The sequence below is a fragment of the Tenebrio molitor genome, chromosome 3 (assembly GCF_963966145.1).
Source record: "Tenebrio molitor chromosome 3, icTenMoli1.1, whole genome shotgun sequence".
In the NCBI taxonomy this organism is placed as follows: Eukaryota; Metazoa; Arthropoda; class Insecta; order Coleoptera; family Tenebrionidae; genus Tenebrio; species Tenebrio molitor.
In genome coordinates this window covers 5298698-5587055 of record NC_091048.1, presented here as the reverse complement: position 1 = coordinate 5587055, position 288358 = coordinate 5298698, and the positions used below count along the sequence as shown (strand labels likewise).

Below are 288358 nucleotides of genomic sequence, written 5' to 3'. Positions count from 1 at the left end.
AGAGCAGAATCAGATCCGGAAGCACTTGCAAAACAGTTTCTGGCCGTGTAATATACAAAAAAAATGTTGGTTAAAATATTACGGAATAGGGAATTGATCCAAAAAGCGACTCTGACACCACAAAAGTCAATAAATTCTTCAAATATTCAAAAGCGTCGTCGTCCTCGCTGTTATTCTTAACCCGTCGCCAATTCTCCATGAGGATGGTCAACCTGGTGGCGAACTCCTTACGAGGACTCTAGTCGGGCTGTTCACCGTTACCCTATGCGCTGTCGTAAGCGGAAGCCGCCCGCCCGTAAGCCTGATAGCCCCCTAGATTTTTATTTTTATAAAAATACATACATAATTATGTAGTATTCATTGACTTTGTTCTTTTATCTATTAAGTGCCTTGAGACAGTCCTGAAATCATATCACAGGAGTATTTTGTACTCCTTTAAATTTATTATAAACAATATTCTATGTTTTTGGACGTAGGAGAATAAAACTGTGCTTTAGCAACAACATATTTTGTAATTTCTCTAATTTTTTGTCTATTTGTTATCCCACTTTAGATTTTCGAGTTTCTACTTTCCCGGGATGCCGCCACGTAGAGCAAGAGGAATGGACGGAATGAACTCAGCTCAAGACCTTATCCGGTGATGAATCGATGACATTAGAAGCGATCGTTTCCACGTCCATATCTCCGTCGCTGCTCATGGCAGACCACCTGGACCTGTACCGTTCCCACATTACTGCCCACACGCTCACTAACGTTCTAATTGAAATACCTCCCTCATTCCGACAGCCGACCTCGTTCAAACTCTTCGACAATTTTCCCATCTCTGTGACATTTGAGAAAACTGTCTTGTAGTGAAAGTAGAAATGCCAAAATCGCTTAATAAATCACGACATTCTCGTAGCCAAGTTTTGCGAAATCTGGTCCCGGATCTGAGTTACTCAGAATACCTGAGCGTGATCTGTCACCAGCGTCGACTCGTTCTTGATCCGCCAAGGTCGTACTGATCGGCGAACATCAAACCGATTCCGTTTGGTTTTTTAAACGAGTCTGCATAAACGCGACATAAATCAAGAGCTGTTACGGCGATTTTATTGCGTATTTATTCGGTAAACATGTCGGCCGTAGCCGAAGTTTGGCAGTAAAATGACTAATCTTCCGTAACTGCTTGCGCCGTATGCGCCGCATTGACAGATGATTGGTTTCGCAAGGTCGCAGGAATGTAAAAGGCCGTTGCAGGATCGCCGCTGCAAGGTGACTCAGATGTTTGTTTGCTGGAAGTGCAATGACGACAATGCCGTTCATGGATGTGTAACTGTGTACTTTCAGTTTCTAATGATTTACTGGAAAAAAGCGCACCGTAATTGTGGTTTTTTACGGGTTGTAATAAACAAGATATCGAAAACAAACAATTGGTAAATGTCAAACAGATAAAAAGCTACTGAAGTACTACATGCTCTTGACTGAAGTAATTTGCGAGTCTTGTTGCTTACTTAGAACAAAAAACATTTGTTGATTTGTGGTCTTGAACACTCAAAGTATTGGCACATCACATTATTATTTTAAATGTACTAGATTCACTCCAAAGAGACGGTACTGATCACGGGGGTACTACGAGTAGGTACTTCATCATTTTTCAAACAAAGCAAAAACGGTTCTAGACTGAATCGTAGACTTGAGCTGTCAAGACGGGAATCAGTACTTACTAATCATTAACTTGAAAGGAATGGTACTAATTCAGTAGAAAATGTCACGTTATGTCATCACTTCAGTATAAATGTGGATTTTTAACGAACTCTTGAACATTCACTATTGCATGTGGTAAATTAATTGTTTCAGAAGAAAGTGAGTACAGCTTAGAGTCAATTAAGTTTATCTGTAATACAAATTGTGTCATTCTTCCTTATGTTCCACGATGTAGTTTAAATACTTTAAATAGTAGATTATCTCATTAGGAGTAGAAGTGAGTTTTTTTGTGCTAAGCCCAGAGATTGAAGACCGAGGCGAAGTTGAGGTGGACAACTGGGCGAAGTCCTATCTTACAGGAAGTCCATTATTGAATTTGAACTCTTCTTATTTTTATAATCATCTTAACATTTTCGAAACGAGCATACTTTCCCTTTTTTTACCTTCCTTAATTTTGTTTCCTTTTAATTTTTTCTTTATTTATTTATTAATGGAATATTAATGAAATATAAATCACCTTACCTACGTTTATAATTAAAATCACCGGTTAATAAAAAAATTAAAGCAAAAATTATAAACAAATTGTCGCCTACGAGTAATTCTATTTACAAACAACCTGAACAGGTGTAATAAATAATAAAATATTACCATATGATTAGTGTCAAAAAAACCTGCGGACAGGTGATAAGTAAAAGTGTAACGTAATCTGTTCATATTCTTCGGAAAAGGTCAACAGCTAGAAGAATTTGGTTGCTGAACTAACACGTATAAATTTATTGTAAGCAAGCATGTTCAAACTAGTGCAGGCGGTGTAACAGGTGTGGTAAAACTATTTCCCGACGGATCTGAAGAAGAACTTGTTCTAGCGCTTCTTACAAAGTATCCACAACGCAAAACCGTAAAAAACCACCAGAGCTAATAACAATGTAATTGAAATTAATATTTAAGTTAAATAAGCAAGGAGGTGAGTCAAGCGTGCGATCACATGCTCGGCTAACAATAAGAATATGAGAAAAGTATACAGACACGCGCCTGGAAACGTAATTGCTGAAAGGAAAAAACAGAAATAAAGCTGACACTTCAGCAGTGTGTGCAAATAATGTTGAGGAGGAATTTAAGTGTGAAAACAGGCAAGGTGCACGTACACAGAGTGATTCAGAATCGAAAACGTACAGGATGTAGATCTGAAATATTACAAAAAATGCAATCGGAAACAAAAGGTGCGCCTCAAGGATCAACTTTAAGACCACTTTTTCTCTACACTTTACGATGATTGATTATTTTCTGTTGTGGGTTCCGCTGTGTTGGTTAATTCTACAAAACTTATATTCGCGGAAAATCTGATAAAAAAGTTTACGTGGACAGGAAGTGGTTTTATACAAATCATTTAGTTATGAATGAACATAAGACTGTATGTATTTTTTTTTCGGAAGTCTACTGATGTGGCAAGGACACTTTATCTGTAAAGGACAGCAAGCGCTCTCAACTGACTTGGATTGCAGCAGCATGTTAAATGGAGGTTACTTCTTCAATATTAAGACAGTTCAGTAAATGAAATGTGCGTATTTATAAGTCAGGAAAGGTATGCTTTTAAACATCGTTATTTAACACGATCATATTTTATGATGTAGTGCATAAAGTAGTACTTTTTGTCACGAATGGGAAGTTTGACCGTACGAGCCACAAGTGAGTGCGGCAATCTCATAACTGGAAACATGAAAATACTGACGGGATTGAGGCTATTTATTTTAATATCATTTCTTTGAATTTATAAGTTAATGTTGTTCTTTTGTTTGTTTAACATTTGTTTTTACCGCTTTATGATAGAGCCTGTCCGCTGTGAGAACAGCACATCAATAATCTGGCGAAAAATCAAATTTTGAACGGACAAGGTCCATCTTTAAATCTGAGGGGTATTCGCATTGCAGTGGTGTATGTACCCTAGTGACCGAGTTTAGTGGATTTGTTCAATATGGCTACAATAATATTAAAAAACAAATAAACAATATTAATCTTCAGTAAACATGATTATTTAAAACGGCCCTTTTCAACGGTGAAACCGCTGATAAAACTCTGCTTATTAGATTGACTCATTGTGCTGTTCTGAATATAAACGGACTCTACTTGAGCCTGTCATGACATAACAAAAATCAAAAAGTAGGTACTCCTCTTCGTGATGTAAGTTTACCGTTTCTGTTCGTACATTTAATTTCTGCGGATGTGATGTGGTTGTTTTCTATACAGTAACGGCAATTTTGTCTGTTAACCTGACAAAAAATGGTTTCAGAGAAAATGATTCTTCGAGATAACCACTGTTTTATTAATTTTTCTACTCTACTACCATTTAACAACATATGTATGTATTTAAGAATTCAATTTTCTAAGAACTCGTAGAATCAATTTTTTTTGAGAACATGTAAATTATCTTCTGCTTCCGATAGTTGGATGGTTTTGATTTTTGTATTCAATCATTTCAGTTTTAGAGACGAAACCGATATTCTAAATTATGCCATCTAAAGTAATGCCATTTAAAGATTTATTATACAATTAATTTTAGTTGCTAAAATTTTGATACACACTTATGGACAAAATTAAGGGACCACCAATAAAAATAAAAATTACTTTATGAAAATTCACACACATCATATTTAAGTGTATTTTATATTATTTAATTGGTATGTACAGTTGGTTGCAAAAAAAAACGGAAAACTAAAATTTTCCTAATGTAAATTTGGTTTTGTCCATTTGTCAATTAATTGTCTACTTGACAATACCTATCAAATAATTTTTAAAAATGTCATTTAACTTCTCGTAAGAAGGTTTCACATTATGGAAAAATTGTAAAAATGTGTCAATTTTATTCTGACAGTTCCCGTTTTTTTTGCAACCAACTGTAGATATGTCAAAGAAAATATACAAATTCAACTTAATCTACCTAAAAAACTAAAAACAGTCAAAATTTCAGTCATTAACGTAAACTAATAACTTGTTTCCCGCCTCTGGCAGCTATACACTCTTGGATACTTCTTGGCATACTCCTAATGAGGATTTGAATGCTCTCTTGTGCTATCTGATGCCACTCTTGTATGAGCAAGTTGAAGAGCGCTTCAAGATTTAGGTAGGGGAGGTACATGAACACTTCTAACTTGTTTAAGTGATGCCAGAGGTGCTCAATGGGATTTAGATCAGGGGTTTTTGTTGGCCATTCTAGTTGTTACAATATGAGCAATCTGTGCGTGGTCTTGCATTATCGTGCATTAAAATAAAGTTCGGAGAAAAATGTTCAGCGTATGTCTTGTATATGAGGTACAATAATATCGTCCCTATATCTTGCTGACAAAACGCTTCCTTAAAACCTAGAGTTCTATGTAGTGATTTTCCGTGGCAGTTGTTTTCCTTTTAGCAACTTGTCTTCTTCGGTTAAAACTGCCAGCAGTTCTATGTCTTGCACAAGCTCTTTGTACCACAGATTTGTTGGTATATCCTTCGCAAAGAAGAATAATTATTTGAGACACTTCTTCGACTCTAAGATGCCGACTAAGCATACTTTTGGTTTAATGTGTGACGGAACACAGATTTTGCACTTTTTTAATCATAAAATCAACGCTTTAGTACTGTAAAACAACTCAAAGTTATATCTCTACTAAGTACTAAGTATTTTTTCGTTGACATATTTGTTATTTTGCAAACAAGTGCACTACCTTGGTTCACTTTTTCATGGCGTACTATAAAAATAATGTAATATACACTTAATTATGACGTTTCACACATGTAAAATAAATTTATGTCCGACTATTGTTGAACGATTTTTAGGAAACTTGTGCTAAGAGATCGGTAGTGACAAATATGTATTTATTTAAATTTTATCACAAACAATTAGGAAAGGAATGATTAAATCTTCAAATTTGGTTGCAGTTCGCTATTTTTTCTGAAAAGTTTAAAGCCAATATTATGCAACGATAAAAGTATACCTATTATGTATATCATTCATTAGTAGAAGTGAGTCTTTTTGTGCTAAGCCTAGAGATTGAAGACCGAGACGAAGTCGAGGTCGTAACTGAGCGAAGCACAAAAAGACTTTCTAGTCTGAATGATATATACTATTCAATCTTCAAGCGGATCACAAAAAAAATCAGAACTCACTTACCTATATATTTTTTCTACAACCGTCAAAAAAACGTGACATTTACGCATCGTTATCAAGTCGCAAAGTATGTCATTTTTGACAAATATTTTAGCATGCAAGGAAAATTTTACAAAAATTAAAAAATTCAAAAATTTTAAAATGCGGTTGTAGAAAAAATAGTGTTTGTATATCGTGCGAAAGATGATTGTTTTGTTGGCGCATTCTAATGAGTTTAAATTCTCGACCAAAAATTCATTCTCATGCCCTAACAAAAAACAATCATTTTGCGCACTTAATACAAAAATAACTATTTCTTTTCCTGCAGTTACATTAAAATTACAATTCTCAAATTTTAAGGCGCCAGTAATTCTATTTCCCTTGTAATATTATTGGTAGGTACTTGAAGATTATCCGATGAACTTTCTGCAAATTTCCAGGTAAAACTTTTCCAAAAGGGTGAATGATCGCGATTTATAATTTTTAATATCCTGAACTTTTACTAAGATAGCAGAGCCCAAATCCCATTATGAAATTGGTGATTTCATTGCGTCGACAAGCGCCGGTCACACCTAATACAGGGTCATAAATGATTGTTCCATCGCAGTTGGCGTTGAAAACCCACACAAATTTTGGATGTGCCGCCTGCTTCGCAACGTTAGACAAACTAGCAGACAGATTTCCACTACCGCCAGTAGCGCCACCTATCGAGTCTCACTCATGTTATCAAGCTTTCGGCACATTCAATTTAGCCACCAACGCTCGCCAACGCCTACTACGATAGTACAATAATTTATAATGACCCTGTATCAATACATTATAACCTACAATAATAATTTATAATTCTTCCTCTAGGGAACTCAGAAATTTTACGTTTGTGGCCAGATACTTCATCAGGAACATTATACACTTTTGGGCCTTTGGTGGGATTAGATCCTACATAGTTTGCCGCGATCTGCGTCAATTCTGGAGGCGCGCTATGCATTTCGTTTTCAATGGCATCGGACATACTTCAAAAAATCTTAGACTCTGTAGGTCATATCTTTTGCTCGTTTTAATTTATACAAAAATATTGAATTTTATTTTTCCAGCGAATGTTTAGAGAAAACTGTGAATTATAATTATCATTTATTAGTATGTACTACATTTTCTACATCAATATTTTCTTATCTCTTTTCGATAGTTTTTCTAGATTTTTCAATTTGTACTTTAGTCAAAATGTTACTTCTACTGTTCTTACCGTTCTTCTTATCGTGGTCATCCATTACTAAGTATCTACTCTAGAGGAATATTTTCTGTTCATATTATTGCAAACGACTTTTTTCAAATAATCTTTTCCCTGATAGATATTTTAAAATTTTGTTTAATTATTTCTACAATTCTTTTCTTATAGACATCCTGGTTATGCTAATGCTTATACCGGGTGTAGAATTGGTTTACGAGACATAGGATTTTACATGTAAAAATAAAGAGTTTCAATTATTGGCTCCCCTAACAATTTTATGCCAAAATAGTTAAAATGAAAGTTAGAGAGAATTAAAATTACTGTCTAATTTCAATCTTAGTTTGATTCTAACATCTTGTGGTACTGAAGGAAAGGCAAGAAAAGAGTTAACACAAAAATACTAAAAAGTACTAGTAGGCATGAAATTTTATTTCTTTCTTTAAATGGTATTATGGAGGATCTTCTTTAAGAAACTTCCAAGCAACATTTGCTTCAGGTTTCCTAGACCGACTAATTTCAGACATAGAAACAATTCGAAGGATTGGAGAAAAGTTTGAACTTTTAATGGAAGATATCTTTTCATTCGTCCTGTCGTCCTGTACGAGTTCATTTGAAGGGCAAATCAAAAGAAAATTAAATAATAGTGAAACCACCCGACAAATAATTTTAGAAGTCAAATTTCATTGCTAGTACTGCTTTTTAGTATTTTTGTCTTAACTCCTTTCTTTCTTTTCTTTCAATAGCACAAGATGTTAGAAAAAAACAAAGAGTGGAATTAGACAGTAGTTAATTCTCTCTAACTTTCATTTTAACCATTTTGCCATAAAATTATTAGGGGAGCCAATAATTGGATCTCCTTATTTTTACATGTAAAATCCTATGTCTCGTAAACCAATTCTACACCCGGTATTAATGTTTAATCGTTTGTACCTTTTTCAATTCGTTTCATAATTTGTTTCATTTTTTACATTTGTTTTTGTAAAAATTTAAATCTCAATCCTAGATTTATGTGGTCGTTTTTCTAGTTGGGACAACACCGAAAGAGAGAGAGAACCTCCATAACCGCGTGTAGAATCCTTTAATAATTAATTTGGTCGGGTCCACCCCTAGACACATATTTGTAGTAAAACCTGCCTTAAAGCGTGGAACAGGAAGTAAATATTATATTAGCCAGGTAAGAGCGCTGCAGATTCTCACGGCTTTATCTGGGCTCCGGTAAATATTTTGTCTTCACCATCTCAAACATTGATTCAGCTATCTCGAACAAACAATTTCTCTTTAATACGAATTCATTCATAAAAATTTGAATCTGTAGATGCGGTGCCCTTAATTCCAAGTCCACATACGTGCGCTATGTACAGTACGTTCCAATAAGAAATCCAAATATTGACGTCACGCAATTCACACCGTCGGACTAACACGCAAGAAAGTGCGCTTTGAAATTTGAACTTTTAATAAACACGCCTGTATAAAGCACTACTAATTTATTTAAATTTTATTACTTTGTATTATTGCACATTTCGCCATAATTGTATTTTCAAATAAATAATTAGGCACCACGTGAGCACTTAACATTTGTGTGCCGAACACATTACAATCAATCTCGTTCGACAAATTCGTGTTAAAGTCCGATAACGAAAATTGTAAACAAATATGAAAAGAACATTTCTTTGTTTTCGCCTGTTTACACTATCGTAAGATGTCAAAGGCTGTTGGCGAGGCTCGAAAAACGGAGAGAGGACGCTTTCCCAACAAAGTACAAAACTTGTTAAGTAATGGTTTTTATTTGTGGGCCGCTCACATTCCTAACGCTGAATGCTTAATTAGTTACATAAATTAGAAGTCATGCCGGAGCGGCTCTTCTGTTCCTCTTGCTTATACACCATAATACGGAGCTAAGTGATGGACCATGAAATACGTAAGTCGCGAGTCGTAACTCTTCTTCTACCGACTATAGGTGTATCCTATTACTTATTCGGCCCATCTGGTATGCGGTATGGTGGTCATGCGGTCACCCAGCGGCGAAATTTTCCGTTCGATGCCCTCGGGATGAAATTTTTATTCGTTTTTCCGCGCGGGACTAGATTCTTGCTCGATTCTTGCTCGATTACAGATGGTCTCTCATCTACTGGCAAAGTTTCAAACGGTACTTGCCAATTCAAAATTTTTGACACCACTTAGCCCCCACCTGTCTGGACAATTTATTGCCATTTTCCCAACACTCAACGGAAAACAAACAGGTTTTTAGCAAACAATTTATTTGCTTGACGTTCGTGCAACTTATTTAACAAATATAATCCAGTTTAAGAAATTACTGTAGAGTGTTTTACTATTCTGACCTCAGAGACGAATAATGGACTTTTGTTGCAATAGGGAAATAGGAGGAATTTAGGAAATCTATATTCATGTTAGCTTAGAGTAATACATTATATTTCCCAAATAGCAGAAGGTTGGAGGATAAGGACCAGTTTCTTCATTCCTTCTTAGGTAGAGTTCCGCTGTGAGTTTTTGTGAGTTTTCCTAGTCTTTATAGTCTTATTGGAAAAGAACTACGATGTGTCTCTGAAGTGTGGTTCGGAAATATGGTGACAGGTACTGAGGGACGAGATACTACTATGTACTAACCATGCATGGCCCATATGTATGAAAAAACCCACGAAAAACCCACATATGGTGGAGGCGACTCTGGGATTCGAACCCGGCACCCGCGGAATGCGAAGTGGACGCGCTACGCCCTTGGCCACAGCGCTCAGTGCATAGGGAGATTGCTTTTTCATATTTTCATTTGAATTTTTATTTTGGTATTCCACAATGGAGAGAGATCTTGAAAAAAATTATTAGAACATTCCTCTTATAGTCCTGACCCTTTTTCTTCTCCAGATCAGAAAAACGTCTTAGATTATTGACCTCTCCAGGAAAGTTTCTGGAACTGTTTCTAAACACAAAAAATTATCTTAGTTAGATGAATCTATTACCAACCAAAGATTAACAACCTCAGAAAAATCTGAAATTTATGATTCAGTGCCATATTGTCGCATTTTCGTTTAACATTTCGATACTTTTTATATCTTTTTTATTACTATTTAAAATGTAAATGTCTTTATTGAGCAGTTTAATGTTTCAAATCCAATCACTTTATGTACTTTTTAGGCACAGACGAATTCCAATCGATACAGCTAAATCAAACGCATAAACAAACAACACACGAATTTATATTTCTCGAAAGAGTAGTAAAATTTAATAGTGCGAAATTTTGAAATATTTTCGTCAAGACATGGAAGGATTTTTGCTGTAGGAGATGTAGATATTTTTTCAAGCATCACTGGCGTAGTTAACTGTGGTTACTTAAAATTATAAATGGGAGGGTAGTAAAAAAACTCGCAGATATTTTGGGAAATAAAGGAAAAAGTTGTAAAAAAAAACGTCTGGTTAAACTTTCCAGAAAAGATTTGTTGTGTCAGGTTTTGGGACAGGATTGGTGACGTCTCCGCAATGAAAAAAATAATTGAATGCATTATTTCCTGTAAAACATTTCACGACAAAGCGCGTTTTCACTCTTCGTGTAATTCTTGTTCTCGCTGCGCTGTTGCAATAAGCTTGGACTCGGAATGAAAAAAATCTGTCATCGATCTTCCAGAAAATCTGTTGAAATGTCTGAAATTGAATAAGAAATCTCACTTGCTAGCGCATCAAATGCCATACCAATTATGTAATTAGCTTCTGCAATTTTTTATTTATCCGGTGTGTTGGCGCGTTAGTACTAAATAATTTCACAAAAAGACAGATTAGATTGGAAATTAATTTTATTTTGAAAGAAGACATTAAGTTGTGCAAATCCAAATGTCAGTCAATCAATATGAAACGAAAAAAATCGCACATGTATCCGCAACTTTCTAAATAAAACCGTTTTCTAAAAAGCGGACGCTAATTATATTACGACAGCGGTCATAATTCTCTTAATTGAACATTTGGCGAATATGTGTTCGAATAGGAAACGCCGCCGTCTAAAAACCCATATTCCTGCCGCCTGGCATTTCCCTAATAATTCCATTGCGCTAATTGGAGGCCGCTGAGTAATACTTAGCAATAATGAGGTGTAACACGATCATGCACCTCCAACGCTTCAATTAACACCTGTTCTGGTAATCCATAACTGGCGGTTTTCGAAATGCTACTAGGAATAATAGTTCGCAGTAATGATGATGAAGATCGGTAGCGAAACAGGTAGACGACGAAAGCGGTCTGCTGCTCGTCTGCCACGCACCAACCCATAGTTTCCAAGAACGGGCGTAGGAGTGGAGGAGATGACTCTGGATCCTTCCACATAAATAATAGCTTCATTATTAATTGAAGAGCGCGCGTGTGAAGAACCGAGGCACGCCAGAGGCGGCGCCACAAAAAGACACGATCAAATCGACTATTTCAATTATTATTTTGTTCGTTTGGCTTGGAGGGTACGGCGGTGGTACCAATTATGCTGAGCTCGATGATTGTTCGTGGCGAATCGGGGACTTTCATGCTCGACTAACAAATAAGATTAGTTTGAAAAGCGGAATCTTAGATAGAGCGGACTGATAGAGAATGAGTTTAAGCTGGATTAGGCGTGCTACAAAACGAAGAAAATGAGCGTATACAGAGTCGACACAAGAATCGTTCCACACCAGATCTACAAATGAATGAATGTCATGGATTTGGTTGATTTATGAAATATTTGTACTTGGCGTACCATTAAATAGTACTTTTTTAAAATTGTTTTTCAATCTTTGATTTTTTCAAAATCACCAAAACTATCACTTTTGCGAATCTTGTGAAAACTACGGGCATGTTGTTCAAAGTTTTCTTTTAATGAAGACAATTACCATCGAACTTGAGGTATCACATAACTCGTCCAAAAGTATTAATCTAAATACAGGCTGTTCTCGAAGTTGACGCGTTCCTTGTAACACGAGGTACTACACATTATTCTTAAGAATTTTAGCCTAAATCTTCTTAGTAAAATGTTTGTATTAACGAAGATAATTGATTGTATATTTTTAATGTTTTCTAAAATTTTAAGTCCGCTCCTGTCCATTTCTCCGCTGTACTAGATTAATAACTAACCTGGCCCAGAATGGTGTCTTTCCGGAAATCGCTTTGCAATACTCTCTGGAGGCTGCAAATGCATTCTGATAACGTGATAACATTGCCCATGCATTTGCAACATATCTGTGAGCTCATTATTTTCCTAATAATATAAAGCCATTTCGACTAATTAGATGACAACTCTGACAGTAGTTTTGATTAACGTCCATGCTCATTTGATTTTTTTTTTGTCAATTACAATTTCTAACAAATCAGCGCAAATTTGAGCAGGAACGGTTTCAAAAATTTCAAAAAAATTAACTTATTGTATCTTCATTGCCGTACACATTTTACTAAGGTGATTTTGGCTAAAATTCTTTAGAACAACGCATACATGTTAAAAGGAACGCCTCAATTTCGAAAACACACCCTGTATAATTTCAAAAATATACAGGGTGTATTAAAAATGACACATAATATTTACATGACATGATTCTACGTTGAAATACAAGCAAAAAACTCTAGTACCAATTTACTGTTAAGCCCCTGCTCATGGGGTTATTAACTGTCAAACTTGGAAATTTGCTTCGATTGTAATGAAGTTCATAAATTTTGAAACTATTCCAACATTCCAACTAAGCTAGAGTAATATTTTGAACTTGACTAAAGTCAGTACGTCACAAGAATTGTTAAATGTCATTTTCGATAATAATAATAATTTAAAAACCATTTTTCGAAGACCAAATTTGAATTTGAATTTTTTCTTTGGTATTCAACGTATATTCGCATGACATAAATATTATGCGCCATTTTTAATACACCCTGTACATTTTTTCTGTCTTAGCTCTGGTCTACATGTTACTGATTGGCCGCTTTAAAAAAACATTAAAGTGGTATTTGATATTGCAGTAGAATCTATAACGTTTTATACCTCTTTGATCTATATCTCTAAAATGTCGCCCAGTAATCGTAAATATCCCGTTTGGTTAACTAAACTATGATTAAACTAACGCTAAACCTGAGTTGTTAATTATAATAATTTGAATACTGATTCTAATTATACCAATAAATTAATTTAAAATCATTGGAGTTAAAACGAGAGTTACAAGACATTCCATTTAGCAGATAATAATTAATTGCAGAAATAACCCTTGTGACTTTTGGAATTTCATCAACGAAAGGAAAAGAAATTCATCCTTTCCAAATTACTGAAATTTCTTTTTGCTTTAACGTTAACAAGTTGTTATTAAAAATCATATATTTAGTGTCAATCTAACATCTGGCACGCTGCAGTGGTCTATTCTAGGTCCATCGCTATTCACATTGTATACAGCTGATATGGTACATATTGTTATTCATAGTAATTGGAAGCGGATCTTTCGCAATTAGTTTTAATTTTTAAAATCAGCGAATCGGCGAACATTAATTTGTTGAACGATGGCTCATTCTGGATAAAATCGTTGCTTCATTTTATGCAGAAAACATTTTAAGAAAACTTGGCATTTACTTCATTCAACGCTTTTGACATGAGTATTTTATTATTAATACTAATTTATTTTTGAATACATTCAAATGTCAACATTTAAGTTTTTACGTTCTGACGTACCTACTCACGTGGTACTAATTGTTAACTGACGCCATTTAATTCATCGTTTGATTAATTTAATGATAACAAGTGTATCAATAGCTGGAAAAAATGATTACAATTGTACAATTTACAAAATGATTTATCACATGGAGAGAGTGTTTGGCTAGACGCATATTTATGTAAATGTGACAATATTTTCGGCGAAGTACTAATAAGGATTCGCAAACAGCGGAAATTTTCGTAAAAAACTGTTAAGCATTCAGCTCTAATTCGGTCATGGAAAGTACTACTTAAATGTGGACACGTTTGTCAAGTAGGCGTTAAAAACAATTGGGAGGTAGTTGTTTACTGTCAAATGAACAGATATCTAGTGTTTATTAACGAATAACTGTAATTTGATACTTTCTCATCAATGTGTGTAAATTATAGACAAATTTACAAGAAAAACAACTAATCTACATATCTATATACACGCATATAATAGTTGTTACATTGGAGTGCGGTAGGTGGGTTTTCCAGTGCGAAAATTAGGTTTCAAGCTCGAGGCGAAGCCGAGGGCCTAATTAGTTTGAGCGCTAGAAAATACCTACCATACCAACATTTGTATTAGACATGTAAATGTGTTTTTTGCACTAAGTAACGTATGAACTATATAAAAGGTATTTTGGCAGTTTTTTTATTTGTCTGGTTCTCTGTTTGAAAAAAACTAATGGATGGATTTTCTTAAAAGGAAAATTCCTAATTGTGTTCTGCACTTTGTTTCACCAGGATGTGATGTACCGACGATAAATCTGTACCCAGCATATCGTGGTGTTGTGAGCTCACCTCGCTTATTTCTGTTTCATTGAGTAATCTAAGTGGTCGTGTTATCTCACGTTTTATGATTTCCTTACCTCGTAATTTTAATATGGTCAAAGGCAAACCTTTGATGAAACCTTCAAGAAAAAATTTCGCTTGATACTGACGTTGTTAAAATTTCCTCAAAATGTAGTAACTGTTCAGATTATCCTAATTTTGCAGTCATCACATACATTTTCTATAGCGGTCAAAATATCATGCATAAAATCAAAGAATGACAAACTCGGTTAAAATTAATTTAAATGGAATTCAAAAATACAGTTATTTACAAATATCGAAGTATTTGTGTCATTTATGGACAAACTAGAAGAAATGCAGAACCATGTACATGTTTTTTGGATTCTTCGTATTTTCTTATCTTCCGGTACTAAATTCTGTTGCGATCAAATTAAAACTGATGTTTTAGCGGTTTTCAACTTCTTTTAAAGTCACTGCTCTCTTGTAAAGCACGATGACTAAAATTTAAGGCACTGTAGTGCATTCCTGACATTTTTTGCAATTGCCGGATTATGTTGAACACTAAATGTAAAACCTGCTACCGAGATTTAATTTAAATAAATCAAAAAAATTCCAGCACGTACAGAGTAATTTCAGATAGATTGATCTAGATCTACTAAATCTAAGCCCATATTCGCATATTAAAAAGGAATGAATAGGTGTAACGTAATCGATTTACTTATCCAGATTTTGGGATTTCCCAACAATTTTTCCAAATTCCACCTCCAATATTGGGGGTGATTTTAATAAAGAATCAACATTTTCAACATCAAATCGAGAGTGCTACCTTATCTATTGTTTTATGGAAACGTCTGTCTTAGCTTAATCATATACATATGTATACTTGCTATACACGGTCGTTTTATTGGTTACCTACCTCTTGAAACATCTATTAATAATTAATTGCGAATAATTAATAATTTATCTTCAATGGTAGAACTCATTTTACGAATTATTCTGAGATAATTGTTGCTTACAGGAAACGTCCGTAAATTTGCGAAATCGAAAACTTCTTTCAAGGTTGTTTTAAAATTGACATTTCTTTCACATTTCACTGAAAAATCTGCTTACCAGTGGCACCGCGTTTGGCAATAAAGCTGGTAAATTACCCATTCTTACGAATGTAAAATGTTGCTCTTGTTTATTTCATAAATTTTTTCCGTTATCAGATAATAATAATAAAATGCACAACTATAATTTCAACCTCTAAAATTAATGACATGCGTTTGAGACCACAAATTGTCTACGCCCATGCATTGAACGCTTATTTGCATAGGATTTTGCTACGACATGAAGGATAATTTGCAAGGCCTGCTTTGATTTGTTTTCTTTTTGACCACTTAGTACTATCCGCAACTAATTTGTCCACAACTCATAATTACAGTAATTACACTCAAATTGTCAAACATTTATGAAATGGAAAAATCTCAAAATTTACACAAAATATTATTTTTCTATTTTGCACCCATAACACAGTCAGTATAATACTCTCTTTTCGATACGCGTTTCAGGAACATTTACTTAAATTTTTAATGTTGGCAGTGACTCATAGTGTGTTGTTGCTACGTGATCACTGCACTTCACGACACTTTAAATTCAAAACTTACAATTGTTCGTCTATTTACCAGCGTTACCAACCCTTATATTTGCCAAACATAATTTTCCTAGCATTATGTTTTGAACTTTTTTTAAATTTAAGGGGCAAAATAGAAAAAATATTGTATTATCCTCGTTTTATAAGCCATTTTGTCGCACTTGTTTGTTTATAGCACTCGTCGCTGCGCTCCTCGTGCTCTAAAAAACGCGTACGACAAAATGGTGTCTTATAAAACTTGTATAATAAATTACTATTAATCGTGCTTAATACCTGACAATAAACAAAAATTATAAGGATACCTATATGTATATTTTTTTCAAAAAGTATTTTTTTTTTACACTGAACCACTGCAACTAGTAATTGACAATGTTCTTTATCATTCTGTTCGTATATATTTTTTCATTTGTTTATTTAAATCCTCGTAAAATATGTTTTTAATTGTAGTTTAACTGCACCAATTCATTTATTTATTTTATCAGCATATCAGCAACGTTATTTTTACTCACTCACAACTCTGCCTTCTAACAAACGCTGCAAGCCATAACATTGTTATTTATTGTCGAATTTCAGTAAACAAAAAACAAAATAAATAATTCTAGAAGTACTATAAAAAGATACTAGTCTTAATTTTTTCCATTATTAACTTCAACGTCAAATGCTAGTCAAATTTCATCAATTGATTGTCTAATAATATAATTAATAGGAGTAATATTTTATTAACATTAACCGCCATCTTGTTAAATAAATGTTTTGACTAACTAACGGAAAGGAAAGATTAATACAGGCAAGACAATATGAAAAATTAACTATAAATGATGGAAAATGGCGTGCTTAAAGTGAACAACAAAAGAAAACTATTTCGATATTAATTATGGCAAAAAATGAACGGAAGTAATATGACTCCATACTTCATTGGACTACTGATTTCTGGGGCAAAATCAACTGTTTTAACTAGAATCTGTATGGATCTTTTCAAAGATTTGTTATGTTGGAAGAAGCTTTAAGTCCTCGCTTTCACCAAAATCAAAAGACAGAAACAAAACGTGAAGGTTTATCATTTTCTTAAACATTTAGTGGGGATAGATTGTAAAAGAGGAATATTATGTTAAGTTTAAAAAAAAATACTCGACAGGACCAATAAAAAATCTAACGTCGCTACAAGAGTGTGTTGATCCTCAAAATTAAAACTGTACCTTCTCTGTACTTTATTTTTCTAAACGAAGAAGCTGACAGAAGAAAATGAGAAGCTCGATCTACAAACAAAATAATTTTTGGTAAGGACACCAAAGTACTTCAGCATCCTTCCAAATATCATATCAATGTTGGCTTTGTCACATAATGTCGCATCAGACATCCAGTTGAACTGCAAATTTTGAGTTTGCGTGTCATTGTTTTTCATCCTATGTTGTATTTTGCATGGAAAACAGTTTTTGAAAGTTTAGCTCAACTGAGCAGAAACATTACTGACAAAATAGCTATTTTCAATGCAAGTGAGCAAAGTAGTGCATTTAATCACGAGTACGGAAGTTGAGCGTCCGAGCCAAAGTCGAGAACCCCAACCGGACGAGTGATTAAATGCACGTTTGCTCATGCGTGCTGAATCTGATTTTTTCCATGATCATAAAACACAATCGCGGAATCGAAATTTAGGGCAGCACTTTTCTGTCACACAAGCTTTAGTTATTAATATTCAGAAAGTATTTTAAAAAGAGATTTAAAAAACTTTCAGTACAACATATTTGGCGCCCTCTATCGAGAAACTCGCAAAACATTCACTTTGCTCACTAGTGAGAAAATATTTTTTCCTCACGAGTTAATCAATTGCCATCTTTGCCCACTATTTTCAGTGAACAAAGACCACTGAAATTCAATAATCATGGAAAAAAGTTATTTTCGCAACGGTCGTAAGGTCAATGATGTGTGGTCGTATTCAGTGCAACATTGTTCCCAAGAATTTTAGCTTCCGTTTCCACAAGTTTATTATAAATAATTTGAAGAGTGTTTATTAGATCGTACTGTGAAATTGTTTCGACTGACTGGAAGACTTTCTCATGTTTTATGTTAGGTACAAAGGAGCAATTTGTATGTTTTCGAAGTGATTTAATTACAATTTTTAACCCGTAACCTAAAATATTTAACTTTCGTCACAATTTAAAATATCGAAAATATGATTTACAAATTTTTCTCTGCTTAAACTCTGTATTTTTTGACATTATTCAATAATGGTCTTGTTTTGACACTTGTCGAAGTCTTGGATATTTGAAGAATGCGTACAGAATATTTCCCCAGTGGTTATTGTTAACCAAAGAAAGAGAAAACTGCGTCAAGATTTGAATTTATTCAATTAGTTGTATAGTCTTTTTTTTTAAATCAATTGTCAATGTCAAAATTCCCTTAAAGACCAGGCTGTACCACTATAAATCCTTTCGTTTCGGGACACCTCTATCGTAAAATCTCCCTAGATCAGGTTTGAGGTTATATCAGTAATTTTCAAATGTCAGAAAAGTTTCAGGTGTAACCAAATTTTATACCAAAAGACAAGAAATAAAGACGATAATGACACTGAAAAGTGCAACTGAACATATACAGGAAAATGGGAATTTATTTAATGGGTTATAAGTTGTGACCAAAAGTTGGCCAGTGACAGCTCCGGGCTCCCAGGGGGTTTTTCGGGGCAGAGGGCGTGGGTTCGGATTTTTAAAAAAATGGGCGCCAGGCAGCTATTGTCTTGAGCTGGTTGTTGCTTGTCCAGCTGCCGGGACAAGTGCTCAGATCTTACTCGTCGAAGGTAAGTAAAAGCAAACGCTTTCTGATCGTTAAACAAATTTTGGTTTATTCGGTTACTGCAAAATTATCCACAGAACAGTATTTGGTGGTTCGGTACTGGTTCACACGAATGCGATAATGGTTCGCTTGTAACTACTAGATGAAAATTGAAAGATGCGGAACCAGTACTTTTTGGTGGCCTTAATATCTACTTTGGTCGTAACCAGAAAAGCTTTTCTTTCACATGTGACCGAATCTTAAACTAAACATGATATTCTTCGACGAAATAAAAGATGTTTTGATTCCTGATGAGGAACCTCCCGAACTTAGACTTCCTTCTGATCGAGCTAATTATTCAATGTAAACTTAATGAAACCCAAGGTCAAGATTGGGGTGTCACCTTGACAAAAAGTTAAAATTGATCCTGATAGGAAAGTTTAAATCGGTGAAGTTCCGAAACGTTAAATTTGACTGAAATTTCTTTAAGTTGACACTGGAGATTGAATGAAAAGGTTCTTACAAAAAAATTCTAAACATTTGCAAAGTTTCAAAAAAATTTAGTGAACATACAAAAATTATGAAAGCGAGAAGCGAGAAATTCGAGGCGTTCCTAAATTTTGCAATGCCGCGGTAAAAAAATATGGCGACTTAGCTTTATGACGGGTCTGTTGTCTCCTCGAATAGCGTCCTTTTGACTTGCGGTGTGACCTTGGCGATACGGTGCTCAAAATAAACGATCGCCTCTGCGAACGATGTTCTCCAAAATGGTCGCCTCCTGCGAACGATCTGGCTACGAATCGCCCTGCGAACGATCTGGCTACGAATCGCCCTGCGAACGATCTGGCTACGAATCGCCCTGCGAACGATCTGGCTACGAATCGCCCTGCGAACGATCTGGCTACGAATCGCCCTGCGAACGATCTGGCTACGAATCGCCCTGCGAACGATCTGGCTACGAATCGCCCTGCGAACGATCTGGCTACGAATCGCCCTGCGAACGACCCCTAACGAATTGTCGTTAGTGTTGTGAAAATCGGAAGATTCGGTAATTACCTTTCAGCGAAAAAGGGGGTTCTTGGCGCTAAATCGAAGTCCTTCCGGCACTCCTTTACTCAAAAATTTTCGGTACTCTAAAGTTGCGATACGGTACTGGATCAATTCATCCAAACGGGATTGACTCTAAACTGGATCGAACCACCCCTAATACATGGTCTTAGTGAAATGAATTCAAAATTGAACGATAATTACCTCTATAGTGCGAGGGGTCACTCGACCACGAACTCTAAAAGGCGCTTCGCTGGCGTCGCTTCGACGGCTCTCGACGAAGTGTCCGACTTCCGCATTTTTAATCTCGGTACCGCAGTCCCATAAATCGCGAAAATCGTCACGCGCGCGATTCTCGACCTTATTCAGTTGTGCTATAAGGCGGGCTGCGCTTGCGTGGTACTGTGCAATCAAAAATGTGCATTTCCGGTGGTACTACACGTGCGCGTGTCATGACAGGTGGACCGTCATGGCGTCGGTTTGTTTACCTCGAAATTATACCGAGCGGGAGAATTCAGATTTTGGACGGTATTGTGTCGGTAAGTCGTGCACGTCTATCCTGATGTTAATTGCCGTAACTCGCAGGTCAAAAAAAAAGGACAGGAAGAAAGATGGGGTTGAAAAGAAGGAGATGACTTTCCGGCAAGTTACTAAAGAGGAAAAGGGACCCAACATTGCCGTACGGTCACCTATCGCTGAGAAGAGAAGAAGAGAAAGTGAAGAGAAAGAGAAAGTGAAAGTGGGGTTCTGAAAGATAGGTTGCAGCTCGCCAACCTAGAGGCGTGAGGCCACCTCAGCCTGACATTTGCGGGGGTAACATGTGTTCTTCCAGCCCCCCCGTGGTGGCTGGCACAAATGACTCTAAATTGAAACTTTCCGCTTCTGGAATGAGCGACGTAAAAAACTTGAAGGCAGGGTGGGCGCGTCGCGCTGCCAAATGCCGTGCGTTAACTGCTAGTTCCGGGTCTTCGAACTGCGATCTATTAGCCCCGCGAGCATAAGTAGGACCTCGTGGCCTCCTACTCCGGCCAATCGCCATTGTGGCGTTTCGTAACGCTACACTACCCCCCTCCTCAAAAAGAAAAAGGAAAAGGTAACTCAGTTGCCTTTTACTTTTTACAAAAAAACGAAGATGAAGTCTTCACAAAAAAAAACGTCAAAATTTGATCACTGGAAAAGTTTTGGTTTCGCCACGAAAATGGCTTGTCGATATCTGCGCGTATCAAACGATTGAAAACTGAATCTCAATGTCAATTAGTACTTGAGTACTGCGGTATGATGTAAGTCAAGTCCGGTTAAATGTCATAATTTGGGGTTCTTAAATAAACTTTTCCTGAACAAACTCCACGGTAAAATTTTACTGTCGTCAACATTCCAAAGGAGGACAAAAGAATTAATCGAAAAATTGAACGGTACGAAAAAGTGAAATGCAAAGCTCGCTACGGTTCTTCGGCTTCTGCCAGAGATCCTCTGAATTCTTTCAAATCTTTCATGTGCCAAACACCTAGATCTGCGCGGTTCTCATCTTCGAGAGCGTACGCGAGTTTCGATAGTTTTCTCGTTATCGTGCACAGCACGTAGCGTGGCGCTAATTTTTGCGCAAAGTCTTTCGCAGCGCTGGAAAGTACTTTGTTGCGTTTCCAAACTTTGTCGCCTACAAAAAATTCAGCGTCGCGCTTCCGAAGATTGTACGAGCGTTCGTTGCGTTCGTGCGCTTTGTGAAGGTGCTGGGTTACATCCTGCAAGATGGTCTTGAGGTGTTCTAAATTTTTCGCGTGATCTTCGCGATCAGCTGTCGTCAAGGTTTCCGGATTTTCCGCTACTTTGCCGTAAAATTCACCGGTACAGGGTACTACCCTACCAAAATTGAGAAATGCTGGACTGAATCCGGTTACTTCGTTGACCGCTGTGCGAATCGCGTACCCGATCTTTGCCACCTCGGCATCCCACTTTTTGTGAGCGCCTTTGACGTAACTTCGTATGGCAGTGCCAACTGTGCGGTTGTATCGCTCCACAGGGTTGCTCTGAGGGTGATACTTGGCTGTGAACCAGATCTTTTGAACTTTGTAGTTCTCGCAAGTCTTTACAAATTCGTTTCCGACAAACTGCTTGCCGTTGTCGACCAAAATGAATTGCGGTACACCATACACAAGAAAAATTCCGTTCTCGATACATTCTGTAACTTTTGAGCTCGTAGCTTTTCGTAACGGAAATAGTACAACGTACTTCGTGAACCAATCTACGATCACTAAGAGATACGAATATCCTTTCGTGGACGTCGGTAATGGACCAATCAAATCAACGGAAATCATTTGCCACGGAAACTGAACCTTTTTTTCTTTTCCCATAAGCCCTGCGCGAGCGGTGTTCGGTGCTTTTTGCTCATTGCAAACCTTGCAGTTTCGAACGTAACGAATGACGGAACGACGCATTTTCGGCCAAAAGTGATTGATGGATAACCTTGAAAGTGTCTTGTAGTACCCGAAATGAGCTGATGTCGGTGCATCATGACATGATTCTAAAATTTTTGTTCTTTGATTTCGCGGTACTAAAAGCTTCCACTCCGGGACGTTGCCGGGTAGTACAATTTTGTTCGGTACGAATCGATACACGAAACCGTTCTCGACTTTCCATGATGGATTTCTTTGAGGATTGGCGATTATGTTGTCGCGAAGTCGCGTGTACGACTCGTCCAAATCATTCAAGTTCACGCCGAGAAAGCTGTCAATGTCTACCGCAGCAATTTCTGCAGGTAGTCTCGATAGTGCGTCCGGTACTACATTGAGCTTGCCCTTACGATGGACCAAATCGAATGAAAATTGATTGAGCTTGACACTCCATCGCGCTAACTTGCCTGCTGGGTCCTTCATTCGGTTTAACCAGAGCAATGAATAATGGTCCGTCACGATCGTGAAATGGGTGCCCTCAACGTAAGGTCTGAACTTTTCCAACGCGAACAAAACGGCTAAACATTCTCGTTCCGTAACGCTATAATTTCGCTCGGCTTTTGTTAGCGAACGGCTGGCGTACGCGATCACTCTCTCATCTCCGTCTAAATCTTGCGTTAAAACTGCTCCTAGACCGGTGTTTGAAGCGTCAGTTTGGATCACGAAAGGTTTCGAGAAATCAGGACTTGACAATACGGGTGCTGAAACAAGTGCATCCTTGATTTTCTGAAAAGCTTCCTGAGCTTCAGGAGTCCACTCCGTTTTCTGTCGCTTTCGCTTTCCGGTAAGTAACGCGTTTATCGGGGACATGAGGGTCGAAAAATGAGGGATGAAACGCCTATACCAAGAACACATGCCTACGAAACGTTTGATTTCGGTACTAGTCTTCGGGACTGGATAGCTCACCATGGCCGCTACTTTGTCTGGATCGGTACCTAGACCATGTTCATCGACAATGAAACCCAAATATTTCAAACTTGAGCGGAAAAGTTGACACTTTTTCGCATTCACGGTGAGTTTCGCGTCTCGAAGACGTCGTATCACCTCCCTCAAAACTTGTACGTGTTTCTCGAATGTCGGGGCGATAATGATTAGATCGTCCAGGTAAACAAAGACGTGAGGTTCTAGTTCAGGTCCGAAAATTCTGTCCATGAGACACTGCTGCCTCTGGGCTGCGTTTGTCAGTCCGAACGGTAATACGTTAAAATGAAAAAGACCTCTGCCGGGAATCGCAAAAGCTGTCTTCGGCCTAGACTCTGAATCTAACGGGATTTGCCAAAAAGCGTTCTTGAGATCGATCGAACTGATGTACTTTGCTCCTCGCAACATACTGAGAATCCTGTCGACACGCGGTAATGGGTAACTGTCACGTTTTGTCACGGCATTGAGCCTGCGACCGTCAAAGCAAAGTCGGTATTCACCGGAAGATTTCTTTACTAACAAAATTGGAGAAGACCACGGACTGTCAGAAGGCGATATGACATTGTTCTCGAGCATGCGGTCAATTTCTTTGTTGACTTCCGCAAGCATGTACGGAGACCACCAATACGGACGTTGTTTGATCGGCAATGCTTCTCCCGTGTCGATTGTGACTGTCATTTTGTGTGTCCTCCCTAACTTTCCGTCGTTGCTCAACAAATCTAAATTTTTCCGGATGATCTCGGTGATCTCATGCCGATCCGCGCCACACTCCGTCACCGCGTCACATTCTGGTACTCTTACGATATCCGACGCAACTTCAATTTTGTGACCCGCGAAATCTATCTTGAGTCCGAATAATCTACAAAAGTCGCACCCTAATATGACGCTATGCTGAAGATCTGGCACGTAGTAGACACGAATTCGCCGTCTCGACGAGTCTAACACTGCTTCTAGTTCGATAGCTTTGGTTACCGGATGTTGTTTTCCGTCGGCAGTTCTGATGGTTTTTAGCCGAGATGGGAAAGTTTTTCCACCTGCGCGAAAATGAATTAAATCGGCTCCTTTTCCACCAACTATAGTGCAATTCGAACCGGAATCCACGAGTCCTTCAGTTTCCTTATTGTTTAGACGCAGTCTGATAAATGGCCTATTGTCATTGGTTTTGCTGACGAAAATGGAAGCGGAATTTGCCCGAGAAGGCTTGCAAAACTCTTTGACTTCGTCTAACCAAGCGTTCCACTGGGTGTCCGTACGTTTCGCGATGATCGATGCGTTTACATCGGCCTTGGGATGTTTTAGGAACGTAGCACGGCCGCAAGTCTGCCGCGTCCCTACTGCGCGTTTCCCGACGGATTGCACTTTTTGCAGGTCGCCAAGGTGACGTCTGGCTCCCCACAACGGTAGCAAAACTGCTTTCTTTTCAGTCGACAGTTCATGAACGAATGATTCGGCTGTTGACAATTCCAGCACTTGAACGACCTGGAGGACGAACTCGCGGGTTCACTCCGTCTGGCTGAATTGCCTGAGGGTTCCTTCACGACGATGGCGCGTGGACTCGCTTTCGCGGGTTCGCTCGCCCGAACATATGCCAACTCTGGCTCCAACACGCAAGATGACTTGGGTGCAGCGCGATGTTTCTGCCGCAAAGCCGATAACTCCTCCACTTTTTTGCACAACTTAATCAACTCCGGTACGGTGACAACTTCGGTGATGCTAAGCTGGTTAAGGTAACATGGAAGCAAATTCCTCCGAATCGTCTTTACCTTGGTTATCTCCGCCGGTGGTCGACTAAGTCTAGCAAAAAGCGTCTCCATAACCGCAACGTAAATGGTTATCGACTCGCTTTTGCCCTGAAGCCTGCCCTTGATTTCGTCCCACAACAATTCATCGAAATCCGGTGGAAGAAATTCCTGTTTCAACAACTGAACCACTTCGTCCCAATCGCTCAATCTGCTCCGAACAGAACGATACCAAATCAGCGCTTTGCCGCTAAAGAGATCAATGGCCGCGTTAAAAAGGTCCCTGTTGGTTGCGTTTCGCGCTACCGACAGTTCCTCTACCCGTTCCAAGAACTGGTTCACCGTCATTCCATTTTCCTCCCCGTTGAAAGATACGCCCCAGGTGTGAATTGGCACTAGTTTCGGTTCCGGAGATCTCGCGTGAGGGTGCACGTAAATGGGAGTAGTCGCGACGACTGGTGGCGCTTCCACCGTAACCGGGCTCGCTTCTGCTGCCTTGTCGTGAAGATCAGCTTCGAGCAACAAACATGTCGCGTACGCCTCATTTCTATACTCCGCATCTCGCTCGCGTCTCATTCGCCGAATGCGAAATGAAAGGTGCGTTAGACGGGTCTTCAACCGTTTGAAGATCATGTCTTCCGCCGTTCCTTCAAATTCTGTCAAAATCGTGCGTATGCTCTCAAGGGTGTCCTCAATGGCCTGGACCTCGGTGTCGTGATCATACTCTGCGTCATGAAGTGACAGAAAGTATTCGTCCGGTCGACCTAGTTCTTTGGACAGAGCTCTCGCTAACAGTTTCCTCTTATCGTCCTGGTTTCGGCTAGTCGTGATGCCGCGTATACGCAATTCATACGTCAGCTCGTCAGCTAGTAAATGCTTGACCTTGAATTGTTCGTCCATTTTGACGAAGACTCACCGCGATTCCACGGGTCGGTAACGCAATAAAAACGCCGGTCAAAACACTACCAAAAAACAGCGCGCAACACGATAGTCGATTCCGAGAAAAGGTTTTTGTCGTCGAGGGTACAAGATAAGACCGCTACTCAAACAATGAATTCGCCGCTAAATTTCCGCTTCTCATTAACACACAATCAAAAAATTCAACTTTCAATAAACCTTTACCAACTCCCTTTGCTCCGATTGAAAAAAGTGACTGAGCCTCAATGAAGATGAACGATAAACGAAAATTTGTGGTTGCTCCAAAAAATCGAGCCCCACGTTGGGCGCCAAAATTTGTGTGACCAAAAGTTGGCCAGTGACAGCTCCGGGCTCCCAGGGGGTTTTTCGGGGCAGAGGGCGTGGGTTCGGATTTTTAAAAAAATGGGCGCCAGGCAGCTATTGTCTTGAGCTGGTTGTTGCTTGTCCAGCTGCCGGGACAAGTGCTCAGATCTTACTCGTCGAAGGTAAGTAAAAGCAAACGCTTTCTGATCGTTAAACAAATTTTGGTTTATTCGGTTACTGCAAAATTATCCACAGAACAGTATTTGGTGGTTCGGTACTGGTTCACACGAATGCGATAATGGTTCGCTTGTAACTACTAGATGAAAATTGAAAGATGCGGAACCAGTACTTTTTGGTGGCCTTAATATCTACTTTGGTCGTAACCAGAAAAGCTTTTCTTTCACATGTGACCGAATCTTAAACTAAACATGATATTCTTCGACGAAATAAAAGATGTTTTGATTCCTGATGAGGAACCTCCCGAACTTAGACTTCCTTCTGATCGAGCTAATTATTCAATGTAAACTTAATGAAACCCAAGGTCAAGATTGGGGTGTCACCTTGACAAAAAGTTAAAATTGATCCTGATAGGAAAGTTTAAATCGGTGAAGTTCCGAAACGTTAAATTTGACTGAAATTTCTTTAAGTTGACACTGGAGATTGAATGAAAAGGTTCTTACAAAAAAATTCTAAACATTTGCAAAGTTTCAAAAAAATTTAGTGAACATACAAAAATTATGAAAGCGAGAAGCGAGAAATTCGAGGCGTTCCTAAATTTTGCAATGCCGCGGTAAAAAAATATGGCGACTTAGCTTTATGACGGGTCTGTTGTCTCCTCGAATAGCGTCCTTTTGACTTGCGGTGTGACCTTGGCGATACGGTGCTCAAAATAAACGATCGCCTCTGCGAACGATGTTCTCCAAAATGGTCGCCTCCTGCGAACGATCTGGCTACGAATCGCCCTGCGAACGATCTGGCTACGAATCGCCCTGCGAACGATCTGGCTACGAATCGCCCTGCGAACGATCTGGCTACGAATCGCCCTGCGAACGATCTGGCTACGAATCGCCCTGCGAACGATCTGGCTACGAATCGCCCTGCGAACGATCTGGCTACGAATCGCCCTGCGAACGATCTGGCTACGAATCGCCCTGCGAACGACCCCTAACGAATTGTCGTTAGTGTTGTGAAAATCGGAAGATTCGGTAATTACCTTTCAGCGAAAAAGGGGGTTCTTGGCGCTAAATCGAAGTCCTTCCGGCACTCCTTTACTCAAAAATTTTCGGTACTCTAAAGTTGCGATACGGTACTGGATCAATTCATCCAAACGGGATTGACTCTAAACTGGATCGAACCACCCCTAATACATGGTCTTAGTGAAATGAATTCAAAATTGAACGATAATTACCTCTATAGTGCGAGGGGTCACTCGACCACGAACTCTAAAAGGCGCTTCGCTGGCGTCGCTTCGACGGCTCTCGACGAAGTGTCCGACTTCCGCATTTTTAATCTCGGTACCGCAGTCCCATAAATCGCGAAAATCGTCACGCGCGCGATTCTCGACCTTATTCAGTTGTGCTATAAGGCGGGCTGCGCTTGCGTGGTACTGTGCAATCAAAAATGTGCATTTCCGGTGGTACTACACGTGCGCGTGTCATGACAGGTGGACCGTCATGGCGTCGGTTTGTTTACCTCGAAATTATACCGAGCGGGAGAATTCAGATTTTGGACGGTATTGTGTCGGTAAGTCGTGCACGTCTATCCTGATGTTAATTGCCGTAACTCGCAGGTCAAAAAAAAAGGACAGGAAGAAAGATGGGGTTGAAAAGAAGGAGATGACTTTCCGGCAAGTTACTAAAGAGGAAAAGGGACCCAACATTGCCGTACGGTCACCTATCGCTGAGAAGAGAAGAAGAGAAAGTGAAGAGAAAGAGAAAGTGAAAGTGGGGTTCTGAAAGATAGGTTGCAGCTCGCCAACCTAGAGGCGTGAGGCCACCTCAGCCTGACATTTGCGGGGGTAACATGTGTTCTTCCAGCCCCCCCGTGGTGGCTGGCACAAATGACTCTAAATTGAAACTTTCCGCTTCTGGAATGAGCGACGTAAAAAACTTGAAGGCAGGGTGGGCGCGTCGCGCTGCCAAATGCCGTGCGTTAACTGCTAGTTCCGGGTCTTCGAACTGCGATCTATTAGCCCCGCGAGCATAAGTAGGACCTCGTGGCCTCCTACTCCGGCCAATCGCCATTGTGGCGTTTCGTAACGCTACAAAGTATAAGCAGTTTACCTATTCATTTTCAGAATCTAACCCCCAATCGTCTTCCGAATATGATTCTACGAAACAGGAATGTCCTCAATTGGTAGATTTCCCATCAATTTTTTCCAGTCCTCTCTAAGCAGTTCCTCGTAGTGACGAACCCATATATTAAAAGAAAATACCTCGAATATGATGTGTGCATCTTTACTGCAATTTAGCATGGTCGGTTTTTCTGGCTGCATTTCTTCACGTAATCTAATCATAGCCAATTTTTCTCGTTGTGTTAGATTCTTGTTTTCGGAAACTCATTTAACTTTGTATTTTTATTTCATTGTAATTGCGGCTTCATTAGCGCAAGCGCCTTCACATCAAAATGACTGACATACAGTTGACATTTTACGTTGCCAATCTAATAACTATGAAATAACCAGTGGCTTATACCAACATGACAACAGTTTGACAATTGATTTAAAAAAAATGGATGATGAGACTTTATTTTAAAGTTAATGTACTGAAACAGAAAGAGTTGCTGAGTTATGTTATGATCTTATTTTTCGCAAAACACAATGGGCCGTATCACCCTTATTAAATTTAATCATGACTCTAATTACCTTGGTGACGAACTCGTCTCTTTCTCGCAGGTTATAATTGCATAAATCTATATCGTTTTATGTTTACTTTAATCACGATTTTAGTTAACGGCAACTTTAATAACGGTGTCGTGATACGGCCCAATCTCTCCAAAGACCTAGATACTATTTTTAAACTATAGAAATACATAAATGTCAAATTTAAACTTGATTGTACTCAGATTATTGGAGTATCTAATTTCATTCAATTTATTCTATGTACTGTCGTGAGCAATAAATTTTGGTCGTCAATGTCATTTCAAAATTTTGTTAGATTGTCACTAATTTAAAAAATTTCCCTGTCTGATTATGCCCACGTCAACAAAGTGTCAAAAAATTGAGAAAAAAATGACAATTAATCATACAACATGATGATAGGTTATGATATTTGCGACTGTTTTACAATGGAGCATTTTCAATTGCGTCAAAGAATGACCTTGACGACCAAAATTTATTGCTTGCGACTGTACTTTAAGATTTTTAAAAGCAAATTTAAATAACATTTTAATTTTTTTGCCAGTTAGATAAGCAATTCTTTATAAGCTCCACCAAAACTAGCGCCGTAGAATCCACTGGAAATTTATATCTTTCTCTTTACGCCGTTTGCTTAGTTCGTCTTGAAACATATATGGTCAACCACTTAAGCATTTCCAAAAGAGAGAATTCCTCATTACTGTTAATAAATTCCTCAATCTGTAAGAAGCATTAGTGCACGGACATCTTAATATAGTATCTGTGTTTTTGACATTTTTGATTATGCAATACGTCTAGCTTCAGATCAACAAACAGCCGTAATGAAGTCATCGTGCTTACGTTATTTGCAAACACACAGACTTTACGATCTGCAAACATGAAAGAGTTCAATCAAGCTGTCAAATTTTATTTATCCTTGGAACACAAGAAGACGGATATAAGCGTGCCCCCAACCTCCACAAATTTAATCATATTGATAGGATTTCTATCAAGGGTTTGGGGTTTTATCAGTCTGAGCAAGAAGCACGCTTTCATTATCCACTTGAACACCCAATTTATCGCACGTGGTGCTATAAAATATCGAATGAACAACATAAAGTTTTAGGTGCTGTAAAATCTATTTGAACCGAGAATTTTACGATTTTCCGTTTGTTACCTTTTAAATTAAACTGGCACCTGATGACGGAGTTTGCTTTACAGAGGTGTACAGATGTGAGAATTGTCGGCAATAAACACGACATCTAGTTTGTGCTTACTTTGTATGTACTTTAAAAAATGCAAATTGAAAATACAAAGATATTAAAAAATAAAACGTTTTTATGATGACTGTAAGTTGATAGAGAAGGAAAGAAGCTTCTGTTTATACAGGGTGAGTCGGGAGGAACGGCCGAAACTCCATGAGTATATTTACTCGTGAAAATAATGTTAAAAAACCCATCCGATTTTCACTCACTCACTCACCTTGTATATCAATATATGAATTATTACTTATTAGCTTCTGTACAGTTGAGTTATTTTAATTACAATTAATGGGCGTTGCACAATTACATTTTTGTTATTACTTTCACCAGCAATTCACTAAGTACTCATTTATAATTATAATGTAATATTAGGTATATCGGGTGTTCATTTAAATTTATCCTCAAAGTTGAGAATAAATTTAAATGAACTATACATAATGTAAAAATAATCAATAAAAGAAAGAAAACTATAACTTAAGAAAGAAACAGTAAAGAATAGGGATGAAAAACAACAATATAAACAAATGCAGAAACAAGAAAAGACCAAGGCACGATTTTCCATTGAAACTAAAGTTTTTGGATCTTATATTAGTGATATACACTGAGGACAAAAAATTATAAATATTGCTAGATCTAATAGAAAATGGAAACTAAATGTAAAATGAAAATGTATTCCATAAAGCCAACAATTATCATGTTTATTTTATCATTGGATTCTCAACTGAATATTTGGTATTTAGATGCTGGAACCTTAGCTGATTACCCAGAAATCATTTTGTCCGACTTTAAGGAAGTTATCAATTTATCCAGGAAATTGATCTTGTATTAAAATTTAACAAATACGAGATCTTTTGCTGTTCTGGAGACACTTAAGAGTCATAAAGGAATTTCAAAATTTAGCACCAGGCATTAAAATTTGTGACTGAGGAAGTTTATCTCTTTTAGGCTCTCCAATCTTTGACCAAAGTTTCAAAAAAACTATCGAAAAAACTATAATTACAGTTGAAAATATTTTAAACAAAGCTGAACAACTCCATTTTGCAAATTTTTTAAAGTCTTCTTTAGAAAGAATACTTAATTTACGTTTAACTGATTTACAATGGTGTCAGTCCACTCTACCAATTAGATTTGGTGAACTGGGAATTCGCCGCATTTCCGATATTTGCCTCCCTGCTTTCCTATCTTCAATTCGTGGTGTTAAAAAGCTTGTTTCTTTATTACTAAATTTCTGATGAAGCTTTAGCGGTCTAGGATGTAGAAAATAAGAACGAAAGACCAACAATTCCACAATTTCAGAAGAATTTGGATAATATCAATATCTCTTGGATAACACTTCCTTCCTTCTTCCTTGTACATACCTACACCTCATATTTGCAAATGTAATGCGAAAGTTGACGAAATTGGCATCCACAGTCCAAGTTGTTCCAAAAGCAGTGGTAGATTTTCCAGACGCACTGAAATTAATTCTATTATCAACCGGTCTTTGACTTCTATTCATGTTAATTCAACTTTAGAACCAAACGAACTGTCTGGGGATGATGGAAAACGCCCAGATGGGAATGAACTTTAGTACCATGGATTAAAGGTCAGGTTTGGGACGTTACTGTTGTAGATACACTTGCAGTTACGTTTTGAAAACGTAAGTTTCAGGTTTTGCCGCTGAAATGGCTTGCAAACGCAAACATAGCAAATATAGGATTTAGCCTTTGAAACCTTAAGCCCTTGGTGCAAAGAAGCCATCGATTTCATTAATGTCATCGGAAACCGACTTACTGCGGAATTAGGCGATTCAAAATCAAAGAAATTCCTTTTCGAGAGGATTTCCCTTGTCATTCAACGTGGAAACGCTGCAAGCATTCGGGGCACTTTTCCAGATTCCGCATTATTATCACGAATTTTTGTATTGTAAAACAAAATATTATGTACCAAAGAAATATTTAAAATATTATAAATATAAGTGCTAGAGTTAGAGGTAGAGCTAAGAAAATAGGATTTTGTTGTGTGACAATCCACTGAGAAGGAATAAAAGCGACAAGGGGTCCATTTAAATGAAAAAGTCAATATAACTCGAAAAAATTAAAACTCAAAGAAGAAGACTGTGTCTACAAAATCTGATGTTACTATAAATTCCTTGTAAGATGAAAGAAGAAAGAGATTTTAAACAAAAAATTCTACGATTTTTTAAGATTTTCCACTGGAGATGATTTTTTTTTTTAATCTTTAGATTAATTTATTTAAATTATTACAGTGACAAATCGTTAGAATGTGGAGGTCAAACACTTGATATATCTGCTATTTATTCTGAATTCAAGATAGTCGCCATGTAAGATTAAGACAGGTGCAAATTTGAGCTATTAGAAAATCCTAATAAAGTCTGTAATTAATCATTAACAATTAACCACTCCCAGTGAAGTATTGCTTGTCTGTTTCTTATTTTCGAATTCTGCTAATTAGCGCGTTTGAAGTCAAACCAAATCCAATCGAATGAAATATTGAAATATTATCATTACCAGTATTCATTAAATGGTAATTGTAGGATTGTTGTCTTTGTACAATAAAACAATATGTTTTCGTTGAAAAAGTTTCTCACATAAAAAAAAAATATGAAAAATCAAAAAAGCTGTAATTTGATGTGCAGTTTTATTACAAACATGATTTTTCAAAAATTATTCACTGAATACATTTTTGGATCCAAAAGAACCAACAAACAAAGCAAATATACCGATCTGTCTAATCACTTTATGTTTTTTAAACATTCATTGTCATCATACATTTCATTTTTTAAATTCTAGAACTGTAGATATAAACCATTCACGATTATTTCAAATTCGGACTATCTATGAAAATCTGACATTTTAGTTGGCAATATTGTGATTTGGCATAATAAATCTATTTTAGGTTACAATTCAACCGAACACTGCTCCCAAGTTGTTACATTTTTTAAATAATTGAACGCATTAGGAACAATAATCGTAAAATTGTAATTGAAATGAAACATACATATTTGTAGGGCAGTTCTGGGTAAATTCTTATTAACTAAATTAATGACGGAATTGACAACAATGCGAATATTTAAAAACGAAACGTCATATGACAGGACCTGACGCCAATCTAACAAAAAAATATCGCGGCCTCCTGCGTGTTTAAAATAATCGTGAACGGCATATACATACTGTAGCACTGTACAGTTGGTTGCAAAAAAAAAACCGGGAACTGTCAGAATAAAATTGACACACTTTTACAATTTTTTTACTGTGTGAAAACTTCTTACAAGAGATAGATTAGAATTATGGTCAAAAGTCAATGACATTTTAAAAAAATATTCGACAGGTATTGTCAAGTAGACAATTAATTGACAAATGAACAAATCCAAATTTACATTAGGAAATTTTTCGTTTCCCGTTTTTCTTGCAACCAACTGTACTGTACCAAGTTATTTTTTTTTTTACTTTTACTTTTACTTTTCCCTGCTTATATGCACTGCAAGAGATTCTCTGTTTTCATTTTGATTCTATTGAGGATTTCTTTTTCTTTCAACATTCTCCTAAGGATCTTACCTTTAGTTATATGCAAAAAAAAGATTTAAATAATTTCTAACGTTTGGTTGAATGCTCTGACATTCCTTGATGTTTATATACATATACAGTCCCAGAACTGCCTCCCCAGAGAAAAAAGGGAGTATTTGGGTATACTCTGTTCACGTACAATGGAGCATTGCTAAATTCGTATTATGTTGGTACCCTGTATCTCACTATGTATTTACGAGACATAATCACATAGCCAAAAAAAAACATTATTTTACTTTGAAACACCCAATCCATCCTGAATTTACTTTAAATGTAATAAACCTGAATTTCAAAGAAAAAAAGTCCTATCTCAAGCGATAATCGAGAAAAGACATCCTAAACTCGACCAGTCGGAGTTGAGCACCGTCAAGGTAGAATGACCGCAGTTTTGCGTTACCGGGATTTCGAAATTCCAAGTAAAGTAAAAAGTTCCTGTGTAAATTGGGCTTTTTTTGGCATGAGTGGGCCAGTTTAAAGCGCGAGTGAAACGAGCGTTTTAAAGGCCCACGAGTGCCAAAAAAGGCCCAATTTGCAGACGAACGAGTTAAATACAACGTTTTTTTTGTTCGACGAGCACCTTGAAGGCCCCAAATGACTTAAAATCTTTAAAATTAGATTGACGTTTTATTTTGACAAATTGTGACATGTATCAAAATCCGTTCACACAGGAGAAAATTCTCACATTCTGACAGTGTCGAACAAAAAAACATTTTTTTGCAGATTTTCGGGTTTTTTCTATTAAAATCGTTGGGTCGTGCAAAAAATAGTATATGCACCTCGGGTAAAAATCATGCACTTCACTCCGTCGGTGCATAATCTACTATTATTTAATAATCTGCATCTTGGAGTCTCTGCTGTCGGCACATGCCTGTTTTCTATGGAGAAGCACTTCTGCGACGGACTGTATACCTATAGTCAGCCAAGCAGGCTCATGGTTTGATTGCATTTTCTTCTTCACTCTTTTCTATTTCCTGTTTGTTCTCCCCAGTCCGTCATTCCCACTCCATTCAGGTGTTTTCCACCATTTGTATCCACTTTAATCTCGGTCTGCCTCTTTTTCTCCTTCCAGTGATTCCCCTGATCAAAGTTTGTTGGTTGTGTCGGTATATCATGTTTAATCTTGCAACATGACCTAACCACTTCATCCTTTGCACCCTTGCTAGATTGCTCATTAATGGTTTGTTGTTCAATTCTAATATTTCTTTGTTTGTACTTCTTTATCAAAATTCTCCTATTCTCTTCCCTCCGCATATTTTCCTTGGTACTTAGGTACTTTCCTTTCGAATATGTCTAGTGCTTACTTTTTCCTTTAACTGAGTTTCCATGCTTCACTGTTAGGTATTATAAGTAACTCTCGACCTTATTATCGTTTTATGTAACCTTTATTTCACATTCCTTGAGATACCCTTTGATTTCCTTGATGTTTAATGCCAATAAATAAAATTTAGTAATGTTGTCAAAAATTTTCATTGATTGTGGTTTTTCTTTTGTTTTACTTGCGTCCCATGGGAGTTTTGTCAGATGACCAGGAGTGCACGCACCGTTAGTACTTGTTAGCCAATTAAAATCGAGTTGAAAATGACCTACTTACGAAGGTGGCAGTAGAAAAAAATCTTTCTTGCACGACCTTTGTATTTTACTTAGTAGTTTTGGTCCCTCAAAAAAAGTGAAGTAGCACTTTTGGTTTCTCGGATTTCAAGGTAATTTAAATTCATTTATTGATAGTGGGATTGTCACGTTAACATGATGTGTCAAGGTAACAATAAAATTTATAAGGAAGAAAATTAAAAGTATCCTTGCAAAACACAATACAAAATATTCAAAAGAACAAAAGTGAATAATATGTACTTATAACGGGTGACTATTAAAATTTTCACTTGGAGTTGGCTTTGAACGAGTTTTTATTTTTTCTGTTACTTTAGAAGACACACGCAAGAACGAACGACAAATGTCAGTCAGTACAATTAAAACATAACCAAATTAAGAGAAAAAACATTTATTGAAATGTCAAACTTGTCAGCATCTAAGGTGCAACGGAAAACAAAGAATGATCCATAGCCAACCCTAAGTAAAAATTTTAATAGTCACCCGTTATTTACTGTTCATATTAATATTTACATTTGTGTTACACTCATTGTAGTATCCACTTATATCGAGTAGTGTCATGTAGACAGTTATGATCAAGAAGAAAAACCTAGTGTGTTTTATCCTTTTGTACAAATTTCTTTTTGCACCACCATTAAAAAAATTGATGCTCTTCAATCAATATCATGCGTCTAAAATGGGCCCTTTTTCACAAGTTTGGAGAACTTAATTTTTTTATTTATAAGCGTCTTTAAACGTCTATATTTTTTATCTCCAGATCGATGTAATATCTTGTTTACAGTACTCATTCTAATGCCCAAGAGATTCATAATTATTCTACAAGGTGATTCACGAGTAATAATGAGCCCGACGGAATTGAAAACGCAACCCACAATACATTTGGAACGTAAAGCTGGATATAGACATGGTAAATATCCAGCTTCACCTTCCAAATGTATTGTGGGTTGCATTTTCACTTGCGTCGGGATCATTACTACTCGTGAAACACCTTGTATAGTGAATCGTTGCCGTTTTAATATATCCTTAACACATAAGTTTAGATAACTAGAAATTGCTTTCCCTTCACACGCTTCAATACTAAAAGAAACGCTCTTCTCAATTTAATTTTGGAATATCAACTAGAAAAATCTCTAAAATCAAAAACCAAATCGATTTTTTTGTCTTATTAGATTCATGTTTCCAAAACCAACATCTAATCAAATGATGCTTGTCCACATTCAAGAGCGTTTCTTGTAACTTTAATACCATGACCACTTCGTTATTCAGACGTATCGATTATGGAACATGAGTAAGATATCATAGATAATTTACAGTGTCCGCCTAACATCGAATTCAGGAAGCCTGGAATGAAATACCGCAGCTAGATCCTGATAACCTGATGGTTCGACAAGTTGCAAACTTCAAGAGATGGTGGTGGTACCACTCATTGTTGATTATCTTTCGTTTGTCTTGTTCTTTTTTGGTTGAATTGTTTACCCGTTTTTGAGTCCGCAATTGGTACCCAGAAAGTGGTCAAAGTGGTGAACAAATTTGTCACTTTTAGTAGTTCCATTTATCGCTCTTATTTCTCTTCTTGTTGCTTATTACCTAACACCACCATCTAACCCTGCTAATTTTCTGCTTGTGTGAAAATCGTTGCCAAATCGACAAAAACTTTTACTTTTTGTGACATTTCCTTTGCACGCATTCGCAACTAGAATCCTTTCGAAACCCAGCAGGATAAGACGTAAACTAGCTGCATCCTATTGTTTTTATTCGATTGCGATTGCCTTCCATTTGGTCTGTGACTCGGTGTCCACAACCACCCATTGTGTGCCTGGGTGAGGACGCGTACGTACCAGAGCGGTCTCGTGGGATTCCTACGTCATTACCCACGTGCAGTAACACGCAGAACGTAGCCGCAACATGTACAACATATACTGAGAAAGGATGCTGTCGACGATTCCCGCGGTATCACAGAGAAAGCGAGCGACTGCCACACGAATGCGACCTAATAAAAAAACGACACCACCGAAGAGCTAACTCCACGTACGGACGATCCGGTAGGCATGCGAATTGCATTTTTGCAGTTTCGACCGCGGCTTGCAGTCTGACTCTCATCTCCGAAGGTATGCGCGCAGGACCGGATTTTCTTCAGCCTAAAAGTCCCGATCCCAAACTCACCATTACGAGTAATGACGTCTTCCATTATTACGTTCGTTGTTTTATTGGCTTGCCGGAGCCGAACCGGCAAAAAGCGGGGCCATTATTTTTGGCGGACGGTGTAATGTGTACCGTAAAGTGGGGCTATTTTCTACACTTGTTTCAATTCGGCCGATCGATGCTTAACAGATGTACTTTAAGGTAATTACAGTAACTGTGTATGCTTATCCAACTTGAATCTTTTGTACTCATTAGTGAGAACACAGCGAAATGATCACCGGTAATATCTTTCGTGCATCTAAAATAATCGAGACAATCGAAAAGGTGTTTCATGGGAAATTTAGTATTTTTTAAAATGACAACTACTCAAATAAATAAAAAGATATAGATTGTTTTTTATTTTCTTCCTTTACTGCAACCTGTTGGTAGTAGTCTGCACTATATCCTGCACTTATTCTCCTTTTCTTTTTATTCCTGTCTCTCGAATACAATTCTTCATTTCTCTCCTTGTTTAATCTTATTTTCAAATAACAAACATAATTTACCGATACTTTCTGCATTTAAAAGTGTCAACAAAACCATTAAGACCTTCACATTGCAGATTATCTAAGTCATCTATGAAATTGAAAACAGATGAAACAATAACTCTGAGTAAACGCATTTACATCCCGACAGAAGTATAATTGCGAAAATTGTTATAACATGTTATTCATGTCTACAAGAAGTATCGTGCGTTCATTTAAATTTATACTCAAAGTTGGCGTTGAAGAATCGATTGTGAACGCACTACGGATTACGGATCACGAATCAACTGTTTAAATCTGACGTTTTTACACGAGTGGTGCATTCACAATCGACTCTTCAACGCCAACTTCGAGGATAAATTTAAATGAACGCCCGATACATATGAGATATTACGTTGTTGTAAAATATATTTCAATCAGGGAAAAACAAACTTGCTAAAAAACTAATTAGTTTCACTTTATTGTTTTCGATGTGGACAATAGAAAATAATCCGACCTTGCAAAACTTGGCCACTGTGATTCTAACGTCAACGATCCTGCCGGAAATTGTTTGACTGTCAAGCTGTGACAGCACAGGTGCTTTCGTCAAACTCGCCGTTACCAACCGTCGCAGTAAATTCTCTTTAGTGACGCTTAAATCCCCAAAAAAGCACGACCGCATTCACCGCTTTGTACTTGTCAAAGTCGTCCGAAATCAGATCGGTTCCAGTCGTAAACTTACCTCTTTTTAATTAGCTTGGCGTAATCGGTAAATTTCAACACGCACCTGTTTTATTACAGTAGGCCATGAAATTGTTACTGAAGTGTGAAAAAAACTGATCCGTCAAGTGTGCATCCGCTTTCCTGTCATGACAACTGTCAAATTGCCCTAATTTAATTCGGGAAAAAACCACAATGACCGGCTGACAGGCTTGATTTATCGTGCTTGACAAAAATATTAAATTATCGAGAACTCGTTCGCCGTAATGAGGATCATTTGAGGGAATTACTTCTCCAGATCATGATCGTAGCGGTGCCGCTGCATGCCGGACAAATTGATTCCAGATCATTTCCGGGATTGACTGAATGCATTCCGTATCTCCGATCAAATTATTATTTTCATGCGATTCACAATAAAATTAATCTTATCATAATTAATACTTACGCTGCATTAACTCTTCATATTTTATTAACGTTGCAACTGCAAACATTTTTAACAAAGCTCAGTAGTGGTCTACGATGGACGAAGGTCTCACACTTCCTCTTATCATTCTTTGTGCTTTGGCACTAGATCCAACAGTACCTAATTTACTTCTAAACGACGTTATTTAAATTGACAAATATTTTACAGATGTGTGATAAAAATGTGGAGGTAAAGAGAGTCGAAATGTGTAATGACACTGTAAACTACCCTTCTAAATTTTTTACTTCTCTTACTACAAGAAATGGTATCCAGTACTTAACTTCTAATTTGACGCTTTCTGAAGAACTTGGTGATAACGTTTTGGTCGGTCAATTTGAGTTTAATGAATGCTTCACTGAAGAAATCATTTTCTAGGTGTTTACGGAAGTTTTTATTGATTCTCCTGGTGTTGGTAAAGTGAGACTTGGTGCAGCAAATGGTACATTTTGTAAAATAACTAGAAAGTATATAGGGCCATTTCTGCATGATTTAGAAAAAGCGGCACAGATTTTGCCTGGCATTTGCCCTATTCCTAAGGTAAATCCAAATATTTTCAAAGTGGTCAAATCTGGTAGGTATAGTGGTTTAAGAATATTATTAGATTCGAGTGAAAATAGTTAAGAAGTCTCAAAAAGAATAGAGCTACAGAGAAAAACTTTATATTTACTTTGTGATAAGAAGGAAGTGAGTAAATTTCGGGAAAAAATCACATTTCAGTATTTACGCTCTTGACCAATGCGTCCAACGCTACACACCAAAGACTATTCAAAACTTGTGCTCATTCGAATTTTAAAACAACGGAAGAAGCATCCGTAATTAACTCCTTTGGAGACTCAGTAAATCATCATCCATTAAAATTATTGCGATTACCGCCTGGTATTTATAAATAGCAACAACTCACTTTAATTTTTATAATTCTGGGGAGAGATTTACAATGGCAATTCATCTTCGTGACATAATTAACACATGAGCAAAAAATACTGCCGGCCGATGCGCAGGTTTAATCCTTGATGGGAAGGAACTTTCACTTGATAAATGTCTTGTCGATGATATTTTTTCTGCTTTAGGGAAAATACCAGATCACGGATTTTCCAATCAACATAAGCAACATGTTTCTGAAAGGACTTCTTCCCTCCGGAAGATTGACCTTTGTTGGTCGATATACGAAACTCAGGACTGGACAGGTTCTCATGTGTTACGAAATAGAAATCGAAGTAACTTAACAATGTGTCAGGACAATTGTTTGTAAAACGACTCTAGTAAATTTGTGTTAGCTGCATTTCATGTTTTGTTCTTTAATATCTGCTTTGCATCTAGCTTAAATAATATCAGTCTGCGGAGTAATAAGACAAACAACGCAGAAAGTGAGGTTAGATTTACCTAAACAGCTGATCCGTGATCCGTAATCCGTTGTGCGTTCACATTCGAGTCTTCAACGCATACTTTGAGGATAAATTTAAATGAATTGAATTAAGAGATTTAAATTTTATATGGTTGAAATGGAGTAATTAGTGAAAAGTGAAGACATTTCTTCATTATTTTAACGAATTATTTCCAACTTAACAAATGAAAGATTTTTAACAATATTCCATCATCTGGTCAGAGGAATGACAAAGAAATAATATCTCATTAGCCGTTAATTATTACAATTCGCCAATAATTGCATCCATCTAAGTACATTATTAGATTGCCACCTGACAGCTTATTACCTTTATCTTTTCTTTAACGATGGAATTACAAAAAAACATAAAACAAGCACTACGAACAAAGTTATCTATGACTGCAAACTTTTTAGCAAAATTGAAGAGTTTGGATTAATTAAGTTTCCAGGACAGCACTTTTATGGAAATTGTGCAGGAAGTGGCCATAAATTAAAAAAATGGCTCATAAAAAATTGTTGTTATTGTATTGACTGCCAGGCCGCACTCGGAGCGCACCACTTGCGCAGTTTTATTGATTCCCTCCCATGCTCCAGGCAAATGCAGACTCCACAGATCACTTCCTCGACCCCGTCCACTGGTGGGAACCTCTTAACTTCACCATGGTGACGATAGACAATCAGACACAAACCGGCATTAATATGTGACCCATTTAGTGCGATCGAACGATGTGGTGTATAGTGTTGGCTTTTTTCTTATCGTTTCTGGTGCATTTTAGTCAAACGAACCCCGACGCGAAGAGGCTCTACGACGACCTCTTGAGCAACTACAACCGATTAATCAGACCCGTCAGTAACAACACGGACACGGTGTTGGTCAAGCTGGGATTGCGACTCTCCCAGCTCATCGAATTGGTGAGGCTTAACCTTTGACCTTTCCATTAAGTACTTTACTTGTGCTTGCAGAATCTGAAGGATCAGATTTTGACCACCAACGTTTGGCTTGAGCATGTGAGTCCGTACGGAGCTATAAAAATTTTTTTCGATAGCTATAATTTTGATGCAGGAGTGGCAGGATCATAAATTCGTCTGGGATCCGGATGAGTATGGAGGAGTTACGGAACTCTACGTCCCATCCGAACATATCTGGCTTCCCGACATAGTGTTGTACAACAAGTGAGCCAACAAACTGTGGGTTGGTAGCATTTTTATTTGGGTTTTACAGCGCTGACGGGGAATATGTCGTTACGACGATGACCAAAGCTGTGCTGAGGCACACGGGGAAGGTCCTGTGGACCCCGCCGGCCATTTTTAAATCTTCCTGCGAGATTGACGTCCGGTACTTCCCCTTCGACCAGCAGACCTGCTTCATGAAATTCGGCTCGTGGACTTACGACGGAAATCAGGTCAGGGTAGCAAATTAAGTCAAAGGTTTTTTCATCCCTCCTGTAATTATTGTCCTCGCTGCATTAGTGCACTCGAGATAAAAAGAAGTACTTTACTTGAAATGCTTTACATGTTGAAAAGGTCGTGAGCTAAGAATATTCTTGTATTCCAGATCGATTTGAAGCACATCAACCAGAAGGTCGGTGAAGACAAAGTGGAGGTTGGAATAGACCTGCGTGAGTACTATCCCAGCGTCGAGTGGGACATCCTCGGGGTGCCCGCCGAGAGACACGAAAAATATTATCCCTGCTGTGCAGAGCCGTACCCAGGTAACAAGTCATTATAGGTGTTGGATTTTCTCATGGGCTGTGACCTTGGAAATATCTGCGCGAAGGCGGGGCGATAAACCAGTTAGAAATCTGTAAATAAAAACTGAAAACGTCGACTACTTTACATGCAAATACGTAGACTCATAGCCCACGAGAAAATCCAAGATCTATACCAAGCAAACATCCACTGAAGATTCTTTTCCAGACATTTTCTTCAACATAACCCTGCGACGTAAAACGCTCTTCTACACCGTCAACTTGATAGTCCCCTGCGTAGGAATATCATACTTGTCGGTCCTCGTCTTCTACTTGCCTGCAGATTCCGGGGAGAAGATCGCCCTCTGCATCAACATCCTCCTCTCCCAAACCATGTTCTTCCTCCTGATATCCGAAATCATCCCGTCGACTTCACTAGCCCTCCCGTTACTAGGAAAATACATTTTATTTACAATGGTTTTGGTAGCTTTGTCTGTCGTCATAACGATCATAATCCTGAATGTACATTATCGCAAACCCAGCACCCACAAGATGGCGCCTTGGGTTCGAAGTTTCTTCATCAAGAGCGTGCCGAAGCTGCTCCTGATGAGAGTCCCCAAAGATTTGCTAACCGAGTTAGCTGCCAATAAAATATCAGCGTGCAGGATGGTGATCAAGAAGCGAGAGCTCGAGTCTATGCCTTCGACTGGATCGTCGTCCTCGAGTTCCTCGAGTTCTTCTAGAAACAGAGCGAGTGGTTGTAACGGTTTGCATTCGTCCTCTACCACGAATAGACTTCGGGGATTCACCGGAACGCTGGGGAGTCGATTGGGGTACAACGGGTTGCCGTCGGTGTTTTCCGGGTTGGACGAAAGCGACTCCGGGACTAGGAAAAAGTATCCATTCGAGTTAGAAAAGGCTATACACAATGTGATGTTTATACAGCACCACATACAAAGACAAGATCAGTTTAATGCGGTAAGTTCTCAAGAGAGTGAAGTACTTTTTGATCTGTTTGTCCACGGTAGGAGGATCAAGATTGGGGCTTCGTGGCCATGGTACTCGACAGACTGTTCCTTTGGATATTTATCATCGCCTCCATCGCTGGTACTTTTGCGATTCTCTGCGAGGCGCCAGCTCTCTACGATGATACCAAACCCATCGACATGGAACTGTCGTCGGTGGCACAACAGCAATTTTTACCGGAACTTGATTTCTAATCAGCAATAAGTTCTAACATCGTCACTGTTCGTCAATATACACAAGTACTTATCAAGTTAGTATGTACTTATTAAGTAATAAAAATATTAACTGAAACCGTCTTTTTCCTGGGAGGGGTCGCAAAATACACCTGAACTATGACCAAGCACTTTTGAGGTAACCTTAATACCAGTCAAGCGAATAAATCTAACAGACCGTTACGATCATGAATTTGCAACTTGTGATTTCCATATATCTTCACGATTATTGTTGATCAATCGATTAATCACAACTGATGCAACCCTTTTCGCCAACAAAAAATTTAGAGTATTCCCTGAAGACTGAAAGGGCTTTGTCGTTAATTTTACATTATGAAGGTCTGGTTGGGGGGCTGAAAGGATGCGTCTCTGGAACTTTTCACTATCAAAATACACAAAAAGCGCTTAAGTTACTAGCTCTGAGGATTACTGAACAGATGATTTATTAAAAAAACGATTAGCACGGTACATTCAGCCCCTAAAGAATGTAAAACGTGTTTTTTTACTATTTATAGAATAGTTATTTGTGTATCAAAGCAAAAAAGTGCATCTTTTTCCCCCGAGTCTGAGTTTTCTGGCCGAGGCGCAGCCGAGGCTTCAAACGGGCGGGGATAAAAGGCACTTTTTGGGAGAAATGCACACAGAGGTGAACTACAAAGCAAAAGACATCACTGGAAAAACTTACAAATTAATCTTTTACCTTTTTCAAGTAGATACATTTATTAATACATATTAATAATTTTTTTTATAGTAGTATTAGTTACTTGCTTATTTACATAATATATGGTGGCAGGACAATTATCGGTTTTGTCGGTTTGGTTGCCAACTTACTAAACAGACCAACAGATGGTGTCACGGTCAGCGTCCGAAAAAGAGTTACTTTTCGTCCGCTTGTGAGTACGTAAAATTACCGTTTTCATTAGGGGTGCCTAAAAAGTTTATCAACTTCCTCGTAGCTTACGTAATTAAATTGGTGGATGCGCCAAGCATGTCTTTCCGTGTTCACGTTAAACACCTCGTCTCAAGTAAGTAGGTTAGCAGTTGAAATCGTTTTTAGCTGTTGGCTACAATTTAGAAAATGACAGTTCTTGGACTGGGTGCAAGGGTTCACACGTGTTCCAGCGGGCCGAATTTCTCGCGTCATCATTTCACTATCATTCACAAATTGCAGTTAATTCTATATTAAAACCGCCCCTGTAGGTAAAAATCATGTCAACCCCATTCGGTAGTCATACCGGCACGTCAATAACACTTTTTTTTGGGTCTCACCTCCATTATCACACTTTACCAGTCCAACTAACGAGATTGCTTTCATCACGCTCCTAACTGCCATGTCATGGTTCATTATTATGCGGCATTTTGTAGGCTCGTAGGCACATAAATGCATTCACTGGATAATGATGATTTACAAGAGTCGTAAATATTTCGCGGGGCTTTTTTCACCACTAATCTGTTAAATGTTTTAAGAAAACGTGGAAGATGTTTGTCCTGAGCGTGCAGGGGCCAATTCTTCTAGTTTGCGGACGAGTTACTGGGAGTTTCGTCGAGTCACTCTTGCATAATTAAATGCAAGTCGAGGGGCGATGCAAGGAATGCTTTCAGGTCGAAATTGAAGGGTTAAAAAGTTCGCTATTGCCAAAAATTAATATTAATTATTTGCTTTCAGCAGTGACAGGTTTGGAGATATGAATCGGGATGCCTTTTATGGGGACGATGATTGAAGGTTTTTAACCCTTGAAGTTTTGTGTTGACTTTCATTCATTTAACACTCAAATAAAATATATCGACAGATATTTCGGCAGAATGCAGATCAATACATACAGTGGTGGACATAAAAAAGGCAACAAATGTATTTCTGAAGTTTGTTGAAGAACAAAACCAAAAACATTATCTTCTTCTAAAGTACCAAAACTTTTTTCAACGGAGTCTTCTTTTATTAAACCATTAATGCTACCTTTGCATGTTATCTGGTTTTGCTCATGGTTTTGGTTTTGCAACTTTAAATATAAGTACACCTTGGACTTTGATATACAGGTGTCCCAAAATTGGCGTACAAACTACTTACTACATACCTTATCGAGGATGTTTAAATGCTCATGAAAAAAATATGGAAAAAATGTTTCCGACAAAAAAATCAGTTATTTTTATTATTATTATTAACTGTAATACAATATAAACAAAGATATATTCGTACATCATTACCTTGCAATGTTACCCTAGTGGATTTAAAATATTTTTTTCGATTTCCAAAGCTTCTAAATTCTCTATTATGCAGGATTAGATATTGGTAGTGAGTGATCTTGTACTTTGTGATAATATGTACGATTATAGGTAGCTGTCATGACAATTTCATACATATATTTCAAAATAATTGACCTGTTAAGTACCACTTCCTAAGACCGCCAAATCAGCAAATACGTCCAATAGAATTTTTTTAACATTTTTCTGACGTTTACGGTAATCTCTTCTATACCGTAGTGCACCGTTAGTACGCCATTTTTGGGACAGCCTGTATTATTTTGCTAGAATTGGAAACTTACGTTTCTACAAAAAGTGATCTATATAACTTTTTCTTCATTTATGGTAGATCTACATTTTTTTGCGAGAAGACGATAAGTCTAATAAAATGTTTAATATTGTTAGAAGCTACATATTAGTATTGTTGGTGGCCTATACGGACCATTCAAGAAGGACACGTACTGAACGTAACAATATTTTTTCAAAAGATTTTGTGGCTGCCTTGTTTGGTTTGGCTCAACTCGTTTTAAAGGATGTGGTGTGTATAAGAATATATCACCATATATGTAGACATTTCAGCGAACATAACGGCAACAGTAGCTAAATTTCCTGTGCCGGAAGTACGTGTTGCGATTCATGAGTAGGAAAGTCTTCCAAGGTTTATGCGAGAGCGGAAGGTAGAACACAGATTCTTTACTATTTTCTGCATTAATGAAAGAAAAAATTAGCAAATATGTAATATACAGACTCATTTACATAACTTTCCGACCCTAACGAAATTGAAAGGCAGCCAGTAATACGTTTTTCATTCATAACTTGATCCAAAAACATGAATAATTTTAAAGTTCAATTTCCACGAGTGGGAATATTCGGTCCAATTTTTTGAAACCATGGTAACAAATGTGTAAACTTGTGTTTTTATTGGTACATTTTTAACAAATGACAGGTGAATGGAATAGTCAGTTATAATACCACGAGTAGTCAAAGATTGTCGAATATTTTTGTGGTGGTATCACGAATGGTCATTCGCTTTATGAACACCATGAGTGCGTAGCACGAATGGTGTTCAAAAGCGTAATGACCATAAGTGATACCATCGGAAAAATATTCTACTATCTTTGACTACGAGTTGTATTCAACAGACTATTCAATGAACCAAATCAATGATTAAAATAAAAATTTTCAAAGCTAGTTCGCAAATCTGCGTTACACATGATTTCATTGTTCAGTTAACTTCGTAAGAAAGTAATAATTTCTTTGAATAAAAATAATAATCAAGGTTTGTTTAAAATATTCACCTCGACCACTAGTGGAATAGTCAGTTATATTTTCACGAGTGGAATATTCGCTGGAATTTTCTGTTGCTAGGCTACGAAAGTACATGTCTGCTCTTTTATTGGTTAATATTTGAAAAATAACAGGTGAATTGAATAGTCACTATAATCCAAAAAATAAAGCCTTACGACTGGTCAAAAACGATGATGAATGAAATAATCGCTGTAATCATCTCCTCCTTCCTCGAATTATCGCTGTAATTTTCTCCTCCCTCCTCGAATTTTGATAAACTCATTTTTGATCTACAGTAAAATTTTTGTTGTTTTCAACTAAGTTAAGTTGAGAGTCATAAGACTACGTATAAAAAAAATGTGTAAAAGTTGAAAATGAAATTTTCTTTCGTGGAATTGTCATGCCGAATGAGTGAGGCTAATCAGATGCCGCAACGAAATTATCATTAGTAACACACCGAAAGAGTACGAAATTGCGGGAAATTTTTCTCCCCATTTTACTCGTATTTGTTTCTTAGACTATTTCCACTCGTTCGCTACGCTCACTCGTGATAAATTATTGAAACAAATACTCGTATAATGAGATCTAAAATTTCCGGCAATTTCGTACTCTTTCGTTGTAGGTATTACTAATGATGACAATTTCGTCGTGGCATCTGATTAGCCTCACTATAACAACCTAAGTACAAAAGCAAAATATTCGTTAAGTTAAATAAATTTAATAGTAAAGCAGGAACAAATAACAATAACAAATAAAATAATAAACAAAAACTACTAAAAAAATCAACATTAATAGTGTTTGTGAGATCCTCCTTTGCGAATGACTTCAAAGATTCTATTTCGAATAGATTTAAATAAAGAATCCATGTATCCCTGGGTTATGGTATTCCAGGCAGCCTGTATGGCATTGGTAAGCTGCCCCACGTTGTGGTATTGTTGACCATTACCATACAACTGTCTGGAAAGCCAACTCCAAACATTTTCTAAAATGTTTAGGGCACATTTTCTTCCTCTAACCAACTACTGACCAAGCGTGCAGTATGGCATGGTTTGGTAAGCCATCCATGGTTCTTTGTATTATAGGTTTGCCCGTATCAAAAGATCCCTATATTTTTGAGCATTCTGAATTCCATTTAAAATTTCTAAATGCATCACTCCTTTAGACGAAATTGCGCCCTACATGGTGTAAGGCTTCCCGTTTGCGGTAACGAGGGCGCAAATTTTTCTTCTTTTCTTAAGTTATGAAAACAGTATAAATATCCATCTGGACCGTCAAGGCAAAATCTTTTTTGATACGTGAAAATTCCATTGCTCTTGCCACGCCATATGATTTCTTGCAACATGGAGGCGATTTTTTCTATGCCTTTGAGTCAAAACGGTGTTTTTTTAAGCGACATCGACTAAAGTGTGCACACTTTATTATGTTTATCTTTTGGTACTGTGATGAACCGAGTGGGCAATTCAAAAATCCCACCAAGCGGCCATTTTTTTCAAGTTATCAACATACGTGATAAAAACACAAAACCCGCGAAATTCAAAATTGGCCACGAACGCGTGATCGTACCTCGTTAATTTCCCTACGTTGTTTTTTTTTTAACAAATTAACCAGTACTAGGTTCGTTACAACAGGGTTTGTGAACCACACAGAATAGTGCAAATAAAACTACACAAATTAGAACCAGCTATTTATTCAATGTTATAATATTGGTAACGCTGGGGTTAATGAATAATAAAACGTCTCGAGAGAGGGCACTCAAGTCTCCTCAAATCATGGCCTACTAAATCTGAACTGCGCTGCGCTTATTACGGCCGTAACAAACTATAGCTGAATGATTGATTCGGCTAACCTCAAAAAATCTACATGAAATCTACTTATTTTCTCTATGAAATCTACCCTTAACTAGCGCCATCTCTTTAAAGATATTAAACTACAAATCAACTAAATTGCCACAATAATTTAAATTTCCTTGAATTTCATCACGGTTGAAGTACTAACATGGGAAAATAATGCGTTGCATGCGGAGAAAATAACAACAGTTATTTTCAAATTCCCAGCAACCTCCAAACCAAATCCAAAATTAATAAAATTATAAAAAAAAAACTAAATGAAACATTTCACTGTGATACATCTCTTCTTTATTATTTACAGCAACTCCAGGACCCTTGTTACGATTAGTTTGGCTTCAAGACCGTGGGGTCTGTAAATTTGTGGGGCTTTTAAAAAACTTTGCTAATATTGCCACACAAATTTGATAATATTTAATTCCAAAAAATCCTTGTAAACCACTGGTTACTACTTTGCATCCACATTTAATACAGAATTTCATATTTACCTGTGATAAACACAAAGATAAAATTTATTATCCAATTAGTAATGAAACCAAATTTAAACATTTGTTTATTAAAAAAAAACAGATTACGATAAAAACGAAATCCATTCAGAATAAACTCACAAGTAGGAAGGTTGTAAAATTATAAACTTACGAGAAAGGTATTGTCTTCCTGCAGATAGATAGTTTTACTTTTAATTTTTCTACTGTGCTCTATCCATTTTCAGATTTTGCAATTCCATTTTATATTTAAATATTATGTTTCATAATTTGATTATTGTAATTATTAGGTATTCTTACGTTCATGAAACGTATTCGTGAAAATTTATTTTGCGTCAAAATGACAAAATAGAAAGTGTTAACCTAACAAAATAAACACGTTATGTGATTGTGATTGGATAATTTCAATTCAAATTACATTTTTCTTTTCCATTTCGCTAACAGATGGAGTTGGTTAAGGGTAGATTTTTTGAGGTTAGCGGAATCAATTGCTCCATTGAAAATCTGAGCTTTGTTACGGCCGTAATAAGCGCAGCGCAGTTCAGATTTAGTAGGCCATGCTCAAATACTCAAATGTGAGAAGACTACTCATTCGAAATTCTAGGAAAATAGTGAGCTCTGGTTATTCCCCTAGAACCCCGAATGAGGCTCCGCTAAAACCTCTCCTGAAAATACGAACAAGTCCGAAGTGACAACGTGGACGGGAAAGTTATTAAAAGCTGAGCAAACTTGATTTCATAACAAACACAATTCAATTTTAGAAAACCGGAAAATTCATGAATATTACAAACAATACAGTTACTTCGGAACGTTCGAGCGAGAGCGAGCACTAGACGAGAACTTTAGCATCTTTCTTTTCTTTCCAAGTTAGTTTACAATGTGTGGCAGAAGGGCAAATGCAAAACGGAAGCTAGAAACGAATCTCAAGTTTTCTTGGCTTCAGTGCTGACCAGAGTACTCGCGGAATACAACGCTTTTAAATTTTACTGCAAGGAAGTGTCAAGACGGAAAGCAAAATCCAGGATGTTCTCAAACAACTGGGAATTCTCTACGGTTTCTCCAACATCGAGAAGCACCTGTCTTACTTCTATCAAGGCGGATTCACCAACACTCCGAGATTTTCTCATCTGGTCAAAGAAGGGGTCTTGCATGTATGTCTCTCGATCAAAGACAATCTTTTGGCGATAATCGATGCGATGGCGCCACCTGACTACGTGCTGGGCAAGTCTGACGGAAGGTGAGTCGATGTGGACTCGAGCGAAGACGTTTTGATCGTATTTCGTTTCAGTTGTACGAGAATCTGCGAACGGCAATTTTCCACAACAGCGCAAACGCGTCGCGGCCGGATTGGTGGCCCGAAATCATCGTGTCTGACGCCCCCGACTTCAACAAACCAAAGAGTAAATTGTGAAGCGCACGACAACAATAAGGCACGGGTATTTTAAGCAAACAAATACTTACAAGGTTTGGATTTGTTGTATAAAATTATTTTATAATACTTTTAGATATTATATTACATATTGAGTTAACAAAATTTTTAAATGAAATTTAAAAAACGCTACGATTACACAAATCATGGTCTGTAGTGGGCGAGTTGCGTTTCATAATAAAACTTATGACGAACCCTCTTGTCCGCCGGGAACTCCCTCTCTTTCTCTGCGTTTGGCACGAAGTGGTTGTTGAAGAAGTGCGAGAAGTGCCGGCCGAGGTCTTTGTTCGAGTGCAAAGCGCCGACTTCGGTGGTCGGCACCAGCGTTTCTGTAAATACGGCGTTAGAGAGCGCACGTGCCGAACGAATCCGTACCTTGTGCGACGTAACGGTAGGACCCATCCTCCATCAGAACGTTGTAGAAGGGTTGTTTCGGTTTCGACTTCGAATGGAAAGCGACGCTGTGAGGGGCCTCGAGGCATTCGGTCGACGCCGAAACTCCCGAGCATCCCACGTTCCAGCTGTAGATGACGCACTTGTCGCCGTTGTGGCTGACGTCCTTCATGATCATCCCCACGGCGAACTTCAGGTCGGGGCTTCGTTGAGTGGCGGGTACGTCGAAGGGCGAGTCGACGTGGTGCTTCGAGAAGCCTTGGATCATGTGCAAGATGTTGCGCGCTTGTTCGGGGGCGCTGAACGTCTAAAATCACATCAGAATGTACAGGCGACTCGTAAATCACGAGATAAATTGCTGTTAAGGTTTTTTTTTTGGTAGGAATTCTTTTTTGTAAAATAACGCTTAGGGAATAATTTTTTCCACATTTTTTTTAATTTGAAGGAAAGCTTGATACTGCAATTAGTCCATTTTTTCTAAAACAATTGTCAATGTCAAAATTCCCTCAAAGAGCAGATTGCACCATCCTTCTAAAACCTTTCGTTTCGTTTTTCTATTGTAGATCAGGTTTGAGGTTATGTCAATAATTTTCAAGTTTGAAAGATTTCAACCAAGAAGCCTTACGGCTTACCAAAGCTTGAATACAATAAAATACCTGAGTCGCTAAATAATCCTCCAGCGATTTGGTGTTTATTCTGTGCAACATGTACAGCTTGGCCAGACTGACCAACGCTGACAAATCTTGAGGACTGACGAGTTTCAACAGTTCAAGTATAGACCTGAGATGGGTGACCCTTCCGTTGTGTTCGACATGTTGCCTCGTCGACAATTCCAGATTGTTTGCAATGCGTTCAACCACTTTGGCCGCAGTCGCCACCGGAAAAAAGACATCTCCTTCGGTCCTAGTCCTGTACGGACAAGCCGTCTTCTGCATCACATTCCCACCGTTGAACGTATCGATATAATATTTTTTCGTGCGCGGACCGTCATTTTCGCAGAACCGGAGCAAAAAGTGTGCAGGGAAATTGATCGGTTCGAAGAGCAGTCCCAGTCGCCGACCCACGCTCTCGTAAATGATGGCCAAAATGATCGGAAGTCCTTTTCTTGTCTCTAAAACCTGACAAAACAGCTCAACTGAATGAATCTTCGTTGGCTATTACTTTGTTTATGAGCGAATTTTGTGACATGTAGTAGCCCTCAGTGCTGCCACCAAATCCGAGCTCTTTGTACATAACTTCACGCATCGTCAAAATTAACTGTTGGCATTCTGGCACGGTCCATTGACTTCTGGTGAGATTTTCGTTCCTCCATTGCGCCAGGTCTTCTTCTGAGGCTTGAAAAATCTTGTGACTTGGGTAAGTCTCGTGGAGTCTTCGCTTGACTAAGTGCGCGACGATATCGAGTGTGCTCGCGATGTCGTCTCCCGTAATGTCGATCTCAGGTTGGCACCACTGTGCCACGAAAGCAGCTCCTCTCTCCAAAATTTGTTTTTCTGGGGGAAGACTCACGTAATCTGTCCACACTTCAGTCAAGTGTAGTTGCTTTATGTAACGTAGCACTTTGTACGCGTAATATTGCAAAGTTTTATTGCCTGGAGTACTGACACAATTTCACATTTACTATGTTACTTTGCCAACTCACCTCATACTTACTTGATCGGGACTTCCTCTATGCTTCTGATGGTCTCGTTAGTGTTGACAATTTCAGTGAGAAATGAGCACAAATAGTGGTAGGTTTGTCTTTTTTCACACATTAATATGCGCCACTCCTCTAAATCTGTATCTGATAGCTGATACTTTCTGTAAAAACGAGCCGACATTGTCATCAGCTGAGCCATCATTCTTCTTTTTACTTCGTATGAGTACTGTAATTCTTTTAAATAAAAATTCCCGTTCCTGTCAATCATGTGAACTAGTTTAGGCCATCTGTAACAAGTTGTTTTAAGGGGATTAAGTTTAGTCAAATGAGCATACTTATCAATGAATTTTTGTTTCCATATTATTGAGCTGTTTAAAACTGCTTCGCGAAAATAACCACAGGTTGATGAAAAGTTGACCACATCTTGGACTGTTAAAACTGGGGGGCTTAATATTTTTTCAATCAATTCTAGTGGCAATTGTTCCATTATGATATTCTAATGTTTTTCTCTAATGCGTACTTTAACCCTAGAATCAATTTTAGGATATGTAAAAGAGCTGAGTTATAATTGAGGAACAAATTACAATAACACCTAATAGTAAACTGACACTGCGCAATTTACAAAAGTATGAAAAATTCATATTATGACAGCATCACATAAACATAACCTAGATAAGACATGTTTACACATTTTTAGATACTGGAATATAGGCAACCAAACATACTTCCATTGATTATTACAGTTATGGACGATAATTATTAAATATCATACAAAACCTGCCCGCGAAAACTACAGAGCCATAAGAGGCATACGAGCATTGTGCTTCTTTATGTAGCGCATTGTGGACTGGGTCATAAAAGGTTGTTGCACGTGCTTTTAGAGGGTTCGGATTTTTAACATGGATAGCATAGGAAATGCCATCTCCAGTCTATTCTTCCTCCACGAGCTCGCTAGAAATGCCGAACGCCGGCCAGCGTGCTATTGCCGCAATACCAATATTTAAAAAAAAACACAAAAACAGTTTCACAAAATGTTCCTTTGTGACACTACTTTTAGTTTCACAAAATGCTGTTTATGATACCAAAGTAGAAAATAGTATATTATGTTATGAGGAGCAAAAATGAAGTTTTATGTGCTGCGGCTGGTAGATTGGCTGCCGAACGCAGTGAGGCAGACAAACCAGCCAAAGCACATAAAACCATTTTTGCTCCGAATAACATATACTATTTTTTCTTCAAACCTTCATAACAAATTATTTAAGACATGTTAAGAAACCAGGTAGGAATTTCAAATGATTTAGCTAGTTTACTTTACTGCCGCTCATCAGCGGAGATAATAACTTCACGGACGCCCCCAGCAGAGATAATAACTTCACGGACGCTCCTCAGCGGAGATAATAACTTCACGGACGCTGGTCAGCTCGTTAGATGCCATGACATATTGCAGTGTCATATTTTACGGACGTTTGAAGAAACACATTTTTTTAATCATGGAGTTACTTATAGTGTATTATCAACGCCCGGCGCCAAAAAAACAAGTTGCTACGTTTATACAGGTTTACTCTCTTCCAAAGTTCAATTACAAGTTCGCAGCCTTTCCCACGTCGTAACAGTATTGTTGGTTGCATAGCTAGAATAATGTAATGGCAAACTAAATAGATAACACAGACAATTAAACTATAGTAAGACGTCGCATTGCTACCCAATTTTTGGAAACACGATTCCAGCGCGGCGCGAGCAGTTGGCCGAACTAATTTTATAAAGCATGCTTGATGGAGTTGTTTAAATTAATAATTTTGTCCTCATTTAATATTAATTTCAAATGTAAAATGTCTTTAAAATGCACAACGTTTTATTAATTATAAGAAAAATTAACAATAAATGAATTAAATTAAAAACTAGAACCAAAACTATATTTAAAATTAAATATTCTGAAAATCCCCATTTTCTTCGTAAGTAACATGTCTTTGACGATTTTTTTTTAAATTCTCTTCTTACGTCCTGCAGTTTTTTTTTTATAAATGGTTAAATTGATTGATGCATCCAACAATTTTGTTTTAATTTCCAGAAAATGGCTTTTACAAATAAACCATGAAAATTAATTTTTCGTTCTAAGGCGATACGTAATTTCTTTCCAATACTTCTTTTATTCAAAAATACACTTAGATCGTAAATTTTGGCAACACAACACACAACTCTTCTGTTATACATATATAAGTACATAGTGGGTCGATAAAAACGGTACCAATTTTGTACGCTCATATTTTCCTGAGTTATTATCTGTTTTTAATGAGTAATATACCAGTGAAAAGCTCAATATTTATAGAAAAGGTTGTTGTTGTCAAGAACTCAAAAATTGTGCGTCACAACATGAAGACATGCAAAAATTCTCTCAATTATAAGTTTTACAGATATGGTTCAATATGCTCCCCATTTTTATTAGCTACCATTTGCAATCGTCTTCACTAGTGATTGATGGAGCAACATCAACATCGCACCGAGTGGCACAAACAATCATATACCTTGAGCTGAAGGCTCCTGAACAATTAACGGAATGCTGGAATCAGCTACCTCAGAGACAAATATGTAGCTTCTGCAATTGGGGACGGACAAAGACGATTACAAATGATAGCTAATAAAAATGGAGGGCATATTGATTGAACCATATCTGGAAACTCATAATTGAGATAGGTAATCTTCAAAACCAGAATTTTTGCATGTCTTCATGTTATGACGCACAACTTTTGAGTTAGGACTATCTCTGCACAGCAAGAGGCCTTCATCTTTTCTATAAATATTGGGTTTTTCACTGGTATATTAATCATTTAAAAAATTTAATAACTCAGGAAGATATGAACGAACAAAATTTGTACCGTTTTTTTCGGCCCACTGTGTATTTTAGTTTCAATTTAACTTTTCATGCTCCTTAAAAGAATAGGTACCGGGGGCACACACTATTGTTTGGTTTCTTTTTGTCTTGAATTGAAACTGAAAGTATAACTTTATTAAGAAGTTTCTGTTGGAACTTAGGTCACTCTTATCGGGGGTCCGTGGTGCGCGATACCACATTATAAAAAGGTCCGTCGCTTATCTACATATAAGAGAGAGCGTTGTGTGCTCTCACTCACTTTTGTATTCAGTTTTGTCTTGTATGTCAATTAATGTTATGTTATAAGTGAGCATCTGTTCTTCATTACAAATACATATTTTGCTAACACTATCACTGCGTATTTTGTTCGTTTAGTACTGGGACACAGTACTTAACAGTTTCATCACTTAAGTTTTTACCTTTATAAATTACGTAGCAGATTCACAAATTCCCAAAAAGTAGAAAATGTTATTTTTTTCCTTTCTTTATTGTTTTCTTATTGACAATTTCTCAATACTGAAAACGTTGGCTATTGTAATTACTTTCATTTAATAAATGGCACTAATTCCTACCTTTTTATTCACAGAAAGTCTTATATCTTTAAAAAGTACATTTTTATTTTTCTCAGAAAAGTGTCACATTTGACAAATATTTTTTGACTGTTTTAAATACAACGGTCGAAATTTTACGAATAAATACGACGGAGTGTTTTGGCCAACTGCGTGCGGAGCAGCACCGTCGAAGCTATTCCAACATTATTATATGGGATTGAAGTGTCTTACTATAGTTTAATTGTCTGTGATAGATAACTACCTACTTAACATTATTTATTATTTGTTTTTATGTTTGAAATATTTTAAGACGTTATAACTTTGTCCTTGCTAAAATTGATTGCTTATATTAATTTAAATGGCTTTAAATGCTGTTATTAGTCTATTTTTATTAACAAATTTTATTTGATAAATTAATTGTAAAACACAAAACAATATAAAAAGTTACGCATTTTTCACCACCCACTTCTTCAACTCTTCAATATTTACAGACCCGTTCTTATTAAACGCAAAAGACTCTGCAAACTCAATTTTATAGTGTAGCCCTGAAAAAGAAAAATCTGAATCATCCGATCCCAAACTTGCAATTCTCCTAGCTTTTGGATCAACTGAATCCAACTGTCTTGACTTAGTTATTCGAAGAGTGTTCCTAAAAGAGACAAACTCAATCAGAATACAAAAAATCTAGAACAACAGTACAATTCCTTCTCGAGAATTGACTTGACCGCATTGCTGCCCTTAGACAGTGTTTGATCCTGCTTGTTGCACAAAATCAAAATATTTGGAGCATGTTTGGACACATTGGGATCTGCCAAAATATTGTACAAAAATTCAGCAGTATCTCTCACATCTTGTTGTATTGTAAGTGAATCAATAACAAACACAAGTCCTCTGGTCAATTCCTTGTACTGCTCCACAAACTTGTCACGCAATCTCTCATGTCCAGGTATGTCAACAATTTTTAAATAATTCTACAACACAAGAACTAGAACTGTGCATAAATAGACTGAAGAAACTCACATTGTTGACAACGAAAGTGCCAATATTTTCCCTGATTGAAGTATGGGTCTGGATAAACTTGTTGTGAACCAGTTGCGAAAATATTAACGTTTTGCCACTGTCGCACAACCCAGTCAACAAAATACAGTTTCTCGATGCTTTTCTTCGCCGATATAGGGCAAAAATTACTGAAAAAGTGCATCTTAACCTTAAACATATGGATTCATTCGCAACTCACCTAAAGTTACTATAATTACAAGAACTGCTAGCAAGATGTGCGTAAAATTGTTTTCTTCTATCTTCACCGGTATTTTCTCGTCCATTATGGCAGATTTTAATTCACTTTTAATAATTAAAAGCTCACGATGTGAAACTACCACAGCTGGAAGTGACACTTGACTTGACAGTTCCGCAATTAAGCGAAGGACGCAATTACTACAGGTTTTCATCCGGTTTATTGAATTTGTTTAAAACATGATCAAATAAAATTTAATTTACGGTAACAGAGTCAGAAACATGTTTAAATTTGGATTTTCAAGTGATGGTGCTGAAGAAACAACAAATGGTTTAGTATTTGTAAATTTCACCCAACATAACCTCACTTATTCACGTTTTAGATCAAGAGGAAGACGCTCTCCACTGGCTTCAAAGCGAAGAAATAAATCCCAACGAGATAAATATCGACCAAAATGTGACTGTTAACTCGATACGTTGCGGTGAACGCGATATAAAGTGTGTCTCAAATGAAGGTGTAGTGGACTCCTTGAAATGTAGTCAAGATAAAGACAATTCTCTTCTAAGTGCGGAACAAAATCATTCAGATCTAATTACCGCGGTATATGAAGGTGGTTAACAGTCTTAAGATTGTTCTAGAATATTAATTGTTGTATTTTAGGTGGACTGAAAATCTGGGAGTGCACTTATGACTTGTTAAATTTTATCAACAATTTAGATGTAGATCTGAACAATAAGAAAGTCCTTGATTTAGGTTGTGGTGCTGGAATTATAGGAATTTTTGCATGTTTGAAGGGCGCCAGAACAGTTTTTCAAGATTATGTAAAAATAAGTTGTTGCAATGTGACTTAAAAGTTCATCACTTTGTTTTAGAATATTGAAGTTATCAAATCTATAACTATACCAAATGTGTCCTTGAATGATATCAGTTTTGATAAGTGTGAATTTTTTTATGGTGATTGGGAATCATTTCTGCAATTACAGAACAAAGCTCTGTGTGAAAATGACAAATTTGACTGCATTTTCACCTCTGAGACGATCTACAATATAAATAATTACAAAAAGTTAATAAATATTTTTAAAAATCTTTTAAAAAAGACTGGAGTTGTGTATCCTTTTTGCCATCATTTTTATTCTTTGAATGTCATATTTTTTCTTAATGTAAAACAGTTATGTGGCAGCAAAATGCCACTACTTTGGAGTTGGAGGAGGTACAGGACAATTCGAAGACTCATTAAAAAAGGAAGACATTTTTAATCACTCGACATGTTGGGTATGTCCTAATGGAGTTAAAAGAGCTATAATTAAAATCATTTTAAAATAATTTTCTATGGAGCCAGTCTCTCATATATCCATCCTTCATCACCTTGACGGGTCAGCACCCCATCAGGCTCTTCGCCACTTGTAGGCCTCCTAAACTTGATCCTATCATGAATCCTGTCAGTCTGTCCTTGCCAAAACTCTATACTCTGGGGCCTCACTAGGTAACCACCCCTGAAACAAGCCCCAATTAAAATTAATCATTTTCTTCACACCCTCAGTACCATTGAGGAGGTCTTGGCACCTCGCCCTCGCCATATACACCTTTCAATTCTCGTTCTTTCTCAGCCAAGACGTTGCGGTCTTTAATCGGTTTGCTTTGGTCGCTGCACAAGGCCCCAATTTGGCTCTGATAGGGTCTAGATTTAAAATACTGGTCGGCGTCGGAGAAGGGAAGTTTCTCAGCGACGCCCTCTATTCGCACCTGGAAATTTATTTTTAACCAGTGAACAAAACATGTTTGGAGAGGACTTACAGATCTGTTGCAGTAAGCCCAGTAGAACGTCAGTGCACAATGGGGATTTTCTTCCTTAAAAGTAAAACAATGAAGATAATTTTGTTGTGTTGTAAAATGTGTTTGTTTTAGGTCTAGCAGTAATCACTTGATTCTGCTATGCCTGGAAACATTTCCACTCACCAATTCTCCTCCCTTTCTGCTTGTGTAGTGCGTGAAAAATTTAAAACCTTCTTTACTGTAGCCTTTGCACAAAACAAATCTTGCAGAAGGGAGGCCATTTCTGAAAAAAAAAATCTTGAGCGAGTGTATAAAAATATGTATATTTATATTTGATTTTTCTCCTTTTCTATTAATACCTAGAATTTATGTGAAAAAAATTACTTAGTTGCTGTGGACAGGCACATGGCGTTTGGTTCCACCACTGTGGGGTTGGTGCTCACCTCACTGAACCACTTTTCAAATAAATGGAAGGGTTCCTTCACCTCTATACTGTCTTCTAAAAATAAATTTCGCTTGTCATTGTATTGGGTCCTAAGAGCTGGAAGCCAGAGAAATATTTTTGTCATGCATTTTTTTTTCAAAATCCTGACTTACCGCTGATATTCATGGTGCGAAATGGACTGGTGGTCTTCTTCTCTGAGAAACAAATGAATTTACTCTTGTTTTGGTGTTTTCCTGTTGAATTGATAAGAGATAAGATTTTGCGGACGCATGACAAGAAATACTAGAAAATTCAACGTAGAAATAACCTTGGGATTTCAAATGGAACGTGTTCTGAGGGGGACCAAGGTTGATGTATAAAATCATAACTACACTTACGTAATATCGACCTTGTAATCAATACAGAAGTTCTCAAAATTTTCACAATTAGATCAGTGTCATTTTTGGTTCATTTTAAAAAATTTTAAGTATTTTAAGTACGTTTGCGTTTAAAATTTGAAATAGAACTGCTCTGCTGAATTGTTACCAATTTCACTTATCACTGTTATCGACGTTTCACATTGCCCCTGCCCTCGTAGCTCGTTCCAGCACTAAAGTACTGCATTTGTTTAGGATGGGCTATCGACGTCAATAAATTTACTTCATGTGTGTTCTTGATAACGAACGTCAAAAGATGGGGGTCAGAATGAAGTGCACAACAATGCATATAAAGATAATTTGGCAGCTGGTATAGTTGTGAATAGCTGCAGTAATAAATCAATAATTATCTATTTTGCTTAACAAATGATTGAAAAAAACAGTAGGATAACAAAAAAAAAAATGTTTACTCTGATTTTTTTTGTTTTATTTATCATTTATAAATAAAATTGATGTTTATACTTTTAAATTTATTTTTATTTACTACACGTGGAAAATATTTGTAATGCAATTTGATAACAATATGTGGTGAAACGATAATAATTGAAAACTTTACGAAGTTCACAATTTTTTTAAACATAGTTTTTAAATGAATTATGTCATCAGACTGGGCAAATTGTTAATATACAGGGTGTTACGGAAATCCACGCAATAAATTTAACCACCAATAGAACTCTTTAAAAGAAATAATTTTACCTCTAGATCTTTTTTTAATCGGATAATCTTTTTAACATTTTTCTAACCCCTAATTTGTGAGTGAAAATGTTTTTGTGCGATAAAAACTTTATGGTTTTTTTGAAGAAAAAACGACCGTTGTTCTAATACTAACAGTTTTCAATGTTTTTCATTCGAGTACATATTTTCATCGAGTAATTTTTTTTCGTGCTTCATTATCGATGGATGTGTAAACACATGAGCGGGTATGAATTTTAGGGTTCAAATTATGTTTAATTTTAATTGTGTTTTGAAGAATTTACGGAAAAATGGTAAATAAAAAAATATGTATTTTAACGAGTTCAATTTGTGGTCAAATTTATTACGTGGACTTCCATAACACCACATGAAAATTTAGTTTCAGAGTTTTGGAAATTATTTAAATTGTCCTACTCACTTTTTTGTAGTTTAGTAGTTTCAGAATTAACACTCCACACCATAACCTTGGTTCAGTAAGCTCCGTACTGTCGCAGCTATGTTAAATGTTAATGAGTTAATGTTATCGCTGAAAGCTTTGGGTCCAAAATTTTTGTAGTGGAGGGGTTAAGAATAAGGTGTGCGCCTACTAACGCCAACAGCTTATAGATTTTCTTTTTCCTCTGTCTGAATGCAGGCAATTAGGTGCTTCGAGAGTGAATCTTCATATTTGTATTTGTATTTATAAACCCAACTTTAATACCAAGGAATAAATGTTAACAAAGAAAACACACGAACGCGCATCCAGTTTTTCAAAAAAGATTGAGGACTAGATCTCGACTACCTCTGTGACCTACCTGTGTCTATTGTTTATGTTTATGTTTCCAAAAACAAAATGGCGGATCCAAAATGGCGATTCGAAATATTACCAAGTTTATCAATTTTATTGAAATTTAGTAATGGGGCTGTTTTTAGGTCACTGATTACAAGTTTGGTATTAGTCTTTCAAAACAAAAAAAATGGCGGATCCAAAATGGTGATTCTAATATGTATAACGTTCCGAGTTTCAGTTAAACTTGGTTTAATGAGCCTGAAACATTGCAATTTCGTGAGATAAACAGCTTTGTTGCCGTCCATAACCGTAACAAAGAAATTTTAATTATGAGAAAAATACATGATGAAATGCATCTGTAAACATTTTCGCTTTTTGCACTTCATCACCATTTCCGAAGAAAAATTAAAAAAAAAAAGAAAAAGCGCAGGTGGGCGCAGCTAATTTTTGTATAATATTGTACAGGAAGGTTGAATAAACAATATAGGAGTGGTAAGGGTGTGCGCATATGGGGGATTTTTTTTTGTATGTCACTTTTAATTCAAGATTTTTGAATGAGATTTGGGAAAAATATAGCTACATTCATCATTACACTAATAATTACAGGTTTGTAATTAATAAATATTTTGTGGTACATTTCATTCTACATTTCTTGGGGAAGATGATCCATTTTGTTGCACTTTATTAACGTAATTTCTGACGAAATAAGAAGGGAAACAATTAACAGCACGTTTGACGCTCAGAAACACGGAGCATTTATTCGTTTCAATGCTCACTTTTTAAGCGATGCCACGAAGATATAAAGGACAACTGTGACTTATTAATCGGTTTATTTTATGCCAGAGGTCCTCTAGGAATAATCTATGTGCGAAAAAGTCCCCAATTCAGACTTAGATTTTTCGACTTTTGGCCAGCTTTTTGGTATTATTTCCCCCTGTGTGCCCATCCGAAAATGCTGGCCGAAGCATTCGCCGATCCGTCTTTCGGAAGTAACGAGTAACGAATGCGAGTCCGAGATTCCAGAGATTATTCGATTATTAAATCATTCATTTTGATAGACCCTTCTACTACCTAAACGACGAATGAAAAAAATTGGTACCTTACGTAACAATTTTTTTTGAGAAAATGGCAATTTTTATTTAAAAAATTTAATTTAATTTTTATTTTTTTTTTTGTATGGGTTTATTTAAAACAGAAGGTTTATTTTAATCGACCAAACGATTTAGAAGATTTACTGCAGCGAATTCGCTCTAAAATGGAACGAAAAGCCCTGACATTATTGAGCGCAGTGTACAAAGTGTCGGTAAGTGCCAAATGGTTGGCAGGGAGTAATTTCAATATTTGCGTTAAACTTTATTGTTAACCTTAAATGGTTGTTTGTATTTGTTTGAGGTCAATTAAAATTTTTACATTAAAAATTAAATTAATTTTTGAAAATCAAATTTGCCATTTTCTCAAAAAAGTTGTTATGTAAGATACCAATTTTTTTCATTCATCGTTTAAGTGGTAGGAAGGTCTATCAGAAAGAGATGAAAAAAGTGGAGGTTGCCATATAAACAAATTGGTGATGACGTCATTGCGCAAAAACCGATGACGTCATTTAAACAAGTTGTACGTCACAGGATGGCATTTTTCAAAATAAAATCGACCTGTCCGAGCGTTTTTCCAAAAAACATCACATAACGCTACTATGAATTTTGTTCCAAACTTTATGTTCACACTGTATACCTACTGCCGACAATGGCACGAGACTCAACTTCTGACTGAATTTTTTTGAAGAAAGGTAGATATTGGTATTATTTTGCAAGAATGTAATATCGAACGAAACTGGTTAATTTTTCGTCGACAGATCACACACTCAAAGATTGAGGTTTCAAAATGTGATGGTTTTGAAATTAATCATTTTAAAATCATTTATTGTGTAATGGTTTATTGTTCTTGAATTGAAGGAGGTATAAAATGAAGCCATTAACTAAAAGAATTTTTAGTAGGTAGAGTCAATGGACAAATAAAACTGGGACAAAAATGACAATCACATAAGTCAAAATTTACAAATTTGCATCGTTTAATTACGGCTTTATCACAAATGGGTTAACTTTGGTATGACATTTTATATAGACACTGACAAATATATTGACAATTCAATGGTCTGATCTACATAGATTACATTTTAAGTGTCCCACCGACCGTACGTAATGCATGGTTGCTAATTATAAAAACGCATATCTATGTATTTATAAAACATGCATTGTTAATAATTTATGATAAAAGTAAGTTACTAAAGTTGACTCAAGTTGCAAAAAACCACTTTGCAACTTTGTAAGGTGAATAATTGCAGTATGCAACAGAAGTTTCGTTAGTGCGAATTTTATACTTAGCTATCTTTTTTAGTACCTAACTTTTTAGTAATTATTTATTTGAGGTTGGGTACATCATAAATAGATTTTATTTGTTACTAAATTGTAAACGTCATTTATTCGAACTGTCACTTGACGTTGAAAAGTCATTTTAACTGGCTAGTAGCGTTAAATTGACAGCAGACCAGTTATGAATTTAACAAGTTAGTAGAGAAATTTGAAATTTGGAAAGGATAGTAGCGTTTTTAACATTTGAACATTTTTATTTCTTTGTTTCATACAAATTAAAATTAAATGTACAATTAGAATTTCCGCTAATGTCGAACATTCCTGAAGCGGTAGTGAATTCGCTGGTTATTGGACAATTAATTGTAGAACCTCCCGAAGTGGAAGCCACATCTGTTGAGTTTCGTCCAGGAAACATTTTTTTCGCAATTTCAATTTTTTTATTGATAGAATCATCCACATAACCTTCCGCAATTCCACTACTTTTCCATCCTCCCGCACGTTTTAGTGTCAAAATATCTCCACCTGCATCCACAACCATTGTTGCTGCTGATCGGCGAAATGAGTGACCTGTGTATAATTCAGGTTCTTGTAGCCCTAAGTATGTTGCAATTTTTTTCGGTACACCGCCAATAGTGTGCTGGCCAACATTGAGGGAAATACATTTGCCATTACGGTAGGTTAAAAAGAAACGTAATTGGTCTGCTTGACGAGGACGAAGAACTGCATATTTTCTGTACAAAACACAAGGTTGAAAACTGCAGCCCTCATCTGTGATCGTAAATCTCCTTGTTGTTAAATTCTTTGTATTCCGTAAAGTGACGATAATATATTTCTCAACATCTTCTACGTCCTTCACCGTCAACGAGAGAAGCTCGTCACACCGGCAAGCACCAAAAATTCCAAAAATTGTAATCACTTTATATAACAACCAATAGTCATCAGGAGCTTCAACAAGAAATTTTTCCACTTGCTCTTTTGTTAAAACCCTTGCCTTCTTCGGCACGTAACGCTCATTCTTTCTCTTGAGAAAAGCAATTACCTTATGAAATCTACAAATGTCAAGTTAAAATATCACTTTTTTGACAACGTCTGTAATAGGAAAACAAACCTGCGAACTTCAGCATTTTCTTTAATTTCCAGGGAGCTTTTTAACATGGACCATTTCGACCACAAAGAATTGGGGCTAAATTTGTCTGATAGTTGGTGAAGATACACCAAAAGAACGTCTTCCGTTACACCAGTTACGTTATTGTTTTTCTGCCAATTTTTAAATTCTTCATATTCTCGTTCATATCTTGCTAAAGACTTCGCTGGCAGTAAACTGGAAGCCACGTTTATAGCTTCTTTTTTGATTTCTTCTGGCACGTTCATTTGAGAAAAAATCTTGACGGAAATAAACAATTTGAACAAACGGCGCGTTGTCATAGTAATTGTACTTCTAAGGTTTCTGAGTTTTGAGCAATAATTTGGAAGAAAACAGAATTTGATCATTTTTAATTTTATTTAGTTGTTTACAATTTAGTAACAAATAAAATATTATACAAGACACGCCAGGTAACTGGTTTTACTGGCTCAAGGAGGTAACTGACTCGTCTTCGACTCGTCAGTTATATCCTCCATTCGCCAGTAAAAACCATTTTACCTGGCTTGTAATGTAAAATACTATAAATTACAGTAATGCTATCAATATTAATTCGCCAAAATTACCAAACACGATGACAGCTAATACCAACCTAATTTTTCATACGTGGTTTTTTGCAACTTGAGTCTGCTCTACTTGCCGTACTCATTGTCTTTGTAAAAGTTTTTTTCTATTTATTATAATTGCAGCATCGATAAACGCTTAAGTACTTGCAGTAATAGTCATGAATTGTTATTGCGAACGTTATTTAACGTCAGGTATTCCATTATTGCCACATAGGCATACAATTATTTTTTTTTAATAAAAAATATGTATATAATATGTACCTACTTGTCAATGGTATGCGGCGATATTTTTCAATACTGTTTTTTGTCTCCGATTTAAAAACTGACACCAAAATTCCAAAATGATATACTGTCGCGACTTCGCGAGCAATAAATTTTGGTCGTCAATGTCATTTCAAAATTTGGTTAGATTGTCAAAAATTTAAAAAATTTCCCTGCCTGATTATGCCCACGTTAACAAAGTGTCAAAAAATTGAGAAAAAAATGACAATTAATGTCATACAACATGATGATAGGTTATGATACTTACGACTGTTTTACAATGGAACATTTTCGATTGCGTCAAAGAATGACCTTGACGACCAAAATTTATTGCTCGCGACTGTACATATAGGTAGGTACTTCGTCCAGCGAGAGATTGGGAGATTTTAAATTGTAGACTTGTAACCTAACACTACTAAATGCACTAGAATACATTAATTAGAGCATAATTTCAGGACAAAAAATGTTACTACTTGGAGGTAAATAAACGCTAGGTAGTACTGGTAGTAGGTACTCGCTCTGCGTAGAATTTAGTGATTTTTATGTCAACCAATCTCTCGCTGGACAAACTTTAGTACAGGATATCGACAATTATATTAAATTGATTGTTAATTTTATTTGTTGCTGTTTAGAATTTCGCACGATACCTTCTATCTTTACATTTGATATTAGAATTTTCAAAAATTACTTTTTTATTCGACACTGTCAGGATTTGAGAATTTTCTCCTATGTGAACGGATTTTGATAAATGTCACCACTTGTCAAAACGAAACTTCAAACTAATTTTAAAGATTTTAAGCGATTTGGAGCCTTTAAGAGGCTCGTCGAACAAAAAAATGTTGTATTCAACTCGTTCGTGTGTACATTGGGCTTTTTTGGCTGTCGTGAGCCTTTAAAACGCTCGTTTCACTCGCGTTTTAAACTGCCCCACTCGTGCCAAAAAAACCCAATTTACACAAGAACTCGTCAAATAAACTACTATTATTCGGTGCATTGGTCAATATGGCGCTATAATATTTTTAGTTTTCCAAGAAAATATGTAGTTGTAATTCCATTTTTTTCAATTTTGATTATAAATATATTTTATTGTTGTCGGAATTATCAAATTGTACACGCTAGCATTAATTTTACTCTTTCGACTTTTAACATTTTTCTTCATGTTTATTTTTTTAATGCATCACGAACGCTTCGACTTTTTGACATTTCGGTGACGGAACAGTACGCAGTATTTCTTTCAGTTTTGCGACGAAAATTATTCATCTTTATTGTTTGTAAACGAAATATTATTTTACACTCGGCGGAAATGTTGGAAGTTGGTGTCAACAATCAAATTAGCGAACAAAGCAAAGACGAATGGTCTTTAAACAATCTTACAGACACAACTAACCCCAAAGAAACAAACCATCACGTCATCAGGAAATTTATCAATTCTGCTATTTATGTGGAGAAACCCGTGGCTTCCACAGTTTCCAATGAAACTATACCTATTTCACAAAAAATTTCAAACGAAGATTTGTTAGACAACAATACGAAACGTTGCACTTGCTCGGTGGATCCGAAAACTTGTCCGTGCCACGGTAACAGTTTCTTTGCTTTCATACCGAAAGAAACAAGAAAGAGTGGAGTGTCCAAAGTGTCAGAGAGCAAAACCAAGATATCGTCCACTTGTCTGTCTAGTAGTAACGTTGCCGATGAAAAGGAAGCCCTGATTAAAAACTGGATCGCCAAGAAAGAAGAAGAGAAGAGGAAGAAGGAAATGAAAGAGAAAATGGTGCTCGAAGCTAAACTAAAAGAAAAGGAGTTGTTGCTTGAACAGGAAAGGAACAACTTTAAGAAGTGGCTTACAAACAAAAAGAAATTGGAAGCGGAAGCGAAGAAGAAGAAAGGGAGGGAACAAGAGGAGCAGCAGTTGAAGGAACTGGAAAAAGAAAAGCGCCATCTTGAGAATCAGCTAAATTTTCAACTTTGGGTCAAAAAGAAAGAAGAAGTCAATTTAGGTACTGTAAGTTTGAAGAAAACTCAAAAACTGAAAGTTATTTTCAGAGAAGAAAATAAAAAAGCAAATGGAGATGATCGGAGAACTTGAACGCAAAGAAAGACAACTGAGAGAAAACGAAAAGGCTTTCAACGAATGGCTGAAAAACTCCAAAAATAAACAGAAGCCTGTGCCACTGAATCGGGGTCTAGAGTGTAACTAAATTTCAAATGATAATATTTTTTGGCAAAAATGTGAAATTTTAGCTTTGTGTTCGTCGTCTTCTGTAACGTACGTGAATCCAAATCCTTGGAACCCGGTACCTTGACGAACTGCTCTAACGAACTACTTTATTTTTTTATTTACTCAAATATAATTTAGTCACTTTTGTCACGACATTTTTTGAACTAATATTCATCAGTTGGTAAGGTTTTGACAACTTTTTGAGAAACAGGGAAAAATTTGGTACCAAAAAAAACAACACATGAAATATGTGGTGTGGTGTCAAACACAAATTTTGAAAATAATAATACAAATCTTCAGAGAAACGTGGGATATCGAATACCTTGGAGAAAAACCAGTGAACTATCACACTATATTTAATCATGTTAGTAGATTACACACAAATTATGATAAAAAATATTTAATAGTGTTTCATGTAAGTACCTAAATCTATCTCAAAAAGGTGTATAAAAATATAAAGGTGATTCAACTTTGACTAGATGGACTAAAACCTAACGCCTAGAATGTCTCTTCCTCCTCTTGTAATCTCAAAATGTCTGACTTGTTTAAAAAGTAGTAGGTCGGTTGCCTCCCCTTGAGATCCTTCACTATCCTTCTGCTGCCAGCCTTGATCAACACCCTACTTATGGTCTCCATATTCTCCACCCCCATAGCATAATGGAGCGCAGTTCTCTCCAACTGCAACAAAGCATTCAACCCAAATCCCTACTCACACTCTTACTTTACATTATCTCCTAATTTGAGAGTGTCAGGAAAAGTGTTTGCCAAATAATCCACGATCTCCTCTTGTTGGCACAAGACGGCGATATGCAAAGAACACCTTCCGTAATTATTCTTCCCCATTGCCAAAAGCTTGCCGCTTCCCGTATCATTTTCGTCAGCCAAGAGTGTGGTAACATCGTTGATGGAGCCTAGCCTGATGGCATGGTGGACCCTTTCACGCTTCTCCTGTCACAGTGCAATCAGTACATTATCTTAAAATCAAAACGTGCAAGTACCTCGAAAGCCAGTATCGACTGGAGGAAGGACACAGTATCGGGTTGGTCGTGTTGGGCGACTGCCTCAACAATGGGAACGTCGTTTTCGTCGACAATGTCAGTGATGTGGTCGTACCCATCCAAGAGAAGCTCGACGAGCTTGTCTGTGTCGCCTAAAACGCGAGATTTGTGCCGAAATTGAAACTCGAAGTGGTACCAACCTTTGGTAGCTATGCTCATCACGTATCGATCAATTTCCGTCGTGTTTTCTGGAATATTCGCTTGGATGCTGATGTCGCGAGCAGTACGATACAGCTCATCCCTGTAAGCTACATTGATCTCTGTTTCCATCAACAGCTGGAAGAGGGCGTTTCTTCCGTGCGCTCTGGCGGCGGCGAAGTGAAGCATGCTTTGACCATGCTCGTCCTAGGACAGTTTCGGATAGAATGAATTGGTCAGTGCGGACAGTTTTCTTACTCGACTGGTACTGTTGAAGGCTGAATCTTCTTCGGTACCACTGTCTTCGGGGTCAACCGTGACAACCTCGATGGTTGCTGGTACCGCCTTATTGTTGTCGGCGTCTTGCGGAGGTCCCGTGATAGTTTGTTGATTTTCCTGTTTAAATGATACTGTTGAAAAGATGTAAATCAGGAAATCGTTAAAATTTACTTGTGTCTTTCCCCGAGAATGTAAATTTTGTCTGTTATTGGCAAAGTTATACAAGTAAGTGGCCAAATAAGCGATCGGGTCTTCGGGTCGCTTGTTCGCCACTTCGGTCAGACCCTTGATCAAAGGATCACCAAGAGCTGTAACAAATCGTGTCAGACGTGTCAAAATTGAACGGAAGTACTGTCTTACAAGAGGCCAAGTAGCGACCCTCTTCGGTTGCAAAGAATGGCATGTCCACTTGGGCATTACCACTACTAGGAACAACACTACCTGCAACCAAAGAAAAAGCATGAAGTCGGTTGATGGACTGTGATGGTAGGAGTTGAGAAAGAGTGATGAAAACCTAGCGTGTTGTCGTTCTTGGCTGAGAACGGAGTTGAAGCAAACACAACAACACTTGGATCGATGTACTAATAGTTACTGTAAAACGCACACCGCCACAGAGAGAACACACATTAAGGTGCACTATGTGTAGGTCACAGTACACGTAGTTTGGAAATTCAAAAGTAGAACAAAGAACGTGATTGGTTTAAAGAGTGATGGTACTGACCTATCTGAAAAGTCCATCCAAAGCCAAAGAGCTGACTTATATACAAAAAAATAACGTGAAACTTTGGCACTATTTACAGTTGGCTTACACCTAAGAGCTCGTACACTCTCTCTAGGCTTGAACGGATTGACTTGTGCTACTTAACTAATCGAGAAAGTGTACGACCATCGTTTACTCCATACTCGCTAAAGACTGTTTCTTTCTCTTGAAAATGTTCACGAAAGCTGCAGCAATGTGCAGAGAGTTCGACACAGCCAAATCCTTCTCCAACTGGAGGATATTCACAGCTGCAGTGGAGAAATCCTCGAAAGTCTGCAATTCGCTCACTCCCAAACACTGCTGATTACCGATTCTGACAACATCAGCTGTATTGCTTTTGCGGTAGTAGCTCAGACCTCTCACCAAACAAAGATGGCGGAGGTTGTCCGGCTCTTTGATCAGATACGGAAACCGTAGAGTGAAACTGAACTGTAGAGTGTTCCCCACGACTGTGGGTCTAGCGCACAGATAGCCCAAACGAGGGTCTCGATTAAATTCCAAGTGCTTTTGCAAAACTGACACCAAACGAGCTACTCTCGAGTAAATCAGTCCGACATTTCCTGGTTTTGTGTGAGGAGTACAAGTTACAATCCTGACGTGGTCCAAAACGTTAATCCAGACTGCCAAGTTGCTGCCGTTGCTGATAAAAACTCCACGGCCGTACGGCCAGTGCTTGCCGTGGAGCCGATCTGATTCTGGTATGTTCCAGAGGGGGATCAAGAGGCCGTTGGAGGCTAGTACCACTCTGGCTTCTGACGGATCTTCGAGGACTTCGTTCATGGTGTAGTAAACGCCGCAGCCCTCGGCTAGGTCATCCTCAGAAGCGTTGGGGTAAAGAGCTCTAGCGACGTCATCGCTAAGTAGTACCGTAGTTACTAAGCGTTCTACTGTTTCTAATTGATTGACGTTCAATGATTTTGGTAGTTCGTAGTCTAGCAAGTTTCTAGTGCAGTCTAGAGTACCTAGAAACGCGGTACTTGCGGTCATTCCAAGAACTTGGAGCGGAGGTTCAGTATTAATTGATACATCCACGATAGAGACCAGATTTTGGATCTACAGAGGCTCTTTGGGGATACAAACTTTCGGATGGATTTAACTCAAAACTAGCATATCATACAATTCTACGGAAAAAAATACTCAAAAGTACTTCCATTGAGTACTTCGGATCACATTTTTCTTTGTTATTAACATTAGAAAGTGTAAGATAATCTAGAAATGAATCTAAGATTTATTTAATGTGTTATCAAACTTAAATTAGATCTAGATTGTTGTGTTGCTCTTCTTCGAAAACAATTAAATCCAAAAATCCGATCTCTATCTTAGTACGAAGACAAAATTTGAATGTATCAGCTAATATCAGAGAGTACCGAAAGAGTTTCCAAATCTGGTCGTGGAACTGGACAGATACCTGCAATAATCCACCTAGCTTGCGGATCCAGATCGAACTCAGCTTCCGCATGATTTTCTTTGTCCGGATCGAAAAACTTCGTCTCTGGATGCACTCCCAACTCCTGATGAACGTCAATAGAGTTGTAATCTTTGACTATAGGTTCTATGAACTCCGCGAATACTTTGTAGGTATAGATGTCGGGAGCTACAATCCCCGCTGGAAAATCCTGTTCCAGCGCCACTCTAAAACTCATTTCGGCTGGCAGTTTTTTGACGCTGGGCCAAATCACGTCGTACAGATTATGGTCCAGTTTTGTTAGCCTCATTTTCACCGAATCGAAAATGTATCTCTTGGTATGTTTGCCGATAATGGAGCTATTGCAGCTCATAAGTGTGGACGTGGAGGCAGTGGAGGCGGCGGAAACGGCGTTAGAGTTGCGGCGGCCGTGCAAAACGTTGTAGCAACGTTCCAACACATTTAACATGTCCTCGTCATCTAGATCTTTTCGAGCGGAACACGTGTCGTTGGAAACTGTGATAATTGCATAACAGAAACTTGTGTGCGGAAAATCCGTGGAAATGGGTAATTTGAAGGCAGAACAATTGTCGAAAACAATTCGCAAAGTAAAAATCTTGACTAAAGCGTCCCCTTGCACACGAGTTTCTTCTAGAACACGCTATTCTTGTATGGTTGTTATTTTCGTGTGAATTTTGGTCATGACAAGTTTTATTCTCTTTTTAAAGCGACTATAAACTAGAAAAATATCGAATGTAATGACGAATTATTTGCGAGCAATCATCTGCACGATTAGACTTTGTAGGACCATAGAAGAGTCAGCTTTGTTGAAGAGTTGCTCAACGAAGAACGCTTTCCATTGTGGAAACTGTTCTTCAAGTGGAAAGTTAGGGTGGCAACATGAACAAAGCCGCTAGTGTGATACCTATTTCAACTTGTCCTTACCTTTATCACTCAACATTTCTTCAGAGGCACCTTCTTCAGCTCCAAAACTCCTCAACAAAGTCCTGTGCGAGAACTCTTGTTGGTGAGTTCTGTAGTACTCAGGAGTGTGTCCAAACTGTAACAATTGTTGCAGTAGATTGTCATAATGCAACAGACCCAATTACCTTGTCTTCAGTTCTGGAGTCAGCACCTAAATGTACCAGCAGATTATAATAGTGTCCATTGTCTGGTAGTACCGCGGCGTAATGCAAAGGAGTCCTTCCATCATTATCCGTCACTTGGGCAGTTTCTGGAAACCGTCCCGCCAGATACCTCACAATGCTAGTATTACCAAAAGTGACAGCAGTGTGAAGAGGAGAAGCTCCGTTCGGACTGATTTTGTCTTTAGCGATGGCAAACTTGCGTCTGTCTAGAGCGGCTTGAAGGTCACGCAAACTCCCTTCTCTTGCAGCACCATGTATCCTATTGATTTTGGACTAAACACAAAAAATATAGACGATTCAGAACACATAGATATTACCATGTACACTTGGACATTGTCTAAGAAGGACTGAAGCTCGGGGTTCTCACTCGTCTGTCCAATCAGTCTGTCTCCCTCTCCGTTTAAGACCAGTGCCGCTAGCTGCTCCATGTTTCCTGCTTCAACCATAGCACCAATTTCTGCGTCGTCGTTATTGTCGTCTGGTTCCGTAGCTCCTTGGCCTTCTTCGTTCAAAGTCTCGACTTCATTCTCTCCATTGACGATACCTTCAATCACGCCTTCAGGTTCCACTTCAGCCGCAGGAGATTCTTCACGTTTGGGTGCTTCTTCAATTTTAGCAGTTGCAGGACGTGATTTCGATTCTTCGGTGTCGTTATTGTTGTCTTCTTGTTTGTCATGGTGAGTATCGTCATTGTTTTCTTGCTTGTCATTGTGTGTTTCTTCAACATTCTCAACTTGCTCTTCAGCAGGCTGCATCTCTTCAATTTCATTGTTCTCTTCTACTTTTGTTTCTTCCGCTTCAGGTTCTTTCTCTTCAGGAACCTCTGTCTCTTTCTCTTCAGAAGGTTCAACTTCTTTATCTTCTTCAGTTGTGCTTTCTTCAGGCTCTGGTTCATCTTTCGCAACTTCTTCTTCCTTCTGTTCTGGCGCTTCAGATTCCTTTTCCCCCTCTTCTTTATCGTCACTTCCTTGCTCCTCTTCTTCATTATTATTATCATCTCCATTCGTCTCCACCTTCTCTTCAACTGGCTCGCTGCTTCCGTTCTCTTGACTCGGCTCAGGCGCACTTTCCTCTTCTTTGGTCTCTTCTACAACTTCACTTTCCGGCGGCTTCTCTTCACTGGGTGTAGACTTTTCTTCACCGTTCTCTTTTTCACTACCGTTCTCTAGTTTTTTGGCAACTTTATGTATTTCTTCGGTCGGGGTGCTCACCGTCAACATGTTCCAATCGAAACTGGACAAGAACGATTCTTTCGCGATTCGGGGACATTCGGGGACAACATTTAACAGTTTCGAGTCTAATTCTGAAGTTCGAGTCTTGTAGTACGCTGCAGTCTTTTGTTTCTGCAATAGAAAAAAATTGTAAAATCATCGTAAGAGACTGTTGGGACATGATTTACATTATCTAGAGTTGATTCGTCGGCACCATGTTCTAGAAGAAAATTTGTCATTTTTCCGTCATCCTTCAGCAACGCAGCGTAGTGTAGAGGTGTCCTTCCATCCGCATCAGTAAGATTGACACTTGGAGGGTACTCCGACACAATAAATTCGGCTATTTCGTCCTTGCCTAGTCCTGCAGCCTAAAAAATACTCCCGAGTCAAATTTTTTGCCAACTACATGTTTCTTTTGCATTTGTTACCTTGTGTAATGGAGTAAGACCGTTCTGATCTTTCCCTGAAAGCACTATAGGGGGTACAGGTGGGCTCACTCGTTTTTTCAAATTTTCAAGCTCATCATGCTGCACATCTGTATGGATGTCTTTGATCAAACCCTGTGAAAACATTTTTCTTTTCAGTCTAGATCGATTACTGGGGCAAACAGGCAAGGAAATGTATGCAGTATTAATTATTATAGAAGGGACCACCGATGTAATGTTCTGATATGATTTGTGTTTCTTGTGTTTACACACCACAAGCAATTAATTTAGACTTCGTTGTAGCTTATTGATTGGACAACGCATGAAACTTTCGTTCTCCGCAAAACAAAAACTGTGAATAGAAAGGGGCCTAAATTATAGCCTTGAGGCGAACAAAAAATTGGAGTGAGGCAAACCAAAGTGGAGGGCTCGATTTGTGATTATCTAAAGTCAATTACCTGGATAACAAAAGTGCCCAGAGGTTAATTCAATTTTATATAATTAGATAAAATCAATAGGCACACGAATTCATTAATAATGTTTGAACTTTGGAAATCGTGATTGAATTAGTAATGAAAATTTCGGAAGATCGATAAAATTTGGAAAATAGTTCGGGGGGAAAAATCAAAGGACTCACCATGATGTGGGGCACCGCCTCCAGGAATTTCTTGATCTTGGGGTTGTTGCTGTGCTCCACCAGAAGCTTGGACCCGTGGCCCTCCCACACCACCTGCTGCAGATTGGCCAGATTCCGCTGATGGATCCATATCCTGATGTTGGACTTCTTGAAGTTGAGGCCTGCGATGAGATCCTTCATGTTAACGCGTCGCGGAGGGGTTGTTATTTAAGGGAGCATCGTCGAACAATGAGTGTCTAGGTGCAAATGCTCCCAAACCGTGCCGTACAGCCGAACTATGCGTCATGTGATGGGTCATGTGACTATTAGTTTAATAATTTAGTTATTTTATTGATTAGGGGGTGTTTATTGTTCCAGTTTTTATTCAGCTCTACCGATCGAAATCTTCAATTTTATTGCGTCGTTATCCACTAGGTCAAAATAAGTACGTAATGCTGTTTTTCGGGGGGTGGACATTTGGAAATGCAATTAATGCAGGGAGGAGGGGTGGTTTTGATGATGATCGAAGCGATTTAAAAAATGTCGCTTGAGGGAGAATTGGGGGAAAAGAAATTAACATATGGACATTGTTGACGGGGGTAAACGACTTCCGATGCATGTAACAACTTTAATGGGCGTTGGACATGACCCGGAAGTGTAGATTGGTGATTATTAAATTGGTACTTCCGGAATGTATCGATCAACGCATGAAATGTTGTTCAAGAATAAGTAATAAAGAAGATTTTTTTTCTTCGGTTTACTTCATTAATGTACCTACACTTATTGTCTGGCTCAACTTCATTAGTATCCAATTGTTTGGCTTAATTGCATCAATTTTTTGCATTTACCTACTTAAGGGTCATTCATACTCCCTCTATATACTATAACTATTTATTGTTTTCAACTGTCATAAATTCTCATTTTTCTCCTTTGTAAACTGCCCTAAAGCAAAATGAGCAGATAACGAACCATTGCCCTAGACAACACATTCAACGTTACATTTCTGACAGGTCTTGAAAAATTTGTCAAAACTGTCAAAAGCATTGCGAAACCATTTTTAAAAGATTTGGAAGCTTCAGGGACGTCGTTTCAAACAATAAAATTTTGTATGCAACTCGTTTCTGGGTAAATTGGGCTTTTCTAATTGCCCTCAGGGCCTTAAAACCCTGGCTACGCTCGTGTTTTAATCTTGTCCCTCGGGCAATTAGAAAAGCCCAATTTACACAGAAACTCTTTGCATAAATAACTATTTACTAAGTAGGTACCTGCTGTATAAATTCTGTTCGTATTTTAAATAATAGGAACTAGATATTTATTATTTATACAGAAAAATATTCCGACAAGAAAAAACTTTCAAATACATTACATCTAGGTGAGTCGATATAACTGATTCTGGAAATATGTGGTGGATATTGATCTTGTTTTTCATGTGATTAGTCATCAATGTACAAAACTTAATCGAAATATGTTGGACAACCTAAATATTTATCACTAAAAAAAGTATGAAGTCTTTGTACGTCCATCGAATAGATATTATCAAAAAATCTTACCAAAATCTGTTTTTGGTAGTTTTTTACTGTATATGTTTAGCTCAGTTCGAAATTATTGAATTTGCTTTGTATTTTATTTCCTCTATTTCATTATTGTTACTAACAAAACTCCGATATTTTTTGAAAATTTAGTATTTTTGAAATGTCACCAAAAATTCTATAATCTACACTATCTCCACAATCACAGCATTGTCATTTTACACTATTGTCAACAATATTTTGACATTTGTTGCTTATACGGATAACAAGATAATGCGCAGTCTCATACCGATGCAGTCGAATTAATTTTATTTTCGTTTTTTGATTGTACAGAATTATTTTTTTAAGGGTTTAGTTTAGTTAATTAAAACTTGATAATATTTTCTGTAACTTCTCTATTTTAATATTTATAAACTTAATTTACATTTCTTTCTTATTTACAAAATAAAATTAATGGCATGATAAATAAGTGAAAGTTGTGGAATAAATAAACAAAATGTCGGTCTGATTTTGTAATAGTTCTGGTTAATTGATTGCTCTTGAAATTTTTATATAAATAATTAGTCGTCTGTCAACTCAATTTGGATTACTTTTGTAAGTATATTTTGCAATTATGTACAAGTTTTTTGATTAAATCTTATTTATTCACTTCAGCTTTCAATATGTCAGATTCAGAAATTTTAAATGATTTAGCTAGATTATTTTATCTGCCGCTCGTCAGCGGAGATAATAACTTTATCTGCCGCTGGTCAGTTCGTAAGATGCCAAGGCAATGCAGTGACACTTTAGCATTATCAATTCATATTTTACTGATGTTTGAAAAAAAATTGTTTATTTTTGTATTACATTTTTAATTACACTGTAAGAAGCCAACTTAGTTTTTTGATTTAATTAATTTTGATTAATTTTTCATTTTATATTTTATTTAGTTGTAAACATGTGAATTATGTACTTTAATAAGAAAGATTATTTTAGTTGGTAAAGTTTCATCATTGTTAAGAGTGTAAATTGCTTCACTTGTAAAAAGTTGTTCCAATATTAGCATCAGAAATAGTTTAAGTTTATGTTGTGAAAATATTTTATACAAAGTTTCGTAACTTCTATACGTAGCAGTAATTTTGGAGTGATCTGAAAATAGAAAACAAATTGTCTTCATTTTTTTTTTTGAATGAATATGAATGCAAAGCGAACCGAGCAATCTATTAAAAACTAGTGTGAAAAGTAACTTAAAAGATTCAAAGTTAAAATAATTCAAAATGTTATTGTAGAAGAAGACTTGAATAAAGCCAAGAAAATTTTTCGCAGATTTGTAGTGATTCAACGAGGGTGTAATGATGGCTATTACGTACGAGGATGAAATCTGCGGCATGAGTTATAGTCATAGGCGGGTGTTATAATCGTCTGAGTGCGTAATACCCAGCACACGCGAGTAGCAAAATACTATCATGTTTATTTCAATTGTGCATTTAATCTTAACATTCTGTAAGTGCTTTCTTAAAAACTAAAAAAATATATCATTCTGTTACAAATTAATGCTTTGATATTGTTAGTGCTAAGAAAGTGTCACAGTGTTGGTAACTGTTGATTTTTAATTATGTTAAGGCTTTCCTCCTATGCTAAAAGTGCTTCAGTTTTCATCAGATACTAAAGTTTATTTACAAATATGTCGTCATTAATTAAATGTTCTCGCTCTAATTCTTCATTGCATTTTTCACCTAAAGTTTCCAAAATCACTGAAACCACGAAACATTTTTTGTCTTTTCTTGATTCGTTCCACTTTTATTAAATCATAAATTAACAAAATTGCATTTCTAACATAACTGATTTAATTGTATTTGTTGAAGCATTTCCTTTATCATTGTTTGTATGTACACGATATTTTTCCAATTCCCTGCGAAGCAATTAATAATAATTTGTTGACAAAATCGTAAGCTCTTTCATTACACAGACAATAACAGTATATTTTCTTCTTATCAACATCGATGTGAGTGTTGTCATTGCTGTCAACACAATTTGAATGAGTAAACATGCAAGACAAAATGATATTATTCCTTGACAATAATTTTCTATTTTTGAAATTGCATTATGTTTATGTCTTGTAATGGATTTTATCACTAAAGTGCTTCAACTCAGTAAACTCTGTAAAATTTATTTTTTATTCATTCCTCATTTTATATAAATTGATTTTATGTCAATAATGGTATGGAAGAGTGTTTATTTTAAAGAAGGTGGTACACTCCACTTTATTATTATGAATTATGTACTATAAATTTTCTAGAAAAATAGGTGTAACGAACTTATTTATATTTTATAATGTTATTTTAAGGTTTATTTAGTGGTGGCGGTGTCATGATCGATTTACGTAAAATCAAAAATAAATTATAGGAACAGTGACACAAGCTTTACGGTGATAGATGCATATACCAACAGAGAAAATGTTTTTGAAAAACACTTTTCGCTTTATTTTTCCACAGTTATCACAACTGAAATCACGAAATAGCTCCTTTGATAGCGTTGTCAAGGGATGCACATACCTATATTTAGTTTGAGACATTTCTAAAAATAAAATTGGACCAAGTCGGGTGCAAATTAAAGATTTATGAGTTATGGCAGTAGTAGATCCCACGTCTGCAACAAATATAAAGCACTAGTGCTTTAAAGGCCCAGTTTTGCACGCTTTTTTGTTTCAAAAACAGAGATTATGATTCTTGTATAATAAAAAACATTTTTTGGCGTCCGTTATTAAATGCACAGGTTTTTTCATTCATTCGCGTTAATAAAAAATGTGACTTTTGATCGGTCGAGAAACGTTAAAAAAACTGCCGTAGCGTGTCATGTTTTAACGCAATTATAAAATTTTTCATTCATAAATTATGATACAGATGTTGTTAAATTAAATTTTAACTTACGGGCACCATTTTTTTTTGTATGCAACTCGTTAATAAAGTAATTTTTTTTTACTCGGCGGATTTACGCACTCGCTTCGCTCGTGCGGGAAATTTTCCTTCTAGTAAAAAAAGTATTACTTTACTCACTTGTTACATAAATAACTATTTATACACTTAAACTGGTTCGACATTGTCATTTGAAACCTTGAAACTTTACGTTATGAAATCGATAAATCAATATAATTTGCAAAAGCGAGATAGAACAGATAGAATGAATTATAATAATTATCAACGCTTCACTGTGAACCAACATTTGAGACTTTTTTAAATAAAATAAATTATTTACAGAGAAATAAAAATCATATTTAAACTAATTGCGGGGACAATACTTCCACACGAATTACTTCAAGAAGTATTTACAGCAACATTTCACTAATCTTTACTTAATTCCTAAAATTCGAATTGATGTACATATTCAAAATTATATCCTATTTTTGACAGACATCCTACTATGTGTTTATCGTTTATTTTAGGTTTTGCGTTTATTTTAGGTTGTCTTTCTTACTCTATGTTTGCCAAACATATATTATGTATTTCCAATAATTTGGACTAATGAAATTAAGTAGACAATCTATGCCGACATCCAAGGTATTTGACCGTATCGATCCTTGATTCAAAATAAATTATGTATTTTGTGAACTGAGTAATATCTTTTTATAGCAGATCAAATTCCATTTAAAGAAATAAGACATTCATAGGATACGAATCCTACTCGACGGGTACAAGACGGATAGGTCAAGGACAAATGTGGGTGCTGCGCAAGGCTCAACTCTTGGCCACCCAATTTTTACAATTAAAGGTAGTCCCTATTATTAGAACTTGGATCTGTAATTTTAATCTAACGATTAGATCGGTTTTAGATGGCATAAAATGGAAAACATTTTACATAAAATAATTTTGAAAATTTGTGCACGATTTTTAAATGTCCTTAAGATTCTGTAGAAGTGTGGTTTGCACATTAGAGTGCAGTTTTCTATAATAATTGCTGTTTAAATATGAATAATAAATGTGGGAAAACTCCGATAACACCTTTAGTCATTCAGTTCCCCGTAATTCATGTTGATTAACAATTTCTTTCCACGCATAGTTCCCTCTTTGCAACTTCTCAGCGATAAGAAGAACCGAAGGGCAACGAATCAGCTAAAGAAACTTTTTTACTCAGAGTAATGAAAAACGTGAGGTTCTCAGAAATGACCTACATAATAAAGAACCACGTCGTAGTTCTCACGCTTCCGTTCCCGCATAGTTCACCGGATTCGATAATCGATCTTGATTGAAAGTAAAATTAAGCACTGCTGAATTATTAATGACGACCTCTCGGAATGTGTTAACACGAATCATTTAGACAAAGGTTCTCCGATAATTACCTTTCAAATATTAAATCAAAAGGCTTTTGTCCGAACTTAAACACTTACTTTCGTGGTGCGCTGCGCTTTTGCTAGAACTGGCTGTTGATTTTTGCGAATTGGGGAGTTCCAGTTCTTGGACGTGGGTCGTGTAGTATTTGGCAGAGTGCTGCTTTGAATCCACGATGGATGAGTCGGCTCCAGCGTTGATGAGAAGTTTTTGGACGCCGGACACGTCTTTGCACATGGGGGTGTAGTGATAAGCCGTTCTGCCGTCCTGCAATAATAAAAATCCCCAGTAAAGTACATTGTAATCTTGTATTAAAATCTGGTTGTAAAGTTATTCTTCCAAAGAACCACTAGCTTTTTTTAAATCATTTTATAACTAGTTAACTATTCACAATTTTCTACACTTGTTGTTTTTAAGATTCACCACCGGGTTAATATTTTTTACTTATGGTATTTTGCATAAGAAAATGAATTTTAGATTAATTTGTCTAAAACATCCTCAAGTTCAAGTTCATTGTTGTGACGGCATAGTTCTCTTCAACAATGGAAAGTGTAGCGCAGTATTGTTATAGTAAATTGAAAACGTATTGATATTTTTTACCTTCACTTTTACTTAATATTTTTTAAAATTCAATTTTTTTGTATGGAAATTTTGTTGCCAGATTACTATTCTAGAAAACTGACATAACGTCAGTTCGTAAAATAAAGTAAAGTTTCCGGAATAAGATTTTTTAAATCGATTTAATATTGTTACATTGTTACATTATACACTGAATAAAGTCTACTTCATTTTATATTTATTATAACACTATGTTACTGATTTGTCCAAAAGGACTTTTATATCCTTGTGTCACTGGAGTAGCATCACCTTGTCCTCCAAATTAAATTCGCGACCGCATATAGTGCGCGAAATCGGTGTTTGCGCACTACTATGCGGTCGCAGACCATTTTGAAGCACTAGTGCTTCAAAATCATCCAAAAAGCATTCCCACTAGTGCGCGAACGTCGATTTTGCGCACTAGTGTTTCAAAATCATTCAAAAAGCTTTCGGAATAAATCGCTATTAATTGGATTGACACTTCCAATCGCATGGACAAGCGCCATCCCATTCACAAAGGGTATACGATAACTCAGACATAATGTTCGTTTCAAAAAGTATTATACGAACTTCCAGGCGAGAAGACGTATTCGGCATATTCGCGCAAGTGAGGCACTCGCTCCTTCATCGCTCGTGCCTCAAATAATGCGCTCGTGCGGGAAAAATGTCTTCTCGCACTCATTTCGTAAATAACTATTACTTAACTTACCGCATCTTTAAGAGAGACAATGTGAGAAAATTTATCGATTAAATATTTGTAGATGTCTTTGAGATCGTAGTAAATTGCTTTATGCAAAAGTCCGACTCCAGAATCGTCCTTGGCCATCACTAACTTTTTTCTTCTGTCGGGTGATTCTTCATTTAGCAAAGCTTTAAGTTCCGCGACTCGTCCACTGTTGACGGAATCATGAAGCAAAGAGATCTTTGTCTAAAACAAAAAGAAATATTTTTATTTTGATATTTTATTTAATTCGGTTTTTGGAGCTTTGATTTGTTTACTATCGAGTATTATTGAAAAAACCTCGACACATTTAAAATATCTACAAGTTACAAAAAAAATGTCTTAGCTACATTCCTAAGGAAAGTTGTTTACAACAATTTTCAAACGTTAAATTATTTATTCTGTTTATTATTTAAACTACATTGTTTACTTTGTTGGATTCGACATAACAAAATTAATAACCGCCGTGATGTCAAAAACAAAACGTGATCATTACCATTAACGCTGGTACGTTTTTCAGGAACGTCCTTGTTTTATAGTCCGCTGAATACTCCCCAATTAACTTTTTTCCATGTCCTTCTAAAACCAATTGTTCCAGTTTGTCCACATCCCCACTCCTGATCAATTGTTTAACGTGAGCCGAACTCAGCTGTAGCACTGAAAAAAAAATTTAATGAAAAGACGTCGAATTATCAAAGCAACATCAAGATATCAAAACAATACAATAACCTTTCTAGCTTGTAAAAAGAAACGTTGCTAATATAGCTAGACATATTGACTTATTGCGTGTCTGAATAACAGCAGGGAGGAAAACGTATTGATAAAAGAAAACACTTGATGGTCTCCAAATTTGCGGCCAAATTGATATATTAAGACACGCAACACTGTGATAAGTGTGCAGGTGTATGTATAGTAGATGGAGTGATACGGAGAAAATTGACATTTAGAAACTAAATCATTTTATGTGTCGTTCCATTAGAAGTTTTAAAGGAAGTACAGAATGACAAGTTCAAAAACCTCTACAAACGCACTTTCATTAAGTCTTAAATTATTCTTGTGTACTGTTTAGTTTTCTAAATAATCATTTTTTGGTAATACTTCTTTGTTTTTGTGGTCGTACCGATGGAAATATAAATGAAAGAAATCTATTTCCAGCAGGATAATAACTACCGTACCATTGGGGCTTCCTGCCAATCATCAAATTAGTAAATGAATCGAATCAATGAAAGCATTTTTTTTAATACATACATAGTTTCATAGATTAGATCAACATTTTTTAGCAAATAGTATATTATTCAATGAGCGGATAATGATGGCTATTACTTGTGAGGATGATTTTGTGTCACGATCTGCAGGCGAGTGGCGTAATTCATCGGAGCGAGTATTAGCCGTTATCCGCGAGTGAAATACCTACTGTACTTTTTCTACGACCACCAAGAGAAATTAATAAATAAGTTTCATTATTAGAGAAACTGAAACTGACGTTTCAAAATTATGACTTTGTATATTTGATACCATTGCATTAAAATTTGCGATTGGACTTCATAAACTAGTTGCTCTGATATTTGCAGTGAGTTTTGAAATTATTATTCAACAGGCCGTGGGTAATGAATCCTGTTATCCAATGAAAAACACTTTAATAATTATTATAATATTATCCAATAGCAGTAGAAAAAATACGGAATTTTGTAGAATTGTTCATTTCTATTGAAAAAATACTGCTACATTTTTTTGAACACTAGAACATTGAATTTGTCGCTAAAATTATTTTGTTTTTTTTTTTATTGTATTATAAATATTCATATCTCTTTATTCGATGTTTTACGGCTTTTTTACTTTCTTGCTAAATCTGTAACACTCTTCATTCTACTGTAATAACAATTTCTTTGGTTATCTTTGCTTCTTTAAATATCGCTTTAGTTACCGTTGCTGTTTGCGCGCCATAAGTTTGAACTAATGCAAATATTTTCGTTTACCTTGACCTTTTCGGAAAAACTCGGACTGGGCAATTTACTTTTTTTGAAGAAACATTTTCCGATAATTAATATTTTTCCAACGTTTCTGCCCAATGACCCCATTGCTATTTTTGTTACATAAGAACTCGAAATTATTTGGGCAGATGTGGATAAAATTCAAATTCTGATTTATGTCCATGCACAACGTATGACCTTTGGATTGCAAGGTGAGAGATAAATTTGAACTACAAGTAATAATTTCCTTGACGAGAAAATAAAATTATGTATTTCAATATTAGTCAAAATTATATCAACAAACTGAAATGAGAGATCAAGACGACGCAACGTCCAAAATAGATCTTTTTTAAGCAAAAATATTCTTCCAACAAAAACAAAAAATCAAAGAACATTGTTTTTGAAATTTGGAAGGAATATTTTCGGTAGTGTCAGGCTCATTTCATCTCGGACTTTTTTTTCAGTTGCTCAAGTACCTAACTAAATATAACTGGTTAATTGAAGTAAATTTCACTTTTGATAAACCCATAAAAAATTTGATGGAGTGACATCGGGAGATCATGCAAGTAACTCCATAAATATCCTTCTGGCATTATCAACTATATCGGTGTTCATTTAAACGTATTCTCAAAGTTGGCGTTGAAGAGTTGGTTGTGAATGCACCACTTGTCAGTCAGCAAAAACACAAACAACGCCAAAAGTGAGGTTAGATTTAAATAGCTGATCGGTGATCCGTCGTCCGTGGTGCGTTCACAATCGACTCTTCAACGACAACTTTGATGGGAAATTTAAATAAACATCCGATACACTGATTTAGAAGGTTTTTTTAGTTTACAAATGTGCTGTTTGAACATTTTTTAAAATTATTGTTTCAGTTTGTCGATAAAAAATATCAAAATTTACCAACACCAGTATAATTTGATTATTAAATAAATAATTATTCTGGAAACATTTCTGTGTAAAATTGGAATTTCACGGCCGCCTCATTTTCACTTATCAATATTTCTAAAGCCATCAGCTCAAAGGTTTTTTTTAAATTCAAGTGTACATGATGCAAGGACCTAAATCAGAATTGAAGAATCTATCTAAATCTGCTAAAAAAATGGTGCTTGTTTTGTTAAGACAGGCAGTGACCATATTGTTGGGAAATACTAGAAAGGGACAGAAAAAATAATCAGAAAAGCTTTTTTTTCAAAAAATAAAATCGATCTGTCCGAGTTGCTTTCGAAAAGCTCAACGGAAATAAATATTTCCATTACTCTAAACTTTTGGTGTTCACTGTATATTCTTTGGCATTTGATTATTTACAAAAATTTTATATTTTCTTCCTACAACTTTGTAAACTTCGCATTTCTGTGATAATATTTTTGTCTTTGTATCAGCTCTAGATTTTTCTAATAGCTTGTAATATTTTTCTCTACCGTTTCAGTGGTTCTTGTATTTTTTCTTTTGTTTCCTTCATTTTTGTATTTACTCTTTTGGACTGGGACATTTATTCTTATCATAATATTTCTTTTTCTTCCGGACTATTTACTTCTTAATTTGTTTCCTCATATTTTAATGGTATTTTGATTTATGGTATGTATTTATTAATTTATCCATTATTTTGCTTTCATTTTAAATTTTACTTTCAGTATCTCAATTTCCATTTTTTTAAAATATTGTGCAGGTTTTTTTCTTACGTCAATCTCACTTCCTATTTTCGTTCTTTGAATTCAAATTTTTCTCTTCTCAGCTCTCAATACCTTTTTATTATGTCCTCATTTGCACCATATAGCAGTTTCCAATTATTGTATTCCTTTATTCCATTGACCCCTAATTTTTCTATCTATAATTTCATATCTTTCAGTGTTTCCTCCTTTCTCTCACACAAAATAAAGAACAAATAAAGCTGAGATAAATTTGTAGGTAAAAACAAATTAAATTCAAATATACCTACATATTTATTTTATTATCCTATTTAATTTTATTTTTTTCTCGGATATCTCTTGATATCTGTCAAGCATTCTACGTATTTATTCTTTTTTCTTATTCTAGTGATTGCATTGATTTATTTTTCATCCTTAATCGTAATTTTTTTTTTATTTCTTCTCGCTACATCTAAACTTTTTTTTTTGCACTTGCCATTTACAATTATAGTTTTTTCTTTTGGTTTTTGTATTTAAATTTATAAAGTTGAGTACTAAGATATGTTCTATTGGATAATACTGTAATTGGCTTGTTGAATAATAATTTCAAAACTCACTGCAAATATCATAGCTTCATAGCAACTAGTTGATGAAGTCCAATCGCAAATTTTAATTCAAAGGTATCAAGTAAACAAAGTGATAATTTTAAAAAGTCAGTTTCAAACGTCAATTTCCGTTCGTCTAATAATGAAACTTATTTATCAATTTCTCTTCATAGTCGTATTCTACTCGCAGATAATGTCTATTACTACCTCGCATGAATTACGCCACTCGCCTGCGGCTCGTGACACAAAATTATCCTCACGAGTAATAGTCATCATCCGCTCATTGATGAACACAACCATATTTCTATTTCATTATCTCACGATTATTTCTGTTACACCATTTTTTTCAATTCTCCACATATGGAAATCATTTGATTTTTATTTTCCTTCTCTATACCTTGCCGATTTTATTGATTTTCTTTGCAGTTTGCTTTTCAGTTTTTCTTTTTATATCTCCTTTTTAATATTTTTATTGGTCTGCCCTTTCGCACAAGATATTTATTTCACTTCTGATCCAAAAACTCCCAAACCCCATTATCATGAAAGCAGCGATTCATTTCAAATATTTTTACTTTTTACCATTCAGTTCATCCTTCGCTTCTCCTTATTTTTTGTTGTCACTTTGTCTTTTCGTATTTTTTTTTCTTCCCATTATTTTCTTTTTCTCTCAAGACACAATTTTCTTTATCATCTCTTTTCCTCTAAAGAGACAGTCATGCTCTCACCTTTTGTATTTAATTTATCACTGTGCTAAATACCAAGAGTTTTTTTTCTGCCGCGTGCTACCAGCATCAACTAACTGTTAACACTGTTTTCTCCTCTTCTAAATTCACTGTTTCCTTTGTCTCATTCCAACCTTTCTTCAACTATCTCTCTTTCTGAACCCAACAAATTATCACCTCTACCTGTTCACTTGATTTTATAAAAAATCTAAAGTACTACTGGAAAAGACTAGAACATTTCTAGCGTGACTATCTCAGCGGAAAAGTAAAAGTGTAGCAACAATCAAGCTAATTGCACAGTATTATTTGCATCAAATTTGCATACAATTCAATCTTGAAACAAATTATGAATATTTTATTCTTATTTCTAATTGCATTGACGTGCCTCCAATAGAAATTACGAAATGGAGCAGCTTACCTCGTGGCGGACTGGAATGGATGTACAGCCCATTACTCTGCTGTTTGTTGTCGGCAGAAGTTCTTTTTCTTATTTTGATTGGAATCGGCATTGTACCACGGTAGCAGTAGCGGACATACTAATTAGGTGATCATTCACAAACGTGTGGGAAAATTATATGGTGGTGGGTAATCACCAATCTGAAACAATTAACACACATTTATTTTATTGTATTACAAGTCATTTTATCGAAAAACTGTTCATTAGAGGGAGCGATAATCGAGTCGGTGCAAATGTGACACGTCAGAGTTAGCGGTTTATTGACGTTTGGTAGGATAACAATTTGTTAATAATTCATAATGATGGTCTGTTAAAGTATTGATGTTCGATCAATTATTATTAGCGGGTTAAGAGGGTTTTTTAGCGACAATTAATTTATTCCCATTCATCAGGTTTAAAAATAGAAGATGGAATTTTACGATTATTTAATACTGGAGCTACCGGAGCAAAGAAAATATTTTTTTACACAGATGAATTTTGTTTTTGTTGATTTTTATTAAAATTTCGAATTTATCAATTAATATGAAATTTGAATCACAAACAACTTGAAACATTTGAAACATCGTAAAAAATCAGGACACTTTATTGCAAACCTCGACAACCTCTACTCTGGTTCTATCCTTTAACGCGGTAGTTCCCCCACTAGAGTGGATTTGGTCTTTTAATAAAATTGTCTAATACTATCACATTATCATAATGCGGTGCATGATCACTCCATCACAAAATGAAAGATTGACGATAAAAGTTTAAGGGTGCGGATATAAAAATATAAACTGATTACTTATTACGTAAGAATCGCCATATGGATAAAGAGGACTAAAATAAATCTTTTTAAAACGACAGTTTATTACTGATAAAAAATGTATTTAGAGAAAGCAGACAAATGTATAAATCGGGGGTTTAATGGTAAGAATAAAAATTTGATTAACTTCTTACAAATAATAGTATATTATGTTATGAGGAGCAAAAATGAAGTTTTATGTGCTGCGGCTGGTAGATTGGCTGCCGAACGCAGTGAGACATGATTGTTAAGAAACCAGGTAGGAATTTCAAATGATTTAGCTAGTTCACTTTACAGCCGCTGATCAGCGGAGATAATAACTTCACGGACGCCCTCAGCGGAGATAATAACTTCACGGACGCTCCTCAGCGGAGATAATAACTTCACGGACGCTGGTCAGCTCGTTAGATACCATGACAATAAAGTGACACTTTAGCATTATCAATGCAGCAGTGCAATGTCATATTTTACGGACGTTTGAAGAAAAACTGTTTTTATTTTAATTAAATTAGAAAACACAATTAGATAAATAAAAAAAATGTTTCATATTTTTAGAGAGATTAAGACATTAGCTTTGTTTTTGGAAAACTGCTCAGAAAAATGTTTAAAATTTATTATACTAGTGCAGTGAGGACAATAATTACACGAGGGATGAAAAAACTTTTAAGTCCCGTGATATGTATGCTATTTTTTGCACGACCTAATGCATTTAATTGTTTAATCATAAAAAAAATTTGCAAGAAGATAGTAAAACACTTTTGGTCGTAACATGAATGAATGCCTTATAACGGGAAATATTAAATAAATATACAGAGTGATCAACAAGAATCCAAATCAGAGCAAGCGTTGCAAATTATCGGTCACGTCGTAGCAGAATCATACGCAAATAAGCGTTCAAAGCATGGCCGTAGACAATTTGTGGTCTCAAACGCTAGTTTATAATAAATCATACCTCATGAATTTTAGACGTTGGAATTATAATTGTGCATTTTATTATTATTATAAGATAAGGGAAACAATTTATAAGATAAATAAGAGCAACATTTTACATTTGTAAGAGTAAGTAAATTATCAGCTTTATTGCCAAACGCGACGCCACTGGTACGGAGATGTTTCGTTTAAATGTCACATTTCAAAATTCAAGGTTGTTGTTGTTGACAATTTAAGTGATTTAACCTAAAAAACAAATCTTCGATTTCGGCAATATTTACAGACGTTTATTGGAATTGTAAGCAGTAATTATCCCAGAATAAGTTGTAAAATGGGTTTTACCATTAAAGAGAAGGCATTTTTATTAGATTATTTTCGAAAGAGGGTGAAACAAGAAAGTGAAGACTGGCCTTACTTTGTACCCCCTTACACTGAAGAATTTCAAGCCAAATGTCTGAACCTGATGGTATTGGTTATTAACAAGTTTATCAATGTCTTAAAATTATAATGCCTAATTTTAGTGAATCATAATCCATCATTAAGAAGAAGTCAGGTCAGTCCTTAGTTCAAATTTTAGAAATGGTGCAAAATGTTCGACAAATTATCAAGGAACATCCCTCAACTTCCATAAGGCGTTTAAGACTGCAAATTAAATTGAGTTATGGCACTTATTGCAAAAATTTTGAAGGAGGCTATTAATTTGTTTCCCTTGTGTGTTGCAAGAAATAAAACCCACACATTACCTTAAAGAAATTTTCACCATAAATGAATTTTGGCAGTCCATTTCACCTGACAGCTTCATAAGTGTTTTTGGAAAATATGAGAGGCGAGTTTGACTCTTTCTGGACCACAATGGAGAACATTTGGAGCAGTTTTTGTGAAAACTTATTTTTTGACCTGGAATAATTTAAATGTTTTAATTAAACTGCTAGAAAAGATACGAGTAAGTTCTCAATTAACCAAAAATGTGAGAATAATAACTTTAGCACTTTTCTTACAGAAAACAACAAAACAAAGAATTCTGAAAAATAATTACTTTTAAAATTTTGTAACCAAAGATTACGTGCCTTATGAAGGAATTTTATGTAACTGTGTGTTTTTTCCTTAATCAGTAATAAATAATAATTAATAATAACTTCCTTTTAAATCCATTATTCATGAATTACAAACAATTTATAAAGGCAATTAATAATAGATTTTTGAGAGGTAGGCAACCAACAAAACGAGTGCACAGCAATTATATAAAAGTGTCTGATTAGTATACGACGTACGTTTCGATAAAATAAAAGATGAGGTAGCACTCTTGATTTGGTTTCTTGTTGATCACTCTGTAGATATTCACTTTTGTTCTTTGGAATTTTTTTATTGTTGTACTATAATATTATTATACATACAATGTCAACGTTAATGTAATTATTTTATTTAATTAACTGAGTCGGTTGTGGTTTTACTCCCAAGGGTCTAAAAGTGAAGTAACCTTCACTCCCTCATTTGAAGGACTAAAATAACGTTTTATACAAAAGATCGTGCACGAAATCTCTTATAGATTTTATTTTATAGAAGGACACATGAAAGAAGATGTCTGTTAAACTAGACATTATTAGGAGTAGATTATTACACAGGGTATTTCCGAGTCATAATGAGCCCAGCGGCATTGAAAATGCAACCCACAATACAAAATACGACGATTAAAATGTATTCGAACGATTAGAAAACAGACATGATCCTGATGTATGGGGAATGTAATAAAAATGCTTTTGCCGTTGCGCGTTTATGCAGACAATAAACGTTTTCCCAACAACTTTTCGTTTTTTCACAATTTCATTTAATCAAGCGAATGACGTTTATGTCAAAATTTACGAAACTGCACATATAACTATGTTTTATGTTTACTAAATCAAAAAACCAAATATCCACGTTAACTTTGGAAATGTATTGTGTGTTGCATTTTCAATCCCGAGGGCTCATTATCACTCGTGAAATATTCTGTATTGTGTATTAATTTCTTTAAATGTCATAACAACAGTATGATTTTGCAGCACAAATTTTAACAAAAATTCAGATGTATTGCATTTTCTTATTTTACATGTTAGTAGTTAGATAAACTTATTGCGATAACTCACAGTTTTTACTAATCCTTTTTTCTCTTGCAAATTACAAATTAAATAATTTTTTATCGAATTTTGACGGTTTTGAAAAAATAAATTGCTCGCTTACTTTGTCATTGTGTTACAGATTCAGATAATTTTTAAAAAATTTGTTCACGATGTAACAATTATTGTTCCTAAATCTGTCTTAGTCAGCAATACAATTTATTTACTCTTCTTGACCAAAAGTAAAATATATGATTGATTGATTTAAAAATTATCTTGAATATTGGAAACACTGTAAGAGATTCGCGTTTCTTCTTTAATATTAGTTTTAACTTTTTTGTCACTGCATGATCACTCCTATTTTTTAAAATGTTATTAATTACATTGCGTGCGGTCTAGACACGGCAATTAACAAAAATAACAGCATTTAATTACATTCTGTAATTTATGAGATAGGTAGATATGATTAAATTAATTAATTGTAAGTAAATCTTAGTAACACACCCTTTTTCGGGACATAAACGTAATGTAAATAAAGTCGTTTGCATGGAACTCTTGAATAATGCATTAACACTGCAAGTAGGCGAGTCACTGAAAGCATTTACTAATTTACTGTAATCATGAGATCATTCAAATTTTATTAATTAACCGATCTTGTCCTATGCTAATACTAAATTAACTAAGTAATTAGTTTTACAAGATGAAACGTTATCTTGTTACCACATAAACGTCATAAATAGTTTTTTCCTCGATTATTAAAGAATGAATACATTCTTGTTGGATATTCAATGAAAGAATTATATCAATTCCACGCCCCGTGTTAAAATATATTGAAACCCACGACTGTCGGCAAATCATATCCCACCGGCAGATCGCCAATCGGATGCGTTGGTAAATAATAAGTCGTGCATCGCGTACCAACCGCTAAACGAGGCACAACACAATTTTAATTGTCAAATATTAAAAATCAAATTAAGATGGAATTTTCAAAGATTGTTTTTTCTTGGTATAGCCGTGGAGAAAGTATAGTCTTCAACTCGCGTATAATGGCTATTATTCACTCGGATGATTCCACCACTCGCCTGCGCCTAATTTTCATCCTCTTGAATAATAGCCATCATTATACGCTCATTGAACAATGTACTATTCTGGCCAAAAAGTTTCGTCCACCTTTTTCCTGTCATTTCACAAAAAAAGCCCATTGCCCATAAATGGGTAGATGGTATAAAAATTATATGCTCACTCAGGTTTGTAGTGTTTTTAGAGTCATTTCGTTTCCTGTATAATTTTTTTCATTTGGGTCATAACAAAGTCATAGCGTGGACCGTTTTTTTTAAGGCGGCCTGTATAATCAGGAAAAAATGTTTTAAAAACTTTAACGAAAATATTTTTTTTCACGATCGGGAGTAGAAATCAACTTTTCGGATGTCAACATCGTGACAGAAGTAGAGCATTTTCTCCCTAGGGAGCAAATATTTGCAAATATTTGCTCCCTAGGGAGTTTTCATTTTTTTGACAGTTGTGACAAAAATCTAATGGGAGTTTTCATTTTTTTTGACTGTTGTGACAAAAATCTAATTGTGTTGTCAAGGCAATTACTAATTCCATTAAATTCATCGAAAGATGACAACTCATTTGTCATCATTTTTTTATTCTTAAAATTTGAGATTTTTGTGCTGTTTCTACTCCCTACCGTGAAAAAAATAGTATATATACTTCTGGAGAGAATGCTCATTTTTCCCTCGGTGCTTTGTAGCCCTCGGGCTTCGCCCTCTGGCTACAAACTGCACCTTAGGAAAAATCATGCATTTCTCTCCCTCAATATATAATATACCGAGTGACTATAAATGATTGAAGGAAAATAGTGGATTGGCAACACTGATGCAGTTGGTAGTGCAAGTCTTCTCGTGCATCATCTGTCAATCATTCCTATTTAGGTTAGGTTAAGTCACGAAGTACATTGTCGATTTAGATTTTTTTGACGTTTGTTTCAATTTTAAAAATTGCGTGTGTCATGTCAACGATGTTGCCAACTAAAGATTTCAAATGTGTTACCAACATAACAAAATAATTTTCAATCATTTATAGTCACTCGGTACTATTTTATATGAATATACAGGGTTATTCACGTAAGATAACGAGCCTGACCAGGTAAAAATGCAACCGAAAATACCTACATTTTACAAAGTACAGTATGAGTCAATTGTGGGGTATTTCTGAAATGGTCTTTGATGCAACCAAAAATACTAATTCCAGCATTCACTAGATATGTAATTTAAAAAAAATTAAAACATTAATCCATGATTGCATTGCTTTGAGAATTGTCAACTTTGTCTTAACAGTTTTGCTAAAACTTGGTTATGTACTCTTATGACTCAAACAATGAGAAAGTGGACATGGTTTTTCATGTACGGCGTACCTATGTCATAAAAATGCCTTGGTCGCTGCAGACCTCTATCTACAGAAGTACCCAAATTGGAGCCACAGTTTTATTTATTTAAATTTTTTACAAAATGAGAACCCTTATTGTTGGAACAGTTGGGTGTGAATAAATGAACACGACAACAACGTAAAGGGGAGCCTTTAGATTTTTTTCTTGTGGGTCTACCAAATACCTGTACTTACGATTGATGAACTCAGAGAATTCGTGATGAGTGCATGGCCATAACGCCAGAGACATTACACAACATTCAAAGGTCCTTTTTAAACAGGGTTACTCTAAAATGGAATGCATGTTGAACAATTTTTACGTTAGTTTTCTTTTTACGTTGTCATTTTGCTGATTAAATTTCCTACATTGTCATTTTATTATTATTATTATTATTATTATTATTTAGTTAAGCTTGCCAACAGGTAATGACCTAATTACAGGCATGCTATCATTAGTTAGGCAGTAAGTGGAATGAGTAGCAGCATGATACTACTCTCCCATTAGGAATCACACTTACTGCCAGCTTATATATATTCTTGCTATATTAAGAGGCATATGTCAGGACAGACCTGAGTTCAGAGGGTCTTGTAAAGAATATGTCGATTTTATTGGAGTCAGCTTTGGTTGAACAGCTGTTAACCATCTGGTATAACGGTGACATTAGTAGAATATTTGTCCTCGCAGATCTTAGTTGAAAAACTTCGCATCTTCTACAATTAAAAGCAGGAACCTTAATAAGAAGCTTTGACAAAAGGTAGGGGCATTCAACAGAAAAGCTGAGGACATCCGACAGAAATTTGATTTTAGCAAAATCCCGTCTACTCGCCAATGAATGAAGCTGAACACATTCTAAAAGGGTTTCCTACTGAAGTCCCCTAGGTGGGTATTGACCAGTTTCATTAAATACCAAAAATTTAGCAAAATGTCTTTGAATCTTCTCCAAGGCCCAGATGTGGTTATTGTATATTGGTGACCAAACAATACCAGCATACTCCAATTTGCATCGCACATTTTGACGTTTGTAGCCAAAAACGCAATTTTGATTCAATTTATTATTTATATTAAACACAGTATCAAGTGGTAAGTGGAATTAGTATTTTTGGTTGCATCTAAGAAAATTTCAGAAATACCCCACAATTGACTCATCCTGTATATAAAATTTTTGTTTTACAATACAAAAATTTCCGATAATAATGCGGAATCTGGAAAACTGCCCCGAATGCTTGCAGGGTTTCCATGTTGAATGGCAAGGAAAATCCTCTCGAAAAGGAATTTGTTTGATTTTGAATCGCCTGATTCAAATTTTACAAAGCATACATTGTGTTTTGGTATTTAAAAGTTAAATCAGGAATCCAAGCAGGTATTCTATCAATTTGAAAGATATATCTGCTATTGCATTTTTCGTTCATATTTAGTATTTGAAAATGTTTTCGAACCATGACAGAACCTGCGTGATCAAAAACTTTCGTGTTTATTAAAATCTTCTACCACTAATAACTATTAACTTACAAAAAAAAAATTAGCTCTGTATTTTGGCAATGAATAAAAAATCATTTTGTTCAATCCTGCTATCGAAACTTGTGGTTTCTCATTGGGATACAAAACGAGAAAGTACTTGTTTTGCTCACTCATATTGTTTACTATGATAACGTGAGGTAAAACCATTTGCCCACTCATTTACCCCACTCAAAGAAGAATCTTTCGTTTAGAATTGCTCAACATGTGTATTCAAAAGTTCGAACAAATCCGAAATCGACAATCTATATTACTAAAAAGAAGGGGGCACCAATTTTCCCATTAATCCATTAAAATAAGCCAGTATTACTTCTTCCGTTATAACATCAATGTTTTTCGTTCTCATCCAGTCACGAAATTTTTCCAACACGTTCAAATATCTTTCTTTAGATTTTGCAGGCAGTAAATTAAAGCTAGCGGCGTCGGCCTCTTCTAATATATTATCAGGAAAAATGAAACCATTTTGTTGCTCCAACTTGCTTAATTAATTGCACGTTTTTTTTGGGAAACAACGTCAAATTGTAATTTCTCTCAAGTTTATTTACTCTTGTAATTTTTTTTTTTTTAGAGATCATGACAACGAAAGTGGCCGCCATGTTTTATGATATAAATTGCACAAATTATAAAATTTCAATTGTGTTCCAAAATTCGCTGGCAGGATTGAACAAAACGCTATACAGCACTCGTGAGAAACTAATTCACCCACTTGTGTGTCATTCCACACTCGGCTTCGCCTCGTGTGTAAAACCGACACACGCGTGGGTGAATCTTTTAGTTTCTCCACTCGTACTGTAATATACTAATACGTTCTTCATACATTTTACTAGCTGTTAGTTAATCAATAACAGTTAACAAATATCCACATTTTAAACTTTTTCCCACAACAAAGGAAAAGTTGTAACTGTTTCAAAAGACAAATAATATTCAATTTCGTTTATGTTAGATGTTAATATCCAACAGCAATGTAATAAATAATGACATAACGACATAATGACATAAGGACCGTTAATAATGTTCTTAAGATAAAGGCAGAACAATTTTAAAAGGAGAAAACTGTATGATTCTGTGCGGCATTGTTTGTACAAGTTCCAATTTTTTGGAAGAGTTTCTAACAGAAAGTCACATCTTCTTAGGAAAAATTGTCAAGTCAGGTCAGGTCAGGTTAGGTCAGATTAGGTTAGTGTACCCGTTGCCCTTATGAAGATCAGGTTGGCAATAAGCATGAACTCGTTGGGATTTGAAAAATATACTATTCCGATTTCAAAAACAAGTTAAGCAAAATAATTTCGAAAAACGTTATGAGTTCAAAATATGACATTTGATTCTTGATGCACAAAGTGGATAGTTAACAAAGAGAGTTGGATCAATTTACGGTATAATCGTTCAAATTATGTCCTGATCTCCATTAAAGGAGATTTTTTACCATGTTCTGTTTCACTAGTTTGAAGCACATCGTATATTCTGTTAAAAAGAGTCGATACAGTATTTGTATACTCTAGTGACGCAGCTGTAGGTCTGATTTGAGTCCTATAGAAAATATTTGGGGTGCGAAAAAATACAAAACCTGCAAGGTGACTTACGAATATCAAAGATCAGTATCTCGGTTCCTGTAGGCAGATGTCAACACTTAATCTTTTCTTTTTTCTACTCGACATAAAAGGCCACATTAGCTGCTGAATATGCGAAATAAAAGAAAGTGTCGAGTGAAATTTCTAGAAACAATCCTTCTTAACTATTTTGGATATTTTATATTATAGGAGTATTCTATAATCGGGTCATGTTTTCTGACTATTTTTATAACAATCACCTGAAACGTATCCCACATTTAAAAAATAAGGTTATTTCTTTGAAGGCAAAATATTATAGACTTATAAATATCATTGCTTAATAAATATGCAAATCAACATGGTCCAATAGTTAATTCATTACTTACAGCAATCGATGAAAATGATCATTTAAAAAAAAAACTTTATGCAATAAAAAAAATTGTCTCATTTCAGATTTAACAATATTATAAAATTTTATAAAAGAAGAAGTCAGTAATATTTAGTAAACTAGGTAGGGACATATTTTACTTAGGTACACAACTTACTTTGATATCAAAAACAGAATTTTCATTTTGTGTAACCAGGGTAAAATTTACAAAAAAACTGTTTTACTTATACCTCATTTATCGTTCTTGTTTCATCGTCCGAGAAAATATAAGTATTTAATTTTGAACATAAAAAGAAGTCATTGAGGACTAACTTCATTAAAGATGAATAGAATTAAATGGATTAATTGTAGTGATTTTTTTTAATGTGTTGGTGGAGTTATCAAACTTTTTTCTCGGGCCTAAATATTACAGCTTAAAGTAGCGCATCAGATAATGATTTATTACAAGTACGTATTTTACACAATTTAGTGGCCAAAAAGATTTAACAAAATGCAAAAAGTATTGAAAATATGGAATATAGTCTAGTGTTATTATTTACAAATCAAACAAGTTGATTTCACCGAATGATGGAGGTAATTTGTTATTCAGTATTAAGTACAGAATTTTACTTAACTGTACAGAAGAAGTAACATAAATTAGTAAAAAGGACATGACAATTTCTAGTAAATTTGTGGTACATATTTACCTTCTTTTTCCCAAAAGAAATGTTTTTAACTTATCAGTTATCTTAAAACCGAAAAATTGTCTGATTTGTCATTTTTTATCAAAATTATTTAAAATTACTAGATAAAACATTCTTAGAAAAATAGTTAAGTCTATTAGGCTGTCCTTTGAAGGGTACATACATTTTTTCTTCTTAAAAAGTACTCTGTTTCTTCAAAATATTTTTATAGCGGTCTGACACACCACAGAGCGATTAGAAAATCTTGAATGATTCTAAACAGTGTATTTGGAAATTTGTGAAATATTATACTGCGACATGCAATTAGCATTCCATCACTTAAGACAGCGGTGGCGTAACCACGACTGGAGCAACAATGCAAGATCTGTGCCAATACATTGATCACTTGACAGTTTCCAATTTTCTGACAAGTGCGTGCCAACAATTCGTTGCATCAAAAATCCTCCATCCGCTTACACCACCGGATTGTGCAGAAGTGCACCGGAACAAAACAAACAAAACGCTAATAAAATAAGCAGAAAATTACCACTGATTGGCAACGTTTTAATAGAATCGAACAGCACAAAGGAACTAACCCGCTTAACGTAAAATATGTGTTTATAGAACCGATCAATTGCAATAAATATTTAAAACCGAATGGACGCTGATCGCGCATCGGACATCCCGAAGACACTGAAGGGTGCCCCGCGTGTTTATGTTAAGCCGGTGCAAGCGCGATCAAAATACTATCCCCGAAGGTGTTCCTTCCCTATTTTTCACAATAGGTGACCGCATTAGCCCCGCTACATCTATTCACTTTATTGATATGTTACGAATGTACGGCCTGAAAATATCGACAAGCAGTTATCAAGGGCGATTCTGCCGGGACACCACTTTGTCACCGCTTCACCCTCCTCGCGACGCTTCGCACGGCCAATATTTTTGTGAAAATGTTCGTGGGAGGGGCTGAACGGTAAAGAACGTAATTAGAGGGTATTATCTACGCAATCTGGTGGCGAAAAGAAACCCTTTGTTGGATAATTGTTATTCGATTTTAATAACGTTTTTAATGTGGTAGGTACGGGTCGGGTAATTAATATTGGTGAAAATTTTATTTTAATGGGCTCGAGATCGAGGATTTACCAGGCGGAATTCATATATTAGCAACCATACAGGTACCTGCTAAACGTAAACTTAATGATATGGCTGGCATGTATTATGGTAATAGAGCTCGAGGTCCGGATGTTCTTTTCTTGGTCATGAACAAAACTTTGAATTATTAAACGAACGCATGTAAATATTTCTTGGAAGTCTTGAAAGTGTAAACAGTCCAAGTTCATCCAGCAACTGTCGTAGGAGAAGGAAATCAGATTATTTGATGCGATTCGATACAGACTTTTTATTTTTTCGAAATAAATGAAAGCAAAGAGATTTTACTGCATATTATTTGTTAAGTTCTAATAGACATTAATAATTTACTGCTGGAAATATAAACAACATTTAAAAAGAAAGGCAGAAAAAGAGGTGTTGATTTAGGTTACAAAAGTTTATAACAGGGTATTTCACGAGTAATAATGAGCCCGACTGAATTGAAAATGCAACCCACAATACATTTGCTAAGATAACGTGGCTATTTTAAAAAAATGTTACAAGAATTACACGGATTATACAATATGTTCAACAAAGAAAGATATAAAAAGTGTCAATGGAAATCAAAACTTCTGAAAACGTGAGGCGTAGCTTCAACCATGCTAACAGCTACGAGACCTCTTGTTGAAACTCCAACAAGTAAGGTCCTGTGTTGTAAACCTAACCACCACTTTCTTCCTTTCCTTTTTAAAAATAGGTTGTATCATAAATATTTTGTACTCTCGAGTGAAAATCATTGTTTAAATAAAATTCACGTAAATGTCAAAATTGACAGGTGACATTTTATTAAGTTACGCCACACGTATGCCGAAATTTTGTTTTTGGTAACCGCCCCTTATCCTGGATTGTACAGTCGCGAACAATAAATTTTGGTCGTCAATGTCATTTTTTGACGCAATGGAAAATGCTCCATCTCTTTTTTTGACACTTTGTTGACAAGGGCATAATCAGACAGGGAAATTTTTTTAATTTGTGACAATCTAACCAAATTTTGAAATGGAATTGACAACCAAAATTTATTGCTCGTGACTGTACATGATGGTGTACATTGATTATGACATATGCTATAAGTTACAGAATTTTGGGATTAAAATTTCGGTTTCCATTATATTAATATCTGCAAAAAGCTTGATCTATTTATTAATAGATTCTGTATGAAGTTCTTAACTGTCAAATATTTTTTTAAAATTTTTGGTGATTCTTCTAATAAAACAAATTCTTTTTCAACAGAATTGTGCACATTCTCACATCGCATATTGCTCTTTTGAGTGGTTTAGGTAGGGGAAAAACAACGTGTTGATGCCATCGTAGATCGCCTGACCAACACTTCTATCATGAAATTCAGGTAGAGGTATATTTTCTTTGATAAATATGCAAGTGTAAGCAATGTTAAAGACGATAAGCATTATTTTTATTTATCAGAGTTTTTTAAAATTGTATTTAAGTATTTCAATAATCAATAATGTTCTTTGGGCATTTTTTAAAGAACCTAGCAGTACTTAATGAATTAATTATTATTTTCTTCCTTGATTGTTATTTGTGAAAGAGTTTTTTGTGCATCAGTTTAAAATTTTGTTCATACAACGGTTGGTTGTAGATGATCAATTTTATTCAATTTCGCGTGATAATAAAAGTGTGTTGAACTTTTTACCAGACTAGACTCTTTGTCAGTTAATTGTCTATATAGAACAGCGTAGAAGTATTCATGTGTTGTCAGGTAATGTTGCTAACAACAAATCAAGATACGTCACGAACATTGCCACTGCGCCAATAACAATTATATGAGACATTAATGACAATTATAACTGCTTATTATTTTAATTGATCAAATGAAACATATTTTTCAGCAATACATAATATATTATGTGCTACGTGTTTACATTCGTGCACGATAAGCAACAAATCAGGTCAGTTAGGAATTTGATTTACCTTCCGCGGACTGCACACAAGGAAATAAAAATTTGAAATTTTGCTAATTTACAAAAATCCAAGTGCAAAAATTTTAGTACTGCATTTTAGAAATTTCTCAATTCTTTAGCATTTGAGATTGACAATTATTTTTTTTTTATTTTGACCAATACATATTTGAATTTTTAAAAATATTTTAACAAACGCTTCTTTTGTAAATAGGGCCTGAAACGTTGTAAATCGGAACCCCATTACCAAAACAAAATTGAAAAAATATAAAAAAGACTTCAGAGAGTGTTGATTCCATTCATCTAGAATGCCTGCACAAACAAATAGTTCATATTCTTTGAAGTACATATAATTCTTATTCAATAATCACACACACACAATTTAAATATTTGAAAACCTGAATATTAATTTTCAATTTTGCAGTTTACGAATTCTATATTTTAACATTCTTTTAGCAGCACCCACTGTCATTGTAACAATAATTTTAAATCAATCTTTATCTGCAGTTTTCAGTTAATAATTGGAAAACAAACATTGAAATGATTCTCTTTATTAATTTGATACATGTAATAAGTTAAAACTTAGGTCAAAGTGGATTAAAGGTTATATTTTGACCTTTCATGTAAACATTTATCGTGTCGTTCGATTTGGTTGATCCTCCAATTAAATGAACTTTCAAAAAAGAACAAATTTGGTTTTAAAATAAAAAGACTAAACAGTTTCTTGATAATGTACAGGGTGATTCAAGTTTTACCCCCCGAGCGAAGACACCCACTTCTAATCGATTTAAAATTCTCAAAAAATTCAGGAATGATTGATTGTGTATCGCTGTAGAACATTCTGTAAAGATTTAAACTTTTTTAATGAAACAGGTAAATATTTCGTTTGAATTCAATAACCGCCACATTAATTTACATAATTTTTCGATGAGAGTCCTTTCAAACATTTAGGAAAAATTTGGTGTCATTGAAATCATGAAAACATCACCGGTTTCCGAAATAAATGGAATTTGATATTAAAGTGCAAGATTTAGCTGATTTATTATTAAATTGGGCGGTCACTTCCACAAAAGAGGTTGACATGGCTTGTTTATGGTACCCTTTAGGGACTTAAGAATTACTAGAAAAGTTGTCAACAGATGTTTACCGAACAATGAGGTATTTATTTATGATACTGCAGTTGTAAATCTTGGTCATTTTTCACTCTTAATGTTAAAATTGCAATAATTCAACAACTAACAATTTTCTTTTGATGCGAATTTCATAAATGTGTTCTTTGAATTAATTGTGAATTATGATCGTGTACGGATTTTTTTTTTGTATCAAAATCGATTTTTTAAATTTTATGGCTCTGAATGAAGTGATAGGTACGGGAAAATTGATTGCACACATTTGAAGCCTTATATGACGGGAATGTAACCCCAACGTTTCCTAATTTTTTAATAGGGTTTATTGTGCGGGCGGTAAAACTTGAATCGCCTTGTACAAGTTAACATTTTAGTTCCAAATTTGTTACTATTATAGCTCATAAAAATACAGAAATGCTAGAATAATTTACACTTTTATCATAGAATATGTACTATTGCGAGCAAAAAAAGTGGGACATCAAACTTCTGTCAGTTTTGAAAAATTCAATGTAGTTCAAGCTTTATTGTCATTTTGCCTTTGCTTATTGTCATAGAAATTTGACACTACTCTAGCTGACAGTTTAAAATTTTATTTTATACTCCTATTTTCCTTTTCAAATGCCCTCTTCTTTTCATAAAGGTAGATTTTTATTGGGACTTTGCATTAAATAAATATTCACTACGTGCTTACTTACACTTATTCCCTACAATCTCCAATACTTAATGACAATTCAAAGTAGGGTTAGCATCAGATAAGGGTTATTTCACATTAAAAGTCAAGACACTGACGTTGATGTCCCACTTTTTTTGCCCGCAATAGTACTATCGGTGGACATAAAAAACTGGGACAAACATCAAATTTGTATAAAGTCAAAATTCAAAAATATACATTGTGTAAATTTGGCTTTTTACAAATAAGGTTATGAAAATTCTGACATACTAATAACATATTGTCAAAAACATCAAGTTAAAGTTCAGTTCTTTAATGACAATTTTAATTTTGAGTGACAATTCAAAAGTCTGAGACACAATGAGCAAATTTTGGCTGTCCCAGCTTTTAATGTCCACCGTGTCGATTGTGAACGCATCACATCCGTGATCCGCAATCTGTATAGTGCATTCACAATCGACTCTTCAACGCCTGCTATGAAATGAAATTTAAAGAAAAAACACCTGATATAAATAAAAGCATATGTCGGGTGTTTTCTTTTAATTTCACCTCATAGTAGGCGTTGAAGAGTCGATTGTGAACCCACAATACGGGTTACGAACCACGGGTCAGCTGTTTAATCTTACGTGTTTACACGAGTGGTGCGTTCACAATCGACTCTTTAACGCCTACTACGAGGTGAAATTTAAAAAAACACCCCATACTTATTCCTTATAACTGATTATACCGGGTGATCAAAAAGGACTGTTTGAGTTGACAATACAATTAAGAGCAGCTGCGCTTACTGGACGAACATGCAATTCGCGTGAACAAAAGCTTTACCTCCCTCTCTCGTAGTGTAAATAACAATAACTATTCTTTTCGCGGCATTGTATTAAATTTTTCTAAAGCACTTGCGCCATTTTGACATATGTAATTAAACTATAGTTTAAATTGTGCCAACATGTATCCTCTTCATTTATAATACTCATGGGAATATAGGGATATTTATTGGTTAACCAACTGATCTCAACAGATAAATCCCCGAGAATGCACTTCAAGTGCACATTTTTCTTGTGGATTCAATGAAAAACTGAGTTTCAGGTCCTCATTAGATAATTACACAAAATCTACAGTTTGCAGTGACACAATATTTGCATTTCGTTCTAAAACAGGCATATTTCCATAGCCGAATTTTGCAACAATGACTATGGAGAAGTGAAAGAATTGTGATTAACAAACCGCGAATTACCTTCTATATTTGACGATAGGTATTGTTTTACTACATTAACACATATTACGTTCTTTACAAAACTACTTAAAATAAACTATTAACTACTCACCTAGGTAAGTACGAGTACCTAAGTGAGAAGGTCATTTTCAAATCAAATGAAGGATGAAATGAAAAGGATCAAATGAAGGATATTGTCTTACTACATTAACATATATGTACATATTACGGTGTTTACGAAGCTGTTTAAGACAAACTGTAACTACTTACCTTAAGTAGGTAAGAGAAGGTCACTTTCAAATTAAATGAAAGATCGAAAAATTATGCTATAAATTTTGTTCCTCAGAAAATTCTTGTTTTTAGAAGCTATAAATTAATATGTATTGCAATGGCAATGGGACTTATTACAGATGTGTACCTATTTAGTAATAATTATTTAATAAATATAAAACAAATTTTAATACAAAGTGGTCGTCATTAATTTTCGCACATTATTTCAAACGTTGTAGCTAGTCATATAGAAGATATCTAAGGGCCCGATTTCAAGTCGTGGTGGCAAATATGTGGTGTAGCCCAAATGTGTAGCTATCTGTGTCCTACATATTAATTACCAAATTGCGCCGTTACCATGACAACAAGTGCGACCGTCGCAAGTCAGTTTGAAATCGGCCTCTAAGACTAATTAATTACTTTAACCGTTATGACTTCCCTTGTACTATGCCGGCCAAAAAATTTTGGCCGTCATTGTCTGTCAATTCAAAAAAAAAAAAATTTGTAATCCGTACTTTATTGTCATCATGATTACCGTCTTGATTATGAACGTTATTTTTTGGGTGGTAAATTTTAAAACTCAAAATTATTTTGTCATTTCTACTACACAGAACGTTTATCTGAGATTATCTATGTACTATTGCTCTAATTTTGTTTATTCATGTCGCTTCAAACAGTTTAAATTGATTGTCAAAATGACAAGAATCGAAACTGGGGTTACGATTCCTAAAAGTTTATTTACACTTTACTTGAATGTCAAGAAAATGACGGCCAAAATTTTGGCCGCCATAGGTACCTATCCTCTTGAAGTCACTGCTATACTCCGTACGCTGATAGATCGCACGTTTTTTGACAGAAGACAGACACAGAGACAAGTGTGACGGCGGGAATTAATCTGCAAGATTATAACGGTTTTCTAAAAAACATGAAACAATTGAGACGGCGAGTTTAGTATTTTTCACTGCGTTATGTCTTGGAACTAGAATTTAAAAACGTGCAATCTATCAGCGTACGGACTATAATACCTACATCCTCTTCACCTTACTCGTAACTACTGAATTCTAATGGAACACCCAGTGTATTCCATGAAACATTGTACCGTAGAATCGAAAACGAATTTTTTTTTTGGGCTGTAAAAATAGTGTCATGACAGTTCCGATTTGCTTGCTGTTGTGTTGGCCTCTGCTGAGGAAGTCCCTACTCCAGAAGTTCCCACCGTTGACCATTTATGCAATGCAGAAGCTTCCGTCGTCGCTTTTTATGAGTGTATTTTTTTGGAAAGGTAAGGCCACCAATGATAGAACCAGAGGAGGATAAAAACAAACTCTCCTCTCCTCTTGGTACACAGTTGGAGCGTACTTCTGTAAACCGCGTTTTTGTTGTACTATTGCGGGCAAAAAAAGTGGGACATCAACGTCATTGTCTTGACTTTTAATGTGAAATAACCCTTACCTGATTCTAACCCTACTTTGAATTGATTGACGTTGTCATTAAGTATTGTAGGTTGTAGGGAATGATTGTAGGTAAGTAAGCACGTAGTGAATATTTATTTAATGCAAAGTTCCAATCAAACTCTACCTTTATCAAAAGAAGAAGGCATTTCGAAAAGGAAAATAGGAGTATAAAATAAATTTTTAAACTGTCAGCTGGAATAGTGTCAAAAAAATGACAATAAAGCTTGAACTACATCGAATTTTTCAAAACTGACAGAAATTTGATGTCCCACTTTTTTTGCCCGCAATAGTACCTACCATATAATAACCACAATAATATTTTTAGCCTCAAAAGTTCGAAAATGGCGAGTGCTCTTTATGCAACCAACTTGGGGCCAAACGAAAAACCCAGGTTGGATGCGATGAATTTTTCACTGATTTCTAATGGCTCTAATAAGTTGAAATTTTTTGTAACTGTTAGTAGTACGGTGCGATCAACAATTACTTAGATAAGGGGCGCCTATGACTTTGACAGTGTCATCAAATTTTACGTATCTTTGCTAACTCAACTAATAAACGTCAAACAACTGTCACTATGAATAAAATTTTAACGCAAAAATGGTTTTTACTTTAGAACATAAAATCATTGAAACGTAATGGTGTTTTCACTGTTTTCAATAAGGAAGAATGGACACACAGTGCTGTTGCCTATTTTACCGATTTTCGGCAAAAATTTCCAAAGTTAAATTGAAGCAGGTATATGCAACCAGCAACACTTCCGTGATTTACAGACATCTGTCGACGTACGGCCATAATTTCAAAGCCTTCTTTGATTTAAATAATAGTTCATCGCACGGTATAAATTGTTGTAAAAATAACAATATGTCAATTGAGGCTTAGCACTTGGAACTTAACCTAGAAATATGCTAATAGTGGCTTTTAGACACGTACCTAACTATTTCAAACGAAAGACCGAAAGAGGCAGCAAAATAGCTACAATTATGGCGGAGTTGGGGAGTTGCAGGAAAAAGGATAATTCTTTACAGACTGTTAAAAGAATATTTTATTAAATGTATCACAAAAGGAACTACACTGTTTATTTATCTAAACGTCGTTCCAACATTCAGTTCAAAATAGCGCACAAAAGCTCTACACCTGACCCTTCTTGGCTTCAGATTTTAGGGAATTTAAAAGTGATCCTTGTTGAACTCCAATTCAATTTAGCAATGTAATGACAGACATGACATCATCAGCAGCATTCTTTTTACAACGTGATACACTCTTTGGCTATTTCATTGTCTAGATAAAATTAACTTTCTATTTTATTTAACTGTAAACTGTTTAGATCTATTTTTATTTGATTTATTGTCGTACTTGCTAAAACGCAAGCTGTTGTAGTCAACATCCTTACTCAGCAAATTCCATTCTCTTCAAAAATTGGAGTACTACAAAGATGTCGCTGTTCGCCTAAACCATACAATTTTGTACTGTTGGGTTTTGATAAATAAATAAAATAAAAAATACAAATCCCAACAGCTTTAATGTCTCAACTGCTAAGTGTCACTACAAAAACCCTTAATTATATCAAAGAAATTACAACTATTTATTATGAAAATATTCGTATGATAATACTCATAAATTGTCACACTGCACATTCACAAACTAAAATATAGAAAAAAAGAATCAATTACAGTATACGAATGAAATTATTTTTTATTCATATGTTAGTAGCTTTTAATACAAAGATTCTGTAGCATTGGTGGAACGAGGCTTCTTGATTTTGTCCAGATTTTTCACAACAATATCATGTAGGGCACAATATCGGTTTCTGATTTCACACATTACCAACCATAAACTGAGATACTCCTTCTCATCGAGCTCCTGCACGGCCCTTCGGTAGTCCTCTATGTGGGGGTACTTGGCAACTTTGGAGATTACTTTAGCCCTGGAGATGAAGTACCGCGATATTTGGTCGAAGAAAGCGGCCGCTTCGGACTCCACCGACTGCACCTCGGCCAGAGTGTCCTCCTGGATGGAGACGCCGAAGTTGTTGCCGTCCTCTATTTTCGGAATCATGAACGAAATCCACATCTTCATCTGCAACGAAAGTGTACACGTCAATACCAACAAAATCGGGGCAAGAAGCGCATTACTGTGTTGGAATCCTCGACGAGCTTCCGAATGTGAGGTTTGACGGATTCCACCAGCTCCACCAGGTGCTTGTTGGTGGGCACCGAACCGCTCGGAAGGATCATCACTTTCGTTCCATCTTGCGATATGCTGTTGTCGTATTTGGCCTTCTTTGCAGGGGGCAAGTCGGTGTGGCTGTTGAGCAAAATCGGGTCTGGAACCGGGATGTTCAAGTCTTGGTGCACATCGACGAATCGTCTGTTTTTGAACTGTGGAGTCTCTAGCAAAGCGTTCAATTTGACTATAGTCGCGGGAAATCCCTTCAGGAGTAGTTCTTCGGCTTCTTTTTTCAGGCTGTCTTTATATTCTAGGACCTGCGAAACGAGGATTATCATTGGCATTATTGACAGATGGGGGGACCTGGGTGTATTCTGCCTCGGTCTCCCAACCGTCGACTGAAATGGTGCATGATGATGGCATGATTTCGCTACAAATTTTGAAAGGTTTTGTCAAGCGATTCCAAGAAAGGAAAACTGTCAGAAAAACATGCTGATTTCACACGAGAACTATGCTCGAACGCCAACGCTTTCACGACCGACCGCACACCTACCTTCTTAGCATCTGCCATAATATAAAACGACGAATATTTTGCCGATTCAAGTTAAGAGTAGAAATTAGTTTTAAATTGTTCACTGTATTTGACTTAACCTAAATGTTGTGCAAATGGCCAACCAAAGAAAGGACCAGAGCACCAGGTAATCACAGGACGCGATCTCTCAACTGTCACTTAAAAATAATAACCAAGCTGAAAACAAAAGTCTCTTCCTGAAACAAATTATTTCCAGACTAAATCACGACGAAAGATAACGTGACAAATATACTCCTGTTCCAGAATGTGCCATCGATGACGATTAAAATTTTCCATCGTGATCCGTCACGTTGGCAGCACTCGCGTTGACGGCGTTCCCAACTCGCACGTTTGAACATGTTCGTCATTATTCCAAGAAAAACCGCAAATTGACCAGTTTCGGACGGTTCTACTTGATTCTCTACTCTAATATGGTAAGTTCAAACATAATCTAATTTTCCGCACGAGTCGAATTGACAGTTACGTCGCATTGTCAACTCCAAAAAGTAGGCAGTTTTGGGTAATTTTTTTGACAACACATTCAAAGTGAAAAACAAATTGTTATTGCGTAAATTGTGTAGTGTAAGTGCGATGGATAAAGTTGTGGGTAAATTGTTTTGTAGAGGGGTGCGAAATTACGCGAGCCAGCGCAAACTTGCAGCGCTTTTCGCTGGGTCAAAACTGACGAAAACATGTTCGAGGCAGTACAGCAGTACCAATATGATGAAAGTGACAATTCTTGGGGCTGGAGGTGATTGGAATGTACTGTCCGGGCATTTTTTCAATTTTTTTGTCTACTAGGAAACATGGGGAAAGCAGTTTCACTGATGCTGAAACAGTCTCCACTTATTGACGAGTTGTCTCTGTATGACACCAGAACTTTGGAAGGTTTTGCCACTGACTTGAACTACATTGACACCAAATGTATAGTCAGGTCGTACTATGGTACCAAAGACATTCAGCAAGCACTTAGCGTAAGACACAACTTTTTTTTTAAAGTCGCATTAATTGTTGATTATTCAGAAATCAAACATAGTTGTTATTCTTGCCAACGCGCAACAGACCGACACTCACAGCTATAGTGGTATATTCGACAGAAATGCCCCCGTTGTGAAAGACCTCGCCACTCACATTGCTAAGTTCTCTTCCAAAGTAATAACAACAATACGGGAAGATTTATTTTATTAAAAAGCTTGCGCTAGTCTCTTATAGCTATTGCAACAGAACCCGTCAACAGCATGGTTCCCATGTTTAGCGAAATCATGAAAAAACACGGTCACTACAACCCGTATGCAGTTTTCGGGATTACAACAATCGACGTTGTCAGAGCAAACAGATTCGTCGCTGAGGTTCTCGGTCTGGAACCGGAGTGTGTTGTGGTACCGATGGTGGGAGGTCACACTGAGAAAACCATAGTACCGGTGTTATCTAAAGCTACTCCTTGTAATGAACTGACAAATGTACGATTAGGACAGATGTGGAGTAGAGGGCGGAAATAATTTCCTTTTTGCAGGACGAACTGGAAGATATAACGACTAGTGTGAGACAAGCCAATGATAATTTACTGAAAGTGCGATCTGATGGTGCTTACTTGTCCAACGCTTTCGCTACTGCACGCTTCGTTATTTCTCTGGTGAAAGCTCTGAGAGGGCAGAATGATATAATCGAGTGCGCGTATGTCAAGTCCTGCGTTCATCCACAAGTCAAGTATATGGTGACACCTTTGCTGCTAGGCCCAGGTATGAGTTAAATTGCCTAAAATCCAAAATCGAGGATGTAGTTGATCGTGTCAACGTATTAAGATTGCTACGGTTTCGAAGTAGGTATAAATGTTGGTTCCAAAGAAGCAGGTGGATTCTGGTTCCATTAGAACTCTGTCAGACCCCTTTTTCGCAAAGTAATCTCCTCTTTCATGTCCTTCTGGTCTCCACTCTAGTGCATCAAGTCATTCTTGAACAGCTCTGGATTGAGGCATTGTGTTTTCCAGAGCTTTTAATGCATCGTTCCTGTTCCTGATATGGATCCTCCTATTCCTATAGTTACTCTGACCTGTGCACAAGCGGTGATCGCCGTTATTTTAGTTGGGAACACTGAAGCGTGACAGTTCAGGTTAATGTTCACGCCAACTCCCGCTCTTTCCTTGTACAGTCCCGCTCCAGTACTCCGAACAGCCTTGGAGCCATCTGCCTACCATACGGTTCCAGTTTTTTTGTCTCCTTTTTTAGGTGTTTCTACTCTACTAAAGGGTTTATGAAAGTCGTACTTTAGATTGGTTCTATTTGCATGCTCTCAATTAAGTTTTCTTTGTTTAGGTTAAAAGTCTCGTTTTAACGAGTTAGAGCATTGTTTAATAATCGTTTTATGTAATATTTATATATTTTGTCAGTAGTGGGTGGTCAGGGAGAGCAGTTATGTGTTATGACCAAGCCGTACCGCTTTCGGAATAAAAATACAGAGTGATCAACAAGAGGGTTATTGTTTTCCGGGTTGTGCCGCGGTCGTCTGGATTGCTGGGTAGCTGACGTTTCAATAGCCATGCTGCTATCTTCTTCGGAGCTTGTAAATAAACTGGTGTGGTCTATTCCGTGTTGGGCTATTTATATGGTTGGTGGTGGGAGTGGTCCCCGTGGGATTGGTGGTGGGGGTGGTAGGCGTGGCTCGGTGACTGAAGTTAGTGGGGGGGTGCGTACATGGTCGAATGACGGAATTCCACGTGCTAGAAAGCTCAACCCCTTGGTCTCTGTTGAAATTATTTGGATTTTTTCTAATCTCGATTGCTTCCCTTATTAATCTTTGATGGTATTTGGATGTTTTAGCCAGAACTACTGTTTTTTCAAGGTCGAACGTGTGGTCTCCATCTTCGAATTTGTGTTCCGCCAATGCTGATTTCTCCTTATCATACTGCTTGATGGCCCTACTATGTTCCTTTAATCGACATTGTATTGAACGTCCTGTTTGTCCGATGTAGCATTTCCCGCACAGGCATTCTACTTTGTAAATCCCTTCAGACTGGAACAGGGGATCAACAAGAAACCAAATCAAGAGTGCTACCTCATCTTTTGTTTTATCGAAACGTATTTCTATCATGGATCAGCCGCTTTTATTTACTTGCTGTAAACACTCGTTTTGTTGGTTGCCTACCTCTCAAAAATCTATTATTAATTGCCTTTATAAATTTTTTGTAATGCATGAATAATAGATTTGTAGCGCCGTGCTGTACCTCATTTCAAATCTGGCGCTACTCCTACCCCCACACCGAGTGACGAGGAAGGAAGAACTCTCTCGTCTCTCGCGGATGAACGAAGAAGCTCTCTCGTGCTATTAGGGTGTTGGTGATAAGATTTGGGATTGTTAAAACGCAATAGTCTTTAAGTGCCTATTTTGTGATTGCTAGAACCCAATAAATGTAAGCGTGATTGTCAAATGCAATATTGGTGACCCCGACGTGATCACGCCGACATCTAGCAACGCCAAAATGCCGGGCGGAAGTGACGCGAACGAGCCCCAAGTCGCCGCCTCGCAGCTGACGCTACCTCCGTGCTGGACGCATAAGCCGGAGCTTTGGTTCGCCATGGTGGAGGCCAAATTCAACCTGGCGACACCCAAAATCACAAAGGAGGACACGAAGTTCAGCCACGTGGTCGCCGCGCTCGGTCCAGACATCGCCGGAGAAGTAGCCGACCTCATACTCAAACCGGATGCGGACGCCCCGTACAGCAGGTTGAAGGCCGAGATTTTGAGCAGGACGACGCTAACGGAGACCCAGAAGCTGAAGCAACTCCTATCGGGACAGGAGTTGGGCACCCGGAAACCCTCGCAACTTCTCAGGCACATGAGGACTCTGGTGACGGACACGCAGTACGTTAACGAATCCGTTTTGCGGGAGTTGTTCCTGCAGCAAATGCCCAGCAGCATACAACCCATCCTCGTAGCGGTGACGGGGATCGACCTCGACCAGGTAGCTATGGTGGCGGACAAAATCTTGGAAGCCACCCCGACGGCCGCCATTGCAGCCACCACACGCAACACGCCGTCCACCCCGCAAGGCCAGTCCACATCAACGTCAGAGGGCGCCACTCTAGGGGCGGTCATGCGGAGGTTGGAGAAGATGGAGCAACAATTGAAGCAGCTAGGCAACCAACGTCACGAGCGGGAACGAAGCAGAGGGCGCAGCCGAGGAGCCCCCGACACGGACACTGGCAAATACTGTTGGTATCACTACAAATTCGGAGACCGAGCACGGCAATGCAAGGACCCCTGCGCGTATCCAAAAAACGCCACGTCGGGGCAGGAGTAAAGTCAGCTCCTGCCACACGGTGTACAGCCCGTCGCCTCTATGTAAGTGACAAACAGTCAAAGATACATTTTTTGGTGGATACGGGGGCGGATTTCAGCATTTTGCCCGCGAAGTTCAGAGACCAGAAACGTTACGTTCCGCGTTTCAACCTGCAAACGGCAAGCGGATCCGGTATTAAAGTGCTAGGTGAAAGACTGCTTCGTCTGAATATCGGCTTAAGACGAGAATTCACGTGGACGTTTTTAATCGCAGACGTGACAGACGCCATCCTCGGAGCAGACTTTTTAGACAGTTTCAAATTAATAGTGGACATCAGTGGTAAAAGGTTAATCGACTCGGAAACGTGGCTAGCAGTGCAGTGCCCCCTAAAACAAACAAATCCACAGACAATACGGGCAGTGTTTACGAATGCAGCTGACGCGTACCAACAACTGCTGCGGCAGTTCCCCAACGTACTCAGGTCGTCAAACGTGCCAACCGAACCGCATCACACAGTCCTGCATTACATTGAAACAAAAGGTCCTCCAGCACACCATAGACCGAGGAGGTTGCCCCCGGAGAAATACCAGCTGGCCAAAAAAGAATTCGAAAATCTCCAGCGACAAGGCATCATCAAACCTTCCTCATCGCCGTGGGCCAGCCCACTCCACTTGGTGCAAAAAGCTGACAAAACTTGGAGAGCATGTGGAGATTTCCGGACGCTCAACGCCCAAACTGTACCTGATCGGTACCCGATCCCACACATACAAGACTTCAGCCAACACCTCCGAGGCAGAACCATTTTCTCCACCATCGATCTGGTAAGAGCCTATTACCAAGTTCCGGTTAACCCAGCCGACCAACCAAAAACAGCAGTAACTACACCATTCGGGTTATTTGAGTTTACCCGTACACCATTTGGTCTCCGGAACGCAGCCCAGACGTTCCAAAGGTTTATGAATGAACTGTTTCAGGGATTAGATTTTGTGTACGTCTACATAGACGACATTTTAGTAGCGTCCCACACAGAAGAAGAACACCTCCGTCATCTCAAACAAGTACTAGAAAGACTTCATCGCCATAACGTGGTAATAAATCCAAAAAAATGCACTTTTGGGGCCGCAGAGATCAGCTTCTTGGGGGTCAAGGTCACGTCAGAAGGCGTAGAACCATTACCAGACAAGGTCGAGGCCATCTGCAACTTGACGTTCCCAACGACATCGAAACAATTGCAACGTTTCTTGGGCATGGTGAATTACTATCGGAGGTGGATCCCACAAGCAGCAAAAACCCAAGCACCCTTAAACGCCCTCCTGAACGGCTGCACACGACGAGAGGTCCCGATCGAACCAACGGAAGAGACAAAAACAGCTTTTGAGAAGTGCAAAGAGGATTTGATGCAAGCAGCCAGGTTAACATACCCCAGCCACAGCAACCCTCTCAGCATCGCGACAGACGCTTCGGACTGGGCAATCGGCGGAGTACTGCAACAGCTCGAAGAGGGACAGCAAAAGCCAATAGCATTCTTCTCAAGGAAGCTCACCGGTACCGAAAAAAAGTACAGCGCCTACGATCGAGAACTTTTGGCGATTTATCAAACCATATTACACTTCCGACACTTCCTAGAGGGTCGCAATTTCACAATCTTCAGTGACCACAAACCCTTAATTTATGCCTTTCAGAAAAAAACAGACCAGTGTACTCCACGACAAGCTAGACAGCTGGATGTAATCTCCCAATTCTCCACGAACATCAGGCACATCAGTGGGGAAGAGAACACTCCAGCGGACACGTTGTCGAGAATACAAGCGGTCCAATCATGCAACTTCACTGGGGATGCATTAGCTGAAGCACAAGAGCATGACGAACAACTCCAGGCCCTAAAAACAGAAGGCAAGTTCACCTTTGTACAGTTGCCCATTCCGCTGTCAGAGAAAACCCTCTGGTACGAAACGACACATGGAAACCGCCTCTATGTACCTAGACCATTCAGACGACTCGTCTTCGACAAGGTACACAACTTGGCTCATCCGGGGGTCAGGAGTATGACGAAACAAATCACCAAAAATTACTTTTGGCCAAATATGAAGAGAGACACCGCATCCTGGGTAAAGACGTGCCTTCAGTGTCAGAGGTCCAAGGTCCAGCGCCACACAAAAACCCCAATCGGCACCTTCAGTCAACCAGATGCACGCTTCAGCCATGTACACCTAGACATTGTCGGTCCTCTCACTCACTCAAATGGAAAAGAGTACCTACTGACGATGGTGGACCGGTTCACGAGATGGCCAGAAGCAGTGGCGATCAGCGACATAAGCGCCGAAACGTGCGCCAGGGCATTCATCACCACTTGGATGAGCAGGTTCGGTGCCCCAGCCAGAATCGTTACAGACAGAGGAACACAATTCACGTCAGCTCTATTCCGAACTCTGACAGAACTCATAGGCACACACCACATCCAAACAACTGCCTATCACCCACAAAGCAAGGGTACAGTGGAACGGTTTCACAGATCCCTGAAAGCAGCGTTGATGTGCCATCAAGCCTCTTGGTCGGAAGCGCTGCCCCTAGTACTGCTAGGTCTCCGGACAACAGTCAAAGAAGACCTCGAAGCTTCACCAGCCGACCTGGTCTACGGCACTGCATTGCGATTACCCGGAGACATGATCCGAACCAGCACGCCCGCTTCCAGGGACAACCAAGCACCAACACCCCACTTTGTAGAGGAACTGCGGTCGAAGATGAACGCGATCCCCTATACGGCTTCACAGACACACGGCGAGCACCCAGTTTACCTCCCGAAAGACCTGCAGCAAGCCAAATACGTATTCGTCCGAGTCGACGCCGTGAGGAAGCCATTACAGCCCCCTTACGACGGCCCATACAAAGTGTTGGCAAGGAACCCTAAATATTTTTCGTTGCAGATCAAAAGCAAACGCAGTAACGTCTCAATAGACAGGTTGAAGCCGGCGTACCTGGAAACAACAACCAAGAACCTGCCAGGGGACAAGAGCGTGAGCTGTCAAGGATCGACCAGTTCCGGCAGTACCGACCATGGGACCAACGCAAAGCGGACAAGGGCAAACAATTCCCCAGACTACGCGCAGAGGAACCGCACAACACGATCAGGTCGTCATGTGAAATTTCCGACACGATTCGGGGACATGGTGCAAGTGTACTGATAGCGAGCGTTGCTTTTATGTTACCTTCTCCGTTTCTATCATTTGTCAATCTAATTTTGTAAAACTTTGTAATTTTTCGTATTCGTATTTCGTATTCGTTCAAATGGCATTTTCACTGGGAGGGGGGTACTGTAGCGCCGTGCTGTACCTCATTTCAAATCTGGCGCTACTCCTACCCCCACACCGAGTGACGAGGAAGGAAGAACTCTCTCGTCTCTCGCGGATGAACGAAGAAGCTCTCTCGTGCTATTAGGGTGTTGGTGATAAGATTTGGGATTGTTAAAACGCAATAGTCTTTAAGTGCCTATTTTGTGATTGCTAGAACCCAATAAATGTAAGCGTGATTGTCAAATGCAATAGATTTAAAAGCAAGTTATAATTAATTATTATTTATTATTGATTAGGGAAAAAACACACAGTTACACAAAATTCCTTCATAAGGCACAATCTTGAGTTACAAAATTTTAAAAATTATTATTTTTCACAATTCTTTGTTTTGTTATTTTCTGTAAGTGTAAAAGTTATTATTCTCTCATTTTTGGGTAATTGAGAACTTACTCGTATTTTTCTAGCAATGTTTAAAACATTTAAATTACTCCAAGGTCAAAAAATAAGTTTTCACAAAAACTGCTCAAAATGTTCTCCATTGTGGTCCAGACAGAATCAAACTCGCCTCTCATAATTTCAAAAACCCTTATGAATCTGTCAATTTGTTTAGGGTAATGTGTGGGTTTTATTTCTTGCAACACACAAAGGGAAACAAATTAATATCCTTCTTAAAAATTTTCTGATAAGTGCCATAACACAATTTAACTTGCTGTCTTAAACGCCTTATGAAAGTTGAGGGATGTTCCTTGATAATTTGTCGAACATTTTGCACCATTTCTAAAATTTGAACTAAGGACTGACCTGACTTCTTCTTAATGATGGATTATGATGTGCTAAAATTAGGCACTATAATTTTAAGACATTGATAAACTTGTTGATAACCAATACCATCAGGTTCGGACATCTGGCTTGAAATTCTTCGGTGTAAGGGGGTACAAAGTAAGGCCAGTCTTCATTTTCTTGTTTCACCCTCTTTCGAAAATAATCTAATAAAAATGCCTTCTCTTTAATGGTAAAACCCATTTTACAACTTATTCTGGGATAATTATTGCTTACAACTTCAATAAACGTCTGTAAACTTTGCCGAAATCGAAGATTTGTTTTCTAGGTTAAATCACTTAAATTGTCAACAACAACAACCTTGGATTTTGAAATGTGACATTTCAACGAAGCATCTCCGTACCAGTGGCGTCGCGTTTGGCAATAAAGATGATAATTTACTTACTCTTACAAATGTAAAATGTTGCCCTTGTTAATCTTATAAATTGTTTCCCTTATCTTATAATAATAATAAAATGCACAATTATAATTCCAACGTCTAAAATTCATAAGGTATCATTTTTTATTAAATAGCGTTTGAGATCATAAATTGTCTACGCCCATGTTTTCACCGCTTATGTGCATATGATTTTGCTACGACGTGACCGATAATTTGCAACGCTTGCTCTGATTTGGATTCTTGTTGATCACTCTGTATAACAGGCTAAAGGTTATTGTGACAGGATATAAAGTGTTGTAATTTTATAAGTCTGCAACCAGTAAAACGAAGCAGCTCCTACAGGCGGAATCAGATTGATTAGCACTATTAGCAGTGGTGGACCGTGAAATTTTAATATCATGTGTCATCTACTGCTGTCTAATAGGTAGGATAAAACTGCAAGATGTGTTAGATGGTATTGAACGATTGAATTTCCTAGAAGTGTTTTGATTGTTTTCAATGTAGAAAAGATTTGTTGGGTTTCTGCTGTTGTCAGTTGTCAATTGTAACAACAAATTACTTCTGTAAGGGCGTTTTATAGTACAGTGCACTGTAATTCGTATTAATAACCAACAAAGTTATCATCGATGGTCAGGTGACATTGATGATTTTTATTGGAAATTATAAAGACTGTCTCAAAAGTAAAGAGAAAAATTCGATTTCGCATAAGAGTCTTAGGTGGAGTTGGGTAAAGCAAGGCCAATACTGTGACATTCATTAAGGTAGCCATACACGAGCGGGATTTCCTCAAGGAAAAAAAAAGCCTCCGGGATTTACTTGGGGATTTCCTCTACCCGCTACCAAACACTCGCCCACACACGGAAAGGATTTTCCTCAAGGAAAAGGCCTTCGGGATTTTCTCCAGGTCAACACACCAGTTCTGTGTTGACCGGTGGTGGTTGTTGGTTGTTCTCGTGGTTTTGCAAAGATTTCCACAATTACCTACTTGAGGATGGAACACGATACATTTATTTACATCTTAATTCATTGGTCCTTCCTCTTTATCGCTAAAGAAGATAACGGTAATTGCCAACACATACGCGCAGCAAGAGACTGGCAAATTCGTTCGAATCGGAGACAATAGTATATTTCAAACTAAGGTAAGAAAGTGGTTTCTTGCAGACTGCAGGCAAAGATTATAAACCGAGTCGTAGACGAGGTTTGTAAGTGCCTAAGGTCTGCAAGGACACTTTCTTAACAAGGTTTGAATACAATTTTTTTCCCTACCGGCACAACTTTGTTGAAAAAAGTCAAAAAAGATGGTTATATTCGTGATTAAAACGAAAATTTTGAGAATTGAATAGTAGGCTGTGTTATTTGTTTAATTAACTTGTCATCGCATTTGAAGATTTGAGGTTTGTTCGAAAATTTGATATAAACAGGGTAAAGTAATCTACCTACCTAGCTTATCTGTTTATTTTCCAGATTATATGATTGACCTACCAACTTACTTCATTGAATTGGCTTTCATTTATCAATAACTTATTTCACTTTTGACACTTTTGACATTTGTATTTTGGTACAGTTTTACCATAAACATTTCATGATTTACTTTCTTACCTTAGCGAGAAAGTTGAATTTTCTCACCTCAAATGAGGTATCCACAGCCTACATTTCTACCCGGTAGGGAGAAAAAAATATTTTCGAAAAAACCAGCCTCAAGACAGAAAAATAATTGATTTTTGTTCGGGATTTTTGTGTCTCTCCCACTTACCGTGGCCTCAGGGACGCCGCCACACACGTTGGGGAATTCCTCAAGGCTTGGACTGTTCAGGCCGAAACTTGAGGAAATCCCGCTCGTGTATGGCTACCTTTAGTCGTGGTATGAAATGAAACAAGTTGAACACGATTTTTTTACGAAAAAGATTCAGCTCTTTGAAGAAATAAGTATGAGTTGGGAGATTCACCACATACCAAGTGTTAACGAGGTACGAAGATGCGGAAACTGCTGATTTTCACAAAGTTTCTAAGTTTGCGAAATCTCTACGTTTGGGAGCTTCAGAAAGAAATACAGCCCCAAAACTAGGTCTAGAGTCAACCATGCTTATAATGAAGATAAAAGACCGAGCATGAAAATGTGTTGTCACCTAGGAAGTAACATTTCTACGCTTGTGCACATCAGAGAACTGATGTGAAGTACGTTGACAAGACAATTCTAAAGCGAAATTCTTCAATAAACATTTTGTTTGGCATCAGATTGACGAAAAGTCAACGTTTTCGATTTTCTAGGGTTCTACGGAATCAAACTTCAATAAAAGCGTAAAGAAGCGATTAGTTTCTTCTTCCTGACAGGGAAAATGTCATCTTCTGATTTGACAAGATATGTCAATACTCGGTTGCAGTAATTGGAATTTTGAGCACTAAAGGGATTGACATGCAAAAAAAAAACCGTGTGGGTTATGTAAGACCATTAATGACATTTTAATAATGATTGTTGTAAGATGAAAAGTAATTAGAACTGAAAAAAAAATCACAAGCAAAATAACAAAGACCTCGAACTCACAACTGACGCTAAGATTTGACATTTGACTGTTGACATCTGATTTGTGGCTTCAACGGCTCGACACAATAAATTTATAGAGCCTCACAATTCCACAGGACTCTTGATATACGTTCTTTTATAAACACTTTGTATGTATTTATTTTGGAGAGTTGAGAACGGCAAAAAATTTGCGAAAATACGAGTAGCTTATGCAAGAGTTCCTATAATTTGTATCAGGTAATGGTTATATAATTCCTTACCTGAAAGGTTCTTTTGTAAAAAATTAAATTGTGGAGGAAGTTTTTATCTTTACTTTTGAGACAGCCCTTGAGGTTCGATGTTGTATCCTTTCATCTATCCGTGCAGACGTAAATAATGCAGCATCGATTCCCATCAGAATCACATAATATTAACAACACGTTGCAGGCGCTGTGCTTCCTAGGATCGAGACATTGTAATTAGTTTGTATCATAATGAAGTGGGGTAGCTCGTTCAAGTTGAACGCGTTAAAGCGCTCTTCCCTGATTTGTTATTTAGAAACCACGTGGTAAAAAAAAACGGCGCACAGAACCAAAACTGGAATGGGTGTGTGTTCTGCCTCGGCTTAATCATAAAGTAATGTTTAATTTTAATCTGTCACATTCAGTTTACGTCCCTTGGTGCATAAATAACCATTCTTGATAACGACTAAACACATTTAAAATTGAAAGTATTAATTAATGAATCAGTGACAAAAGAAAATGTCACTCACTGTGCGAAAATGGTCAGGGGCTGGAAACGTTTGGAAATGATCTTAAATTTTCAGCACAGAACTCCAAACTTAGATTTGGAAAGAAGAAGAAATAATTTGGACTGGTGTATTTTTTCTCTAGTCAGGAACTTTTGAAGTGAAAACTTCTTTAGGCGCACCACACGGCAGTGAATTAGTTTCATGCGACACGCTAAAATCGTCAGGCTCGGGAGTCAAGTTTAGCCGAGCGAGCGAGAAACAGTCAACTGTGCGTCATTTGTCACTTCCAAATTTTCATTGTTCATTGTGTTGCTAAATTTAAGTGATCTCAGTGCAGAGGTTTATACTCGCACAACTCTTCTTAAATCTTTTACGCCAATAACTCACTCAATGAGTTATAGATCATGACTAGAATTGTAATTTGATTAGGTATTAATTATTTCGAATTAGGTTATACTTTTTAGATTGCTGCTCCAGTTTGTTGTTCTATAGAGAACGTCAAAGCTGAAACTTGAGAGTTTGAGGTTGTCTAATGTGATTTTAGGTGGGATCACGAAAAACATGGGAATCCCCGATTTGAGCGATTACGAGATGTGTCTGCTGGAGAATGCGATACCCTTGTTGGCCGAAGACATAAAGAAGGGAGAGTTTGTCGGAGGACGACCGATGGAGGACGCACTTTGTGATCCTTGCGACCCAAATCCGAAAGCGGCAAGATGTCCTCCGGATCACTGCGAGTTGCAGTCGATGTTTGGGGGAGGAGATAAGAATTGAACATAAATATATTTTTTTTTCATCAAAGATGGTGCTTTAGTCAAAATTAAAGAGGTGGATAATAAATAAATAAGTATATTATCAAACAATACCTACAATAACACTCTATTTACATAAGATTTAGGTACCTCAAATATACACAAATTTTATAAGTTAATGGCACATATAATCAATAGTGCAAAGATATGGTTCTTACATAATTTATTTACACATGAAGATAATATTCACAGCCTCTAACACAAAAATTCTGACTTGTACCATCTTGTAACTAACGAAATAAGAAAAACAGTCAGATCCATCAGATTGGTTCAGGTTTAAATGCTGTCCAGCTCTATCCACGGAAGTGTCCAAGACCTCGACTCGTCCCTCTGCTCCGAATAAACAATTAGGCAGCAATAAAATTAACATCTCTTTATAAAAATATAATCACAATGGTTTCTTAAAGAATTTCTTTTTAATCTTCCATTTACATACACTTATAATTCGCAAAAATGGTAACAGGTGTTGACATATAAAACACTTCTTAAAACTATATCTCACATACTTAAAACTGTGTTTTCTTTTGATCGATAAAAACTACAACCAATTTATAGCTCTTGATTTACGCTATCACATAAATTTAATTCTAATTAGAGTTACCACAAAGGAACAAGTAGGAGAATTAATTTGAAGAAGCAGTTTTTAAAGATTGATCCTTAAGAATAGGTTGCATAACTTAATTCTCGTGAAGGGCGCAGTCGCGACGTCGACAACGCAGTGATTCAAATAAAAACCTAACGATTACACTTAATATGGCAAAAATCAGCAAGTCGCGACTGCGCCTCTCACCCACACAAATCACAATGGATATCCAATATAAATGCAACAATATGTGTAATATAGTAGTCACAAAAGGCATAGAAAATATACCGGTAAGTCGTCTTCCATCAAAAAATATAATTCTCTATTTTGTTACTGAGTAGTCGGGTGCAAGAAGTATGCAGATCTGATCCGTACAAGTTGCACTCACAGTACTTGGAAAGTATAATTATCAAAGTATGCATTTCTTAGATTATTATTATTTTAACAATAATTCGACTAGTTTCCTCCGTTCAGGTTTACAGCGAAATGTGGTAGTTTTAGGGCTGAAATTGACAGTAACACTAACATTAATCCTATTGTACTGCTCTATACAATACTTTCTTTTTCTGTTAAGTTATTATAATCGTTTATCACGCCTTTCCTGAGCGACGTGTTGCTGGCCTTCAGACCGTTCCCGTTGAAGAGTCCCACCAGCCAGCTCTTCAGCGAGGCTTTCTTCTTGCTCTGGACGTCCGACACGGGGTCGCAACTCGCCGGGAGCGACTCCAACGAGCGCCACCTACAATCGACTCCCGCAATCAACGATCGCTCGGTTTCCCACCGAAACTCACCTCTTCGATGTGTTGTTCTGCAGGGTGTCGTCGATGGCGCTGCCGCCTCTGCGGCGCACCGCAGGGTGGTGCGTAGCGTTCAGCAGCGGCACCTGCACGTCCTCCACGAAACCGTGCTCGTCCGGCGGCACACTCAGGACGTTGCCGTTCGGGAAATTATTGTTAATCAGTTTGTCTTCCGGTATGGCGATGATCTGGATTTCACCGCACTTATCACAGTTTTCCAACGACCTGGTCGACCGCTTGCCCACCTCCACCAGTTTCCCGTCGACGACGACGTCCGGCTTGGTGCGGATCAAGGGCAGCGGGTCCAGGCTCTTCGACTCGCGGATCTTGTTCAGCATGTTCTGGCTCTTCTTCTGCTCGTCGGAACTGGAAGCTATGCTGGAGAGGATGCGGCGGGGGCGCAACCCCCTGCGCGACTCGTCCGACTCGATTATTTGGCTACCGAAAGCTGTGTTAATAGTGAGTTTGGAGCCTTGGTCTGGAACATGCAAGTTATGGCGGTTTACTTTGAGGTGGCGCAAGGGGAGCGGGCTCGCGTTCTGGATCGTAGATGTGCTTTCCACTTCGATACTGGTACCTGGTGGAAGAAAAGTCGATGTTTGGACGAGATTTTGCGATCGGTAAAAAAAGAGAATCAAGTAAAAAAAGAGATCAACCGAGGATAAACAACTTAAGAATGAAGGGGGCGGAGTTATGGGTCCATTACCGAGTGTTGTTAACCTCTACCAGTGATGGTTTACGTTAGTCTAAGCAGTGGCGTGACTAGGGGGGAATACCTATGTGTTAAATTTGCACTCTTTTGTCTCAACTTCTTGGTGTCTACCACGTGTCGACCCTACCAGCTAGTTTCTACGATATTGTTGAAAAACTCGCCACGAAATAATCCAATTTCACGTGATTTACACATCCGTCAGTTTGCTCCAATTGGGTAAAAACAAAGTAAATACATATTATGAAGTAATGTTAATTAGATGTAATTTATAATCATAATCAGTGTTTTTAACACCCAAAAAAGAAAAATTCCATTTTTTACTAAACTTTCAAATGATCCATAGCGTGTACTGTCTACCGCCATTATTATTCTTTTTTAAATTAGGTACAGAATTTTTATTTTATGGAAAACTAATCAAAAATCATAATAGTTATTTGTATATCAAGGCCGCGAAATCAGTCTTTAACGTACCGAGAGAAAAATTGTCGTCGAGGCCGTTGCGGCCGAGGTAAAACAATCTCAAAGATGTTAAAGACTTTCGCGGCCAAGGTGTACGTAACATTTTTTTAATCAAAATAGTATTTTTTGGCGCTTCCGCCCTAGTTGCCCCACTGCTGGCTACGCTACTGAGTCTAAGTCAGCCCCCTCTACCAACACCACAGAAATATAATATAATCAAAGATAACCATTAACCAAAAATGGAAAGCAACACCAAAACGCTAAATGAACTAAACGCTAAATAAAGTTGGATAAAGGTAGAAGAGTTAGTTACAAGACGTACCTCTGGGCACGCTGGAGTGTCTGCGACTGTTCATCCCTCCGAATCCTCCGCACATGGACGCCTGTCTGGACTCGTTATTCAACTTGGGACTCCTTCGAGGTCTGCAGAACAGCGGCGGAATGTCTCCCAGATCGACTTCACGCTTTTGCACGGCTTGTTCTGTCGCGCCGACCAACCAGAAAGTTCGCACTTCTCCCTTACCTTTCATGTTGACCAAACCGCGATCTTCCATGATGTACCCTCCCAACTTATCCAGAGCTTCCTTGCACTGCAAGCTGATATGTATCTTGAGGGGTTCCCCGTTGCTCTCCATGCGAGAGGCTGTGTTGACGGTGTCGCCGAAGAGGCAATACCGAGGCATGGTCAGTCCCACGACTCCTGCCACGACGGGTCCTACAATCCCCGCTGAGTCACAAGTGATTTGCAAAATAGGGATCAAACCTGTGTGGATCCCGATCCGGAGCTTGAGGACTTCGTTAGGGCGATGCGATATGGAATGGTTCTTCACCGCGGCAAGTAAGTCCAAAGCCATCGAGGCGATTTCTCCCGCGTGACGGTCGTTGTTGCGCAAGGGTAGGCCAGAAACCTGGACACTTGAATTAGTGAAGGACCAGGTTGGAGTGGGTTGTACGTACCACCATGTAGGCATCACCAATGGTTTCCACTTTGTAGACGTCGTAACCTTTGATGATCCTGTCGAATACTGTGTAGAGATCATTTAAGAAATTGACTACTTGCAACGGTGTGCTTTCGGCGGACATCGCAGTGAAGCCGACGATGTCGCTGAAGTAGATCGTGACCAAGTCGAAGGATTCGGGTTCCACGCCGGAACCACTGGTCAGACGCTCTGCCACCGGTTTGGGTAACATCCTATGAAGCAAATCTTCAGTTTTCATTTTCTCTTCGTACAGTAGTCGGGTCCTTTCCAATACTATCTCCTCCAAGTTGTTGGCGTAGGTCACCATCATGTCCATCATCTGGTCCATGATGTTCTTGTTCCTAAAAATAAATCTTGTGATGCGGAACTTGACCGATCGAAGCGCCGTTTACTTTCCGTCCTTCATCCTCTTGAGCCTACTCCTGATGGCGGCAAAATCCGGTCTACTCTCCGGGCTCTCGGCCCAGCAATCTTTCATACAGTGTATAACATAATCATCACAGCCGATTTCACAGTCGAGTAAAAGATCAACGTCGGGTCTGAAACACTCCTCGCCTTCAGCCGGTACACGTTTCACCAATTCTATAATGTCTGCAAAGAAATTTCTGATCAGGTGTGTCTCTCCACTGGACGAGATCTACCTCTTGGTTCGTAGCCTGTGGTGCCAAACGGTCCTCGTCGTCCTAAAATTTCGTACAGAATTATAGCGAATGCGTAGACGTCTCCTTTTTGAGTGCCTCGACTATAGGCACTGGAATTCCTCAAGATCTCTGGAGCTTTCCAAAACAAACCTACAAGGAGCCAGGGTCAGATAAAACGAGCCGGCTTTGATGGACGCTTACTTCTGTAATACTGGTGTTCTCCGATGCTGTCGTTCTCGGCGCAATGGCGCATCTCAGCTAGTCCAAAATCTGTTACTTGAAGGACCCACCGACTAGTCACCACACAGTTTGAAGATTTTAAGTTACCGTGACACACCAGCATTGAATTGTGAATATACAGCATGCCCTGTACAAAACTTAACAATTATATATGTGATATACTTGGAATTTTCTCTTGTTCGGGTTGGATTTACGTTCAAAGGAGTGCAGAAAAATTTCCTCCGATAGTAGAGAGATTTTGCAATGGACAGTGGAGAAATGACACAACCATATAGTGTTAAAGAATTTTTTGAGTTTTAGATTTTTTGAAGAAATAGATCATAGTGGTAAAATATAGTTTGGAAGAGTCAAAATACATTATTATTAATCATGACATGTATAAGCAATACTGTAAAATGATTCTCTTTTGTTTAATTGAATTTAGCAATTCATAAATACTATATTATTGGTGGTTATTACTCACGAGTGTGAAGTTTTCGCCACGAGCTGTAGAGGAGTGCTGTAATAATTCAAGGGGGTAATATCCCCATTACTTTGATGTGAATAATGAGCTGTTTTATACCAACTTTATAGTCCATGATGCAAATGCCATATGTATTGCGATTGGTCAGAACCCGTCTTATATGAGTCATACTCCCGGCTCCCGGTTGTGAGTAATGAATAGCATTACTTAACAGTAAGCGCATAGTGAATGTATTATTTAATGTAAGTAGAGCAAAGTTATTTGTCTTGTACTCGTTGGAAGCCTGAACGCGGTGCTATCTGGCACCAAAATTCAAATAGTAAAAGAAATTACAATGAATTTAAGGCAAGCTGCTGAAATACATCTCAGATAAGCTCGACGGATTTTATCCTGAGCGCAGCAAGATGATTGTCTCCTTTTAAAACGCTTTGATATATCTCCTTTGCAAACTAGACGAATTAATTTTTTTATTTCTTTGCATATAACAGTGTTTCTCTACAGTTAATATTGCACCTTGATACTTGCATTATCATTCGGGTATGAATTTTATTTACGGAAATCTGATAAGTCGAGTCATTAAATTCCATTATTCATCAGGGTGTATTACTTGTTGTGTTTTTTGTAGGAATATACGTCTGTATGGTAAAAAAAATTAAGCAATAATTCAGAGTCGTATTATCGAGCCACACGCAGGCGGTGAAATCAAAGGATGCAATTTGAAGCGAAGGTAAAGGGCGTAACTTCGCAAACTCTATAAACAAATAAACGAGCGCAGTTTTATCTTTACGAGAAAATGAATCAACCAGGTTCTATATTTTGCTTTTCAATCAGTAATCAAAATCTAAGTAAACAAAATAATAAAACACGTTATGTGGGAACTTCAAACAGGTACTACGCAATTGTTGTAGATTCTCGGTACAACCACACTGAATAATTAAGTCTTATTGTTTATTAATTTACCTACTGATTTTCTGTCCAAACAAACTGAACGTGGTAAGTTTTAGCAAAATTATTTGAGATTCTGTGTACGTTTAAATTTCATTTGAAACTAGAAGATTCTTTTGTAAACTGAATTCTAACGGGTCGATACCTGGTTTATGCTAAAAAACTGGGATCAGCTTTGCTTAAATTTGATTTTTTCGCTGATTTTTCAGCAGTCGTGAGTGATACCCCCTGCACGGAATCCGTTTAAAAACATTGCTTCGAAGACGAACAATAAGTCTTCAAAGTAAAATTAAGCTAATGGTGATGGTGCTTTGTTAATTTATTACTCCAGTGAATGACATTGTTTTGATGATTTCTCTTTGAAGGTTTAGAACATTTTGATTGTTGTAGGAATGCAATTAACACCGTTTATTAAGTCTTAATTAGGTAAGTATTCCAAACTTTTGTACGTACGGAAGATACACAGTACAAACTGCTCTCGCGCTCTGATACCTATTATTAGTAACAAATCTTCGTGAGGATTTGCAAGAATTTATTATTTTATAATCCCCAAAAGAAACTTTAGAGGGGATTCATTTTTACAAAAATAGATAAAACTATCTCAACATGACATAACCTAACTTATTCAATAATGGACAAAATCCCATTTTCTATACATTGATACATTGTAATGTTTTAAAATTAAATCGCGTTCGCAATAATTAATTAATCCAGTGAAAGATAAACAGAATCATTTTTTAAATAGAATAAAATAGAATAAAAAATATTGGGAGCATTCTTCGACAATAAAAAAAATCCAATTATCCAATGAAAATGAAGTGCTAAGCGCTTGTCAGAAGACCCCGAGTTTTGCATCCCGGAGTTTTGTCACGGACCAATCAGGTTACTTCACGTACCTTCGACTTTTTGGTTTTTGTTTTGTTTCTAAGGTGATAGAAAAAACAAGTCGATTTTTAGGCCGGTAATATAAAAAAAAAATTGCGGACGGTTCTCGATCCTATTTTGGTAACGGTTTTTCGACCATAATTCCAAAAAGTTTTTTTTCTTGCGAAACAGTGTTAGTGTTTGTGTTCCAGCACAAGAATTTATTCATTGTCACCCCTTTCCCAAAACGCGGTGGTGGTGGTATTCTAGCAGTAGTCTAGAGTAATAGTTTTTTTTACAGTTGGCAGTAATTAAGGATTCTTTTCGTTGGTGTCATTAGTTGAAACATTGTGTAATTGTGTTTGAATTTTGTTAATAAAATGCAAGAATTCATTTTCGAAACTATTAAATGGTAAGTATTTTATCTTTGCACTCTATCAAGGCACTCTATGTAGTCGTAAGTGAGGTTAGATTTAGAGTCTTCCTTCTTTTCGATTTTTCCGGTCCTACCTTTTTGATTTTCGTAAAAAGAGAGACTTGTTTCTAATTTAACTTCATAATTTCGACAAAAAGGTTAGAATTCCGAAATAGATAAGCAAAGAAAAACTATTTTGGTTTGGCTATGATCATTAGTAATTTCTCCACTGTGCAACGATGGAACTTTTTAACGGGAAGGAAAACTGCAATTTATCAGCCACATTTTGTGATTGTTGAACAGCGTTCCAACTGGCACCGTGCCTTTAGTGACGTAAATCTCCGATTAAATATGTTGTTTACCTTAATGAGATCATGAACTAGCGACGCAATAAACATCTTGTCCAATTTAATATCTTCATTTTCTATAATATCCTGAAACGACGCGTTCACACTGGTTATGGACTAGATGAACTAATCTACGACTCACATATAGGCTTCCTTTGGCACAATAATCAGTGACTAGTAGCAAAGAAGTAGGTTCCACACAAGCTCCAATGAACGAGTTGATGTTATCGTGGCGCAACTCCCTCAATAACCTCATCTCCTTCATCACGTCCCTCGAGATGTCCTTCTTGCGTGAGAAGGTTAACTCCTTAATGCGCACCACGACACCCCTGTATTGGGCCGTCGTGGCGAAAACTTGCAAGCCGCCCCTGGATTCGTACGAAGTCACGCTTGCACTAATTAAACTAAGCTGGGAATCGGAGAGGGATTAATTCGTGCGCGGGACTTATCCGAGGGACTTACCCGACTAGGACTAGAAACTATATCCCGTTCGAAGTAGCTGTGGATCTCGTTGCGGTCGATCTTCCACAACAACCCTTCGATTTCCTGCTCGATCTTCCACTTCCGGTAGATACTCATCGTTATCACGCCTGCGCAGAACAGCAGGATGGCCAGCACTCCTGCCGCAATGATGCTGTTCAGGTGGGTGTTGGGCTTGGGACAGAGTTCGTTGTTGAAACCGCAACTGGGCTCGTCGTTCGGCTTGTCGGAACCGGCCCATATTATCTGGGTGTTGGTGTAAATCTTGTACTCCTTCAACAGAAACCGGAACAGTGAGAGGGTACCACAACGGGTGGTACCAACTCACTGGAAAGTCGTCCCACTGTTGGAAAAACTGACCAACGGGTCTCATCTGGTACGAACAGGCGAAATTGCCGTACACGTGCTTGTTGTTGGTGACTTGCTGAAACGCTAGTACCGAGAAGTTACCTTCGGAGTCTCCGTTGTCGTCCAGTTTCATTGTAGCACCAGTTATACCTGAAATTTTTCATCTAGTACCGCTAGTACCAAAGTCTGGAAACATACTTTTGTAAGTTTTCATTTTGATGATGGTCTCCACGATTTTGGTCCCGTTACTAGCAATTTGGTCGATGATTTGGTCGTTCAAAAAGGTCTGTTCTGACAACAGTTTGTGGAGGGCGTTGGCATAGAGCTTGAACGAGTCGTACAAGTACGCCGCATATATCGACACATACTGCAAATCACGCAACAGTCAATAAATCTACACCTTGAGTGGTGGTACTACCGTCTCAAACTCCTTCAATCTAGACGAAGTCTCGAAATTGAAGGGTTCTTTGGAGTTGTACAATCTGACTTGCTCGCTGAACTGGTCGTAGTTCTGGCTCGGTGCGGTCGGAACCACCACAAACAAAGACCTCCCGCGCTTGATCAGACCGCTGAAGTCGTTCCGATCGCAATTCGGGTACTTGTTAAGTACCGCGGGTTCTGAAAACGCCCTTCAATATTTTTTACCACGCCGCCACTAAAACTTACTCCAAAGGTACTTGTGGGCATCTTTCGCCGAGTAAGTGTTGGTGTCCACGTAGATTACTACGTACTCGCCGTTTTCAAACAACTGAGCTGTCTGCATGGTTATCATCAGGTCTACCAGAGAAGGGGCGGTCCCCAAGAAAACGTAAACTGCAAACACGAGTTTAAACCAGATTTGGAGTTGGACTCTGTGGTCCACTTACTTCTGGTACGGTTTTTGGTATTTTGAATGAACTTGTACCAGTACCAGCTCCCACAGCAGGACAGACTCTCCGAACAACACTTGTAACTGTCTTTTGCTTTCTTTTCGTCGTTGATGGTCATGTTTTTCTTCTTGGCTTCTTGGACTAGAGACTGAGCTACGGTGTACCAAGCTTCTTCGTATATTATGGAAAATTTGTGCCATTTGTAGTAGTCCAGAAGGGACACCACCGATTTTGTCACCTGAAATTATAAATGAAGTATCGTCCCGAAGACTCACTTTTTGTTCTGTAATGTGCAAGAACGGATGATTTGTTTGGGCAATAAAATCACAGTAATCGCCGTCTTGGTGTATTGTCGTCGAGACGTGACAGATTCCGTTCCAAATAATTATTTTACGAGAGAGAGAAAGTAAAAGTTCCGAATATTTGATTGAATTCCTGACATAAAGTCGACGGCCCTGAGCACCATTACGCAACAATGAAATTTTTGACGAGCACTGCTTTACTTATCGTCCAGATTTAGCCGAATCTGGTAAGTGCAAAGGCAAATATTTAACAGCCGCAAATAATTGGTGTTAATTTCCGATTTTATAGAAAGCATGTGACCGGCAAAATAAATTTAATTATGAACTAATTATTACTGGATGTTAAACAGGACTCACCTGGGTGTCCGGTGGTTCAGTTCTGGCAAAGGTCGGGACTTGAGAAGCTTTGTAATCTGAACATTTCTGGAATCGGGGAGAAATGAACGAATTTGATTTTGGTCGAGGGGAAAGACTTACATAACTAATCATTGGAATATTTCTTGACTGGGCCACTATGGCTTCCACGTGACAGGTACCTTCGGGACCGAAAAATGCCGAAACCCCATCGCATACCATGTCTGTCATGGCTCTGGTTGCCACGACCGTGTCTCCCCTAGTATCGTTCCAGCGCATCACTAGCGTCACGTTGGGGAGGATATTTGGGTCTTGATTGACCTGGAATTAATAATAACAATTTTTATTTCAACACTCTGGTCCTTTTTCTTTGCTCCACAAGAACAAATATGTTCAAAAGATTGTAAATTATCAACAACAAATTATTTTAGTCTTTGAACCAAACATTTGGTCTCATAAAATTGGTAGCACGAGCAGGGAGCTTTGGATGCTTTGTTTAACAAGTTTTTTGACTGAAATGGAAACACTTTAGAAATTTACGATGCCTTAAATAACTTCAGAAGTTTTACAGTCCAATCAATCCACGACGGCATATTTGTATATCAAGGTCGTGAAATCTTTCTTTAACGTATCCGGAGAAAAATTGTCACCGAGGCCGCCTGCGGCCGAGGCAGCACAATCTCGTGGATGTTAAAGGATTTCTCTCGTCCAGAGTTAAAAAGTACATATTATAAATTTTGCGGTTTCTAATTTCACACCCGCAAAATCTAAAAGCCAGTTTCACATGGAAATTCTGATTTGTATCAAATTAAAATGACGTTTACTTTAACGGCCATCGCAAAATTGGATTCGCGGCCTGTTTTAGGTACGCGAAGTGCTCGTTTCGCGTATGGTTGCACAAAAAGAAATTTAAACGTTACTTTGTGTCAAAAAAAAAAAAATAATCTGGAAACATTCTCACCGTGGACAGTTACCTTGTGGTAAATTTAATTTTATTGTCATTATCTGCATTCGTAAAAATAGTTGCCCAGATTGTTAATAAAGCTGGTCGGGAAACTTTTCCAATTAGAATTCGTGATCCCAGAAATTCACACAAAAAAGCTATATGCACTAGGTAAATCCCTTTGTTACAGTTCTTCAAGTTCAACCCGAAGAAAAATAGAAAATAAAACCGCGAAACTTTAGCAGCATTGGAAACTTCCGAAAACTCCTTGCGAACTTCCTGTGCTAAAATAATTGGAAACTTTCCAGAAACCGAGTGAGATGATGTATACAGCAAAGTTTATAATGAAACGTAGGTATTTCTTCATTCATTCTTAAGAAGCAATTTAGACCTCTTACACTCGAGATTTCCCCTAGTTGACATTTTAAGAGGAATTTCGGTCGATTTTCTTTTTCAATCGCCATTTAAGTAATTAAGGGAAACGTCGGAAAATTAAATCGTGGCAGATCAAGTGCTGCGATGATTTTTCCCCGGTTTTCTCGGCTGCAGTTGAGCAATTTTCACGTCTCTGATTATCGAAATCGGAAGAAATTTATCAGCCAATTTAACATCAGGGGGAGGAGCTTTTAGAATATTCGATTTCACGATTATCGCTCGGAAATTTTGCAAAAGTAAAACGGGAACACTATCAAACTCCACACATATTGATCTGGTCGTCGGCGATTGTTGTTGCTACACACGAAATTAATAACAACAAGACAATGCTTCTCGCGATTTTAATAACGCTTTTATCGAGGCTCGGTAGAGCTGTCACGTTATAAAAATATCAGGAGCGCGAGATAATGGCGAAATCAAAGAACTCCAAAGTGGAATTAAAGATGTGCACTTGAATAAGAATCGGCCCTCTTCACGGTTATAAGGACCGGCTCGTTTATTTAGCGATCGTTTGAAAGACGTCCACGTAGGAAGTGCCCCTGATATTTATTGGTCGGACTGAATTAGGGTATCCGCCTGCTGTCGACGACTCAGCTTGCAGAATAAAATACTGAACATGTTTACAAGCCATTTTTTAACACTTTGCACCGTCGCTTTTATTAAAAACCTCCAATAAAGCTCGAGCGAATCGAACCATCAATCACGAGACGACACCAAAAATTGAGATTTTCCACGGCGCAGACAAGACGCTGGCGAATTTTCAGACGACGAGAAGAATTCGATTTGCGTTAAATAAATCGTCCTCTAACGCACTAGAATCTAATTTTACTCGTCGGTGCACAATCTACGAGGCGCGTTTTTGCACTTTTACAACAGAAATGTGTGGCCAAGGTTTAAGAATGAGGGATGTAGTGCCAGCGACAGTTCTACGTAAATTTATGGAACGCTGTTTTACATAGACGATTTTCACTTGGGACAGTGGAAATAATCTCAAATTAAATTTGTGGCAGACTTTGCGGGAAGATTGTACTAGACAATGTCGCTTTTAAAAATCAAATCGAATCAAAATGCGGAAACATCAAGGAATATGAGATTTTATGAGCGACGTTCAGGGAGGGAGGAAGAAATTGAGAGTCCAAGTGCAGTTCTGCAGGATTGTATCTGGTGGAGGACAAAGAGAATAAATAGGTGGCTGAATAAATGAAACGCGTTTTCATGAAAAATAATTTTTTTTTGAGGAAGTAGGAAGAGTTAACGAGAAATTTTTAAATGAGATTTTGAATTCTATGAGAAATGAACAAAATATCAAAATAGCTTTTTAAAATATAATAATAGGGGCAACACATAAACGATTTCTTACATCGTAGTTGGCTGTGAAATTTGTTACCCACAATATAGAGCGTAATTCTACCATATTTAAGGTAAATTGATGTGGTTTCTTGGTTGTCTAAAACAAGGGGATTTGAGGTAATGTAATTTAAACGAGTAAAATTATAACAAATGATAATAAATGAATACATAATGATAAAAATAAAAATGTGGCACAAAAGCAAATGTACTATTTTAAAGAAAAAAATGTGCAAAATACTCTTGTTCTGGCGATACAATTACTCATTTGATGTTATACCAAGAAAGAAGAACAGTTTCATAATTTGTCAAAGAAGACACAGCAAATAGCACGTTTAAGACATTGTCGTGATATGAAGAACATTTAAAAAAAAAACAGTATGGGAGCGAAATCTAAAAATCCGATTTTCAATTAGTTTAAGAAGGAATTAACTAGATTCTAGAAAAATAGTCCAGAGCAACTGAATTCGTTATTTGGAGAAACATTTTGTACCACATTTTGATAATATGTAGTAGGTTATATCATTAAGAGTAGAAGTGAGTCTTTTTGTGCTAAGCCCAGAGATTGAAGACCGAGACGAAGTTGAGGTCGCAACTGGGCGAAGCACAAAAAGACCTTCTACTCTGAATGAAATATACTATTTTATCTTAAAGCGGATCACAAAAAAAATGGGACATGAATTCATTTATTTTCTCATGCTGCAGTTACAGTAAAATGTCAACTTTTAAATTTTAAAGCATCAGTAATTACGTTGCAATATTCCTATTAGTACTTGAAGGTTCAATAATATTAGTAAAGTCTACTTTTTAACGTTGAACGGCATTTTGCTATTTTTGATTTTGACATCTGTCATCCATGCACAGGGCGACTCGTGTTACACCACAGCGGAACCGGTTAAATATTGGGTAATAATTTCGTTATTTCGCTTTTTTAGAGGCTTTTTTTAATAGGGAGAATTTAATTATTAAATATTTCGTGTAATTACTGATAAATAAATCGTGAGAAATACTTCAAATGACCTTACATTTGACTCGGTCGAGCCGCCTGTGGACATTTCAACTCCTAGGATTTGAAATCTTTCAAGTCCTAGTAAAAAAAAAGTCACTTCAACCGTCAGAAAAGTAACATTTGTTTTGAGTTTCCTGTTTTATAATTTATGGGTGTAAAAATTTGTGACTTTTCAATAATGTTACATAGTTACATAATTATGTATTTCCAAAATATGTGTTTATTTTCATGTCGACCAAGTGGAACTGGCACATAACTAAATGGATGACGGATCACTCTAGATTGTTTCTTCAAAAAACGAAACATTTTTCAAAGTAAATTTGGCTGAAAACCAGATTCCGAAAATAATATATTCCAAAATAATGTACGACAATTATCAGGAACCAATTACATATACTTATTGTTAGACTTGAATATGATGAAGATTTTGTAATTTTTGAGAATATCATGTAACCCACGCAGGTCATAAAAAAGATCAATTATTTGTGGAAATTCATTTCTGCTTGGAAATCAAGACCTTTGGTGTATGGATTACCAGCTTTTGGCCCCCGCGGCTTCACTCACGCAAATTGTAAAGTTCAATATGTAGCCAACTTCACACCGACGCCAGTTTTTTCTCGTTTTTTATAAAAATCAATGATATAAATTTTACAAACTGCGATAAGAACCGGTAAGTTGTTATGATAACCAAGTAACACGCATGTGATGTATCTTTAATTGTAGTCTATTGTTACTTCTGAAGAACGAAGCTGTGTAACGTTGAAAGAATTTTGGAAATAGGTCTAGTAGTTCTCGAGTTTATCCGGAACATATAAACATACGCACGAACAGGTTTATACATGGTAGTGATGTAAGGACATATTTTATTAAGAAATGTATTCTAGATGTGCAATGATCATGTTACCATTGCTCTAAGGTCAAGACCACTCTTGGATGATAATGTTTCTTTGTCTTTAAGTGTTTGGGAATCTATCTGATTGTGAATCTACCTTATTTTCAAGCAAGAACACTTTCAGCCACCTTGAGTGCTTACGAATATGGGACATAATATAATTATTTAATCGATAAAAGATTAAAAATACATTTAATTTTCTTGAAAAATTGGTCGGTGTCTCACTCATTTATCTTCCGAACTGTCAACGACACAATTAGGAATCCCCGTGAGTTAAATTTATCGCCGATTATCAATCAATTACCCCATTACAAAGAAGCAAGTTATTTTTTGGTTTCGCAATAACATTTTTACAATTCATTTTTTTATTAATAAAATAATAAATAAAACAACTTGTTTCTTTCCGTCATCCGACAATAGAAAATGTTAATGATGATAAATGGTGTTAATTATAACAACAAAGAAAAATCTGTTACAATTTTAACAACATCAAGCAATTATTCAGACAGCACTCTGGAGGCAATCAATAGGGAACATTTAATCAATTAGATGGCCAGCAACACAGCTCCATTTAATTCCTTTCAAGTGTCTTTGTGTGCATCTAATTTAACATCCCTTAAAAATCTCAAATAAAAAAATACCGAGAAAGATGCTCCAACAATCTTCACAGGAGGTTTTCTAGTGTATGTAACATAAAAAGCTGTTTTAAACGAGATGCTAGTCTTCGGCAAATTTTGTTTTTAAACTTTAGTAAAATAATATTTGACAGTTACCTCAAAAGATAAAACCAAAGGAACAGTTAAAACGAGTAAAAGAAATGGAAATTCATTCTTCAGAGAGGATAAAAAGGTTGTTTATAAAACACAATTCTGGTAATGGCAATTGTGCTTACTCTCATGCTGTAAATTTGAGAATACATATGTATTTAATTTAGACTTTGACTTTTTTTCCTAAAAAATAAAAAGAAGGTAAAAGCAATTTTTGTTGAATGTTTCAATATTTTGTACATTGTATCGGGTCTTCATTTAAATTTCTCCTCAAAGTTGGCGTTAAAGAGTCGATTGTGAACGCGCCACTCGTCAGTTCGCAAAGTAAAAACATAAACAACACAAAAAGTGAGGTCAAACTTAAACAGCTGATCAGTGATCCGTAATTCGTGGTGCGTTCACAATCGACTCTTCAACGTCAACTTTGATGAGAAATTTAAATGAACACCCGATACACTGCAAATACACTCGGTTGAAGAATCACGTAACGTGCGCTTGTTAGAAGATATCCTCGAAGATATCATAGTTTTTTCTTCCATTTCTAAATCGACCTTTAACGCGAATCAGTTTGTTTTAAAAAATAAAAAATAAGATTTTTCAGTTGTAATTTTCTTTTTGAGCGTACCTCATTTAGAGCCATGGTGATGGCTCCCGAAACGGCCAATCCCTGCCTCTCCCTGAGCGCCCCCTTGACCGCCGTGAGATACCCCACAGTAATTTCCTTCCTCTTGTGGAGGGGCTCGCTCCTGAGGTTCTCGACGGTGAGGTTCTTCCTCTGCTTGGCCACCGTGTACGCAGCCAGAGTGGTCGTGACGGCCTCGTCGTCGAAGTGTCCATGTCCCATGTCCAAATCGTTGTGTTGGAAGTCCTCCTCCGAAGAGGTGTATGTCTTGAAGGGCAGCTTGTCGGGGTACAGTTTGGTGCTGGTCGTGCTGGAGGGATGAGATGGGGCGGCGTGCAAGGCCCGGAATCGTGCATTCGCATCATCCTCCGAGGTCAACAAGGGCAGATTTGTGGATGAGGTCGTTTGGGAGGGAGAAAATAATAATAGCGCGACCAGCAGAGAAGCCAGGCCGAGGCGCATGGCCGGGCTCCCCCTTCACCGGAACTCCAGGATCACCTGTAACAATACACGTGAATGAGAAAAAATGGGCGAGAGGGAGAGAAGTTCATTCATTTCGCGGTAAGTCGATGAAGAAGCGTCGACGCCGGAAATTAACTGACGGATCCAATCGCTTTCTGATTTGGGGAGGTAATGTAAAATGTTTAAAAATCAATAGGGGACGATGCGACCTGGCACAACACTCTTCGAAGCTGTGCCACGGAGGACTCTTCAATCATTTTACACCTGCGAGCCCTCCAGTGTGTTAAACAGCGATAAGGAGCGATAATTTGTCCTGCTTCATAACAATTATTATGGCTCAGGTGTTCGCTCTTAGCTTCAGCTTTGTGTGAAAATCGCGACCAAAGATGCGGAAAAAAGGACCATTTTGATCTGTACCGATAAAAAATATGTTTTCGGGGTGTTCTAATCCTGTATACGAAGGTCATAAAATGCAAACATTCATGGGGTGATTACTGGTTCATTATTAAATAACGATCGCAACACAGGTCGAGCGAATAACAATTTTTTGCAATACTTTTTATGCGATACTGAAACAATACTAACAACCCCTTTGTATTCCGAACGTTACAAAATCACCCCCACATCAAACAGTCGACTGGAATATGCACCCACTCCTTTCAATTTTTATAATTGATGTCCTCTGGGGCCAACACTGCGACTAAAAAATACCAAAGGATAAACGAGAGCACATGATGCTTCTTGTCGTTACCACCTATCTTCCTCACGAAAGAAATTGCGCTCTGGAGCAACCTCCTTATGAGGGAAGTAAATAACAGTGTGTTAACTAATTACGGTGAATCTACCGTTCTTATAAACCATAAATTTCAGTTAAAGTAATTTAAATTCGGTCTCTAGCGGAAGTAAATTCCAGTAGATCTTAAACTCTTGGCCAAAATAAAAATAGGTTTTTAAACACCCCTAATGAAAACGGTACGTTTACGTACTCACAAGCGGACGAAAATAACTCTTTTTCGGACGCTGACCGTGGCGCCATCTGTTGGTCTGGTTAGTAAGTTAGCAACGACACCGACAAAACCGATAATTCTCCTGTCACCATAAATTATGTAAATATGTAAGTACATAATTCTATTGCAAATAGTAAATTTCTAGTTTTGTTGGCAAGCTGATATCGTATTTTATAAAATGTACACCAATGGGGTTTCCTTGTTTTAAAGCATATTTCCTAGAGGTTACTTCGCATTGGCGTACATTTTATAAAATATGATATAGTAGGTTGTATGTATTTTTAAAATGTGCCGAAATTTTACCTACGAGGTCGTGGGACAACGTAGAAGACTAAAAGCAATAAAAAAAAATTGTACCTCAAAAATTAAATGTCATTTTATTTTTTAACATAGAATTTTTTAAATATTTTTTCCGAGTTCTACTTGAAGCCAGTAGCTCGTGGTTAAAATTATGCTGGTTCATTCTGGGACACCCTGTATAAAAAAAATCGTTCATATGTATGTATTAATAAATTTATCTATGTATTTGAAAAAGGTAGATACAAAATACATTTGTAATTTTTCTTTGTAGTTCGTGCGGTCGCCTAAAAAATTTAATGTGCACCTCTGCCAAAAAGTGCCTTTTGTTCGCGCCTGTTTTCAAGCCTCGGCTGCGCCTCGGCCGGAAAACTCAGACTCGCACAAAAAACATGCACTTTTTGCCCTTGATACACAAATAACTATGTATTTTAAAACTGATGTTAGAACAATTTTTGTCCTTAATGAATAAGTAAAAATTTTAAAATAAATTTAAAATTTTGGAATCGGTGCGCTTATGATTTAAAATAGAAAGCTGCACGAAACATTTGGCGGGATCACACTTAATGTATATTTTAGTGCTTTAAATGTTGCTTTTAACTTCAAACAATATTTATTGGTCAATATTATTCTACAATAATATTAATATCCATCCGTACATTGGCCAATATTTGGTCATCCAACAAACAAAGTGAACGGGTCGTTTCTTTTGTGTTTAGCAATAAAATGTCTCCTACGGAACAATTATTTCGAGTTTTATTTACAAGAACAAACCAAAACAGAGACGTCGGCACGAAGATTGGTTTTTATAGCGAGCTAAATTTACTTTGAGGAGTTGGTAAAGTGAATTAAAAACTTAAGAACCCACGAAATTGCTTTTATTTATTTGCCAATGTCCCGAAAGAGACTAATTACGAAGCCAATCAAAAACATTTTGTTTTATTACGGTACTTGCACCGTCGAGTTAATTTCTAAAACGAGTATAATAAATATGTATGGATCTATCGGAGGAAAGGTTTTAGTAGTTTTACTTCGGTAATACGTTGAAAGTTGAAGAACTGTAAAGTTGTTGAAACTGAAAATGTTACTAAATGCACTGATCGAAAATAGTGCCTATAAGAAACGATTGAAGTGACTTTTTTTTGTAACACTTCAAATCCAAGGAGTTGAAGTGTCCTCAGGCGGTTCAACCGAGTCAAAATAAGGTCATTTGAAGCATTTCTTAAAAATCGAATTAACGAAATTATTACCCAATATTTAACCGGTGCCACTGTGGTGTAACACTAGTCGCCCACGTGCATGGATGACAGATGTCAAAATCAAAAATAGCAAAATGGCCGTTCAACGTTAATAAGTAAACAAGAGAACTAGGAATTACTGATGCCCTAAAATTTGAAAATTGTAAGTTTGAAAATTGTTATTTTACTGTAATTTTGTCATTTTTGTCATCAGCTAATAGGAGAAAAATTATTATATTATTATTCCTTCATAAATTGATCCATTATAGAATTGATTGTGCTGATCTACTTCAGAGATTATGTTTTTGTATTCCTCGAGTTAATAATAGAAACGTTCTGCCTTTGTATGCGGCTATGCCTAGATCTAACACCCTACTTCGTGCACCTATTCAATCTATGTCAAATCTGTATAATGCAGATTTTGACATCTATTACGTTTCTGGGTGTTATTTTCGAAAATCTCTTACGATCTATGTTGTAAATAAAAGTTAGGATGAATATCATTTAGCATTAATTTAGTTTCATGTATTATTATTACTAATGTCATTTTTTTTTTGTCATTTTTGCTCTGTAATTGGTTCTTCCAGAACTGTTGGGCAAATAAACATTATTACACTATCCCACCTCCACCCGGCGGCACGGCAATTTTGCCGGAGTACATACACTATTACGGATATTACTATCAAGTAATAGTGCAGTGCTTATCAACATAATTACCGGCGTCTTGCCTCCGCATTTTGACTTTGTTGTGTATTATGTTCTGTGTCAATGTTAAGGAACTTCCTCACGATGTGACATGAGTATAATAATATACCTTTTTGAATTTCAACTACCAATGTGTTATCTAAATCCAGAATTTTTAAATTTTTAAAAAGAGATTGCGGTACTATTCCCGTTGCTGAAATTACAAGTGGTAAAATCGAAATTTTTTCTAAACACCAAAGATTTCTCATAGCAACGGACAGCTCTAAATATTTATTAATTTTTGTGTTATATGTCTGTGTTATATTATGTGAATTTGGAACAGCTATATCTAAAAGATATGCTTGCTTTTGTTGTTTATTTAAAATTATAATGTCTGGTCTGTTATGTTTAATATGAATGTCAGTTAAAATTGTTCTATCAAAATATAACTTGTAACTGTCATTTTCCAAACAACTTTCTGGTGCATATTATTATTATTATTATTATTAATTGCAGCAAAAGAAAATAAATTAGTTCGTCAGATTTTTTTTTTGTGATTCACTTGAAGATAAACTACATAGTATACGAGTATATCATTCAGAGTAGGTCTTCTTGTGCTTTGCCCAGTTGCCGACCTCGACTTCGTTTCGGTCTTCAATCTCTGGGCTTAGCACACAAAGACTCACTTCTACTCTTAATGATATAATCTACTATTTGTTGTCTTGTGTAATCCAAGTAAAAAAAGTTTACATACAACGTATCTTCAGTTTATTAAAACGTGATAATGAGCTGTTGTATATTATCACTTTAAACACGCGTACTGATTTATCAAGATGAGAAACCATTTAATGCGAATGAAGAGTTCTAAGGCAAAGAAATACATATGTCGTGAAGATTGTACTCGTACGTTAACGACCATTTGTAGCAAAGTTACAATATTTTAAATAAAGAAGCAAAAGTAAATACAAACTGTTTTGCCAGTTTCCTCTTGTAGTACCCGGAATGAAGTATTTTTCATTTAGTTCTGGGTAATGACGCCTCATCTGCATACCACTGCTATCAATCAAAGCATTTCCAAAAATAGAATTGATGGTTTTCGTAAAATTTGTGCTGTTGACGAATGCTATCTCAAATTCTATAAAAAGTGCGAGGCGTATTTAAAGTACCATAAACATTAACGAGTATTTTCTGCAATTATAAAAGCATTTCATAATCATTTGTAGCAAGTACTTTTGCTAAATGTAAAGATTTAATATTACATACATTGATATTATCAGTACGAGTTAACGGTCGCGTTTCGAAAGTACTCCCATGCGTAATCCATGGTCCAAGATCAAGGCGATTTTTGACAGGTGCCACCTTGATTCTATCTTTAGTGGTGTGCTCGTACACAATTACACTTCTCAATAACAATTTGTTTGTCGATGGAGTTAAGTGTGTTCGCAGCGGTGACAGGATAAATTTATAAATAAAATAACAATAAAAATTAGGAAAATAATGCTAATCAAGAAAAAAGTCAAGTACGGACCTGCCAACCGGTTTTTCTTTTCCGCGATACTGGTCGTTAATTAAAACAAAGATAAGTTATTTTTGTTTCGTCGAGTTGTGCAACCTGCAAACTCATAAACATTTACCGAACATGTTAATACCGAAAAAGAAATTAAAACATTAAATATTTGCACAGTTCCTTAATTGAATTCACAATGGATACGTCACATATTCAAATTTAGCGACGAACCCCGTGTCATGATTTGTTATTGTTAATGAAACGCGATAATTAATTAAGGATGGGAGTTAAAAATTGTTACCAATTAAAATTTCATAATGATGCGGGTGGCGGCGGTCTCTAATTGCGGCCGGTGGTTCAAAAATCGTAATTAAACTTTAATTACGGCCATCAGAAAGCTGGAACTCCATTTATATTTGGTTAATTATAGCCACAAAAAATAGATAAAGCAGTTTACACAATGGTTTAAAATTAACATCAGGAAAACAAATAATCACTTACAACGGATATCATAATAACGTCATCGAGACTATGGCGGAGATGTTATCGGGCTATGGTTATATTTAACAGATCATGTTTTATGTAAAATCATGCTAAGTGGAGGAATACAGTGATTTATAAGGCACCAAAGGCGACTGGTGAGCCGTTGCGGTGGCTATCACTGGACACGCTAAAAGGCTTGATGTACACTGGCAAAACAAACATTATAAACTGTAAACTGTTCTAAAAATAAATCGTCTTAAACATTAAAATCATGAAGGCCAACTCATTACTCCGGGCCAAGCCTCCTGGTACCAATTACGAGCGCCGCTCCACGTCGGGCTAGCCCAAAATGCATTCCCCAAACGGTACGATTCCACACAGAACCGTCGACGCCGCTGTCCAAGAAATCGGGAAATGGCGAAAAAATCGCAAGTTGCTGATTATTTACGCTCGAACCGTTTGTTTGCCTTTCAAGTGGCCCTGGGGCATTCAAGTAAATGTAAAACGGAAAAGTTTTAAATGGTGCAAATGGAAGTACTTTATTTTAGGTCGTAACAAAAATATTGTTTGTTTTTGCATTTTCAAATACAAATTATAAATGGTAAATTATGCTGCAACAAATTACTGCGAAAATTATTTATTAATGAAAGCATCATATCATTAAAATTTTAACATTAAATTATACACGAGAAAGGCATAAAAATGTTTGGGAGATAATAATGGTAATATATTTATTTGTTGCCCGAGAGGTAAAATAAAATGAATAAATAATTTATTGAAATTAATGAATGGGCAAAATAATTTCATTAAAAACAAAACAGTAAATTTTTCCAGGTTTGTTATACGTTATGGTTGTTTCATATATTTTTTTTTAAATCAAGTTTTGTTAACATGTAGCAGTAATCTTGGGGCTAGATTTGATAAATATGTAGTTACTCGAATATTTTGAAATATAAATTATGGATAGCAGCAACTAATTTATGACGATACCATTTTATTCTGTGCCTTCACGATAAGTAGGCAATCAAAAGGATTCTACTACAATTCTGAAGAATTACGAAATTTCGAGGATATGGTAAACCCTTGTATCTCATCTCCATTTAAATCTATTAAGAAATCCGTCCTAATCTTGATAAATAATGGCTGAATTTACCCTAATAGTATATGTCGGCGTCATTCGTGAACAAATAATAATGTCTTGGCGGCCAAGAACACCCCGTGCTCTTCTGACATATATTATGTCATATCATTACGAGTAGAAGTGAGTCTTTTTGTGCTAAGCCCAGAGATTGAAGACCGAGACGAGACGCAACTGGGCGAAGCATAAAAAGACCTTCTAGGTACTCCGAATGATATATACTATGTATTTTATCTTCAAGAGGATCATAAAAAAAATCGGACATGAACTCATTTATTTTCTTTTGCTGCAGTTACAGTGAAATGACAATTTTCAAAGTTCTCCTAGTTCTCTTGTTGTAATATTCAACAATAGGATGAGTAAAGTCTACTAAAGCCAAAAGTTTATTTTTTTAACGTTGAACGGCCATCTTGCAATTTGTGATTTTGACATCTGTCATCTGTGCACATGGGTGACTCGTGTTACACCATAGTGGCACCGGTTAAATAATGGGTAATAATTTTGTTTATTGCTTTCAACTGTCATAAATTCTCATTTTTCTCCTTTGTAAACTGCCTGCTAACTGTTCTAAAGCAAAAAATAGCAGATAACCAATCGTTGCCCTAGACAACACATTCAAAGTGACATTTCTTGAATAATTTGTCAAAACTGTCAAAAAGTGGATCACTTTCTTACATACAATTTTTTTTTACACCGTTGTAAGATTGAATCTATAGAAACCCCACATAACAGGGCGTGCAATGCGATTTCACACATACGCCTTTTTCACTTCACACGCTGTTTTCTATTAGTTATCTAGCAACATAGTCACTGCGTTGATACTTCAGATATCTTTCAAAAATTGGAATTTTAAAATTTAGTGTTAAAAGCAATTATAGAAAAAATAATGTTTATATTTCGTGCGTGAAGATGTGTTTTGTGCATTCAAAGGCTGTTACTGCCTCGACCTCGACGTCAAAGAACAAAAACACTCACTGCATGCACTTAATATAAAAATAACTGATAATAACTAATCGAATAATTCCTAACGCCGAAAGAAATAGCATCAGTTTTTCATTTATTACTTAACGCCTTTTACGTGAGAGGTAATAAAAGATAAAATAATCTGGTAAACTGGCAATTTAGAGACTATCTTAATCTACATAACACTAAAGATATTTTTGTACGATCATTATGGAAAAACCTATTTGTGTAAATTGTGTCATTTTTGTTGGTCATGTCGATCGAAAAAGTAAATCTGTTTTTAATTTATTAATTACTTAAATGTAATACGTGTGAAAAGGCTTATTTCTCATTCGTATGTTGCATAAGATGTAGATGCTCGTGAGAAATTGGCACTTTTCCGCACTCATTACACAATATACCATTTCCTTTAGAGTTCATAAGGAACAGTTAATCTTGTCTTGGTGAGGCAAACCAAAATATTTGAAATATGTATATGAATCTTTAAACTTTGTTCTAATTGTCAAGTACAATCATTTTAGATGGGATGTTAGTCAAATAAAGGGTGTACGAGAGATATGTAGAATTTTTTACAATTTTCGGCGAAAAAGCAAAGCATGTGTTACTAAATTACATAGCAAATAATACAAATAATACAAAATCTCATATACAACTATGAAGAATGTAATACAGTTGTTATTTGTGCCATTCATATATAAAAAAATATTGTTAAGAGCAAAGTGTCAGTTAGCGTATTGTTATCAAAGAAATTCCTTTTCGAGAGGATTTTCCTTGCTATTCAACGTGGAAACGCTGCAAGCATTCGGGGCATTATTATCGAAAATTTTTGCATTATAAATCAAAACAAAAATGTTATGTAGTTATGTTATCAATACAATTTTCTTTTATTTTTATTTAATGGTGTAATTCATGTAATTTCACTTTTCATCATTTTAACAAATGAAGTTTTTACTTCTTAGTTGAATCCTCGAAGTAAAATATGTATTTACTTTCTAAAAATTTGACAAAAAATTTCTGACCTTAACCATCAGCAGCGAATTTAAATAAAACAAGTTTATACAATAAATATCTTTTTTTCGGAATACTTCATGAATTATAGAACAGTACACAGAAGATATCTAAAATTCTTAATCTAACTTAACACCTTCATACATAAACAAAACAGAAAAATTAGAATTGTTACAATTTGGAAATTTACATATTTATATATTTTTCCCTACAAATTGATTGCTTCCTTCCGACATTATTCCAATTTTATTGCGTAAAATAGAACGTGTTATTTCACAGTAATTTCTTTTCAAGTTAGTCTTCAAATTTTCGTTTAACGTCATCACTTAATGCCACATTTAGAGACACTTCTAGTTCTTTTTAATTTAAAATGAATTGGCAACATTTGGCAACAGCTCCGAGAAAACAATACATTATATGGATTTTAATCTTATTTAAATTTATGCGCATATACATAAATCAAAAGTCTTGTTCCTTAAAGATTCGATTATTGCCTTTAATTGTTTATTTAAAGCATCAAACTGGGCTTCTGCGCACACAGATTTTTTTTTGTTTTTCCTCTTGTATTGTCTGTTTGGTGGAATACATTTTTTTAATCTATTAAAATACATACATATTTGTAAACACCGTTCACGTTGTTTTGAGTTTTGGCATAATGGGAGGCCATGATTTATTTTTTAACGTTGGACACACTGTTTGATTTCCGTCACTAAAGTGTCTGTGCATGCGGACCTATCAAAATGTACAAAACATGTTGCTGAATTTCCCGTCATGTCTGAGTATTCTTCTATTGCAAACTAGTAAAACTGACAACAATGCACTAGACATTGATGCTATTTTATAACATCAAATTTAGAAAAACAGACAGCTTTACTACCAAATTAAATGCAAAATTTCCATGGCCTCCCATTATGCCAAAACAATGTGAATGCATTTTAGTTTGAATTATAGGACATTCTGACGCCTTGGTTTTGTCGGAAGTGACCTTAATTTTTAGAACGAAACGAAAGATGTATTTAATTAAATGTTTTTTGATTTTTTTTTTACAAAAGTTAAAAATAATCTTTCCATTTAAATGTCATAAATATTTATATTCAATTATTACTCGAGTTCTTCATGATCACTACTTGATTTAGGACACCTGACAAACAGTTTTTTTAATACATTTATAATCGTATAAATAAATATATGAGCACGGAATTAAAAAGAACTAGTTGAAGAATCATTGTGAACAGCCGAAAACAAGTTCTATTAATTCATGAGCACTAAATTTTTTTCGATGTTTTTTTTATTTTTAATGCTTAAGAACAATTCCACATTTTTCCACAAAACGAAGAAAAATCCTGTGAAGGTAACGGAAATTTCGCATGTTGTCGAAATTCGCATTAAAAATAATTTTTGGCACGGACTCACTTCCGCAAAAAACAAGAATAATTTTTGATATTTCCACAAAATACGTCTGTAGTAGGAAGCGATAAAGTGCGTTAGCCTTCTAACATTCAAACAGGTAAACTTGAAAGGTCAAAGTCGTAAAAGGTATCCTTGATTAATTGTGTGTTTAATGTTTGGCAGTGTAAATAGTGGAGTTTTCATTGAAAAATCTGGAAAACTCCCACTGGGGTGCCTTAATTATGATTGTGTGATCAGTGACGGGTGACTTACTGGTCCACTGGTCATTATCAAAGCTTCTATCGCTTTACATGGAATGAAAAAATTAAACGAGATACGCCCATAAATTTGTCTTCTGTCACCAGATGGATCTAAATGTAATTTTTTTCTTCGGTTATGAGCTTCCACAATTACGCCGGATTTTCAATTAAATTCAATTTCTGCAGGGTGATATCGCTAACCCCGCTGGGACACACCCTATTAACCCAGATGAATAATACAAACACGTTTATGTTAAAATATTTTGTAAACATGTGTATCTTCTCGAGTTATGTTTCACATGAAAAGAATTTCATAAACCGCGTAAATACGTATTCACTGTTGCGGTTTGTGTTTTAAATCCCTCTTAATTTTCATTATTTATCCGGCAATTCCTGCTAAACCACCACACTGGAAATTTTATTTGTGTTTCACCTAACACATATTATAAACTTTTTTTTCACAGCGTAGTATTTTATACACGAGTCGACACTTTTTTTAACTTGGTTGTGCATATCTATTCGAAAATTCCGGTGAAACATTCAATGCGCCGATGACATTCTCGTTCCTTCTAATTTTTTTGAAACGAATGTACCTACTGTTTTCAAACTTGCTTCAAAACTGAACTGTTTTGTTGTAATTGTTCTGGACTAGATGTCAAGGCAAGATTCCTAGATATAGCTTTCTCAGGTAAATACTCTAGCAGCAAGAACTCTTAAAAGGCAACTTGCAATGACCTTTGCATTCAAAAGGTATTGAAATCTTTAGAAGGTATCTTGTTCAACGTGATCTGCACTCCAAAAGAGAAGAGAGTAACAAATCCTTATAGACAAATTACATTTTTGTCTTCATTTGTCCCTGCACGCAAAGATATTTATTAATATTTATTTAGATGCGTCAGAATTGTAATAGTTATTTACAGTAAGAGTGTGGAAGGCAAAGCTTTCGCTCACGCGAATTGCGTGTGCGATGCAATTCAAGTGAAAGAAAGCGGCCCTAATCTCGAGTTCTGTATTTGGTTTTGTTGGATGCCTCCTTGGAAAGTGAGTCTGCAACTTCATAGGTATTCAAAATTGTAAATAAAAATAAATCACATTTTTGGACGGATCTGTTGCTATGGAAAAAGATAAAATATAAGATAAACCAAGTTCTGTAATGCCAATAAAGTGGTTGTGTGCACGTTGTGGAAATTGTGAAAATGGATGATGAAGAGTTCCAGATGATGTCTTGGAAGTGAACGACAGTGAGCGAAAAACGATGAGCGAAATGAAGTGAACGAAAGAGAAAGCTTCACCCACTGGTAACTATGGATACAGAGTCGCTTTCTAGGGCGGTAAAATTTGTTATACATTTCTTTTACCGTTTTCATCAACTCATTCACAATGGGTGATAGCTGCTAACTTGAGTTGTTGTTTTGTTATCTTTTTTTGCTCAAATATATTTTCTCAAGCTGTGTCTCTTCCAATATAAATAGAAATGTTTTTTGGATGGATGGATATGTGGTTATGCGACACGAAGATGTTTACAAAAAACTCAATGCCAGATTCTTTTTTTGTTAATTTAAGAGCAGCAAAACATAATCTTTAATCGTAGCTGTGTTTCTAATTTCTTGGTAATGTAAATCGAATACTTGGTGATACTTGAATGCATAGAATATAACAGGAAGATAACTCAAGTCAACGGATGACTTTGATATAAAGATGCAAGTAAACAATTAGTGATGATTGATTAAAACCTTTTAACAATATTGATATCTTTGGAGAATAAGCGTCAAAAGTACTGCAGATTACAATTGGTGCATGTAGTACCTACGGTACTGAATCAAATTTGGCTCTGTGGCCAATACAAATTTATATCAAAATTTCTCCTAAAATGTGAGCTACTGAACAGTAGTTTTGATTCTCGGTACTCTTAGAAGTTTTACGACCAGTGCAGTACCATAAATAATTCACGTTGAAATGTTATGGCCATAAAATCTATTTTTCTGCTAAACAATTGTTTAACTGCCACCTCTTGATAACATTATTACTACTGAAAAATGTAATCTAAGCAGGTCTTAATGCAACTTGATCTTTACATTCAAAAGGCACTGAAATCTTCAGGAAATATTTATCGGCGTAGATGACAAGATTAATTTGTTTAGTCATAGATTTGAACTGCTGCTGAAACAATGTTTTCTTCCGAAGATGACTCACAATAACTGGATGCTTTCAAAGACATCTTTCAACGATCCGTACCAAAAAAATTGTAGTTGTGTTTCCTTCGAGAACGCTTCGCAGAAGACTTCAAAGACAACTTGTATGTACCAACGTAATAACCGTTACATTTCAAGACAATTATAATTTTTATTATAGATTTACAAAAGGAACAAACATATGGTTTATGAAGTAACTAATAACCTCGTCTTAGAGAACAATCTACTTGGTACTTGGTGATTTTACAATTCACATAAATGTCAAAACATTTGTGAGGTACTTTTGCAAGATGTCTAAATTCTGAAATATAAAAAAAAAACTAATAATAAAATAAAATAAATAATTTATATTAGAATTGCTACCAGGTTTTTGAATTTACACGTTTTCACACATTTACTGTAGAATATAAAGAATTCAAGAGAAAGATAAGTATCTCGTTGCAAGAAATAATAATAATAATCTGCTACAACTTCTTAACAATACTAATATAACCATAAAAACTCTGGATCAAGTAGCGGATATAACTGTCAGTGTAGTACCACAAGTTGACAGTCCACACAATATGAAATTATGTCAAAATTCTTCATGAATCCCGAGCTACTGACCACGAGCAACTTTAGTACCGCACCGGTACTTTTACAGTAGTTTTATTACAAGCGTAATGCGTGCAGTACCATAAACAATTCAAATTGAAATATGGCTACCATAAAATTTTTTTTTTTGTTACACAATGTTAAAATTTATTTATATTTTGCTACCAGAAACACACAATCGTTACTTGTTGATGATAACATAACTATTCCCGAACAACATTTAGATATATTTAGATTTGTACATTTGTAATTAGAAACTCAACAACTCGGAGAATAATTTATTTAAAGTTCCTCCTTCTACTGAATAATTAAACTCATGAACTTTAACATTTTTCTTGAAATATACAAAACTAAGTAGATTCCATTCGCATACCCTGAAGATGTATTGTTTCGGAACTTTTACGCTACAGGCGAACGAAACAGTTCATGTAATAGACCAGAAAGGAAACTTTTAGCGTTTATAATGAGAACATACTACAGATTTACGATGCAGACTGAAAGCTCTGGATGGAACATGCTTTGCGACAAATGAGGGAACCGTAACAACCGAAATTCTTGACCTGTGCATTAGTACTAGGCGAGCTTTATAATGAGAAACTTCGCAACAAGCTTATTAGACGGGCGTATTCTTTCAGAGCTTAGAGTGGGCTTCCATTTTAATTAGTCGTCACTCTTTAAACTTTGAAGCGTTAATTTTATGCAGGAACTGCTTTCAGGTTGTCGGAAACGAATCAAAATTAAAAGAGCTTCACGAAATCAAGGTATTGCCACTGTTCTACAACAAACAAATGAAATTATGAGAGCTTGAAGCTCTCGAGTGTTCGGCGCGGCGACTCAATGGAGTAATAAACTGGCGTGATCTTCACGTGATTTTCGGGGGATGGTTTCCTATTGGTTAAAGGGCGGGCGTTAAGAAGTATGGTGCAGCTCAATGCACGCAGCCGAAATTTCCATTTCATGACGTCGCTATGAACTATCCGTGAACACTTCGTGACTACTCCAATGGTTCGCCGCGCCGACTATAGACGAGTGAAATGCAGTGGTGTAGAATTTTTTAAGACGAATTGTTTAAAGAAGTGTTCACAACTGTAACACTTTATTATTAGTTTCTTTACACCAACAAAAACAGAGTCCTTGTATCGTGGCTCTGATGATGATAGCTTCGCGCATCTTTGAATATTCTACCGGTGGTAGCTTTATATAGCTATTAGTGTGTATTTGATTTTGGAGAAAGTTTTAGCGCTCCCACGATTTAATTTTAATCAGTAGTTCTATGTTAGTATCTTCACTACGCCTGTTGACAACTTTGTTTTGGAGGGCGATTGTCTTCGATGAGACAGGTATTCAAGGAGGGACACTAAGAAGCCAAGATCTGAATCCTCTTGGACGCGTATGGAATATTCTTGAATTTTTTTAAATAATGCCAGTAACATTATAAAATTATTATTTATGGCTCTTCCATTTTTATAGTGAGTTAGCAATCCCAGTATCCATTTGTGGGAAAATAATCAATATTTTTCATCTAGTGTGGGTAACCTTTGCGTGGGCGTGTGTTTGATCATCCTTTGAACCAGTAATTAAAATTGCAGTAACCTTTATGACTCTCGAATATCCGAACTAATTAAAATTAAATCGATATTCCGATCTGTACGGTATTACTGCAGATTTATCTCTTTACACTCCAATAATGAAACAAAAACACAGTGCCCTTTATCTTACACCCAATCCGATCTATTTTAATCCTTATAATACCATCAGTGTAATGAATAAAAAAACCAAAAAAGAAACCAAAGCACACAAAGCTTTCATTTAATACATTGGCCCGGAATGAGGGAGATATTCGAATTTGGTGCTTTGAGGATTATTCCTTTTCTAAGCCGACTAGAGGGCAAAAAATGATTCCACCTGATGTAAAAAATTAGGGAATTTAGTGGTTGCGATTCTGTCACTGCAGATGAAGATGGTGTTTGTCAATGATGGAAAAATGAAGTTGATGCAGTTTTCAGTCCAGCCTACGGACTTGGAAATGGACCGAATGCAGTATGAAGCAATTATCAGCCACGCGATTTCATAATTTGCAGCTGTCCACAAGTACACATACGCCCATATTACAGTTTATGGTACTTACTCGTGCAAATCTTCTCCGGCAAGCAGTGCTTTGGTTCATGGTCAGTGTGTCTCTATAAATAGCGAGTTCGTTATTTCACGGTTGTCATACTAATGGCACACCTATGAATATTTATTAAACATTTAAATGTGTTCTTAGATAAGATTGGTGCATGTGTGCGACAAATGACGCCTGAAAAGCATCGACGATGACGTCTTGGCCGATTCTTGGACCACGTTGTTGTCTTTACAGTTCGGCAGAAATTTCGCCAGACAGTGTCAACTTTGTATGCGGTTTTATGTCTTCATCGTGGTCATGTGAGTTTCGTGGTACGTCGCAACGTAGATACATACTACAAATGCATACAAGAGATGAATGCCTAATTAACAATGGACAAAAATGGCAAAAAAATACGACGAAGCTGTCGAATACAAAATTTTGACCCAGAGCAAAGAATATAACTAATAAATAGAATACGAATGATAATGCGTATATTATGGTACATAATGTTAATATAAGACTTAAAGACTACGTATAAGGTCATCAGATCGCTGTTCTCTCAATACGATAGTAAATAAATTTAAATTTATTATTTATTTAAATGTGATAAAAATTTAGATACAGATAAAAGAGTGCCACATCTAATTTCAGTAAATTGCATCGGTACTTGTAATGAAATAGGCTATGCAATCACTTCAGTCTTCTACTGTGACAGTGATAATTGTACCGTTCGTTTTGTACCGTGTGATTAAGAAAATTTGTAATCAAGTTGGCCTTGGAAATGTCGGTGATTGAACTGTACGGATAATCATCCAATAGAATGAAAAAAAGGGAAAATTGTGCGGATGATAAGGCACTATTAAAAATATGTGAATTAAAAAATAATTACTACGAGGATGTTACAGTTTTGTTGAATTTAGTCGCAATGCATTCCATAAATACCAGCCTGAAAACACTAATTCGAGAAAGTAAGGTTATGAAGTTGTTTTTAATGCTGCATGTAAACAGCATCTGTGGTTGAAGTTACAACGAAATGTCTATCAAGAATTCTTGAGCACACTACATAAATTGTCAATGTAAGTAAGTGTGAATTATTGGGTAAAATGAAAATTGTGTTATTTTTGAAATTAATATAAGATTTGTATTACTACGTTGTAGAAAATTCCGGTTTAATCTTCAAAGATTTCCAAAAAAACAATTCTTAGGAAAAGCAAAAAATAGAACAATGAGATAAATTGATGTGTAGGTATATTATAAAAATATATTTAAAAAAAACACAACAAATATTCAACCTATTAAAAAACAGCATGAGGGAAACTATTGAAAGTAGAAGACTTAAATTTATGTAAGTAAGTAGTGACTTAATTTTTCTTGTACTGATTTACTTATTTATATACATATTTTTATGGTCTTTCAAATTAAATCTTAGTAATGAGATTTTTTCAGATTCAAACAGTAGATGTTTTTAATGGATCTTGCTTCGAAGCTTATTAGCAGAACTTTACTCTAATGTACAGTAAATTACTTCACGCGTTGCTGCAAGAAAATTCAAAACCTTAAAATATGGAAACTTGTCATGCAACAACGACCTGACCTGAACTGACCTGCTGCACTTTGAGGAGTCGAGTAAACATAGAAAATATTATTTAAAAAAATAATACATAAATGAGAAAAAATGAATCCAGGATAATTTTCAATTTAATGTGGATAAATTAACCACCTCCTTTGCCACAATAATTACACAGGTTAACAATGAAAAACCAGTCTCAAAATCAAAAATTAAATATGATGGAATTTTGGATGCTGATGACGGCAAAAATATTTAAAAAATTCTAGCACGTCCAGTTTTCAAAGAAAAACATTTTTTGTTTGTCGTTTATTTGAAACTGGTACAAGGAGAGAGTAGACTTTTTGGACGTTAAAACTGAGCTAGAACAAAAATTTTGCATCTATCCTCACTACTCAAGTTTTTTGACTAAAAAAATGTTTGCTGCAATTTTAAATTCATTTTTTATAGTTTTATTGTCGATGGTATTTGTAAAAAGAAACCTTATCGAAATAAATATTTACAAAAATTTTGAAATGTCGACAAAAGACCCTATAAATTTATCTCAATGTTCAAGAAACAACAAAGAAATACATATAATGGAGTTTGTGCAAAAGTATACCTTATTCATTTTCTTACGATTATTGCTGATTTTAAATAAAAATTTATTTAGGTGTATGTCGTATTTTAACATTTTTTTCCAAAACACTCTTACGTGATAAAGAAAAATTAAGTTCATATCTGAAATCAGCATCCTAAAAAAGACTTAAAAATCTTATTAAAACCAAAACAGATTTTTATAAATCAAATTTTGCTGCACTGTGTTATCACTGTGTGTGATGTGCTCAATTTAAAAATAGAAGCTCAGGTTCACTTCCGCCGAAACAAGAATTATCAATTTTTTTTCCTGGAAACCACCACAAACCGTTTAAATAAACAACGATTAATTTATCTCCAATGCATGTTTACAGTTGTCAATTAATGTAGGGACTGCGATATATTGTAGTACTAGAGCTATCCAGCGGAAATGGTACTAGCAGACACTTTTTGAATTAAAATTTTAAATTATTTTTCCAGATAGTCTTCATCAACGTCAAACTCGACAACGATTGCGAAGTTTTTGACTCTTCAAAAAATGAAAAAAAAAATGCCAGGCATCATTTCCTTGCCAGTTGAGCTTTTCTTTTTCCAAATAACATTAAACGGTGGTTTCTAGAAGCAGGATTGCAGGATTTTCTTTAAACCATGCTTGCATACAGCAATTTGAGCTTCAAAGTGGTAAATCTCTTCGAAAAATGAGCGAGTGAAATTTCAATAGTCCTCAAGTACCACTTTTTCGATTTTGTCTTTAATGAACTCGAGTGCATTTCTAAATATGTAGTTCCTTACGACCTTCTCAGTTTTAATCCTCTGGTATACTCATCTTCACTAATTTATTGAATGACACTAAAGCTATCAAAGCAACTGAAATGCAATTTTACAACAGTACTGGCAAGGTATTTGTGCATACATCGCGTGTAAACGACTTCAAACGTGTTTTTAATTTATGAAGCTTACTTTCCATCACATAGACCGTCCACATTCTCATAAAACGTGCAAATATTAAATTTCCGGCAACTAATGATGCAATATTTTTATTTTTCACATTTTACACATTACTGCATAAAACGCAATGAAACTGTATTATATAATAGGTATTTACACAACAAGCGCGGTATAGACATTATTGTCGCGCGCATGTGAAGTCTGCACAACGAGGCGACGTGTAATCACGTAAATGTGAAAATAACGTAGTCTCCCACGTGCTTTATTTGAGTAGAAATTCATTTCAAAGTCAAGATAAAAATAACCACCGATTGTTTTCAAAAGGATTTCTTTAAATGGGTACACAATATGATGAAAAAGAAAACGAATCATAGCGGGCGTTGCAAATTATTGGTCATGTCGTAGCGGAATCCCATGCAAATAAGCGTTCAATGCATGACAATTTGTGGTCTCAAACGCTCCTTTATAAAATTCATACCTTAGGAATTTTAGACGCTGGAATTATAATTGTGCATTTTATTATTATTGTCTGATAATGGAGAAAATGTATAAAATAAACAAGAGCAACATTTTACATCCGTAAGAATGGGTAACTTACTAGCTTTATTGTAAACGCGACGCCACTAGTAAGCACATGTTTCGCGGAAATGTCAAAGAAACGTCAACGATGTGCTCTTGTTAACCTAGAAAACAACTTTTCGATTTCGACAAAGTTTACAGACGTTTACTGTAATTGTAAGCAACAATTATCCCAGAATAAACGATAAAATGGGTTTTACCATTGAAGATAAAGCATTAATTAGTAATAATTAATTAATTTTTAATCGATTTTTCGAGAGGTAGGCAACTCGGTACATCACGACTACAAATCACAGTTGCCATAGCCCAAGGATCCCATTTGGGACCGTTATTTTTCGTATCACTTTTAATGATGAGTATCATTTTCACAGTGAAGTTTTTTTTGTGTAAAACTAGAAGCTCACCTTTAAAATTTGATATCTCAGAGATCTGTAAAGAAGTCGCACATGATATACAGGCTGGGCCATCGTATAGCACATTTGCGATAAAACCATTTTTTAATTGTCAAAAAAATTGAAATTTCGAAGGCACACTCTTCAATTTCCGATGTACGAAATGGCCGCATCATTTTTTATAAAATAAAATAAATTTGAAATTTGACTTTGATAGCGTTTTATTATCAAAGTAATAAAGCAATCCGGAGTTTTTTCTTACGATCTCACCCACAAGACAATGTCGTTTTTATTTATACAAAAGTTGGTATTTAAATCAGGATAATAATTGAATAAATCGACATTTAACATCTAGGAACAAAGTGGTAGCATATTTATGGTAGTATTTTAAAATGACGGAAATCATCAAACGGTGGTAAAGTTTGATTTACAAGGGTCTTAAAACTACAAATCCAGGACCGTACCGCCAGTTATGGATTTACAGATGGTTATTTGCGGTAAGCGACTATTGTCAATCAGGAATTATGACCCATCGAGGGTCGTCGTCATAAATTACTCACATTTTGATACCAAAAATTATTATGTCAATTAATTTGAAACTCCTTTATAATTTTTAATATCAGAAATGAGTTCTCTATGGTATTTTCAATCTAGGGAGTCGATAAAAAATTAAGTAATTTTAATTTTTTCATTTTTTAACGTCCTGACGCCATTTGGAGCGTGTTTAAAAAAATAAAGAATTCATATTGTAGTACTTTCAATCTAGATTTTTCACCGCAAAGTTCAAATTTCTAGGATGATTAGAAATATGGTTTATTGAGAATATGGTATACGATGGTCCACCCTGTATGGGCATAAATCGTATTTCAACAATATAATATCCAAATTATGTGAAAATACTTCTTCAAAAAAAAAAAAATAAGTTGACCTCTCCGAGATCTTTTCGAAAAGCTCGGCAAATAAAAAAAATATGTGTTTTCATTAGTCGAAACTTTTGGTGCTCACTGCATAATATGCATCTGACAATTCTGTTTCTTTGGGAATAAACACTATTCTTTTTATAATTATATTGCATAAATGCAATGTAAAACAACAACAATCAATTGCGATTACGGCAGTCCACGTGTCGCGATATCGCTGCTATTTACGCCAGCAAATACAATCAACTTTTTTCATGTAGCATGGAAGGAAACAATGCGAGACGTCAGAACCACCTATCGGTTTGCCTTTTCTCATTACATATTTCGCAACGTTCCACCAAAGCTAACATGACATCTCCACATGTACCGTCTGCACTTTCCCTCTTTCGATAGAATCCGGAGATCCGGAGGCAACGACAAAGCTCCAACCTTTTTCGGTGATTGTAGTAAAATGTCTCGTTTTCCGCCTGAAATAGCACAGTCCAACTGTTTTACTATTATTGCACCGCTAATACAGCTACTTTACGCAAAGCGATAGCAAAGGAATGCACTTCGTGTAAATGCAAATTAATGGACAGTACGCGAAAGCAGTTTTCACAATCTAAATTTACAAAAGGATTAGATTGGGTGTTGAATTTTGCAATTCTGCGAAATGGTTAATATTTTCGGAGCCGCGACCTGCGAAGATATTTTTCCGTGGTATGTTTCATTGTCATAAAAAGAGGTCAAGTATTATGTATTTTGCGAGTTGATACGTACGCAAACAACAGGTACAAATATAGAAAACCTAAATTGGCCAAATACAATGGTTTCCAGTTTCGGTCTGGACAAAAAATCTTTCATTTTGCATTTCTTTGAGAATGTTAATGACGGAGAAACTTACTGGTTTTAATAACTGGACGGTTCGCCGAGCTGCGAACCAATTTATCGATGTTAACTACAAGATAAGAATTAACGGTTTTTTAAAAGATGTCGAAATTTATCTACGATAAAATGATCAAATCGGCCGTGCCGTTCTCATTAGATTATGGAAATGACGGCCATTAACGTGTTTCCTAAAGAATAAATTTGTCCCGACTTGTTTTTAATGTAAAGCAGATCGATAGCGAATCGGATAAATTTTAATCAGAATTCACTCTATTAATGCATTTGCGGAATGGGACTAAGGGAGTTTATGGTTTCCAGTGATATAATAGTGACCCCAGATGTCGTTAATTCCCCTTAGTGGGACTCATCGAATTGAGCACCTCGTCCACTATTTCTTTTAAACAGATCTGTTCGCACTGCAAAATTATGCAATCTAGAATAAATCTAGAGAAAATATTACTTTTTAAATATTTATGTTCACGTTTTCCGCAGTTTCATTCCACACATTTTACTTCACAAAATCTATGGAAAATTAACAGTGCCATTTATCACAATTAAACTGTAATTATCAAGCAACAAGGCAACTGTAAATGCAACAATTAGATACTACGAGTGTATCTGATATATCAAAATCAGTCTCGAGAAAATTGCGCAATTGTGGAAAGATTTTAACACAAAATGTTTGTTTATGGAAAATTAAAAAATCCAAATACAATGTTTTCTTAATATTATCCTCAAAGTTAGCGTTGAAGACTCGATTGTGAGCGCACCAGTCGTCCGTGTGCAGAGTAAAAACACAAACAACGCAAAAGTGAGGTTACATTTAAATAGCTGATCCCTGATCTGTAATCCGTGGTGCGTTCACAATCGACTCTTCAACGCCAACTTTGAGGATAAATTTAAATGAACATCCGATACATAAACTACAAAAAATATGTCATTTGGAACAACATTATTATCTGTGGCAGCTTTAGTTTTTTATTTGGACAATTTTATCACAGTATAACCTCGTTCGTAATTAAAACTGATTCCAGATAAAATAAACTTTGTGAGACATTTAATTTGTGAATGAAAGTGTCGATGAGTTTAACGTTTTCCGTTTGCTTCAAAAATAAACCAAAATCTATTATAAAATATAAGATAAACTGCATATCAGACAGAATTTTGACAACGGCAAGTGTGCTTACTTTGATGCTCCGACTAAGAAAGTTTCAAATAAAAAAAAGGGTAGTTTACTTTACCCACGGGAGGAAATCATAATTTCTTTCTTAACGAGAGATACATACGGAGGTATGTATATTTATACAATGTGCAGATACATGTCTAAAACTATATAAATATCATAAGTTAATTGTGAAATTACTGTCAGGGAATAAATTTTCTTTGAACGAGAAACAGATTTACACCATTGTATAACATACATATATATAATTGTCACATCTGCCTATTGACAGATATGACATATTATATGTATAAAATATGTATAACATTATTTTCTCTTATTCTATGCGTTGGATTAAAATGCTTCATAAGCGTGGAAACAGTAGATGGATAAAAAATTTAAAAGGTGAAAAGAGAAGAAAATAACTATTTTTAGCAAATTCTTCTTCTGTTTGTACTATGATGCCTTCATATCTCGGAATTTGTGGCAAATTTTTGAATGACATCTAATGAATGAATTCTTTATTTTGCCCTGCGGACTTTCCGATTCCTGATTACATTTTTTTCTAAACATAAAACAGCAATTCCAAAAAAAAAAAATCAAATAAACAGTTTTATTCCTATTCTCCACCTCTTTCCTTCTCTGTTCTGTCCCTCCCTTTCGCTTCCTCAAAGCTATTTCGAGATGGTCCCACTCTACTCTCTCTTCTATCCTGAATTTTTCTACTCTTTCCCATGCTTCTTCGTTCGCTATTCCGTAATCTATCACTGTTTCCCCCCTGCTACCTAGGTACTTGTAGGTCCATTCCGCTTCTTCGTGCCCTTGTTTGTTCCCGTTCAATACCTCCCATCCATTTTCTTCGATCCATTCCATCAGTCTCTTCCCCTCTGCATTGTCCACCTTGTCTTTGAATTTTCTTTTCCCATCCCCCCTCTCCTCTTCCCAATTTCTTGTTCCTTTTTCTCCTATTCTCCCGTTGAAGTTCCCTCCCAAGAGTATACGATCTTCCCTGTTTTTTTCATTGCGTCTTTTGTTGTCTTCATCTCTTTACTGTATTGTATTGTCATTATTTTCCACCATTTATTGCCTATATGAATTTTTCTTTCCATGCACCCTTCTTCTTCTCCCTTTTTTTATCGCTTTTCTTTAATGGTTAATTTCGCCCCTGTTATTATTCCCCCGATAGCTCCCTTTTTCTTTTCTCTTTTTGCACCTTGACCTTCCCATTTGTACATTTTTGGGTAGCGACTTTCCCCTTCGTGCTTCTTTTCCGGTTTCCGTTTTCTTCGTCTATCTACCTTTTTTTTCACCCTTTTCTCGTCGGTTCGTCTTCTCTTCTTCTTTCCGTCTTCTAAAATTTTTTATTCAGTTTCTCTTCTCCCTCATCCCATGTAAATCACTCCCCGGTTATCTGCATCTTCCTGTATCCTATTTAAATGACATCTAATGAAAATCAGTTTATTATTAATAATTACACATTGACATTGAAGTAGAGGAACATTTTTCTTTTTGATTTTTTGTTAGAAATATTCCATAGAGCTTGGAAAGATCAGTTAACGGTGTTGTAAAACGGCACAGCCAAAAAATTTGAAGAAAAAAAAATAGACATGGTACATTGACAAATTCAGCACCGATCAGTTGGTGTTAAGGTGCGCCGAAATATGCATACACAAAAATAAACTTGCAAAATTCTTAAGCAAATAGAAGATGAAAACATTTACAAATTCACTCAAGAATTTTTTGTTCAAGTGATGCTCTCAATTTGAACGAAGACGTCTTTTAATATGTATGTTAGTTTAAACTTTACTTTTACTTTATGTATTTGTTAAAAAAAGACAAACTGAAAAGTGGATTACCATCTACCAGTCAGCAATGTTGTTTAGCGTAACTTTCAAAGACTCAACGTTTAGAAATTAACAAAGAGTGGTGAAGAAATATATCGTTCATCAAAATTGTGTTTGACAATTAAGTAATACACGACAAACAGGATAGCTATGTAGTGTGGATGGAGTGTGGTGGGGATAGATTTGACTGCAGTCAGTGGGGTATCTTGTAGATCATTAATTTGTTGCAATTTAATGGAATTTTTAACAATTTATATTTAGTAATCAAAAATAATTTACAATTACCTGATATAAAAATTAAGAAAAAAAAATGTTTAAACCAACAGAACAAAGCACACATTTGTTAGTTTATTACCTATACACTGGATGCTCCGAAATTCGCCGAACAACTCAATGGAGCAATGTCAACTCATGCTAGAAAATTATGCGAAAAATAATAAATAAATTCTATTTTATTTTATTTATCTAATTTCTTTTAGATTTGAAGATATGAGGGCTCAAAAGGTGCAGCTTTGATCTCATTTATTTTAAATATTAAAAAAGTATATTTCAAACCAAGGTAAGAAAGTGCTTTCTTGCAGACCGCAGGCAAAGATTATAAACCGAGCCGTAGGCGAGGTTTGTAAGTGCCCAAGGTCTGCAAGGGCACTTTCTTAACAAGGTTTGAATACTATTTTTTTCCTTACCGGTACAACTTCGTTGAAAAAACTCAAAAAAAGATGGTTATATTCCTGATTAAAACGAAAATTTTGAGAATTGAATAGTAGGCTGGGTTATTTGTTTAATTAACTTGTCATCGCATTTGAAGATTTGACGTTTGTTCGAAAATTTGATATAAACAGAAGTTCTAGTACCTACCTAGCTTATCTGTTTATTTTCCAGATTATATGATTGATCTACCAACTTGCTTTATTGAATTGGCTTTCATTTATCAATAACTTATTTCACTTTTGACATTTGTATTTTGGTACAGTTTTACCATAAACATTTAATGATTAACTTTCTTACCTTAGCGAGAAAGTTGAATTTTCTAACCGGTAGGGAAAAAAAGATTTTGATTTTTTCTTTCCCAACCAGTGGTATAATAATTCTGAATGATTCTGATCAGGTTTGCAATTATGTATTTACTTCATTATTTCCAGCATTTCTAAGAAGTGATTTTATGTCGGTACAAATAACATATGGCACCATGGCCTTGATTGTTCTTTCTTATTTCCATGCACACAAAAAAAAAAGAAATATTTGCAGATTATTGGGATAAATAGAATGTTTTTAAATGTTGCCACGTTTAGTCTAACAAAAAGATAGACTTTTTAAATATTTTTACCTGATATTTTAATGACTACTTAACAAGGTGCTGCTAAGCTGTTCCACGGTTTTTGGGACACCTGTATATATGTTTGTCCCTCTCTTAGTTTCAATTCATTTTTATTTTATATATTCATTTTGTAAAGCAGACGAGAAAATGAACAAATAACAAAGTAACTTCATACTTGTTATTGGATAATAAATGTTCCAAAATGAAAGAAACAACAAACTAACAAGATCATTTTCTAAACACACCAGACTAGAGGAATAAGCTGTAATGGAGAAAAAAATTAACTCAAATATTCATTTTGAGAATGATCCTAATTATGATTATTGAAGATAAAAAAGAAATGACATTTTCATTAGCACAGTTGAAAAAACGAGACAGTTGAAGAGTAAATGGTTTACTTCTCAGTGATTACCTAGAGTTGGTGGTATTAAAAATAAAAAAAAAGCGAATGTTATACTGCTGAGATTGTTTATTGCAAGTTGTGGAATGCCTGAAGAGATGTCAGTCAACATTTTCCCTTCACTATTTCCAATTTTCATTCTACGGAAAACGTAAAAAACCCAATACACCTGCGATCCGACGATTAAGTGTAAACTAGGCGTAATAAAACTAATCTCCAGTGTTAGAAAAGCTCATAAAAGCCCGATCGATATAAGTGATTTGAAAAATGACAGTCCGGTTATGCGTGCGAGACATGTTTGGCACCTTTCCAACATATATTTGGGAAAATTGTGTACCTAGTCCGGTTTATGCAGCCAATTTAAACAAACAACATCTCTTATTTTTGCCCGCGAACAGTTTACGTTACATCCATTCCTGCAATTCAATTTATTTTGATTGCGAATTAAACCGTGTTTACAATCACAATATTTAGTCAATATTTTTATAAACACACACCAAAACAAATATTCGAAATCGATTTCGAACTCAATTTACTGCCAACAACAATGTGATCGGATTTTTTTCGCCATTACTCTCAGCGGGGCGCTCGCTCGGAACACTATTTCCTCATAAAAAGCGCGCTGATTGAATGGAAACAGACGCTTCATACAAAGATTTATCCTTTTATTGGAAATATAAACAGTAGAAAGATCTTAAATTTCGTCCATTTACGACGCCATAATTCATCCGGGCCCGATAAACAGGTGTCGGCCTGAAATAATGGACGCAGCGCTGGAAGCGATCTTGAAGTGAAAAAATCATATCTCCACTCTTTTTTAAAGGTCTATTCAATTCGGGGACGAAGAATGGCGATCCTCGGGGCCAATCTTTCAGAGATATTGTGTCGAGATGGAAATTTTGTAAAGTCTGAAAGTCGAAGGATAAACGCGAGAAGGCGTCCTTAACCCCGGATCACTAAATTTTACCTAACATTATCAAATGCTCATTAAAAAAGAGTTAATTGTGGAAACAGTTTTTATATTACATCAATCATTTATAGGCAATTATTATTAAATCAGAAACAAGTTACAGGCTTTTAGTAATTTTTTTGACAGAAATGTATAGTAAAAACGTTTTTAGATGTGGTTTGTCAAACTCAAGGTCGCTGAAAACTTATGATTAAGCGCGCCTAGTTACTTTTCCTGGTGTGCCAACTTAACGACAAGTCCCCAATTCACATCTATAACGTTCCGGCTGTATGCCTTGTGTTAAACATAAACACATTTAAACTTTTTGACATACAGAGCTGCCAACCTGTAGGTTTTATTTTCCCTATTATGATTATGATTAGGTATTTATTAGTCAACAAAAATTAAAAAAAAAAAAACATTTAGCGGAAAAATAATACATGTAAATGTGTTTTTTCACACTAAATTAAAGTAAGGTATGGACACTTTAATTTTAAAGTAACTGTAAAAAGAGTAAAGTAACTGCGCGTGCTACCGCACTCCCCCAGAAATTTACAACATCTGTCGGTAAGTCGCAGCTACCTTAACCTAAATTGAAAGGTAAAGAGGTGTGTTTTAATGGCCGTATTCTTGTAATAAATTACGTTTTAATGAATAATATTGTGTTTATGTCATTCTCCTCTGAAGAATTGAAAAAATAATTTTCACCCTGTAAATTTGGTGAAGCTGCCGCAATCCCCATTCTTGAGAATGAATGAGCAGGAATGTCTATTGTTCGAGCAGAACGTGGGGATGCAGCGGCGGTTAATTGAGCACCGTTAATAACAATAAATCAGTTTTTTCCCGATTGTAAAAGACAGAGAACAGGTTATGTCATATGCGAGTTATAAATAGAAATACTTGTAACGTTATTTATAGAAGTGAAAAACGTGCAAAAATTTGAACCGGTTGCCGGGGTTGTGTGGCTCCAACATGCAAACCGATTGGACAAAAGCACGGCCGGCCGCAACAAGAACAAGAATTAAATGTCTTCTATAAATAGAGCTTCTTGGTCCTGAGCTCTTCTGTATTTACAGAGTGGGGCTTCCACCTGTTAAACGGTGATGGAACCGGTGCGGACGGGTACCATCCATGAGAAAGAGAGCCGATTTGGAAAAGTCCCATCTAAAAGCGGACTGTTGGCCATGTGGTTTGTTGTCGTAAAAATGTCTAATTGGAAACACAAATAATTAGTTTGCGGTATGGAGTCAATTATTTAATTATAAATATATCAGTACCTACGCAGTACTGCAAAAAAGCTAAATTGAATCAATTAATTGCACCCGGTCCGCCTTTTGCAAGTCGATGATGATCGCCGATAAAATAATTTTAATCAGCAATTCATATGTAAAACAATAATTTAATTCGCCACGTGAAAATTTCACATCCGATCTTGAGGCGATTAAGTCAAATTACTGAGCCACTTTTTCTCTATAAACACTTAAAATGCATAGAGTAAGATCGTTTAATTGATTTATTGGACATCGATATAAATGATCACCTTGTGTCTTCCGATTTTTTAATGCAGGGTAATATCGAATAGTCTTGTAGACCTTGCGCGTCCTTGTCGACTTCCACCTTTTTTGTAGTGGATGAAGTTCAGAAAAATTATGTTTGTCTTTGTACAAAGTTGTAGTTCATGCATCGAGTTCCGAGAAAAGAGTTAATCTTGAGCGAACTTTGAACCACCATTCGGATACCCATATGATTAATTAAATCCAATAAACATGACGTCAGCTTAAAATGTAATTTGTGGCCAAGGGGGGAGATTAATGTGCTTATATTCAACAGTGAAGTTGTCTCCACAATTTCAAGGTATTTATCGTCATATTTAACAAGAAAGGAGTAGAGGAGTTTGGGAAAGGTGGATAAAGGAAATTAATAAGATCTATTTATGTGACGACTTCAAAAAGACGTTATCGTTGATTTGATTAATCAATGGGGTCTAATAATTCTGAAACCTGTACATTTCAATTTTAAGAGAAATTAATTTGTCAAAATTTACCCCAAAGTTTATATTGAAGCTGACTTTTAGTATGTAGTAAATTGTAGAAAGATAAATTGCAGACAAGTGAACATGCCAAATTATCTTTTTTTTAATAATTACGTTTAGCCTGGCAAATTTCACAAGTGAGTAATTTATATTACAAAATTTAGGAAATTCATAAGGACAATATAAACGTGTCTATAATACGTAACAAATTACAATAATTGCAACAAGGGTAACAATAATAAACAATAACAAAATGAAAATAGTTGTTCTTTCATCAATTTGATATTTTTGTGCCACGAAACTGTCAATTATAAAGCTTGATAACATAATAAGAAAAGAGAAAAGCTGAAATATTGTAACTAGCAAGCAGAAGCAAACGTGTGACACTGAGTTGTTGGTTTTCCCACCAGCTATTTTCATCATGAAACCTTTTGGAAAATGGGTCAAACGTTCGCATATTATAACATCCAATACAAGCGTTTAGTAATTTTTATGGCTTTTTTAGAATTTGCGTCTCTAATAGGTCTATTATTGTATTCAATTTGGAGTCGTTTATGGCTATCTATTAAAGCACTCGTGGTTTAATAGATCTATAAGAAATTTTTTATCAATATTTCAGTGTATTATTGTCATTTACACCAAAAAACTTCCAATATTAATGTTCAAACTCTACTTTTTAACATCTGTTGCAGATGCAGTTGCATCCGTTACCTTGAATTACCAAGTAATACAAAATTCCCTAAAATTTGAAAAGTTAATTTTTTTATTTAAAAATTAGGTAAAACAAGGGTGCACATTCGAAAAAATAACATAAAAAACTCGTTTTACAAGGGCATTGGCGCACTCGTCCCATAGAAAACTCCCCTACGGGTCGTTTTCTACACCTGGGACTCGTGCGCGAAATCAACCTTTATAAATCTCGTTCTTTAATATAGTATTGTTCTTGACTGTGATGGTCGAAACAATCACTGTAAGATTTTTGAGAGAAACTCGTGTTTTAGTTCCAACCCTCATAAAAGTATTAAGTAGTACGATTTAAAAACCTGCATAAGTCGTTCCCAAAATCGTTTCCTACTACAATACCAAGATTTTTATTTCAGTTCTAGAACAAGTTTCATTCTAATTAATCTGAAAATTGAAGATTTTAGTGGCAAATAATGTTGTTTTTTTAACAATAATGTTATAATACATATAATGAAATGTGACTTATGACATCATGAGATATATTTCCATTAAAGAAATCAACGTTTTGTAAAAGAACGATGGCATCAAAGATCCAAACACAGACATCAAAGAGCTATAATTTAAAGACACTTCTTGTCTTGTAAAAAATGTTTTGAAACAATTTAAAAATCGTTAACTGAATCAACAGAGAATAAAATATTTTTCTCTTTTTGGGAAACTGAGATTTGATCATCCTTTTCCTTTGATTGTTAAATATTACAAACAGCTCAGTCTGAAGTTCTTAATAAGCAAGCACTTGTTGCTTCTTCCTGATCTCCTAATAAAGTCTTGAGAATAAATACCTCAGACGCAAATAGAATAGTGCCCTCAATCTGTAAACACAACTGTGCCAAAAAATCAACTGCTTACACAATAACAGTGTAGTTGTGACTACTTCAAAGATGCAAAACACTTTTAAGGCGAGTTAAAGAGAGACCCGGATTATTTCTACTTCATTTACGAAGTTAGTGGAGTTCAACGTAGTTATGAATTCCTAATGATGTTATTTCACGGGAGCAACACACCTGTTGTGGCTTGGAGACTGAAAATAACATTTCGATTGATTTTCATTGAGCTAAAAAATGTAAACTGGAGTGTGAAGGTGTTGGATAAAAACAATCTTGAGAGTTAAACTCGCGAATCTGTTAAGAGTAAAAGCGTCTGTAAATTTCAACTTGTTACGAATTTAATCTACGATTGTGTAATTGCGTTCGCACATTTCTGGTTTAAAATTAGAATTAAGTTTATGTATGTATACGAAAGAGAGCTGATAAGATAATTGCGAGTCAAGGTAAACATGGAGATACATTTCCACTAAGTTAACACACTCCTTGTGCGGATTCGTACATACATGTCAAACAGTCTGCATCAATTCAACTAATTACTGGTTAATTGAATTATGTAAAAGCTAGTGCAAAGGTTCCTTGTTTGAACGAAATACCATTCCAATTACTCGAATTTGCCGCCGGAATCGATGGATTCCATTGTTTGCCATACGCCTTGCCCATTTCGTTTTCATTCCATTATTCCGCAAGGACAAAAACGTTTTTACAAGAGCTGGTAAGCTCAGATATTTGTCAAAACACGCGACCAGTCCAGGCCTTTCTGTGACCGACACTTAAACGTGTTTTTAATTTCATCTCCACCACTTTGCAATTTCCTTTTGTAATCCATTACGTATCCTAAAAAAGAATTTAGAATGGCTGACCCATTTATTTATTAAATTGGACGAATGGAATTGCGCCGCCTTATATTATAAATGTCTCCCAGCGCCGGATATTCGCAAGGAAAAATGTTCAATTATTTCGCCGAAAAGCCGGAAAGAGCCAAATTAGGATAATTACTACTTATTGGCACTGACAGGGGCGCGCGGGATCCGCCATTAGGGCCTCACAGATGCATCTAAGTCTGATGAAAGGACAAAAGGTTGTTAGGGGATGAATACGATATCTGGCGCAAGGAGAGTTCCTCAGAAAATATTAAATCGCAATTAATTCCAGATTCAAGCTTCACAGTGCATTTTTTTATTCCAGCTCATTTAATCCTTGATTTTTAGCACAATCGACACAAGTCGGGGGAGCAAGAACTGGATTTTAATATGTCGATGTCATTTAGGAATCTCGAGGATCCCATATACATCCTGAGAGAACTTTATCTTTTCTGTTGAATTTTTTTCAGAGAGGACGTATTATTATTGAACATCGGGTTTCAATGCAAGAAGAAGTCAATCCAAAATGAAAGCTTGTCGCTCCCGATGCAGAGGGAACACTTTTATTAGTTTCTTCCATAAGATTCCCTCGAGGAAGCTTTCATCATCTATAATGTAGTCTACAATTTGCTTGCTTTTGAAGCGCTCTCTATCCATTGTCAACACTATTTACTGGAGCTTTCTTACAAAGTTTTCACGAGATCAATACATATTTCTTGCAAGCCTGAAAATTCCGCAACTTGAAAATTTCAGATTTTATAATGAAACTTCACAAATAATGTACACTGGATACCTTTCTAATGAAAGTTGGATTTTTTTAAAGAATGTTTCAGGATAAAAAGCTTCCGTAGGGGTCAATTTATGTGGGTCTCGTAGGAGGTCCTCGAAAGGTCCTTCGGCAATTTACAAATGTTTGTTCAGCAATTGCGAAAAGATGCTATGTATCCAGTCAGTGCGTAGTTTTTTCAACACTCAATTTCAAGAGTGAATATTTTTGTAACGTTACCTCGAAGGAATTTTTTTATAGGAATTTGGGACATTATTTTTTCTAGATCTACACCAATCCGGGAGATTATACTCCATTTTTGAGACACCCTATATACAAATGTAAACATTTTTAATAAAATAAATATCAAATAGGAGAAGAGTTATTTTAAAATAATATACCTATCTTTATCTTCGAGTGAGTTCATGTTCGATTTTTTTTTTGTGATCCGCTTGAAGATAAAATAGCATATACAGGGTGTTTCTGAAATAGGTGCATTAATTTTAACTGGTAATAGAACTCGTCAAAAGGAACAACTTTTCTATCTACCATTTTGCCGAAAAACGATGTTTACTTCCAAAAAAAAATTGGAGAGATTTTTCACTAAAATAGCCCAACGCCACTAAATACTGCAATGGATAATTGAGATCAACGCTAATATGAAAAAAACATCCAGTTTCATCCAGGAAACGTGTTTTAACGCCGAAATCGAAATTCAAATAAATTTACCCGTATAGCCAAAAAATCCACTTCGTAAGAATCTGGTTGTTTCACGTTTTTAGGTAGCTTAGTTTTGGAGATAGGAACGGTTTTACGAAAATCTTTCCTAGTTTTTTAAGCCATTACGCAACGTTTTTCGCCAAAATGGCAGAGAGAAAAGTTGTTCCTTTTGATGAATTCTATTACCAGTTAAAATTAATGCACTTATTTCAGAAACACCCTGTATGTATATAACATTCAAAGTAGAAGGTCTTTTTGTCGACCTCAACTTCGTCTCGGCCTTCAAGCTCTGGGCTTAGCACAAAAAGACTCACTTCTACTCTCAAACATGTAATCTACTATTGTGACGTCTTTTCATAAACTATCAGGTTTTCAGCTTCTCTTAAGAGTTGATGCGTTATTTTTTAGCTTGAGCTTAACAGTGAAGTTTCTAACATATTTAAAATAAAATGAAAAATAACCAAACAAAGTAAGTCACAGAGGTATCAAATTTCTAATTAATTTTTAGTAATGAAACAACGTAAATATTAATTACAAAGCCCTTTTGTCCTCTGATGTTTGACACTGTTACATTGAGATTAGCGTCATGTTAGAACTTGAAATGAAACGCGAATACTGTTAATTACGAATTAATTATCACACAGTAAAACCCAGTAGAACAAGTTAAAATTTTACACAGTCTGTATTTAGCAGGAATATTACTAAAGAGAAAATCGTAAAAACATTGTAAGCTTTATGGCACAGCACTTTTGTCGTTAAGAAAATGCTGGAGATTTTTAAATATGGATCAGTTTTGGTGGTAAAGCGCTTGGAAGTTTACAAGAACAAAGGAAATTGCAAAATTAACAATTAATATTTAATTCCAATTACGATTGATTCACGGAAATCGATGAAATGGTGATTACGCGACAGTCGTGCTGAAAAATTAATCAACAGTATTATTTACACAGAAGCAGTGAGTAAGATTTTTGACTTGCAAATGACAAAGCAAAAATGTGAAAAGATAAATTGAAAAGAATATGAGGTCTTGGAAGGAAAGGAATAAATAATGAAAATGGTTTTTCTCTAAAATTCTCTACAATTAGATTTTGTTTAGTTTGAAAGAAGTGAAGGAGAAAAACGGGAGTGTATTTCATTATCCAATATAAAAAAATATATGGAGACAGGGACGCGTAGTGTCACCTGGGCGCCGTTGCGTCCCGGTTTTGTTCTGGGCATTCTGCTCTCTCATTGGCCGGCCAATGAGCGGGATCCGTTCGTGCCGCGTTTGGTCTTAACTTTCCGATAAATAGGTGATGCCGGACGAAATTTCTTCACTTTCGTTCACGCTCTAAACGTGTTCGTTTCGTTCACTCCTCTCTTCTCCCTCTACAAAAAAGAATATAAAAAGCCCTACAATAAGCTTTTGACTGTTGCCAATCTGCACTTTAGATCAGAAAAGGTTAGTTGTGCGTATTAACCAATCAGAAGACAAAACATCAAAATAATGGAGCTAATGCTTTGTTTAGATAGTTTAGACAAGACTGAAGAAAGTGAAGGGCAAAAACGGGAGTATAATCCAAAATAAAAAAAAAAAAAAATGTGGAGACAAGGATGTGTAGGAGATATGACAAAAGAAAGTTTTTGTGAAAATATATATGTATTTTGAAATTTTTAGTTTCCTATGAAGAAGTAAACATTAGAAAATCTGTAATACATATTTGATCTCACGTTTAACCGGAGTTGGCAGATGTAAGTATTGCAAACGAGAAAGGAAGATCGTAAAACATGTTAAGCTTTATTACACAGCACTCGTCGTTAATGAAAGGCAAGAGCTTTTTAAAAATGTATTAGTTGTCATGGTGAAATACTTAAAACTTTAAAAGCGAAAGAAAGGAAATTGAAAAATTAACAATTAATAATTAATTATTACACTTCCAGTTATGGTTAGTGATTGATTCTGTCAATCGATGAAATTACAGATGGTGCGATAGAACTGCCTCAAAAATTGATCGACTTTCTGAAGGGTACGACCGATCGAAGCAGGACGTCAATACTATCTGCAATTATTTTATTGGACTTCAGTTGCAGGAACTGAACTGAAAGCGATCGCCGTAATCGCCGCGGGGACTTTCAGCCTGAAAAACGCCATTAAGGTCGAAGATCCTTCGCTTTCGTCGCAAGCACAGTAAATGTCGGCTAATCGAGTCGATGGTCAAAATGATGCCATAACAAGTCAAGTATATGGAAGCAGTCGACGTCACCCCGCTCAATTACATCCCGTAAATTAGCCTGTTTGCTTTAGAACTCCGTGTGTACACATCCAAAGCTCCGGAGGCTCGGACTTTCTTGCCCCCGTTATGCCAATGCCTCTGTTGACTTAAAGTCTACCACCACTTAACTCCCCAGCGGACGAAAAATACAACGTCGGATCTGATTTAAATTCTCACTCGAGGACTTGCAGGGCTTCCTGCTTTCATTCAGGGTGAAAAGGGTTAGGTGCGTTGATTAAAAAGGGGAGTTGCAGGAATTCACATATTAACCGGATTGTTAGGATTCTTCTCTTCTAAGGAGGGTCAGGAAATGGAAACGCAAGAACAACTTTCTCTTGTTATTGTTACATTCGGTTTGGCTCAGAAAAGAAACCGCAACGAGGAATTTTCAAATCTGTGACAAGGAATTGATGGAAAACATCCAGTTTGTTCACTTGCCAAACACTATTTTCTCTTTCATTTTCTACACTTCCAGCACGCGAAATTCATGAATTTTGATATTAATTTTCTTGGCTTATTCAATGGACTGGGAAGACTCATCTTATTGATTAACATTTACTTGTCTACATTGTCTGAATATTTTAATCGGATTTCATGGTCTACAACACGCTCTAATTGTCTTAAAACATTATTTATTCAGTGGGAACGATCACTTTGAATGTCACTCCACACTGTGGACACTTAACTTCGCATTTCATAATTCATGCAGGAAATAACTATGTACTTATATAATATTTAATGCTTATTTTATGAAGATCTTTACTGCTCTTTAAATTGCGAACATACCGAAAAATGCAGAAGTGACACTTAATAAAAGAAAATGGTACAAGAACAGAATCTGGCTCGGCTTTTGAACTTTCCACGTATGAATATGCTTGGGAAGCTAAAAGTAAAAACCTGATAGCAAACATCAAAGGAAAGTTCACGTTGAAGTAATATAATATACAAATGTTTGTAGTTGCTTTATGTAGTTTCTAGTAGGACCAGTCATGTGGAAGCAACAAGGAACAGTTTTATTGGTCGTTCTGCAAGATTGTTAATTGTTGCTAGTTATCTCAAGGAACATTTAATTATTTCTGGTAATATTTCTTCCGGAAACATAAACCATAAAGCGACTTTTAGTAGTTCGGTTTGTTTCGCTAGAAGTAAATTCAAGCAAACTACAATATGAGGTGAGTTCTTGGAAGGTTTTGAATTGCAATCTATTGATTCAGTTTTAATTGAAGAATAAAAAAAAACAACGAGGGCAAAAATTTGTCAAAAAGGCAAACACTTTCAAAAAATGGATATGCATTTAAGGAAAGAAAAATGGAAGAAAACAGTGAATGACTTTTTTTGAAAAGTTGAAAGTTAGAAGAGCATTAAATCAACTCTGAAGAAACTTTAGACGGAAAAAGTAAACAAATAAATGACAAGTAGACACAGTGGGGAAAATGCGAACAGAAAAATACAATAGAATGAAAGTGTTTGGAAACAAAATTGTAAAATTTTGAAAATGGGTCCCGAATAAAGTCCAAAATTAGCTTGTCACTATTTAAGGTCGAAAATCTGCGATCTAGATCAGAACAGGTAAATTATGTAACTTAAAAATGGAAACGTTAAAGCAAGAAAGTTTCTCCATAATTTGACTAAAATGAAAATAAAATTATACTTAAAACAAAAAGTTCCTGAAAAAAATTACTAAATTTTGATTTTTTTTATAAAGCAAAATTACAAAAAATCCATTTCCTTTTTTCGACCATCTGTTAACAACATTTCAGAAAATTAAAAAAATGGCTGCGAAAAGGATAAAATTGGCAGAGTTAGGTATGAGTTACTCTCAAAAATAAAAAATAAATAAATAAAGCTCAGTGAAAAAGGTACAATGTGGAGATAAAGATACATAATAAAGAAATAGGGAGAGAAAAATGAAATTAGTAATGAATCACAGCAAGTTCATAGTTGAGAATCACTGAAAACAAGAAGTAATTGCTTATACAGACGACGTGGCACTGATTACAAGGTTAAAAAAGGAAATAGAAAAAGCATTTAGTAAACTGCGAGGGTTATGAACTGAGGATAAGCGAAGACTCTAACAATGAAGCAAGAAATAACAATCGATGAACGATACAGCAAATTCAGGACAGAAACAAAAAGCTACAACTTCGAGATGGTCAAACACGAAAACCTAGGAGTAAACAGTCTCCTACGATAATGAAGAAGAGCTGGAGATAGACAAGAGAATGAGCAGAGGAAACAAAGCAATGGATTCACTAAACAGAATGCTACCGTCGAGAGAAATCTCCAGAGCAGCGAAATCAGGACAGTAATGAGGCCAGCGGTGGTATACGGGTGCGGGTGTTAACGAAGAAGAGCGAGATAAAATTGGACGCATAGGAGAGAAAGATGCTGAGAAAAATATTTAAGGGGGTAAAAACCGAGGACGGAAGATGGAGAGGAAAAATAAATAGATAAAAGAGATATAAGCACAGCAGTATATAAAAGCACAAAGGATAAGGTGGCTGGGTCATGTCGGTAGGATGCCAGAGCAGAGACATGCGAAGAAAGTGCTACTTGATGGAGGAGGAAAGAGGAAGAGTGGAAGACCGAAGAAGAAATGGCTGGAGGCGGTACAACAGACCCGAGTATGAGACTGGAAGAGAGCGTCACAGGAATGAGAACAATGGAGAAAAATAGTCAAGAGTAGTTGTGACGACATGGAGAATGGGATGTAACATACAGAACAGAAACCGAGAGGACTAAGTCATGTGCGTTAATGGCCTGTAGAACTGTGCTATATCATCAAGACGGCACTGTTCAAGAATACCGAGCACCGTGGCCGCGTGAGAGGCGCCACCGGTTTTAATTCGGGAGGTTCGGGGTTCAAATCCCTGGCCGGACTGTAACTTGAAGAGGTTTTTTTTCAGAGGTTTTCCTCTCTAGTTCCGTGGATCATATACAGGGAGGGAACCTAATGCTGCTACAGTGACCACATCCTCTAAAAGCACTCGTCTTTGACAGTGTCCCACCGGCCGGCGGGAGCCTTCTCTACCGACGGTTGGAAAAGTTCTTGGGACAAAGCTAAAGTTTCGACGACGATTAAAAAAAATCCAAACTTTGCTTTCTCTATTTATTTGTCAAGAATATTTTATAATATTGGAAATAACTGGGCAGAAGTCACAATGTCGAGTAAAAACAAACATGAATAAATTTCTCCTTTGCACCTCGTATCTCAAAATAATTTCTCTCTAAACAAATTATTTATCAAAGTATGTGGTTGCTGTAATATTAGAATTTTACAACCAGTCGTCGGGCAAGATATTTGCCAGAAAACCAAAATTCCCAGAATGTTTTCCTCCGAGTTAATTTTTATCGTCTTTCTGTGCACACTTCGCATATAAAACATTCTTCTGGAATCATCCCACGCGACTCATACGATAGTTCGACATCGATATAATAAATCCTATCTTCACTTTGAACCCTTTTTGTACTTTTTCCATCCCGAACTTTAATTTAAAAACTACCTGACTGCATTCCGTGACCTCCCCGTCGCCGTCTGAATTTTGACGAAGACGAAGTATTCGGCCGAATATTCTAACGCACTGAAACGAAACACATTTCAGACACATTTCATACCGTAACAGGTGTGCTTGATACAATTTAAGTACAGTTGCAGCCGTATACCTACGCACCACATCCAAATATATAATTTCACGCTCCGACACAACCTGCCTTCTTTTTTTTTAGGACCATCTGTGAAAATTAAAACCATTCATTTTTTATCATTTCCTCAACGTAATCCAACAATTGGTATTCACGGTCAAGGTCGAGTCACCACGGCTGCTCAAAGCTAAAAACGAGCGAGTACCGACCGAAACTGGTGGTGGTACTCACTGATGCGGAATCGGAAGGTACTCGGATTTTTTGGCTTTCTGGAAATAATCGGTGAGAAGCTGAGGAAGCGCATTCTTTCGTGCCAGTCGAGCCTGGTTATTCCGTAATTAAGATAATCCATTAAGTCTGTTTGCGCTTATTGTTATGGAGTAATGAGTTGAAATTTAGGTGGCTCCTTAGAGAAGATGCTTCAGATTACACAGGTTTACGCAACAATAATACACACTGATGAAGAGGAGGAACCCACGGCTATGTCGATGAATTCGCAATATCACGTTCCGTTATAATGAATATCGAATTTGTGTGAAGTTTCTTCTTGCAGCATTGTGCACCACAAAGTGGAAATATTTTTAATTTATTTGCAACAACATTCCTAGCGCTAAAAAACTATGAGCTTCTTTCTCTTGATAACAACCAATATAGACATTATAATTATCAAACCTATATCCTATCCAGACAACTCAGACGCGTTGATATTTGTGTCTTGTACACAGATGTTCTCCATTAGATACATTGATTTTCGAGAGGACTAAAATCGGGTGAATCTGCTGGCTCCAACAGTTTATGGATTGCATTGATCTCACTGCGCATCAGAAAAAAAAAGAACTGGTATAAGTGTTGGATTTTCTCATGGGCTATGAATCATATCTGCGCAAACGACGAATATCATCATTCGTTACGTTAGTGTTGTCTCTTTCTCTCTCTCTCGAATATTTGCATGTAAAGTAGTCGACGTTTTCAGTTTTCATTTACAGATTTAATTTCCAAGGTCACAGCCCATGAGAGAATCCAATATCTCTACCACCCTCAAAAGTATCGACTAGTGATATGTTATTGGAAACTTAATCAAGCATTACTAGCAAAAGCTGCATGCCCTGACTGCCACAAAGGATAAAACCAAAGATATCAACAGCTTTCCAAGATCATATTGTGCTGTCTCTTACGATGGTGAGGACAAAAAAATGTTCTTACAAAGAAAATCATTTTTAGAATGCCAACCCTTGTAGAAATGTGATGATATTTACTGGAAACATATTTATGGAAGAATTCTTTTAACATTTTGTGGAGTAATGAATGAATCTTAACAAATCAATGACACCTGTACAGTGTATGGTTTACAAGTGAAATTCTTGGGATAATATTGTACGGTTGACACAATTTAACTGGGCTTAAAAAATAACTCATTAGCATTACTATTATTGCAAGGAGGTGCCTGTGAACAATCAAAATATTGTCTTGCGAGCTATGCAAATCATGTTTCTTGTGATACTGCATTTGGGTTGGATGGTAAAGTACACAGTTTACATAAAGCAAAAAATAACTTGAACAAAAACAAAATCAGGATGACTGACGAGAGCAGACTGCCAGTTGAGGAATTTAAATCTGGCGAATCCGCAAACTGCGAAAGAATTTTTAATCCAATTTGACGCCTTAATTGGCACAAGAAGACAACTCGCTCGTTTCCTTCTTGAAACAAGATCGAGCATCAAAAAATTTCATTGCGCATTCTTTGATTAATTTTCTGTAAGATCGGGCTGGCGGAATTTGTCCACGAGGATCGATGGACTATCAATTAATAAGTGCGCGATAATATTTCTGCTTTCGCTAATCTCGTCGGGACGCCATGAGACCCGCGAATGTTAAAACGCTCGAATAAGGTCAAGTTAATATTTGCCAACAATTAGCAGTTCTGCATTGGGCGCTTCTGCACAATACAAATTTACATCTCCCAAATAATTAAGAAAAATTAATCCGAAGTCGTATTGCACACTCTTCGTGAATAAAAAATGACCTAGAGCCCTTCTCATCCTCGAAGCGCTCAAGGAACTGGGTTATGTTGCGAAAACACTAATTATACGCGAATAGGATAAGCACACAATTGTACGATTTGAATTATCATAAAATATGGACCCAAGCCGTATTCATATTCATGAAAGTGTACAGCGTCTCTGCTGTTTGCATATTTCGTCATTTTGATCGGGTTGGATCAACAGATTTCGGCAACTGGTGTTTGTTTTCTAAAACGAATTCCTCGCATTAATCGATTTATTTTTTCAGTGTATTATTTTTATCTGGGATGCATGCGAAAAATTTATGGGTTTGCCTCTGTCAGAGATCGATTTGTGTTTGGCTTAACTGCGATGAAAAGTGAAAATCACTTTTTGGGCAGAACTTGCAGAACTATGTGGGATGCTTTAGTGTTTCGTGAGCAGTGTCATAATGTGAAGAAAATACGTTGAGTACCAGAGGCGGCTCGTCAAATGATGGAAAGAAGAAAAGCACTGCACAAGTGAAGCTTCCTGATAGACATGCAACATTACTCTGTTTAAGCTCAACACACTATACTGAAACGGTTGCCATGGTTGCTGCACGTGCATATAGATTCTAAATGCAGCACGTGGTACGGCTGATGCATCTTTTAACCAGTGTCTCGCTTCGCTTCATTTATTAATTGTTATTACACATTGATTAATAGATGAATTAAAGTTTAAATGGAGTCAGTTCGAGAAATAAGAGAGTACCTAATACTTCTGTGTTGACAGAATTTCATGTTCATAAAATAACCAACGTCTTTGAAATTGACAAGATTGTTTCAAATTGTTTAAGATCTATGTTCGATACCTACCTAGAAAGTGAGTCTGTATCCATAGTTACCAGGTTTCTCTTTCGTTCACTTCACTTTCGCTAATCGTTTTTCGCTCACTGTCTTTCACTCACTGGTTTTGATTCTCTCGTAAATTTTTCCAATTCTTCTGATAACGTAATTTTAATTTTTATGCAATATTTGGTTACTCACGGCACTTGTCTCTTCCAGGACATCATCAAGAACTATAATTCATCCATTTCCACAATTTCCACAACGTGTACACAACCACTTTATTGCCGTTACAGAGCTTTGTTTTTGTTTGTTTTTGTATTTTATTTTTTCCATAGCAACAGATCTTTCCAAAAACGTGATTTATTTTTATTTAAAACTTTCATTACAAAGTTACAGACTCATTTTCTATGGAGGTATCGAACAAAACCAAATGCAGCACCCGAGAGCAAAGCCGCTTTCGTTCACTTGAACTGCATCACGCAATTCGCGTGAACAAAAGCTTTGCTTTCCCTACTCTTACTGTGAATAGCTATTAAAATTTACAAAAAAATATATCTTGGGGTTCTATCTCAGCAAGCTTGATTTTGGCAAGTCAATTTGATGTTATGTATATGTAGCAATAGACACTGCTAAAGAATTTGATCACTTTGACCATCAAAAGCTTCTTCTGAATCTAATTGTGACTTTCTCCATTTCAATAGTCCAATTTTTTAGATTCTATATTAACGGGAGAAAGATGTCTGTTCTTGTCAGGTTTTTAAATCAACATGGAATTTCACTGGGTTTCAATCTGGAACCACTGCTGTTTTTTAGTTTCTTAGATACAGAGCAATTTCTTTTCCAGGCGTGTTTTTACGAAGGAAGATGATACAAAAACTAAATTGTGTTTTCTGTAGTCTTTACACGAATTAAATTTCAGGAAAAACTGAAGTATTTTTAATTTTTTGTTGCCTACTTCATCTATGTTCCTGAATGTTTGGCTCGAGGCAGCATCTTTGACGTCATGTGAAACTGTAATACATTTAGCGAAATAAGAAAAAGATATGTTTTTCTCGATTTTATTAGAGAAGTATGTGATTAAATTTCCATCTATCTGTTGTTTACCAGGAATTTAATTTCAATTTTAGATTGATTAGAAAGGATTTGAAAAGTCATCGGTAATCAATTATTTATTATGTATGAAGTTGGGTTTCTTTGTGGAATTCTCTCGAGGGGACCGTTAATCACTCTTACGAGGTGCATCTCGATTTCTGCCTCAACAAGAATTTACTGCTCCTTTTTAATATTCCTGCGTAAATAGAGCAATCAAGAAATATATTAAATACAGGACAACTTGAAAAAGGTCCCTCAGTGGTCATAAAATATATTTCTTATTGTTAGAAAGCGCTGTATTAGTAATTAGTACAGATGCTTCAATAATCTAAATTCTAGGGAAGTAACTGTTGACAGAATTATCAGAACTTCTTTTTTTTTTCTTTTTCTGGAAACTAGCCCATATGACAATACTCCTCAAGAAATTACCAGACAATTTTGCTACTGAAAATTTTTGGAAAAAAAAATGTCGCGTGTTCTGTGCTATTAATAGAGATGCAATTTCTCTGAGTTCAAAAACTTCCCGTAGTTGTTTTTCAAATGAATTAAGTCAAAAAACCCATTTCTAAAAATATTGTTGAAATTTAACAAATTGCCTTCTTAAATGAGGGAAAATCGTTTCCTGGCGACTACCTCTCTGCATTTGCAAATAGACCACCCAAGCCCAAGTTTGCTAATTAAAGAACGTCGACTCGACCGCTTTTCAGCACACTTTTTCTTTCGTTCCTCTTTATACAGACCTCAACAGAAAATTTAATTAGCAATTTTTAACGCGAAACCCTTGACCTATCAGCTCTTGCGTTGAATCATTAAACACCGGAGCAAACAAGCTTATCCTTCGATCTTCTCAACAGCCCAAAACAGAAACATAAATATAACAAATATGCAAATGATTTAGGCAAAGTTTCGGGAGTTGTTTTTTTTATTTTGTAAAAAACAACGCAAGCGTCTGAAAGAAACTAGACGCTTTTTATATTGGCCTGAATAGCGTGGTCACAAAATTAGAAAAGCTCTGCGACCGTGACCCATGATGGTAAACAAACGCGAATTTCCACAGGCTGGATCTGGCGTTGGACAAGGCGTTGATCTTGCCAATCAGGAGCCTAAACATCCTGTCATTAATCCAGTCAATTCCGAGATCTTTAGATTCGCCGTGTTTTCAAGCAAACTATCGTTACGAAAATAGCACAATAATTGGCAACAAGAACGATACAGATGTAATGAAAACATTATCCGCAGACTCGTTAAGTGGTGCGGCCAATGTTCTCTTTAATTAAACGATAACTCAACTAATTTAACAACATCAGTATAGCAATCATACTGAATTTAAATGGTTCGCATGATAAACTCAATTTGAAATTGTCTTGTGTGGCTCCACTGGATCCACTCCTGACTTACCCTGGTGGCAGCTTTGGCGACTCACCTGCAACGAAAGAGACAACATTAGCGACGAGATCCTTGCAGTGGTAAATTATGCAAAAGGGTGGAACATTTTCTAAACATCTGGAAAGATAAATAATGCATGCACGTCGCACGGAGGCTCTTACATTATTTATGAACAATTGGAAAGTGGAAGAAATAAGATTTTATCGATGTTACGAATCCTGTGACACTTGGTGTTATGTAATTTTTTTCAATTCATGAATTCACCAAGTCGGACGTATCTCGAGGTGGCATTGCGAATGATTAAACATTCGGTTGGCGATAAAAATAGCATATATCTTGTACGAAGGTCAATAAACATATTTTTTACTGCATTGCGGTCTATTTATATTATAATACAATAAGTCGAATGGAATTAGAAGAATGAATCAGGATATAAATGATAGTTTTTCAACGAGAGTTATGCTAAAATCATTGAGTAATGGCCATAAAAATGACATAAAATGCCGCTCTAAAAACTTAATGATAGATTGAACGACTGGGGATTTAATCGATTTTTCATTTTTCTTATCTGTTCTCTACAATTTTCGCACATCAAAAGAATGCAGCGAGTGTGCTGCACTCTTATTTATTTTCTGACGCACTCTGTTATCGCTGTCGAGTAAACAATGAAGGTTACTTAGCCCGTTAATTAGCTTAAGCACCTTTACTATTCAATAATTGGATAGACGTCATTTGCTCCGGGACCGGCTTTTTGAAACTACAATTTTGCTCGACGGTAAAAGCTCCTGTCACAGGTATATTGTGTTTACTCCTGCAAAAAGCTACAGATACCAACTGGAACGAGCTTCCGGAAACTTTTTCAATAATGCAACAGTTTTGAATTGTTCATTATTTTATTTCTATTTTGGCGGGACATGTTTCAGCATGATGAATGAGATTAATATCTCCTGGAATGGATGCGAAGGAATTCGTCATCTTGAAGGGTCAGAAAAGAAAAATTAACGAGAAGACGCAAGCAAGGCTTCATCTTGCGGAGCTGACAACTGCCATGTTTGCCTTTTTGTTATCTAGTGAATTATCGCACTTGTTTTCTCCTGTTATTTAAACACGGATTATGGAGGCGTTGTTGGAAATGAAAACTGCAATCGTTAATAAATACGGTTTTTTCGATGATCATTGAATTTCAGTGGTCTTTGCTCACTGAAAATAGTGAGCAAAGATGGCTATTGAATCACTAGTGAGGAAAAAATATTTTCTCACTAGTGAGCAAAGTGTAATGTTTGCGAATTTGTCGATAGAGGGCGTCAAATATTTTGTACAGAAAGTTTTTTAAATCTGTTTTTAAAATATTTTCTGAATATTAATAATAGAAGAAGAAGAAAAATTCATGCTAAATGCATTAAGGAAATTAATTTCACGCACCAAGAAATTATGTTTACGCAGCATGTTTTGATACTGTAAATTACCACACTTCAATTCGACTCCAAACATATTCAAGAGAGCCAAAATCTGGTCCCCAGCGTGGCCGTCCGCTCTTCTTAAGAAGAATCTTGTTAAGTTGAATTGTTATTTTGTGTTGGTTGCGATTGTGAATTTGCATGAAACTTATAATATGTAATTTTTTGTATGGCGAGGTAATTTCTTCGTCAATCAGTGCGGCCCCACACCTGGGTTATTATTACAGCCAGCGGCGAGACTCCTTTATCTTTTTAATTTATTTATGGTAATTCGTGGATAAGAACCCCGTTTTCCGCGGATGAAAAAATGTCATTTATCTGATACGGAAAAAATTAAATCATATTCAAAATGAGCTGTTCTAGAGGGAAGGCAAAAACTGGTCTAGACGTTGAGCCATTTCACACAATCTTTTAATGAAAGATAATACCGTGTAATTTTGTTAAATCGTTGAAAAGTATTTAAGTCAATTTATACAACCGTCACGATATCTTGTTGGGATTCCATACGTCTTCCGACGTGCGCAATTAAAAGACAAACGTGTTTCATATAGTCGAGGATAACTGAAAGGAAGATTTATACCGTGTGTAGGATTATTCGGTGGAATTAATGAAATTTCGAGGAGTGTCAACGGATGGGGATGAAGTTCTGAAAGCTGGGATCTATTAGTTAACTTTGTAGGAGAGCTTTTTGCTATCTACTTCAAAGCGCTGGGATATTAGCATGGAAGTCTAGTTTCACTAAAAAATAAGGAACCGATCGTACTATCCAGCAATTTTTTATTACTATTACTAAATCTGATACAAAATAATAATATGTAATATATCATTAAAAAATACTATAGGTATAGGAAACGGAAGTTCCATGTAAAGTGATTCTAATTAATAAGAAGTACCGAAAATGTATCTTGCAACTAATGTATCTCTTTGATTTTGTTCTTGAAAGAATGGAATATTTTTATCAATTGTAAATAAATAATAAAACCTTATCATCATCAGTTCAGAACAAAGGTGATTTAATTTTTCATTTCATTCACATTTGAGAAAATTCATATTCAAAATATGCGAAAAAAATTGCTTGAATAAGAGTTCAAACAACTGAACACTGAACTCAATTGGAACCTAAAAATAATTGAAATAAACAAATCCATTTTACAAAACCATCCTTAATGTTTATTTATCAATATTCAAAAAATGTTAGTACTGGAGATCTATTTTTGTAAAAGCAGGGAAGTGAGCGAGCTGGTTTAAAACAAGGTTATGGAAAAGAAGTCCTCTAATTTTAACCACTTTTCTTTCCAAATTTTCTAAGGAAAGTCATGAAAAATTTACGAAGACTTAAAATTAAGTTGCGATAAATCATAAATTTTATTGATTTTTTTGGATTTTATGTTTCAATAATTCAAATGAAGATAATAAAATTTTGCGCCAATTAAAAACTCATAAATTAAAAATTGTCCACATTTAACATTGTATTACGATTTGTGGTAAAAAAAAACAACATGGGTGTAAGATAAAAATGACATGTACATATTAGTAAACTCTTATAGCTATTAAGACAACAAGGGTTTTATAGACGATTTAAAAATCGAGATCGTAGTTTAAATCAGAGCGACCGCAGGGAGCGAGGATTTAATAGATCGAGATTTTTAAACTATAAAACACGCGTTGTCTTCAATATTTTTTCTAACACTAACATCTTATCAGAAATTTTAATAAATTCAGAAATTATTCGAGGCGCGTCACAATACACAAAATGCGGAGGTTGCCGTGAGTACTATGGTAATAATATCAACAAATTTGGAAAAAAACAATTTTCATCGTTGAAATGTGCCAAAACGTTCCAGAAGAAATAAGAAAAAAGGGGCAACTTGTTACCAATGAGGTCTAAAAGTGGATACGAAAAGGTGTATGTTTCGTTTCAAGGCCGGAACAATAAAAAAAGCATCACAGAGGTAACGGAAGATGTCATTTTGGCTTTTTTTGATATGGGGTAAGTGTCTAGAACTTCATTAAAAGTTAATTCACACTACGGCAAGAATCATTTGAAGAAAATGTAAAGATTGCCAGTTTTCGATGGCCGGGCACTTGGATTGGATGAAACAGCAGAAGTTGAAGAAGAAGATGTTAGGAACAAGAGCACGAAGCTAATGTGGCAGTTCCAATTCAATAATTGTACTTTTCACTTTTGTGATAATTACTGTAAAAATGATGAATAAAATATTACTTGAATAATATGTGTGAGCATATTTTATGACTCTAAGATACGTTGCTGTTGACGACGTGTCTTATAGAAAAAAGCGTATTTTATGGGAAACATAAGGTGTGAGCTCAAATGCACCATGGAAACAGTATAAGATGTTAGTGTTAGAAAAAATAATTAAAACTAAATCTGATAGCTGTAGAAAAAGTGTAATATTTCAAGAGTATCATTTTATACAAAGTAATAAAGCGTCTTTAATGTTAATAATTATTAATCTTCTTGGTAGCATTTGTACCGTGATGATTCTGCATTGATTGTCCCTGGGGCAGAGGACGTTTGTTGTTGCTTCTCTCTTTAACGGGATAAATTCGATATTAGACCAGCAATACCAGTAAATAACTTTGTAAAAAGGGCGAAATATGGATTCACCATTTGCATATTTCCTCACGGAGAGAGTGTAGCGAGGATTATTCCTAAGTACGTGATGCTATCTATCATCGAAGGGGAAAATCCTCTTCCATCAGGACAATACTCCGGCTCTTTTTTGTCTTTAACATTTGGAATTATCTATCTTCTGAAGTGCGGTTAAAGTGGCCTGCTGCATCTCTTATTTTCCTTTTTCAAACTGCTTTCTAATTTTGTTCACTTATTTCTTGTTTCTTTTATTTTTCTAATTCAATATACAGGGTGTTATTGAAAGTTGTAGAGATATTTTAACCACGAGCTACTGGCTTCATGTAGAACTCGGAAAAAATATCTAAAAAATTCTATGTCAAAAAATTAAATGACATTTATTTTTTGAGCTACAATTTTTTTTTAATTGCTTTTAGTTTTCTACGTTGTCCGACAACCTCGTAGGTAAAATTTCGGCACATTTTAAAAATACACCCTTGTTTTATAAGATGTACGATAATGCGAAGTAACCTATAGGAAATATGCTTTAAAACAAGGAAACCGCATTGGTGTACGTTTTATAAAATATGATATACAGGGTGTATTTTTAAAATGTGCCGAAATTTTACCTACGAGGTTGTTTGACAACGTAGAAGACTAAAAACAATAAAAAAACATTGTAGCTCAAAAAATAAATGTCATTTAATTTTTTGACATATAATTTTTTAGATATTTTTTCCGCGTTCTACATGAAGCCAGTAGCTCGTGCTTAAAATATCTGTACAACTTTCAATAACACCCTGTATAATTCACTTTGTGCACCTTTAGTTAAAATATTATGACTTGCTGAATTTCCCAGAGCAAAATAGGCACCAACACCTCTGCTTTGTTTGTATTAATAATAAGCAATAATTTTTTTTATAATTGTAATTCGATCAATGAAGTTACATATTAAGTAACATCGCGTGCGGTCAGTATTCGGATGGGTGGTCACCAGGAGGACGTCGTGTAAAAAGAATGCATATAGAAAAATTTATGCTAATTCTTTCAAAGGAATTGTTGGAAATATTCGTAATAACAAATAAATCCGGCCTTGATGCCGATCCCCTTTTTTATGCTATAATAAGAGTTGCTAGTCGGTCACTAACTAGTGTTCACTTCAAAATAAGCGCGCGAAAGACTTTTTCATATTTCACCTCTGACAGAGTGTTCGTTTCCAAAATTAAAAGCATTTTCGTGGTGTTAATTTTTTTGAACGATGAACCAAACAAAACATTGTTTCTAAGGGCGCGAAAGGACTTCAGAGTTCTTGCATCCAGAGTATGCAGTGATTATATCAAGAAATGAGACTGTTTTTTCTAGACCTTCATAACTACAGAAATTTTAGTCACTGAACGAATAAAAAGCGAGAATAGTTCTGTTTTGAGCAAAGATGTAACAAGCGAAGTTTTAACTGCAAGATAATAGTTTCCAACAGTATTTATAGAAGCTAGTTTAAAAGTGAAATATGGATTATATTGTATTTATTTGTGGCACTGGCAAAACTACAAAAAAATTCAAACTCAGACAATGTACTTGTTTACTACGAGCACCGAACAATCTTCTCAACAATTCTGAAACTAATCTCGTTATGGAAGAATTTCCAACATATGAGCCATCCCCGACTGGTATGCAGTATATTAGATAATTTAATGAAATGATCCTTCATTTTAATATTCCCGCCTATCATTACAACTTGCATCATAATCAAATTACTAATGTATTAATTTATATCGAACGGTGAACAGCCGATGTTGTCCAAATTGATTGATCACTTCGGGAAAACAGCACAATTCGTCCCAAGTTGCACAACCGCGAAAGATTACTATCCCCATTGATCGAAAATGACATAATTGGCCTCTAATTACCCCCGACGAGCGGATTTTCCCCCAGCGAGTCTCGACCCACCACACAAAGAAACTCCGCACACTGTCCGTTTCTCTTTTTATTTTTGCTTTATTATTTTCATTCTCTTTTGTAAACAGCGATTTATCCGGAGCGCTACAAAGCGGTAAACAGGTTCCGCGATGTTAACCGCGAATGATGCAATGAAGTAGCTTTTAAAATTAGCTCTTAACTCGGATAAATAGGTTAGTAAATAACACACCTGGTCCGGTTTCTAGGAATATAGCAAATAGCACCGTCGTTCAGTTGTTTTATGTCAAAGTTGACCGTGATGGATGCCGATGCGTGCTTGTTTCTGACGGGGCGCGTCACTCTCGTCGGCCACTAGATCAGGACGACAACGATCGACGATTTCCTTCGCCAGGACGACAGACTTATCTCGGAGGCTTACTCTTATTTTATTTATGGGTCCTGGGGGGTTTCTGGACGCGCCAATACCGGATCTATTATGTATGACGCGATGGTTGGGTCATAATTTTTGTGACGCGACCTTTGGACCCGTGCCATTTTTTTTTTTTTGGGATAAATTTTGGACTGGTTTCTTGGAGATGGTCGGTGTTGTTCACTCGACAATGAGGATTGATAGTCCGTCCATTGTTAAATGGACGTATAAAAATAACACCACTCTTGAATGAGATCTGTGAAGTTACGATTCGAATCGGTTACTGACCTTGTTGTAAGGCAGAGAGTATCGAGGAAGTCTCGTGGTGATGGCGATATTTTATTCAAATTATCCGCATAGTAATTATAAGCGACGACGAAGGAACAGAGATGCAGACCGGACTAAATCCGGTAACAGTTGGACGCTTTATAAATAATTATCAGGACCACGCACTATCTGATGACACAGATTGTCCATATTAAACGTATTTCTACATTTGGAAATTTATTAGCTTAATGAACACATGTTGGGCTCATGCTGATTACGTCAAGTGTTTGTGTTCTGCTGCGACTGACAACTCTTCACCCTCTCCAAGCGCTCACTTAACGCAAACAACCGATCAGGAAGCTTTCTGAAGCTGTAGGACTTGGAAACATGCTTCAAGTCTTTGATTGAAGCTGCAAATGTGGAGTTCACACATTTTCGATCGTCAAGAGTAGAACTGGATTTACAAGAAAATATTTTTTATTTTTCTTATTTCCTTGAAGATGTCCACAGAAGGGGATGCGCATTTTAGCAAAATACAGGGTGTTATTGAAATGCGTGACCAAATTTTAACCACGAGCTACTGGCTTCATGTAGAACTCGGAAAAAAGATTTAAAAAACCCTGTCAAAAAATAAAATGAGATTTGTTATTGGGCTACATTTTTTTAAATTGCTTTTAGTTTTCTACGTTGTCCCACAACGTACACCAATGCGGTTTCCTTGTTTTCAAGCATATTTCCTAGAGGTTACTTCGCATTGGCGTATATTTTATACAATATGATATACACGGTGTACTTTTAAAATGTGGCGAAATTTTACCTACGAGGTTGCGGGATAACGTGGAAGACTAAAAGCAATTAAAAAAAAATGTAGCTCAAAAAATAGATGTCATTTTATTTTTTCACAAAGAATTTTTTACATATTTTTTCCGAGTTCTACATGAAGCCAGTAGCGCGTGTTTAAAATTTGTTCGCGCATTTAAATAACACCCTGTATAAATTAAGAACAAAGATAAAAGTAGCAAAAAGGAAGTGAAAATTTTTTATGAGCTATGCGGTGATTAAGCAAGCAGATAATAATATGTACATAAAGATAATTTTTAACCTTGCCATAAAGATTATTTGGTACTAAAAAGTACTGGAGTACTAAAGATGGAATTTAAGGGATTTGGATTTCTCTAGTTCGTTAATCTGCAACACTAAATAGTTTAATAAAAAAAACTTGCAGTGCCAAAAGAGCCTCAGGAATTTTTTTACTAAGTAAAAATAACAAGAAATTTTCTTAAAATTTGTAAAGAATTAGTTTTTTTTAATGATTATTTCCTTCATGTGTTTAGCAACCAATTGCGTGACAAATATTGACCAATCAAAACGAAAAAACAAAAAATAACCCGATAAAATTTCTCTAAAATGCACACTGTGCAATATGTCGGTACCCGAATTTTTTTTTTAATAAATTATTTTGAATAAAAAGGATTGGAAATAATGAGTTTGGTTTCATTCTATTCAGGAAATAATCAGCCGTATACCCCTCGTGCAAAATTTTAATATCGGCAATTTTTTTGCTAATGAACTCAAACATCCATAAATTATTCGGTCAGAAGACCAATTATTATTATCAAATAAAAGCCCTCGACTTCGTCTCGTTATGGATGTTTTCGTTCATTAGCAAAAAAATTTCCGATAAAAAATTTCGCACTTGGGATATAAGTATACATATGTGATAAAGAACTCCCAAAATTTTTTTGAAAAAAAGAGCTTTTCGGAGGAAAATTCATTTTGTCGGTAGTCCCCGAACAATTCAAGACTTGCTCATATTTCGTTACTAGTCAAATTACTTCTACTTGATTTGCTTTAAAGCAACACCACTATGAAAGGTTTGAATCAATATATTTCCACTTGATTTTTCACAAAGACTCCACAAACTACAAATTGCTTAAACACTTCTTTTCTAGCATGACTGTTCAAATGCATTGATCGAAATATCAGAATCTGAAAGACACACTCCTCGTATTTTTACTGAAATTTGAAGCGTTTCAAGTAATTTGCTTTGCAATACTGTTAGGTGTTTTTTTTTTTATTAATCGTATGATACTGAGTTTGAATATTTTTAGCACGACGTTGTATGAGCTCATTATGAACTGGATATTTTAAGCCTACTTAACGAGTGAAATTAATTATGAAACTAATTGACCGGTTTAGAACTCTTTATTTAGTCCTAAATAGATTCTTATGGATTTGAGTATAAAATAAATGATAAAATGGGGTTCTGCCAGTAATTTTACCACTTTCTGTAATCCCTTAATGTTATTAGATGTTTAATTATTTTTAATACATAAGTGAATATCTAAACACAAACATTTCGAATCCCACAAATATTCAAAATAGCAACGTATGAGGTTGACAAAGTGTTTCTGGATTTCCAAACCTATAATTTTCATTTTACAATTTTTTAGGGAAAATTTCATGTATTCGTTCACGTTGTTTTGGCATAATGGGAGGCCATGATTAATTTTTTAACGTTGGACACACTGTTTGATTTCCGTCACTAAAGTGCCCGACATGCGGACCTATCAAAATGAACATAACATGTTGCTGAGTTTCCCGCCATGTCTCAGGCAAACTAGTAAAACTGACAACAATGCACTAGACACTGACGCTACTTATAACCTCAAACATAGAAAAACATAACTTAATTCAACAGACAGCTTTACTACCAAATTAAATGCAAAATTTCCATGGCCTCCCATTATTAAATAGAGGATTTTGTGATCTTCTTAAAAATGACACTTACCTTCAAATGTATGCAACATAATATTTCCTATTTTTTTTCTTTAGAAAGAAATATTTAATCTTTCCCAAAATCAGAGTAAGCACATTTGCCGTTACCAAGGTTTCATTTTATAAACAATTTATCTTATCCTCGTTGGTTGTATTTTCTTCTTATAAATATTTGAAGAATAATACCTACAGGGTGATTTTGAAAGTTGTGCAGATATTTTAATCACGAGCTACTGGCTTCATGTAGAACTCGGAAATTTTTTTTTTTAATTCTATGTCAAAAAATAAAATGACATTTATTTTTTGAGCTACAATTTTTTTTAAATGCTTTTAGTCTTCTACGTTGTCAAACAACCTCGCAGGTAAATTTTCGGCACATTTTAAAAATACACCCTGTATATCATATTTTATAAAACGTACACCAATGCGGTTTCCTTGTTTTAAAGCATATTTCCTATAGGTTACTTCGCATTGGCGTACCTTTTATAAAACATGATATACAAGGGTGTATTTTTAAAATGTGCCGAAATTTTACCTACGAGGTTGTGGAATAACGTAGAAAACTAAAAGCAATTAAAAAAATTGTAGCTCAAAAAATAAATGTCATTTTATTTTTTGACATAGAATTTTTTAAATATTTTTTCCGAGTTCTACATGAAGCTAGTAGCTCGTGATTAAAATATCTGCACAACTTTCAAAATCACCCTGTATATCATTTATAAATCTAACTATGTATTGATAAATACACAATTAGAAAAAATCTATTCCTTTAAGAAAGGATCGCAAAAAATGATTTAGGTAGTTTACTTTATCTGACGCTCATCAGCGGAGATAATAACTTTATCTTTTGGTCTCTTCACCGATAATAATTGGACTAAAAATACATTTCAAAGTTCTCCAAACACATTATTAAGTTTGAGCATTATAGATGACCTCGTAAACAAGACATCACTGTCTATCATGCTGATTTATAGAGAGAATTAGAGAATACGTTAGATCTATTATGATGGATAATGATCCTTTCATGAACACAGGAAAGCTATGGTAATACATATACAACATCATAGTTTTGGCATGTAAAGGCTGGACTACATCAAATTCCATATTTTTCTTTACTGGAGTATTGTAAACCAAAACATCTGCAGGATACAGAGTGGGCACGCAATGAGTTTAAATTTGTATTTTTACAGTATCTTATTACGTTTTGCAAGAAAGTTTTTAAGCAAAAAGAAGTTTTCTAAATGAGATAATTAAAAAATGTCAGACAAACTGTAACTGTCAATCCCAAAGCTCTCTTCTGTAAAGTGTTAAAAACTGGTACTTACTGGAAGCTTACAGTAACATTTTGCACTAAAATGTCCCAAATAAATAATTCTAAAAATGCTACACATAATCTTCTATAGTTGGCGCGGCGAATCAGTGGAGTAGTCACGAGGTGTTCACGTGATAGTTCGTAGCGAGGTCACGTCACGTGCGCCCTTCAACCAATAGGAAACCATCCCCCGAAAATCACGTCAGTTTATTGCTCCACTGAGTCGGCGCGCCGACTATAGACGAGATCTGGTTATTGCAACAAAAACAACAGAAGAGTTTGAAAAGACAGTAAAGATACTGTTGAAGTTGGAAAATTGTTCGAGCCTCAGTATTTCCAGATCTAGCTATATCGAAATTTTATGGAGTTTATGCCACAAAGACTGAGTTTATTTTGTGGCGAAAGATTGTTCAAGGTGTTTTTTTTTACCAGCTTTGCAGCAAAAGAGCTTTATTATTTCTTAGTCGGTGAACATTATTGGCCATTTCCAACACAAAAACTTTCTGATCAGTTCATTTACATTTCTCTCTCTCTTGAACTAGGCCAAAACATAAACAATTTAAGAGATAATTGGTAACTTCAGTCGATAATACCAACACCGATCTAATGTACCATAATTTTCTAAACCGATCTGTATCATTTTGATTGCAATAAGCCAATATACAATAAGAATTACTATGACACGCAAAAAATAAAACTAATACAAAAGATAAGAGATCTACCGTTCCCATTTATACAAAATTGCACACTATGCAACCATAAACATATCAAAGCGCAAGGAATGCACAAATGTTTAAGCTTTTGAAATTTATCCGCCTTTAGCGAACAACTGTCTCATAAAATACATCGAATAGCTAACTGTACAACTTATAAAAATGAATGAGTTATGAATCTACTTTCGTAGTTGCTGTCAATTCGCAAATTTCTAATATGAAGTAAGGAATTTCTGACAAATGATAAAATGAAGATAAAGAGCACACATGTTAATACAGGGGACAAAAAATAAACGCAAGAGATGGTTTTGCCCGAAAGCAAGCAAAAACGAAGCCAATTTGAAAGAGAATAATATTTTGTTACAAAATTTTGTCTGGCAAAAAGCCGGTCCCAAGGTAATTGGGGATGTGTAGAGCTCCATAAAATATTTCCACGTAATGATTAGGAAAGCATTTTCAGCAGAAAATTCTCATGGCAAAATTCGCTGAAACAAAAGCTTTCAGTGCTTCAGCGTCACACTGGAATATTAAAAGAGATTTTGTACAAAATAATCGTAGGAAACCACCCGTCAAAACTTTTACCCTGAAAGCCATCCACAAAGCGACCGAGCAAACAACAACTGTAATTTTTTGTGTATTTTCTTCCACCCCGGCCTTGTCGCCGGGATGTTGTAAAAGTTTCATTTTAAAATAGTATGCAGCGAGGGACAATAAAATGTGTTCCACCCCTACGGTGTCAGGGTTGTGACATGAAACCGTGCCGGCAACTGGGAAAATGGAAAAAATTGCGGCCCCACCAACAGGAAATAACATGAAGTGAGTAAAGTGACGTGATTCCAGCCCGAGGTTTCCGTTTCCTAGCGATAGCGATCTGTTGAAATAAATTAAACGTAAAATTGTGGTGAATTTGCATTCATTAGTCCAGAGCCTCAGATTAGTTTCATCATAACGAAGACTCACCAGTTGAGACAACCGATCGACAACGATTTTTATTGGCATTCCCGTGTTGCGTTATCACCGGTAATTTGCGATAGAAATTTTTATCGTGGTGTAAATAGTGTGGCCTATGATAAAACCGCGTCCGAAGCGGACATCATCGAGAACGAAGTCGATTAAATTCGATTTAATTACGTGAATCAGTGTGTACTGTTACAGTGTGATAAATATGCAGTCGTAAAGCAATGAAAGACATTGTGAAGGTAGTATTTGTAATACAATATGCGATAAAATGTTACCTCTGTTTGTGTTTTAAACAATTCTATTTTTAGACCTTCCTTATACGTTGTAATGATAATTATAAGGTTACACATGTTTCCGTAGGTGTATTTGCGCTGACTCGCTAGTGCTATTTTAAAAATTTATCAGTTTTAATTACCCATTCTCCTTCGATGAATTAACAAACCCCCACTAAATTAACAACAAACTCATCACACCAATTAAGTGGTATTTACGGACATAAAAAATTCATTACTAAAAACCCTTATACAAATGTGGTCAACAAACTTGGAAAAAATACAAATTTAACATGGTGCTATTTTAATAAAAGAAACTGTTACGTCGCTTTTATTGTCTTTTTACTCTTCTAACGGTGTTCTTTGTTGTCTGCTCTTGATGGTACTACGCCGACTGAGACTGCAATGCTGTCAAATCGCAACAGGTCTAGGGTAGATCCAGTACTGATCAGAAATGTCACCAGCGAAGAGTTTTTCTCTTATTTCTGCAGATATTCCTGCTTTGTACATTTATTCGTACCATCGCCACAGAAAATACGTGTATGTATATTACCTTGAAAACAACTCCATGGAATTTAAACCTTCCACTTTTCAGATATCACTGCAGTACTGCAGTACTTACTACCTCCAAAGCGAGAATATTGAACATACGAACTTTATCACTGCAACAAGATATCCTTAATTTGTTTAGAGAAGAAGTAGTAGCTACTCTATGGAAAGAGAGACCAGGCTAGATAATATATATTTCTTTCAGAGAAAAGTAAAAATAAATCTATGGTACCACAACATTCGCCTCTGAATTTAATACTAATTTTGATTGCTAAAAGTACTGACTAAATATTCAAATCTTTAAAGACCCACTGATTATTCAAAATTCTCACAAAGATTTTTTGAAAGGGCTTTCAATTGAAACTAGTACTGTTTGGAATGAAGCTGGTTATAATTAATAAAAAAGAACTTCATTATCATAGTTTCTGAAGTTCTAAATCTTTTAAATCTAAATGTTTAAAGACTCAATAGTCGTAGTCAATTTATTGGTTTTCAAAGAAAGGAATGATACATTCAAGGTATCTTCTGCGGAAATTTGAAAGCATACCAATTACATCTTTACTTTCGAAGGACGTCTGTGGCAGTTTATTTCGTGGCTCGAAAACGCCAGAATTAACTCTTTGCAAGGTTTAAGAAAACGGAATAAAACTCATGAACTACCAGATTCGAAAATAATAAAATTATTCCTTAACTCCACCTAAGTTACAATATATGTGGTTCTTCAACAAATCAAAAGGGAACATAATTACAAAATTCTAATCTATGTACTTTTTGATCTTCTAGTTCTGACTGGAACGAAACTAAAAATCAAATAATGAAGGTTTTACTAATTACTATACTGTTTCTGAGCCCGATGCCGCTAAGGCATAAAACGACCCAAGCGATGACAGATTCCAGTGCATCCAAAACATTTCATGAATAAATAATTATAAGCAGAAAGATTAATATTTCTGGTACATATTACTGGTATTAAAATGTTATAGTTCAACTTTTTGGATTTCCTACTCTAAAGTACTATCCCTTACGTAGCATCTTCCAAACATCATGTTTTCTCACTCTTACGCCCGCACACAGCTTTCAGAACAAAACAAATTTGCATATGCGTAGGTATGTTAAGCGCTGATTATTATTGATTTATGACAACCCGGGTTTACGACTTACCGGCATCGAACTCAGAAATGGAGTTTACCTCTATTTAATATGGTCTAAAATCATCATTTAAGGTTATCATAAAGATTTTCTATGCTGATATCACAACAAAAAGAAAATGAAGGTGGTATTTCAATAAAGAATAAAAGGGATAAATGATTTATTCTTTTTATGGAAAAACGAGAGTAAGGTGCTGAGAAAATTTAAATTTACAGTATCAACAGCTCCGCATTTAGAGGATTGAATAATAGTAGTACTGTCAAGAGAAAAAGATAAACTCTAGGTCTTCTGGAGTAGAGCTAGAACCACCATATCTTCATTCAGCAGACCTAAGAGAGAGCAGAAACTCAAATAGACACTATTCTTTCCACGTTTTGAAATATCTCATATTTACTTCTTTAACAAATTGAAAAAAGTGAAATGATAATTACTCTTAAATATTTACTTGTTGGAAGAGATGTAGCACACTTAAAAAAAAGAAAACATATTTTATGGACGTGAAACTTTCATCAATTTTAACCGTGATCTTTGACATGGAAAATAAAGTTTTTCTTTTTTGCAATGAAACATCTTACAGGGACAAAACGACTTTCGCATTCCACATCCATTTCTTGTTACTTTCTCTTTTGGTGTCAACTTTAACAAAAAGAATTTCTTTCTATTTTTCTCTAAAGGTGGTCACAGCGATTCACTTGGAGAAAATGGCCCCCCAGAGAGTGAAAATGAATCATCACTGATTTTCCTCCAGGGCTTCCTTCTTTTACTCTTGTCTCGTTGCGCAACTTTCTCGTACTTTGTGCCAACAATAGCAGCCAGGAGCTGCCCGCCACAAGCTTTCTTGATCAAGCAGGTACTTTTCAAAACCGCACGACCTTGAAAGAAAGCAGTACTGTCGTACCTCGGTACATCATCCATTTCCCTCCCATTTTTGTGTGTATTTTGCCAACCCAACGAGCAAACACCATCATCCAAATTCACTGTACTACGACGTTATCTTATCGCTATTTGCACAACTTCAAACAGTTCCGGATACATGCAATTAAGTGGTAATTTGGTGCTTGATTAAATGCGCATCATGTACGCAGCTCAGCTACTTTCATTATTTTTCATCGATTTTGCAAATCTGGTTTATACCTGAGATAAGAAACGCATGTGCCACTTTATAATCTGTGCAAAATTAGCAAATCGAGACAAAGCGAGCTTCAAGCGGACCCCGAAAAATAAAATTGGATAACAACTCCGGAGTTGTGACAAGTCTGGACTCGTTGTGGATTATCTTTTATGTATCTATTTCTCAATTCCGCAAAATGTCACAAGCTCTGTCAATAAAATATGTTGAGAGGACGCTGCTGCGGAGTTGACTTAATTAGTACGAGCAAAATCATTTTAGTTTGGTTTAACTTTGTGCAACATAATCCTCATTAGTCCGAGGGTTTGAGTTCGCTTCTTCGGGCAATTAAGAACCTGAGGACTCTATGGCTCCCCAGCTCGAACGACATTTACTTAGGAGCGATCGTTACACCCGTTTTATAGATTATTGATAGAGCTGAATCCTTGCGGAATCACCACATTTCCTAAGTGAAACCGCAGACCTCGAGATCCTAATTCGGCCAACAAATCATATCTGCATGCGATCCCGAAACTCTTTCATTCAATTAATTTGAACACACAATGTTATGTCGGCGCTGTCTCAACTTATGAAGACAATTTGTTGGTGTCCTGTGGGAGTCTCATGAATAATTTCTGATTAATTTCTCTCACCACACACCACGACATCAATATTCCAACTGAGCCCTACATAAAGCATTGTTTCACGAGGCAATATTCCTAAACGATTTACTCAAAATTGACTTAAACTCCATCATTCAACTGGGAGATTAAGCCCACACACCTAAATAAACAATAGATTCTAACTGGATGGGAGCAAATCTGGACTGTTTGCAAAAACACTGAGTGCCTTCATTTCGTAATCTCCTTGTAAAGGATGTCATCTCATCCTTTCGCATTTCCTCAGGTGTCTCGTCGTGATAAATGGAGTGTCGCGTGCAAACAGCGAAAGAAATGTTCTCTGGGAAGGCTTCCAGTGCACAAGCATTTTATCAATGGAAGCGTGCGTGGGCGAGTTTATTGACTGGCGAATCCCTGTTTCTTGCTTCCGTTGACCCCTCCTGCCTCACAGTTTTAATTAATTTTGAATCAGGACCAGGTTTTGCAAAATAATTGCTCGTTAAAATATTTATGCAGCGAACACGTCCCGATCGCAGAATTCCCCTCTTTATCCATTATTAACTAGGATAAAAGGGAAATCGCGGAAAGGCGCAACAGTTTTCGCTTTGTCCAAATTGGAGAGGAAGGGAATGGATGTTCTGGTCGGCTTGGAATATCGATGGTATGGTTGTTTTTCAGAGAGCTTTCCGGAGCAAGATTGCACAGCTTTCAGCGTCAAATTCAATTTTGACTTGCAAGTAATGGACTAGTAGTATTTTGGTCGGAGAAGGCGAATAAAAATCGTACAATAGATCTCGCAAACTCTCTATCTTTCATCGTTTATTTTATTATTGACTTGCGATAAGATTTGGTGGGATCCATAAATCATCTCTTAACAATTCGTGCTTTCAAGCGGCTTCACCCTCCAGATCTATCCCCCTAATTATCTAAGATCGCAAATAAGTTGGATTATTCAAAATGTTATTTCAGAGGGAACAAAGCTACGAGATATTAATAGAATCGCAGGTATTGATCGATTCAATAACCCAAGAAAAAGTTTCTTGTAAGTGACATGGATCAGTTACTCCCTGTTCCGTATCTCTCCGGTAATCTTTCTCTATTAGGGCTTTCTTTAGTTTAGTTTGTCTATATAAGATTGATTGTGAGATTTTAGCCGTGGCCAAAAGAGATTTTACTTTATCTCCGGTTTAGTGTGAAACAGTGGACCATTTTTACGGTCCACATAAAAGGAAAAACGTCTCACAATAGATGATGCGAGCGATTTCAATAATAAAGAAACATTTTTCAGCTCGACGTTCGGAAAACACAAAAGCGTTGTAAAAAAACTTAAGCTTTTATTGTGAGGATATCCTTTTTGATTTAATTCAACTGGAGAGCGCCTCAGCTTTGAGATGAAAATAAAAATCGAGAAATATTAGCTGCAAAGCTCGGGGCACAAACGATAAAAAGATGTCGCTGAAATGTTATTACAAATTCTGAATTAGCTTTTTGTTCAATGGAAATTTAAATTTGTTTTCAGTGGCGTCGACTGTTCACATTTCGCAAAAACACAATTACAGACAATTGGCTAGTTAATTTCACTTTTGAATTACATTCACAAATGTTGTTAGAGGTCTTGGATTTTCTCATGGGCTGTGAGTCATATCTGCGCAACGACGAACATCGGTCTCTCGTAGACGTCTCTAAGAGTAGTGTTCCTCCACGTGTTACCCCGTCGCTAAAGTAGTCTCCGCCTTCGCGCAGATATTCCAAGGTCACAGCCCATGAGAGAATCCAACGCCTCTACTCCGTTAATATAGTCTGAAGTCTCAAACGCTTCATATAAGAACATTCCTTAGTGTGTCATTAATGATACAAATAATATACATTATTTTACATATTTGCAGAAAATTTTAGTTATGTTAAGGGCAAGCTGGTCCTAAAAAAGTTGTACTAAATACGATTCCTTGTTAATACTGTATAGCATGTTTTTCAGCAATTTTTTTTACTTTGTAAAAAACCTCTGTAAAGTAAATCACACTTTTTATGTTTGTCCTTTTATTTATTCACCGAAGCTTTCACAAATATCAATTTTTTATTGCTTATTAAACATTTTTTGTTTTTATTGATGCTACAATTACACTAAAAAAATTATTAGATCAAGAAATATTTAATTATCGTATTTTTTCTAATTGTTTATAATGTAATTTGATTACCACCTCCCACCTTTTAATTTAAAGCTGGATAACGATCTCAATCCTGTTTTCCTTTGTAAATATGCATTGTAATTTTCAAGACAACCTTTGACCTCTGTGAAGTGTGTTGGAGTTGAGCTTTGATCCTGCGGGCTCTAACCTACGCCTCTAAGTATCCTTCGGAGCTTCAAAGTTCACTGCAAGTTTCAGTAAACAGAGAAAATTGTTTAATTTTTCATTCCATTGATTAAAAATGTTGAAGAGCCTCCAGTTAACCACTTCATCGCAGACTCCTGATGCCGCTAAATAATTACTAAAGCTCTTTAAATTTCTATTATAAAAACCAGACGCGGTTACAATAAAAAAAAAATCAAATTGTTCTGATCAAATTCTGCTCAAAAGGAGTATAATTAAAGCTGCATTCAACGGTCGCCTCAAGCTCTTCTAAATTGGAAAATAAGCTCGCAAAACTAAAAACTTGTCAATTACGACAATTAATTTTTTATAATCGCTGCACTCGGTTTGACGTAAGATCTATATTTTTTTGAAGGCGCTCTTAAAACCGCACCGTCATTCCATGTTATCTAGTTTTTAACAGTTGATGTCATGCAAAAATCGCTCTAATCGAGTTATATAAATGCAAACATGATGATACCTGACTCGTACTATTACCGCCAGGAAAAAAGACTCTAAGAGGCTTCCCACACACGTTCGGCATTCTGCTCTATTTACGTATGAATAGATTTGCAACCGGTTTGAGTACTCCGGGGAATCCGGAATACATATATGGATGAAACGTTATTACCACAAAATGTCGCGGCATAAACCTGGAAGTAAAAATTTATGAAAGGGCAAAGGTTGTCGAAATTGTTTTTCACCAATGGTAGATTTTACTGAATCGAACAGTGGGAAGATGGTGTGAGGGGTAGAGTGTCAGTACACGAGACGATGGAATCAAAATGCAGTTGTGGTGCAATATGCATCTTTGAGCGCGGCTTGAAGTTCAGACAAAAATACCTTTTTAATTTTTTTTTTGAAATTTTTCTTGTGCACGTCATGCTTTGTAAGTACAATATTCCCTCTGAAAAATATCTTTACAAACGAATTTTAGATGAAAATTATTTCATGGTGAGAAAACATCTCGAAGAAACTCCCCAAGGGACTGATTTGCATCATGATTTTATGCATGAATGTATTAAGTGATCCTAACGACGTTACGGACGCTTTTTAAACGGAGATGATACAATAAAAGCATAATCTCTCTTTTCATTTCTCTTTATTCCTAATACCCATCCTACGTTTTTGTCGTCTTTAATGTTGATAGAAAATGGTGCTTGGATCACAACGTAAATTCTCTTTTGGTCTCCTCAACTCTAATTGACATTTTTACACATTTGGAGCAGCTACGGTATCTTGATTTTTACACACTATCTGTCACTTTGCCGCACGGAGTGTGTAAACTAAAACGAAAATTTTAAGCTCCAAAAAACTGTTAGCTTATCATTAATAAAGTCCTAAGACCGCTACCATTGATCCGTTCAATTTTTTGGCATAAAAAGTGAAAAACTGCTATGTCAGGGTAGGTACTTACTTTGATGGTTCAAAATTATAAAATTAATTTTTCAAATTTTATGAATTTTGAATACCTTCGATTTTTTGATGACGTTAGGATGTGGTTGTTTATAAAATTTTTCTACTCACCTGAAATTAAAGAAACGATTATTAGAAACAAAAACATACTTCGAAATACATAAATGTCACAATTGGCCGATCCCCCCCCCCCTTATAACAAGAAAGACAACAAAAAAAGATCAAAAACACAATTATTGTTCTCATATTTTTGTTATTATGTAAGTTCTTTCCAAACAAGGGAATAACGCAGAATGGCAAAATAATAAAAAATCACAAATCAGCGATAGAAAAAAGAAAAATAAACGACAGTTTAGACACTACACAGCGCCAACGACACAATGGTGAACTAGCGGAGCTCTATTTACACCCTAAATATTTCTTAATATTATTGTATTTTTTTCCTGTTAATAAAAAGAAAACTACAGTTTCATATTATGTAAAATATAACACAAATAAATAAAATCTAAATTGAAAAAGTTGTTGGCTCTCAAGAAATTAATTACCAAATGAAATAACAGCAGTACCAAGAACTCTTTCTCAGTGGATGTTATTTTAATTTGATGGGGGCGATTCAGTTCCTCCTCAAATTAGTCTCGTTAATGGTTTATATAATGCCCAGATGTTCTATTAGGATCACATTAGCGGTCAAGGTTAATAATATTGTTCAGAATTTTTATTTGCAAACGCCTTGACGGTGGTACCTCCTCCTTCGTGTGACTTTACAATTTGTATTGATCAAATATGTATTCAACAACTGCCGGCGACGACCACACAAGTTTAACGACATCGGCTAACAAATTGAATTTGCCACCAGTGCTACATCTACATAACGAATGATACGAGACTGAAATTTTGTATTATCTCTCGACACCCTGAACTCTCACATTTTACAGCAAATTAATTAAAACCTCTGTATTAACATGGAGCTTGTCACAACGGAGCTCTGAGACATTTTTCACTTCTACAACGTGCAAAGCTCGCCCTTCATCTAATTCACCACTCTTTGAGCCGCAATATTGTTTTTAGAATGATGGGCTGGGAATAAATCTGAAATGAAAATTTCACAAAGCATACACTGGTTGTTGGTTCTTTGATCCCTGTGTAATATGCCAAGCTACACCGACTGAAACTGATATTTCCTCATCGACAGAGAGCGTAAAGTGATCACATCAAACATGGTTATAATAAAAATTATTTTCTAGGCACCCTTAATAAAAACGGTAATTTTACTAGACGAAAAGTAACTCTTTTTCGGACGCTGACCGTGGCGCCATCTGTTGGTCTGTTTAGTAAGTTAGCAACGAAAGCTACAAAACCGATAATTGTCCTGTCACCATAAATTATGTAAATAAGTAATCATATTCTAAATAGTAAATTTCTAATTTTGTTGGCAAACTGATAACAAACTGTACTATAAAAAAATTATTAAAATGTATTAATAAATTTATCTATTTGAAAAAGGTAGATACAAAGTAAATGTTTAATTTTTCCAATGATGTATTTTGCTTTGTAGTTCGTGAGATCACCTAAAAAATTTAATGTGCACCTCTGCCAAAAGGTGCCTTTTGTCCTTGCCTGTTTTCAAGCCTCGGCTGCGCCTCGGCCAGAGAACTCAGACTCGGACGAAAAAGATGCACTTTTTGGCCTTGATACACAAATAACTATATCATATTCTATTACTTTCTTCGTACATTTCAAAGATAATCGACAATGATTAATAAAAACTCGACACTAATTAATTGCATTCTATTCGGAGTACAAATACATACTTGGTTAATTTTTTCATAAATATTTTTTCATTAAATTTGTAAATTAATTCAATCGTAAATAAATTGGACATTTGCAAATAAGATTTTTGTTTTAATGTTAGCATTTTAAATACAAATTAAATTAAAATACTTTCACTTAGAATAACGAAACAAAGCGTAGCAATAAAAACAAAAAAATAAAAAGAGATGCTTTGATAAGATAAAATGTGAAAAACCGAATTGTTAATAAACGTACAAGATAAAAAACATTCCGTTGTAGAATAATTAAATGAGATTATAACGAAAAAAATTGATTTTGCAACAATGAAATTCGCTGAAATGAAAGGAACACTAGTAAATGTTGTTAAATAATATGATTTCCATTAATTTCACGGCTTTCTGAAGATAATCGTTTATTTTGAATTGTAACACAAATTCCTCTTCACTTGTTCCAAGTAGATACTTCTTTGAACAACTCTTATCTACTTAGAAATTTCAATAAACACCGAAAAACTAATTATTACTATCCAAATTAGCATATTAATTAGCATAGAACAGTCTTAATTACTCTCTATTTATAGTCCTATTCCTTAAATTTACGAATTTTCAGTTTTAATGACTACACTAACCTTAACATTTTAATTAATATTTTATTATTAAATTTACTGCTTAATTAATTCTTGAAAAATTAAATTTTGCTCTAAAATTTAAAAACTGGAAGGTGACGAGACATTTATTGCAAATATCGTTGTACTTAAGCTGATCGTTACTTATCAATAATATTTACGACTGTCATGAGTACGTTACAACTTGCTTTACACAGTACCAATATCCTGGATGGGTCATAAATTATTCTGAAAGATTTCCCATCCAATGAAATTTGTCTTCTTTTTTTCTAGTTTTTGTTCAACACGTTCATTAGCTGCTTGATTTAGTGTTTGGAAGATAAAAATCTTCTTAATGATTATTATTAAAACTGTTATCTGCCAAGGAATTAATTGAATCGACAAATAATAATTATTAAATGTATAATGAGAATGGTGGAACACCGTAAAACTGACTAATTAAATCGTTCAAGCGTGGCGTTGGGTAAAAGGTGTCGCTGAATTTACTGCGATTGAATTTTCTAAGACCTTAATAAATGTTGCAGTTTTATGTTGCACACACTGACTACGTATAGGAAAAACTTGAAAGTATCAAGCATCAAAAAAAAAAAATCAAAATTCTTTAAAATATCTAAGAAAAAAAATATGTAATACAAAGATGGCGACCGATGCAGTGGAGATTGTACAAGAATTCTCTCATTAAAAGTTTCGATAACAGAGGGTGCTAGTGTTGTTTTTCTAAAATATGTAAAGGAGTAGGGCTATTGATAAAGTTTCTAAAAGTAGATTTTCTATTCACATTCCTCTACCTTCTTTGACATTTTGATCTATGGAAGTTGTCTATATAATTAGTAGATTGCAATTTTGTTTTCGCTAACAATGATTTTTAGTGCTATCTATTAGAAACAATGTTACGAAATAAAATTGTATGAAGTTCCCTAATCTTCTGTCCTTACCAACGACAATAAACGATGAACTATCTTAGTAAATTCACTCTTTCTGATCCGCTTCTTCTTGAAATATTTGCTTCTTGATATTCTAATTTTTGGTAATTTTCATATTCCTTCATTTTTCTCAATGCTGCACAATCAAAATCTTCTATTGTTCTCTTTGTCAGCTCCTGTCGTAGGTATCATGCGTTCAAATGAAAACCTGGGCTGAGTAGGTGTTCAAAAAGTAAATGGAACAGTGTAAAGTTTGAATTTCCCGCCGTCTGACACGAATGACATCTGTTTATGTTTAATCGGCCCATAATTGAACATGTTTGTTTTTAGCATGCCTTTAGATATTTGCTTCGAGAATAGGAATCGTTAGTTATTTTATTTTTAATGTAAAACATTGCAAAGAAAGAAAAAACAGAAAGATTCTTTCTTTATAAATTTTACGTTAGCTGTCAACAGGCTCTAATTACAACTGTCAATTTACACTTCAAAAAAAGTAAAACAATTGACGGTTTCCAACGCCTTCTCAGCCCAGGATTTCATTTGAACGCCCGATATTTTGATTTTTTCGTGTCTTTCTTCTGTTTCTGCATTCCACAATTAATTCTTTTATTCCACTCACTCTTTTTCTCGCTTTCTTCGAAATCCACATTCTTTCGTTTCGGTTTCTTATTTTCTCCACCTTATCACTGATTTACAATTTGTTCCTCAATGTATTTTCTACTTTATTGCCTTAGTTTCAATCTCTGTTATCTTTCTCTTCATATTTCTAAGACATACACCAAACTTTTACTACACATTCAGCTGTCATGATGTACCTTTTCAATTTTATTTCAAATTTTCCTCGTCTTATGCTTTTCTTCTTTATATTCCTCTTCGTAGTTATTTTGTGGAAAAACATATTTCAGTTTTCGCTTCTTTTATTTCCTTTAACTGTATCCTTTCGGAAAAACTTTTCCAACAAGAAGGTAGGTATGCCTCACCACTTTATTTATGGCGTACCTCAAGGATCCCATTTGGGTCCATTCTTACACCCATCATTTATTCATGATGCTGATTTTGCTTTCAAGAATAACTGTAAAAATTTACAATAAAATAAGACCAACTTTCTTTATGGTGCAATATGAATAGATTATTTTTTTTAAATATATACTTTCACTAAAAAAAATAATTTCGTCTTGTATCTGATTAGCAGTTAAGAGAATAAGTGAAATACATAGTTCCACTGTAGTTAGTTTAGTTTAGTTTACTAAGTACCAAAGATTATTATCTTTGATAAGATTTTGTATTTTGTTATTACTTACCATATTTTGTACATTGTGAACAGTTGCCATGTTTGGGTGGTTGGTAAAAAAGTACTTTATTTATAACATTATGTCATTGTTGGAAAGTAATCTATTTTTAACTCTCCCTACGTACGATACGTCACATACGATCAGCATCAAAATCCTTATTTATTGTCTACTACGATCACTTCCTACGCAAGATTGTCTCCGATAGTGACACAGCAATTCGATAAATCACCTTCCCAAATTCGTTTCTAAAGCGCTAATATTAGCGCTGTAACATCACATAAAATCCGCTATGACATTTTACTATCCGCTCCCACCGTGGAGCTTACTAAATTATTGACACACACCCGCACCTCCACGTGCAGAAATGGACACATGTCATATCTAATTTAAAAGCGACGTCGTTCGAGTAGAAAGTGGCTCCCACAACAAAAAGCGTCCATCAAATTAAGACTGACAAACTGAAAACAATCTTAAACCCACGTCGTATTCGCCAGGTTTTGATGTATCAAGTATCGCTTACTTTTGCTACTTCTTATTCAAGATGTCCGTCATAATGTACATATTTTTAAATTTAAATTTGCTGCCTCCGGTGGAAATCTTGTTTGTTATCGATTCGAGGGGTTGTTTTTATTATTTTCGCTCCTTTTATGGCTTCTTAATGCTGCATAAAAGGTAGAAAACCTACAAAATTTAAATGAAGTTGTGTAATCTTCTTAATATATTTTTGTTATGCCGCTCTCCAGAGATAACTTTATCCGGGATTGTGGCGCAGAAGACAATGAGCTTATTCATGAATTAATTATTAAAAAGTTGGTTTATTATTATTATCATTATGTATTATAATTTAATCCCTTGGACGTTTAGGTCCTCTAAGCATTTCAATTATAATGAGAAGCATCTGTCCTAGTCTTTTCTAAATTATCTAAAGTTTTTCCCCTTTTGATATTTTCCATTTAATTTCGTCCAAAGAGTATTTTTTGATTTTATATCTTGTTCACTCCACCTGATGCTTCTTGTGTTTTCTCGAATTTATAGAATGATTATAAACTATCTTTCCTTTTACAGAATTCAGTTTTCTATCCTTCATTACTAACTACACTTCCTTAAATCTTTTCTACAGGGATTAAAATCCCCACAAAAATCAATCATAACTTTTCTCTTCCTCTTTACATTTTTAATATGTATTCGTTTTTACAACACAACTTTAGAGACTACGTAGAAAACTTACTTTAAAAAAAATCGAACTTTGCTCCTTTTTTTTTAGTTGCGCTCTAATCGCCAAAACTTATATTTATTTATATTTATATTAAATCTTAAGTACGGTCAAAATAGTTGTGTATCAAGGCCAAAAAGTACATCTTTTCTAACCGAGTCTGAGTTTTCGGGCCGAGGCGCAGCCGAGGCTTGAAAACAGGCGAGGACAAAATGCAATTTTTGGCAGAGGTGCACATTAAATTTTTTAAGCGACCGCACGAACTACAAAGCAAAAGACATCATTGGAAAAATTACAAATTTACTTCGTACATATCTATCTTTTTCAAATAGATAAATTTATTAATACATGGTGGAAGGACTACATAAAGTGTCCAAGAAATGAGCGTTTAGGAGATGTTGAATAGGTCGACAGTGTAATGAAACTGTTTCCAGTTGAATGACAGATGTGAGGGTTGAAAGAGGAAATAAAAATAAAAATGAAAAGTAAATACATAAGTATATGAAAAAATGCTTTCATGTTAAAAGAAAAAATCAAAAATATATTTAAAAAATGAGTCGGAGGAGCATATACAAAGAGACAGCATTTAAGAATAAAGATAGAAAAAAAGGACAGATCTTATAAATATTTGAAGGAAAAGGGGGAAAAAATATCTAGCTGAGAAATAAACACTCAAGAGGTAAAGACATTCAAAGGGAAATGTAAGAAGTCCAATTAAGATACGCACTTAACAACTTAACAATCTTTGAACAGTTCAAAGGTTAAAGATATATCGGGTGTTTGTTTAAATTTATCCTCAAAGGGGGGTTCAATTGTGAACGCACCACTCGTCAGTCTGCAGAGTAAAAACACAAACAACACAAACAGTGAGGATTTAAGCAGCTGATCCGTGGTGTATTCACAATCGACTCTTCAACGCCTACTTCGACCATACATTTTTAAATGAACAACCGATATATTTTGGCGCGGAAATCAAAAAATGTCTATCATAATACTCGGAAAATTTGTTGATTTCAGCCTATTTTTCAAACCGATTTCAAGGATTATATTTCTCCTTTATACAGGGGCTGTCCCAAAATTAACGTATTCCAAGTCGGGAGTCTTGTAGGGAAAAATCTCAGGAATCTCTAAAAAATAAAATAAAAAATATAAGGGGGGGGGGAGTCTTTACAAAGATATGTGGTTCTGAAGGTTCAAACTTTTCATCATGTTTTCTTCAAATAAAAAATATAAATGGTTGACATTCATTTTGAAATATGGTGAGGATGACTATGTAAAATATTAAAATCTAAATGAAAAGACATTTCTTGAAAAAACAGCTTTATCTCGAAAAAATGAAAGGTTTATTTTTCCAATTTTTGTTCAAAAGGGAAGTACAACATAGCTAGAATATTAATCAGGTACTTTTGAACAAATATTGGCAACTTTGATATTTTTTTCAATGTGACAGCAATTTTTTTTTTAAACATTTTTACTTGGTCAACAGGATGTCCCCTACTAAGCCCCGAACTCGGAATACGATAATTTTAAGACACCCTGTATAAAATTACAAATGGTGTTCAGCAAGGAGCACCATTGGGACCTCTACCTAGCGATCTGAAACTCCTTATTCAATCAGATTTGGATAATTTCCAACTTCTAAATATTTCCTGTACTAACCTCAATCTTCATTTGATAATTCTGTATTAATGAGATCTATCAAATCTTGTACGTGGAGTAAAAAAGAAAAAATTGAATAGAAATAATAAGACAGCAGTGCGTAGCAGCAGTGGGTGCAGTGGGATAAAAACACATGGAAGGCCAAACGAAGGAAGGAGTAGAAGAGAATAAATTTGGAAAATAAAGGAACATTAATCCAACAGGACAAGTGGAAGAAGATAAACATGCCGGTTTTTCCAGTTGGAGTGTTGTGTTAGTCGCGTCAACACCACATTTTGTGAGTTGGTCCAAATAAATAAGGCACGAGTTGCAATAATCCAATTTTCTGGTGTGGTCATAATCATAACACTGCAGTTCGCGCCATTCCCACACTTTTATTTTTAGACGTTAAAATCTGCAGAGAAACTTGGTGCGACTTCGAGACGAATTCTTGGTGCACCCTGCGTTGTAATAGTTCTGCTAATAATAACCTCGATTGGGAAGTACCAAGAGGCAAATTGCATCCGTGCAAAATGAGTCGAGTCTTCGCGTCGCCGAAAACACAATTCACATCTCGAACTCCCTCCGCTCGATGATATCAATTTGACTGGGGAATGTCGATCGTTTGGCCCCGGGTTTCGGCCGAAAATTCGCTCCAACCTCAAGGTCCACGATAATTGATCAAATTTATTTAATAATAAGTCGAGCTTGCGACATTTCGTCCTCTTTTTGGTCGATCGCGTGACGAGAGCCTTTCCAACCTTGCTGTTGATTCTCACAGATTTGGTCCGAGACGGTGATTTACATTTTGTTTTGAACGGATCACACAGACAGACAAATTTGGTGTAAATGTTGTGTATCACAATGCAAGTTATGTAAATAAATGTTTACGATGTTGGCGTCTATTTATAGCTTCACAATTGCGATATAAGTAGTTAACATGTATCATATTCCTGGCTGTCGAGTGTCCTTGTTGAGAGCACGGTTTTATCGGTTGAACAAATAAAATTCGGATTAACACGGAGCAAACTTGCGGTTGATATCGTCTTACAACTAAACACTTGTGGTTTGACACATTTTTTGCCAACCGTCACTCTTGTAAAACTCGAGTGCATCGTGCCAACTCAAGTCTTTCTCTCAAAGAAACCATTTTGTTGCACATTTTCTTCGAACTGTTCGGTGGCGCATCAAAGTACTGTGCCGACGCAGTTTTTTCTATTTTTTTTCCCATTTGATATAAACAATCGCAGCGCAAATAACAAATGCCGCAATAGATAACGACATATATGAAAGTGTTTACAAAAATGTTAAATGCCAATAACACAATAGGAAACATTTACTAACATTAATAAAAACACCTACACTTGGCACTCGCACCGAATCCGAAATTATTTTAAAACCTTCGGCTACTTTTACATCTTGTTTTAAATTCAAAAACAATACGATTTTCAAGGTCGACTTATTTTTTCAAATGTAATAAAACTAGCAAGATAAATGTCAGAAAAACATTTTGTTAATTCTCTTAAATTATCTACTTTAAAAAATATTTTTTTTTTTTGTAGTTTTACTACAAATAAAAAATAATTAACTTACACTCTTCTAAGATTAGATCTGAGAAAACCTCGATGCGCACAACATATAAACCAGTGACAGTCTTGTCTTTGTAAATGTTATTATTTGTGACTTCGGGAGTAAATGACCTCACAGTGCCAGTTATGTTGATGCTTTTTTGGTGTTTGGCTACTTGACACCAGAAACACACTCTTTTATTGCTTTAATTAAATAAAGGCATATGGAAAATTAATTTTAATGAGAGAAAAAACGCTGAAATTGTAAACAACGTTTTTCTACAAGAACCTACAAATATAGATACATTTATTATTAGATATTCAAATTTAATTGTTAATTGAACAGTTGACCTTGAAAATGCATACATGTAGTAGAATTTTGTGTCTGAAAAAGTGGTTGTGTGATTTGTTTTTAAGTCATTCTTGAAAGAAGGTATCTCGTGTTCACTATTTCACATTTCTTTATCATTTTGCTTTGCGATAAAATTATCATTTTCGCTGCCAGCTCTTGTCACAGCTCTGTTACCACGTTCTAGATTTGTAACAATATTATTTGACAAGACAATGTGTCTTGGTATGCACGTCTGTATTTTTTTTTTCTGATTTTGTTTAGTGTTTCTTATTCTGAGAAAAAATATTAAGCGCACAAACTGAAGGCAAATCAGATATATTTTTATAAACCTGGCAACAACGATGTCATTCTATAAAATGTCTACACTTGTAGGCAATGCTAATCGAGATTTTTTTTTTTCCTGTTAAATTCGAAATATATGTATGCATTTTTTTATTGCCCTAACAGAAATAAATTGGGATTTTTTTTCTTACCAAACTGCCAGGTCTACCATCAACAGTGTTCCCTTTTTTCAGTTTAAATTTACATACTACAAATCTAAATCAAATAGTAGATTAATTATATCATTAAGTGTAGAACTGTGTCCTTTTTGTGCTAAGCCGAGACATAGTCGAGGTCGGCAACTGGGCGAAGCAGAAAAAGACCTTCTACTCTGAATGATGTATGTATACCTACTATATTATCACAAAAAAAAAAAATTGAACATGAACTCGTTTATCTTCTTTTGCTGCAGTAACAGTAAAATGACAATTTTCAAACTTACAATTTTCAAATTTTAAGGCACCAGTAATTTCTAGTTCTCTTGTTGAAATATTATTAATACTTGAAGATTGAATAATAGTAAAATCTACTAAAGTCTAAAGTTTACTTTTTAACGTTGAACGGCCATCTATGCATATTGGGTAATAATTTCGTTATTTCTCTTTTTTAGAGGCTTTTTTTAATAGGGATACGTATTAAATATTTCGTGTAATTATTGATAAATAAATCGTGCGAAATGTTTCAAACGACCTTACATTTGACTTGGTCTAGCCACCTGTAGTCATTTCAACTCCTTGGATTTGAAGTCCGGTCACAAAAAAAGCCACTTCCACCGTTTCTACAGAGACACACAAAAGCGCGATTAGTGAGGGATGCTGCAGCATTACTCCTTTCTGTTTCTGACTTCCACATGATACTACCAGAAGCATTGCAAAGAATAGAAAGCCTTACTACTCCCCACCGATCGCTGACTCCAGCCAAAGTAAACTATATTTCTACTTGAATTATCTCCAGTGTACTGAAAACCTTATTTCAATCATTTTATTGCCAGTAACAGCTTTATCTAACAGAAATTGCGATAGTTCTTGAGATAATTCAGTTTATGCTCTTCTGGGATACGAATAGACCACACGTGGGTAGCTTATTATAAAATTTGTCCTGGTACAAATAAACTTTTTATTTTTAGCGGTAATTGAGAGTCTGTTATCTAGAGCAGCGCAGAAAAGATCAGCTTCAACGAATCGATTCATATTAAATTTCATTTCGTTTCTTATCTTCCTGGTTTTTTACATAACTGCAGAGTATTGTTTCAGGAACATAAATATTTATCTGTCATTATTTGAAATATTTCTTAATACTGATGATATCCACACAAGATACAGTTTTAATTGCATATTTATGCCACTTTATTACTTTCGATAAATGCATTTGCCTTACTAATGACTAATAAGAAGTGAATAAATCAAACATAAACGTCCAAAAACCCGTTGCATTTTTTTTAACTCTCGGAGCAGGAAGAAATCTTTAGGAGCTCGATCAACTCTCTACGGTGGGCCGCTGATTACCTGCTTGAGATTGTGAATGAAGTACATATTACGAGTATCGTATTATGTATCACAAAGCAGCAAAATCCTTCTCTGAAGTTTCTTCACTTTCTTTTCTCTTCATTTCTCCTTCATGGCAAAATGAGCTCTTCATTGTAATTGCTATGCATTGTGGAACCTTTTGAGACATCATAAAGTAGCAACATCCTGTCACAAATTCAAAATATAAAAATACAATTTGGTAGCTTTTTGCTCTTTTTATCCAGCCCACAGATTCGATTCTCATTGTTACTCTGGATCATGCTGCAATATCCAGGTTTCATCACTGACTACTCTCCGATAGAGAATTTCAAATATATTCTTCCTGGTCGAGTAGTGCAACATTTTCGGCACCCAACTGGTTCCCATTTTGCTTCTGAGAAAAGATTTCGGAGGTTCTCATCAACACAATCTTTATTGATTCTCAACCTCTTCAGCTATATGACAAACACGCATCTGATGGTCCCCGAGTACCATTTTTTCATGGCTAATATTTTTTTCCATAATTACAGACGTGTTCAGTCGACTCTAGTCCTTCCTGAAAGTGTCTCCCTCATTTCTGTAAAGTCGCACAGGATGGTGCTGATTCCGAATAAGTACATACTGAAATGTTCCTCTCCTTCGCAGATATCCAAATCCACATTCAAGCTTCCACAATACAAAGGAATGACCTGACATGATGGTATGTAATTAATTATTATTATTGTTTACTTGAGGATTATCAAAGCAACTGAAACGAAATTTCACCGCAGCCCCCATAATCCATTATGCATGCGCGTATACCTCAAACACCTCTTTATACGCTTTCCTCCGGGCAGGCAGCTCTTGTTATGTTACTCTAAATTAAGAGAAAACATCTACTGTCTAGAACTAATTTGCTTATTATTTTTAAAATGGGGCACAGCATCGAGGCCGCATTTATTTATTCCTTTTCGCTTGTATAAAGCATCTACTATATTATCATTTCTTTTGCTACACATTCACCTGAAGGTAGTGTTTTCGGCCCCCACCCATCCAAATATTAACCGCATCCAGTGCTGCTTAGCTCCTGTGATCGAATGATAAATGATAACACTACCGAAAAAAATCAAGTGGTGCTTTCATCATGAGAAGTGTGTTTGTTTTAACGATAATTATAGAGGTACAACATAAAACACAATGATAATTGGCCAAGTGGAAAGATATTATTCTCGTTCCGAAATGATAAAGTGAGCAACGGATTCTTAAATAAAATGTTGATAAATTTCACTGCGAATTGTCCAGAGGGTCACACTCTCAATTGTTGTTAATCACTGGAAAATAGCATCGGTCTCTGGATACAACACCGCTCGTGGCCTGAAGGTAACCAACCCAATTTAAATCCACCAGTCGAGATTTAACCAAAACTAACAACCTTCCCAAATAAAATCCATCACGAACTATTCCCCACTTCGTACCTCAAAGGCGTTGTTTGGAGCGATCCTCTCGAGTACATAAACTCAATTAAAATATGAAAGAGCGAAGTGTGTTCTGTCATTCGAATTTGTCCGAGGCGCCTTGTGAAATGCGGTTTAATCGACTGCTTCAACGCAAAGCTTCTTAGCAATGGCCTGGAGTTATTTTTTACTCGGCCAATTTATATTTAACCTCGTACCACCGCATTTCTAGTGTAAACTGTATATAAAGCGCATCACTATTATTATACACAAAGTATTATTCAGGAGTAGAAATAGGACACCGCTTGGGAAATTTAAAACAGTAGCTGAGAAAAAAAAGTCGTAGAGAAACAAACAGTCGATGGAAAAGCGTCCGCGTTTATTTGAGAGTTCTTAAATTTCGTTTAATTCGAGATTGCAAAACACTAGGGTTATCGGAAAGGAATTAAGTGCATCTGTTTGTTTACAAATGGTAGAATTACATAAATATTCAGAAGCTTGGTGGGCGATCTGAGAACTGGAAAATGACTGCAGTTAGCAATTTTTTGGAACGACGAAAATATGCAAGAAATTAGTGACACAGGAACATGGAAAATGGAACAGAAGCACTTCTGTTTATTCTTGGCAGATGAGATAGAAAAAACAAAGAAATAGATCCACATTCCCGCTATTTTAGCAAGTAGCAGACTCTAGTGTGACAGTTTCCAAATTGCCAATAGTTCAAAAAATTGGTTGAAGGTTGGGCGAATTTTAAAAACGCAGCAGAAAAACTACCTCTGCTGAAAAGGTGTAAAACCTCTGGCAAATACCATGGTGTATTCCTGGACACCGAACCAGGTTCGGGTGGGACACCTTTGGTTCATGACACGGCTGGGCCGTTGATCGAGCGCATCTTGTAGGGATGGCTGGTGGTGGCAACCAAATTGACAGATCACACGTTTGCTTGATAAAAGGTTGTGAGGTAATCCTGGTTCCCAGGACGGGAGCAATCGCGCTCTCCCGCTGGCGGTCTTCTTCTGCGGAGACTGCGGGAGGGCATCCCTAACTGCACACTGGGGCTGTTGCAAGTGCTACCAAAACATGCAACGCAATCCCGGGATCTAGTGCTCTGAAAACGACGCTCGTGGTTGGAGAACTTGTTGCGTACTGACAAAACTTCTTCGTGAAAAGAAAATGATAACAAAAATAACACCAATGTAGATATCTTCATGTTTGTCCAAATTGTCTCAATAATACCTTCATAGATGAGTGGACTACAAGAAGTTGCATATGGAAGCACCGCTTTTAGCTTTGTAAAAATTCTAATATCAAGTGAAAGTGCTTCATCTCTAAATCACACACCACACCGGTTAAACCAAGTGGTAAGTAATATGTATCATTAAAATAACCATACGGGTAACTTCCGGAAGGTAATACCCAACAATGGGTTGCATTTTCCCACGAGTAGCATCCTGGTAACACTCCATTTCAAGATATTTCACGCATCACGCAATTAAGAGCTGAAAAGCTTCCAGAACCATTCGCGTAATGAAAACTTGCAGCTTTCACCTCGTGTTTCCACAATTTCCAGACGTTTCTATTCCACTGAAACTATTTTGAGAACGAGACCTTGAAAGCAATCATTCAACACAATGCACTCCAGGCGCATTTAGAGCCAATAAAATTAAGATATTACCTTGGAAAAATAAAACTGCAATAATGTTCACCCGGAGCAACGCATTATCGCAGAAGTACCGCCAATCACTTTCTCTCTTGAAGAGCTAGAATTTGCAGATTTCAGACAGCGCTGGTGGTACTCCAGTTTTGTCAGAAGTGCGATTTGGAGTGGGTAATTAATTGATGGGTTCGATCGCAGCCAATGAGATGTTTGCAACGCGTTCTACCAAGAAAAGCAGCACGTGCAGAACGAAGGCCACGCGTCAGATTCGTAATTACATTGTTTCACAGGTGTCAGTTCCACATTATGACCCCTTTGACATTTTGTGACTAATCCGTTGCCCAACCAATAGGGTACAAAAATAGCTTTATGGCTTGATTTGGCGCGATAAAATCGACACAAATACAAGGTATTTTTGGCGTTATCAGCCGGACTTAATTTTTATTTGGTGGCAATAAACAGATCTAGATACAATTAGCACAATTCGACGTTTAAGTGGAAATAAACACAGAGACGTCGAATTTTCCATTATCTGTGTTTGCCCCGTTGGCTAATCCCATAATCGTTACACCGGTTTTATGTAATGAAATTATTAGAGAGTTCCACATCGATGAGGAGAACGATTTATTGAATTGTGAATGTAATAATGATCCGAGTAAATCCGGTGTGCCGGTGAATAATCAATGCGCTAATAAATAGCGAGTAATACATGGCCCGGAGCAGTCCGGTGTATATAAATGAAATAATAGATATGTGCACAGGTGGTCGCGAATAACAAATTGTGGAGCCCGTTTGTCTGTTCTGACGTACCTCCAGGCACTGCTAGATGAAAGCAATTCTGGCCGAGCCTCACAAGGAAATCTGCCAGGTCTAGCTCGGACCAAGTCGGTGGCAAAAACTTGCTCCGTGTGGGATTATTAATGAGGTTCATCGCGAATCTGGGATTAACCTAATTAAAAATTCTCATTCGATAAAGGCGCGAGATAAAGAGGTTCCGAAGAGGGAGAACGGTGTTGCTGTACAGGCGAAGGTGTGGCTCTTGAATTAAACATCTGGATCTGATGCGAACCGAGATTTACGCAGGTGTTTGTAATTTTATAAAGGAGCCTAATTACTAGCTATACCTCGAGGATTTGATTCATTCTGTCAGATCTCGTAAGCGCTATAACCGGAAAATAGACCGTTTAGTGTGAATTACTGGCTGAGATCGCCTCGGCGAGATGCTGCGAGCGGTTCGTACTCACCAGCAACATTAACAACTAAACACGTCCACGATTGGGAGTTCTTGACGCGACTTCCAGGTTGTGGCACTTCTCTCTGATTATAGATTTATTTGGCAGGTGGAGGGAGTTGCATCATGACAAATATTATTTGTCAAAAGAGCACGAAGAATTACATGTTTGCAAGTGTCTGGCATATTTTAGTATCGAAGGAGGAAAGTATGTACTAAAAAAAACAAGCTTGGATAAATAACAGAAAGAGGAAAAATGGGGGAAATGGCGAAGAGAGGGAAAAAATTCTTACTTCATTAAATAACACTAGCAATAATAAAACATGTTGACAGAGAGAGTGTAGTAAGTACAGAGAGAATATGATTTCTCTGGAAACTCACATATTAGTTTTAATTTAATGTTCAAAAACCCAAAAAACCTTGGGAATTAAAACTAAAAGTTAAATTTTTGGAAAAATAGTAGATTATATCATTAAGAGTAGAAGTGAGTCTTTTTGTGGTAAGCCCAGAGATTGAAGACCGAGGCGAAGTCGAGGTCGCCAACTGGGGGAAACTGGCTTTAAAGATTAAAAACAAACACTTACGTGGCAAATCAAGAGATTATTTCACCTTAATGATTGATTATAAAACAATATAACTATATACATAATATTTTTATTACAAAGAAATAATGTCAACAGAGATTCATTAAGATCTGCATGAGAAAATAAATGAAGACCTATGTATTTGGAAAATTCTGAATAGCAACACATTTTTGTCTTACATTACTTAGATGCTTGGTTGAATTCTTTAATCTTGTCAGTATCATTTATAATATATTTTTATGGATACAAGGAACGGTAGAACAAAATTATAATCTGAAGAAACAATTCCAAGATAATATCTATTTACAGTAAGAGTAAGGAAGGCAAAGCTTTCGTTCACGCGAAATGCGTGTTCGTCCACGAAGCGGAGCTGCAATTCAAGTGAACGAAAGCGGCCTTACTCTCGAGTGCTGTATTTGGTTTTGTGATTGATTATAAAACAATATTTTTCACAAAATTTTACAATTCTTAATCTTTTTTTTTATTTTTAACGTATTCTTCTGTTTTTATTTCAAATAAATTATTAATAATAAAATGGAAATGGTGAGCTAGGATAATTTAAAATTAGAAAAATATGAATGAATGTTCTTTAAGTGCACACTGTCAGCAAGCCAAGACAATCGTGTCACATGACAAATAGTAATAATAGGATAAGAATAAAATAACAACACCGTTAATTAAAAGAGACTTATCAGCATTTCCTGTCAAATATAAACGTTATTATGTTGCTGCGCATATTTCATTATGGTGAAGCAACTCCAAAGAGATATTTCACAGAAAATTTATAATCTTTGGTAAAAACCAGACACAATGATTAAAGGACATGTGAATCCACCAACATTTGTCACAATTAATTTCATAAAGGATGATTCAATAATTCGTTGTAAATTCTTTACAAATAATAAGCAATGCTTATTTTAAAATTACATGTTATTGGTGAAAAAATTACAATAAATTCGTTTCAATTAAAATTTATCTTTTTGTTTCATTTGAAATTTTATAAATGTTTGGAACCTGATAGATCATATTTTTCCTGAAACGTCTTATCATAAAAATAAACTAGGAATTGTTGCTTAGCTGTATTTTTTTCACTTTATTCAGCTTCCCCTCAAAATCCCTGAACACATAAGAATTCGTTAGAAACTCACCGAAAGCACATTTTAAGTAACAACTTTAATAGCTCTCGAGATACTAAAAAATCAGACCTGGTGATTGTGGTTTCAGAGACTTTTTACAAGAAATTTTGAGCTGCAACACCATAATTAAGGGGCGCTACAGAAATTTCCGGAAACTAATAACACACATTTTATATTTTAATTGCAGACAAAAAATGATTGCGAAACTCTGTCAACCAGAAGGCGTCTAAGGCTATTTAAAAAATGGAGCAAATTACATTTAATCATGTCCATCAAAGCAACTACATACATATATAAATGTTTTACAAAATTATCTCAATCAATATTTTGATTACAAAGAAATAATGTCAACACAGATTCATTAAGATCTGCATGAGAAAATAAATGAAGACCTATGTATTTGTAAAATTCTGATAGCAAAACATTTTTGTCTTACATTATTTAGATACTTGGTTGAATTCTTTAATTTTGTCAATATCATTTATAATATATTTTTATGGATACAAGGAACGATAGAAGAAAATGATAATCTGAAGAAACAATTCCAAAATAATAGCTATTTACAGTAAGATGAGGGAGGCAAAGCTTTCGTTCACGCGAAATGCGTGTTCGTCCACGAAGCGGAGCTGCAATTCAAGTGAACGAAAGCAGCCTTACTCTCGATTGCTGTATTTGGTTTTGTTCGATATCTCCTTAGAAATTGAGTCTGTAACTTTGTATTCAAAATTTTAAATAAAAATAAATCAAATTTTTGGACGGATCTGTTGCTATGGGAAAAAAATACAATAAACAAAGTTCTGTAATGTGAATGAAGTGGTTGTGTGCACATTGTGGAAATTGTGAACATGGATGATGAAGAGTTATATGTTCCTGATAATGTCTTGGAAGAGGCAAATGCCGCGAGGTACAAAATGTTGCCAAAAAAATCGAAATTACGTTATCAGAAAGCACTGGAAAAATTTACGAGTGAAAAACAGTGAGCGAAAAACGATGAGCGAAAGTGAAGCGAACGAAAGAGAAACCTTCACTCAGTGGTAACTATGGATACAGACTCACTTTTTAGAGAGGTATTGAACAAAATTATTTTGTAAGAATCACTGTATAGACCTACTTAAAATATTACTTAAGTAACACATTATTCACATTATCGTTTGAAAATCTATCTTTTAAAAACATTTCAAAACATTTTCAATCCACAGAAAATTATGGAAACGATATTTTTGGCAAGTACAAAACACATGAACACAATAGTATAATGTCCATTTGCATAAAATAGAAAATTAGGTAAATCAGAGTGCTCGTTGACATAACCCGTTCAACGACCATCACTCCATTACTTCCGACTTGTTTATAATGCAAATTTGTAGACGTTTACGACGTTGACACTGACACAACACCTATAAATTTCCCATTTAAACCGCTCCGTGGCGCTAGAGCTGTCGACGCTCCACAATTACTATTCGGTGTTGCAATAATGAGACTGCAAAGTTTCACCGCACATTTAAATTCCTTCACTTGGAAATTCAATTCGTTAAAACGCACCATCATGCATCAAACTGCATGCCAGCTCAACTTTTGTATGCACACACATGACTGCAAGCTAGCTGGAGCTATTCAACGTGTCCGCTTTTCCATTTTTGGACGTCGCTCATTGCGTTGGCAAAGCTTAGTCGAAAATCGATTGGGTCTTTTGTTATTCGGATTTAATACTCTGCAATATGCAGAGCCACATTTTCAGTTGGTTCATCAGTGGCTAAATTTGCATCAGTTAATAAATGCCGAAATGGCTGATGCGATGAAAATTTAATATTGCCTTTTTCGGTTGATAAAATTCCAATATTGAAAATATTACGCATCTAATCTGACATTTATTTCTATCTCTGAACTTCCCGAAATTGAACTTTATTTTTTCACATAAACTGTTTTCTGAAGCTAAAGTAAAATTCAGAATTGGACAAATCATTCACAAGACACATCTGCACACTTTCTTCAGCTCAGAAATCGAGAAACTATTGCCAAGTCACTCTGGCTATTGTTTTGATAAAGTCATTTCGAACTGTCATTGCCTCCTACAGTGTCAAGTGCAATGTCAAGTACACAGCCACCTCAACGATCCCGTCGATGACATAATTTTAATGTTTTAAATTTTTTAGTCCTTCAATGTAGCACTCGATTACGCTTCGACGCTTTTTAAAAATTCAAGCAAAATTCAGACACGAGTGTGTACAAATTTTATTAAGGGGGGCAAAAACAGTGTCTATTGATTACCACTTATGCCTAAATTATTTAATTTGTGCTCTTTTTTGTAAGAGGAGTCGGGCTAAATCGATGAGCTTTTAATATTAAAACTAGGCCTTGACTTTAGATTATTTCAATAGCTTAAACCTACTAATATAACTTTGGGTCGAATAAAGAAGTAATGAATGCAAATCCAGCTCCTTAGGATTTGATTTGGGTATGAATAAATTTAGTAATCAGAGGACAAAGTCAATATTATTTTGACGGTAACAATAAAGAAATAATTGTTAAATTGTTCCGTGTTTATTAAGACTCATTCAGTATGAAGTATTTCCTTTGAAGTCGCTGATGTGTACTATTTTCAATGTATTAATAGTTACACTTATAGAGTGAGTGTACACACGATGTAATATTTGACACTTATAAGACATATTGGAAATATGAGGAGCAAAGTAAAATAAAACAAATTGTTTGTTGTTTCAGCGATGTTACTCAGAAAAGGTGATTTCAGCTAGGCACATTTATTTATTTTATTCCTTGTTTGTATAACATTGTAGGTAGAATAACAGACTTGTTAATTTACAATAAATCGTAAAAACATTATAACAAGAAAATGCTTTAAAAGGGTTAACAAAAATTATTTTATAAATGATAAGCCCCGAAATAGTAGACACTTCTTTTAGAAGAGAAATTTTGTTTACAGATCTAAGCTCTTCCAGCAAAAAATATAAAAAAGAATGTGTTTACATTTAATGTTGATAGTAAATATTATCAGAAAATATCGCTGTGGTGAATACATTATGTTAATGACAAAGAAATAAATAAGTTCATTAAAAATTCTATGATAAAGAAGTAACTTGAAGAAAGTGCTCTCTCTATGTTATCCAAGATGTGAGAGGAATTCGAACAAAAGCTATGAATAATTAAATACGAAAATAAAACATTGGAGATTTTATAATGAATGAAAAATTATTATTTGATCTTCACGTTCTCCCTATTTATATTATTTTAGTTTCCTTGGTTTATTTATTTTTTGTTGAAACTATTGAACCTCATTAGTTTAAGCGTATCAACTTCGCATTTTTAAGGAAGGTCCTCATATATTTCATCTTTGTTTCTTTCAAAAATGTTTATCCAAAATTTAAAAAAGGAGACCAGTTACTTTAGAGCATTTCAATCAATTCAAAAACTCATTAGAACTCGTTAGAAAGTGATTCTGTATCCATAGTTACCAGTAGATAAGATTTCTATTTTGTTCACTTCACTTTCGCTCATCGTTTTTCGCTCACTAACTTTCACTCACTGGTTTTCATTCGCGCATAATTTGGTACCTTGCGGCACTTGCCTCTTCCAGGACATCATCAGGATCATGTAACTCTTCATCATCCATTTCCACAATTTCCACAACGTGCACACAACCACTTTACTGGCGTTACAGAACTTTGTTTATTTTGTATTTAAATTTCTTTTATAGCAACAGATCAGTCCAAAAATGTGATCTATTTAAAAAATTTAATACAAAGTTATAGACTCGGTTTCTAAGGAGGTATCGAAGAAAACCAAATGCACTCGAGAGCAATGTCGCTTTCGTTCACTTGAATAGGATCGTTCCCTCAGCTCAGCTTCGTGGACGAATACGCAATTCGCATGTATTTATTTCCAAAGAATGATAAGTCAATATTCATTTCATAAAAATGGTTGTTATTATGATACAAAGAAAAAATGTTTTCTTCATAACTAAAGACGACAATTAATTTTATTACGCGATTCAAATAAATCTAAAATAAACAAACCGAATAACCTGACATTATTATTATTATAAATATGTAAAGAAAAATCTACCAACCAAATTACAAAGAACTGCACTTCTTCTCTTATGACAAAGAATAGAATAGACAAGTAACATGGAAAATGTATCACATCTACAGACCGCGTTACGGATATAACTAGGGGAACTGTGTCTATCACCCAAAAATACGTCTCTTTTGCTGTAGGTGGCGCCAGCGGTAAAGTTATTTATGTGCTTTTTCTAACTTTGCTAACTTCTGATTTATACCTATTCCTGTTTAGATTTTTATTTGCAAGGATTCTGCCACACGGTTGTATTTTTTGTGTATTGTACAAACTACACGAACGCTTAAAATGCGAGCTTTCTCATTTAAAGCGTTCAGAGCGCTATTTACGTTAAACACAAAAAACGACGAAAATGCAACACGTTGTTTCTTATCTAGATCCGTGATAAGACGTAATTTGTTTGTAACTCTTATGATAATTTATTATTCAAATTCAAGATATGCATCGTTTTATTAATTAGTAAATTGCTTCAACTGGCTAAATTCATAACGCTTTTTTCATTATTTCAGATTTATTCTTTATTTCACTTTGAATACCATAAGATAATCTTACGGTATTCTAATGGTTTTAAATAATTATTTCCTTCTTTTTTCTCCGTGATGCTATTTTTTTAAGTTTTTGAGACAATTTTTTATGATCCAGAAATAAAATGTCATGAATAACTAAAAACAAGAGATTTTGATTTATTCTTCAATTTATCATTTTAACAACATTTTGGGCCAAATTTCAATAATTTTTATTTGGCTGTCCAATTGCTCTGGCCCAGAAATGAAAAGCCATTTTTGATTGTCCTGCTCCAGAAGAAAAAAGTCATTTTTGGGTTTTTAAAAACAAGGGATACTTTGTTCTTTTGAAGTTGTTTTTCTTTTGTTATTTTTAACTATGTATGTACTTTTTCATGTGTCAAAGTTTTCGCGGTCTATAGAGCTTGAGGTACTTTTGGGTTGTATAAAAACTGGGATCTTTTAAAGGATTTTAGAGACATTTTTTGTGGGATTTTTCAATTATTTTTCCATGTTCCGTGTTGACAGCTAACCTAAAATTCATAAATAAAGAATCTTTGTGTTTTTTTTTCTTTGCAATGTTTCACATTAAAAATAGGATAAACTATTCCTAGTTTCGATGTAAATATCTAAGGGCACCTTTTGTTCATGTCCAATTATGTGCCGACTAAACATAAACAAATGTCATTCGTGTCAAACGGCGGGAAATTCAAACTTTACACTGTTCCAAATGATTTACTTTTTAAACGCCTACTCAGCCCAGGTTCTCATTTGAACGCATGATATATCATTAAATACTTTCTATAAAATCTTTTATACAATTTTCTAATTCTGTGCTAATTTCAATATTTAATAAAAACACATTTTTTTTATTTTAGGTAATTTTAAGACCATTTAACAGTACACAAGTTAAATATAAAAAAATGTTTATTTTTACTTAACCGGTTCATTTTAATCTCTAAATAAAAATATTTTTTTATCAGCTGATATTTCTACGTCGGTAACTTCATCTTTAGCCGCTTGTAGCACATCTTAGTTTGTCGTAAAATGTTTCAATTTGTGATTTTATTAATTGTTCTGTACAATCTATTGTCCAATTACTTGATTGAACCCTCCGACCAATTTCATACACGTCCTTATGAAACATCATATCAACAATAATTAACAAAACAAATAACAATCTTCCTCTAATTGCAGAATCATTACCAATAACTGCGAATTCTTCTGATACCATAAACGATTCTTTTAATTAAAATCTTAGAGCTTTGACGGAAGCAGTTGTTCAACAAGACCGTTCCTTCTAGTCGGTAATGCAAAAATTGTACAAAGTCGTGGCAACATTTCCAAAATGTGTCAAAATTCAAAATGTATTTGCAAGACAATTTTGGGGCACCTCGAGGGGACCGTTTAATGGCCCTGTTAAAATTTATTCGTGAGATTTTAGATGAAAATAATTTTAATCGTCAATTGTACGCTAATAAATCATTGTAGATCACGAATTAGTCGGCATAAAAACTCTCGATTTGCATAAGAAAAGTCGACTAGCTTTCTATATTTTTTACGCGTAAAAGTGCCGCTTTCCTAGAAAATTGTTCTAAATTTAAATCTCCGTCAATAGGGAAGAAAAAAAATTTAGAGAAGCAAAGATTGTTGCGCTCCAGGTGAGGAGACAGAATTTAACTTCCATCGTCGGCGACGCTAAAGTATTTCGCAGGAATCGTGTAAATAATGTCGATCAACTTTGCAAATATTTATCCCCAGATATAAGAAAATCGGATGATAAGCGAGAAACGTCCGAAACGGGGTCAGATCTGTTTGTTGCAATGCGAAACTGACTGTATAAAACTACTGTGGCCCGGCAAAAAAGCAATCGTTTATGCTTGTTGGAGGAGATTATTGATAATTATTGCCGGTTATTTATAAATAGCCCAAAAAAAAAACCCGTCGCGAAATTTCGACAGCAAAGGTAAGGAAACGGCACCCGGTAATTTAAAAATAGGTGCTTACATCAGCGCGTTATTAAAATTCAATTGTTAAACAATATTTTTAGCGACATAAACAAGCACAATAATTATCTATCGTAAGGAAAAAACGTTGTTGGGCCGTTTCCACCGGTTGCATAATAATCGTCGGCGAGGCGCGAATTTTGGCGGCAAGCGAAAAAGTGCATCTGGGAGCGCATTCGATGCAAATGTCGCACACACGTGTCAGACAAAACCAGCGAAGAACGAAGAGAAGAGAGGTCAACAATACACACACACGCGCGATAAAAACCGGAGGCCCATTCGACCTTGGCGACGAAAATAGCCCAACTATGGGAGAGTTAATAAACGCGACCACGACGAAAAAACTCACTTACCATGTGTTTAAAAATCCCACTGGGTCAGATCGAGGCTGCTGCGAAGTTATTTGTTGTGTTGACGGTTGTTGTGCACTGTCACGTGATCGGGTCTTGTTCAAAACACCAGGAGGAACCACCGCGGAGTTATTTTCGGGCGCGATTATTTGCACAGCGATAAATGAAAAAACGGGAAAGTTTCAAGAGGCGGCGGTGCTCGCACGGGCCAAGAGGGACGGCATCTTGATGGCCAAATAGTACTACAGCCCGCGCCGCACTTTCTACGGGTGCTCTATCGCCAGATTTTATTCCTTTTACTCTTGATTTCAGCAACACTCGCCGGCCCTTCGTCCGCCACTGCTGGGTCCACTCGACGCGGCTTGGTCGGCCCGCACTCTTGTTTATCTCGCCTGTTCGTAAACACAATTTGTTTAAATCGCACCACACACTAATCAAAGAGTTGACTTTCGGTGTTTGTTTATTTCGGACTTTTTTTTTGTTCGGCTGGGTGGTCGGTGGAGTTTGGTCTGTTTTTGATGAGACGATCTGATCTGTTTTTGGTTTTTTCCCTCGTCGGTTTAACGCGAAGCGAGCGTGTCTTTGAACTTAATATCGCGAACTCTTCGAATGCATCTGATTTGACCGTGTGACTGCGACTACGATATCCAAACCAGCCTGTTGAATGTGGTTTTTTAAGATTTAATGAAGAACGGTGTCTACATCTTGTTAACGAGCCGCTCAACTTTGAACCGATCTTCGTGCTGGACGCGCCATCTGACGACCCAAACGCTAACGTTACGACGGAATCTGTACACAGTTTCTTCATACATTATTATCGTTTTCTAGTTTAGAGAGTTTTCTTGAATCAATACTTCTCAACGCGATAAAATTGAATTTACTCGATTTATTAATGCAAAAAGTTACATATTATCTAAACTGACATTTATTATTATGTAAAAGTACTTTGAATGATTGAAATATGTAATGTATTTTTGGTCGGTTGGCAACACATTTACGATTTTATGTTGGTATACTTGACTGTTCAATTCAATTATGACCTTCAAAAGTCATAATAAATCAAATTGTCATTATTTATTTCTAGAATCCTAACGTAGCGACAACTCTTTGACAAATGACTAAGCCTACCACTTATTCGGGAGTGCCCACCTACTCAATTCGTCCCAATCATTAAAAGTCACCCGGTATATTGTACGGAAGGAAGAAGGACTGTTTGCGTTGGTAGTACTGAATTTTATTTTTAAATTGTACAACTGGAGTAACTTCCGGTTGTTGACGGCTTGACAGCCGTCAACGGTTGACAGCCGCATCATTGACAACTAACATTTGATATTTCAAATTAAATTAAAGCAAAGCATTGAAGCAAAATGGGGAGCACTTCGAGCATTTCCTTTAGGTAATTTTTTGATGATTGTTCTGTATTTCAAGTGTAATTTCTTTTTACCAGCTGTCCTTTCATCTTTTCGGTGGTCTTTTGGTAGGTCTTCGGCCATGTGGATTGTAGTTTCTGGCCATCTTGGCTAGTCGATCTTTTGTCATTCTCGTTACACGCTGGTTCAACTCTCCTCTGGGACTTCTTATCCAACGTACTAAATGTCGTTGACTTTACATTCTTCTCTAATTTTTCTGTGCTTGTAATGTATGAGTATGTCGGGGCTTTTCCTCTGGTCTGTCTTACGATGAAAATGTCCTTTGATTATTTTTGAAAATATGGTATGAGAGAAGAGAAACTGAAGAAAAATTTTTAGAAGAAAGAAAAAAGAAGAGAAGACGAACCTTCGGGAAAAAGTACAAAGAGAAGGTGAATAAAAAGGTAGATCGACAAAGAAAACGGAAACCGGAAAGAAGCACAAAGGGCAAAGTCGTTACCGAAAGAGTACAAATGGGAAGATCAAGGGACAAAAAGAGAAAAGAAACAAGGGAAGAGCTACCGGAGGAATAATAACAGAGGTGAAATTGGGGATTAAAGAAAAGCGACAAGAAAAGGGAGAAGAAGAAGGATGCATGGAAAGAAAAGTTCATATAGGCAATAATTGGTGGAAAATAATGACAATATACAGTAAAGAGATGAAGACAACAAGAAGACGCAATGAAAGAAAACAGGGAAGATTGTACACTCATCGTAGGGGACTTCAACAGGAGAATAGAAGAAAGAGGAGCAAGAAATTGGGAAGAGGAGAAGGGGTATGGGAAGAGAAAATCCAAAAAAAAAAGATGGAAAATGCAAAGGGGACGAGACTGATGGAATGGATCGCAGAAAAGGGATGGGAGATATTGAACGAGAACAAACAAGGGCACGAAGAAGGGAATGGGGTTGTACACAGTATGTCCCCGGACACAAGAGGGGAAAAAATTTATGCAAAAATTTCAAAGGAATAACATTTTTTGCTTCATTTCAAACCCCCATTTCTGTTATTAAAAAGTCCTCTTCAACACAGAGGCAGACTTAGATACAATTAAAATTTAAAAAAATGCAGAAAAAATGTTTTACTTTTTTTTTAATCAAACGATGATTGATTATTAAACTATTCTATTAACTCTCCGCCGTTTTTTGCACATACTCGTAATTCAGTCCTATTTCGAAGTTCTTTAAAACTATTTCGAATTTCTTCAATTATTGTTAAATGATACTACAGCGTTTCTTATGCGCTGTCTTAGTTCTTCAGCACTATTAGGCAGGTCTTCACTATACTTTTTGTGGAAATTAACCACTGATCAAGTTTTTAGAAACTTGTGTGTTGACAAAATTTTCATTAAATTTTGTAATTACGTGAGGAAAACAGGTCCAAATAAAATCTTTGTTCTAAAGACAACATTTTGAAATTATTTCTAACAGTAATACCTAAGTTGTTTGTCAAAAAGTAATAAAATTATAACATAAAAAATATAAATAACAAGTTTTAACAGAAAATGTTAAATGCAATATACCAGTATCTATACTGAGATTTTAATAACGGAAATTGAGGTTTCAAATGAAACAAAAAGTGTTATTCCTCTGAAGTTTTTGCGTAAAATCAAAAATATATTTTTTTTCTCATGTGAACTCAATTCGAGGACCTACTGTAGATAACAGGAGGGAAACAGTGATAGAGTACGGAATAGTGAACGAATATTTTAAAGCATACCTTTTCTTCAGTTAACATTCCTTGTATCATCGAACCTCACGGATTGCTTCGTGAGGATGGTAAAAGACCACATGGGGTTACTTTAATCCCTTGGAAACGTGGTAGAACACTTGTTTGGGAGGTAACATGTGTCGATACCTTGGCTGCAACACATTTAGATGGTTGTTTTAGAAAATCTGGTTCCGTTGCTCTTTCAGCCGAAAAATTAAAACACAGCAAATACTGTAGCATTAAAGAAAATCACACTTTTGTCGCCTTTTCTTTAGAAACCTTTGGCCCATGAAGCCCAGATGCCAAAGAACTTTTTAAGGATATAAGCAAGTTGCTCCTTGAAAAATCTGGTTTTTCCGAATCCCTTAGCTTTTTTTTTTTTTTGCCTTTCCCCTTTCACCTAACAGGCCTATCAGGTACCTTTTACGGTCGGCTTGGTTTCTTTTTCCTTTGTGGTGCGGCGGGGCTCCGGGGTACTTTCCCCGGCTACCTACGCCCACCCTCTCTCCTCTCCTTTTTCTGGACGACACAACACGAATATCACAACACACAACATCCATGGGAGGCCATCCGGCCTGGGATTTGAACTTTGAACCCTGCTGACCTCGCGGTGGTGTCGGGAGAGTGTCGCTCTTCCTTCCACCACCCTACCGTCAGCCCCTACTAGACATACACACACATCCATGGCCCGGCGGAGTTTCCTTCCTTCGAAAAAATCCTCCCCCTTCGGTGGGATTCGAACCCACTAGCGCCGGGACCGCGACCTCGGAGCACTGTCTCCGACAGCCATGCGGCCACCGAGCTACCTTCGAGTCCCTTAGCTATTTCCAGCAAAGAATAAGTACTGCTATCCAAAGAGGAAATGCTGCTATTTGATCCTGCATAGAGTTTGCCGCGATCTGCGTCAATTCTGGAGGCGCGCAATATATTTCGTTTTCAATGGCATCGGGCATACTTAAGTTATTCGCTAATGATAACACAAATTATCAAAACGTGAATAGCACACGATTATAACTTACAACTGTTTACTTTTTAACATTGAACGGCCGTCTTGATTTTAACATCTGACACCTAAAAATATTTTTCTTATGTACCAAATTACTTAGACAAACAACATCTTGCGACTGTTGTGAAGATACCTTCTCGAGGAGTTTCGAATCAACCTCAACTGACACAAAGCAGCAATAAATCAGATTGTTACGTAATAATCGAGTTATCAACAGTGCCCACTAGAGCAACAAGACTGCGGCGTTGTGTCATTTGTAGATGCGAGGGGCGGATCATATTCGATATCATTACCATGCCAATATCCATCGCACCGAAAGCTGCTGTTCCAGTAATTTGTTATTGAACTATTGTGAATAATTCCGTTTCACCAATAAACGTAAGTATTCAATACCTCCACTTCTGATTAACTTATCGTGGGTTTGCAGATGGACAATTTAACATTTCAAGAGCAACCTTTCGGTAAACTTGACATCAAAGACATCTCGGACACGCACTATATTTCCTACAGCTTCTGGGGGGGTGTCAGAGATTTCCTTCGCTTGTTCGTCAGTACAATGTCCATCTGCGCATCCGCCGTCTTGATTTATGTCATAATAAAGTTCAACCGTCTTCAATCAAGGACCAACAATTACTTTCTTCATTATGCCGTATCTGCTCTAATATTCTATTCGTTTGCTACCGCTTTTGAAATTCTTCTGAACTGTAGGCTGCACAATTTAATCGGTAGCAGCGTCCTCTGCAGGTTGTTCAAGATTGATGGTGTTTGTTTATCGCTGATTCTTACCTTTGCAGCCGCACTGTCAGTGGACTGGTTAATTTTAGTGACAAGAGAGTCTTGGTTGGAAAGATATGGAAGGATTCAAAAGTATCTTATTGCATGCATATATCTCGCCTACATCACTGAATACTTGTTAGTTCATGTTTCGATAAACATATTATTGCAGAAAACAGTCCCTTACTAGTCATATATTGCCTTGTAAGTTTTATAGTCTTGGCCGTTAACGCTTTTACATATTATAAAAAACCTTGTGGAAACTATATGAGGTATAGGTACTCACTAACCATTTCAACTTTTCTTGTGTTAATCTGGATCCCGACGACAGTGTTAGCTATTTTCGCTTTGTATTTGTACTCCCAAACGAATATCATAATAAGAGTTTTTGTAGTGTCTATTGAGATATTACTTGTGGTTGTCGCAAACAGTCTTCCTACAGTTGCAGCGTTTTGGCTTTCATACATAAGTCATGATTTTAGCCAAGCCTTCAACACTGTTTTCAAAAAACCTTCAAGTATCCCAGATGATTTGGACGATGACGAGGTCAATGCTCTGGTTCAAAGTGAAAATAGTTAGAACATTTGCCTGGTTTTTGCAACCATCAAGATCACTAGTTAAGTTATCAGATCATGTTAACTTTTGCTAAATTGAATACTTATCATGCTATGTGCATATTATGTAATATGGATATCTAACGTACTACGACTATGTCCGTGATTTTACATTCCTGTATCCTCTATAATTTTTCTGTGCTTCTTTTCCTACCTTGTAATGTATGTAGGTACTGTTTTCTCAATTTGGTTGTAGGTCGTAAAATGTTATGATACTTTTAGTTAAAGATTTTGGGAGGGTTATATTATAAATACTAGTTTATCACTAACAGGTAATATTTTACGCTGGGTTGTATTGTACATTTTGTATATTTGCATTGTACGGCAAATGGCACGCGCCGCTTTCCAACCTTTTCAAACCCAACCATTGTCCCCGTTAACCGCTCATAATATGCAATAAAAGTTTACTACCTACAACCAAATTGAGAAAACAGTATGTCGGGGTATATTCTATGACATTTTCTCTAATCTGTTTTATGATGAACCGGTTCTCTGTTATATTGAATGAGTATATCGGAAACCCTGTTGTTCTTCGTTGGAGCTTATTTCATTTACAATGAAATTCATTGAATGAATGGTTAGAAGTTGTGGCGACGTGATTAGAAAAGTGATTCCTCAATAGTTTGCTGGATCCGTCTTCTCCTTTCTTGAAGATGGTGGTACTTTTCTTCCATTCTTTATGAATTTTCCCTTCTTTCAGTATTCTGTTAAATAGTTGTGTATTCTTGAGCCATGTTTTGAAACCAATATTTTTGGCATGATAGTGTATTCTTTTAAAGTAAATTTATTAAGATGTAAATGAACATGAAATAAGGCATGTACAGCAACAGTAAAAAAAAACAACGTGACCAAAATAAATGTGACGTTTAGAGATGGACAAGTAGGTATAATAATCTACTTAAATTGTTAAATTTGCATACGAACAAATTTTCACTTTCCTCTAAATAAAATATTTGCAAATAGAATATAGGAATGTACAGGGTGAGCGAAACTCGATGTCTAAGCGCTATTCATCTTTTTTTTCCCAAAAACATACCTATATTTTGGCATATTTAAAAAGAGCTAATTTTTCTGAACAAATTTTTCCGTTAAAAAATTATAAGCGAATTTGTAAAAAAAAAGTATTATCAAAAATTCGCAATCGTCACGATTTAAACAAGATAGCAAATTTTTTTCTTTACAAAATTTGTTCAGAAAAATTACCTCTTTTTAAATATCCCAAAATATAGGTATGTTTCTGGGGAAAAAAAATTCGAAGACGTCATTACTTCTGTTTCCAAATATAGAAAAATATGCACATTTGGTTTAAAATGGACCTTACTCAATCCCATTTAAGGACCTCTTTTCAGATGTTTTGCTATCGTCTTTCTTTTTCTTTTAATACCGGGTGGGGCATCGTATACGCGCACGCGAGAAATCGCGACTTCTAATTAAATAAAATTGGCGAAATTTTATATACCTGACTAATTATTGATAAGGTTTATTTGAGAATTTTTTAATTTTTTTTGTTAATAAATAAGGCCGTAACAGTTTTATTCGTTTTCTGAAATTAACTGTTAATTTACCTATAAAGTTTTTACACTAAATGAATCTGTATCTGCTAGCCCATCAAACCCTGGTGGTACAATTACAAATTTTGACTTGGTTAGCTAAATAATTCGCTTTTTTATTTAAACGTAAACCAGACGGGTGATTTACGGCACAATGGTATAATTTCCCAACAAAGGTATAGCCGACCGTTTTAAACCTTTTTGCCATAAAATTGACAGTTTCCATTGTCACCTAAATTTACGATAGCACAAGTAGCAGGTCATAAATAAAAATGATTTTGAAAGTTGAAATGTAAAACTGCGTTTAATTCAAAATCTAATTGGTATTTTTTTCCGTAGATTTCGTAAATAATTATAGGAAGTGAATCTGGGTAAATTAGTATAAAAATCAGAATTTGACTTTTTGGTTGAAATTTACATTTTAATTTTTTTTGGCTTTGTTTGTAAGTGAAAAATTATCAAAAAATTATGAAATGTACCTTACCAATAGCCAGGTAAGTCTGAAAAATTTCGACAATTTTATTTAATTAGAAGTTTTCATTACATTTATTATTTATTATTATTTATTACATACTATTACTCTTAATTATATTTATCTACTGTTTAAAGTAAATATAAGGAAAATTAAACATCTTACATAAAAATTCAACATTTTGAGCAGCATTATTTCGATCGAGTTTTAATTTTGACGGTTCTTTCTTGTATATTGGTCATCATCCACAGAGGGGAGCTAGAAATGATCTCCTCTCTTCCAACATCGTAATTGCGATGGGGAAGAATAAGCCAGTGATGAGAGCCAAATTACGGTGATTTTAGGCAATTTTTGTCAACAAATTGTGGCCAAAATAACGAATACATTTCCCTGAAAAAAATATATACCATAAAACAAATTCAGGTAGAGAGTTATTGACATTCAAAGTGTTCAAGACCGCCTTAATTTTTCCAAAAAAATAAATTCAGGAAACTTCAAGTAATTTGCCTTAATTTAGAACGTTTTTCTGAACAGGATTTCGTTCAAATGAAAACAAGAATAGTCAAGAACTAATAACTAATAACTCAGTTATTTTTCAGCGGATTTTTGTGAAATTTAAAATGCAGATATTTTAGACGGTGAAGAATAAAATCCCATTAATGCAATTACCCAAGTCTTAAAAACGTAATTTTTACAAGCCTTTTTAAAATGTTGAATCAATTAAGATTTACATAAAAAATTGATCGTCAATAAAAAATGCTGTAGGGAAAAACTCGTCCTTGAAAGACGTCTGGTTTGCAAGAAAAAAGCAAAAAACTGTGTTAAACGTGGCTGCAAATGCAAAAACGTAGACGCGTATGAAACAAACGCGCAATTTTGCAGAATTTTGGTCATCTCTTTTCGCAGAAGTGCAGGTGACATATTTGACGTTTATCTTGCTAACCTTACAAACACTTACAAAGTTAAAGACAACATTTGGACGTAATTTATTATACTGGGCTTTAATTTTTCCATAAAGGACTAAAACACGATCGGGATATTTTAGCAAGATAATTTAGTTCACGTACGCTTCCTGTGTCTTCAAATAAATTGACGACTCTCTTAACCTTACATTTTGTAAAGCCTACATTTGGATAGTGTTCCACGAGTAAACGAACTGTGTCATTGAATTTCTTACGACACTCTCCATAGACAACATTTTTTTCCTTTTTCAACAATATTGAAATTTCTGCCGCTGTAGTCTATTTTTAGAGTATGTATTTTCAATAAATTTTCACAATTTGACGTTTCTAATAAAGCGCGTCCAATTTTGACAGACTTTAAAGGGTGTACAAAATGTTGATTGGCAATTAATCATCAATTGTTTCAAAAGGTAACTGCTCAAATACCTTCATATTTTACATTAAATGTTTAACGACAAAATCAAATCTTTTCGTTGAATCAGACAAGTGATTTACTTAATTGTTTGTGTAGACCCCTATTTTTTAATGTTTAACAATCTAATAATAATCGCGCATAATTTTCGATAAAGGAAACATGTGTTAAAATTATATTTTTTAACTTGAGGTAATTTTATTGTTACTAATTAAACTTTTATGTAGCACGGAGTGAAAACCCACCTATCAGCACTCTATCCTCCTCTTGTTGTCTCCGTCAAAGGGCTGGCCACTGGCCTGTGTTGGGTGTTCGGGCAGGGCCGGTTTGTGGGGATGGGCAACTTTTAAATCTCCAGTTTAAAATGTATCTGGAAAGGTAATGGCCGGGTTGCGGCAGTGATAGCATTCGGGTAAAAAGGGGCAGGGCCTGATTGGGGCGATGGACTTATAGAGAGTGATAAAAAAAAAAACTCTCCAGCATCGGACATATGTATTTCGGTTATTTGCTAAATGTAACACAAATGATCAAAACGTGAATAACAAACGACTACAACTTGTAATTGTTTACTTTTTAACACTGAACGGCCGTCTTGATTTTAACATCTGACATCTAAACATATTTTTTTTTTATGTACTAAATTATTTAGATAAACAACATGTTGGGACTGTTGTGAAGATACCTTTTCGAGAATTTTCGAATTAACAAAGCAGCAATAAATCAGCTTGTTACGTAATAATCGAGTTATCAATAGTGCCCACTAGAGCAACCAGATTGCGGCGTTGTGTCATTTGTAATGCGAGGGGCGGATCATATTCGATATCATTCATTCATTACCATGCACCGAAAGCTGCTGTTCCAGTAATTTGCTCTTGAACAACTATTGTGAATAATTCCGTTTCACCAATAAACGTAAGTACTCAATAGCTCCACTTCTGATTAACTTATCGCCGGTTTGCAGATGGACAATTTAACATTTGAAGAGCAACCTTTCGGTAAAGTTGACATCAAAGAAATCTCGGACACGCATTATATTTCCTACAACTTCTGGGGGCGCCTTAGAGATTTCCTTCGCTTATTCGTCAGTATAATGTCCATCTGCGCATCCGTCGTCTTGATTTATGTCATAATAAAGTTCAAACGTCTTTGATCAAGGACCAACAATTACATCCTTCATTACGCCATATCTGCTCTAATATTCTATACGTTTGCTACCGGTTTTGGAATTATTCTAGACTTTGGACTACACGATTTAATCGATGCCAGCGTCCTCTGCATGTTGTTCGAGATTGATGGGATTTGTTTATCCCTGACTCTTACCTTTGCAGCTGCACTGTCAGTGGACTGGTTGATTTTAGTGACAAGAGAGTCTTGGTTGGAAAGATATGGAAGGATTCAAAAGTATCTTATTGCATGCATATATCTCGCCTACATCACTGAATCCTCGCTAGCGGTTGGTTTATGTTTTGATAAACATATTAATGCAGAAGACAGTACCACACTAGTCATATATTGCGTTGCAAGTTTTATAGTTGTGGCCGTTAATGCTTTTACATATTTTAAAAAACCTAGTGGTGACTGTATGAGGTATAGATACTCACTAACCATTTCAACTTTTCTTGTATTAATCTGGATCCCGGTGGTACTGTTAGTTATTTTTAATATGTATTTGTACTACCCAAAGAACATCATACTAAGAGTTTTTGCAGTGCCTATTGAGATATTACTTGCGGTTGTCGTAAACAGTCTTCCTATAATTACAGCGTTTTGGCTTTCATACATAAGCCATGATTTTAGCGAAGCCTTCAACACTGTTTTTAAAAGACCTTCAAGTACCCCAGACGATTTGTACGATGACGAGGAAAATGCTCTGGTTCAAAGTGAAAATAGTTAGAATATTTTCCCGGTTTTTGCAACCATCAAAATCATCAATTAAGTTAACAAATCATGTCTTGTGTATTCTTGAGCCATGTTTTCTCCGGCATATTTAATTTGTTCTTTGCAAATTTTGTCCTCAATCGAGGTTTTTCTGTTTTTTTCTGTTTTTCTGTTTACAAATTTAAAAAGAAAACATAGCAATAGGAGAGAAGGGAGGTCTCGTTTCTGAGCTGTGAACCAAGACAATTGACAAAAGGTTGTTCTGAGAAAATCCTCTCTCAGGATAAACGACTTAACACACAGGAACTTTGTATTTTTTTAAGCCACAGTTGTTATATTTTAGACATGATAGTGTATTCCTTGAAAGTAAATTTATTAAGATGTAAATGAACATGAAATAAGGCATGTATACGAACAATAAAAAAATAACTTCTGTTCACGATAAAATGGCAGGTACTCACACCCCCACTTGTCCTTACACAGGGATGGTCTAGGTACCTGCACCCTCGACAAATTTTTGCCACTCAATATTACTTTAGCTCTCCGTGCGAGATGTTGTAACCTAATTTACTTGCTTTTCTTCAATATATTATTGTTAAGTTACGGGTAATATTCATTTTAAACAAATACCCAAACAACTTGACCATTTGGAAATACGTTTCAAAATCCAAAGCCTTCTTTGATCTAAATAATAATTGTTGATCGTAGAGTATAATCTACTTAAGTTGTTATAAATTTGGATAGGAACAACAACTTTTCTCGAAATAAAATATTTGCAAGTAGAATATAGGAATTAGGAATTACAAGAACAGTGTAACATTGATGACCAATTTGTAAAATCGTCCTAATGTGATTCGCTATCAATAAAATAAATTATTTAGAAAGTGTATTGTGTTGTTTGTCTCATTGTTGTTTTTTATACCCATTGATTTTCATTCAATTTAGATTGTACTTTTATTAATAACTAGCTGACCCGGCGAACTTCGTACCGCCTCAGAATCAATAAATGTTGTGTTAACTTATTAGCTGAATTGAATGAAGTTTTTTTATTAAGATAAAATTCGTTTGCAAGAAGTGAGAGTATAATAAGTAGTAGAGCAAATTGCTGTGTCCCGAGTTGTTAGTGAATGAGCCCATTTCTAGTATTAGCCATGACATAGCAGCGGGTATGTTCCTGTTGCCCCTTATTGAGGTGAGACTCCAGTTCTTCGTCCTGTCGCACTCCCGGTTTGTCTGAAATCATGGTCTGAACGTAGTGACCCATGTAACAATTGATTTCTGGTTCGGGACACGACCCAACATTGAAGCGATTTTGGAAGCGTTCCGATTACAGAAAATCAGTTTGAAAAGTAGAGCTCGACGGCAAACGCGGGCTTACCACTCTTCCAACGCATGATGGCAGGGTAGGGAACAAATCTTGAAAACCACGGCTTCCGAATGAAACCACTCCCGTCCCATTACGACCCCTACAGTCTGAATAGCGCGCATTTCAAAAAAGGAAGTTATGTTGGTCGCACCATATACAATGCAAAAGTAGGTGTTGGTGATCACCATTGATCACACTTGGTGTTAAAACTCAGCTGACGTTAAATCTCAATTTAGTTCAAATTGTCGATGCGCGCACAATGACAGATTGTGACAGATGACATAACCTTTCAAAATGAATTTTCTTCATAATTTTTTTTCGTTAGTTATTCGATGTTTTAATAGTTATTCTGCTAATCGGGGCGGAGACAAATCCAACAATATAAAGATCATAAAAATCTGTCCAGCCGTTCTTGAGTTATAAATAGCGTAACTAACCCGACTTTGTTTTATATACACTTCGCACCAAAATTAACGCATACTTTTCAAAACGGAGTAAAACTTTTTTGTAGTTGTTTAAATTGAAATAACATAAAGCCTAAGGTTTACGTAGACCAAATCAATATATTGTTTTACAAATAACGTTAAATAAAGTAAAATACAGGAAGGATTCAAAAATTAACACAACATTATTTAAGAAATTACACGAAAAAGTAACTAATAACAGGTGTTTCCTCCTCTTGTGGTAAGTACTGCTTGACACCGCCTACCCCTACTCGGTGTTAAATGTCTTATGTCATCTTTGTCAACACCATCCCAAATCTCAACAAGCCTGTTTCCAAGATCGTTAAGATTTATTGGCGCAGGTTGTGAAGCTGCAACTTGTCTTTCCATGTGGTCCCATAAGTGCTCTATCGGATTTAAATCTGGACTTCGGACTGGCCAGTCCACAGTGTTAATACCAACGTCGTGAAGGTATCGACTCACCACTTGTGCTACGTGAGGCCTTGCATTATCATGCATAAACAAGAAATTTTCGCCGATATGTGGCGTATAGGCCACAACATGAGGTTCCCAGATATTGGTTATGTGTCTGTAGACATTTAAGTGTCCATTGCTACAACAACCATCTCCGTGCGGGTATCCAAAGATATGCTTCCCCAAATCATAACTGAGCCTCCATCAAAACTAACGGCTCCAACAAGATTGCACTGGGCAAATCGTTCTCCAGCAAGTCTGTAGACTTTCATACACCTGTCATTAGAGAATCAACAAAACCTACACTATTCGCTGAACAATACTTTAGCTCAATCAGCTTCTTGCCAATTTAGGTGTTCGCGAGCAAACTCTAGTCGTCTTTTGCGGTGGCCTGCGGTTAAAAGGGGACCCGTTGCGGGTACAAACGGCAGCAGATGATGCTCTGCCAATCTTCGCCTAATTGTATTTTGGCTAATTTGAGTATTGTACCTCCGGGAAAAGTCTTGACTCAAGCTAGAACTTGTTACAAATCGTTGTCTCAAGGTTCGTAGGCGCAAAAATCTGTCTTGAGCTGCGTTTGTATCCGTTTTCTACCCTGACCCAACCTTCTCGTATTGGCAACTGTTCCTCTAACTCGATTTTGAACCCTTAGAATGGTAGATTGAGTCACCCCCAAGCGTCGAGAGATGAATTGTTGAGATTCGCGTTTTTCGGAGAACGCCACCACCATCGCACATTTTTCCGCGGAAAGATTTATTCGAACTCATCCATTACGATCCATTTTACTCGAATATTACAATAACAGGCTACTTTCAAAGCAGTTAACTTTGATAATTGACAAAAATGTGGCAAGGAATAAACAGAAAATAACCCTGCTTTGTTTTTTATTTCACTTAAACAAACCCCCATCAACATTTTGTGTTGATTTATCTTCAAAAAAACTTGAATAATAAAGGTAAACATATTTCCTTCACATCTGTTGAAAGACACAATTAACAAAAATAATATCATATAAATTACAAATTATGCGTTAATTTTGGAGCGAAGTGTATATAGATAGAGGTCGAAATTCGACTGTTATTCATTAAATTTTTAAGTTTGAACGTTATTGAGATTTTTTTTTATCAAAGAGGATACCTACTTCTATAATCATTGCATATAATTTTTTTGAATTTTGTTCTATTACGTCAGCTGCGAGCGTGTACAAACACATTATTATGTATTAATTTTCGAGTTATTTGAAAAATACGAACGATAGGAAATAGAGGGATGCTTGGCTAAGCCATATTTAAATAACGAGAACGCGTTTTTTGACATTTCCTTGGATTTTTTTATTGCTATACTGGCCAGGTTTCGCTAAGGCTACACAGTTAATTTGCCCATCTTTTTCAAATTATGTAATATTTAAATAAAAAATGAATACAAAAAATGAAAAATGAAATAAAGAATAGGTACGTGCTTCCTATTTTTTTTATATATTTTTTATTGAAACAAAAAAACCGGGCGGTTAAAAAAATAAGTGTTTTCCATTGAACTTAAAATAGTTTGAAAATGAATTTATGATTCAAAACTTCTGTGCAGACGATGTTTTTTGTAAAAATTATTTCATCGTTTGCTAAATGCCCTTGACCGTTATATTTGGAACTATAAAATCTCAAAGTATTGAATGATCGAACTCTGTTTTCGAATGTTTGTTTTTGAGACTTATTTATTGTCATCGCAAATGCAGGAATATGTTAAATTTATACGTGGAAGCAAAATTCTCTTATTGCGTGCGGTTCCAGTTAAAACGTCGCAATCAATAGCATGACGATGCATAAACTTGATGCGCATTCCTGTTCCATTGACTAATGCTTCCTTAGTATTTAAGTTTCTGATCAGTAAAACGATGCAATTAACTTTTAATACGTACTAACTTATGTGGTGGCAAACCACTAATAGTCAAAGAATTTTGTATTTCACTCCGAAGATTTTTTTTTTTAATAAATAATCTAAACAAACTCCTTCTTGGAGTGGATTTCACTGCGGGGATTAAGCATAGACGATAGTAGCGTTTTTTAACTTTTTTTTTGTATTTTTAGTATGTAAGTGTATACTTGTGTTCTTTTCACAATAAAAATCTCTATCAGAACGGTTAAAAAAAATTATGTGTTCGCATTTGAAAAAAAATATTTTGAGAGTTTAGCCTTGAAGCCCTTGGGGCTATATACAGGCTGTTTGATAAAAAACGCCTCAACCCATAACTTTTTTATTTATTACCCGATTTCAATGAACAAAAAACCAAAGATATGGTTTTTCATTCGCTACAAAACAGCCATAAAATATATTTTTTCTTCAAACGTCCGTAAATTATGACATTATCCTGCTGCATTGATAATGCTAAAGTGTTACTTCATTGTCATGGCATCTAACCAGCTGACGAGCTGCAGATAAAGTTATTATCTCCGCTGAGAGCGGAAGATAAAGTTATTATCTTCGCTGAGGGCGTCTGTGAAGTTATTATCTCCGCTGATGAAATGGCTACCTGGTTTCTTAACATGTCTTAAATAATTTGTTATGAAGGTTTGAAGAAAAAATAGTATATGTTATTCGGAGCAAAAATGGTTTTATGTGCTTTGGCTGGTTTGTCTGCCTCACTGCGTTCGGCAGCCAATCTACCAGCCGCAGCACATAAAACTTCATTTTTGCTCCTCATAACATAATATACTATTTTTGGTGTTATCTTCAATAGCTAATTATAGTCAACTTTTTTTTTTTAAATGGGCACATGTAGTTTTTTTAGACTCAGTCTGGTAAGGTTTTTTTTCTGAATCTAATGATGTATTGAAAGTTATCATTTGGTCCATAGATAACTGAAAAAAAAAAAATAAAATTTTTTTGTGGTTCAGCTTATTATGAAATTTGAGTGAGTCCCGTGGAAAAGAATCGGAATACAAAGTGCGGTAAATGTCATCCAAACGTCAACTTAGAAATTTTCATCTGCTTTTTTAAACTTTTTTTATTTAAGTATAAAATAACAACATTGCCAGTCATGCAGGATAGCAGTCATTTGACTATTATTTTATATTCGAGTGTAATAAAAATTGCAATTAGTCAAAAACAAAAATTTAATAGAAAAATAATAATAATAATAATTCATGTTTTAAATTATACAATTTTTTTTTAATAATTCATGTTTTCTAAGAATATAATAAAACACCTCAAGATTGCACCTGAAAGTTTTGAAACTGACACTTGACATTTGTTGCTATTTATATTCCAATTCTTTTTCACGGCTTACTTGAAAATTTTATAATAAGCTGAACTACAATTAAAAATTGTTTAATTTTTTTTTCAATTAGCTAGGGACCACATGATAACTTTAATACATCATTAGATTCAGAAAAAAAAACTACCAGACTGAGTCTAAAAAACTACATGTGTCAATTAAAAAAAAAGTTGACTATCGTTAGCCATTGAAAATAACGCCAAAAAATATATATTTTATGGCTGCTTCGTAGCGCATGCAAAACCATATCTTTGGGTTTTTTGTTCATTGAAATCGGATAACAAATAAAAAAGTTATAGGTTGAGGCATTTTTTATCAAACAGCCTGTATGAATTAATTTCATTGTTGTTGTTAAAAATATTAAGAACAAAATTTAGATAAAAAACCTAAATGATTTTAATAAAGTAAGAGCTTATATTAATAACATAATTACATAAACATTTTTATGTTCGATTGTATTATAATTCATGATTTATGATATCGCTTAGTGTCCACAAACTATCTGCTTGTAGACTAGTCCATAAAGATCGTAAAACGGCCGCTTGTCAATTTTGGGTATTACTTCAAAATAAACGTCAAAATTTTCCTAATTTTATTTAAATCAGGAATGAATAGAATTAATAGAAAACTTTGCAGTCAAGATTCTTTAGCTTTTGCCGCAATTTCACTTACTTTGCTCATTATTACAACTAGAAATAAAGGCGATTTCAGTTCGTATTTCAAACACAAACACTGTTCGTTTTCAAATAAATAGTAATAAATCATTTCGTAACCACAGAAACAAAAAACAGAACACTTCGAAATTATCGTAATTTTTAGAATCTATTAATTTTGTATCTAAAAGAAACTTAACTTCACAATCGAACATAAAGTTTTGTATGTAATTCGTACATAATTAGGCTTTGTGAACTTGCCCTATTTATTAGCCTCGCTCGCAAGCTCGCTCTGCCATAAACTATAGGGCTCGTCCACAAAGACCCATATTATGTACTTATTACATAAATAGCTATTGTTTTATAATACGAAAATTTCCGATAATATTGCGGAATCTGGAAAAGTGCTCCGAATGCTTGCAGCGTTTCCACGTTGAATGACAAGGGAAATTCTCTCGAAAAGGAATTTCTTTGATTTTGAATCGCCTGATTCCGCGATAAGTCGGTTTCCGATGACATTAATGAATATTTAAATGTAACTTTTTTTTAATGACTTCTGACCACAGACTATTTAAAAAAAATATTTTGAGAGTTTAGCCTTGAAGCCCTTGGGGCTATATTATAATTTAGATAAAAACCTAAATGATTTTAATAAATATTATATGTAACTTTTTTTTTAATGACTTCTGACCACAGACTATTTAAAAAAAAAATTGTTATTGGTAACTAAATTATTTTGATATTTAATAATGACATTATTGCCTAGAATAATGAGCTTTTTTAGGCCTTCATATCCCACATGTTCGCTGGTGTAATAAATCCATAATTAATTAATTCATTACCGTTAGTTTATTTATTATTTAAATTTAGGTTACATTCAGGTATATTTACCACTTGTTTAAAAAAAGAAATATAAGCAGGGAGCTCAGATAATTAAAGACACATTGGTATCACACCACACGTAATAAGACAATTCAGGAGATTCTTACATATTCAAATGATATTCTCAGTGAAAAAACCATTGGAGGGTAAGATTCTCGTCATAAATTACATTGTACTCTATTATTTTAACTTTTAGATGATACATTATGGCTCGTCAAAATTCTTTCTGTTAACTTTGTCAAACTGAAGTTTACGAAAATTCTGTTAACACTGGTTTTACTTTTCCACTTGTTGATATCGACAATACAAGTCTACTTTCATCTCTACATATTCCATCTCGACGATTTTATCAAATTTGCCCCCGTGTTGTTTAGCATGTGCTATGTAATTCTCAAAGTTTGCTGTAACAATATATTTTACCAGTTCTGATTCAGATGATGCTTAACATTACGTGTCTTCTTTACGACGGAGAAATGACGGAATCAGCATTACGAAATTTTAAGCCTTGGGCTTTGGACAGTGCAGGAAGAGAAGTGACGAAAAAAATCGAAATTCAATCAGTCTATACTTCGATCTACATAGTTTTTAATTTAATTGTGACATTCGCTGGGGCAATTCTTTACGTAATTCCTGTTGAAAACGATAAGGAGATCTTCTTCGCTTGTTATTTGTTCCAGAGATTGTTTCCTAATTACGGATTTGTGCTAAACTGGCTCTACAGATTAACCTTTATCGCGTTAGGTTTGGCAGGAGTGACAACCTTTCATGCATTTATTTACGGTGTGCAGCACATGAAGTTTCAACTTTTCCTGTTTTGGGAATACGAGAAAAATATAACGGACATAGAGGAATATAACAACATTGGGGACGTCGACCTTCTCAAAAATACAGATTTTCAAAGTGAAGTCGCAAACAGAATTAAATTTTGTGTAAAACGTCAGATTGAAATGTTGCAGTAAGTATGCATTTCTAACATTAAGAGATATTTAAAAAAATGTTCCAAGTGGTGTTCGTTCTGCAACGCAGTTTCTTCAAAAGTGGATACCTCCGTTTTTAATAAGTGGAGTACTTCTCTTCGTAAGCGCCATATTTTTCTGTGTTTCGGTAAGTTTACCTTAAATATACACGTTTTAACATTTGCGGAATTTTTACTTTGTAGTATGACAAGGATCTAAGGGATATATATCCTCGTCTTGCAGTAACAGCGACTGTTGCCACAGTCACGTTTTGCATTGTAATATATTTGTGCCAGTCAATAGAAACTGAGGTAACTGCATAATGTGTTACTTTTTATTTTTCAATTGCTTTACATTTAGTCGGATGTAATACTGCAATTGAATACGCAGATAAAGTGGTGTAGTTTAAACAAGAGCAATTTAAAAATCTTGACGATAATGACAATAGTTGCAAAAAATCCCCATAGTCTGAAGTTTACGCAAAATATTGTTGCCAATTATGAATTGGGAGTCAAGGTAATTTACTGACTAATTACATTTACTGCTAAAAATATAAAATATGTTTTCAGTTTATTAAAGTTATCTAACGGGTGTTTTTTTAAATTTGGCGTCGAAGTAGGCGTTGAACTGTCGATTGTGAACGCACTATACAGGTTACGGATCACGGATCAGCTGTTTAAATCTTACGCTTTTACAGGAGTGGTGCGATCTCAATCGACTCTCCAACGCCTACTTCGACGCCAAATTTTAAAAAACATCCTTTACACTGCACTATGTTTCCTTATTCATTTCAAAGGGATCTTGTATTAATAATTTCGCCAATTAACAAGATTAAGCAAGATGTGGTGGTGGTGGTGGCGAGCACTTTTAATTAAGTAGTGATATAAACAATTTTGCTCACCAGGAATGGTGATCGTTTCTCTAAATTACTTGATGTTTGTAGAATTTTTGATTTTATTTAAGTTTAGTTTTTTAGATTATCGGGTCCCATTGGAAAGATGTGTAGTATTCAATTCTTTTCTTTTATTAAAAATAAAAAGCGATTTTTTCAATTTCAATGTAAACGTGTTGTCTAATTAATCATGTTGTATTTAGAGATACAATATTACTAAAATTGTTAGACTATAAATCCTAAAAGTGTTACTTATAGATATTTTAAGTTTTTTTTTTTGCCTTTCCCCTTTCACCACTCATGGTACTTTCGGTCACCCACGCCCACCCTCTCTTCTCCTTTCTCCTTTCTGGACGACACAACACGAATACAACACAACATCCATGGGAGGCCCATCCGGCCGGGATTTGAACCCTGCCGATCTCCGGTGGTGTCGGAAGAGTGTCGCTCTTCCTTCCACCACCCTACCGTCACCCCTGAAAGACATACACACACACATCCATGGCCCGGCGGAGGTTCCTTCCTTGGAAAAAAATCCTCCCCCTTCGGTGAGATTCGAACCCACTAGCGCCGGGACCGCGACCTCGGAGCACTGTCTCCGACAGCCATTCGGCCACCGAGCTACCTATTTTAAGTTATTTAAGTGCTAATAAAATAATGTTGTATTTCGCCACATCATTTTTTGATTTCTACGTTTATTCATTTAATAGAACTCAATTTTATTACGTATTTATTTTGAAAATATCCTGTCCTAATTTTTTTTTCAACATCGATATTCCCCATCACAAACTACTTAATGCATAATTAATCGATTATATAATCACATTAATAATTATTCTAATACTAATATAAGACATTGGATACTTATTAACAGTTATTCACAATGCCGGTTATAAGAAACATATTGATAGAAGGTAAGATAGTTGTAAATTTGTTCACCTCAAAAAAGTTTGTCCAACTTTTAGGTGATTCATTATGGCTAGTCAGTCTTCTTACTGTTGACATTTTGAAATTGCAATTTACAAAAATTCTATTACGAAGCATTTTAATTATCCATTTAATCCTATGTGTCATACAAATTTTCTTTCACTTTTGTATACTCGACATCGACGACTTCATTAAATTTGGACCGGTATTTTTTGCCACGTTTTATGTAAGTCTGATAGTTTACTACAATTAAAACATAATTGGAATTAATTTAGGTTATGGTGAACTTTACTGTTATGCTTTGCGTCGGTGATTCGGTAGATCTGATTGTGCACGAATTTAAACCTTGGGCCTTGGACAGTGCTGGAAAAGAATTGTCCCAGAAAATTAAAAAAGAGGCGATGCGTACATCAATTATCGTTATTGTCAATTCCGTCATTGCATTACTTGCGGCGGTTTTATTTTTTCTTCCGGCTGAAAATGACGAGGAATTGTTTTTTGCGTTATATCTGTTTAAGAGATGGTTTCCTGTTTACGGATTTGTGTTAAGTTGGATGTACAGATCAATGTTCTTTGTGGTGTCTTACGTGTTGATTACCCCTATTCACGAATTTATTTATATTGTACAGCATGCAAAGTTCCAATTCTTCTTGTTTTTGCACCATGTGAAAAATATAACCGACGTAATCGAATACAACAATGTAAGCGACCACAACTTGCTTATAAATGAAGATTTTCAACGTACAATCGCACAAAGACTTAAATTTTGTGTCAAGCGTCATGTGGAATTGCTAGAGTAAGTTTGCACAAGCTTAAAGTATTTGAAAGTACATATTCCAAATATGTAATATATTTTAAGTGGTGGCAAAAATGGGCTGCAACTTATGCAAAAGTGGATTCCATTGTTTTCAATAAATGGAGTTCTTTTTTTTGTGAGCTGGATATTTATGTGCTATTCAGTGAGTTCATTTATTTTACAAAACTTGCCACTTATAATTTTTGCTCTTTAGCATACTGAACATCTACAAGAAAGTTATTTTCGTTTTCTGGTATTCGGTGCGATTTCTGTAATTTTGTTTTGTATTGCAGTGATTCTTGGTCAGTTGGTAGAAAATGAGGTAATTACAAATAGTGTCTTTTTCGCTGTTCAATTTGCTTGATTTTAGACAGACGTTATATTTCAAATGAATGGCAAAATACGTTGGTGCAGCTTGAACAGAGAAAATTTGAAAAGGTTTGATGTGATGTCATTAATCTTGAAGAATCCATTTAAATTGCAATTTACCAAAAATGTTAGTGTTAACTATCAATTAGGAGTGAAGGTAATTTATTTCTGGATAATATTTGTGTTTTAAGTCTTCTTTCCAGATTGTCAAGTTCATCTATTCTGTATTATGTTTTCTCCTTCGTCTGTATTGATTATAAAGTACATAAAAAAAAATTCTCATGCACGTGACTACTGTAACCTTACTTAACTAAAATACACTAAACTAAAATATGTATGTAATCGTTTAGCTATTTTATAAATGTTTATTATGAAAATGTATAATTCATCGTAAATTATAGAAAGTATTAAAAACTTGCTATATGTTCGTAAATCCTATCCTATCACTTCTTTTAGTCGTTAGTTGTATTATTCCTTTAAATTAATTAATTAACTTCCTAACTTACCCACTAAACAGACCATTGTCGTCATGGTCAGCGTCCGAAAAAGTGCGTCCGAAAAAGAGTTACTTTTCGTCCGCTTGTTAGTAGGTACTGTTACGACCTAAAAATGCCGGCCACAAACAACCCCGGTTGTCCGGATCGGGGAGCGGGACAGGAGAGAGTAACACACGAGATTCCGGGACAAATAGATCACTAGATCAGGCACAGGGGCTCGCCTCACTTCTGCACCTCGCAGGGTGCTACACGGAATTGTACGATGACGGTGGTCTTTATTCCGGTGGTTCAGAGGGGCCCAGAGGAGTTCTGAGGGGGGACAAGAACCTTTGGCGGGTGTTGCGGCAGCCTGGCGGAGCTTTGCTGGAGACGGGGCTCGCTTCCTCCCTGGTTGGTGCAATGCCCCCTTAATAATGAAGTTTCTTCAAATTAATTTTTAATGCAGAAATTATGTGATCATACAGGGTGTTAGGAAATGCTTTAGCAGCTAACACACAATTTTTAAGAGACTTATCAGAATTACCTAGAATCAAAGACTTCATATTAACACAAACAGAATTTTTTTTCCACAAAAACAAAAACCCACTACTTAATAAAAACACCAAATGAAAATTATTTACCACAATTCAAATTTGACAGATATAGTGGAGTAACGTTAGATTTTTATTTCGGAACGAACCGGTAGCAAGAGCTCGGATTTGAACGAGATTTTTTTTATATGTTATAAATAAAATACAGGGTGATTTACGAGGAATAATGAGCCCGACGGAATAGAAAATGCAACCCACAATACATTGCAACAAAAAGCCGGACATCGAAGCGGTAAATGTCCGGGTTTTTCTCCTGATGAATTGCGGGTTGCATTTTCTATTCCGTCGGGCTCATTATTCCTCGTAAATCACCCTGTATATTAAAACCTTTATAGGTTAAAAATTGCCGCCCATTGTTTATTTAATTTATTTATTGATTATTTATAATAACTGAAATTTTCCAGTTAGAAATCATTATTTTCGCAAGAAAAATACTACAGGACAATGTAGGTATTATTAGGGTAATTCCGGGGAAACATTTAATTTTTATTATGCCGTGAGATCATTTAAATTTATAAACAGAGCAGGCTATGACTTGAAAATTATATTAGCAACATCACTGACATTTTGAGTTGGTTTGTCAAAGTGACGCTTCAAAATTCAACAAAAAATATCCAACTGGGAGTTAACAGTTGTATCGAACCAGTGGCGGCTCGTAACAATTTCAACTGGTACGGCAGATTCGTTGGTATTTTTTTTTAATGCTCAAAGTTGCCGTATTTGTTCCATAATAATAATATAATGGAAATTAAAAAAAAACTTTTTTTTTGATAAAGAACAAATTCACTGTTCAGCAAGAACCAAGAGGAAGGTCTAGCTAAAGCAATTCTTGCTAGGAGGGGAGGATTAAGGAATTTGGTAAGGTAACGTAGGTGACTAATAATTTATAAAAAAAAAAAACGTAGCGAAACAACTATAAAAATGTAAAAGAACACCAAATTCCAAAAAAAAAAATACCACATACTTGTATAATACCACGAGTAGGCAAAGTTATGTGTGCCATAAAAAACAAGGGGCGCTTTTTACTTCATCCTCAACCGTAATCGTAATTAGAATTACATTATTAATACTTTGAATGATCTCATTTTGTATGGTCTTGGACAAACCAGTGAAAATCGTGGATTCGTCTAAAAATTGTTTAAATTTATCATTATGCCGCTTAATAATTTTGCAAATTCTCTAAAATTGCCCTGATTAAATGAATTTTCATTTTTATTATGCCCTTCAAACGCTAGCTCTTGTGTTCCTAAATAAATAGTGATGTCAATTAATCGTCCAAGGGTTTCGCGATTTTCGGTGACTTTGGGATTATGTATATTCAATAACACTTTCGCGATGTGCATTGTCTAAGACGTTTGCAATATTTTGTTGTTTTCTTCCAAATAATTTAAATTTTAGCAGGCTTTGTGTGTGATCTTTTGAAATACCGTGTTTTTGCAGTGCCCTACCGATCTCTTTACGATTGTTAAAGCCTGTATAGTTAGTTCCACGGACCTGAATGTTGCTCAGAAAAAACTAAGCACGGCCAACAAAACAATCTATTCCTAATTTCGCTACCTGTAATCCACTTTTCATAGCATGAAACACAAAAACCACGATTGGAGCCGTCCGCTTTACTAATTACTAAATTTGACATGGCAGGACGAGGCCGTTTCAAATCCTTAACAAACAGTTTGTCATCGTAAAATAATGAAGATAATTTATTTCTCAGTAAAAAATCTAGAGTACCTATCTGAATTATTATTGCTCACCACTTGTCGAACATTTGCCATTATTAACACCGAACAATAAAAATTAAAGTAACACAATTTAAACGTCAAACCGTTGAGTGCTATTGTGGTTCGAAACGAAATAAACAAAAACCCTTACTCTGCGTTAATGAGGTACGGCGCTGCCGTACCCAGAAGCTGAATCGCTGTCGCCACCCAATACTTCCTAACAAATTCCTATTTTTATGCCAAAGCCAAATGCCAATCAACTTACATTTAATAATTTTATTAAATATTTCTTCTTCATCGAACTTAGTGAAGAAGAAGAAAACTTAAACATAATATTAAAGCTTCTTATGGTCTGTAAATATTAAATTGACATTTAAATGTATTAAAAAAATTGGAGCTAGGAGGTATTAATTATGTAGCGCTTTATTGAAAATGTTCACAAAAACCCACAGCTGTTCTCTCAATAAATACAAATTTCTATTATTTTATTAACAACTGAAAATGTTACTTTTTAATTAATAAGATCAATGAAAATTAAGTGATTCGTTAAAAAAAAAAACATTCGAATCTATGAATTTAAAGACTGAAAAGCGGTGCGGTACGGCATGCAGTACCAACTAGGGAAGCGCATTGCAATAATCTTGACGTTCTGCGCATCTGGCAAGCATCGGTGCATTTAACGCAACTCGCGCTGTCGCTAATCTGGTACTACTTGCCGACCCAAACCCAAGTCCCAAACAGCGTGCAATTTCATCGGACACGCTCACGCGTATATTTATTTTAATGCGCTCACTTTTACGGGATACTGGGATCATGAATTAATGGACCTTTGAATCTCCAGTAAGGGCTAATGTCATAAAATTTGAAAAATATATGCATATTAGAGAGATATGAATGATGAAACTTGTTTAAAAAAAAAGTATAAATGAACTGTTTTAAATTGTGTTCTTTTCAAATAAATTTCTGGGTCGGCACTGCCGTATCTGCCGCCCCTGATCAGCCGCCATTGTATCGAACATCCGGCTTGGATATAACTGTTAACTAGCCGTTTCATAATTTCTATTGAATTTTGAAGCGTCACTTTGACAATTCAAATCAAAGTGTCAGTGGTGTTGCCAATATAATTTTAAAGTCGTAGCCTGCTCTAATTATAAATTTAAATGATCTCACTTAACACTCATAATCTCATCTACACTTAATAAATTTGTGAATTTTTACTTTCAGCATTTCTTGTATATTTTTACCAATACCTACCCGTCACAATGATCATTTAAAGAGTTCTCATGACAATGTCAGATATATAAGTATTGTCAGAATAGTTTATTTCACCTTTTTAACCACCAAAATAAATGCAAATCACGTTTTCGGATTTTTTCTTGTTTTTGAGTGCCCCGTTAGGAGCGTCAATTTTTAACCTATAAAGGTTTTAGTATATTGTATTCCTGACATTAAAAAAAAATATGATGACAATCGGACCTCTTGCTACCGGTTCCGAAATAACGCCGTATTTTTGTCTATCGTTACTCCACTAATACAAACACAAATTAATTCACCAACACATTTAACATTAGCGTTATGTCAGCGTGATGCAAAAGAACGAACTATTTATTTCAAGTGAACGCAAAGAATCATTTATATATTTCTTCTTCACTCTGTGAACAAATAATAAAGGGCCACGCCCACTAATTTTCCACTCCCCCATCCTCTTCCTGACATCGCCCCTCCCCCTATAAATAGTGTTTATACTCTATTCTTTATTTTGGTGAGTGCTGAGTGGTCGATGCGATCAAGCAAGCCATGGGTAGCTTTGTAACATTTACTTTTTCCACCAAATTTTTGTGTGGTGTAAATCAAATATTAACTGTCATCGCTGTCATTCAGATTCAGAATCGTCATCAAGCATTCATGTCCCAATCTCGCAATCTTATGTCGCGAAATGTGTATTGTAAGTGTATTATTATAAGCCGTAGACACCGATTCGTAAATTTAACTCTTCCCGCTCTGAAAATTATCGGCGTTTGGCGTCGGTCAAGTCAATCTGACCGAACATTATGCCCGTGCCGGGCAATATTGCAAAGAAGTTTTGGTTTGAAAAATTAACCGGATTCTTAAACCATAAACCGGACCTAATTTGACCGGAAAGTGTGTGGCCGGTCTAGAACATTTTGAAATTCCCAATCAAATTATTAAAATTTTAGAAAACGATGCGATGTGAAGATGACACGTTTGAGGTTATGTCTCTGTGCGTGTGAATCATGAGCAATTTAATCTAGAAAATAATAAATAGAAAGACTTTGCGGCGTCTCTGTAAGTACATTATTGTAATGTTTGAATATTTTTTAACAACTACCAACGCAGTTTTCCATAAAAATCTATCTTAAATAGTGATTAGGAAAGAAGCAATTTAAACTGACCAATCCTATTGTTGATGTTAAGTTACCTATAAATTAGTTCCTACTTTATTTGTAACTATGGATGCATTTCAAATGATGCATATGCATTGTTTGTGCAATGACGGACGTTTTTAGGTTATAGTATTTTTCAGGTTATAGTATTTCTGCTAGGATGTTCCCTATTGGGAAAACGAACTGCGTACCTATATGCCATTCACGATGTTTTGGCATAAGGGGAGGCCATGGAAAAAGTGCATTTAAGTTGGCAGTAAAGCTGTCTGTTGAATTAGGTTATGTTTTTCTAAGTTTGAGGTTATAAACTGCGTCATTGTCTAGTGCATTGTTGTCAGTTTTACTAGTTTGCAATAGAACAATACTCACATATTTTTAATCCAATTTAACAAAACAGGAAACTGACTTGAACAAACTACAGAATAGTAAGGGCCGGAACCGAAAGACAAAGTGACTCCTGTCAATTTATGCACCACTTAGATAACCCATTTATACAGTATCTTAACCAACCAATTAGTAACTTCTCAATGAATTTTTCATGTTAACCAAAACGTTCCTAGAACTAGATTGTATAAAATCTTGTACCTACTTATTAAGCCTTACGTTATTCGAATCTTTCTGCAAAATATTTACACACCCATCGTCCATGACAAAAAAGAACAAAACTATTCAACTTCCATAATTCATTAGAAAATTCTGAATCATCATTACCTGCATGAAAATCTCAATCGAATTCCGAGTCAGATTCTCCTAATGAAATTATTATTAAAGGAAGAACGTTTTCAAATGAAAGATTTCCCATTCATTTTGTCCAATTTTCCAAAATAAGTTCTTTACAATATCTACAAAAATGTTGGCAAATTTCAGGAGTACATTTCAAAATAGACTCAAGCCACTCATTACAACTCTATGGCGAAGTTATAATAGGTCTTACAAAACCCCTGTGCCATTTCAATTGGGTCGTTGTTTCTTCCTTCACTATCCGTGCTACATATTTATCTCGTACTCACCTACGATTCAATTTATACATAAAAAGAACTTGACTTCACTGTAACTTACTGAAAATATGTTCTGCAGTCTAATATAAACACCATCAATACGTTTTAATGTCGCTTAATTATGATTACGGTAAATTCGGCAACATGTTACGTTCATTTTGATAGGTCCGCATGTCAGGCACTTTAGTGACAGCAGAGATGACAGAAATCAAACATGTATCCAACTTTAAAAAATGAAATCATAGCCTCCCCTTATGCCAAAACATCGTGAATGGCATATACTCCTGAGCAGTAACTGTGGCACTCTCATCACATTGTCCATATAAGACAAGCATATCAAAATATTCTGAAGAAGTAAACATTAAGCGTTTTTAATGACTTTTGTAATTGTCAGAAATAATTTATTATGACATAATATTCAATTATTATGTCTTTGCAACAATCAAATTTGTTTCGATAGTTACTAATATAATTTTTTAAAGTAATTTTATATCTACACGCGATTGGTCAATTAAAAACGTTCTTATTTTAAAATCCAATGAGGATGGATTTTTAAAAATATTTTTCCTATTATTCCCGGAAAATGATGATTTCACCGTATTATTTTGGTTCCCCAGTTCTGAAAGACCCTGTATAATAATGTTAGTTGAATTGAAAATTCAAAGGTTTTAGTATTTTCCTTTATGTACACTTCTATTAAAAAAAAAGCGTACACGTATTGAGGGCTACTGTAAATGGGGATAAAATTAATTAATCGTTTTCAAGAAAACGTTTTACTGACATTTTGTATGTACAGGATTATTCACGAGAATGGTATTTCTGCATTTCTTTTTACCGCAACCCATTATACACATTGCAACAATATCTTGATTTCAAATTTTGAAAATAATTACAACTGAATCCACGACGGCTCTTAGTCCTGTCTCTTTGACGTTAAAGCAAAAAATCTTTGTCAATTCGAAAAAATTGTTTTTACGATAACGACGAAGAGACTGATATGAGCCTCATTTATGGAAAGCGTGGAAGGAATTCTGTCGCCGCTGCGGATGTTTCCAAGCCGATGGTAGACACTTCGAACACCTTTTACATTAACTTAATTTGTCAATTTATTTGTTGAATTTTGATTAAATACAGGTTATCTACCAATCTGACATTTCTGACAAATATATTCAACTTACTTTGATTTCTAATTTAAAAGAAATAACACATTTGATTTAGTAGTCACTGCCATTGTATTGTTGGTTGTCGCAAAATAAAAATTCAGAAGTACCCCTCTCGTGAATAACCTGTATGTATGTATGTCAAATGTGTGAAAATTGCTTTTTATAAATTTTTAAATTGTTATTAGATTGTTGAGAGTTGCCTTTTTCTATAAATTTTCGAATAAAAGTTTGAGTTGTGTTTGTAGTAATTCAGTAATTGGTAATACTTGCCTAATAAATAAGGCAAAACATTTACACACATTAAAATCTCTAAAAAATACATCGATAAAATCCAGCTATCAGCACGGGTTTTGTTACAGGTTTCTAAGTAACAACAATTAAAAGATAGGTTTGCAATATGACAATCTAGCCAAAATTGCTCACTACTTGTACGCTTTTTTTTTTAATTGAAATGTACATACTATAATATGATAAATTAAATAAATTAAGGCCCGGTTTATTCAGCTTCAAGTAAATTTATCTGGTCAGTAGTTACTATGATTTAGAATCTGCTTTCAGAAGGAACCCTGCGATTTGGATATCCTTCCGCGTATCTTTGTACAGCAGCCAGAGCATTGCCATTATACAAAATAAATATCAGCGTATTCCGCAATGGAATATTCGGGCATTGTGATCAGATTTTTTATTGTCAAAACTGTTGCCACTTGACATCGTGATTTCCAAGAAAAAGTTTTCAATGAAGGTAGGACTTTTACGTAAAATAAAGCATCCGCTACTGAACGCAGTGGTTCTCAAATTTAGAACAAAATGCCATAAAGCTTTTGAACTTTATTTAATGTTAAGATATCACCTGCGAATTTTTGCTAAAGCATTTCCTAACACCCTCTATAGTGATTTGAATTCACTCCTTTACATTTACACCTCATGCGAAAATTCCTCAACAATACAACGTTTTTTTTGTTCGACGAGCCTCTTAAAGGCTCCAAATCGCTTAAAATCTTTAAAATTAGCTTGACGTTTCGTTTTGACAAGTTGTGGCATTTATCAAGATCACACAGGAGAAAATTCTCAAATTCTGACAGTGTCGAATAAAAAAGTTTTTTATTTTTGTTGGATCAAACTCGATTCAATGTAAGTAAAATAAGTACATTGTGTTTCCCTTCCAATTTTTTTTACTCAACCTTGATATTCGCTATTACGGATTATTTAATGAATAATTAATTAATTATATGTGATTGATTAGATATCACATTAATATATATTCTAGGACATTAGATATTTATAAACAGTCATTATGAAGCATGATTACTATTTCTTGAATATGTATCAATATCTGTAATATGAGTGTAGTGTCAGGATAAACTTATAAAGGACCATAAATACACACAATGTTCTATACAACAAAAAAATCATTAGAGGGTAAGATGGTTTTAAGTTTGTTCACATCAAACAAGTTTGTCCAATTTTTAGGCGATCCTTTATGGGTCATTAGACTTCTTACTGTTGACAATTTGAAATTAAAGTTTACAAAAATTTTATTGACAAGCACTTCAATTTTCCATTTAATCTTATTGATCATACAAATCTTCTTTCATTTTTGCATACTCGACATTGATGACTTCATTAAATTTGGACCCGAAATTTTTGCCATGTTTCATGTAAGTTTGATAATTTACTACAATTAAAACATAATTGGAATTAATTTAGGTTATGGTGAACATTATTGTTCTGCTTTGCGACGGCGACTCCGTGGACCGGATTATGCTCGAATTTAAACCTTGGGCTTTGGACAGTGCTGGAAAAGAATTGTCCCAGAGAATTAAAAATGAGGCGATGTGTACATCAGTTATCGTTGTTGTTAATTCCGTCATTGCATTACTATCGGCGGTTTTATTTTTTCTGCCGGTTGAAAATGACGAGGAATTGTTTTTTGCGTTATATCTGTTTAAGAGGTGGTTTCCAGTTTACGGATTTGTGCCAAGTTGGATATACAGATCAACGTTCTTTGTGTTAGCTTACGTTTTGATTACCCCCATTCACGAATGTATTTACACTGTACAGCATGTTAAGTTCCAACTTTTCTTATTCTTGTTTCATATAAAAAATATAACCGACGTAACCGAATACAACAGTATGAGCGCCCACAACTTGCTGTTAAATGAAGATTTTCAACGTACAATTACACAAAGAGTTAAATTTTGTGTCAAGCGTCATGCAGAATTGCTACAGTAAGTCTGCACAAACTTACAGTACCTATTTGAAAATATTCCAAATAATTTATTTTAAGTGGTGGCAAATACGGCATGCAAGTTATTCAAAAGTGGATTCCTTTGTTTTTAATAAATGGAGTTCTTTTTTTTGTAAGCTGGATGTTTATGTGTTATTCAGTGAGTTCATTTCTTTTGGAATATATGTCATTTTAATTTTTGATCTTTAGCATTCAGAGCATTTGCAAGGAAGTTATCCTCGACTTGTGGTATTCGGTGTGATTACCATTATTATGTTTTGTATTGTAATGATTCTTGGCGAGTGGGTTGAAGATGAGGTGATTACGAATAGTGTCTTTGTCGCTGTTAAGTTAGTTTTATTTTAGTCAGACGTGATATTTCAAATGAATAGTCAAATAAGTTGGTGCAGCTTGAACAGAGAAAATTTGAAAATGCTTGATGTGATGTCATTAATGCTGAAGAATCCATATAGATTGCAATTCACTCAAAATATTAGTGTTAACTACCAATTAGGAGTCAAGGTAATTTATTGTTGGGTGATATTTGTATTTTTAAGTTTTCTTTCCAGATCGTCAAGATCATCTATTCTGGATTATGCTTTCTCATTCGTCTGTAAAATGACTATTATTAAACACTTTTGTACAATTTATTCAAAAAGACACAGCGAAACAGGACACAGTAGATTTTCTTCTTGGTCATAGCTTAGGTGAGGAATGAATAACTGTCAACCTCTTAAAGTTAAAATGTAAGGAATCTGAAAGCCCGTAGGGCAAAATAAAGCATTACTAACTGTCAACTTGATATTGTGCAATATAAGTTGGCGCAATGATTGTAACAATTATTGTAAATAGAAATATGAAATAATGAAATGAAATAAATATACGTAATCATTTTCTCCTCTGGAACATTTTATGTTGTTTCTTTCAAGGATACCATTAATTTTCTAGTTAATACATAAATTAATTTTTACTTTGATACATCATGATAACGTAACAATATCAGTATCAGGAAGTTAAGTTAATCGGCAACGTAACGCGAAAACATTACTTTACTCCTTGACTGAGAATAAGACACACCAAGTAATTTTCTCTGTCTAACAAACTCTAGATAAAGAAAATCGATCCATTTGTTTTTGAGTTAATTTTTTTTTTTTTTGCCTTTCCCTTTTCACCTAACAGGCCTATCAGGTACCTTTTACGGTCGGCTTGGTTTCTTTTTCCTTTGTGGTGGGGCGGGGCTCCGGGGTACTTTCCCCGGCTACCTACGTCCACCCTCTCTCCTCTCCTTTTTCTGGACGACACAACACGAATATCACAACACACAACATCCATGGGAGGCCATCCGGCCTGGGATTTGAACCCTGCTGACCTCGCGGTGGTGTCGGGAGAGTGTCGCTCTTCCTTCCACCACCCTACCGTCAGCCCCTACTAGACATACACACACATCCATGGCCCGGCGGAGTTTCCTTCCTTCGAAAAAATCCTCCCCCTTCGGTGGGATTCGAACCCACTAGCCGGCCGGGACCGCGACCTCGGAGCACTGTCTCCGACAGCCATGCGGCCACCCAGCTACCTGTTTTTGAGTTAAGTAAATTTAAACAATGGACCACACAGAATTCTAAAAACTGCTAGAATGTCTTCTGTATCGCTTAAGAAACTCAAAATGTTTAAATATTTCAGTATGGTGAAGCTCTCAAACACATACCATTTTGGAATGTTATCCATCATTTCCACGGCCATCTTTTGTCTTTAAATATCAATGGGACAGTCAGTGGAAAATGAAATATGTAATTACACATTACTGCAGAATATGTATTCAACTAAACATAAATTGTTGCATCACATATCAATTTCAGTTATCGATTTGGTGTAGGTAAATGTAATTTTGTTTCAATTTTTTCTCTTCAGTTATATTTGAAATATAATTTTTTCTATAGCAGATATTAAAGTGTGCTTTTATCTATTCAAATCAAAAGGTCAAGTAGCATTTTAACCGCTCATACCAACGAGATTTTAAAACCTGACACGATTAGTAATGATTAAAAAAAATGTTCTAATCTATATATATAAAACTGAATGTCTGTTGTTTGTATATTTTGTATGCAAATCTACAGTTATACTCCGATCTTGATGAAATTTTGTACACTTGATCTTCAAAACAAGAAGAAAATTACTGTCTACTTTAATTTTACAAAAACCAACCCCTACTACCATTTTCAACCCTGTTAATAAAAAAAAAAGTTTTTTCGAGTTGGAAATACCCTCACCTTCGCCGCTTCACCCCTATTTCATCCTCTGAGTATATCGTCACCTTCGCCGCTTGACACCCACAAAAAGCAACCCCTATTATCATTTTTAAGCCTGTTAAGCACAAAAAAAGTTTTTTCGAGTTGGAAATCGCGTTTGCATGATATGTTCAGGTGTCATAGTTACATTTGGTTGTTTATAAAAGTAGCAATTTCGCAAAATGTGTTTGAATGATTGTGTTTTACCGGAAGATGTCCTAAATGAAGCAGAACAAGCTTCAAATAGCTTAATACCGGAAAAATCAAAAGGCAGGTATCTGAAATCAAACGAGACAATCAAACAATAGGAGGATCAAAATAAGGTTACAACTGAAAATAAAAGTGTTAGAGATATTTTCATATTTGATGGCGGAAACAAAAGACTGAGAAATGTCACAAATTTATATTGTCAGTGTCAAATTTCTCAAAGACGTTCGTGATTTCAACAGGAATGCAGCAAATTGGCAATAAAAAAGTTATTCATCGTCGAACTAAAGAAATATTTGTAATACGTTTGATTATATGAGAATAACTTTTCCTTTTGAAGCACTAACAAAAATTGGTTTCCTTAGAATTTGTTTTTTCAATCTATTTAGCGAAAATTTAAATTTACCCAGACATTCCTTTTTACGGCGTTTATGAGAAATTTGACACTGACAATACATTTTTGTGACATTTCTCAGTATTTTGTTTCCGCCACCAAATATGAAAATACCTCTATGTTGGCGTATTTTCATGAATTGGTAAGTGATCGTAGTGTTAGTTTTTTATCGTATTGATCTTTTTGTGTATATAGTCGAAGAAAAAAGTAGGCTACAGTAAAGTTTTAATCATTTTTCGTAAAAAGACAAATTTGCGGGCGAAGCCGCGGGTAAAAGCTAGTAGATAATAAAATACAAATGCTAACACAATTCTACAAAAAAATAGAATATTATACACGACGGTAAAATTTAATTATCTTCTCGAGCGTAATTAGCGACTAACGTTTCGACGCTAAAAAATGCTCTCGAAGATAAAATATAATTTTATCGTCTTGTATAATAAATAACTACCGGGATATCAAAAATGATCTTGGTCTTGGATTGAAAAACGTCCGTCTCAACTTGTTTAATGTGACGATTTCTTCGGTACGAACGATTTGCCTACCAGCACTTTTTTTATGAGTCACAGAGCCAGTTTTGAAAAATACACCAACATAATTTATAAGGCATGCATAAAAATCCTTCGCCATTACTGCAAAGTGGGGGAAGTGCTATCGAAAATTGATTTTGACATTCAAAAAATTATTTGACACAAAACTTGGAAAATTATTTGAAAATTCATGGCCACCTTTGACCAAGATAATTTTTAATATCCCGGTATTATCCGTATCATAATTTTTTATTACTGTTTTTTAAATGATTTCTAACTGACGTGGCCACCTCTGGTAGTATAATATAATTAATACATAATTGATTAATTACGCGTATTGTGTGTTAAGTTAATATTTATGACCGAATTTTATTTCCATAAGTCTCATTGTCTCCTTACTAAAAGACTATTGTATATTACTACCCAATATCAAGACCTGGTACAAATTAGCACACATTCCCGATGATATTCGAAGCCAAAAAGCCAATGAAGGGTAACACTCTTCAATACAATTTTAAATCAGCTAGTATGTGTGAGTTTTAGATGATAAGTTATGGCTTATTAGAGTTCTTGCTATCGATATCGTACAATGGAAGTTTGTAAAAATACTGTTCATTTCAACATTAATTTTCCATTTGGTTGTATTAATGATACAGATCTACTTTCACTTTTGGATACTCGATTTTGACGATTTCATTAAATTCGGACCCATTTTGTTCTCCATGTCTTACGTAAATGTTCGAACCGATTACAAATATCCATTTAATTAAATTGACTTTAGATCATTCTTAATATTACTTCTCTTCTTTACGATGGAGAGAATGTAAAGTTGGCTTGTCAAGAATTTAAACCTTGGGCTCTGGATAGTGCTGGAACAGAAGAAACTAAAGAAATCGAAATGCAAGCACTGTACACTAAAATCTACGTTGTCCTTAATTTGTTTATGACTTTCATAGTGGCACTTCTTTTTTTTATCCCTATTGAAGATGACGAAAAAATCTTCTTTGCCTGTTATTTAATTCAGAGGTGGTTTCCAAGTTATGGATTTGTGCTCAACTGGCTTTATAGGTCTACATTTTTTGTGTTAGGTTTCGCGATGATAACTTGTGGTCATCAATTTATTTACGGTGTACAACAAGCCAAGTTTCAAATTTGCTTATTTATGCACTGTATAAAACGCATAACAGATATAGAACAGTACAATAGTGTTAATGATTGCCAGCTCCTTAAGAATCAAAATTTTCAAAATGAAGTTGAAAATAGACTTAAATTTTGTGTAAAACGCCACATCGAATTGTTGCAGTAAGTAAATGACTTTATCATTAATTATAATTTTGCAGAAAATTTGTTTTTAAGTGGTGGTCGTTGTGCTATGCGTGTTCTTCAAAAGTGGATTCCTTTATTTTCAATTAACGGAGTACTTTTTATTTTAAGTGCTATATTTTTTTGGGTTTCAGTAAGTATTCAATATACGTCGAAGTATAAGTGGTGTGTTTTGTTAAAGTGTTTTAATATTTCAGTATGGTGAAGGTCTCAAAGACACATATCCTCGTCTTGGAATGTTATGCATCATTTCGACTGCTATGTTTTGGGTTTTCATATCAATGGGGCAATCAGTGGAAAATGAAGTAATTGGTGTTATATTATTCACTATACATATTTGTTATATTTCCTTGGGTTTTAGTCGGATATAGTTTTGGAAACGAGTACCCAAATAAGATGGTGTAGTTTAAATAGAACAAATTTAAAAATACTTATGATACTAATTTTAGTTTCAAAATATCCGTACAGGGTTTCTTTTACTCAAAATGTTAGTATCAATTATAAATTAGGAGTGAAGGTATTTTATCGATTTTTCATTGTTTTACGTATTATAAATATTTTATTCTTCAGATTGTCAAGTTTGTATATTCCGCATTTTGTTTTCTGGTTCGCCTGAAAGGAGTATTTTATTAGTAACTTTGACATTAATATTTTAAAACACAAATCACAACACTCTCTATGTGCACACTATCGATCAATAGTATATTGTATATCAAGAGTTGAAAATGAAAGATTTCACACGAGTTTGCAGAATTGAGCCACAAGCCGTAGGCGCGTGGCTTAAGCAAACGATATTTTTCCGACGACCACAAAAAAAAAAACGCTAATATTCGGCATCCCTTCAAACTTCAAATATCATTCGACAGAGCTGCGGACAAAATAATTATGCCGTTGCGCGGAGATAGACATCGTTAATCATCGGCCCGTGTACAATATAAAAACACACAGCTGTCGGTCAATCAGATTTCTCAAATTTTTCATTGTACACGGTTAGGCTGTTCGTTCGTGTTCGTGTTGAAATCGTTTGCAATTTTAAATTTTCACTAAGGGAAAACTGTGTGAAATGTGCCATATTGCATAGTGGTCGTCGGAAAATACAATTGTTGGTCTAAGATTTCACATTTACGATTAGATCAATGTTAAATAAGTAGTCAGTAGTAATATTGTTAGTTGAATTGTATTAGAAAATTTAATAGAATATACAGGGTGTATGTGAAATACGTGTGTTACTTTTAACCAATGGAAGAACTCATGAAACTTTTCTCTATAATTTTTTGGCGTCCAATTTTTACCTATAGACAGCTAATTTGTTCCAAATTTTAAGTTAATTTGTGACGCTTTTTCGCAAAAAAATCAAATATTAAAAAACGTTTCATTTAACAAGCCCTGCTACGTGCAAAAATTAACACACGCATTTGAGATACACCCCGTATATGTTGACTTATGTACCTACTTATTTATAGTTTATACAGTGAATGTTTTTATCGATGAACCATCGGGATTTACATGGTGTAAATTTTATTTCGTGTTAATGGTTTTTCTACTGTTAATTTCAAAATTATTTTTCGTAGTTTACTTAATTTTCTACAGATTCTGGTGTTTTTTTTCCAAAAAACACACACACAATGGCTCCAAAAGGTGAATTAATGGGCTGCAATTTTGGGAATCCATACTGCTAGACCATTTTTATTTATTATAATATTAATCATTTTATTAATTTTAATATTTGACCATTTTCGAAACTGATTAAGTTACTGTTTAGCGGCTTTTAGCAAACAATTTGAGCATTTAAAACGCAAAATATTTGTCCACCTCTTTAGTTTAAAATTTACAATTTAGGTTCTAAATGTTTCATTAAATAATTTTTTTTCCTGGGTCTTTTATTTACTTTTCGGATTGGGAAATCTTTTATAATAGGGGTTAAAATGTTTGCTTTTCAGTTTTAGAGCTTCGTAATTTATTTCAATGTAAGTGGACACAGCCTACAAACTTTAATGAAATTAAATTATTAATGTAAAATGTGATGTAATAATATTTAGTGCACGCTTTTATGGCACAGAACTGTCAGAATACAACAATACAATTTGTTGGAAACATTGTTTAGACGTAGGTTGCTAAACGACGTGGTTCCCAAACGACTTGGGTTATTCATAATAGTTATTTATGTATTAAGGGCATAATCAGGAGATTATGGCACGAGGGAATGTTTAAAGCCCGAGGAACGAGGGCTTTTAAATTCCCGAGGGCCATAATCGACAAATATGGCCGTGGTACATACAACGTTTTATTCTATTTTATAATTTCTAAAAGATTCAAACGAATATTTAGTATTCCTTAAAGGAAATCAACTAAAAGTTGTGTCCATGCAAATTTAGTTAGTTATTTTGATGTTGTTAGGGTTACTGTGTATATAATCTATGATTTTCTTTAATTAAATAATGTTTGATACCATTGTTTGAATAATTAAACCAACCGTTGCTTGGCAGATTTTTAACAGATTATACAAATTTATGTTGAAACCGGTGCGATGATCTCACGATCGTAGATAAAATGTTGTAAGACATACGTGTAAAAACTTTCTTTGTTGCACTCACATCCTTTAAAATACTCCCGCGTACCTCGGTCGTATTTTAAACCCGTTCGTGCAATAAAGGATAACTTTTTACACTTATATCTTAAATAACTATTTCCTAATTCAAAGATATTGAAAAGTTATTTGTTTGCATGGCGGAAAGAAAGTTAATCCGAAGGAAATTTCTCATGTTTTCAATTGCTGGAAATTAAATAGAAATTAAAAGTATTGAAATTGTCATCGACCTGAATGTCAAGTTACTAAGTTTATTTTGTAAAGCTTTTAAGTGGTGACATCAATGTTTTAAATTTCGTTTTTACTGTATTATATTTATTTTAGGTGTTCATAAAAATGTTTTTCTACTCCTATGAATAATACTGTAATTATTAAAGTGTTTTTCATTAGGTAACCACGTCCCGTTGAATAATAACTCACTGCAAGTATCATAGCAACTAGTTTATCAAGTCCAATCGCAAAAATTCAACGGTATCAAGTAACTATACAAAGTAATAATTTTAAAACGTCAGTTTCAGTTTGTCTAATAATGAAACTTATTTATCATTATCAATTTCTAGTAGGAGAAAAAGTATAGTATTCTATTCGTGGATAATGGCTATCACTCGTTCGGATGAATTACGCCACTCGCCTGCAACTCGTGACACAAAATTATCCTCACGATTAATAGCCATCATTATCCGCTGATTGAATAATATAAGTGTTTGATGATAATTTAATTTTTCATAAGATAACGATTCAAATCATACGACGAAGGTAACAACACGAAGTTCAAATTTGCTTCCCGTCCGCATAATTTAGATTCGAACATGGTCAATTGTGACTGTGTGCTACACATTCTTGGAAAACATTAAATTAAACATAGAATGTTTCATTAAATATCAATTTCAGTTATCGATCTGGTGTAAATATTTGTTTTCTATTTTGCACCTATAACACAGTCAGTATAACACTCAAACGGATTTCGAAAAGGAGCTCTTTTCGATACGCGTTTCAGGAACATTTACTTAAATTTTTAATGTTGACAGTGACTCATACTGAGTTGTTGCTAGGTGATCACTGCATTTCACGACAGTTTAAATTCAAATCTTACAATTGTTCGTCTATTTACCAGCGTTACCAACCCTTAGGTATATTTGCCAAATATAATTTTCCTAGCATTATGTTTTGGGCTTTTTTAAAATTTAAGGGGCAAAATAGAAAAAATATTGAATAATACTCGTTTTAAAAGCCATTTTGTCGCACTTGTTTGCTTATAAACGTCTAAAAAACGCGTACGACAAAATGGTGTCTTATAAAACTCGTATAATAAATAACTAATTTCAAATTTTTCTGTTCTGATATAATTTATCCGTATCATACAGTCCTTTAAATGATTTCTAACTGACGTGGCCACCTCTGGTAGTCATAATAATGTAATAAATACATAATTGATTAATTACTTGTATTGTGTGTTAAGTTAATATTCATGACCGAGTTTCATTTCAATAAACGTCTTAAGTTTCATCGTCTCGTTACTAAAACACTTATATTGTGTATTACAACCGATATTGGTTGATATTCGAAGCCAAAAAGCCAATGAAGGGTAACATTCATCAATTCAACTTGACTTAACTACTTACTATTATGTAAGTTTTAGATGATAAGTTATGGCTTATTAGAGTTCTCGCTATCGATATCGTACAATGGAAGTCTGTAAAAATACTGTTCATTTCGACATTAATTTTCCATTTGGTTATATTAATGATACAGATCTGCTTTCACTTTTGGGTACTCGATTTTGACGATTTCATTAAATTCGCACCCATTTTGTTCTGCATGTCTTACGTAAATGTTCGAGCCGATTACAAACATCCATTTAATTAATTTTACTATAGGTCATTCTTAATATTACTTCTCTTCTTTACGATGGAGAGAATGTAAAGTTGGCCTGTCAAGAATTTAAACCTTGGGCTCTGGATAGTGCTGGAACAGAAGAAACTAAAGAAATCGAAATCCAAGCACTGTACACTAAAATCTACGTTGTCCTTAATTTGTTTATGACTTTCATAGGGGCCCTTCTTTATTTTATCCCGATTGAAAATGACGAAAAAATCTTCTTTGCCTGTTATTTATTTCAGAGGTGGTTTCCAAGTTATGGATTTGTGCTCAACTGGCTTTATAGGTCGATTTTTTGTGTTAGGTTTTGCGATGATAACTTGTGGTCATCAGTTTATTTACGGTGTACAACAAATTAGGTTCGAACTTTGCTTATTAACGCACTGTATAAAACGCATAACAGATATAGAACAGTATAACAGTGCTAATGATTGCGAGCTTCTAAAGAATAAAGATTTCCAAAATGAGGTTGAAAACAGACTTAAAGTTTGTGTAAAACGCCACATCGAAATGTTGCAGTAAGTACAACGCTTTATCATTAATTGTAATTTTGCAGAAAATTTGTTTTTAAGTGATGGTCGTTGTAAAATGCGCGTTGTTCAAAAGTGGATTCCTTTATTTTCAATTAATGGATTACTTTTTGTTTTAAGTGCTATATTTTTTTGCGTTTCGGTAAGTATTCAATATACAGGCTGTTTCACCTATCTTTTAAGTCTCATATCTCTATTATTTATGCACCGATTTTTATGAAATTTAGGAGATACTTAATTAATTTTATTTTTCACTTTAGTATAATTGCATGATAACTCCTAGGATACGAAATACGTAAACATGTCCATAACAACCGGGGAATAATAACAGGGCGTAATAAGAATCAGCGGGCGTAATGAATTCATAACGCCCTCATCAATTCATAATTGCAAAGATGCCATTTTTTTAAAGAAGACGTATAGTGAAAAATAAAATCTTGTATGCACCACGGCGTCACCGAATGATTACGCCCATCGAACGATATCCATTTCTCGGGCTAAAGCCCTCGAGCTGGATTCATCGTTCTCCGGGCGTAATCATCGTTGTAACGCCCTTGGTGCATAAATAGCTATAAAGGTTGGAGATTAATCTCGCGTTACTCAAATACCTCCAGTCTTAAAAACGCCATTTTAACTCCATTTATTTGTGAATTAAATCGTTTAAGGTTTATACTAAACTGTAGAACAACAATAAACAATCACTTCCCCAAAAATTCGTCCTCTAAATGTGGTCGTACTACAAGAAAAAGGGGAAAAACCATGTTAATTTATTTAATTTTTTGCAGTATTGTCCAATTGTTTCAAAGCGACTTGTCTTGAATACCTTAATATTTTTAACAAAATCATTGATGTTTTCTTGAAGTAGAAATTGTTAATTTGATTAAATCTTTTATGTAGATGCATTTTTTCTAGCAAATAACAATCGGACACTAGTTTTGTGTAGATTCAAATAAAGGAAAATGTTTTAAAATTACACTTTTTATTAATCGGGCAAGTTATTACCGGTAATTTATTCTTCATTCACTAGCATACCTATTTTACAAATTTTACAAAAATCGGTCTATAAATAATAGCGATATAAGACCTGAAATTCCTGGGTGGGATACCCTGTATAAGTATGTAAATTTAGTGTGTGTTTCAATATTTCAGTATGGTGAAACTCTCAAAGACATATATCCTCGTCTTGGAATGTTATGCATCATTTCCACTGCTATGTTTTGTGTTTTAATATCAATGGGACAATCAGTGGAAAATGAAGTAATTGCTGTTTAATTATTCACTATTTATGTTTGTTCTATTTCCTTGGGTTTTAGTCGGATATAATTTCACATGCCCATTGCCAAATAAGATGGTGTAGTTTAAACAGAAGAAATTTAAAAATATTTATGATAGTAACTTCAGTTTCGAAATACCCGTACAGGATTTCTTTTACTCAGAGTATTAGTGTGAATTATGAGTTAGGAGTGAAGGTATTTTATTGATTTGTGATTGTTTTACATACTAAAAAAATTTTGTTCTCAGATGGTTAAGTTTGTATATTCCGCATTTTGTTTTCTGATTCGCCTAAAAGGAGTACTTTATTAGTAACTTTTATATTAATAATTTAGGACACACATCATAACACTCTCTATATGCACACTATCAATCAGATACAATGATTGGTATTGGTCTAAGGTTTTACATTTACGATTAGGTCAACGTCAAATAAGTAGTCAGTTGCTAAAACAATTAATATTGTTAGTTGAATTGTATTAGAATATAGTTATAAGTATGTTGACTTACTTACTCACTTATATTTTAGAGTCAGTAAACTGGGGTAAAACTGTATTTTGAGAAACATCAGTATTCAAGATCTCGTATATTTTTTAATGTGACGATATTTCTTTTAAGGAGATCAAATGTCATCACGAATTTTAATTGAAATTTGTGTTGTCCCCAACTTACTCAGGACATGCTCGTTTTTGTAATTTAATTTCTGGTACAGCTTAAGACGAGGGTCACGTAGTATGTATCGAGCGATCCATTGAATTTGTTATTAAAGTTGGCGCTGGAACTGAAGCCGTAGGTTTTTTTGAATCGATACACTTATTTGTAGCATCTAAAGTTCCGATCAAATCATGTTGCAAAATGCAATCAGTGAAGTTAAATGAACATTTTCAGCATATGTTGTAACATTGTTTAATAAACATTACCATTGTAATTTTTCTCTTAATCCCTCGAATCCTTAATTCGCCATTTTCTGTTTTACAACTGTCACTGTAAAAAGTTTTTGCGCACTAATCTGCAACGATTCGTCCGCAAAAACTGTATTCTAGGTACTTGTAACAAAAATAACTATTTTGAAATGAATAACTCAAAAATATTGAAAAATAAAATTACAAAAGTAAATAATTTAACATTAGTAACTTTTTCACTATTGGGTTGGTAGAACCTTCCCCGCTCATTACTAGATTATTAAAATTTAAAGCGTCGGTGGCGTTTTCAACGATCACACAACATATTGAACAAATTCTTCCTCTTCACTTGAAAAACAACAATAATTATTTTCAGGGCCCTGTTATTATTCTTACCTTTTTTAATTGTGTTCTTATTTGTTTGATAATAAAATTATTTATTTATTGTGTTGATGAGAATTAATGTTAGAGTTGTTATTGTGACGAAACGTTAACTTGTTTAAAGTGAATTGACGTTTCCGTCTGTCTACGTCATTAAGTACCAACCTTACAATGCAATTCCCCTAGTTTCTGTTGCAAAGTAAAAACACTGCGTGTGGGAAATAGTTTCTCCCACTCTCGGAGGATAACCAGAAAATACCGATTTTGAGGCTATAAGTACAAAAAATACCTAAAGGTATTTCACCACATTCTAATGTATCTAACACTTAATTACATCGAAAGCTGCGGTTTCTACACATTTACCTTTCATTAATTTTTATTAATAAAATTTGTAATTTTACATATTTTCTATTACTTCCTCAAAAATTTTGGAGAAAACTAGTAGTAAGTTGACTAGTCTGTAATTCTCAAATTACGGATTGTCCCCTTTTTTGAATGATCTAAAAATAATTGCTAGTTTAAACCATTCAGGAAATGTGCCATACTTTAATGAATTGTTTAGAAAAATACGAAAAGGATTCATTATTTCTTCATGGAACGGTCACAATTTTTGGATTTTAATGATGTTATGTATGTTTTCATTAGATTCTTTCATATATTTGCAAAACACAATTGCAATCGTTTGTTAATTTATGTGGCTACCTTTCATATTTAAGGGCCGGTTGCCCCAACATGAGTTAAATTTAAATACAGATTAAAATATTCGAAAACATTGTTATAATAACAATAGGTAACTAAAGTAACGAAGCATTTTAACCTACAGTTAACTTTAACTGGTTGGTGCAACCGGCCCTGAGTCATTAAATTTTGTTTCCAAATGTTTTTTCTGTAATATTTCATGGCGATCTCTGGAAGTGGCAGTGTAATCAATACATAATTGATTAATGACTCCTATTCTATGTTAAATTAATATTCATGGCCGAGTTTCATTTCAAAAAAGTACTTATCGTCTCGTTACTAAAAAACTTATATTGTATATTACAACCGATATTAAGACCTCGTACAAATTGGAACTTATTCCCGATGATATTCAAAGCCAAAAAGCCAATGAAGGGTAGCAATAATTAATTCAATTTAACTCAACTATCTGTAAGTTTTAGATGATAAGTTATGGCTTGTTAGAGTTCTTGCTGTCGATATCGTAAAATGGAAGTCTGCAAAAATACTATTCATGTCGACATTAATTTTCCATTTGGTGATGGTACTGATACAGATCTACTTTCATTTTTGGGTACTCGATTTTGACGATTTCATTAAATTCGGACCCATTTTGTTCTCCATGACCTACGTAAGTCTTGGAACCAATTACAAATACCTATGTATTTTATTAAATTTACTCTAGATCATCCTTAATATTATTTGTCTTCTTTACGATGGAGAGGCGATCTTTCAAGAATTTAACCCTTGGGCTTTGGATAGTGCTGGAACAGAAGAAACTAAAGAAATCGAATCTCAATCACTATTCACTTCGATCTACATTGTTTTAAATTTAATTATGGCATTAAGAGCAGCAAGTTTATATTTCGTTGAAACTGATTCCGACGTAGATTTCTTCTTTGCCTTTTACTTGTTGCAGAATTGGTTTCCTAACTATGGATTTGTGCTAAACTGGCTTTATAGGTCGACATTTTTCGTGTTAGCTTATGTCACGGTAACTACTGGTCATCAATTTATTTATGTTGTACAACACCTGAAGTTTCAATTTTTGTTAATACTGTACTGCATGAGATACATAACTGATGTAGAACAATACAACAGTGTTGAGGATCACAAACTTCTTAAAAATGAACATTTTCAAAATGAAATTGAAAACAGGCTTAAATTTTGTGCGAAAAGCCATATCAATATTTGGCGGTATGTACGAGTATACCTACTATTTGATCAATAGGAGCAAATTTTATAGAAACATTATTTGCAGTGGTGCTGATACTGCACTACGCTTTATTCATAAGTGGATTCCTCTGTTTTCAATAATTGGAGTACTTTTTTTTATAAGCTGTATATTTTTTTGCTTTTCGGTAAAATAGATGACATGGAAATTGCCATTTTTTAGTTTTAGTGTTTCAGCATCTCGGAGCTCTGGAAGCCATATATGCCCGTCTTGGAATATTGGCCATTATTTCCGTAACTATGTTTTGTGTTATCATATTTACTGGTCAGTCAGTGGAAAATATGGTAATTAGTGAAAAGTATTATTTACTAGTTTCGTATTTGCAATTTATATGGATTTTAGACGAACATAATTTTTCAAATGAATGCCCAAATAAGGTGGTGTAGTTTAAACAGAAAAAATTTAAAAATATTTGGGATTATTACTTTAGTTTTCAAAGAACCCCACAAAATTCGATTTACTCAAAATGTTAGTGTTAATTATGAACTGGGAGTTAAGGTATTTTTTTGGTATATGATGATTCTAGCTACCAAAATAATTTATTCTTCAGATTGTTAAGTTTACCTATTCTGGATTATGTTTCCTCGTTCGTCTGAAAGATGTCTCTTATTAGTAATTTTAGCAAATGTTAGCGATTTAAAAGGAAAATATTGATACAATGTGAATATTGATAAAAATATCGGCATTAAATTTTACACTGTTTTAGTTATTATTAGCTATAGAGAGGTTAGGTTAGATTAACATTGAATAAGCAGTTAATGAATAAAAATCAAATTGCGTTTATTAGTATGTGTTAATAATAATTATGTTCTATCTAATCAAGTAATATAGCAATGTACGTATGGCAGGTCATAATAACAATGTTTTAATATTTAAGTATCACAGTCGCTAATTCCACGTTGAAGAAATTTAATAAAGTTGCAATACAATTACAAGCATTTTTGTTTTTATCTTTAAACTGTTATTCTCCAGTTCTCCTATTTGTCATCGGCAGCTTAATGAAAAAATGAGTGCCCAAGAATTAAGTCAGTGAGTGTAACTGTAATTAATATAACAGATCGACTGCTCCATGTTCAACTAAAATATTTTCAAAATGGCGACACTTCCGGAAATACTGGAAATCGACACCATTTTTGGTATTTTAAATGGGAAGACATATGTAATCTTTTTCGCAAAAAAAGTGGGGTTACAGGGCTTCATTAAAGAAAATTTATAACTCCTGAACCATTGGAAATAAATAATTGATTCTTTTTTATTGAATTGTTAAAGGTTTGGCCGATTTTCTCCGCCATTAGTGACATTTTTTATGTTTCATAAGCCTACTGAAATTTTTCAAAGATAATCAAAAAATGTCGAAAATTTCATTTTTTTTTAAATGGCAACTACCATTTCTGACATTAGACAAATGTAAAATTTAATTTTAAGCCATTTTGGCGTAATTTCTAGTTTTTTGATTAAAATATTCTTTTTTTATGAAGCTGTTATTTCATTTGGATTTTTATTTTCTATTTGTTTATTTATTTTTTTTTGAATTCGAGCACAAACTTTTTTTAGGAATTCTGATAAGAGATTTTTATTCTGAAAGCAACAATATACATTTACATACCAAGAATACATTAAAAGAAACGCTATTATCGTCTATGCTCAAACTCAAAATATTTTGACAGTTTAGCCTTAAGGCCCTTGAGGCTATGGGTCATTTTATTATGCTATTTTGTAGCCTATTCACAACCATTTAATTTGGTGCATATGTTACGGGAAATGTGATTAATCGGTCATTATGAATAATAACCAGAGATTATACTCGTACATAATACCCAACAAGATTGGTTATTATGATTAATATCGTGCAATTTAATAAATTTACCGGCTATTATTAATAATGTCCAGTGTCCATTGGTAAATTAAATAAGCTTTTTGAAATATGTGAGTTTACAATTTCTTATTAAATTTAAAAGCTTTGTTTTTTTTTTGGGACACCTGTATTTTATTTAATAATATTTTAACTTGTCTTAAGGAACTTGTAATTGGTCATAACCGCCCTTGCATGCCTTCATTTATTTTAGCCCAATTTCAATATGCACATATTTTGAAAATATTCTGTCGTAATTTTTTTACTTGACATTGATATTTTCCATTACAAACTACTTAGTGCATAATTAATTGATTATACTTATAATGGATTATATAATCATACGTATTCTGAGACATTAGATATTTATAAATAGTTATAATCAAGGATGCCTATTATTTATTGAATATCTATCAATACCTATAATATGGGTGTAGTGTTAAGATAAACATATAAGTCTCCACAATGCTGTTTAGAACAAACTCACTATTTGAGGGTAAAATTATTGTAAGCTTCTTCACCTCGAACAAGTTTGTTCAATTTTTAGATGATTCATTATGGCTCGTCAGTCTTCTTGCTGTTGACAGTTTAAAATTGAAATTTACGAAAATTTTATTAAGAAGCACTTTAATTTTCCATTTAATCTTATGGGTCATACAAATCTTCTTTCAGTTTTGCATATTCGACATTGATGACTTTATTAAATTTGGACCCGAATTTTTTGCCATGTTTTATGTAAGTCTGATAATTTACTACAATTAAAACATAATTGGAATTAATTTAGGTTATGGTGAACATTATTGCTCTGCTTTGCGACGGGGACTCCGTAGACCGGATTATGCTCGAATTTAAACCTTGGGCCTTGGACAGTGCTGGAAAAGAATTGTCCCAGAAAATTAAAAAAGAGGCGATGTGTACATCAATTATCGTTATTGTCAATTCCGTCATTGCATTACTTGCGGCGGTTTTATTTTTTCTTCCGGCTGAAAATGACGAGGAATTGTTTTTTGCGTTATATCTGTTTAAGAGATGGTTTCCTGTTTACGGATTTGTGTTAAGCTGGATATACAGATCAACTTTCTTTGTGTTAGCTTACGTGTTGATTACTCCCATTCATGAATTTATTTATGTTATACAGCATGTAAAGTTTCAATTCTACTTGTTCTTGCACCATTTGAAAAACATAACCAACGTAAACGAATACAACAGTGTGAGCGACCACAACTTGCTGTTAAATGAAGATTTTCAACGTACAATCACAAAAAGACTTAAATTTTGTATCAAGCGTCATGTAGAATGGCTATAGTAAGTTTGCACAAGATTAAACTAATTGAAAATATTTCAAATAATGTACTTTTAGTGGTGGCAAATATGTCATGCAAGTTATGCAAAAGTGGATTCCTTTGTTTTCAATAAATGGAGTGCTTTTTCTTGTGAGCTGTATATTTGCGTGCTATTCAGTGAGTTCATTTGATTTGCCATATATGCCAGTTAAAATTTTTGTTCTTTAGGATACTGAGCATATGGAAGGAAGTTACTCGTATCTTCGTTTTCTGGTATTCATTGCGATTTCCTTTATTATGTTTTGTATTTTAATGATTCTGGGTCAGTCGGTTGAAAATAAGGTAATTACAAGTAGTGTCTTTGCGCTGTTCAATGTACATATTTGATTTTAGTCAGACGTGGTATTTCTAATGAATGACCAAATACGTTGGTGCAGCTTGAACAGAAATAATTTGAAAATGTTTGATGTGATGTCATTAGTCCTAAAAAATCCATTTAGACTGCAATTTACTAAAAATGTTAGTGTTAACTACGAACTAGGAGTCAAGGTAATTTATTGCTGCATGATATTTTTCTTCTTAAGTGTTCTTTCCAGATTGTCAAGTTCATCTATTCTATTTTATGTTTTCTCGTTCGTCTGTAAATGAACTATTTTACAATAAAAAATGTTTGCAGGTAGGTATGTGACTACTGTATTCTTACTTAAGTAAACTAGACTTAACTAAGGTAATTGTTTATGTATGTATAAATGTTTATTATAAAAATGTGTAATTCATCGTAAATAAAAGAATGTTATAAAAACTTGCTATATGTTCTTAAATCTCATCCCATCACTTCTTTTCATTAATTTTTTAGTACAAATTAATCGCTTTACATTATGTTTAGTGTATTATTGAATTATTGTCCTTTTTCTTTAACGTAATTGTTTTTACGTTTTTTGTTGATTATCTCGCAAACTAAGCGTTTTTGACCCCTCATCAATTAAGAGTTTTATGCTTAATTGTGATCATGGAATCAGCCCTGAAAGTTTGTCGGTGAAATTCTAACAAACCCGGTATAAATATTTATACAGGGTGTTTAAAATATGCCGCACTAAAATTATTGTACGATATTCAGAAACATTTAGTAGGTGAGGAAAAATTCATTTTTCTGCACAATGGAAGTTTTCAGTAAGCATCTTTAAGGGTTGTTAGTTGTAATTATTATGAATAAATAACACCCAAAACGCAACTAAAATATGCAGAATAGAAGGTTGATTAATATTTTTTTTTTACTACTAGTAATAAAGTCTAGCGTTATCGGTTGCCATAGAACACTGAGAAGTTTCGTTTTTATACGTTGGCTCAGTGACAGGTAAATAATTCTTCATTATTAACCAGTGGTGAATAATGGAACAACTGTCACCTAGCAACGAAAGATTGTCGTCTATTTCATTGGTTAACGTAGACGATTTTCATACCAACTGTCAAGAAATGACAACTCGGAGCCGTCGCATCCGGCAAAATAATTTGATTAATAATTATTATCAGAAAGGGTTTTAACGTATCTAGTAGTGAAAAAAATAGTATATAAACCACGGTGGAGAAGTCCCTTATAGCCTTCGCGCCTTACAACCCTCGGCGCGCCTCGGGCTCTAATCTTGGCGCTCTGGCTATAATCATGAACTTCTCCACCTTGGTATATAATATACTATAACGCAATCTCTGTGGCCTTTAATATTAAATGCGATTTACCTCTTTTAATTATCGAAAATTATGCAAAAATCGATTAAACTATTTAAATTTTTTAAAGGTAGGTACTGGTAAGTGCACGCAGTTGCCAAATTTACCATAAAAGAAACCTTCGTCCACGTGAAAATTGAATACCAAATTTTAAAAAAATATTTTTCCCTCACTTACCAAATGCCTCTAAACCAGTGACGGCTCGTGACTCGTTGACGAGGGAGGGCTCTGTCACATGTACTATGCCGGCCAAAAAAATTTCGTACCCTTTTCCTGTCATTTCACAAAAATTGGGTGTAGTTTAACTTTTATTGTCATTCTAATTGACGTTTGCAAATTAAATTAATTTGAAATGTATTACTATCACCCATAATAATATAGACACAATTTGATTGACTTATTAGATCCTTCTAATGACCCAGATTTTTTTTTGGCAGGTTATATCGGAACCAGCCTGTATATAGGTTGTTTCATAAATAAACACAAATTTCTTAAATGGCAACGCCCAAAACAAAAGTTCATCACAACTTCTTGTTTCATCTTTCTTAATTTTTTCCAAAGTTGTTCGAACTGTACTTTTCATATTAATAATAAAAACTAGTCATTTTACTTAGTTAATTTTATAATTTTGTAATGATTTTTAAGCCTAGGATTAAAAGTACTTTTAACCCTAGGAGGTAAAAGTGTTGCCTTAGTAACACATAAGTTATTTGTACGGTATTAATATTCTATTAACTATTCGATATTAATCAAATAAAGTTTTTATTTTTGTTGTTGGACCAAACTCGACTCAAAGCCCATTTGTAACTAAAATAAGTACAGCGTGTTCAGTCACTTCATTTGATAGTTATTTATAATTAATGACTGTTACATTTTCATTCTCCCCCCTACGAAAGTGTAACTTTCTATTTTAATAAGGCGATTGAAAGCGAAAGTAAAACATGCTAGGGGATCAGTTGATAGCTATGAAAAACTTTCGTGCCCTGGACGACAAAAAAGGAAAATGTCAAAAACATCATTCGTTGCACACCATTTAATGAAATTTGTATAAGTGTTAGCGCCATTTACCGGTCAGCCTGTACAGCACCGCGGATATTCGAAACCCAAGACGAAGGTCAACGCCAATGCATGGGTTTGCAATATCGAAAACGGGAACAGGGGAGGCAGTGCGAATTCAGATGCTTGAGACGTTAGAGAGAGAGATGTGCTAATTAATAATTGTTTATTGTGCACCTCATGTGTCGATTAGAAATTGTTGTAATCGTCCGATAATTAAAAATTGTTATCTTGAGAAGGGTATTGCTTTTAGAGCAGCGGTGGGATAACACAAACCTGCCCGACCGCAAAGTCGCGAATTTTGCGAATTTTTGAAATTGAAGTAACGAAAAACGGTGTTTGTGATTTGTGTATGATTTCCTCGATGTCACCAAGTACGGACAAACTGTGAGTACTTTTTTTAAGTCGTACTTGCCCGACGGGGCTATTAAAAATATCAAGTTAGTGCATTTTACGTTGTCGCACTCTTGCGCAATATTGTGTTTTATTGAATTGGAACAGTGACGGTGACTTTTACCATACGTTTGCATAAAGTGTTTGTTTACGCAAGGCGATTATAATTAAGAAAAAAAAGTGGGAAAAGATCGAAAAATCAGCTCATCCAAACGACGCGAAAAAGGGCCGTTTGATCGACGGACGAGACGGAACTCCAGTTATGATTGTCTTGACGAACGCTCTTGTGACTGGACGGGAAATTCAGATGGGGATGTTCGGCTGAGAAAATTAGAAGCGCTTGTAGATAGATTAATAAGACGCGAGTCGCACTCTAGTGAAAATAGTCAACACGTTGTTCGCATGGCGGTGAAAAGCGATTGCATTCCGGAATTTTTGCCCGGTAAACCTAACCAATCTTTGGTAAAATGGGTAGATAAGATTGATCAATTGGCTAGAGTCAACAAGTGGGATGAGAATACCACAATACAATTAATGCAGAATCGGTTGACAGGACTAGCACGTACATGGTACGATAATTTGACGACATATACCCACACGTGGGACGAGTGGAAAGCGTTATTACTTATTAGTCAAAACGTTTCCCGAACATCATGATTTTGCTACTACGTTACGACAGCTTGTCAATAGGGAAAAACAATTCCACGAAAGCATGACGCAATATTATCTTGGGAAAATTAATTTATTACAGGCCTGCAACATCACAGGCAAATACGCAGTTTCTTGTCTCATTGACGGATTAAGTGATCGCACGCTCCGAAACGGGGCTAAAGCGGGACGTTATGAAATCCCTGAAGAGTTGTACACTGAATATCTTTCCACATTAGTCGCGGAAGTCGCAGATAACGAAACGAAAGTTGCCGATAGGCGAGGCAAAGGTTTTGATCGTAGGAGGTTGGGAACCAAAATGAGCACCAGTACGAATAAACGGAATGATAGCGATTCAACAGAGAAAAGAATACTCCGGTGTTATAATTGCCACGAACCCAGACACGTTGCGGGTAAATGTCCCAAACCACGAGTCGAGTGTGGCAACTGCAAATTACTAGGTCACGAAGCTGGCAAATGTAGACGACACAAGACGTCAGGTCCTAGTGTAAGGCAGCTGTGTCCCAGCGACACTCAGGATTGCTATTTTGTTGGGTGTGCAATAAATGGCAAACCCCTGAAAGGGTACATTGACACAGGTTGTAGTATTGTAACGCTTCGTAAGACAACCGCTATAGAACTACAGCTTGAGCTACAGCTTATCAGAGGTTATGCAGGAGGAGTTACACCCGCGTTGGGGGAAGCAGAAGTGACATTAACGGTGGACCTCATCACGGCCAAAGTGACAGCAAGTATTGTCGAAGATCGCGTGCGAAGTGTGCCGGTTATTATCGGGCAAACAATTTTAAATCGTGCCGGTGTAACCATGGTGTTGCGCGATAATCAAATCAGACTCTTCGACAAACATTTGGCTGTCTTACCAGGGTTAGGCGACCTACCCTCGCGAGAAGTTGCCTTGAGGTCAAAGGAGGACGTAGTAATTCCCTCACATACGATTGGATTCATCGAGGTCTACAGCCCGGAGACCTACGATGGTGACGTCTACGTGGAAGCCACTACGAGGCAACAGCCGAACCACGAGTACAGCATCCCAGGCTGCATTACGTCCACAGGAGGAGTGATCTCGGTCCGCAATGCAGCAGATAGCAACTTGATATTCAGACGAGGGCAATTGTTGGTTCGAGGACTTCCATGTAAGTTGGAGAGCTCTACAAACGAGATGAGCAATTTTTCTATTACTCCATGTAACTTGCAACCGTTTCTCGTGGACGATGTTACGAATCAACTCTGACAGAACGCGAACGGTTCCAGGTTTTGCAATTACTAAACGAATTTCGAGACTGTTTTGCTTCCGATACTAGCGAACTAGGTAAAACGACCATTTCAGAAATGCATATTGAACTTAACGACAAGTGTTCACTCTATTCAGAGACGCAGGAATGACATTTCGTTTGTCTAAATGTCAATTTTTCCACAATCAGTTAGAATATTTAGGTCACGAATTGAATTTGGAGGCCATACAACCTGGACGAGCGAAGACTAAAGCAGTGAGAGAGTACCCAAGGCCAACCAATGTACACGAAATAAGACAGTTCATAGGGTTAACCTCCTATTTCCGGAGATTCACAAAGAATTTCGCCACCAAAGCCAAACCACTTACGAAACTTACGAAGGCCAACATGCCGTTTATTTGGGGAAAAGAACAAGAAGAGGCTTTTCGGTTCCTGAAACAACGATTAGTGGAACGCCCGGTGTTAGCTCTGTACAGTCGAGATGCTCATATGGAGCTGCACACTGATGCATCTAAACATGGTATAGGCGGGAGTTTGTTACAACGACAACAAGATCAGACGCTAAGACCAATTTGTTATTTTAGTAGGCAGACGAGCAAGATGGAGGAAAAGTACCATTCGTATGAGTCGGAGACCCTTGCTGTGGTCGACTCTATGAGACGATTCCGTATCTATTTGTTAGGAATCCACTTTACGGTGGTGACTGACTGTAACGCTATACGAACCACGATGACCAAAAGAGATCTCATTCCGAGAGTGGGACGATGGTGGTTGCTGACACAAGAATACGACTTTAGTGTTGAGTACAGAGCCGGTCAGAAGATGGCTCACGTGGATGCTTTGAGTAGGAATAGTTTACAAGAGGAAATAAACGATCACGAAAATGAATTTTACGTGCACCACATGAGCATCAACGAAGACGACTGGGTTCTGGCTGCTCAACTAACGGACGAATTGTGCAAACACATACATGCTGTCTTATCCCGACAACCAGAAGATAATGAGGACAAGCGCATACATTCAGAGTATGTGCTAAAGCAGAACCGAATTTCTAAAGTGACACCAACAGGTGAAAGGTGGGTTGTGCCCAAGACTGCACGTAGTCAAATTGTTTTTTTCCATCACGATAACGTCGGACATTTTGGTGCCGAGAAAACGCTGGAACTAATCAAGGGAAAATATTGGTTTCCAAAGATGAAAAAATACGTTAAACGTTATGTCTCCTGCTGTTTAGCATGTATGTATAACAAGGAGCCCACGGGGAAGCAGCCAGGTTTTCTTCACCCTATTCCAAAATTTGACATACCCATGCATACGATACATATTGACCATTTAGGACCATGTGTCACGAGCGCCAGAAAGAACACGCATTTGATTCTGGCTATAGACGGGTTTACGAAGTTTGCTTTCTTAAAGCAGTACGAAATACGTCAGTAGGGCCAGTGTTAACGTACCTAGACGAGATTTTTAGTATGTTTGGAGTAGCACAACGAATTGTTTGTGATAGAGGAAGCTGCTTTACCAGTAAACGTTTTATCAGCTATTGCCAAACGCTCAATATTAAAGTTAACCACAATGCCACGGCAACACCTCGAGCCAACGGGCAAGCAGAAAGGTATAATAGAACGATTCTAAGTTGTCTAGCTGCCTCTACGGATGATGAGCGAAAATGGGACGAAACATTACGTACGATACAATGGGGCTTAAATACGACGGTGAACAAAACGACTGGGAAAACCCCATACGAGTTGCTCTTGGGATACCAGCCCAGGCAAGCAAACGATGCCTTTTTAAGCACAGAGGTGTGTGAAGTAACCCGGGATGACGATCTTCCGGCAACACGTATTAAAATTGGTAAACGAATTAGTGCAAAACAGGCACAACAAAAGACTCTTTACGATAAGAAACGACGAGCTGCACCTACTTATACAGTGGGCCAGCATGTTTTGATACGAAAAGTTATTCCAACAAATGACGGGAAAAGTAAAAAGTTGTTGGTCATTACGAGATCACAAAAGTTCTGGACTCGGACCGGTTTGTGGTACGAGATCTGCCTGGATCGACGAGATCCCAAAGACGCTACGAAGGAGTTGTCTCAATAGATAAAATGAAACCATACGACTTGAATTCTGAAACGGACACGAACGGCAGAAGCAGTGATGCTACTGGGCAAAACGTGCCTAACACGTCTGGGCAATACGTGCCTAACACGTCTGGGCAATACGTGCCTAACACGTCTGGGCAATACGTGCCTAACACGTCTGGACAATACGTGCCTAATACGTCTGGGCAAAACGTGCCGAACAAGTCTGGGCAATACGTGCCTAATACGTCTGGGCAAAACGTGCCTAACACGTCTGGGCCACACGTGCCTAATACGTCTGAGCAAAACGTGCTTAATACGTCTTGGCAAAACGTGCCTAATACGTCTGAGCAAAACATGCTTAATACGTCTCGGCAAAAAGTGCCTGATTCGCCTCAATAGGGCAATGACGAAAAAGTACAAGGACAAAAACGTTGTCCTGACACGAGGGTACCCGTATCTAATGTTTGAGCAAATACGTTGCTGAGCAAATACGTTGCTAATCGAATACGATGTCCGGACGCTTACGAGAATACATCACCTTTGATACGAAAACGAAAACGATGTTGACAAATACGTTGTCCCAATATACGAGTGAAAACGACACTTGTACCTGTTAGTGATGTATTCATATACGTTAAGACGATACTGATGAGCTCATCGCGTTGATTACACGTACTAACATTAATATTATTTATCTTACAGTGAAACGTTGACTTTTCCTGTTTTCTCGTTTTAGCTATGCTGTGCTGTAACTCCACGAGGACGTGGGCAAATGGAGCGTGGCCGAGCTGTTAGCGCCATTTACCGGTCAGCCTGTACAGCACCGCGGATATTCGAAACCCAAGACGAAGGTCAACGCCAATGCATGGGTTTGCAATATCGAAAACGGGAACAGGGGAGGCAGTGCGAATTCAGATGCTTGAGACGTTAGAGAGAGAGAGAGATGTGCTAATTAATAATTGTTTATTGTGCACCTCATGTGTCGATTAGAAATTGTTGTAATCGTCCGATAATTAAAAATTGTTATCTTGAGAAGGGTATTGCTTTTATAAGCTTGATTGTACCAACCGGTCTTTGGAATTGTCCGGCAACATACTTCTGCACGCAATATATGCAGCTTCTTCAATGAAATGCATTTTAAATTAAATTATGACCAAGTATTCAACGACAACGATATTTGATAAATGTCATAAAATAATGTTTTTGTATTGTTACTAAAGTAACGTTAACAGCAGGCCAGCTTATACTAATTTTATTATAATCACTGAATCATTGTATTTTATTAAATGTCGATGGGAGAATGAAAAGATTAATACATTACACGCTGCGAAAGCTCTTTCACGTGCTTGGAGTTTAAATAACCTCGGCTACGCTTACGCTGCGCCTCGGCGATTTAAAAACACCTCGCACATAAAAGTAAACTTTTGCAGCTTGCAATGTAAATAACTAGTAATATTATTTCATAACCCGTCTTAAAAACCATCCATTTATTTGGGATCAATATCATCGCTAACTTATTTTAAAAATATGTCGTTCCAATTTTTTTTTTTACTGAACGATGATATTTGCCATTAGAGACAATTTAATGCATAATTAAATAATTACATGTGATTGATAAGGTATCACATTAATATATGTATATTGTAGAACATTAGATATTTAGAAACAGTCATTATGAAGCATGATTACTACTTCTTGAATATGTATCGTTAGCTGTAATATGAGTGTAGTGTCAGTGTAAACTTATACGGGACTATAAATCTGCACAATGTTGTATACAACAAAAAAATCATTAGAGGGTAAGATGGTTGTAGGTTTTTTCACCCCAAGCAAGTTTGTCCAATTTTTAGACGACTCATTATGGCTCATTAGACTTCTTTCTGTTGACACTTTGAAATCAAAATTTACAAAAATTTTGTTGACAAGCACGTTAATTTTCCATTTAATCTTATGGATCATACAAATCTTTTTTCATTTTTGCATATTCGACGTTGACGACTTCATTAAATTTGGACCCGAAATGTTTGCCATGTTTTATGTAAGTCTGATAATAATTTACTACAATTAAAACATAATTGGAATTAATTTAGGTTATGGTGAACATTACTGCTCTACTTTGTGACGGTGATTCAGTAGATCTGATTGTGCTCGAATTTAAACCTTGGGCCTTGGACAGTGCTGGAAAAGAATTGTCTCAGAAAATTATGAAAGAGGCAAGGTGTACATCGATTATCGTTATTGTTAATTTCGTCATTGCATTTCTTTCGGCGGTTTTATTTTTTCTTCCGGCTGAAAATGACGAGGAATTGTTTTTTGCGTTATATCTGTTTAAGAGATGGTTTCCTGTTTACGGATTTGTGCTAAGTTGGATATTCAGATCTACGTTCTTTGTGTTATCTTACGTGTTGATTACCCCCGTTCACGAATTTATTTATACTGTACAACATGCTAAGTTCCAAATTTACTTACTCTTGTTCTATGTGAAAAATATAACCGACCTAACCGAATACAACAGTGTGAGCGACCACAACTTGCTTGTAAATGAAGATTTTCAACGTACAATCACAAAAAGACTTAAATTTTGTATCAAGCGTCATGTAGAATGGCTAGAGTAAGTTTGCACAAGATTAAACTATTTGAAAATATTTCAAATAATGTATTTTAAGTGGTGGCAAATATGGCATGCAAGTTGTGCAAAAATGGATTCCTGTGTTTTCAATTAATGGAGTTCTTTTTATTGTGAGCTGGATATTTGCGTTCTTTTCAGTGAGTTTATTTGTTTTGGAATATATGCCGCTTCTAATTTTTGCTCTTTAGAATACTGAGCATCTGCAAGGAAGTTATCTTCGTTTTCTGGTATTCGGTACGATATCCATCATTATGTTTTGTATTGTAATGATTCTTGGTCAGTTGGTTGAAAATGAGGTAATTACAAATAATGTCTTTTTCGCTGTTCAATTTGCTTGATTTTAGACAGACGTTATATTTCAAATGAATGGCCCAATACGTTGGTGCAGCTTGAACAGAGATAATTTGAAAATGTTGGATGTGATGTCATTAGTCTTAAAGAATCCATTTAGATTGCAATTCACTAAAAATGTTAGTGTTAACTACCAATTAGGGTTCAAGGTAATTTATTGTTGGATGATTTTTGTGTTTTAAATTTTTTTTTCTTCAGATTGTCAAGTTCGTCTATTCCGCATCATGCTTTCTCATTCGTCTGTAAAATGATTATTATTACACACTTTTGTGCAATTTGTTCAAAAAGACATTGCAAAACAGGACACAGTAGTAGATTTTCTTTTTGATCACAGATTAGGTGAATAGTGAATACCTGTCAATCTGATTGTTCTCTAAAGCGGAGCATTGTAACATTAATGTTTATAATAATTGTATTTTTACAATAGCTATTTATGTAATAAGTACATAATATAGGTCTTTGTGGACGAGCCCTATAGTTTATGGCAGAGCGAGCTTGCGAGTGAGGCTAATAAATAGGGCAAGTTCACAAAGCCTAATCATGTACGAATTACATATAAAGATTTATGTTCGATTGTGAAGTCAAGTTTATTCTAAAAATTTTCGAAGTTTCGATAATTTCGAAGAGTTCTGTTTTTGTTGCTACGGTTACGAAGTTGTTTATTATTATTTATTTGAAAACGAACAGTGTTTGTGTTTGAAATACGAGCTGAAATCGTCTTTATTTCTAGCTGTAATAATGAACAAAGTAAGTGAAATTGCGGCAAAAGCCAAAGAATCTTTACTACAAACTTTTATATTAATTTTATTTTTTCCTGATTTAAATAAAATTATGAAATTTAGTTGTTTTGACGTTTATTTTGAAGTAATACCCAAAATTGGCAAGCGGCCGTTTTACTTTATCATTACGTTAAAAGTAAGATTTTATTTTGAGAGAAGGGAAGATTTCGGAACGAGCGCAGAGAGTGGAGAAACCCTTCGAACAAAATAAAATCACTTTTAACACGAATATCATACACTATTTTTTCTACAAACACCATTAAAAGCACTTAAAAAGTGAGTTAAGTTAAAAATATAATTAAAAGCCGCACGGAGAACAGCATTGAGTCATGGAGTGTTGCCTATTTTCAACACCGTCCCTCGATTGCAGTAGCTAAAGTGTGGTCGCTGAACAGATGGAGAACCTAATAAAAAAAAGCAATGTGGCGTTAGTTGCGCAGAACGATATACACCGAAGCCTGTTTCACAATGAGGGAGGTTCTTTGCCATTTATCATTCTCATAAGAATATGATATACTAGATAGACTGAGAAAATGTTGCATTGATTGACGTGCACATCTTCTCCAAACATGAACAGGTGGTCAAACTGCCCAAGCGAGGTTAAAAATTAGTCAAGTAATTTTTGTGGATGTACATCAGGCTTCCAAAAATATGCACACGTTTTGAATAAGCCAATTGGAAGCTCCTGTTTAAAATACGCGGGTTTTATTACTCCATCTGTTCAGCGACCACACTTTAGAGCTTCTTATTCTGGTATTGAAACGTTTCGTCTTCCTTGACTTTTCCTCGATGATTTTTTTTCTCCCTCATTTGGTGTATTGTTGGTTGCCGCATTCCCTCGGATGAAAATTTACGGAAAAATACGAAACAAAAATAATGAGAAAAGAAATATTTATGGATCCTACGTTGTGTTTTACTTTTCATTTTGTTTAATTAAGTTCTAACGAGAGGCCGTACCTTCGGAAGGTTTTTCAAAAATTGACTTAAAACGATTGACCACACTTCCCTTAAATTTTATTTAACAAATAATCGAGTGTGGTGGTGTTTGGTCCCAACAAACAGTGTGAATAAATCAGTGAGTTTAATAAAGACGTTGGGGGATATTTGACTCAGATAGATTTGACTAGCGGCTCGCGAATTGAGATTTGACTCATGAATAAATGACTGAGCTGGGCAAATACAGAAGTTTCGGGCGCGAATAACGTTACACGAGTTTAAGATGCGAACTATGTGATCCGATGTAAATTTAAATTACCCCACAATTTAATTGAACCCGACGCGAAGCCCTGGAAACCTTCAGTCAAAGCCTGGACTACTCCGATGATTAAAAATAAAAGGGAAAAAGGTAAAAGAAAAGACTTATAGGGTACCTCTCTTCACGTGTCAGCTGGCCTAGTTTGGTACTGTCCCCTTTACGGGTGACACGGCGGTTTGTGCACTTACACCGGACCACAGCTAATTGAGTGCGATGGACACTGGCGGTAGCTTCCCCGACGGCGAAGGCTCCCAAGTAATGAATAATGAATGAAGCTATTTTATAATAAGTTTGTAATAGATCGTCTTGGCGAGAACACCTTTCCCCACTCGGTAAATGCGAGAAGATCACATACTTCGCGACAAATAATTTAATTCAAGATTCTAATGAGTCACGTGGTCGTCAAATGCTCAAAGAAGATAATATAATCTTTACTTTAGAACGATAAAGAACTAAATGCTGTTTGACTAATTAAATCCCGACTACAATTTAAGTACAAGAATTAGAAAAATCATTTACCTTGTAAATGTAAAGCACGTGGTCACAAAATACCTCCGGCTTCTGTGGAGATCAAACCCGTTCCGCATTCGGTTTTATCATTTCTGGCGCACCCCACTTTTGCAACCCCTACTTGACCAAAGTGACTAATCAGCTCGGTTCTACTTTACGCCGATCGCGACACCTTTTCGATATCTCTAGAACTTTTGAAATTACAGTTCCCGTTTTTCCACCATTATTTTGAATGTTTAAATTTAGACTTTTGTTAGGACCAGATCGAATGCACATAATTTGTTGTTGAATTAGAACTCTGAAAAAGAACACTAAATTACTGACTCTATACAATAATAAAAATCAGCACCAAGAATTAAACAGAATTAAAATGAAACAAATAGAATCAAAATGGAACAACCAGAATTAAAATGAAACAAACAGAATTAAAATGAAACAAATTAACATTATTTTGAAACCTAAATTTAGCTTGAAACGCTGTTACGCAAGCGCCACGTCATGCAACTAAATTCCGTTGATCTGCTACTTCTAAAAATTGTTCTACATTGGTTTGATTCTCCAAAACTGTTCTAATTAATAGTTAATTCGTAATTTTCATTCTCTCTCTCTCAGCCACACCGCTGATTTCTACAACTAGCTGGCTTTACCGTTACCCTGCTGTATGTTTTCTACCAACTCCCTTTTTACTATGCCTTGTTACTTTTCTAACTAAAAGTACAAACGATTCTGTTGTGAAGTAATCGAGCTTTTTCGATTACCAGTTGAGTGAATACACAATTAACTTCAACAATAATATATTGATGTAAAAAGGACGTTACAGATAAAAATTGGAGATGTTACTGGTTACAAGTTTTCATGCGTATTGATGTCTTGTGTTCTGTCTAAAACCTAAGTAAACTCAGGAGCAGGTATACAGGGTGGGGGTGCGCAAGGGCGCGCATTTAACAGATTCTAGTTATTTTCTACGATGAAGCGCTCTGTTTCTAATTTGCAATTCTCGCCCTTTAATTACAATTATGCCACAAATTTGAGAATGCTAAAAAAAGTAAATTAACCTAATGAACATTGATTTGGTGGTTCTCTCAGTTTGAAACCTGCTAACATCAAATTCATTAATTCAATTATCCCCTGATTTTAACTGGACTCCCCAAATTGTCGAACGAGTAAATTTTGCAATGTTTCTTTTCCCATGAAAACAGTTATCTTTGTGTTGTGTTCGGACCGGACGCGTACCTGCATTTTCAAAGAAAGGTTGGCAGATTTCACTTGAGGAATGTGGTACTGGTACCACTCTTACCGACAAAGGAATCAATAAAATTTACAACTGACCAGCATTTCCGTCGCAAATTAACGGTATTTAAAACATTTCGTTGAAATTATTTAAAAAATTAAAATTCTAA

The 288358-nt window shown here is 35.6% G+C and overlaps 14 protein-coding genes and 8 long non-coding RNA genes across 31 annotated transcripts; 13 read left to right on the top strand and 9 right to left on the bottom strand.

The window, feature by feature from the left end:
• Positions 1–24641: 24641 nt before the first annotated feature.
• LOC138125284 (uncharacterized) lies at positions 24642–27886 on the bottom strand. Its single transcript, XM_069040527.1, has 2 exons — positions 27679–27886; positions 24642–27630 (listed from the first exon to the last, which is right to left on the bottom strand). The coding sequence occupies exon 2, from the start codon at positions 25947–25949 to the stop codon at positions 24642–24644; it is 1308 nt and encodes a 435-aa protein (XP_068896628.1). The 5' UTR covers positions 25950–27630; positions 27679–27886.
• A 31-nt stretch (positions 27887–27917) lies between these two features.
• Positions 27918–28540, top strand: LOC138125287 (uncharacterized). The gene is made up of 2 exons (XR_011157397.1): positions 27918–28002; positions 28060–28540. It is a non-coding gene; the product is annotated as an uncharacterized lncRNA (long non-coding RNA).
• Positions 28541–41302: 12762 nt separating this feature from the next.
• nAChRalpha2 (nicotinic acetylcholine receptor alpha2) lies at positions 41303–43772 on the top strand. Its single transcript, XM_069042132.1, has 8 exons — positions 41303–41383; positions 41522–41657; positions 41709–41753; positions 41809–41918; positions 41968–42148; positions 42301–42457; positions 42663–43411; positions 43462–43772. The coding sequence occupies exons 1-8, from the start codon at positions 41331–41333 to the stop codon at positions 43651–43653; spliced, it is 1623 nt and encodes a 540-aa protein (XP_068898233.1). The 5' UTR covers positions 41303–41330; the 3' UTR covers positions 43654–43772.
• A 7210-nt stretch (positions 43773–50982) lies between these two features.
• On the bottom strand, positions 50983–53698 carry LOC138126124 (F-box only protein 21-like). The gene is made up of 7 exons (XM_069041800.1): positions 53571–53698; positions 53322–53513; positions 53001–53273; positions 52509–52947; positions 52004–52465; positions 51330–51654; positions 50983–51283 (listed from the first exon to the last, which is right to left on the bottom strand). Exons 2-7 carry the CDS (start codon positions 53471–53473, stop codon positions 51099–51101), a joined length of 1836 nt encoding a protein of 611 aa, XP_068897901.1. The 5' UTR covers positions 53474–53513; positions 53571–53698; the 3' UTR covers positions 50983–51098.
• A 3077-nt stretch (positions 53699–56775) lies between these two features.
• Positions 56776–57854, bottom strand: SrpRbeta (signal recognition particle receptor beta). The gene is made up of 4 exons (XM_069041568.1): positions 57644–57854; positions 57427–57593; positions 57106–57377; positions 56776–57055 (listed from the first exon to the last, which is right to left on the bottom strand). Exons 1-4 carry the CDS (start codon positions 57852–57854, stop codon positions 56851–56853), a joined length of 855 nt encoding a protein of 284 aa, XP_068897669.1. The 3' UTR covers positions 56776–56850.
• On the top strand, positions 57828–60743 carry LOC138125973 (histidine protein methyltransferase 1 homolog). 2 transcript variants are annotated; one of them, XM_069041570.1, is made up of 6 exons: positions 57828–57970; positions 58023–58250; positions 58301–58461; positions 58513–58748; positions 58810–58912; positions 60470–60743. In XM_069041570.1, exons 1-6 carry the CDS (start codon positions 57922–57924, stop codon positions 60512–60514), a joined length of 822 nt encoding a protein of 273 aa, XP_068897671.1. In that variant the 5' UTR covers positions 57828–57921; the 3' UTR covers positions 60515–60743. The 2 variants fall into 2 exon arrangements, with proteins under 2 accessions (XP_068897671.1, XP_068897670.1); XM_069041569.1 differs by lacking the exon at positions 60470–60743 and having other exon boundaries at positions 58810–60138.
• Positions 58874–61464, bottom strand: LOC138125974 (pyridoxine/pyridoxamine 5'-phosphate oxidase-like). 4 transcript variants are annotated; one of them, XM_069041572.1, is made up of 7 exons: positions 61386–61464; positions 60011–60091; positions 59798–59912; positions 59597–59696; positions 59435–59488; positions 59184–59383; positions 58874–59133 (listed from the first exon to the last, which is right to left on the bottom strand). In XM_069041572.1, exons 1-7 carry the CDS (start codon positions 61426–61428, stop codon positions 58968–58970), a joined length of 759 nt encoding a protein of 252 aa, XP_068897673.1. In that variant the 5' UTR covers positions 61429–61464; the 3' UTR covers positions 58874–58967. The 4 variants fall into 4 exon arrangements, with proteins under 4 accessions (XP_068897673.1, XP_068897672.1, XP_068897676.1 ...); XM_069041571.1 differs by having other exon boundaries at positions 59798–59954; positions 61386–61463; XM_069041575.1 differs by lacking the exon at positions 61386–61464 and adding an exon at positions 60236–60453.
• A 2720-nt stretch (positions 61465–64184) lies between these two features.
• On the bottom strand, positions 64185–65768 carry LOC138126911 (tyrosine recombinase XerC-like). The gene is made up of 2 exons (XM_069042730.1): positions 65211–65768; positions 64185–65151 (listed from the first exon to the last, which is right to left on the bottom strand). Exons 1-2 carry the CDS (start codon positions 65591–65593, stop codon positions 64356–64358), a joined length of 1179 nt encoding a protein of 392 aa, XP_068898831.1. The 5' UTR covers positions 65594–65768; the 3' UTR covers positions 64185–64355.
• A 1479-nt stretch (positions 65769–67247) lies between these two features.
• On the top strand, positions 67248–68438 carry LOC138126307 (coiled-coil domain-containing protein 34-like). Its single transcript, XM_069042057.1, has 3 exons — positions 67248–68067; positions 68114–68260; positions 68312–68438. Exons 1-3 carry the CDS (start codon positions 67374–67376, stop codon positions 68371–68373), a joined length of 903 nt encoding a protein of 300 aa, XP_068898158.1. The 5' UTR covers positions 67248–67373; the 3' UTR covers positions 68374–68438.
• A 188-nt stretch (positions 68439–68626) lies between these two features.
• Positions 68627–98910, bottom strand: LOC138126306 (uncharacterized). 3 transcript variants are annotated; one of them, XM_069042056.1, is made up of 18 exons: positions 98756–98908; positions 87823–88001; positions 82976–83136; positions 82468–82686; positions 81221–81428; positions 75350–75510; positions 74716–74847; positions 74476–74655; positions 73394–74419; positions 73038–73349; positions 72874–72988; positions 70124–70204; positions 69935–70071; positions 69743–69880; positions 69487–69691; positions 69287–69438; positions 69015–69236; positions 68627–68966 (listed from the first exon to the last, which is right to left on the bottom strand). In XM_069042056.1, the coding sequence occupies exons 2-18, from the start codon at positions 87911–87913 to the stop codon at positions 68787–68789; spliced, it is 3720 nt and encodes a 1239-aa protein (XP_068898157.1). In that variant the 5' UTR covers positions 87914–88001; positions 98756–98908; the 3' UTR covers positions 68627–68786. The 3 variants fall into 3 exon arrangements, with proteins under 3 accessions (XP_068898157.1, XP_068898155.1, XP_068898154.1); XM_069042054.1 differs by having other exon boundaries at positions 69743–70071; XM_069042053.1 differs by lacking the exons at positions 68627–68966; positions 69015–69236; positions 69287–69438; ... (2 more) ...; positions 69935–70071; positions 70124–70204 and adding exons at positions 70489–71485; positions 71932–72444 and having other exon boundaries at positions 98756–98910.
• Positions 89878–90707, top strand: LOC138126856 (uncharacterized). 2 transcript variants are annotated; one of them, XR_011157989.1, is made up of 3 exons: positions 89878–90038; positions 90094–90515; positions 90573–90707. It is a non-coding gene; the product is annotated as an uncharacterized lncRNA (long non-coding RNA). The 2 variants fall into 2 exon arrangements; XR_011157988.1 differs by having other exon boundaries at positions 90094–90707.
• An 8594-nt stretch (positions 98911–107504) lies between the features above and the next one.
• REG (proteasome regulator gamma) lies at positions 107505–108964 on the bottom strand. Of its 2 annotated transcripts, none has more exons than XM_069043049.1 (3): positions 108724–108964; positions 108137–108487; positions 107505–108080 (listed from the first exon to the last, which is right to left on the bottom strand). In XM_069043049.1, the coding sequence occupies exons 1-3, from the start codon at positions 108739–108741 to the stop codon at positions 107718–107720; spliced, it is 732 nt and encodes a 243-aa protein (XP_068899150.1). In that variant the 5' UTR covers positions 108742–108964; the 3' UTR covers positions 107505–107717. The 2 variants fall into 2 exon arrangements, with proteins under 2 accessions (XP_068899150.1, XP_068899149.1); XM_069043048.1 differs by lacking the exon at positions 108724–108964 and adding an exon at positions 108534–108696.
• Positions 108965–109193: 229 nt separating this feature from the next.
• LOC138127176 (malate dehydrogenase, mitochondrial-like) lies at positions 109194–121642 on the top strand. The gene is made up of 6 exons (XM_069043047.1): positions 109194–109492; positions 109543–109715; positions 109765–109893; positions 109944–110201; positions 110255–110480; positions 121322–121642. Exons 1-6 carry the CDS (start codon positions 109333–109335, stop codon positions 121549–121551), a joined length of 1176 nt encoding a protein of 391 aa, XP_068899148.1. The 5' UTR covers positions 109194–109332; the 3' UTR covers positions 121552–121642.
• LOC138127178 (uncharacterized) lies at positions 116573–117638 on the bottom strand. Its single transcript, XR_011158137.1, has 3 exons — positions 117196–117638; positions 116758–117140; positions 116573–116705 (listed from the first exon to the last, which is right to left on the bottom strand). It is a non-coding gene; the product is annotated as an uncharacterized lncRNA (long non-coding RNA).
• LOC138127174 (receptor-type guanylate cyclase Gyc76C-like) lies at positions 121611–226148 on the bottom strand. Of its 2 annotated transcripts, XM_069043045.1 has the most exons (20): positions 225497–226148; positions 137407–137901; positions 131512–131709; positions 131392–131457; positions 130730–130970; positions 130530–130676; positions 130282–130481; positions 130062–130230; positions 129844–130013; positions 129498–129788; positions 129178–129444; positions 129051–129122; positions 125963–126128; positions 125762–125911; positions 125513–125711; positions 125098–125461; positions 124904–125048; positions 124463–124855; positions 122964–123546; positions 121611–122911 (listed from the first exon to the last, which is right to left on the bottom strand). In XM_069043045.1, the coding sequence occupies exons 2-20, from the start codon at positions 137863–137865 to the stop codon at positions 122719–122721; spliced, it is 4473 nt and encodes a 1490-aa protein (XP_068899146.1). In that variant the 5' UTR covers positions 137866–137901; positions 225497–226148; the 3' UTR covers positions 121611–122718. The 2 variants fall into 2 exon arrangements, with proteins under 2 accessions (XP_068899146.1, XP_068899147.1); XM_069043046.1 differs by lacking the exon at positions 137407–137901.
• On the top strand, positions 128341–136286 carry LOC138127179 (uncharacterized). The gene is made up of 4 exons (XR_011158138.1): positions 128341–128685; positions 132522–135792; positions 135846–135953; positions 136007–136286. It is a non-coding gene; the product is annotated as an uncharacterized lncRNA (long non-coding RNA).
• Positions 193741–194871, top strand: LOC138127348 (uncharacterized). Its single transcript, XR_011158193.1, has 2 exons — positions 193741–194623; positions 194679–194871. It is a non-coding gene; the product is annotated as an uncharacterized lncRNA (long non-coding RNA).
• A 3634-nt stretch (positions 226149–229782) lies between the features above and the next one.
• LOC138126684 (uncharacterized) lies at positions 229783–233081 on the top strand. The gene is made up of 3 exons (XR_011157921.1): positions 229783–229993; positions 230043–230359; positions 230410–233081. It is a non-coding gene; the product is annotated as an uncharacterized lncRNA (long non-coding RNA).
• A 5-nt stretch (positions 233082–233086) lies between these two features.
• Positions 233087–237164, top strand: LOC138126683 (uncharacterized). Its single transcript, XR_011157920.1, has 2 exons — positions 233087–235311; positions 235361–237164. It is a non-coding gene; the product is annotated as an uncharacterized lncRNA (long non-coding RNA).
• Positions 237165–243808: 6644 nt separating this feature from the next.
• Positions 243809–244906, top strand: LOC138125723 (uncharacterized). Its single transcript, XM_069041175.1, has 5 exons — positions 243809–244318; positions 244368–244467; positions 244523–244630; positions 244680–244835; positions 244889–244906. The coding sequence occupies exons 1-5, from the start codon at positions 243837–243839 to the stop codon at positions 244904–244906; spliced, it is 864 nt and encodes a 287-aa protein (XP_068897276.1). The 5' UTR covers positions 243809–243836.
• A 29063-nt stretch (positions 244907–273969) lies between these two features.
• Positions 273970–274983, top strand: LOC138125490 (uncharacterized). The gene is made up of 4 exons (XR_011157471.1): positions 273970–274298; positions 274354–274453; positions 274505–274618; positions 274670–274983. It is a non-coding gene; the product is annotated as an uncharacterized lncRNA (long non-coding RNA).
• Positions 274984–277447: 2464 nt separating this feature from the next.
• LOC138126080 (uncharacterized) lies at positions 277448–282469 on the top strand. Its single transcript, XM_069041751.1, has 2 exons — positions 277448–279249; positions 282171–282469. The coding sequence occupies exons 1-2, from the start codon at positions 278160–278162 to the stop codon at positions 282227–282229; spliced, it is 1149 nt and encodes a 382-aa protein (XP_068897852.1). The 5' UTR covers positions 277448–278159; the 3' UTR covers positions 282230–282469.
• The last annotated feature ends 5889 nt before the right edge of the window (positions 282470–288358 follow it).

Bases quoted from the DNA above. Each gene is read 5' to 3' on its own strand.
- LOC138125284 (XM_069040527.1), bottom strand. From the start codon at position 25,949: ATGGACGAACAATTCAAGGTCAAGCATTTACTAGCTGACGAGCTGACG.
- nAChRalpha2 (XM_069042132.1), top strand. From the start codon at position 41,331: ATGCTCCAGGCAAATGCAGACTCCACAGATCACTTCCTCGACCCCGTC. The intron at 41,754-41,808 runs GTGAGTCCGTAC...ATTTTGATGCAG, and splicing joins CCAACGTTTGGCTTGAGCAT to GAGTGGCAGGATCATAAATT. The intron at 42,458-42,662 runs GTAACAAGTCAT...ATTCTTTTCCAG, and splicing joins CTGTGCAGAGCCGTACCCAG to ACATTTTCTTCAACATAACC.
- LOC138126124 (XM_069041800.1), bottom strand. From the start codon at position 53,473: ATGGAACAATTGCCACTAGAATTGATTGAAAAAATATTAAGCCCCCCA. The intron at 52,948-53,000 runs GTAAGTATGAGG...AAATTGTGTCAG, and splicing joins ATAGAGGAAGTCCCGATCAA to TACTCCAGGCAATAAAACTT. The intron at 52,466-52,508 runs GTAATAGCCAAC...CTGTTTTGTCAG, and splicing joins AAAATTCGCTCATAAACAAA to GTTTTAGAGACAAGAAAAGG.
- SrpRbeta (XM_069041568.1), bottom strand. From the start codon at position 57,854: ATGAAAACCTGTAGTAATTGCGTCCTTCGCTTAATTGCGGAACTGTCA. The intron at 57,594-57,643 runs GTGAGTTGCGAA...GCACTTTTTCAG, and splicing joins TGTAATTATAGTAACTTTAG to TAATTTTTGCCCTATATCGG. The intron at 57,378-57,426 runs GTGAGTTTCTTC...CTTGTGTTGTAG, and splicing joins GCACTTTCGTTGTCAACAAT to AATTATTTAAAAATTGTTGA.
- LOC138125973 (XM_069041569.1), top strand. From the start codon at position 57,922: ATGTTTAAATTTGGATTTTCAAGTGATGGTGCTGAAGAAACAACAAAT. The intron at 58,251-58,300 runs GTGGTTAACAGT...GTTGTATTTTAG, and splicing joins AATTACCGCGGTATATGAAG to GTGGACTGAAAATCTGGGAG. The intron at 58,462-58,512 runs GTAAAAATAAGT...ACTTTGTTTTAG, and splicing joins GAACAGTTTTTCAAGATTAT to AATATTGAAGTTATCAAATC.
- LOC138125974 (XM_069041571.1), bottom strand. From the start codon at position 61,428: ATGGTGTGGAGTGTTAATTCTGAAACTACTAAACTACAAAAAA. The intron at 60,092-61,385 runs GTGAGTAGGACA...TCAATTCAACAG, and splicing joins AACTACTAAACTACAAAAAA to GAAAACACCAAAACAAGAGT. The intron at 59,384-59,434 runs GTAAGTCCTCTC...ATAAATTTCCAG, and splicing joins GGGCTTACTGCAACAGATCT to GTGCGAATAGAGGGCGTCGC.
- LOC138126911 (XM_069042730.1), bottom strand. From the start codon at position 65,593: ATGATCAAATTCTGTTTTCTTCCAAATTATTGCTCAAAACTCAGAAAC. The intron at 65,152-65,210 runs GTTTGTTTTCCT...TGACATTTGTAG, and splicing joins GAAAATGCTGAAGTTCGCAG to ATTTCATAAGGTAATTGCTT.
- LOC138126307 (XM_069042057.1), top strand. From the start codon at position 67,374: ATGTTGGAAGTTGGTGTCAACAATCAAATTAGCGAACAAAGCAAAGAC. The intron at 68,068-68,113 runs GTACTGTAAGTT...AGTTATTTTCAG, and splicing joins GAAAGAAGAAGTCAATTTAG to AGAAGAAAATAAAAAAGCAA. The intron at 68,261-68,311 runs GTAACTAAATTT...GTGAAATTTTAG, and splicing joins ACTGAATCGGGGTCTAGAGT to CTTTGTGTTCGTCGTCTTCT.
- LOC138126306 (XM_069042053.1), bottom strand. From the start codon at position 87,913: ATGCCGATTCCAATCAAAATAAGAAAAAGAACTTCTGCCGACAACAAA. The intron at 73,350-73,393 runs GTAATATCTATG...TTTTGTGTTTAG, and splicing joins ACAATGTCCAAGTGTACATG to TCCAAAATCAATAGGATACA. The intron at 72,989-73,037 runs GTAATTGGGTCT...CAATTGTTACAG, and splicing joins ACTCCAGAACTGAAGACAAG to TTTGGACACACTCCTGAGTA.
- REG (XM_069043048.1), bottom strand. From the start codon at position 108,593: ATGCCATCATCATGCACCATTTCAGTCGACGGTTGGGAGACCGAGGCA. The intron at 108,488-108,533 runs GTCCCCCCATCT...CTCGTTTCGCAG, and splicing joins CCGAGGCAGAATACACCCAG to GTCCTAGAATATAAAGACAG. The intron at 108,081-108,136 runs GTAATGCGCTTC...CTTTCGTTGCAG, and splicing joins TCGTCGAGGATTCCAACACA to ATGAAGATGTGGATTTCGTT.
- LOC138127176 (XM_069043047.1), top strand. From the start codon at position 109,333: ATGGATAAAGTTGTGGGTAAATTGTTTTGTAGAGGGGTGCGAAATTAC. The intron at 109,716-109,764 runs GTAAGACACAAC...TTGATTATTCAG, and splicing joins ACATTCAGCAAGCACTTAGC to AAATCAAACATAGTTGTTAT. The intron at 109,894-109,943 runs GTAATAACAACA...AGCTTGCGCTAG, and splicing joins TTGCTAAGTTCTCTTCCAAA to TCTCTTATAGCTATTGCAAC.
- LOC138127174 (XM_069043045.1), bottom strand. From the start codon at position 137,865: ATGCGCCTCGGCCTGGCTTCTCTGCTGGTCGCGCTATTATTATTTTCT. The intron at 124,856-124,903 runs GTTTGATCCCTA...CGGGGATTGTAG, and splicing joins CCGGATCGGGATCCACACAG to GACCCGTCGTGGCAGGAGTC. The intron at 122,912-122,963 runs GTGAGTTTCGGT...AGTCGATTGTAG, and splicing joins CAGAACAACACATCGAAGAG to GTGGCGCTCGTTGGAGTCGC.
- LOC138125723 (XM_069041175.1), top strand. From the start codon at position 243,837: ATGACGGAATCAGCATTACGAAATTTTAAGCCTTGGGCTTTGGACAGT. The intron at 244,319-244,367 runs GTAAGTATGCAT...AAATGTTCCAAG, and splicing joins CGTCAGATTGAAATGTTGCA to TGGTGTTCGTTCTGCAACGC. The intron at 244,631-244,679 runs GTAACTGCATAA...CTTTACATTTAG, and splicing joins GCCAGTCAATAGAAACTGAG to TCGGATGTAATACTGCAATT.
- LOC138126080 (XM_069041751.1), top strand. From the start codon at position 278,160: ATGACGCAATATTATCTTGGGAAAATTAATTTATTACAGGCCTGCAAC. The intron at 279,250-282,170 runs GTAAGTTGGAGA...TTCTCGTTTTAG, and splicing joins GTTGGTTCGAGGACTTCCAT to CTATGCTGTGCTGTAACTCC.